Source organism: Somniosus microcephalus, chromosome 19 (genome assembly GCF_052327205.1).
Source record: "Somniosus microcephalus isolate GS21.2 chromosome 19, FLI_Smic_1.0, whole genome shotgun sequence".
Lineage (NCBI taxonomy): Eukaryota > Metazoa > Chordata > Chondrichthyes > Squaliformes > Somniosidae > Somniosus > Somniosus microcephalus.
Window position 1 is genome coordinate 60,005,306 of NC_141005.1, and position 288,358 is coordinate 60,293,663.

General features: G+C 48.1%; 3 protein-coding genes across 6 annotated transcripts; all 3 read left to right on the forward strand.

Annotated features, from left to right (window-relative positions):
• The first annotated feature begins 27,333 nt into the window (after window positions 1-27,333).
• LOC147104507 (solute carrier family 2, facilitated glucose transporter member 11-like) lies at window positions 27,334-109,712 on the forward strand. Its single transcript, XM_085962186.1, has 11 exons — window positions 27,334-27,510; window positions 27,614-27,774; window positions 43,621-43,745; window positions 44,158-44,291; window positions 45,804-45,948; window positions 70,679-70,866; window positions 83,953-84,063; window positions 100,065-100,166; window positions 105,150-105,225; window positions 107,124-107,251; window positions 108,958-109,712. The coding sequence occupies exons 1-11, from the start codon at window positions 27,334-27,336 to the stop codon at window positions 109,138-109,140; spliced, it is 1,530 nt and encodes a 509-aa protein (XP_085818312.1). The 3' UTR covers window positions 109,141-109,712.
• Window positions 109,713-121,411: 11,699 nt separating this feature from the next.
• On the forward strand, window positions 121,412-198,297 carry LOC147104508 (solute carrier family 2, facilitated glucose transporter member 11-like). 2 transcript variants are annotated; one of them, XM_085961867.1, is made up of 12 exons: window positions 121,412-121,492; window positions 125,268-125,366; window positions 125,470-125,630; window positions 138,180-138,304; window positions 145,998-146,131; window positions 147,820-147,964; window positions 149,276-149,463; window positions 154,500-154,610; window positions 163,517-163,618; window positions 181,192-181,267; window positions 197,095-197,222; window positions 197,731-198,297. In XM_085961867.1, the coding sequence occupies exons 1-12, from the start codon at window positions 121,478-121,480 to the stop codon at window positions 197,902-197,904; spliced, it is 1,458 nt and encodes a 485-aa protein (XP_085817993.1). In that variant the 5' UTR covers window positions 121,412-121,477; the 3' UTR covers window positions 197,905-198,297. The 2 variants fall into 2 exon arrangements, with proteins under 2 accessions (XP_085817993.1, XP_085817992.1); XM_085961866.1 differs by lacking the exon at window positions 121,412-121,492 and adding an exon at window positions 124,673-124,696.
• A 30,475-nt stretch (window positions 198,298-228,772) lies between these two features.
• LOC147104509 (solute carrier family 2, facilitated glucose transporter member 11-like) lies at window positions 228,773-263,501 on the forward strand. Of its 3 annotated transcripts, XM_085961869.1 has the most exons (5): window positions 228,801-229,100; window positions 244,565-244,698; window positions 247,786-247,861; window positions 262,299-262,426; window positions 262,935-263,501. In XM_085961869.1, exons 2-5 carry the CDS (start codon window positions 244,690-244,692, stop codon window positions 263,106-263,108), a joined length of 387 nt encoding a protein of 128 aa, XP_085817995.1. In that variant the 5' UTR covers window positions 228,801-229,100; window positions 244,565-244,689; the 3' UTR covers window positions 263,109-263,501. The 3 variants fall into 3 exon arrangements, 2 of the variants coding, with proteins under 2 accessions (XP_085817994.1, XP_085817995.1); XR_015072349.1 differs by lacking the exon at window positions 262,299-262,426 and having other exon boundaries at window positions 228,773-229,100; XM_085961868.1 differs by lacking the exon at window positions 244,565-244,698 and having other exon boundaries at window positions 228,799-229,100.
• Window positions 263,502-288,358: the final 24,857 nt, after the last annotated feature.

A 288,358-nucleotide genomic window follows, 5' to 3' on the forward strand; every position in this document is an offset into this window, starting at 1 on the left:
CCAGTGGCGAGGGGGATGGTATTGAGGCTTGGCCCAGTGGCGGGATGGTATCGAGGCTTGGCCCAGAGGCGGGATGGTATTAAGGCTTGGCCCAGTGGCGAGGGGGATGGTATCGAGGCTCGGCCCAGTGGCGGGATGGTATCGAGGCTCGGCCCAGTGGCGGGGGGATGGTATCGAGGCTCGACCCAGTGGCGGGGGGGATGGTATCGAGGCTCGGCCCAGTGGCGAGGGGATGGTATCGAGGCTCGGCCCAGTGGCGAGGGGGAGGGTATCGCGGCTCGGCCCAGTGGCAGGATGGTATCGAGGCTCGGCCCAGTGGCGGGGGGGATGGTATCGAGGCTCGGCCCAGTGGCGGGGGGGATGGTATCGAGGCTCGGCCCAGTGGCGGGATGGTATCGATGCTCGGCCCAGTGGCGAGGGGGAGGGTATCGAGGCTCGGCCCAGTGGCAGGATGGTATCGAGGCTCGGCCCAGTGGCGGGGGGGATGGTATCGAGGCTCGGCCCAGTGGCGGGATGGTATCGAGGCTCGGCCCAGTGGCGAGGGGATGGTATCGAGGCTCGGCCCAGTGGCGAGGGGGAGGGTATCGAGGCTCGGCCCAGTGGCAGGATGGTATCGAGGCTCGGCCCAGTGGTGGGATGGTATCGAGGCTCGGCCCAGTGGCGGGATGGTATCGAGGCTCGGCCCAGTGGCGGGGGGGTATCGAGGCTCGGCCCAGTGGTGGGATGGTATCGAGGCTTGGCCCAGTGGCGGGATGGTATCGAGGCTTGGCCCAGTGGCGGGAGGGTATCGAGGCTCGGCCCAGTGGCGGGGCGGGATGGTATCGAGGCTCGGCCCAGTGGCGAGGGGGATGGTATCGAGGCTCGGCCCAGTGGCGTGATGGTATCGAGGCTCGGCCCAGTGGCGGGATGGTATCAAGGCTTGGCCCAGTGGCGGGAGGGTATCGAGGCTCGGCCCAGTGGCGGGAGGGTATCGAGACTCGGCCCAGTGGCGGGGCGGGATGGTATCGAGGCTCGGCCCAGTGGCGGGATGTTATCAAGGCTCGGCCCAGTGGCAGGATGGTATCGAGGCTCGACCCAGTGGCGGGATGGTATCGAGGCTCGGCCCAGTGGCGGGGGGGATGGTATCTAGGCTCGGCCCAGTGGCGGGATGGCATCTAGGCTCGGCCCAGAGGGCTCGGCTCCACCCCCATACAGGTGTGCATGCACAACTTGTTTGTGCAAATAATCACTCTGTTTTTTGATAGGTTTCAGCGAAGAGTAGGCTAGATGAGAGAATTTAATACCATCCCAATTCTGATCATGGAAGGTTTCTGATAGCACGCTGGTCGGTTCTGGTAAGTGCACATTCAAGGTGCTACGTGTTGGCACAAAGAACTCGTATAGCCTGAAGCTTCATGGATGATGCTCACTGTTGAGACTCAATTTGTCGTGTCACAATATGAAAGGATCTAGGTTTTTCGGAAGAAAGAAGTTAAAATGGAGCCAAGCTACACGACAAGTGGATTGAGGAATCTGAAAACCAGAGATATTCTGGAAATCTAAAGTAAGAATAGATTTTGCTGGAAATGCTGGGATATTTCAGTACATTAAAGGCACTATATAAATACAAGTTGTTGTTGTTGGATCTGTTTGTGTTGTATATTTTGTTAGGTTTCAGCCAGGAGTAGGTTAGATGAGAGAAATTAATACCATCTTAGCTACCTGAGGTCTGGGCTTTGATATTGTGGTTTGATGTCAGATAGGAAGGAAATGATATTGGTCCCAATAGTTACTGAACATTTAACTTAGCCAAAGCTTCTCATTTCTGAATTCTTAACCCCAGTTTTGGAATCCCAGCAAAATCTGAGCTGGGGATTGTTGGCTGCCTGTGTCAACCCATGATGGGCGTGCTGAGGTGATTGTGCCTACATTTATGAAGTTAGTTTAATTAAATAATTAGCATAAGCTCCCAGCGCAGCTCTGGCCTCGTGCTGGCAGCAAATCTGGCCAACAACTCAAATTTAAAAGGATGTGTGCATATGGGGGCAAAAACTGGGGGCGCGATTTTCGGCAGCAAATTCATGCGCTGACGATCTCCCGAGGTGACCAAGATGGGGTCTTAAGCTGAAACGTCAGTTTAGCCCGCATTTAGCGCAAGACGCGATCTTGGTGTTGGAGCGCATGCCAGTGCTAGGAACGGCTGCCTGGAGGCTTATTAAACAGCTAATTGCCACTTAAAATGCCTGTTAGCGCTCATTAAAGAGGCTGAACGGCGTTTTGGTGGCTAGTGCTTCAACAACGCCCTCTCCTGACAGTGACTAGCTGTTTGGGAGTAAACACGGATTTGATGTCGATTTCAAGCGCTACTTAAAGGGATTCTCACCATTTCATGTTCATTGCTGCTGGAGTTGTGAAGAGGACCACTGAAACACATCGGGGGACTTTCTGGGACACTTTATTAAGATTTCACCAACACTCGAGCAACATTTATTCTGAAAATTCTCTGAGGACTTCACCTAAAAAGAGTAAGTGTTGTGCTTTTCGGACAGGTTATAGGAGTCACCAGGAGAAAGGGAGTGCTTAGTCATGGGCAGCTTGCTAGGGGTCTGGACGAGGAATGGGAGGAGGACATGAGGCCAGATTAAGAAGCACCTGTTGCTGCAGGAGAGAGGGACAGGAGGGTGAGGTGTCATCCTTCCCTCTGCAGGTACAGAACATCCCTGCTCCTCTGAACCTCCTCCACCAGGACCTCCAATGCTGCATCCAAGAACCTGTGTGTCCTCTCCCTCGGTCCCTGAGCCATTCTGCAACGCGCAGCTGTGTGCCAGCCAGAGCACGCCACACCTTCAGTAGAAGTGGGTGCGAGGGGCCTACATATACTGCTCCACGAAAATTATGTCTAATCAGCCCTTGAGTGTTAAACCTGCAGGTTTCTGGTTTAGCACCTCCAGGCAAGTTCAAATTATGGTAATCAGCAATTAGAACCAAAATTGTATGCTAAATCCAGACTTTCAAACAGGCGTGTCTTATTAGCACTTTAAGACACTATCAACCTTTGGCCAAAATAACCCCCAAAGTGCCAGGTAAAGATGAAGGCCGCGATTTTCTCAGCGGTGTCAGGATGGGGGCGGGTCAGCTGGTTTCTGGTCCCGCCCCCAGCTGCCTCTGCTCTGCGGACGTGATTTTCCCTTGATTGGCCTTGTTAAGCCCGGCCAATTAACAGGAAGTGGGTTTGATGACGTCAGTTGATGACGCGTCATCTGCCGGTTTCCTTAAAGGGACCATGCATAATTTTATTTTGACAGTTGATTTTTCAGTGTTTGACAGCATTGAAAACACTGACAATCACTTCACAAAGGTGAACTCTTGCACCCAGGCTCTCCAGTGACTCCCTCCATATGCTTAGGGATGGAATCACAGTACTCATGGAGGTTCTCTTCCCTTCCAAGGACGGAAGAGACCTCCCCAGGACACCAACTTACCTTGAACCTCCACCCAATACTCTCTATCTACTTTATCACTTCCCCATCTCACTAGCCACCCCTCACACTCACGCTCATTCTACTGCAACACACAAAGGTGGGCACTTGAGAGGTTTAGCCAATGTCCATATGAAGTTTCTGGTAATGTGTTGTCATACAGCGAAATCTCTTTTTCAAAAAGACTCCCTTATTGGACAGATCTAAGCACCCATTGGGAAGTGTCTTACTGAGTTCCAGTGATTGTTCAGTCATAACTCCCCCCCCACCCCCCACCCCACCCCACTGTCCCGCTATAGTGATGTGTGTGCATGGAATGGCTTGGACATTAAAGGGATGCTTCACGGTGCTGGAGTGGGATGGTGTCAACCTGGTGCATCATGTGGCTGCCAGTATTTACAGCATCAAGTGAAGAAAGTCTGGCCATGGTGATGCCATCGCTGGCCTCCTGGCCAGCAATTTTGTCAGGGGCTGATGCCCTGTGTCCAGTGCAGCATCAGGTGATGGCGGCAAAGGTTGGTGATGAGATTGGTGATGTTGGTGTTGGGGCTGATCGTGGAAGAACTCGGAGGACCAAGGTCTGATTGTTTCATTGGCTCCGATGTTGCTGGACTAGATGGCAGCTGCAGGTGAGACGACAGAAGCGATCTGTTAATGGTGAAAGAGGTTCTCCCAATGAGGTGGCACTGGACATACAGTTGAATTTAAAAACTTGTAAGCTAAAGAAATCTGTATATGTATTAAAAATGCAGTAAGCCACATTTTCTTTGCTCTGAAACTCACCATGTGCAACATGGCATCCTTGACACCACTTCTGCAGCTGTCATCTTTTCACAATCATCAGACCAGACTCACAACATGCCACACTTACCTGGCATGTTGTCCAGACGTCGTAAAATCCGACCCAGAAGCTGGAAAATTGAAAAATGCCCAGAAAACTGCTCACAAGTGCCTGTTAATAGGCAGTTAATAGCCTTTAATCCGTTTCCCGTCGCTAGGTGTTGGGTCCATTCGCAAATCGGGGACCCGACACTTGGGAAGGTTGTGTGGAGGCGGGATGACAGCAGGTTCGGAACCCCCCCCGTCAATCAAAACAACTTTAACCTTTGACCTGCCTCCAAACCCACTGGTAAAATCGCGGCCGGAGTGAAAGGAAACCCAATGTGGGGCCGTGAAATGGAATCTGTGGGCAGGGGATGGTGTGGCAAATGATGCCCGGCAAAATGTACATGCTGCTGCACAAGGTGGGTGCAAGGAGATTTGTGCTGCTTGGCACATCAGGGCACTCCCTGCATTGGTCAGAACTGCACCTAGCCTGTCAAGAGGTGCAACTAGGTTCAACAATCTGTTCAGTGCATGGGTATTTCTGCACTCTTAGGAACCCTGGTACTTGGGAAACATGTTGTGCTCTGTTGAGGTGATGACTCCTATACCCCGGGGGAAAGCAATGATCATATTGGCCCGGGATTCCACAGGGGCTCTCCTGATTTCTCGCCATAACTTCAGCTGAAAATGGCCATTTACACTATTTCTCTGCCGCCGATTTTCTGACCTGAGAGACATTTGCATTTTCCAGGTGGACCTTCCCTCCTACCTCTGTCAGAGAGTCTGTCTGGTGATGGGGGAGGGTGGGGAGTGGTTGGCTGATTGATTGATTGGCTGTGACAGGTGTTGGAGGCTTACCACATCCTAACATGGCAGATGGCCTCTGCTGATGCTTTAAATTAATTATTTTTTTCAAGTGTTTGGAACTGTTGCCTAAGCACGATTGATTACATTGGTTTTTTTGGCCATATCATTTTAAAGGTCCCTCAGCTGTCCGTAGCAACACTGGACACCATCAATGAGCAGATGTCCCTGGGCCAAACCGATCTCCCATCGAAGTTACGGTGTGAGATCGGGAGAATCCAGTCGAATTTCTGGGTGGTAGTCTCTGCAAACGAGGCCTCTGTCACTTACTTCATGCACCGGTGGACAGTCACTTGGACCAGTCCAGTGTTGTAAAGGGTGTGTTGCTGTGAGCTTCACACCCTGTTGGCGCAAGTCTGTCTCCAAGCAACGGCATTGCAATGTGGCAGAGCATAGTGGTTTTGTTATTGAACTAGTAATCCAGAGGCCTGGACTAATGATCAGGATATACAGCACAGAAACAGGCCATTTGGCCCAACCAGTCCATGCCGGCGTTTATGCTCCACTCGAGCCTTCTCACATCTTTCCTCATCTAAATCTATCAGCATAACCCTCTATTCCCTTCTCCCTCATATGCTTGTCCAGCCTCCCATTAAATGCATCGATACTATTCGCTTCAAAAGACGGCTCTAGATTAGGTGTGAAATGTGCTGGCAGAATGGGAGACAGCTGCCGATTAGGCACTTTACAGCCTTCCGGACTCAATATCAAGTTCAACAATTTCAGATCATAACCTCGGCCCCCATTACTTTTTTACTTATATTTTTTATCCACACCTTTGTTTTGGCCCTTTCCCCCCCCCTTTTTTGTTTCTCTCCCACATGGCAGCTGTCTCCCATTCTGCCAGCGCATTTCACACCTAATCTAGAGCCGTCTTTTGTTTCCACTCGTCCTATCACCATCTCGTCTTGTTTTGAATACCTCTTAATGTCTCTTCACTTCTCTTTTGTTCTCTCCCAGTCTGGCCTTTTAATCTGTTTCATTTCCTGTGCTTTTTCAGTCTTGACAAAGGGTTTTGACCTGAAACGTTGACTCTATTTCTCTCTCCACGGATGTTGCCTTGCCTGCTGAGTTACTCCAGCGCCTCTATATCCTTTTTATAATATAGCGACCAGAACTGTAGGCAGTACTCTTAAGTGTGGTCTAATCAAGGTTCGATACAGGTTTAGCATAACTTCCCTACTTATCAATTCTATCCCTCTAGAAATAAACCCTAGTGCTTGGTTAGCATTTTTTATGGCCTTGCTAACCTGTGGTGCAACTTTTAGTGATTTGTGTATTTGTACTCCGAGATCCCTTTGTTCCTCTACCCCACCTAGATTCCCACCCTCCAAGTGATGTGACCTCCCTATTCTTCCTGCCAAAATGTAATACCTCACATTTATCTGTGTTGAACTTCATTTGCCAATTATTTGTCCATTCTGCAAGTTTATTAATGTCCTCCTGTAATTTGTTGTAATCCTCCTCAGTATTGACTATCCCCCCAAATTTGGTATTGTGTTTTTGATTCCAAAGTCTAAATCGTTAATGTAAATTGTGAACAGCAGTGGCCCCAGTACTGATCCTTGTGGAACACCACTACCCACCTTCTGCCACTGTGAATAGTTACCCTTTACTCCTACTCTCTGCTTTCTGTCTGAAGCCAGCCAGCAATCCATTCTGCTACTTGACCCCTGACCCCGCATTCTCTGACCTTTTTCATTAGTCTATCATGGGGTACCTTATCGAAGACCTTTTGAAAATCTAGATAAATTGCATCTACTACATTACCCTTGTCTACTCTCTCTGTTACCTCTTCAAAAAATTCAATGAGACCGGTCAAGCAAGATTTTTCCTTTTGAAATCCACGCTGACTATTCATTATTATACTTTTTGTTTCCAGATGTTCTTCTATTTTCTCCTTTAGTAGGGATTCCATTATTTTTCTGACCACCGATGTTAAGCTGACTGGTCTATAATTCCCTGGACATGTTCTGTCCTCCTTCTTAAATATAGGTATTACGTTAGCTATCCGCCAGTCCTCTGGCACTACACCTTTTTCTAACGAATTATTAAATATGTGTAGTAATGCCTTTGCTATCTTTTCCCTAGTTTCTTTTAAAATGCGTGGATGCAATCCTTCTGGACCAGGAGACACGAGTTCAAATCCCACCACGGCACCTGGGGAATTTAAATTCAGTTAATTAAATAAATTTGGAATAAAAAGGCTAGGATCAGTAATGGCGATCATGAAACTACCGGATTGTCTTAAAAACCCATCTGGTTCAGGGAAGGAAATCTGCCGCCCTTACCTGGACACACAGCAATGTGGTTGACTCTTAACTGCCCTCTGAAATGGCCAGGCAAGCCACTCAGTTGTATCAAACCAATAGGAAAAACAATAAGAATAAAACCGGACAGGCCATCCGGCATCGACCTAGGCACCGGACTCGGACATGGCAAAGGCACACCCAGTTCGACTTGTGCCAAAATTGGGAGAGCTGTCCCAGAGACTAGTCAAGCAACAGCCTGACATAGTCATACTCACAGAATCATACCTTTCAGCCAACGTCCCAAACTCCTCCATCACCATCCCTGGGTATGTCCTGTCCCACCGGCAGGACAGACCCACCAGAGGTGGCGGCACAGTGGTATACAGTCGAGAAGGAGTGGCCCTGGGAGTCCTCAACATTGACTCCGGACCCCATGACGTCTCATGGCATCAGGTCTATAGCATGCTCCATGGGCAAGGAAACCTCCTGCTGATTACCACCTACTGCCCTCCCTCAGCTGATGAATCAGTACTCCTCCATGTTGAACACCTGGAAGAAGAACTGAGCGTACAAGGGCACAGAATGTACTCTGGGTGGGGGATTTCAATGTCTATCACCAAGAATGGCTTGGTAGCACCACTACCGATCAAGCTGGCCGAGTCCTGAAGGACATAGCCACCAGATTGGGTCTGCATCAGGTGGTGAGAGAACCAACAGGAGAGAAAACCTACTTGACCTCGTCCTCACCAATCTACCTGTCGCAGGTGCATCTGTCCATGACCATATTGGTAGGAGTGACTACTGTGCAGTCCTTGTGGAGACGAAGTCCCATCTTCACACTGAGGACACCCTCCATCGTGTTGTGTGGCACTACCACCGTGCTAAATGGGATAGATTCAGAACAGATCTAGCAGCTCAAAACTGGGCATCCATGAGGCGCTGTGGGCCATTAGCGGCAGCAGAATTGAATACCACCACAATCTGTAACCTCATGGCCTGGCATATCCCTCAGTCTACCATTACCATCAAGCCAGGGGACCAACCCTGGTTCAATGAGGAGTGTAGAAGAGCATGCCAGTGGAGCTTAATCTGTAGCTTTTAAAAGCTCTTTATAATAATTTGTCCGTGACTACACAAACCACTCTGGGTCCAGGTATATTGTGTATCAGTGAAACAGTCCGTGACTACACAAACCACTCTGGGTCCAGGTATATTGTGTATCAGTGAAACAGTCCGTGACTACACAAACCACTCTGGGTCCAGGTATGTTGTGTATAAATAAAACAGGTTTATTAATCATTAAACATCCAGTACAAAGAAGTAATACTTAACAAGAAGATAGTCGCAGTTTGTTCATTGAACCCCGGCGTTCCTTCCGAGTATCTGTGGCGCAGTCTCTTTATTCTCTTGCTGTGTTCCGTTGACTGAAGCTTCTCATCCTCTGGTTTCGCGCTGCTTTCAGTGTTCAATAGCTGTTCCTTTTTTGGCTTTTTATCCCTTTCAAAAATACATAGCAACTTGCAGCTGCTTGGGCTATCTCACCATTCTGACCTTCACAAGTACGGTCTATAATTCCCTCCCTTTTTCTGCTGTGAGCTTTTCTCTGAGAATTTTTACATCTTTTGTCTTTCCCATAGCCCAATATCTATATTTTGTTCTTCACTGTCTTTTTGTTTTTAACATAACAGAAAATCTACACTACCTCAGCACTATTCTCGCAGTTAACATAATGTTGGCTTAATTTTACCATCATGCTTTGGTCTCAGCCATTTGCCATTTTATACAGGCTTTTTAGGTTTTTAACATACAATTTCACATATTATAGTTATTTAATAATGGTTATGGAATCTTAATAATGTTTACTAAATCCTACACCAGGTGTAGCACCAGACGTACCTAAAAATGAGGTGCCAACCCGGTGAAGCTACAACACAGGACTACATGCATGCTAAACAGTGGAAGCAGCATGCTATAGATAGAGCTAAGTGATCCCACAACCAACGGATCAGATCAAAGCTCTGCAGTCCTGCCACATCCAGTCGTGAATGGTGGTGGACAATTAAACAACTAATATGAGGTGGAGGCTCTATGGACATTCCCATCCTCAATGATGGTGGAGCCCAGCACGTGAGTGCAAAAGACAAGGCTGAAGCGTTTGCAACCATCTTCAGCCAGAAGTGCCGAGTGGATGATCCATATTGGCCTCCTCCTGAGGTCCCCGCCCTCACATAAGCCAGCATTCAGCCAATTCGATTCACTCCACATGATATCAAGAAACGGCTGAGTACACTGGATACAGCAAAGGCTATGGGCCCCGACAACATCTCGGCTGTAGTGCTGAAGACTTGTGCTCCAGAACTAGTCACACCTCTAGCCAAGCTGTTCCAGTACACCTACAACACTGGCATCTACCCGACCAAATGGAAAATTGTCCAGGTATGTCCTGTCCACAAAAAGAAGGACAAATCCAATCAGGCCAATTACCGCCCCATCAGCCTACTTTCAATCATCAGTAAAGTGATGGAAGGTGTTGTCGACAGTGCTATTAAGCAGCACTTACTCACCAATAGCCTGTTCACCAATGCTCAGTTTGAGTTCCACCAAGACCACTCGGCTCCAGACCTCATTACAGCCTTGGTCCAAACATTGTCAAAAGAGTTGAATTCTAGAGGTGAGGTGAGAGTGGCTGCCCTTGACACCAAGGTAGCATTTGACTGAGTGTGGCATCAAGGTGTGCTAGTAAAATTGAAGTCAATGGGAATCAAGGGGAAAACTCTCCACTGGCTGGAGTCATACATAGCACAAAGAAAGGTGGTTGTTGGAGGCCAATCATCTGAGCCCCAGGTCATCACTACAAGGATTCCTCAGGGCAATGCTCTACGCCCAATTATCTTCAGCTAAGAATATAAGAATTAGGAGTAGGCCCTATGGCCCCTTGAGCCTGCTTCACCATTCAGTAAGATCATGACTGATTTTCAACTTCAACTCCATTTCCCTGTCCGACCTCCATTTCCCTTGATTCCCCTGGAGTCCAAAAATCTATCTCAGCCTTCACAGCCCATTGGGGTAGAGAATTCCAAAGATTCACAACCCTCTGAGGAAAGAAATTCCTCTTCATCTCAGTCTTAAATAGCCAATCCCTTATCCTAGAATGAATCATAGAATGATACAGCACAGAAGAAGGTCTTTTGGTAATTCTATCCTGAGGCTATGGGCTGGATTTTCTCAATGGGGAGCTTTTGGAGGTGGGGCTCCCACTTGTCGGGTTTTAGTCCCGCCTCCATCGACTTGTGGCCAACTCACACTATTTTCCCTTGATTGACCTTGTTAAGCCTGCCCAGCGGGCTTAGCAGGTCAATTAAGGGAAAGCTGGTTACAGGTGACATCAGTGAGTGACGTTTCATCTGTCAAGAGCTTTTGACAGATGAAATGTCAGCGTTTGATGGCTCTGTGAAGCTGTCAAACACTGACAATCTGTCCTCTAAGTTGAGCCCTTCCACTCAGGCTCAGTTAGAGATCTCTCCTGAGCAGAAGGCAGAAGGCTGCAGCTTTTGACAGTTCAGCGGCCATTCTGCTTTCTGTGCCGGTGAGCTAAGGGACTCCCGTGACCTGAAGGGAGGAAGCCTGCAGGAAGGAGTAAAGGTAAGTAAAACTTATTAAAACACTTTACACACACCTCACACACTTACCTCTCCACACTTGCACTCATCACTCACCTGCACACCAGACATCTCGGCCCCTCCGACCCCCGGCTCGCCCCGCTGACCCTGGCGTGGTTCGGGGCCATCGGGAAGCCCACACTTCAGGGCTGAAAATAGGGATTCTCCAAAAAGCTACCTGTTAACAGGCAGTTAACTGGTACTAATCCCCTTCCCGCCTCGAGGAGACAGGACCCAGCGCGGGTCGGGTGCCTGCCTCCTGGGAAAATGGCACGGAGGCGGGTTGGGGGCAGGATGGGTACCTGCCCCCAGATTCTGCCATTTTCCCGGCAGTCCCGCCTCCTTACCCACCTCCCCAGGGCTGGCAAAATCACCCCCTATGCCGCTAGTTCTAGGCTCTCCAGCCAGGGGAAACAGCCTCTCATCATCTACCCTGTCAATCCCCTTCAGAATCTTATATGTTTCAATGAGGTCACCTCTCATTCTTCTAAATTCCAGAGAGTATAGGCCCAATCTACTCAATCTCTCTTCATAGGACAACTCTCTCACCCCAGGAATCAATCTAGTGAACCTTTGTTACACTGCCTCTAAGGCAAGTATATCCTTCCTCAGCTCCAACAACACTCAAGAAGCTCGACACCATCCAGTACAAAGCAGCCCGCTTGATTGGCACCCCATCCACCATCTTAACCATTCACTCCCTCAACCACTGGCGTAACGTGGCTGCAGTGTGTACCATCTACAAGATGCACTGCAGCAACTCGCCAAGGCTTCTTCGGCAGCACCTCCCAAACTCGTGAATTCTACCACCTAGAAGGACAAGGGCAGCAGGTGTATGGGAACACCACCACCTCCAAGTTCCCCTCCAAGGTCACACACCATCCTGACTTAGAAGTATATCGGCGATCCTTCATCGTCGCTGGGTCAAAATTCTGGCACTCCCTACCTAAAGCACTGTGGGAGTACCTTCACCACACGGACTGCTGCGGTTCAAGAAGGCGACTCACCACCACCTTCTCAAGGGCAATTAGGGATGGGCAATAAATGCTGGCCTTGCCAGTGACGCCCACATCCCACAAATGAATATAAAAAAAAATAAGGAGACCAAAACTGTGCACAGTACTCCAGGTGTGGTCTCACCAAAGCCTTGTACAATTGTAGCAAGACTTCCTTACTTTTGTACTCCAACCCTCTTTGAAATAAAGGCTAACATACCATTTGCCTTCCTAACTGCTTGCTGTACCTGCATGCTAACTCTCTGTGTTTCCTGTACGAAGGCACCTACATTTCTCTGAACACCAACATTTAATAGTTTCTCACCATTTAAAAAATATGCTGTTTTTCTATTCTTCCTACCAAATTGAATAACCTCATGTTTCCCCATATTATACTCCATCTGCCACCTATTGCCCCCTCACTTAGTCTATCTATATCGCTCTGCAGGCTCTTTGTGTCCTCCTCACTGATTACTTTCCCACCTAGTTTGTATCATCAGCAAACTTGGATACATTGCACTCGTTTCCTTCATCTAAGTCATTAATATAGTTTATAAATAGCTGAGGCCCAAGCACTGATCCTTGTGGCTCCCTACTAGTTACAGCCTGTCAACCTGAAAATGACCCTTTATCCCTACTCTCTGTTTTCTATTCGCTAACCAATCCTCTATCCATGCTAATATATTACCCCAACCCCATAAGCCCTTATCTTGCATAACGACCTTTTATGTGGCACCTTATCAAATGCCTTTTGGAAATCAAAATATACTACATCCACTGGTTCCCCTTTATCTACCCTGCTCATTACATCCTCAAAAATCCTCGAATACATTTGTCACACATGATTTCCCTTTCATAAAACCATGCTGACTCTGCCTAATCATATTATGATTTTCTAAGTGTCCTGTTACCACTTCCTTAATAATGTGTTTCAGTATTTTCCCGATGACTGTTGTCAGGCTAACTGGCATGTAGTTACTAATTTTCTCCCTCCTTTCTTGAATAGCAGGGTTACATTTGCTACCTTCCAATCTGCTGGGACCATTCTAGAATCTAGGGAATTTTGGAAGATCACAACCAATGCGTCCACTATCTCTGCAGCCACCTCTTTTAGAACCCGAGGATGTAGGCCATCAGGTCTAGGGGATATATCGGCTTTTAGTCCCATTAGTTTCTCAAGTACTTTTTCTCTACTGATTTTAATTACTTTAAGTTCCTCACTCTTATTAGCCCCTTGGTTCTCCACTATTTTGATATGCTTTTTGTGTCTTCTACTGTAAAGACAGATGCAAAATATTTGTTTAAAGTCTCTGCCATTTCCTTATTCCCCATTATAATTTTTCCTGTCTCAGCCTCTAAGGGTCCAAAGCTTACTTTTGCTACTCGCTTCCTTTTTACATACTTGTAGAAGCTCTTACAATCTGTTCTTATATTTCTTGCTAGTTTACTCTCATTGTATTTTCTCCCTTTTTATCATTTTTTTGGTCATCCTTTGTTGGTTTCTGAAGCTGTCCCAATCCTCAGAGCTCATGGTGTTAGGGGTAATATATTAGACTGGATAGAAGATTGGCTAACTGACAGGAAACAGAGAGTCAGAATAAATGGGTCATTTTCAGGTTGGCAAACTGTAACTAGTGTGGTGCCACAGGGATCAGTGCTGGGGCCTCAACTATTTACAATCTATATTAATGACTTGGATGAAGGGACTGAGTGTACTGTTGCCAAATTTGCTGATGATACAAAGATAGGTGGGAAAGCAAGTTGTGAGGAGGGCACAGAGTCTGCAAAGGGATATAGATAGGTTAAGTGAGTGGGCAAAAATTTAGCAGATGGAGTATAATGTGGGAAAATGTGAGGTTATCCACTTTGGTAGGAAGAATAGAAAAGCAAAATATTATTTAAATGGAGACTACAGAATGCTGCGGTGTAGAGGGATCTGGGTGTCCTCGTACATGAAACACAAAAAGTTAGCATGCAGGTACAGCAAGTAATTTGGAAGGCAAATGGAATATTGGCCTTTATTGCAATGGAGGTGGAGTATAAAAGTAGGGAAGTCTTGCTACAACTGTACAGGGTATTGGTGAGACCACACCTGGAGTACTGCGTACAGTTTTGATCTCCTTATTTAAGGAAGGATATACTTGCATTGGAGGCAGTTCAGAGAAGGTTCACTAGGTTGATTCCTGAGTTGAAGGTGTTGTCTTATGAGGAAAGGTTGAGCATGTTGGGCCTATATTTATTGGAGTTTAGAAGAATGAGAGGTGATCTTATTGAAACATATAAAATTTTGAGGGGTGCTTGACAGGGTAGATGCAGGGAGGATGTTTCCCCTCGTGGGGGAATCTAGAACTAGGGGGCATAGTTTCAGAATAAGGGGTCGCCCATTTAAGATGGAGATGAGGAGGAATTTCTTCTCTCAGAGGGTCGTGAATCTTTGGAATTCTCTACCCCAGAGAGCTGTGGAGGCCGAGTCATTGAATATATTCAAGGCGGAGATACAGAATTTTGAAAAACGGGGAATCAAGCGTTATGGGGATCGGGCAGGAAAGTGGAGTTGAGGTCAATATCAGATCAGCCATGATCTGATTGAATGGCACAGCAGGCTCGAGGGGCCAAATGGCCGACTCCTGCTCCTATTTCTTATGTTCTTATGTTCAGGCTTATTACTATTCTTTGCAACATTATAAGCCTCTTTTAATCTAATACTATCCTTAACTTCTTTAGTTAGCCACGGATGGATCACTTTTCATGTGGAGTTTTTATTTCTCAATGGAAAGTATTTTCATTTGAGAATTTTGGAATATTTCTTTAATGTTTGCCACTGCTTCTGTCATACATTTTAATCTAATTTCCTAATCTACCTTAGACAATTCGCCCCTCATACCTATGTAATTGGTTTATTTAAATTTAAGACTCTAGTTTTGGACTTAGAATTTCACATTGAGTTTTAGAGTTAAATACTACCATATTATGATCACTCTTCCTCAGAGGATCCTTTACTATGAGATTACTAATTAACCCTTCCCATTACACAATACTAAAATAGCCTGTTCCCTGGTTGGTTCCACAATGTATTGTTCTAGGAAACTGTCTCAAATGCATTCCATGAACTTGTTCTCCAGACTACCTTTGCCAATTTGATTTGCTCAGTCTATATGAAGATTAAAGTCCCCCACAATTATTGAATTATATTTGTTACAAGCTCCTATTATTTCTTGATTAATACTTTGTGTAATGTTATAACTACTGTTAGGGGGCCTATAAACTACTCCCACGCAGACAGAGAGTGGCAATCATGGCTAGACGGAGGAGGGCCAACAGGCGTTGGTACAGGAGACCTTACCCTCCCAGGGTTTTTCGCCAACAGTTCTCATACATCAATATATCTGCGGAGCAGTGTTTGCGAAGGCTGCGATTCAGTAAGGAGGTGGTCACTGAGCTCTGCCACCTGCTTCAGCCAGATCTGCAGCCTCAACTGAGGAGCAGGACGTCTCTGTCACTGGCAGTGAAGAAAACAGTGGCTCTCAACTTTTATGCCACCAGCTCCTTTCAATCTGCTACTGGGGACATTGCCAATATCTCCCAGTTCGCGGTGCATTGCTGCATCCGTCAAGTCATGAATGCCCTCTTTAAAAGGAGACGAGAGTACATCTCTTTCCCCATGACCCCGGACAAGCGGCAAGAGCACGCAGCGGGCTTTGCAAGAATAGCGGACTTCCCCATGGTGCAGGGCGCCATTGACTGCACCCATGTGGCTTTGCGGGCGCCGCAAGAGAATGCCGAGGATTTCCGCAACCAAAAGGGCTTCCATTCCTTGAACGTCCAGTTGGTTTGTGACCACAGACAGCTGATACTCGCTGTCAACGCCCACTTTCTAGGCAGCAGCCACGACGCCTTCATCCTGTGCCAGACTTATGTGGCAGACCTTTTCGAGGCCCCGCTTCACTCAGGAGGCTGGCTTCTCGGGGACAAGGGCTATCCTCTGCGCACCTGGCTGATGACCCCGCTCCGTTCGCCCAGTACTCCTGCATAAGAATGATACAACGAGAGCCATCAAGCTACCAGGAACATCGTTGAGCACACAATCGGCGTGCTCAAGCAACGGTTCCGCTGTCTGGACCACTCTGGAGGAGCCCTGCTGTACTCGCCTGAGCGAGTCTCCCACTTCGTTGTTGTGTGCTGCATGCTGCATAACCTGGCAATCCTCAGGACCCAGCCAATGCCACCGGGCCTTGGAGCACCAGCAGAGGAGGAGGAGGAGGAGCAGCAGCAGCACCAAGACGGGAGGGGGGCACAAAGTGCAAGGGCCGTCCGTCAAAGGCTTATAGCAAGTCGCTTCTAGGCCCCCTCTGAGGGAATGGCTTCTGCCATTCAAAGAACCTGAATGGAACCATGCCGCAACCCCTAAGCCGGTCAAGGCAACAATGAGTGCAAAGAGCAAACATGCACATTTGAATAAGGACACTACTTTATTTACCAAACTGTGTATCCTTCCCGCATGACAAAGTAATAGAAAGAAACACACCAAAAAACAGCCAATCACATAACTGGCTCTCACAACCTGGAGACAATGTCCAAAACAGTAACAAAAATATGACCACGATCCTCGGCCTTCAATAAAACAATGAACAACATTTTGCCACACCTTCTACTTTTTGCCCTTCGAGGGTGATCTGCTTCCCTTGCAAAATTGCCCCCTTCCCACCCTGCAGCTCCTCCACACTGGGACCCCAGTGGCTGCAGCAAGGCTGGGGGAAGGCTGCTGAGTGTCAGAAACTGAGACTGCAGATGCCCTTGAGGGACGGCCTGGACCAGCTCTGGGCCTGGAGGGCCCGGCTGCTGACTTCTCCAACTCTGCATGGGCGGCAGCAGTCTGTCCTACAGGTGGTGGCAACTGCAGTGGAGAAGTGACAGTGCTGGCAGCAGGAATGTTGTCATCCTGAGAGAGGACAGCAACTCCCTGCTCGACTGACACACTGGCACTCCCACGGGGCAGCACTTCAGCATGCGGAGCAATCTGCTGGAGCACAGATTGCTGGCCTGCTGCGGCGCGGGGAGGGCTGCAGCGATTCGTGCCCAATCCAGCGAGGGTGACATCAGTTAGTGCTCGCGTGGCCTCAATCTGCGTCTGCATGAGACCAGCCACTGACTGCATTGCAGCAGTTAGCATTTGCGTGGCAGACGCCTGTGCTGCACCAAAGTCCTGGACACTCCTTGCCAGTGACTCAATGGATTTGGGCATCCTTGCCACCGCAGCCATAAGCTCAGTGTGCCTTTGCTCCGCCTGGGCGCTCATTTCAGCGAGGAGCCGCACCTCGTCTGCGCTCCGGGGAGAAGGCCCCCGAGCTTCCCTACCCCCCTCGCGTTGCTGCAGCCTGCTGGGTCCTGGAGCTTCACCCTCATCAGACCATTCCCCCCCGCTCCCCGCCAGGGAAGGCGTGTCCCCAGTATGGCCATGGGCTGCCTCGGCAGAGGGTGGCACTGATGGTCCGGCTTCCTCTTCCTCCTCGCCTTCAGATTCACTCCCAGTGGCAGCTTGAAGGCCCGCTTCCTCACCTGGTGAATCAGCATCTGAAAGCAGGGAGGTAAGAGTGGCTTTAGCATGAGGACAGGGTGGCAGCAAGGGAGGCATGAGTGCAGCGATGTACTGATTTGGATCGAGAGTGTCAAAGGATGCTGTTGTGAGGGACAAGTGGAAGGAGAGAGGTCAAAAAGGTGATGACCTTACCATTGCTAGCCAGAACGGGGTCGGCGTCTCCAGTGGTGACAGGGCCAAGCATCCGGCTTGCCACAATCCGGTGGACTCGGTGCTCCAGATCGGTCAGGGCTTGAAGGTGAGGCCGGCCTCCCCCGGTCCGTTGCTGCTGTCTCCTATTATGTGCCAGCTTGCCCTGCAAGAAAAAGGACGGGGTCTGAGTAAAGATGCAGCCATGATCTTGGCTGAAATGCCTCCCATGGTCGAATAACCCTTACTGTATGCAAAGTGCTGAATGTGCGTGTGAGTTTCCTGAAAGGGCCATAGGTGTTGGAGGAGTGCTAGGCATTGGGGCTTTCAAGAAACCTTTGGCCATAAAGCGAGGTCGAGATGGAGGGATGAAGAGGTTTCTGAAAAAGGCACTCACCCTGACGACCCGAGTGAGGTCGTTGAACTTCTTCCTGCATTGCACAGGGGTCCTAGGCACCATGCTGCTGGAGGTCACTCTGTGAGCCACCTCCCTCCAAGCTTTGCGGTACTTGCTGGGCAGAGGCCTCCTGCCACTCTCCGGGTACAGGAGAGATCGCCTGCGCTCCACCGCGCCAACCAGAGCCTCCAAGGCCCCCTCGCTGAAACGCTGCGCTCGCTCCCTAGCCCTTGCCATGGTCCTTGGCTGCAGGATTTGGCAACAGGTCTGTCCAGGTCGAGATTCAGGGCTCCGATGCACAGGGTGCGGCTGCAAATCAAGATCGACCCTCCACTTTAAGAGCTGACCGGCACCAGCGTGTCTGTGTGCAATCGCTAACTGACGGCACCTGCATTGCGCCCGCCCTCTGAGTTAGCGCCTCGTTCCTCCGGCTTAGCGCCTTAAGAGAGTCGTGCAGCGCTTGATTTAGCGCTGCAATCAGCTCCAGGGGCGAAACAGACCAATTTAGCAGTAGGCGGCGATAATTTGCGCCGGGTGCTAAACTTTGCGCCCGGCCGATAATTGCGCCCCAAATGGGGCGATACCGAATTTCTCCCCCATAGAGTTTTACAGCACAGAAAGAGGCCCTTCGGCCCACCGTGTCCGCGCCGGCCATCAAGCCCTGTCTATTCTAATCCCATTTTCCAGCATTTGGTCCATAGCCTTGTATGCTATGGCGTTTCAAGTGGTCATCCAAATGCTTCTTGAATGTTGTGAGGGTTCCTGCCTCTACCACCCTTTCAGGCAGTGAGTTCCAGATTCCAACCACCCTCTGGGTGAAAAAGTTTTTTCTTCAATTCCCTCTAAACCTCCTGCCCCTTACCGTGAAACTATGCCCCCTGGTTATTGACCCCTCTACTAAGGGGAAAAGTTCCTTTCTATCTACCCTATCTATGCCCCTCATAATTTTGTACACCTCAATCAGGTCCCCCCTCAGCCTTCTCTGCTCTAAGGAAAACAACCCCAGCTGAAGCGCCCCAGCCCAGGTAACATCCTAGTGAATCTCCTCTGCACCCTCTCCAATGCAATCACATCCTTCCTATAGTGTGGCGACCAGAACTGCACACAGTATTCCAGCTGTGGCCTAACTAGCGTTTTGTACAGCTCCATCATAACTTCCCTGCTCTTATATTCTATGCCTCGGTTAATGAAGGCAAGTATCCCATATGCCTTTTTAACCACCTTATTTACCTGTCCTGCTGCCTTCAGGGATCTATGTACATGCATACCAAGGTCTCTCTGATCCTCTGTCCTTCCTAGGGTCCTACCATTCATTGTGTATTCCCTTGCCTTGTTAGTCCTCCCAAAATGCATCACCTCACACGTTTCAGGGTTAAATTCCATTTGCCACTGTTCTGCTCATCTGACCAACCCATCTATATCGTCCTGTAGCCTGAGGCTTCCCTCCTCGCTATTTACCACTCCACCAATTTTTGTGTCATCTGCAAACTTACTGATCATACCTCCTACATTCATATCTAAATTATTAATGTACACTACAAATAGCAAAGGACCCAGCACCGATCTCTGCGGTACACCACTGGACACAGGCTTCCAGTCACAAAAACAACCTTCGACCATCGCCCTCTGCCTCCTGCCACTAAGCCAATTTTGGATCCAATGTGCCAAATTTCCCTGGATCCCATGGACTCTTACCTTCTTGACCAGCCTCCCATGCGGGACTTTGTCAAAAGCCTTACTGAAGTCCATGTAGACTACATCAACTGCACTACCCTCATCCACACACCTAGTCACCCCCTCAAAATTCAATCAAATTGGTTAGACATGATCTCCCCCTAACAAAGCCATGCTGACTATCCTTAATTAATCCTTGCCTCTCCAAGTGGAGACTAATTCTGTCCCTCAGAATTTTTTCCAATTATTTCCCTACCACTGATGTTCGGCTCACTGGCCTGTAATTCCCTGGTTTATCCCTACTACCCTTCTTGAATACTGCTACTACATTGGCTGTCCTCCAGTCCTCTGGCACCTCCCCTGTGGCCAGAGAGGTTCTGAAAATTTGTGTCGGAGCCCCTGCAATCTCCCCCCTTGCCTCACACAGCAGCCTGGGATAGAACTTATCTGGGCCTGGGGATTTATCCAATTTTAAGCCTGCTAAAACCGCTAGTACCTCCTCCCTCTCAATACTAATTTGTTCAAGTATATCACAATCCCCCTGCCTGATTTCTATGCCTACATCATCCTTCTCCATAGTGAACACAGATGCAAAATATTCATTTAAAACCTCACCAACATCTTCCGGCTCTACACACAGATTGCCACTTTGGTCCCTAATGGGCCCTACTCTTTCCCTGGTTATCCTCTTGCCCTTAATATACTTATAAAACACCGTGGGATTTTCCATTATTTTGCCCGCCAGTGTTTTTTCATGCCCCCTCTTCACTCTCCTAATTTCTTTTTTAAGTACCCTCGTGCACTTTCTATACTCCTCTAGGGCTTCCACTGTTTTTAGTTCTTTGTATCTGCCAAAAGCCTCCCTTTTTTTCCTAATCCATTCTTGTATATCCCTTGGCATCCAGGGTTCCCTGGGCTTGTTGGTCCCACCCTTTACGGGAACATGTTGGTGTTGTGCTCTCTCTCTTTCCTTTCTGAAAGACTCCCACTGCTCTGATGTGGATTTTCCTACAAGTAGCTGATCCCAGTCCACTTTGGCCAGATCCTGCCTTATCATGTTAAAATCGTCCCCTACCACTACCACATTCCTTTTCACTGCCCCTGCTTGAATGGCCTCCTGTACCATGGTGTCATGGTCAGTTTGCTCATCTACCCTGCAGAGTTTGCACTCATCCACACAGGCAGCAAGTACCTCGTACCTGTTGGACAAGGGCAAAGGCTGAGACTCCTCCAGCACTGCACCTGGGGTCCTCTTACCTGCCTGAGTCACAGTCACACCCTCCTGTTCTTGACCACTAACCAGACCTAAACCACTACTTAACCTAAGGGATATGATTGCCTCCTGGATCAAAGCGTCCAGGTAACTCTCCCCCTCCCTGATGCCCCACAATGTCTGCATCTCGGACTCAGTTCAACAAATCTGAGCTGAAGTTCCTTGAGATGCAGACACTTACTGCAGATGTGGTTGTTCGGGATCGCGATGCTCTCCACAAACTTCCAGATGTTGTAGTTGCGGCACACCACCTGCACTACCATCCCTATATAACCTTGTTTTATTTATTTAATTAATTAAAGTTTATGTATTTAATTAACTTAGCTTATAGTTTAGTTTTTTTTAACTAATTACTTGATCTAGTTTAAGTCATAGATAGATTAAATTAAATATTTACCTCAAACACAAACCACTACAAATATTGGAGGCTAAAATCAGTCTCCTTCCACCCCCCCCGCCATCCTCTGAATTCCCACTCTATCTAAATTCACAACTTTAACACTCTGGGGGGGGGATTTTGCCAGCCCTGGGGAGGCAGGTATGGAGGCGTGTATCCTCGTAAGCTATCCTCCTTCTGGCATGCACCTCTAGGTTTCCCGCCCTCCCGTCAGCACAACTCCACCCTTATGTCTTCCTCATTTCACATACCCAAGAAATGCAGCCTGCCCAGGTGGGTCAACAAGAAGAGATAGCCTGCCCAGCCAGTGGGACCGCAGGCGGATGATTCCATCCCGGATATCCCGGCCACAAAGGGGCTGTCTGGGATGCATCCTTTCACCTGATTTCTCCACTTCGGCTTCCTGCTCTTTTGCATCTTGCTCTTCTACATCTTGCTCTCCTGCGTCCTCCTCTTCCCTCTACAAGTGGATACTGTAAATGTGAAATGACAGCATACGATGCTGCAAATACTCAGTTGGTCAGGCAGCATGTCGACCTGAGACGTGAACTCCACGGATGTAGCGTGACCTGCTGAGTATTCGTAGCATGTTCTGTCTTCTCAAAGGTGTACACTTACCATCGGAGCCCTTGCAAGCATCCAGCAGCACTCCCAAAAAACTTTTTCAAACTTTTCACATATATTGCAGCAAGCCACCACTTCAATAAAATCCAAAAAGCCAAGGTCAAATCCTTCCATTCAAGCTTACATGATTGATGTGTGTGTCCCTTTAACAGCTGCAGACATTGCCACTGTCAGCATGCTTGCATGCTGATATGCCGTCAATAACTCAAAGACAAGGATTCAACTGAAGGCTTTTAATCACTAAGAACATTGCAGCATTACAGGTCTTCCCACATCGGGTTCGTCTGGTAGGAATGACTCATACAGCTCTTGAGACCTTTAAATGGCAAAAGACAGGGGCGTAGCCAATACACACAATAGGAACAAAAGGGGGCGGTTCACACAATACAAGCAGGTAAAACACATGGGCTGATGAAGGCATATATTTCATCACATTCACCCCTTCTACAGATTTAGTCTGTCCGGGGGTGTGATAGTCCTTCCTGAACGTCGCAACAGTACCTCGGGTTCCGACCGGGAGTCTGTGGTGCCCTCCTGGGCATACCCGTGTGCTGGGGGTGTTGCAGGTACTTCTGGGGGTGGTGAGGATACCTCTGGGGATGGTGGAGATTCTTCTGGGGGTGGTGGTGATGGGTCGTCATTGTCGCTTCCTGCCGAGGCGAGGTCCTTTATGGACACGGTGTCTTCACGCCCGTCGGCCTGCTTGACGTACGCGTACTGTGGGTTTGCATGGAGTAGGTGTACTGCCTCCACGAGGGGATCCGTTTTGTGGCCCCTCACATGCTTCCGTAACAGGACTGTCCCTGGGGTGGAGAGCCACGAGGGTAGGGATACTCCTGAGGTTGATTTGCGGGGAAAAACAAACATCTTCTCATGAGGAGTGGCATTAGTAGCAGTGCACAGTAGCGACCTTATCGAGTGGAGTACGTCTGGGAGGACCTCCTGCCAGCGGGAGGTGGGGAGGCCTTTAGACCTTAGTGCTAAGGTGACCGCCTTCCACACTGTCGCGTTCTCCCTCTCCACTTGCCCATTACCCCAGGGGTTATAACTAGTGGTCCGACTCGTGGCTATCCCCTTCGACAGCAGGTATTGGTGCAGTTCGTCGCTCATGAACGACGCCCCCCTGTCAGTGTGGATGTAGTTGGGCATGCCGAACGTGCAAAACAGGTTGCCGAGGCACTTGATGACCGTGGCACTGGTCATATCTGGGCAGGGGTAGGCGAATGGGAAGCGGGAGTACTCGTCCACAATGTTGAGAAAGTACACATTGCGGTCGGTGGAGGGGAGTGGTCCCTTGAAATCTAAGCTCAGGCGCTCGAATGGCCGTGTAACTTTGATCAGGTGGGCTCGGTCGGGCCTGAAAAAATGGGGCTTGCATTCCGCACAGGTGCGGCAGTCCCTGGTCATAGACCAGACCTCCTCGATGGAATAGGGCAGGTTACGGGATTTTATAAAGTGGAATAGCCGGGTGACCCCCGGGTGGCAGAGGCTATTGTAGAGGCCCTGTAGCCTGTCCCCCTGGATGCTGGCACACATCCCTCGTGATAGGCCGTCGGGGGACTCGTTGAGGGCCCCCGGCCTATATATTATGTCGTACTCAAACGTGGAGAGTTCGATCCGCCACCTGAGAATTTTGTCGTTCTTGATCTTCCCCCTCTGTTTGTTGTTAAACATGAAGGCTACCGACCGCTGGTCGGTAAGCAGGGTGAAGCGTTTGCCGGCTAGGTAGTGCCTCCAGTGCCGCACTGCCTCCACTATGGCCTGGGCCTCCTTCTCTACCGAGGAGTGCCTGATCTCGGGCCCTTGGAGGGTTCTTGAGAAAAAGGCTACGGGCCGCCCATCCTGGTTGAGGGTGGCTGCTAAAGCGAAGTCGGACGCATCGCTTTCGACCTGGAAAGGGATGTTTTCGTCCACTGCCCGCAGCGCGGCCTTCTCAATGTCGTGTTTAATGCTGTTGAAGGCAGCGTGGGCCTCGGCCGTGAGCGGGAAGGACGTTGATTTCAGAAGGGGATGGGTCTTGTCGGAATAATTGGGGACCCATTGGGCGTAATAGGAGAAGAACCCCAGGCACCTTTTCAGGGCCTTGGGAGTGTTTGGTAGGGGTAGCTCCCGTAGGGGGCGCAATCAGTCGGGGTCCGGACCGATTTCCCCGTTTTCCACCACGCAGCCCAGGATACAGAGGCGCGTGGTGCTAAAGACACACTTATCCTCGTTGTAGGTGAGATTGAGTCTGAGGGCGGTTTTCAGAAATCTCGCGAGGTTCGAGTCGTGGTCTTGCTGGTCGTGGCCGCAGATGGTGACGTTGTCTAGGTATGGGTAGGTGGCTGTTAACTGGTTCTCATCGACCATGCGGTCCATCTCCCGCTGGAAGGCCGAGACCCCGTTCGTTACCCCAAAGGGGACTCTGAGGAAGTGGTAGAGACGTCTGTTCGCCTCGAAGGTGGTGTATGGACGGTCCTCCGGCCTAATGGGGAGCTGGTGGTATGCCGATTTTAGGTCGATGGTGGAAAACACCCGGTATTGCGCAATTTGGTTAACCATATCCGCTATGCGGGGCAGAGGGTAGGCGTCTAGCTGGGTGTATAGATTAACCGTCTGGCTATAATCTATCACCATCCGCTTCTTTTCGCTACCCTTAACTACTACTACCTGGGCGCGCCACGGGCTGGTACTGCATTCGATGATACCCTCCCGCTTGAGTCTTTCTACTTCCGACGCAATGAACCGTCTATCCTCCCAGCTGTACCGCATACTCTTGGTCGCTATGGGTCGACAGTTGGGTGCGAGGTTGGCGAACAGAGAGGGCGGCTTGACCTTCAGGGTAGCCAGACCGCACACTGTGAGGGGCGGTTGGGACCCACCGTAGGTAAGCGTGATACTTTGGTGGTGGCACTGGAAGTCCAGACCCAAGATCACGCTCGCACAGAGATCTGGCATTATCAATAATTTAAAATCTCTGTAATCATTGCCTTTTACCGACAACATAACCGCGCAGAAACCTGTAATTTTTGAGGTATGAGTCTTATCGGCCATGGCGATTTTGCCCTGTGTGGGGACTATCGTTAGTGAAAGTCGTTTTACCAGGCTAGGATGAATAAAGCTTTCGGTGCTCCCACAGTCAATCAAGCATTTAACCTTGTTCCCGTTTACCTCTATGTCTATCATCGATTTAGACAACGGATGCGGCCTGGATTGATCCACTGTGATCGAGGCCACCAGTGGGTCCTGGAGGTCCGTGTAGTCGGGGCAAGATGGTGGACTCCATGAGGGTGGACAAGATGGCTTCCAAGATAGCCGCTCCCACGGCGCGCACGCGGTGGTGGTGGAGTTGGAGGCGGGGTTCCCTCTGCAGACTTTGCTGAAATGTCCTTTCTTCCCGCATTTAAAACAGGTGGTGCCCTTCGCTGGGCACAGATGCCTGGAGTGTTTGTCCTGGCCACAGAAGTAGCATTTCGGGCCCCGATGCATCGCGGCAGTAGTGGGGCTCCTGGGTGGAGGCTGGGGCTCCGATGGTGCTGGGCTGGCCTGAGACCTGGGAGGTGAAGATGGCTTCCAAGATGGCGGCCCCCACGGTGCGCACAAGGCGGAGTGGGCCGCGTGGCCTGGGGAACAGGATTCAAAGTTCTTCTGGGCCATATCCAGCGATCGCGCTATATCTATAGCCTGTTTTAAGTCCAGTCCCTCCTTTTCAAACAGTTTCTGCCGAATGTAATTTGAACTGAGGCCCGCAATAAGGGAGTCTCGAATCAGCTCCTCCATGTACACGATGGCAGACACGGCCTTACAGTTACAGTCTCTGCCCAGTACTTTTAGGCTTAGTATAAAGTCCTCTAGTGACTCACCATGCCGCTGCGTGCGAGTAGTCAGAAGATGCCTGGCGTACACCTCGTTTATTGGCCGCACGTAGTGGGCCTTCAGAATGGTGCAGGCATCCCCGTAGCTGGTGGCATCTTGGATGAGAGGGGAGACCCGATGGCTCACCCAGTTTCGCAGGATTCCCAGTTTCATGTCTCCGGTAGCGGTTGCGGCTGCTATGGCGGTGGATGAGTTTGCAATGAAAAATTCGAAGCATCAGAACCAGTGTCCAAACTGTGTGGCTGCGTCTGAGGCATGGGGGTCCAGAGCCAAGCGCTCTGGTTTCAGGAGTCGATCCATCTTGGTGTTTTAGTGATTAAAATTGATACGCCGTCAATAACTCAAAGACAAGGATTCAACTGAAGACTTTTAATCACTAAGAACATTGCAGCATTACAGGTCTTCCCACATCGGGTTCGTCTGGTAGGAATGACTCATACAGCTCTTGAGACCTTTATATGGCAAAAGACAGGGGCGTAGCCAATACACACAATAGGAACAAAAGGGGGCGGTTCACACAATACAAGCAGGTAAAACACATGGGCTGATGAAGGCATACATTTCATCACACATGCCAGGTTAACCTGGCGTGCTTAGGACCTAGTGCTGAATTGAGCACTGGGGCGAAGTTCGCGTAGGTGACGTTAAGTCGGCGTTAAGTCACCACGCCGCCATATTTTTTTTCAGGGCGCTGCCAGTTACCGGCAGCACAAAGGAGCCCATGAATATGCTGGCCACCGCAGGGGCCGCGTCCAGCTGACGCAAGAGCGGTGGCCGCCATTTTTTCGAGAATCACTGGCGCTAACAGGTGGCGGTAAGTATATGAATTTCTCGCCCATTGTGTCCTTGCTGTTTACCTATGTTTTTAATTCCCTGCAGATACCACAACATTCCACAGTGGCAGCCACACATGACTTGGCTTCCCAGGCTAGCTGTCTGCTGTTTGTGTGCCAGGAAGGCTGCTGACTGTATCTTTAATCTGGCCAAGCAAGGCCCAACACCATTTTAAAATCTAACCGCTTCTCCCCAGGGCATATTACACTAGTTTTAAAAGCATGATTATTCAAGCATCATTGTGCATTGCGTATCAGTTACATAATAAAAACAATACAAACTTACGACTATAACTAATAATTCTTATTTCATTTAGTCCAGTTAGTTAGTTGAGAGACTCAGAAATGAAGATTTCCCACTGTCTTACATTAAGCCCACAAGCCAGTGTGCAAATTGGCTGCATTAATCTGCCTGCATTAAAACAGTGACTACCTTCAAAAAATACTTCATTGGCTTTGAAGCTCTTTGGGTTATCCTGAGGATGAGAAATGCCTTGCATAAATGCAAGTTCTTTTTTCTTTCAATGTAAGTAAGCCTTACTGGAAAGTAATCCTTTCTATTTCCTTTGTGCCCCTGCAGCTGCAGATCAGAGGTCTCCTCCGGACTATCTTTGCTGCCTGTATTGGTGGCACCTTCCAGTATGGGCTTAACGTGACAATCATCAATGCACCAACAACTGTGAGTCCAGAGCAATGGTCAACTTGAAAAGGTCAGTTGTCTCCATATTTGTAAAGGCATAATTAAAGCTAAATCCATATTTTTCTTTATCTCAAAATGACAGTACATCCAAAAGTTTATCAACGAGACCTGGACTGAGCGCCACGGCACGCAATTGGAGAGCTGGGTCATCACACTGCTCTGGAGCATCACCGTGGCCACTTATTCTGTTGGAGGATTGGTCGGGGCACTTATTGCTGGACCCATGGCCATAACATATGGAAGGTATGAACTACAGTGGGAATGTCAGGGTTAAACTCCGACAATCAGACTCTTCATTGCCAAGAAATGGCATCTCCAGGTCAGGACTTGAATAAACCGCAGGGGAAAAAACTCAACAGGGTAGATGTGAGACAGTGTAAAACGGGTGATAGTGAGTCAGCAGCCTGTTCTACGGCCCGCCCCATTTTTATTTCCATTGACTTCAATAGAAGGGAAATTCGGGTGGGGTGTCAATTGGCGGACAATTCGATATTGCCCATTTTATACCATGGTCGAAAGTGGAAATATGACCCCACTACTTTGGAAACATGTCTTTACAATCTGTCCAATCATTTACCCGCAGTTCAGTGGACGCTGAGCACAAACAGATTTTATATAAAAGTGCTCAGTGCTGTCACTAGAGTTTCAGTAAAATGTCATTTTTTAAAAATTGAGAAACCCATTGTGAAGCAGACATCAATGCGACTGAAAAGAATAAAGCAGTGGATGAGGTACATTAGGAAATAACAATTGAGAAGATAAAAATTCCAATGCTCACATGGCAGGAGTGAATATCAGCTAGTCTGACACCAAACTTTGGTTTGACGAGCTCGAGGAAATAGTGGATGCATTGGTTGTCATCTTCCAAAATTCTATAGATTATAGAACAGTTCCTGCAGATTGGAGGGTGGCAAATGTAACCCCACTATTTAAAAAAGGAGGGAGAGAGAAAACAGGGAACTACAGACCGGTTAGCCGAACATCAGTAGTAGGGAAAATGCTAGAGTCTATTATAAAGGATGTGATAACAGGACACTTAGAAAATATCAACGGGATTAGACAAAGTCAACATGGATTTCTGAAAGGGAAATTGTTTTTGACAAACCTACTGGATATTTTTGAGGATGTAACTGGTAGGATAAGGGAGAACCAGTGGATGTGGTGTATTTGGATTTTCAGAAGGCCTTTGATAAAGTCCCACATAAGAGGCTAGTGTGCAAAATGAAAGCACATGGGATTGGGGTAATATACTGGCATGGATTGAAAATTGGTTAACAGATAGGAAACAGAGAGTAGGAATAAATGGGTCTTTTTCAGGGTGGCAGGCGGTGGTGACTAGTGGGGTACCGCAGGGATCAGTGCTTGGGGCCCAGCTATTCACTATATATCTATATATATAAAAGAGCTCTTCTGTCTGTCTGTCTGTCTGTCCGTCCGTCCGTTCTCTATATGTTTGAAAGTTATAGAGCGTACCGACGCGCGCGTCACGTCAAAAGAAAGCTTACGATTACGGACCGGTCATAGGTGTATTTACGTTTCGGCCGGACAAAAATCACGCCCGCGGTATCCAAAAAACATTCAACATTCCGCTCATTAGCATCTCATTAGCGACCGTGTGACATCGAGGTCAACCAATCGTACGGCGGGTTCCTGGCGCGTGCCATCCTACAGTTGAGTGTTGAGTGACTTGACGATTGACCAATCCTACGCTTCGGTGACCTGACGGTGCGTGTGTGGGCGGGCCTTATCGTTCTAAACCGAGGTGAGTGGCCGCCATCTTGATTTTTCACGATTTTTTTCCCCACACTTTCTGTGTGTTAGGGAACTAAGGTAAATATTTGAATTATGTGTTAGGGAATTAAATAACAATTTATTTGAGTTTTAAATTGTGTTTAGCAATAGGACCCATAGTCACCAGGTCACTCTGTTCCCAGCTCGGCTCGGGCGGGGGGGGCGGGGCTCTCGGGAGTGCGGATCTCGGGCGGGGCGTGGACAGCGGGAAGGGTTACCCCGGCAACGGGGCCCGCTGCGGCTCTCGGGCGGGGCTTGGAGAGCGGGAAGGGTTACCCCGGCTCTCTCTCCCCCAGTCTCTCTCTCTCTCTCTCTCCGCCAGTCTCTCTCTCTCTCCCCCAGTCTCTCTCTCTCTCTCTCCCCCAGTCTCTCTCTCTCCCCCTCAGTCTCTCTCTAACTCCCCATTCGCTCTCTCTCTCTCTCTCTCTCTCTCCCCGTCTCTCTCTCTCCCCCCTCAGTCGCACTCTCTCTCCCCCAGTTTCTCTCTCTCTCTCCCAGTCTCTCTCTCTCCCCCCCAGTCTCTCTCTCTCCCCCCAGTCTCTCTCTCTCCCCCCAGTCTCTCCCCCCAGTTTCTCTCTCTCCCCCCAGTCTCTCTCTCTCCCCCCCAGTCTCTCTCTCTCCCCCCAGTCTCTCTCTCTCCCCCCAGTCTCTCTCTCTCCCCCCAGTCTCTCTCTCTCCCCCCAGTCTCTCTCTTCCCCCCCAGTCGCTCTCTCTTCCCCCCCCAGTCGCTCTCTCTTCCCCCCCCAGTCACTCTCTCTTCCCCCCCCAGTCGTTCTCTCTTCCCCCCCATTCGCTCTCTCTTCCCCCCCCAGTCGCTCTCTCTTCCCCCCCAGTCGCTCTCTCTTCCCCGTCTCTCTCTTCCCCCTTGTCTCTCTCTTCCCCCCCAGTCGCTCTCTCTTCCCCCCCACTCGCTCTCTCTCTTACCCCCCACTTGCTCTCTCTCTTCCCCCCCACTCACTCTCTCTTCCCCCCCACTCGCTCTCTCTCTTCCCCCCCACTCGCTCTCTCTCTTCCCCCCCACTCGCTCTCTCTCTTTCCCCCCACTCGCTCTCTCTCTTCCCCCCACTCGCTCTCTCTCTTCCCCCCCACTCGCTCTCTCTCTTCCCCCCCACTCGCTCTATCTCTTCCCCCCCACTCGCTCTCTCTCTTCCCCCCCACTCGCTCTCTCTCTTCCCCCCCACTCGCTCTCTCTCTTCCCCCCCACTCGCTCTCTCTCTTCCCCCCCACTCGCTCTCTCTCTTCCCCCCCACTCGCTCTCTCTCTCTCTTCCCCCCCACTCGCTCTCTCTCTTCCCCCCCACTCGCTCTCTCTCTTCCCCCCCACTCGCTCTCTCTCTTCCCCCCCACTCGCTCTCTCTCTTCCCCCCCACTCGCTCTCTCTCTTCCCCCCCACTCGCTCTCTCTCTTCCCCCCCACTCGCTCTCTCTCTTCTCCCCCACTCGCTCTCTCTCTTCCCCCCCACTCGCTCTCTCTCTTCCCCCCCAGTCGCGCTCTCTTCCCCCCCAGTCGCTCTCTCTTCCCCCCCAGTCGCTCTCTCTTCCCCCCCAGTCGCTCTCTCTTCCCCCCCCAGTCGCTCTCTCTCTCCCCCCCCAGTCGCTCTCTCTCTCCCCCCCCCAGTCGCTCTCTCTCTCCCCCCCACTCGCGCTCTCTCTTCCCCCCCACTCGCTCTCTCTCTCCCCCCCCAGTCGCTCTCTCTTCCCCCCCCAGTCGCTCTCTCTTCCCCCCCCCAGTCGCTCTCTCTTCCCCCCCCAGTCGCTCTCTCTTCCCCCCCAGTCGCTCTCTCTTCCCCCCCAGTCGCTCTCTCTTCCCCCCCAGTCGCTCTCTCTTCCCTCCCCCAGTCGCTCTCTCTTCCCTCCCCCAGTCGCTCTCTCTTCCCTCCCCCAGTCGCTCTCTCTTCCCTCCCCCAGTCGCTCTCTCTTCCCTCCCCCAGTCGCTCTCTCTTCCCTCCCCCAGTCGCTCTCTCTTCCCCCCCCAGTCGCTCTCTCTTCCCCCCCCAGTCGCTCTCTCTTCCCCCCCCAGTCGCTCTCTCTTCCCCCCAGTCGCTCTCTCTTTCCGCCCAGTCGCTCTCTCTTTCCCCCCAGTCGCTCTCTCTTTCCCCCCAGTCGCTCTCTCTTCCCCCCCAGTCGCTCTCTCTTCCCCCCCAGTCGCTCTCTCTTCCCTCCCCCAGTCGCTCTCTCTTCCCTCCCCCAGTCGCTCTCTCTTCCCTCCCCCAGTCGCTCTCTCTTCCCTCCCCCAGTCGCTCTCTCTTCCCTCCCCCAGTCGCTCTCTCTTCCCCCCCCAGTCGCTCTCTCTTCCCCCCCCAGTCGCTCTCTCTTCCCTCCCCCAGTCGCTCTCTCTTCCCCCCCCAGTCGCTCTCTCTTCCCCCCAGTCGCTCTCTCTTTCCGCCCAGTCGCTCTCTCTTTCCCCCCAGTCGCTCTCTTTCCCCCCAGTCGCTCTCTCTTTCCCCCCCATCGCTCTCTCTTCCCCCCCAGTCGCTCTCTCTTCCCCCCAGTCGCTCTCTCTTCCCCCCCAGTCGCTCTCTCTTCCCCCCCCAGTCGCTCTCTCTTTCCCCCCAGTCGCTCTCTCTTTCCGCCCAGTCGCTCTCTCTTCCCCCCCAGTCGCTCTCTCTTCCCCCCCAGTCGCGCTCTCTTCCCCCCCAGTCGTGCTCTCTTCCCCCCCAGTCGCTCTCTCTTCCCCCCCAGTCGCTCTCTCTTCCCCCCCAGTCGCTCTCTCTTCCCCCCCAGTCGCTCTCTCTTCCCCCCCAGTCGCTCTCTCTTTCCCCCCAGTCGCTCTCTCTTTCCCCCCAGTCGCTCTCTCTTTCCCCCCAGTCACTCTCTCTTTCCCCCCAGTCGCTCTCTCTTTCCCCCCAGTCGCTCTCTCTTCCCCCCCAGTCGCTCTCTCTTCCCCCCCAGTCGCTCTCTCTTCCCCCCCAGTCGCTCTCTCTTCCCCCCCAGTCGCTCTCTCTTTCCCCCCAGTCGCTCTCTCTTCCCCCCCAGTCGCTCTCTCTTCCCCCCCAGTCGCTCTCTCTTCCCCCCCAGTCGCTCTCTCTTCCCCCCCCAGTCGCTCTCTCTTCCCCCCCCCAGTCGCTCTCTCTTCCCCCCAGTCGCTCTCTCTTCCCCCCGTCGCTCTCTCTTCCCCCCCCGTCGCTCTCTCTCTCTCTGTGTCTCCCAGTCTCTCTCTCTCTCTCTCTCTCTCTCTCCCGTCTCTCTCCCCCAGTCTCTCTCTCTCCCCCAGTCTCTCTCTCTCTCTCCCCCCCAGTCTCTCTCTCTCTCTCCCCCAGTCTCTCTCTCTCTCTCACCCAGTCTCTCTCTCTCTCTCCCCCAGTCTCTCTCTCTCTCTCCCCCAGTCTCTCTCTCTCTCTCTCCCCCTGTCTCTCTCTCTCAATTCAATTCAATTCAAATGGTTTATTGGCATGAAAGTTTACAGGGAACCATATTGCCAAAGCTTATATAACAAAAAGTACAGTTTTCCAACATTCTGTAGGTGTCAAACAATTTTGACCTTCGTTGGGTACATACAATATTTCTTTAAACAATATTAATTTAAACAGTCGTTGTACATCATTGGGTACATTCAGTATTAATTTTAAACAGTCCTCAGGTTGTGACATGTTGTTACATATTTGGCACCAAGGTATGGTCTGTCTCCTTCTCCCAGGACTAATCTTAATTTTGACAGGTCATCCAATTCCTTGAAATCTGGGGTTGTTTGGCTGAGCTTGTCAAATAATATGTTTCTTGATGTGTTGAATTTTTCGCATTTTAGGAGGAAATGCATCTCTGTCTCAACCTCGCCGGCCAGACATTGATCACATATTCTATTCTCTCTAGGCTGCCAGGATTTCTTGTATCTTCCTTTTTCAATTGCTAGTTGGTGGTCGCTTAGTCTGTACCTGGTGAGGGTCTGTCTCTGTTTTGTGTCTCTGATGGTCGAGAGATAGTCTGCCAGTTTATATTCTCTTTTTAGGGCCCGGTAACATTCTAATCTGTTTTGGCTTTTGGTTATTTTGTTCCAATGTTCCAGGTAGTTTTCTTTGCATTGTTTAATGATTTGGTTCACTCGGATTGGTGTTTGGACGGCAGTGTTGGTCTGGGACTGGTCAGGGTCCGGCTGAGTAGGAGTACTTAGTTTCAGTAGCAGCTGACTCAGGGGACTCTTTTCCCCCAGTCTCTCTCTCTCTCTCCCCCAGTCTCTCTCTCTCTCTCTCCCCCAGTCTCTCTCTCTCTCTCTCCGCCAGTCTCTCTCACTCTCCCCCAGTCTCTCTCTCTCTCTCCCAGTCTCTCTCTCTCTCTCCCCCAGTCTCTCTCTCTCCCCCTCAGTCTCTCTCTAACTCCCCATTCTCTCTCTCTCTCTCTCTCTCCCCATCTCTCTCTCTCTCCCCCCTCAGTCGCACTCTCTCTCCCCCCAGTTTCTCTCTCTCTCTCCCAGTCTCTCTCTCCCCCCCAGTCTCTCTCTCTCCCCCCAGTCTCTCTCTCTCCCCCCAGTCTCTCTCTCTCCCCCATCTCTCTCTCTCCCCCCAGTCTCTCTCTCTCCCCCCCAGTCTCTCTCTCTCCCCCCCAGTCTCTCTCTCTCCCCCCCAGTCTCTCTCTCTCCCCCCAGTCTCTCTCTCTCTCCCCCCAGTCTCTCTCTCTCCCCCCCAGTCTCTCTCTCTCCCCCCGTCTCTCTCTCTCCCCCCCCAGTCTCTCTCTCTCCCCCCAGTCTCTCTCTCTCCCCCAGTCTCTCTCTCTCTCTCCCCAGTCTCTCTCTCCCCCAGTCTCTCTCTCTCTCTCCCCTCCAGTCTTACTCTCCCCCAGTCTCTCTCTCCCCCCAGTCTCTCTCTCTCTCCCCAACTCTCTCCCTCTCCCCCCAGTCTCTCTCTCTCTCTCTCCCCCACTCTCTCCCTCTCCCTCCACTCTCTCCCCCCAATTCTCTCTCTCTCCCCATCTCTCTCTCCCCTCAGTCTCTCTCTCTCTCTCTCTCCCCCCACCCCTCGGTCTCTCTCTCCCCCCCCGTCGCTCTCTCGCTCTCTCTATCTCCCCAGTCTCTCTCTCTCTCTCCCCAGTCTCTCTCTCCCTTCGCCCATCTCTCTCTCTCTCCCCCAGTCTTGCTCTCTCTCTCCCCGTCTCTCTCCCCCAGTCTCTCTCTCTCTCCCCCTCAGTCTCTCTCTCTCTCTCTCTCCCCATTCTCTCTCTCTCTCTTTCCCCAGTCTCTCTCCTCTCTCTCCCCCCGTCTCTCTACTCTCTTTCTCTCCCCCATCTCTCTCTCTCTCCTCCAGTCTCCCTCTCTCCCCCTCAGTCGCTCTCTCTCTCCCCCTCAGTCTCTCTCTCTCTCTCTCTCTATCTCCCCATTCTCTCTCTCTCTCCCCAGTCTCTCTCCTCTCTCTCCCCCCCCAGTCTCTCTCTCTCACACTCCCAATCTCTCTCTCTCACACTCCCAATCTCTCTCTCTCACACTCCCAATCTCTCTCTCTCACACTCCCAATCTCTCTCTCTCACACTCCCAATCTCTCTCTCTCACACTCCCAATCTCTCTCTCTCACACTCCCAATCTCTCTCTCTCACACTCCCAATCTCTCTCTCTCTCTCTCACTCCCAGTCTCTCTCTCTCACACTCCCAGTCTCTCTCTCTCTCTCTCTCTCTCTCACTCCCAATCTCTCTCTCTCTCACACTCCCAATCTCTCTCTCTCTCTCACACTCCCAATCTCTCTCTCTCACACTCCCAATCTCTCTCTCTGTCTCTCTCCTTCCCTCTCTCTCTCTCCTTCCCTCTCTCTCTCTCTGTCTCTCTCTCCTTCCCTCTCTTTCTCTCTCCTTCCCTCTCTCTCCTTCCCTCTCTCTCCTTCCCTCTCTCTCTCTCCTTCCATTTCTCTCTCTCTTTCCTTCCATCTCTCTCTCTCTCTCCTTCCCTCTCTCTCTCTCCTTCCCTCTCTCTCTCTCCTTCCCTCTCTTTCCCTCTCTCTCATTCCCTCTCTCTCTCTCTCCTTCCCTCTCTCTCTTCCCCCCAGTCGCTCCCTCTCTCTCTTCCAACAACAACATGCCCTCAAAAAGCCTCGGCACCGCCAGGCTCCCCCAGCTAGTATATATATATATATCAATGATTTGGATGAGGGAACTAAATGTAATATTTCCAAGTTTGCTGACGATACAAAGCTAGGTGGGATTGTGAGTTGTGAGGAGGATGCAAAGAGGCTTCAAGGCGATTTAGACAAGTTAAGTGAATGGGCAAATACATGGCAGATGCAGTATAATGTAATAAATGTGAAGTTATCCACTTAGGTAGGAAAAGCAGAATGGCAGAGTATTATTTAAATGGTGATAGATTGGGAAATGTTGATGTACAAAGGGACCTGGGTGTCCTTGTACACCAGTCACTGAAAGCAAACATGCAGGTGCAGCAAGCAGTTAGGAAGGCAAATGGTATGTTGGCCTTCATTGCAAGAGGATTTGAGTACAGGAGCAAGGATATCTTACTACAGTTATACAGGGCCTTGGTGAGACCACACCTGGAGTACTGTGTGCAGTTTTGGTCTCCTTACCTAAGAAAGGATATACTTGCCATAGAGGGAGTGCAGCGAAGATTCACCAGACTGATTCCTGGGATGGCAGGACTGTCGTATGAGGAGAGATTGGGTCAACTAGGCCTGTATTCACTAGAGTTTAGAAGAATGAGAGGGGATCTCATTGAAACGTATAAAATTCTGACAGGGCTAAACAGACTGGATATAGGGAGGATGTTTCCCCTGGTTGGGGGGTCTAGAACCAGGGGTCACAGTCTCAGGATACAGGGTAGGACATTTAGGACTGAGATGAGGAGAAATTTCTTCACTCAGAGGTTGGTGAACTTGTGGAATTCTCTACCACAGAAGGCTGTGGAGGCCAAGTGACTGAATATATTTAAGAAGGAGATAGGTAGATTTCTAGATGCAAAAGTCATCAAAGGGTATGGGGAGAGAACGGAAATATGGTATTGAGATAGAGGGGCAGCCATGATCATATTGAATGGCGGAGCAGGTTCGAAGGGCCGAATGGTCTACTCCTGCTCCTATTTTTCTATGTTTCTGTTGTAAGAGGAAGGGACGACTGGGGGAGGGAACATAAGAACATCAGAAATAAGAGCAGGAGTAGGCCATATGGTGCCTCGAGCCTGCTCCACCATTCAATAAGATCATGGCTGATTATCGACCTCACCTCCACTTTCCCGCCCGATCTCCATATCCCTTGTTACCCCTGGAGTCCAAAAATCTTTCTATCTCAGCCTTAAATATACTCAAAGACTCAGCATTCACAGCCCTCTGGGGCAGAGAATTCCAAAGATTCACAACCCTCTGAGTGAAGAAATTCCTCCTCATCTCAGTCTTAAATGGCTTACCCCTTATCCTGAGACTATGCCTCCTAGTTCTAGACACTCCAGCCAGGGTAAACAGCCTCTCAGCATCTACCCTGACAATCCCCTTCAGAACCATGTATGTTTCAATGAGATCACCTCTCATTCTTCTAAACTCCAGAGTATAGGCCCATTCTACACAATCTCTCAACATAGGACAGCCCTCTCATCCCAGGAATCAATCTAGTGAACCTTCGTTGCACTGCCTCCAAGGCAAGTATATCCTTCCTTAGATAAGGAGACCAAAACTGTGCACAGTACTCCAGGTGTGGTCTCACCATGGCCATGTACAATTGCAGCAAAACTTATTTACTCTTATACTCCAACCCCCTTGCAATAAAAGCCAACATGCCATTTGCCTTCCTTATTGCTTGCTGTACCTGCATGCTACCTTTCTGTGTTTCTTGCACGAGGACACCCAAATCTCTCTGAACACCAACATTTGAAAGTTTCTCACCATTTAAAAAATATTCTGTTTTTCTATTCTTCCTACCAAAGTGAATAACCTCACATTTCCCTACATTATACTTCATCTGCTACCTTACTGCCCACTCACTTAGTCTATCTATATCCCTTTGTAGACTCTTTGGGCTCGATTTTCCCAGCCCCGAGGAGGCGGGTTTGGAGGGTGGGAGTTGTTAAAATCGCCAAAATTGGCAGGCAGGCCCGTTCCTGCCTCCATCCCACCTCCGAGCAATTTTCCCAAGTGCGTGTTTTCTGACCCACTTTCCATCCTGCCTCCAAGAGGCGGGAGAGGCCCTTAACCACTTAATTGCCTCTATAATCCCATTTTGAGAGTTCTTTCCGATTTTAACACATTTCCCCCATCCTACACACCTCCTCTGGAACACGCCAGGTAATCCTGGTGGCCTCACTAGTGGATTGCTTATGAACAGCTGCAGCTCCACCATTACAAAGGAGTTTTCACCGATGATCATTTGCAGGTGGCAGAACTTTGTTTCAGGTCTGGGGGAACTTTTAGCAGGCATACTCAGTGTTGTGGAAGCTTGGAGCCTGACACCCATTTCCAGTGTGACTGCCTGGGAAACCCCTCTCCCCACCTTGACTAAGCGCTTCCTCAACTGAGGCATATACCAGAAGCATGGCGACCATTTAATTCCTTTCCTCCTGGACATCAGATTCGGATGAAGACAAGCCACGGCAGCAGCAGAACCATGAGCAACAGCAGCACCAACAGCAGGAACATCAACAGGGGTGCCAAGCTGCTAGTCACCCACCTGAAGATGCACAGGCCAGAAGGCGCCAGAGCGCCACCACATTGCTGCCCGGCTGCAAGGGACGCACTCATCCTGGCCAGATTTGCTTAGCCTACACAATCAAATACTTTAGTCTCACTCCTTCTTACCAGATCATCGACAATGGAGAAGAACCTACGGAATCCTATCACTGACCACCATTCTGATAATCGCAAGGTGCCCTAAACCCTCAATGTGAAAGTCTAATTTGCAAAATGACACAGGCCACAACTTCAACAGTTTACCATCAAAACACTTTATAATACAATCATGATGGCTGGTCCAAAAACAAAACACAGCACCCAAGAGACTACCCTTGTGACTAATTGTGCTTTATCTTCCTCTTACGCATGCTCCTACATGGTGCTTCCCCTGTGGCTTCAGCAGATGTGGAGGCCCCTTGCTCGCTCTCTTGCTGCTCCTGTCTCGGCGCCTTTGGCAGGCATCCTCTGGGGTGGCGAACCTGTGCGGGCTCGCCAACAATCTGCTGCTCCTACAGCTGTGCAGGGGCTGAGACGCCCATCTCATTTGGGTGAGGACTCTGGTGGGGCTCTGACCGAGGGCTTTGCTGTGGCATGGTCGTATGAGCGCTTGGAGAGGAGCCCCCACTTCCTTGTTGTCTGCCACCAACATCCCTCTCATGGGTCAGCCCCACTTCAGAGCTAGCAAGTGGCTTGACAGTACCTTGCTGCACTGCAGGGGGGCCACGAGGACCCATTTCTGCACTGGAAGTCCTACTCCAGAGGACTTGCATGAAGGTCTGCTTTGTTTGCCCAATAGCTGACCATTGCTCCTCAAGAGATGTCATTCTATTCTGAACAATGACCATGTTTTCAATACCCTTGCGACTAAGCTCCTCCATGGGCCATGGAAGGAGTGAGTGTAGTGAATGCATAGCATAGATGCTTAGAAGGGTACAAAGGACCCTCCCTGTGTGTTGTAAGTAGTTGTTGTCATGGCATCACAGTGATAGAAGGTGTGAGGGCTGCATGGTCGAATAGTTAAGTGAATGTGACCATAGAGAGAGAGGGAATGGGTAAGGGTGCAGGGATGTAAGTGTCAAGTGGGATGTGGAGGAAGAGGCTGGCAAAGCAGAGTGCTGGTGAGGAGAGGCGATGGGGATCAGATTGAGGGTGATGGGAAAGTCATACTCACTTTTCCGGTGCGGAGAAGGTCATGGAAACCTCTTCCTGCACTGCAGCCAGGTTCTGCGGCTCATTGAAATGGAGTTGACCTCCTGGGCCACTTGTAGCCACACAGCTTTTGTCTGCTGGGGTGGCTTTTTTCTCCCTGAGGAAAGGAACAGCACCTCCTTATTACAGCTGGGTCCGTACACCAGAGCTTGGAGGGAGGGCTCATCAAACCGAGGTGCTCACTTTTGCTTGATCGTTGACATTTTCCACAATTCAACTCCTTCATATAAATTGCAGAGCCTCTGCAGTCTCCAGAAGAATCAAGGCTGCTTGCAGGCCTTAAATCCAACAGCATCGATGACATCATCGGAGGCGACTTACTGTATGAAAAGACTAATTGGGCCAGTGGTTCCCACATGCAGGAAATCAATTGGCCAATTAGGGGAAAATCGCACTTTTTCAACACTTCACTTAGGAGTCGGGGTCCTGACACGATTTCCACCTGACACGCCCCAGCCCGCCCACACTGCCAAAATCCAGCCCTTTGTGTTCTCCTCACAGCTTACTGTCCCCACCTAGCTTTGTATCGTCAGCAATCTTGGATAGATTACACTCGATCCCTTCATCTAGGTCATTAATATAGATTGTAAATAACTGAGGCCCCAACACTGATCCTTGCGGCACCCCACTAGTTACGGTCTGCCAACTTGAAAAAGATTTGTTTATCCCTACTCTCTGTTTTCTGTCTGTTAACCAATCCTCCATCCATGCTACTATATTACCCCCAACCCCGTGAGCCCTAATCTTGTGTCATAACCTTTTATGTGGCACCTTATCAAATGCCTTTTGGAAATCCAAATATACTACATCCACTGGTTTCCCTTTATCTACCCTGCTAGTTACATCCTCAAAAAACTCTAATAGATTTGTCAAACACGATTTCCCTTTCATAAAACCATGTTGACTCTTCCTAATCATGTTATGATTTTCTAAGTGCCCTGATACCACTTCCTTAACAATGGATTCCAGCATTTTTCCGACGACTGATGTCAGGCTAACTGGCCTGTCGTTTCCTGTTTTTTTCTCTCCCTCCTTTCTTGAATAGCAGTGTTACATTTGCGACCTTCCAATCCGGTGGGACCATTCTAGAATCCAGGGAATTTTGGAAGATCAAAACCAATACATCCACTATCTCTTCAGCCACCTCTTTTAGAACCCTAGGATGTAGGCCATCAGGTCCAGGGGATTTGTTGGCTTTTAGTCCCATTAGTTTCTCTCGTACTTTTTCTCTACTTATATTAATTATGTTAAGTTCCTCACCCTCATTAGACCCTTGGTTACCCACCATTTTTGGTATGCTTTTTGTGTCTTCTACTGTGAAGTCAAATACAAAAAACATTTCAGCCATTTTCTTATTCCCCATAATAATTTCTCCTGTCTCAGAAGGAGGCCAGTCAGCTTATTGAGTCTGCGCTGGCTCGTTCGAAGAGCAATCCAATTAGTCCTACTTCCCCGCTCTTTCCCCATATCCCTGCAACCTTTTTCTCCTTCAAGTATTTGTCCAATTCCCTTTTGGAGGCTACTATTGAATCTCTAACCACCGCCCTATCAGGCAGTGCATTCCAAATCCTCACCACTCATTGCGTAAAACAGTTCTTCCCCTCGTGTTACCTCTGGTTCTTTTGCCAATCACCTTAAATCTGTGCCCTCTTGTTATCGAACCATCAGCCATTGGAAACAATTTCTCTTTATTTACTCTATCTAAACCTTTAAGTTGTACCATTTAGCTTGTATTGTCTCTCCTCATTCACCTGACCAAAATATATCACCTCACACTTCTGTGATGAATTTCATCTGCCATGTGTCCGCCCATTCCCCAGCCTGTCTATGTCTTCTTGATGTCTATTACTATCTTCCTCACTGTTTACTACACTTCCAAGTTTTTTGTCATCTGCAAATTTCAAAATTGAGCCCTGTACCCCCAATTCCAAGCCATTCATGTATATCAAAAACAGCAGTGGTCCTAGTACTGAACCCTGGGGAACACCACTGTATACCTCCCTCCAGTCCAAAAAAGAATTCGCCACAACTCACTGTTTTCTATCCCTCAGCCAATTTTGTATCCATGCCTTTTATCCCATGGGCTTCAATTTTGCTAACAAGCCTAGTATGCGGTGGTTTATCAAACGCCTTTTGAAAGTCCATATACACATCAACTGTACAGCCCTCATCCACCCTCTCTGTTACCTCATCAAAAACTGAATCAAGTTAGTCAAACACGATTTGCTCTTAACAAATCCGCACTGGCTCTCCTTTATTAGTCCATGCTTGTCCAAGTGGCTGTTAACTTTCTCCCGGATTATAGTTTCTAAAAGCTTCCCCAACACCGACGTTAAACTGACTGGCCTGTAATTGCCAGCTTTAGCCTTCTCCCCTTTTTTGAACAAGGGCGTAACATTTGCAATCCTCCAGTCCTCTGGCACCACCCCTGTATCTAAGGAGGATTGAAAGATTGTGGGCAGCACCTCCACAATTTCTACCTTTACTTCATTCAGCAACCCATCCGACCAAGTGACTTATCTACTTTAATTACCGTCAGCCTTTCTAGTACCTCCTCTTTATCTATTTTTATCTCAGCCAGTATCCCAGCAACCTCATTTCCCATAGCTTTGGCAAATTCCTTGTCCTTGGTAAACACCGATGCAAAGTACTCATTTAGTACCACAGCCATGCCTTCTGCCTCCACCAATATTTCTCCATTTTGGTCACTAATTGGCCCACTGCTCCTCTGACAACCCTTTTACTGTTAATATACCTTTTGGAGTTTGGATCCCCCTTTATGTTAGCTGTCAATCTATTCTCGTACTGTCTCTTTGCCCCTCTTAATTCCTTTTTCACTTCTCTGTACTTTGTATATACAGCCTGATTCTCCCTTGTATTATCAACCTGACATCTGCCATACGTCCCCTTTATCTGCTTCATCCTACTCTCCAACTAGCATAGTGGTTATCTTACTAGACTAGTAATCCAGAGGCCTGGACGAGTAATCCGGAGACGTGAGTTCATAATCCCACCACGACAGCTGGGGAATTTAAATTCAGTTAATTAAATAAACTTGCAATAAAAAGCTAGTATCAGTAATGGTGACCACGAAACTATCGGATTGTTGTGAAAACCCATCTGGTTCACGAATGTCCTTTCAGGGAAGGAAATCTGCCGTCCTTACCCGGTCTGGCCTAGATGTGACTCCAGACCCACAGCAATGTGGTTGGCTCCTAACTGCCCTCTGAAATGGCCTAGCAAGTCACTCAATTGTAACAAACCACTACAAGAAAAAATAATAAAACCGGACGGGCCACCCGGCATCGAACTTGGCACCGGCTTCGGACACGACAACTGCACACCCAGCTCAGTCGACCCTGCAAAGTCTTCCTCACTAACATCTGGGGACTTGTGCCAAAATTGGGAGAGCTGTCCCACAGACTAGTCAAGCAACAGCCTGACACAGTCATACTCACAGAATCATACCATTCAGCCAATGTTTAGAACGACTGCTGCTAAGGTGGTCACTGAGCTTTGACTTCTAATAAGTGTAAAAAGCCAGTTTCAATTATGGTTAGTTGCAGCTCCCAGTGAAACTATGAGAATTTGAAACGGGCTTTGTGTGTTTAACATGAGAAGTAGGCGACAGATAAAAGGAAGTCATGGGGCAGATTTGGCCTGTGGTCCACCTGTTGGATACAGCTGTATGAAAGTACACTTGCTGTTAAATAAGCCCAGTCACAACACTGTTCTGAGCTGCTCCTGATTCTACAAGTTGAAATCCAGTTCAGACTGATGGGATGAAGAACTGTCTGCTAGCTACAAGGTTTCTGTGTGAAATGAGCTTCCGCAGTCTCAAGCAATGTCTTGCAGCCTCATAAATTGACAAAGTGGCATCATTTCAGAGGATCAAGACAGTTCTGAACACTGGTGAATCAGGCTACAACTACATATTGTATTGAAACAGAATTACTTGTTGGTGGTTCAAAGGCAGAACTGTAATCTTACTGCCCAGATAATATGTGTAAATCATTCTTGCCTTTTCTCCCCTGGTCTCTGATGTTATTAAAACCCTTGTGTGGTATTGCAGCGCTGTGACTATCTTGTACCCAGGCAATAGTTTATTCACAGTCGGTTAAGGTTCAGAGCAAATCCAGTTTGTCAAGGAAGAAAAACGATCTACTTGCAATGATCATGAATTCCCCGTTAAACTGTCATTGACCCATCCCAGAGCTGGCCCTGAGTATAAACTGCTTCTAATCTCCACATTTTAAATGGAGAAACTTTTAAGTCCCAGTACAGTGCCTTTCCAAAAGGTACAGTATGACAATACCTATTGGATCAGTTCTCTTCAATATAAATGTCTGCAATAAGGCTGCTGGTACATTTGCTCATTAGAAGAATTGTAAGCAGATGTGAAGAGTTCAATTGCGTTGATGTGAATGGGAACTTGCTGCCGTTGCGATTAGATAGAGGTGCTTCCATCGCATTTTACTGACTGACTTTCCTCACTTTTTTTCTCTCAGGAGGAATTCGCTGTTGCTAAGCAACGTTTTTGTACTCGTTGGTGCTTTGTTAATGGGGCTGAGCAGAACAGCCAAATCCTTTGAGATGATCATAATTGGGAGATTCTTTTCTGGAATAAACTCAGGTACCCTTTTTCTAACAAATTAGGCGGCAGAAATGGGCTTCGGGCGGTCGCACAAAATGGATGGTATCGTGTTGGCCGCCCGATACAGCCCCCTGTCCGATACACTCAATAAAAATTTGCAGGGCTATGGGGAAAGTGCAGGGCAGTGTGATTAATTCGGTAGGTCTTTCAAAGAGCTGGCACAGGCACAATGGGCCGAATGGCCTCCTTCCGTGCTATAAGATTCTATGATTCTATACAGCTAATATCCAAGCAAAATACTAGTGCATCATAAAATACCTAGAAACCAAATTTACAGATTGAACAAATCGGCGCAGTGTTGCGAATATTCAGTAAGAATAAAAAAGTGGACACGAATGCCCAGATCTAGAACTGTGGCTCATGTAACTTCAATTTTCCTTTTGCTCTTGAGGTGTGGGATTGAACGTTAACCCCATGTATCTCGGTGAGAGTGCACCAAAGGAGATCCGAGGCATGGTGGCCCTGTCAATTGCTCCGTTCACTGCAGCTGGATTAGTGGTGGGACAGACCATCGGACTGAGGCAAGTCCTAAGATTAACTTATTTTACAATACCTGCGTGTAGTGCAGTTTTACACTGCTAGGTGTGTGTGGGATGTGTTTCTGACAAAACGCTGCTTACAGATATAGTGCCCGAAATTTTGATTTTAATTTTTGATAGAAAAGTGGTGTCGTTCTGGTGTGGGGGAAGCCGAACTAGATGTGTAACTCGGATACACCAGGGTTGCACCCATTCTAAAATACATGTTGGCCCGTATTTTCTGATCGCAGGCCTCCGATCTGGAAAAATCTACGCCCTTACCTGAGGGCTCCCAGGACGCACACGCTTCTGATCCTGGGCCTCTCCAAACTGCCGGTGTGCAGGGCCCACGTATCCCAGAGGCACAGGCAGTTCGCAGCGTCCCTGGGATCACGTGGGCCATGGGGAGCCAATCAAAGAAGGGAATCTCCCTTCATACACTTGACAGGAAGACCTGTCAAATATATGAATGGAGATCACCCCAAAAACAAAGTAAAACTTTAAATAATATTTTTTAAATCACATTTTTAAAATGACTTGAAATTACAATAAATTAAGTATTTTAAACAGAAGTTTAATTTTTTGAAAAAAGTAATTAAAGTTTTTTACGGGGCTAAAAATAAACTTACCTTTTTTTAAAGTATTTTTAAATGATAAATCAGTGAAAACATTTTTAAAACTTTTTTCCACTCTTATCCTGGTAAAAGCAGGCCTTACACTGCCCGCCGAGGCCCTTCTCCAAGGCAGCCGGAGGATCTGTGAAGAGCATTCTTGACAGATTGGAAATGTCGGTTTTCAGTGCATGCGCTGTGCATGCCTGAAACTGGCATTTCCAAAGTCCCTACAGGTGGGTACACAGCGCGTACCCGCCCGTAGGGATCGGAATATCTGGGCCGTTAAAGTTTAGTAGAACTGGGTACTTGTGGAAGATGGGCCCGCCCCCTGGGCTCGCCCTTCCCGGGCTCCACCCCCTGGGACAGCTCACTAGGCCCCGTCCCATGGGCCCCATCCCCTGGGCATGCCCCCTGGCCCCCATTCCATAGCTCCACCCCCTGTGTCCATCCCCTGGGCCATGGGCCCGGGTCTGCCCACCAGAGCCCCACTCCCGGGCCCTGCGCCCCCCAGAGGACACACCCCCAGGTCCCACCTCACTGGGCCCTTTCCTCTGGCCCGCCCGCGTATCCCCACCTGCTGAACCCCACCCTCTGGTGAGGTTGTTAGTGTAGATAATAATTGCCAATGTGCACATTTTACTGCAAATATATCTAGCAATAAATTTCAGTTAATAACTGGGAAATGTTCGTTCCACATATACATTCTACGGCAGTATAATTTAAAAAATAATCATTCAGGATGTGGGCATCACTGGCAGGGCCATTATTCCAATATTGTCCCATCACAGATCTCCACTCAGCACTGATCCATTGTGCATAGTGTGACTGTGTTGGTTGACTGTGTTGGTAGTGCAAGGTGTATTCATAAGGAAGTGAAGCCAGTTTATAATATTAATTGCAGAGAGATTTTGGGCAGTGAAGAATTGTGGCCTCTACTGCTGTCGTCCTGTGTAGTGCCAGCTCTGATCCAGCTCATCACTCTGCCGTGGTGCCCAGAGAGTCCCAGGTACCTGCTGATTGACAGGGAGAACAAGAACTTGTGCATGAAAGGTAAGTGGTTCAGAGAGGAGAGAATAAATATTTTTGCCTATTGGCTCGGGGATCTTGGAGAAAGCTGGAATAGAAATTCCCCCAGTAGGGGCATAGATAAAGTGGATACAGAGGACCTATTTCCCTTAGCAGAAGGGTCAAAAACCAGGGGGCAGATTTAAAGTAATTGGTGGGAGGATTAGAGGGGATTTGAGGGGAAATTTCTTCACTCAGAGGGTTGTGGGGGTCTGGAACTCACTGCCTGAAAGGGTGGTAGAGGCAGGAACCCTAACCACATTTAAAAAGTACTTGGATGTGCACTTGGGATGCTCTAACCCGCAGAGCTACAGACCAAGAGCTGGGAAGTGGGATTAGGCTGGATAGCTCTTGTAGTGTCCGCGTATCAATAACACACGGTCTGCAGGAGAACGGTAATAACCGGTGTTTACTGAACAGAGGGGATGCTGGAACTAACTATACAAATTACTACACGGTGTTATATACAGGTGTGGTCACTACTGGTACTGCAGTATACAGGGGCTGTAAAAGATAGTTCCTCTCTTAAAGGTACATACATTACAATTCCTCCCCTTTTAGATAAACAGTACATAACATTCATTTAACAATTAAATAATAACTAATTACAATTACAATTTTCTTTGTACTATATACATCAGCTGAAAGTAATCATTTATAAATTCAGTCTTTGAGGAGGCTTCCTGATCCTGTCTGGATAGCGCCTTTCTCGAGTATCCTGTTCTTGCGGCGGAGTCGATTCTGGCTCATTGTCATTGGTTGGTTCGTCAGCTTCCAATACCACTGATTCTGAGGTAGACGCAATCTGTACTTCGGGTTCATCACCAGGTGCGTATGATCGTGGTATGGGTTTGACTTGTTCCTGTGACTCTAGAATCTGGTCAGCATGACGTCTCACGATGCTCTCTCCAACGTCCACTGTGTACATTAGTGGTCCCTGCCATGTGCATATCGTTCCTGGCTGCCATTTTTCTGTTCGGTAGTCGCGGGCCAAGACTGGTTGCCCTATCTTGAAGCTCCTGGTTGGCTTCTCATTGATGTGCTGGAATTGCTTATTCTCAACATCTCGTCTTATGTTTGGTTTGAGCAAATCCAGGCGACATCTTAACCTTCGGTTAAAGAACATCATGGCTACAGCTTGGTTGGTGACTGCATGTGTCGCATTCCGGTCAGCAAACAAGAAATTATCCACCTTGTGTTGCAGTGGTATGTTGTCGTTATACATCACCTTTATTGCTTTTTTAAAGGTTTGAACAAACCTCTCAGCCAATCCATTTGTGGCTGGATGATATGGGGTGGATGTGTAATGCTTTACCCCATTATTCCTCAAAAACCTCCGGAAATCCTCGGACACAAACTGTGGTCCATTGTCGGAGCAAATCTGTTCTGGCAAGCCATTCCTGACGAAGATGGTCCGTAGGACTGCAATAGTTTTCTCCGTGGTGGCGGAGGACATTTTGATGACCTCTGGCCATTTCGAATGTGCATCCACGGCGATTAAAAACATTGAGTCCATAAATGGACCAGCAAAATCAATGTGTACCTGTTGCCATGGAGATGAGGGCCACTCCCATGGGTGTAGCGGGGCCTGTGGTGGAGCGTTTTGGACTTTCTGGCATCCTGTGCATCTCTTGGTCATTTCCTCAATTTCTTTATCGATTCCCGGCCACCACACAAATGCCCTGGCTAGGCTCTTCATTTTTACCCCTCCCAGATGACCCTCATGAAGCTCATTGAGCACGCTATCTCTCAACTTGGGTGGAATTACCACTCGGGATCCACACATCAAGGTCCCCCGGCACACTGACAGCTGTTCTCTCCTTGGCGAGAATGCTGGCAACAGTGAGTCACCATGTGCTGGCCATCCCTTCACCGTCAAATCATAGACCCGAGAGAGTGTCGGGTCATTTCGGGTTTCCTTCTCTATACTTGAGTTTGTAACAGGTAGACATTCGACTATGGTCAAATGGAATATCTCAACAGGGTCCACTGCAGGTGCTTCCTCCACCGTAGGCAGCGGCAGGCGCGACAGCCCATCAGCGTTTCCATGCTGTTTCGTGCTCTTATACTCTATGTCGTATTGATGTGCCCCTAGAAAAAGGGACCATCTTTGCAGCCGTTGCGCCGTCATCACCGGAACGCCCTTCTTTGGGTTAAAAATGGAGACAAGAGGCTGGTGATCAGTCAGTAAGGTGAATTTCTGCCCGTGCAGATAATGATTGAACTTCTTCACCCCCCACACCAGGCTGAGGGCCTCCCTGTCAATCTGGGCGTAGTTACGCTCGGCTGAGGTTAACGAGCGTGACGCAAAGGCTATTGGCCTCTCTGAACCGTCAAGGAATTTGTGCGACAGCACCGCTCAAATGCCGTAGGGAGACGCATCACATGCCAACCGAATCGGTAGTGTTGGATTGTAGTGGGCCAATACTTCTTTTGAAGTGATTAGGCATTTACATTTCTGAAAGGCGCGCTTACACTCATCACTCCATTTCCATGCTACTCCAGTTTGCAGCAGGGCGTTCAGTGGGTGCAGAATTGTAGACAAATTTGGCAAGAACTTATGGTAGTAGTTCACCAACCCGAGGAACGACCTCAGTTGCGACACATTTTCCGGTGCTGGAGCCTTGACTACTGATGCGCTATCAATTACTCATAAAAGACGGAGAGTTAGGAGAGTAACTAAAAGGCTTTTATTAGCAAAGAACAGAGCATGCCTCTCGTGGTTGACTGGGTTCCAAGAAGGCAGGGGGCTGCAGAACGGTCACCTTTATACCTGGGCCTGTGGGTGGAGCCAGGGGCGGAGCCAGCAGAGACATGCTGAGGCATGCATAGGTACAACGGTGTGCAACAACAACAACAACGGTGAACAACAATAACAGTGGTTTACCACAACTACTGCCCCAATCTTGTCTGGTGACTTATGTAACCCCTCTTCATCAATCACGTGGCCACAATACGAGATTTGTTTCCTGAAAAACTCGCATTTGGGGCGGTTGGCTCATAGCCCATATTCTTGTAATCTAGTGAGCACCTGCTCCAGGTTGGTAAGGTGTTCACTGTCATTTTCGCCCGTAAACCAGGATGTCGTCCAAATAACACTGGGTCCCCGGGATCCCTTGCAGGACTTGTTCCATCGCCCTTTGCCAAATAGCCGGAGCTGATGCTACCCCGAATACCAGTCGGTTGTACTGGTAAAGACCTTTGTGAGTGTTTATCGTGAGGTATTTTCTGGATGCTTCTTCTACCTCCATTTGTAGATACGCTTGGGCCAGATCAATCTTCGTAAAGCGTTTCCCTCCAGATAGTGAGGCGAAAATATCTTCTATCCGCGGAAGTGGATATTGTACTGTGTGAAGGACTGGGTTCACAGTTACCTTAAAGTCCCCACAGATGCGAACCTTCTTCGGCTCCCCAGGCGTGCTGCTCAATGATTTCTTCATTACAGGAACGATGGGTGTGGCCCACTCGCTCCAGTCCACCTTGGACAGCACACCCGAATGCTCCAGACTCTCCAGCTCTGCTTCGACGGCTGGGCGGATTGCATACGGTACCGGTCTGGCCTTAAAAAATTTTGGGTTTGCGTTATCTTCAATTTTTATCGTTGCCGTTACGCCCTTTAGAGTCCCAAGTCCTTGCTGGAACACCTCTTTCGCGTCAGATAGAATTTTTGACAGTCGTCCAGGTGTGACGTCGTCATCCTTTTTGTCAGCCACAGTTAGCGCCTGAATGGAATGCCAATCCAATTGTATTTTTCGGATCCATTCACATCCCAATAATGGTGGTCCTCCATCTGGTAGTATATATAGATACAGTTTCTGTGTTTCCTTGCCGTTGTATTTAACGGGCACCCTTATTTTTCCTCTGGGGTAGACTTTTTGCCCCGTATGTGTCTTCAGCACAATGGACGAGTCCTTCAAGGATATGCGTGAGAATGGCCGCTCGTAGTCTCGTCGATTCATGACTGTTAGGGCTGATCCTGTGTCCAATTCCATCTTTACTTGGGACACTGCTATCATGAGGGTGACCCAAATGGTTCGGTGATCCTCCTTTGCGATCACGTTGTGTAACTTTAGACAACTTAGTCTCCTGCTCCCGGAGTCATTATCACTCTTCTGATCTTCTGAACTACTGTCCGTCATCTTTTGTACTTTCTTGTACTTTTCCTTAGTAGTTCTTTTAGTGTTGGCTTTCTTTGCCGACCTGCAGACTCGTGCTATATGTCCCACTTTTCCACATTGCCTGCATACTTTGTCCTTACGCCAGCAATCCTTCTGGTCATGGGATGTTCTGCCGCAGCGATAGCACTTTTCTGCTCCATATGCCATTTCATTGGTGCTATATTCTTGCGGTTTCTGTTGTATTTCCGCAGCTCCCCGTGCTGCTGCTTCGTAGGATACTGCAACGCTGAAAGCCTTTTCTAGCGTAAGGTCCTTTTCCGAAAGTAGTCGTTTCTGGGTTCCTTCACTCTGGAGCCCGCAGACAAACTTATCCCTTAAGGTATCTGCCAGTCCTGCTCCAAACTGGCAGTGTTTCGATAACTTGCGTAGTTCCGTAAGATAGTCAGCATTACTCTCGTCTTTGTGCTGGTTTCTTTTATGGAACTTGAATCTTTCTGCTATCAGCAGCGGTGTAGGGTTTAGATGTTCCTGTAAGATATTGACAATCTCTTCAAAGCTTTTCTCCATTGGTTTAGCTGGGGTAATTAAATTTCGCAATAGGCCGTACGTTCTCGCGCCCATCAAATTCAATAATACCGACGCCTTCTTTTCATCGGCCACCTCATTTGCCTTGCAGTACACTTCAATTCTTTCCACATACGTGGTCCAGTCTTCTGTTTCATTGTCGAAAGCAGTGATGCTGCCACTCTTCGGCATGTTGGGTGGTTTAAAATGGCGCCTCCCGCGCTTTTCCTTCTTCCCCAATGGATTAAAATGGCGCCTCCCGTGCTTTTCCTTCTTCCCCCTGCTGCCAATGCTGCTCCTAGCGTTCTAAATAGTAATGGCGGTGCCCCGCGGCTTTCTGCGCGTCTCTCTTTTGTTAATTAATTTTCTTAGTTTTATTCTTCTTCGACGCTGTCCATTGTGCGTCTCTTTTCCTTCCCCCTTTTTTATTTTCTTTAACGCTGCCCGGCTCTTGAGCACCGGCTGCGGCCTGTGCGCTCCACCCTCTCTCTCTGTTTTTCTTCCTGACGACGCTGCTCGGCCCCCTTGCAGAGCCGCTCAATCGAGCTCTAGCCCGCCGCAGTCCGGGAAGGGTCAGCGCACTACCTGCTACCAGCCCGATTTGCTGGAACACCTTGACTGGAGAACCAAGCCCAGCTCTCCACAGCTTCCCCTGCGATTCTCTGAACTCCGATGGATCACTGGGCGGTTGCCCACGGTCGACGCCCGTTGCTCTGGCTTCGACCTCCAAGAAGCTCCTTTTCAGGGATGGATCCCCGTGAGGTGATGCAGTACTGCAGGTGAGTTTGAACCTGCTCGTCGCCACTGTAGTGTCCGCATATCAATAACACACGGACTGCAGGAGAACGGTAATAACAGGTGTTTACTGAACAGAGGGTATGCTGGAACTAACTGTACAAATTACTACACGGTGTTATATACAGGTGTGGTCACTACTGGTACTGCAGTATACAGGGGCTGTAAAAGATGGTTCCTCTCTTAAAGGTACATACATTACAGCTCTTTGTTGGCCGGTGTGAAATGGCCTCCTTCCATCCTGTAACTTTCTATGATTCTATGGTTAGAGGCAGGCCTTGCACTATAATAAAACACAAAACTATTTCCTTTTCTCTGCTCCACTACTGAAGACCTGCAGTGTGGATCCGCAAGTGCCTACAGCCCTCACCGACCCGCTATTCTTCAAATATGGGCCTCGTCAGCAGGCTGTTTGGTTGAGGCAGGTCATGTCCCCACTTGACATCCACACATTCACATTTCCAGCAGATGTCTGGTGACTGATTAATTATTTTTGTTTCTCCCTAGCCTAGTAGCACCAAGCCCAATTATAGAGCCCCCTAAACCCCCCCTCCCCCAACCCCACTCCCCCTGCTGAGATCAGCTGTTGGTTTTAATTCATTCTCGGGTTGTGACCGTCCCTGGCATTCTGCAGCCACTTGGTGTTGAGTCACCCGGTAATGTTCGGAGCTGCTCTTTTCCTCATAAGCTATGCTTTCCTCATCATATTTGCAGAGATTTATTTATTTTTATAACTATGGTTTCTGAAGGGAACAACTTTATTTCTTTAATTATCTACCTGCAATGGGTAAGGAAGATGCTACTTGTTTTCCAGAAATCAGTCAAAGAAATCCTTCACTTCATTCTCTCAGAATGCATCTCTCGTAATTTCTTTCCAACTTCTTTCAGGGGAAATGTGCTCTCCTTTCCCATCCCTCTTGCCATGGTATAACCTACAAATCTGTGTGAGCAACACCATGAGATATCTGCTAGTGCTATCAAAAAAAACCACGGAAAAATCAGTTGATGGGGACTGTTTAAGTATTTTTATCCAAGATTGGTGGGGCTAAATTCGATAAGGCCCAGAAACGGGCAGGGGATCGCGATGCAAAATTCGTGCTGCCTGCTAATTAACATGATTGAAGCGTTGAATGCGCTGCTGGTTAGCTCAGCAGCGGCCCAATATCGTGGGAAGTCTGATCTGTATTTAAAGGTTGCCTGCACAGTGAAATGCTGTCTGCATTTCTTAAAGGGAAGGTGCTTTCTAGAAGAAGCACCTCATTCCTCGTGGAGCTAAGAAAAGGGGAAGATACCAATGTCGCAGCAGGGCAAAGAAAGGGCACCTCGGTTCTTGGACACGGCACGGGAGGCCTTATTGCAGGGGGCCAATAGGAGGAGACAGGTCCTCTACCCACAGGGGACCAGGAGGCCTTCCAGACAGACTGTGCGGAGGCAGTGGAAGCAGATTGCTGAAATGGTCAGTGTCACCAGTCTTTCCCCCAGGACCTGGATCCAGTGCTGGAAGAAGTTTAATGACCTCACACGAGTGGTCAAAGTGAGTGAATGCATCTTCAAATGCCATATCCCACCAACTGCACCACTAGCCTCACACACTGCTCAGTGCACCACATCCTCATCACTCACCTACCAACAGTCTCTCAGCTGATGAATCAGTACTCTTCCATGTTGAACACCACTTGGAAGAAGCACTGAGAGTAGCAAGGGCACAAAATGTACTCTTGGTGGGGACTTCAATGTCCATCACCAAGAGTGGTTCGGTAGCACCACTACTGACTGAGCTGGCCGAGACCTGAAGGGCATAGCTGCCAGTCTGGGCCTGCGGCAGGTGGTGAGAGAGCCAACATGAGCATATTCAAGATGGCTCCTGGGCTGGCAGCTCCTTTCTGAGCTGCTCTTCTCTTCAACTGTATCCGTGGTCATCCACAACCATCCTTTGCCATTTCTTCCCCCAATCTCCTTTCTTCCATTGCTTAAGATACCCTGGCTCTGATAGTGAAGGCATTTCAGTCCAAACTGTAATGATCAGTAACATGTCATTCTAGAATGGTACACTAGGTGGAGCTGTATGTTTAGTAGTGGGCTACCCACAAGGCAGTAGTCAAGATGGATGCCTGTACACTAGTCCACATGGCTGAATAAATGGCTAGCTCAAGCTAGCTGTTCATAATGAAAACGTCTATTTATTTATGAACATAACATGGTACCAGGATTGGTAATATCTGCTGAATATTGTGAAATGCGACATGGAGAATTTGAAGCCACCAGAGGGTTTGAAACTCATGGGGAATGTCGACTGCAATTGGTGGACTTTCAAACAACAATTTGAACTCTACATTGCTGCCAGCGGGTTCGGTACGAAGCCAGACGCAAGGAAAATAGCGTTACTGCTCACGGTTGCAGGCCCACAGGTGATAGAGGTATTTAATACGTTTGTATTTGATCAAGAGGAGGACAGAGAAAAAATGGACAATGTGCTAAAGAAGTTTGATACACATTGTTCTCCCAAAAAGAACGAGACCTATGAGAGGTACGTGTTCTGTTCACGGACACAGCAGCAAAATGAGACTTTTGATAGCTTTGTGACCGATCTGAAACTGAAAGCACAGACATGTAATTTCTCTGAACTGAAATCATCCATGATTCGTGACCAGATCGTGTTTGGTATTCATGATAAAATGGTCAGGGAACGTCTGTTGAGAGAAACCGAACTAACATTGGAGGATGCTGTGAAAATATGCCATGCCAGTGAGCTAGCTCGGCAGCACGCAAAGACTTTCAGTGAAATTAATAATGATGCGACTGTAATGAGTGACTGTGCTGCTGTCGGTGCTGTGTCCTACAAGGGGAAAAAACAGGGGCAGAACAGAAATGCAAAGCAATCGGAGGATGGAATTTTTAATTGTAAACGCTGTGGTTACCAGCACCAGTCAAGACAATGCCCAGCGTTTGGGAAAATGTGCACAAAATGTAATGGAAAGAATCACAAAGAAAGGGCAACAAGTCAATGTGATTGAGGACACTGATTTAAGTGAGATTTTTTGTAGGAATGGTGTGTTGTGACAATATCGAAAAGGATACAGAAAATGTGCAGCTCTCAGGAATGGACAATGCTGAACATAAAGTTAATGCAGTAAAAGAGGACAAATGGATGATGCCACTGCAGGTAAATGGAGCATTAGTTACATTGAAACTAGACACTGGGGCAAAAGCAAACTTAATTAGTATGAGTGACATTAAAAATATGAAAGAAAAGCCCAAAATACAGAAAAAGTCAGTACTACTGAAGGACTATAATGGACAGAAAATAGATAGCTTAGGTGTATGCACACTTAAAGTGACAGTCAAAGACAAAGTGCATCATCTCATGTTTTCTGTTGTGGCTGAAGGACTTGATTCACTACTAGGTGACAAAGCTTGTGAGGACTTAGAACTGGTCATGAGAGTCTACCGTATAAACTGTGCCATAAGCAAACTAGATGACTCAGTGGATTCTGTAATGAGTAATTTCCAGGATGTGTTCAAAGGATTTGGAGTTCTACCATTCACTTACAAGATCCAGCTAAAGGAGAATGCTCAGCCAGTGGTACATGCTCCACAGAGAGTTCCAGCACCCCTGTGTGACCGGCTCAAGAAAGAACTGGACAGAATGACCACACTAGGCATCATCAGGAAAGATGAAGAGCCAACAGACTGGGTTAACTCCATGGTATGTGTAAAGAAAAAGAACAATGATCTAAGAGTATGCATGGATCCAAAGGACTTAAATGCAAACATAAAACGTGAACACTACCAGATTCCCAAGCGAGAAGAAATCACCAGTGAAATGTCAGGTGCCAGATACTTCACAAAGTTCGATGCCTCACAAGGATTTTGGCAACTAAAACTGGATGAAGAGAGCACCAAATACTGTACCTTCAACACACCATTTGGCAGGTATTGTTTCCTCAGAATGCCTTTCGGGATAATATCTGCATCTGAAATCTTTCATAGAGCGATGGAACACATAATTGAAGGTCTGGAAGGAGGTCGGGTCTATGTTGATGACATCATCATCTGGGGCTCCACACTGAAAGAACACAATGAGAGACTGACTAAAGTGCTACAGAGCATACGCCGGAATGGACTGAAGCTCAACAAAGCCAAGTGTCAGTTTGGCGTCCAGGAAGTCACTTTCCTAGGAGATATTCTATCTGGTAAAGGAATAGAGCCAGATATGAAAAAAGTAAACGCCATACTCAACATGCCCCGACCCACTGAAAAAAAAGGAGTGCTACGCATCATGGGGATGATAAACTTCATTGGAAAGTTCATTCCTAACTTGTCAGCCAAGACAACCTGTCTGCGAGACCTGTTACATAAAACAAATGAGTTTGCATGGACAGAAAGACATGAACAAGAGTGGATGAACCTTAAAACAGTGCTGACAACCACACCTGTACTCACCTTCTTTGACCCAACAAAGAGAATCAAAGTGTCAATGGATGCATCAAAAGATGGCCTAGGCGCGGTCTTGCTACAAGCAGCGGGTGAAGATTGGAAGCCTGTTGCCTATGCCTCCAGGTCTATGACTGACTCTGAGTGTCGATACGCCCAGATTGAAAAGGAATGTCTAGGCTTGGTAGTTGGACTAGAAAAGTTCCATGGCTACATATATGGACTTCCCACCTTCACAGTTGAGACAGACCACTGCCCACTGGTTGCCATCATTAAAAAAAATATGAATGAGATGTCTCCAAGGATTCAGCGACTCATGATGAAGCTGCAAAGATATGACTTTGAACTGATCTACACACCAGGCAAACACATAGTGTTAGCAGATGCACTGTCCCGAGCACCCACAATGAGTCATGTGAGCGCTACTGAGGAAGACGTGGATGTTCATGTGAGTATGGTCACTGCTGCGCTGCCCATGTCAGACACAAAATCAAAGCAAATAGCAGAAGAAACAGTAAAAGATACAGTGTTACAAACAGTAATAGAGAACATTCATCATAGTTGGCCAAAAGGTTCCTGTCCAAAGTACTATCACATCAGGTCAGAGTTAAGTGTCGCAAGTGGACTATTACTAAAACAGAACAGAATAGTCATTCCACAGGCTCTACGTCAAGACATGCTCAAAGGGATTCATGAGGGACACCTCGGAATTGAAAAATGCAAAAGGAGAGCAAGAGACACTGTTTATTGGCCTGGCATAAATAAGGACATTGAGAACATGATAGGCGAATGTGAGACATGTCAGAAACACCAAAACAAACAAGCAAAGGAACCAATGATAAAAGAATGAAAAGCTTAGAGTTCATAAAGTAAAGCTTTGAAAATGTGTTGATTGTTGTGAAGATGTTTGTCGTTATGATTGATTGATATTGATTGATATTGATTTTGTTTAACCTCAAAGGAAGGAGGATGTAATGATCAGTAACATGTCATTCTAGAATGGTACACTAGGTGGAGCTGTATGTTTAGTAATGGGCTACCCACAAGGCAGTAGTCAAGATGGATGCCTGTACACTAGTCCACATGGCTGAATAAATGACTAGCTCAAGCTAGCTGTTCATAATGAAAATGTCTATTTATTTATGAACATAACACAAACTACAAGTTCAAGCTACAAGTTTAAAGCTACCCCTGCAGAATCCACTGCCCATCCCCCAGCGTGTCTTTGTTCTCACTGAGGTCTTTCAACTTGTCCTCTATCACTGGATTCCTCGTGATCAGGACTTCGTTGCTCTACTGACTACACGGTTTGACTCAGCGGCTGTGGCGCTGCTCTGCTTTTCAGTCACTTCAGGTCTTATGCTGCTGAATTCTTTTGTCAAATTGGTTTCCAATCTCCTGGACTTCTCTGAACATCTAGACTACGTTTCTGCACTGGACTACATTGGATTATACTGTAAGACTTACCTACTGTGTCCCTATCTCTGCTGCTAAAAGATTTTTTTTACCTTTTAAACTGCGGCTGTGTCTCTGCTGAACTGGTTCTACTGGTTTTTCAGCTCTGCTGGCTTCTAGCTAGCAGCTGCTGCTTCACTTGCTGTCTGGTGACTCGTTCTACCGGTTTTCAGCTTTGCTGGTTGCTGGCTTGTGGTTTTACTTTTTCTCTGTCGCTTTGATCTACGGTAACCTCCAACTTGCGTCAATTTGTGCTTTTCTCCTTTCAGATACCCAAGAACTCCAACCAGCCCAGCCTGCAAATGAAAAACTAGAGGAGGACAGTGATAGAGAAGAAGCGACACTGTCACTTGATCTGACACTCCCAGGCACCAGCTCAGAAAATAGCACTGTGTGAACTTTACATAGAAACATAGAAACATAGAAGATAGGAGCAGGAGTAGGCCATTCGGCCCTTCGAGCCTGCTCCGCCATTCAATGAGATCATGGCTGATCATCCAAATTCAGTACCCGGTCCCTGCCTTCTCCCCATATCCCTTGATCCCTTTAGCCTTAAGAAATATATCCAACTCTTTCTTGAATATACTTAATGAACTGGCCTCCACCACCCTCTGTGACAGAGAATTCCACAGGTTCACCACTCTCTAGTTGTATAGAGGTGGGATCTGCACGTGGTGAGTCACCAGGCACGAGTGGGCTGCAGCCAGGGCAGGGGGCAAGGGTAGCGCAGGTGTCAGCTCCCCGGAGGGCGAGGTCACACACAGGTTCTGTTGCAGAGAACTCAGGTGAGGACTTCGATGGGGTGGCCTTCAGAAGAAGGGTGATGGGCATGCACACAGAAATGCTTGGTGCAATGGCAGGCCTGCCAGAGAGCCTCTTGTCACTGTCAAGGAGCATGGAGAAGTCCTGCTCCAACCTTGCACAGGGCTTTGCGCAGAGCTTGAAGCCCATGATTTCCAGAATGTTGCAACTTCCATTGCAGCACAATGCTGAAATGAAAGCCACCACAAAACAAACATTCCAAACATAATTTATAAATGATTGATTCCAATATTATGTAACAAAATCAAGCAGAAGCGACCCAATGTCTGAGTGCTGCCAGGGAAGTGGCAGTGGCTCCGTGGAGCTCAAACCTGCTTTCCTCTCTCAGGATGGCAGTACTTGAATTTCCACCACTGCCACTCCGCCAGTGCCATTGCAGTTGCCTATCAGCCAGCCAGCCCAGACTGCTGCTGCCCATGCCGAGGTGGTGCAGTTTATAGTCGCCAGGCCTTCTAGGCCCTGAGCAGCTCGAGGTCGTCCTGCAAGGCCCTCTGCAGTGTCCCCTACATAAAGTCAGCAGCCTTCCACCAGACATGCTGCAGCCACTGGGGTAGGACTTCGTAGGAGCACTAGGACAGGCAAAGGTACATGAAAGACAGACACTAAGGGAATACACAAGGGAGATTAGTTGATTTTGTTATGTAATATTGGAATTAATCATTTATAAATTATGTTTGGAATATTTGTTTTGTGGTGGCTTTCATTTCAGCACTGTGCACAAGAGGACACTGTGATGTTCCGTGACAGAGGGATGGTAAGGTGGGGAAGTGGTAAGCAACGGGGATCTGGGATTTCAGTCATTGGAACCGGAGTCTGATGATGCGCTCATGAACAGCCCATCCAGAACAGGGACTTGCAGGCTGCCTCCTTCCTTCCTCCTCCTCCTGAGGTGGTCGCGGAACCCATGGTGGCAAAGGCTGCGCCGTCATGATGGCTAAGTTGTGGAGGGTGCAGCAGACCACTACGAATTGGGACACCCGCTCCAGTGAGTACTGGATGGCTCCTCCCGAGCGGACAAGGCACGGAACCGTTGCTTGAGCACCCTGATGGTCTGCTCGGTGACGTTCCTCGTGGCAGCATTATAAGATCCCAGATTTCATTTCACGTCGTGTTGTTGGCAAGTAACTGGGCATGTCTGAGACCCAATCTTCAGTGCAAATTAACCATGCATTTCCGCATGCTAATTGCTTCATACATAACAAATCACATTTGCACACACACACACACACACACACATGATATCCCAATATCATGCCACATGTGCCATCCAATACAAGCCATTCTTGGGCTTTCAGCTGATCTTATCAACAGATCAGGGGTGTCTGGAGATCTTTGCTCATCTCCCACTGCATGGTCCCGATGTTTTGGGTAGTGGCCAGACTATCAGATTCAGTTTTCGTAAAAAGTTTATAGGCAAGGCCACAAACATTTCCAAGAGAAAATGATCAATTTACTATTCTCACCTACACTTTCCTGACTTTCACTAGACTGTTCATAAATACCAGATTAACACCTTTCGGTGAATTGCACCTCGGTGATTTATTCCAATGATTCCCATTTAGTGGTGTAATGGAACATTTCCTGTTTCTATCTTACATCCTAAGTGGGGCATCCTATTAATTACTATTCATATCTCATTCATGAGCCTTGGAGCAACTTTATTGTCCAATACAATATTAAAGATAGGAAACATAGATCAAACGTTCCCACTTGGTCCCAGTTATTAACACATCATTTTGTTTATCATTATTTTAGTGGACCTTTTATTTCCCAAGATAACCCGATATATTGTGCCAGAGTTCATTTTGTCATTTCAAACTTATCCCAAATCCAAATAGCAGCAATGTCCAACATCTTTAAATTTCATTCAGCAATACAAAAGTTGTTGCTTGGTGAATTAAAAAAAACCAGCTATCAGCAGAAAGGGTTAACATCTTTGCAGGTTTATAAGAAGGCAGAGTGAAATATTGTCAGACGCACGTAATTGTGTCACTTCACGTAAATTTTAAAAAGACTTTCTTGATCGAAACTTTTTTTCCAAGTCTTTGTACCTTCAAAACTTCCTTAGGAATTAAAAATCCATTAAAACAGCAGAAATCATTAGAAAAGCTGTCATTGTTAACTTTAAATAAAACATTCTCATCAGGGAAGACAGCATTTTAGATTAAACTCCAATTGTTTTAAAACTTTTTAGCTTTTTTTTAAAAAGAGCTTTCCAACCCCAAGATTTTCCAGTACAACCAAGGGGAAAAATTGGGTTGATTTGCTCCTCTTGTTAGTGCCCCCAGAGGGGGTTAACTAGGCACAAATCCCCTAGCACCTGGGTGCGGCGCCGCTAACGCCGCTCACGAAATTCACCGGGAGGTTAGTGGTGATGGTAGCTGGTAGCGCCCTGCGCAGCACCCCAGCCGCAAGTTTCGCTTGCGCCCCCTGACCTATCGCCAGACGATATGTCCGACAGGATCAGGGGGCGTTTTTGCATCAGCGGCGACGCAGGTTAAAGGGGCAGGTGTCGGGTGGCCATTTTTTTGGCCGACTGCCAGCACCTGCCCGCTTCCCCTTTTTTTCTCGGGGTGCCGGTCGCGATTGCTCAGCCTGGCACTCCTCTTGAATGCCGGGCTGTTTTCATGTCACCCCGCTCCCCGGTGGTCCGGCAGAGGAGGAGGCCTGCAATGACGTGGTGCTACAATCCGACGCGCATGGCGCTGTTGCACGTAGCACTGCGATCTTCAGTTGTAGCACCCCAAGGAGGAGGTGGAGCACTTCCAGTAGCGCTCCACCTCTTGCTTGGGGTGCTACTAATGAATTTCCGACAGAGGGGCGATAACTTTTTTGGGGCGCTAAAATTAGCGCCCTGGTGATGTTAGCGCCCGAAAAGGGGCGCCACCCAATTTTTCCCCCAAGACAAGCAGAATCACCTCAAATGTCCCAAAATTCCAATTCAAATCATTAAACATTTAAGAAATTCAAAACTGCCAAAGTGAAAATCTGTCCGGAACTAGAAACCGTCACATAATTTAAGATAATAACCAGAATTTCACTGTGGCTGCCATGAAAGTCAGGTTTTCACTATTTAATAGTTAGTTAACCTCCATTATTTCCAATTTAATTCAGATCAATATTTAAAAAAAGAACTAAACACGATACAGAACATGTTAAGTCTGTGTGTTCCAGTTGTATTAAGATTAATTACTGACACAGACTACAAGAATAAAGTTCAACAGGTCTTTACTAGTTGGAGGTCAGGACTATACTAAATACAATATCACTACACAGTACTTATATACCGGTGGTCACCACCGGTATTACGTATACAGCAGCCAGAGAAAGTAATACATCTCTTAAGGTGGAACAGGCTTAAGTTCTCTTAAGGTGGAACAGGTTACATACACCACAATCCTCCCTTTTTAGCTTAACAGTCATATCCCCATTTAACATAACATAATAACATATATACATATATAACTTCATATATAAACAGTTCAAAGGTTCAGTCTCTCAGGAGGCCTTCTGATTCGGTTTGGATAACGCCTTTCAGTGGTCTCTGATTCTTGTTGCTGAGGTGACTCTTCTTGTTGGTTTCCTATGTATTGGACGTCATCATCAGGTACAGTCCCTGCCGAGGTAGATGCTTCAGGTTCATTAACGTCTTCCACAGTTGTCTCTGTCGCAACCATGGGTTCGACCCTTGCTCTTGATTCTACCAGTTGATCCGCATGACGCCTTATCACATTGTTACCAATATCTACTGTGTACATCAGAGGTCCTTGTCTGGCCCGAATTGTTCCGGACTGCCATTTTTCGTTTCCATAGCCCCTTGCCAACACTGGTTGTCCTACGTTGAAACTTCGAGTGGACTTGTTATTAATATGCCGGAACTGTTTGTTTTCCACTTCCCTCCGCACATTTGGTTTTAACAAGTCCAACCTGGACCGCAACCTCCTGTTATAAAACATCATGGCAGGACTTTGGTTAGTCACTGCATGAGCGGCGTTTCGATATGCCATTAGGAAATTGTCCACCTTGTGTTGTAACGGAATCTGATCATCGTTCATGGCCTTTATTGCCTTTTTGAATGTTTGGACAAATCTCTCGGCCAACCTGTTTGTCGCCGGATGATATGGGGCAGAGGTATAATGTTTCACCCCATTCTTCTTTAAGAATTTTTGGAATTCTTCCGACACGAACTGTGGTCCGTTGTCCGAACATATCTGTTCTGGCAATCCGTTCCTTGCGAATATTGTTCTTAACACCGCAATTGTCTTTTCTGAAGTAGTGGTATTCATCTTGATCACTTCTGGCCATTTGGAATGTGCGTCCACCGCAATTAGGAACATGGAGTCCATGAATGGACCAGCAAAGTCAATATGTACGCGTTGCCATGGGGCTGAAGGCCATTCCCATGGGTGTAGCGGTGCGATCGGAGGTGCATTTTGCACTTTTTGGCACCCAGCGCAGCTTTTCGTCAACTCCTCTATCTGTTGGTCAATGCCCGGCCACCATACATAAGCCCTAGCAAGACTTTTCATCTTAACTCCCCCCAGATGACCTTCATGCAGTTCCTTTAGAACTCTTTCCTGTAACTTGGGAGGAATAATCACTCTTGTCCCGTTAATTAAAGTACCATGGCAGACGGACAGCTGGTCTCGCCTTGCCGAGAATGCCGGTAACAGAGGATCACCATGTGTTGGCCATCCCTTCACTGTCACCTCGTAAACTCGGGACAGTGTCGGGTCGTTCCTGGTTTCTCTTTCAATACTTGCATTGGTGACTGGTAAACACTCGATGATGGTCGAATGAAATAACTCAACAAGGTCAACTTTCGTCGTCTCTTCTGCTTCAGGTAGTGGCAGGCGCGACAGCCCATCAGCATTGCCATGCTGCTTTGTACCTTTGAATTCTATTTGATATTGATGTGCCCCTAGGAAAAGGGACCATCTCTAGAGTCGCTGTGCTGTCATCACCGAAACACCCTTCTTAGGGTTAAAAATGGATACCAACTGCTGATGGTCTGTCAGAAGTGTGAATTTTTGGCCCTGCAGGTAATGATTAAACTTCTTCACTCCCCATACAAGGCTGAGAGCCTCCCTATCGATCTGCGCATAGTTGCGCTCAGCGGAGGTCAATGATCTGGATGCAAACGCGACTGGCCTTTCCGTGCCATTTGGCAACTTGTGTGAGAGTACTGCCCCAATACCATATGGAGAAGCATCACAAGCCAACCGAATAGGCAGTGTCGGGTTGAAGTGAGCCAACACTTCCTCTGAGGTGATCAATTCTTTGCTTTTGCGAAATGCCTTCTTACAGTTTTCGCTCCATTCCCATGGTACCCCCTTCTGTAAAAGAGCGTTCAGCGGGTGCAGTACCGTGGATAGATTCGGTAGAAACTTATGGTAATAGTTAATCAATCCCAGAAACGACCTCAACTGAGAGACATTATCCGGAGCGGGAGCCTTTACAACTGCCTCTATCTTGTCAGGAGACTTATGAAGCCCCTCCCGGTCAATGACATGACCACAGTACGAGATCCGCTTCTGAAAGAACTCACATTTCTGCCGATTAACTCTAAGTCCATACTCTTCCAGTCTGTTGAGCACCAGTTCCAAGTTTGCGAGGTGTTCTTCATCACCATCACCTGTAATCAGAATATTGTCCAGGTAACATTGTGTGCCTGGAATTCCCTGTAATACCTGCTCCATGGCCCTCTGCCAAATTGCCGGAGCCGATGCCATTCCAAAAACCAGCCTATTATACCGGTACAAACCTCTATGCGTGTTGATCGTGAGGTACTGGCGTGACTCTTCTTCAACCTCCATCTGCAAGTACGCCTGCGCCAGGTCTATCTTGGTGAAGTGTTTCCCGCCAGACAACGAAGCAAAAATATCCTCAATCCGCGGAAGCGGATACTGCACCGTGTGAAGCACCGGATTAACGGTGATCTTGAAATCTCCACGGATGCGAACCTTCCCTGGTTCTCCTGGCTTGTTGCTCGAAGGACGTTTCATAATGGGAACAATGGGCGTAGCCCACTCACTCCAATCTACCTTAGACAGTACACCTGAACGTTCTAGTGCTTCCAGTTCCGCTTCTACAGTAGGTCGTATTGCATAGGGTACCGGTCTGGCTTTGAAAAATTTTGGTTGTGCATGTTCATCAATCTTGATGTTTGCCGTAATTCCTTTCAGTGTTCCCAGTCCTTGCTGGAACACCTCTTTAGTATCATCCAATATTTTGGACAATCGTTTAGGTTTGACATCTGTTTCCCCGGAATCTACCGTTAGTGCTTTTAAGGAGTGCCAGTCCATATTCATTTTCCTAATCCACTCCCATCCCAGTAGTGGTGGACCTCCTTCAGGTAGCAGATATAAGTCCATTACTTGGCTTTCTTCGCCCTTGTGGACCACTTTTACCTCTATCTTTCCGATGGGGTACACTCTTTGCCCCGTGTATGTTTTCAATATAATCTCCATATCCCGTAGGGGAATATGTTGGAATAACCTTTTGTAATCTTTCTTATTCATGACCGTCAATGCCGATCCAGTGTCCAATTCCATCTTTACTTGGACTCCTATCTGAAGAGTGACCCAAATTGTCTGGAGATCTGCATCCTTACCAACGTTGTGTACTCTTAAGCTACCCAGTTCATTACTGCTAGCATCTGAATCTGACTTCTGTTCGTTCGAACTGGTCTTTGTCACCTTGTGCACCTTTATGTATTTTCCTTGCGGTGACTTTTTGTTGCTGGTCTTCGTTCCTGACCGGCATACTTTAGCTATGTGGCCAAGCCTGCCACACGTTCTGCATTCTTGGTTTTTAAACCAACACTGGTTCTGATCGTGTGTTGTCTTTCCACAACGATAACATTTTACAGTACTCAAACCCAATTTATTTGTACTGAGTTCCGGTGACCATAGCTGCATTACTGCCGTGCCTCTCGCTGCGGCTTCGTGTGCTGCTGCCATAGTGACCGCTTTCTCAAGCGTCAGCTCATTCTCCTCGAGCAGTCGCTTTTGTGTATCTTCTTTTAATAATCCACACACAAATTTATATCTTAGCGCATCTGTTAGTCCCGTTCCAAACTGACAGTACTTTGCTAGCTTACGCAATTCCATTAAATATTCAGCATTGCTTTCATCCTTCAGCTGCCTTCTGCTGTAAAATTTAAATCGTTCCGCTAGCATCAGCGGCGTGGGGTTTAGATGATTTTTCAGGACAGTAACAATCTCCTCAAACGTCTTATCCGCCGGTTCATCTGGTGATAAAAGGTGTTTCAATTGCCCGTATGTCTTCGCACCCATTAAGTTTAATAAAGTTAGTGCTTTCTCTGCATCTGGGATTTTATTTGCTTTACAATAATTTTGTATGCGTTCTACATACATGGCCCAATCTTCGATGTCGCTATCAAAGGTATTAATGTTCCCATGTTTAGGCATCGTTGCAATTTATTTTATCCCAAGATGGCGGCTTCCCGCTCTTGTCTTCATCCTCCGCCTACAAAATGGCGGTTTTCCCGCGCTTGGCGGTCTTCACCCACTGGCTGCAATGGCGTTTGGCGTGCCGCTGCTGCTCCCCTTTCCCAGCGGTTAGTAACTCCCCCGACGCTGTCTCCGCTTCACCGTGGCTCCCTCGGGCATTCGCGCTTCCCCGATGTCGCGCCTCGCAGCCCTTCTTGCAGCCTGGTTATTAGCACCGGCTGCGTTCGCCTTCACCGCGGCTCTCGCGCCTTCAGTCGCCCCAGACGCTGTGCCTTTCGGCCTGAATGCGGCCCGGCCCTTATCTCCGGTCGCGATCGATCTCACCGCCCTTATTCCTCCGTCTTCCTCCCCCCGTCTGTACAGCCAACGCGGCCGACTTTCTGCTCGCGTCGCTGACCGGCTTACCCACCACCGAGGTAGAAAGAAGATAGCTGACTGCCGCTGATGGAGGCTTCGAGTTCAGGATGTCTTCTGCACTCCGGGTTCTCGATGCCTGCCGCGCGACGTGTCTTCCAGCAGGGTGATGAGGGTGGATGCCTCTCTTCGACGCCCGTTCTGTGGACGAAGCCGCCGTGGATATAAACTGCCGCAGGGTAAGAATCGGACTCGTCGCCACTGTTAAGTCTGTGTGTTCCAGTTGTATTAAGATTAATTACTAACACAGACTACAAGAATAACGTTCAACAGGTCTTTACTAGTTGGAGGTCAGGACTATACTAAATACAATATCACTACACAGTACTTATATACCGGTGGTCACCACCGGTATTACGTATACAGCAGCCAGAGAAAGTAGTACATCTCTTAAGGTGGAACAGGCTTAAGTTCTCTTAAGGTGGAACAGGTTACATACACCACAGAACAGATAAAACAAAACAAAACAGCACATGCTTACAGAAAACAGTAAATTACAGCATCTTTCTCTTTTTTTCTTCAGGCGCCTTTCCAAATGACTGTAAAAATACTGGAACGTAACTGGAAAAAAATTAGTTTTCACATTTAAACAAAAATCAAATCAAAGTGCTTTGGAAATTTCAAATTAAGTACCAGGCTTCATGGCAACAGTCCAAGGTTAAATCTTAGACTGAAACTTATCTTTTGTTAAACAAACATTTTTGATTTTGCTTTTCTCAGCCTTTCCACACCAGCATTTTTAACTTAAATTGTAGTTCAAAGTTTTTTTTAAATTCTGGGTGCACAATTTTAAATTAAAATGAACATACTCAGCATATTCACACATTCACACAAATTAGAAATATTGATCCCTGTAATGGATTATGAACTCATAGAGTACTAAATTTTAGGTGATATTCCCCGGTTGCGAGCCCAAAAATATTCAGTTTAAACCGGTTTAAAAGCCAAAAACATGACTCAAGTATCTCAAAAATAATACACATATATATATACAATAGAGCAGACAATTGACAAACTTAAAACAACACACGCTTGCAGGAAAGACATCAATTAAAAATGCTTCCAAATGCTTCCAATGTCCAAGACAAGACTACAAAGGGTTAAACGGCTTTTAGTCTGTGTACAGAAAACTGGGTGGAGCTAAAACAAACATAACAGACACTTCCTTTAAAGACAGACTTTCATACAAAAGAAATGCTGTCACTTCTTAAACATTCATAGTCAGGAAAACTTCCACACTTTGACACACACTTTCACACAACTGAAATTCCATCATCCTTTAAAGGTTCCTTTCACTCAGTAATTTTGTGCTTTATTTTTCTCAGTACAGAAGCTGGCAGCATGTACCATCAGCTTCAGAGACGGTTTCAATTTTGTGTTTCTTTTTTTCCGCCTTTTAAACTGTCGTCTCAGCAGCTTATTCCCATCTTCCCTGGTTTTTCCCTTCCTTTGCTGAGTTCCCAGAGTCCTGGTTTCTAGCTGCTGCCATTCTTTTTCCCTCTCTATTATCTTCTGCGTTTCCCTTCTCTTATTCTCTGTGCTTCTAAATGTTTCCCTTTTCTTACTTCACCGCGCTGTGCACAGAATTGGGCTGCATAGCCTAACAAGCGCTTCCATTTGTCTAATTCGACCTTTGCCAGAGAGACCCTTGGTTCTGGATCCTCTCTATCATCTTCTGATATGAGTCTGCTTCTGGACTCGTCGGAAACTATACTAAATCAGTTGCAAATAATTTTCTGAACCTTTATCCGTGGCATGTTCAATTTCTGTCAAGGCTGCCATTTCTATTAACTTGTTGCTATTACTACTGGCAGGTTGCAGTGTCCTACACCCCCCGAAGGTTTTCCTTCTTTAACTAACGCGGTCGCGCTAACCACGCCAGTCCGAGGATCTTGCTAGACTCGAATAGTTTATAAAAGAATCAGCTGTTAATCAACCTCCTGGCTCGGCTCACCAATTTATAAGATCCCAGAGGGACCTTAGTTCCAAATGATTTGAGGTTGACCCGTACTGGGGACAGTGATTTAACTTTATTCAGCACAAGCAAGACTTAATATATTACAGTATTTGAGCAGCAGTTTACAGAGTATAATTGAGACTTATATTATCACTTATACTCTGGGTAGAAGCTGCAACCACGAGTAAGCTGTACCCTGTGTCTCTTGTCTCTCGTCTCTCTTCATCTCCCTGGTGTCTCCTCGATTCTTCCTGAAATCTTCTACTGTGTCTCTGAAATCTTCTACTCCTGAAATCTTCTACAATTTGTGGCTGTTAAGACCTCCTTCTTATACCCTTACTCTCATTCAAAACCTACGGAGTCCTCCTGAACCAATCACTGGCCGATACCCAAACCCAAAATCTAACCGTAAAGCTGCCATGTTGGTAGCACCCTGGCTTACGCAGGTTTTTGGTCTGATTACACTCTTACATCATCTGTTTTTGAGCATCAAAACTCATATCTGGGGTAGTTATGGCAACACAAAAAGGAACATGCCTCCATAGGTTGAGACACGGCCCCTGCTGTGGGCCTTTGTTTTTATCATTCACTGCGGATGTTATAACATTCCAATACAGTGGCAACTGCAGCTAACCTTGGCTCCCTGGCTAACTGTAGTCTGTCTCATCATTACTGTTGGCTAATATTCAACTTTCACTCACAGCCTCACTATTCGACTATAGCAATCATCTTACTCAACCCAGGTTGTCTGGTTACAGCTTACTCACAGACTTTTAATTATAAGCAAAAGGGTTACATGTCATATATAATTCAGCTTACCATTGCATACAGTTGATGATTACAGACTTTTATATTTAATTCTTACACACAATTATAAATCCATTACTGACGATACTAAAGCAAGTATTCTAAAATCCAACTAATCCATGATAATCTTACAGCATGGCTGTCATTATATGATTGCTGGCCACAAGTGGTGGTTTTGCAGAGGGGAGTCATCAGCCATAGAGCATCTAGCCCTTGTTGCCTAGCAGCCACCCTTGGGTTCGACGTGGTGGCTGGAAGACTGCTGACACAGCGGACTGGCGCAGGATGAAGGTATCATGACTGCTGCCAGGATACTGGGCATTCACCATCATGATGTGCTGGGCATGGTCGCATACCAACTGCACATTAAGTGAGTTTGCAGTTATGGTACAACTCAGCATTGATATGTGTGCAGTCAGTGGCGCCCTGCACCATGGGGAAGCCCGATATCCTGACAAAGCCACGTGCGTGCTCTTCCTGCTTCTCACTGTTTAGAGAGAAGACAATGAAGTCCCTTCTCCTAGAGTACAGAGCCTCTGTAACCTCCCGGATGCAGTTATGGATGGCGAACTGCAAGATGTTTGCTACTTTGCCTGGAAGGATCCACTGGCGAAAAAATTCAGGGCCATGGTCACCTTGAGGGCCACTGGCAGCGCTGTCGTCACACAATGCTCTGAGGCTGTAGGTCTGGTTCCAGGAGGTGGCATGGTTCTGTGACCATCTCCTTGGTGAAGCGGAGCCACTGAACACACTGCTCCTGGCTTAAGTACAGGTAGGAGAAGTGTTCTCGGAAGACCCTAGGTGGGTAAGGCCTCCCACTGACAGCCCCCCTCCCTGTGCGAGCAGCTTGTCCTCTTTGCTGCCTCTGCTCCATATCCCTGTGCTGCTGCAGCGCGAGGAGGACTGTAAGTAGAGCCCCGATAACTGGGAGCAAGTAGTATAGCCAGAGGCCTTCCAGTAGCACCCAATGTCTTCCTAACATCCAGTAGCACTCACTGCACACTTTAAAAACTTTATAAATGTCTTCCAACAAGCCAGTATTCATATATACTCCTCCAAGAGCCAGTACAAGTGCAATAATCAACTTACCTGCAAGTTGGATGTATTCCTTTAAATAGCGCTGGTGGGGGATCCCACGTGCTGCTGAACGCATGGTCAGCTGTGCATGTTTAGGAGAGGGTGTTGATTGGAGCAGCGATGCCCAAAATGGCAGGCAGTGTGTCAAATCAGCATTACACGCTAACTGACATCACGATCTGCCTATTCTGTATACTGCCGGCGTACACACGTCCCACCTACGCCTACTGCCCTCACCAAGATGGCAAACAGCGTGTCCGGGCCAGAATTGGGCAGAAGCGAGGCAGCCACCATTTTCTTCTCCAAACTGGCCTTAACTGCCTGCGCTAAGGTGCTGAATTTCGCGGCCTGAGTTTGATATTGGTTTGTTTAATTCTATGAAGGAGTAAAAGAAAAACAGCTTTACTCACAGAAATCATAACCCAGTTTAATCTGACACAATGTTGCAACAATAGCTCAGTTGCTTGCTGGGCAGCTTTGCTTGAGGGAGGAAATAAGTCACTCAATTCAAATACAAGTGTGTTGTGTGATTGTTCAGATTGCCTCTGGTTGGCAGTTTTATGAATTGAACATACAGTTATGTAAATCCTGCTTAGCTCCAGATATTTGTCTCATCAACCTGCTTCTTTTCAAATCCTTTTGCGGTTGATCTGTGGCCTTCAAAGAGAGGCTATCTGACTGGAACGTCTGAAGAGGATACAATAAGACAGACAACTTCCAGAGTTGGTGGGGAAAGGATTAATAAGTTCTGATTGGCCTTCTGGTTACCAATATCATCGACCTTTCCATTTCCACAGCGTTAAGGAGATTACGTGGGGAGGTCGACCTCACCGCTGAAATAGATGAAATGTTGGAGGAGCAAACTGCGCTCGAAGGTCAAAGGGTAAAGAGACCGTGGGACCTGTTCCGAGACCGCTCCGTCCGATGGCAGCTGATCATCACTGTCGTGCTGGGCAGTGCCATACAGTTATGTGGGAACGACGCCGTAAGTAGGACTGAGATCCACTGGAAACCTAGCTCCTAAAAATTAAGAATAAACCCCACTGGTGTAAACCTTGAGCAGAGTATGCGGTGACTCAGCCCTGAGTTTGGCGATCTTAAGCTGGTAGCTGAAAGGCTGTGTTGTGCTTTTAGCCTTGTGGCCATCAACAGGCACAAAACCAGTCGAGCAGTGTCAACAGGCTATCAGCCAGGTGCTGCACACAGGATAGCAGGAAATACTAGACCCACCTCGTGCATATTGTATAACACATTGCAAGTCACGTGATGGCAGACCCTGTCTGTATAGAAATCTATCTATAAAAGTCCTCCCTGTTCCAAATGTTCATGCCTTTACCCCCTTCACCACTCCCTGCTCATTCCTGCCACCTCTTGCTGCTCTCACCCCCACCCTTTCCCCCACTGCCAAGTCATCCCACTGCCACCCCAGAAAAACCCTACTGCTGTGTACCTGAGCAGCATCTGTGAACTGGCTTTAAGATCGTTAAGTCTCACTGTGAGCAATGCCACAGGATGTCCACTAATTGAATGTATACAAACAACCACCACATTGCAGGAAATATCAGACCCTGTATAATCTTATAGAATAAAATAATGTCCCAGTGGATTAACGGATACTTGTGTAGATTCTAGTTAGACTCCGAATTGTATATGTATTAAGTACTGCATACCCAGTGTATTAACAGCCCCTGGCCTAGAAATTGGTTTGCCCAGAAAATGGGCACCAGATCACGATGCGCAATCCACCTGTGCCCATTTGGAGGACTGGAGTCAGCACGCAAACTTTGTGCTGCCTGCTCATTTCCATGATTGTGGCATTCAGCCCACCGCTGAACCCGCTGCTGAGTGGCTGAATGCTCAGCAGGGGGCCCAAGTTTGTGCGAGGCTAGCACCAATTAAAGCTAGCCTGCACTACTTAAAGGCAGTCTGCACCACTTAAAGGGGAGGTGCATTCTGCCTGTCTTCCCCAGCCAGATCACTGAACTGGCTGGGGCAGACAGTGGAAAAGAACAATTAATGATGACACAACAGGGGAGAGAGCATGCAATAAGGTTCTCCGATGCAGCACTGGAGGCTTTGGTGCAGGAGGTCAATAGGAGGAGAGAAGTTCTCTTTCCACAGTGGGGCCAGGAGGCCCTCCAGGCAACAGAGCAAAGTGCAGTGGGAGCAGATAGCTGCTGTGGTGAATGCCAGCAGTGTAGCCCTGAGAACACTGACACAGTGCAGGAGGAAGCTTAATGACATCACACGAGTGGTCAAGGTCAGTCAATTCATCTTCAAATGCTAAATCCCACATCTGTACCACTAGCCTCACACACTGCTCAATGCACCACACCTCCATCACTCACCTACCAACAATCTCTATTAATCACGACTCATACCTCACAATCATAGCTTCATCTCACCCTCACACACTTACCACTGTTGCAAGCCTCACACCCACATCTCACACCTTGTAGACAATGCCAGCTATTCATCCATGGCAGGCACATCACCCAAACACATTACACCACACTCACTGACACACTTCCCTTATTCTTGAAGGAAAAGGTGGTGCATAACGGTGCCAGCAGAACCTAACCGGCGGGGGACAGGCTTGCCTGCATCACCTCACCCCCATGGAGGAGACAGTGTTGGCCATTCTTGGATGGGGCATGGCTGAGCCCATGGCCAGGCTGAAAGAATACAAGATGTCGGTATCCTCATACGTTATCCTCCTTCTCACATCCTACATCCCCCTCATCCCACAATCTCTTCTGATTTACAAGCTGCACATGGTGTAAGGATGCACCACTTGCTTTCCTCCCTCCCCTCATCACAACACTATTCTTGTGCCTTTCTCATTTCAGAGCCCCAAGAAATCCAACCTGCCCAGCCAGTGGTTCAAGAAGAACAGGGAGAGGAGAGTGATGAAGAAGAAGAAACACCGTCACTCGATCTGACACTCACAGGCACTAGCTCAGATACTGGCACTGCGCAGAGTTTAGAGGGTAGCTTGGAGGCGGGATCTGCACGTGGTGAGTCACCAGGCACAAGTGGCCTGCAGTCAGGGCAGTAGGAAAGAATAGCGCAGGTGCCAGCTCCCCAGAGGGCGAGGTCACACACGTGTTCTACTGCACAGGACTCAGATGAAGACTTCAATTGGGCGGCCTACAGAAGAAGACTGACGGGTATGCACAATGAAATGCTTGATGCATTGGCAGGCCTGCCAGAAAGCCTGAATGCAATGTCAAGGAGCATGCAGGAGTCCACCACCAACCTTGCACAGGGCTATGCGCAGAGGTTGGAGCCCATGATTCCCAGCATGGAAGGAGTGGGCAGATCTATTAGAGCACTTGTGGACCCAACCATCATGCAGTGTCTGATGGCTGATGTCTCAGTTTCCATTGCAACAAACCCCTAGGCCCAGATGAAATGTATCCCAGGCTGTTAAGAGAAGCAAAAGAGGAAATAGCAGAGGCTCTGACCATCATTTTCTAATCCTCTCTGGCTACAGGTGTGGTGCCGGTCTATTATGTTCCTTAATAATAGACATTCTTATTATGAACACAGCTAGCTTTCGCTAGACACTTTATTGAGCACATGTGGACTAGGTACAGTATCTGTAGAGGCATCCATCTTGACTGCTGCCTTGTGGGTAGCCTAGTGCCTCATGGGTAATGTAGTCTTAATATACATACAGCTGGGTAGTGTAGTCTTATATACATACAGCTATATACAGCTCTACACAGCTCTACGGCTCCACCTAGTGTCCACTATAGAATGACATGTTATTGATCATTACATCCCCCTTTCTTTGAGGTTTAACAAAATTAATATCAATCAACTTTCAAGAAAACAAAGATAATATCAGTAACACTTTTGTTAGTGCTCTATAAACATAAACATTTTCAAAATAGTCAACACATTTTCAAAGCATTACATTGTACTCAAAGATTAAGTCTATCAGGCTTTTTTACTTCACGTGTGGATCTTCTCAACACGGGTAAGTCTGATGTGTCTTCATGAGATTGTTCTGGCGGTGAATGACAAGATGCAGTTGCGGCATTGTCATCAATCTGGCCTTGAATAGTCTCTTGTGTTTTTAGGAGGGAACGGCGGCTCCTCCTGAGAATCTGTCCTTCCTCAGTTCTAACAGTGTATGACCTTGGTCCTACTTCCTCAAGAACTGTAGCTTTCCTGTTCCATGCATCTGGATCCTCAATCCTGACAACATCATCCCTTGTCAATGGTTTTAGAGTTTTGGATGACTTGTCATCGTATGATTTCTGTTTCAGCTTTAACAGTTGAAGTCTCTGTCTCAGTTCCTCACTTTGCTGTTCTTTTGCACAGCAGGGTAGCGTGGTGCGCAACTTGCGACCCATTAGTAGTTCAGCAGGTGAAGAACCACAGTCTAAAGGTGAGGCTCGGTAGCTCAGCAGGGCGAGATAAGGATCAGACTTGCTTTCTGTCGCTTTCTTCAGTAGCTGCTTGAGAACTTGAACACCTTTCTCTGCCTTACCATTTGACTGAGCATACAAAGGACTGGATGTGATGTGCTGAAAGTCATAATGTGCTGCAAACTGTTGCCACTCCTTACAGTTGAAGCACGGACCATTGTCGCTAACGGCAATCCTCATTAATTCCATGTCTGGCGAAGATGGATTTCACATGCATTATGACACTGCTTGCTGTGGTGCTTGAGAGCAGCGCCATCTCAGGATAGTTAGAATAGTAGTCAATCACTATTATATAGTCTTTACCATTTAAATGAACAAGGTCCATACCAACCTTTTGCCATGGTGCTGTTGGTATGTCAGCTACTATCATTGGTTCCTTTGCTTGTTTGTTTTGTTGTTTCTGACATGTCTCACATTTGCCTATTATGTTCTCAATGTCCTTATTTATGCCAGGCCAATAAACAGTGTCTCTTGCCCTCCTTTTGCATTTTTCAATTCCGAGGTGTCCCTCATGAATCCTTTTGAGCATGTCTTGACGTAGAGCCTGTGGAATGACTATTCTGTTCTGTTTTAGTAATAGTCCACTTGCGACACTCAATTCTGACCTTATGTGAAAATATTTTGGACAGGAACCTTTTGGCCAACCATGATGAATGTTCTCTATTACTGTTTGTAATACTGTATCTTTTACTGTTTCTTCTGCTATTTGCTTTGATTTTGTGTCTGACACGGGCAGCGCAGCAGTGACCATACTCACATGAACATCCACGTCTTCTTCAGTAGAGCTCACATGACTCATTGTGGGTGCTCGGGATAGTGCATCTGCTAACACTATGTATTTGCCTGGTGTGTAGATCAGTTCAAAGTCATATCTTTGCAGCTTCATCATGAGTCGTTGAATCCTTGGAGACATCTCATTCAGGTTTTTTTTAATGATGGCAAACAGAGGGCTGTGGTCTGTCTCAACTGTGAAGGTGGGAAGTCCATATATGTAGCCATGAAACTTTTCTAGTCCAACTACCAAGCCTAGACATTCCTTTTCAATCTGGGCGTATCGACACTCAGTATCAGTCATAGACCTGGAGGCATAGGCAACAGGCTTCCAATCTTCACCCTCTGCTTGTAGCAAGACCGCACCTAGGCCATCTTTTGATGCATCCGTTGACACTTTGATTCTTTTTGTTGGGTCAAAGAAGGTGAGTACAGGTGTGGTTGTCAGCACTGTTTTGAGGTTTATCCACTCTTGTTCATGTCTTTCTGTCCATGCGAACTCATTTGTTTTATGTAGCTGGTCTCGCAGACAGGCTGTCTTGGCTGACAAGTTAGGAATGAACTTTCCAATGAAGTTTATCATCCCCATGATGCGTAGCACTCCTTTTTTGTCAGTGGGTCGGGGCATTTTGAGTATGGCGTTTACTTTTTCCATATCTGGCTCTATTCCTTTACCAGATAGATTATCTCCTAGGAAAGTGACTTCCTGGATGCCAAACTGACACCTGGCTTTGTTGAGCTTCAGTCCATTCCGGCGTATGCTCTGTAGCACTTTAGTCAGTCTCTCATTATGTTCTTTCAGTGTGGAGCCCCAGATGATGATGTCATCAACATAGACCCGAACTCCTTCCAGACCTTCAATTATGTGTTCCATCGCTCTATGAAAGATTTCAGATGCAGATATTATCCCGAAAGGCATTCTGAGGAAACAATACCTGCCAAATGGTGTGTTGAAGGTACAGTATTTGGTGCTCCCTTCATCCAGTTTTAGTTGCCAAAATCCTTGTGAGGCATCGAAACTTTGTAAAGTATCTGGCACCTGACATTTCACTGGTGATTTCTTCTCGCTTGGGAATCTGGTAGTGTTCACGTTTTATGTTTGCATTTAAGTCCTTTGGATCCATGCATATTCTTAGATCATTGTTCTTTTTCTTTACACATACCATGGAGTTAACCCAGTCTGTTGGCTCTTCGACTTTCCTGACGACTCCTAGTGTGGTCATTCTGTCCAGTTCATTCTTGAGCCGGTCACGCAGGGGTGCTGGAACTCTTCGTGGAGCATGTACCACTGGCTGAGCATCCTCCTTTAGCTGGATCTTGTAAGTGAATGGTAGAACTCCAAATCCTTTGAACACATCCTGGAAATTATTCACTACAGAATCCACCGAGTCATCTGGTCTGCTTATGGCACAGTTTATACGGTAGACTCTCTTGACCAGTTCTAAGTCCTCACAAGCTTTGTCACCCAGTAGTGAATCAAGTCTTTCAGCCACAACAGAAAACATGAGATGATGCACTTTGTCTTTGACTGTCACTTTAAGTGTGCATACACCTAAGCTATCTATTTTCTGTCCATTATAGTCCTTCAGTAGTACTGACTTTTTCTGTTTTTTGGGCTTTTCTTTCATATTGTTAATGTCACTCATACTGATTAAGTTTGCTTTTGCCCCAGTGTCTAGTTTCAAGGTAACTAATGCTCCATTTACCTGCAGTGGGATCATCCATTTGTCCTCTTTTACTGCATTAACTTTATGTTCAGCATTGTCCATTTCTGAGGGCTGCACATTTTCTGTATCCTTTTTGATATTGTCACATGACACCATTCCTACAAAAAATGTCTCACTTAAATCAGTGTCCTCAATTACATTAACTCGTTGCCCTTTCTTAGTTTTTACTTTTGAAATGCATTGTTTGGCAAAGTGATTCTTTCCCTTACACTTTGTGCACATTTTTCTAAACGCTGGGCATTGTCTTAACTGGTGTTTGTAACCACAGCATTTACAATTAAAAATTTCATCCTCCGATTGCTTTTCATTTCTGTTCTGCCCACGTTTCTTCCCCTTGTAGGACACAGCACCGACAGCAGCATTATCACTCATTACAATCGCATCATTATTGATTTCACTGAAAGTCTTCGCGTGCTTTCGAGCTAGCTCGCTGGCTTGGCATATTTTCACAGCATTTTCCAAATTTAGTTCGGTTTCTCTCAACAGACATTCCCTGACTTTTTTATCATGAATACCAAACACAATCTGGTCATGAATCATGGATGCTTTGAGCTCAGAGAAATTACATGTCTGTGCTTTCAGTTTCAGATCAGTTATAAAGCTATCAAAAGTCTCATTTTGCTGCTGTGTCCGAGAACGGAAGATGTATCTTTCATAGGTCTCATTCTTTTTGGGAGAGCAATGTGCATCAAATTTTTTTAGCACATCTTCTAATTTTTCTCTGTTCTCCTCTGGATTAAATACAAATGTATTTAAATACCTCTATCGCCTGTGGGCCTGCAACCGTAAGCAGCAACGCTATCTTCCTTGCATCTGGCTTCATACCGAATCCGATGGCTGCAATGTGGAGTTCGAATTGTTGTTTAAAAGTCTGCCAATTGTAGTCGATATTTCCTGTGAGTTTCAAACGCTCTGGTGGCTTCAAATTCTCCATGTCGCTTTTCACAATTTTCAGCAGATCTTCCACTCCTGGTACCATATTATGTTCATTAATAATAGACATTCTTATTATGAACACAGCTAGCTTTTGCTAGACACTTTATTGAGCACATGTGGACTAGGTACAGTATCTGTAGAGGCATCCATCTTGACTGCTGCCTTGTGGGTAGCCTAGTGCCTCATGGGTAATGTAGTCTTAATATACATACAGCTGGGTAGTGTAGTCTTATATACATACAGCTATATACAGCTCTACACAGCTCTACGGCTCCACCTAGTGTCCACTATAGAATGACATGTTATTGATCATTGCACAGGAGTCCACCACCAACCTTGCACAGGGCTATGCGCAGAGGTTGGAGCCCATGATTCCCAGCATGGAAGGAGTGGGCAGATCCATTAGAGCACTTGTGGACCCAACCATCATGCAGTGTCTGACGGCTGATGTCTCAGTTTCCATTGCAACAAATCCCTAGGCCCAGATGAAATGTATCCCAGGCTGTTAAGAGAAGCAAAAGAGGAAATAGCAGAGGCTCTGACCATCATTTTCTAATCCTCTCTGGCTACAGGTGTGGTGCCGGAGGACTGCTGACGTGGTACCTTTGTTTAAAAAGGGAGAAAGGGATAGACCGAGTAATTGCAGGCCAGTCAGCCTAACCTCGGTGGTGGGAAAATTATTGGAAAAAGTTCTGAGGGACAGGATAAATCTTCATTTAGACAGCCACGGATTAATCAAGGGCATCCAGCATGGATTTGTTAAGGGAGGGTCATGTCTGACTAACTTGATTGAATTTTTTGAGGCGGTAACAAGGAGGGTCGATGAGGGTACTGCATTTGATGTGGTGTATATGGATTTTAACAAGGCTTTTAATAAGGTCCCACATGGCAGATTGGTCACGAAAGTGAATGCCTATGGGATCCAGGGCAAAGTGGGAAGTTGAACCCAAAATTGGCTCAGAGGCAGGAAGCAAAGGGTAATGGTTGATGGGTGTTTTTGTGACTGGAAGGCTGTTTCCAGTGGGGTTCTACAAGGCTCAGTACTAGGTCCCTTGCTTTTTGTGGTATATATCAATGATGATTTGGACTTGAATGTAGGGGGTACAATTAAGAAGTTTGCAGATGATACTAAAATCGGCTGTGTGGTTGATAATGAAGAAGAAAGCTGTAGACTGCAGGAAGATATCAATGAACTTGTCAGGTGGGCAGAACTGTGGCAAATGGAATTCAATCTGGAGAAGTGTGAGGTAATGCATTTGGGGAGGGCTAACAAGGCAAGGGAATACACATTAAATGGTAGGACACTGAGAAATGTAGAGGAACAAAGGGACCTTGGAGTGCATGTCCACAGATCCCTGAAGGTAGCAGGCCAAGTAGATAAGGTGGTTAAGAAGGCATACGGAATACTTGCCTTTATTAGCAGAGGCATAGAATACAAGAGCAGGGGGGTTATGCTTGAACTGTATAAAACACTAGTTAGGCCACAGCAGTTCTGGTCACATTACAGGAAAGATGTGATTGCACTGGAGAGGGTACAGAAGAGATTTACGAGGATGTTGCCTGGAATGGAGAATTTTAGCTACAAGAAAAGATTGTATAGGCTGGGTTTGTTTTCTTTGGAACAGAGGAGGCTGAGAGGAGAGCTTATTGAGGTGTATAAAATTATGAGGGGCCTAGATAAAGTGGATAGGAAGGACCTATTTCCCTTAGCAGAGGGGTCAACAATCAGGGGGCATAATTTAAAGTAATTGGTGGAAGGTTTAGAGGGTATTTGAGGGGAAATTTCTTCACCCAAAGGGTTGTGGGGGTTTGGAACTCACTGCCTTAAAGGGTGGTAGAGGCAGAAACCCTCACCACATTTAAAAAGTGCTTGGATGTGCACTTGAAGTGCCGTAAACTACAGGACTATGGACCAAGAGCTGGAAAGTGGGATTAGGCTGGATAGCTCTTTATCGGCCAGCGCGGACACGATGGGCCGAAATGGCCTCCTTCCGTGCTGTAAATTTCTATGATTCTATGATTTTAAGCACAAGCCACCCTATGTCTGAGTGCTGCAGTGGAAGCAGACTGATCTCATGCAGGCTCAGCTTGCTGCCACGCAAACTCAGACTGTTGTAATCATGGCTGGGTTTACCATTGTGGAAAGGGGCTTGCAGTGTGTCACAACGGTGCAGAAATCTGTCCCCCAACAGATGGCTAGGAATGCGCCATCCCAGGACAGTGGCATGGAGCAAGAATCTGCTGTTCTCTCTCAGGATGACAGCATTCGTTCTCCCACCACTGCCACTCTACCAGTGCCCTTGCTGTTGCCTGTCAGCTAGCCAGCCCAGACTGCTGCTGTCCATGCCGACATAGCACTTCGTAGTAGCACTAGGACAAGTAAAGGCACACTGAAGTCGGGCAATAAGGGAATGCACAAGGGTGATTAATTCACTTTATTCATCAATCCATCCAATATTACATAACAAAGTTGGATTGGAATGTATGTTTTGTGTGTAAGGAGCTCATGGACTTCATTGCCTCTAAGATTGAGACCATCCGTTCAGTTGCCTCTGCCACTTCCCTTCCTTCCCCATACCCACCGAGCCAAACTTCCTCTAAGGTTCCCCCCTGTCCTAGCCCTGAACTCACATCTTTCTCCAGTTTCTCTCCGATCTCCCATCATGACCTCTCTGCGCTCATCTTGTCCATGAGACCCACTTCCTGCAACCTCGACCCTGTTCCCACTAAACTGCTGACCACCCAGCTTCCTTTCCTGGCTCCCGTGTTAGCTGACATTGTTAACTCTTCTCTCCCCTCAGGTACTGTCCCCCTCCCATTCAAATCTGCCGTCATCACCCCTCTCCTCAAAAATCCAACCCTTGACCCCTCCGTCCTTGCAAACTATTGCCCCATTTCCAACCCCCCTTTCCTCTCCAAAGTCCTTGAACGTGTTGTCGCCTCCCAAATCCGTGCCCATCCTTCCCGCAACTCCATGTTTGAATCCCTCCAATCCGGTTTCCGCCCCTCCACAGTACTGAAACGGCTCTCATCAAAGTCACAATTGACACCCTTTGTGACTGTGACAAAGGTAAACTATCCCTCCTTGTCCATCTTGACTTGTATGCAGCCTTTAACACGGTTGACCACTCCATCCTTCTCCAATGCCTCTCCACCGTCGTCCAGCTGGGTGTGACTGCACTCGCCTGGTTCCATTGTTATCTATCTAATCGTAGTCAGAGAAGCACCTGCAATGGCTTCTCTTCCCGCTCCCGCATCGTTACCTCTGGTGTCCTCCAAGGATCTATCCTTGGCCCCCTCCTATTTCTTATCTACATGCTGCCCCTTGGGGACATCATCCGAAAACACGACGTCAGTTTCCACATGTATGCTGATGACACCCAGCTCTACCTCACCGTCACTTCTCTCGACCCCTCCACGGTCTCTAAATTGTCACCCAGTACTGGATGAGCAGAAATTTTCTCCAGTAAATTATTGGGAAGACCGAAGCCATTGTTTTTGGTCCCCACCACAAATTCCGTTCCCTAGCCACTGACCCCATCCCTCTCCCTAGCATCTGCCTGAGGCTGAACCACAACCTTGGTATCATATCTGACTCAAATGAGCTTCCGACCACACAACTAAGTCTGCCTATTTCCACCTCCGTAACATCGCCTGTCTCCGCCCTTGCCTCAACTCACCCGCTGCTGAAACTCTCATCCATGCCTTTGTTACCTCCAGACTGGACTATTCCAATGCACTCCTGGCTGGCCTCCCACATCCTACCCTATGTAAACTTGAGGTCATCCAAAACTCGGCTGCCCGTGTCCTAATTCGCACCAAGTCCTGTTCACCCATCACCCCTGTGCTCGCTGACCTACATTGGCTCCCAGTTAAGCAACGCCTCGATTACAAAATTCTCATCCTTTTTTTCAAATCCCTCCCTATCTCTGTAATCTCCTCCAGCCCCACAACCCCCCGAAATATCTGTGCTCCTCTAATTCTGCCCTCCTGAGCATCCCTGATTATAATCGCTCAACCATTGGTGGCTGTGCCTTCTGTTGCCTAGGCCGTAAGCTCTGGAATTCCCTGCCTAAACCTCTCCGCCTCTCTTTCCTCCTTTAAGACGCTCCTTAAAACCTACCTCTTTGACCGAGCTTTTGTTCACCTGCCCTAATTTCTCCTTATGTGGCTCAGTGTCAAATGTTAGTTTTATAACACACCTGTGAAGTGCCTTGGGACAATTTACTACATTAAAGGTGCTATGTAAATACAAGTCGTTGTTGTGGCTTTCATTTCAGCATTGTGGCCAAGAGGACACTGTGATGGTCAGTAACAGAAGGAAGGTAAGGTGTGGGACTGTTGTTGAATGGGGAATTGGGGTTGCATTCACTCGTACTGCAGTCGGATGTGTTGATCATGGACAGCCCGGGCAGAAAGAGGCTGTCTGGGTTGCCTCCTCCTCAGCTGGTCGTTGTATGCCTGGTGGCAAGGGGTGTGCCCTCATGATGGCGAGGTTGTGGCGCATGCAGCACACCAGTGTTCCCGTTAACCTGTCTGGAGCTCCCACGAGCTTTTAAATAGAAAAAAACCATGCATGCGCGGACGCCTGTTAAAGGGGCCGCATACCGAAAACAAATTAAAGGGAACATTGCAGCAGACCACGACGAATCTTGAGACATGCTCTGGTGAGTACTGCAGGGCTCCTCCAAGCAGCAGAAGCATTATTTAAGGACACCAATGGTCTGCTTTATCCGATTCCGTGTGGCAGCATGGCTCTCACTGTACGCAAGCTTCCCACGTGTGGTTGGGTTGCAGAGCAGAGTCAGCAGATAACCTTGCTGCCCAGTAGCCAGTCTCTGGTTTGACATGGTGGCTCAAAGACTGAGGGAACAGCAGACTGGTGCAGAATAAAAGCATCGTGAGCGCTGCCAGGATACCGGGCATTCACCATCATGCTGTGCTGAACATGGGCGCACACCAACTGTACATTCAGCAAGTGGTAACCTTTGCAGTTGTGGTACATCTCAGCATTTAGGTGGGGTTCCCGCAAAACTACGTGCCTACAGTCGATGGCCCAAAGCACCATGGGGAAGCCCGCTATCCTGGCAGAGCCACGTGCACGCTCCGCCTGCTTCTCTCTGTCAGAGAGAAGCCAATGAAGTTCCCTCTCCTGGCATAAAGAGTGTCTGTCACCTCTCTTATGCAGCAGTGGATGGTGAACTGGGAGATGTTACAGAAGTCGCCTGCTCCAGCCTGGAAGGATCGCGACGTGAAGAAATTCAGGGCTACGGTCACCTTCACAGCCACCGGCAGCGCTGTCCTTGCCCTGGTGTGAGGCTGCAGGTCTGGTTGCAAGAGGTGGCAGAGTTCTGTGAGCACCTCCTTCGTAAAGTGCAGATGTGTTACACACTGCTCCTGGCTCACGCTGAGGTAAGAGAATTGCTCTCGGAAGACCCTAGGTGGGTAAGGCCTCCTGCTGAGAGCCCTTCCCCTTCTCCCCCTCTGCGAGCAGTTTGTCCTCTTCTTCACTACCTCTGCTCCATCTGCCTGTCATGCTGCAGGTCAAGGGAGATGACAACTAGAGCATCCATGATTGGGAGCAATTGGTCTGACCAGAATCCTTGAAGTCAGAAGCAAGGCCTGCTCCACTTCCAGCACCACTCCCTGTCACCTCACCAAATTTAAACAACTCTGGAAAGCTCCAAACACTTCCACAAACTTCAGAGAATCATAGAATGGTTACAGCACAGAAGGAGGCCATTTGGCCTGTTGAACCCGTGCCGGAGAGCTTACTTACACAGAGCCAGTAGAAATTAATTAGCAACTCAGCTGAGAGTGGTTGATGATCCCTTTAAATATCGCTGGCGGGGGGTCCTTGCAGCTGTTGAACACATGTTCAGCTGTGCGAGGTTTACACAGGGCGTTAGCTCCAGCGTCGAGGACGAAAGTGGCAGTTCTGACATCAAATCAGCGTGATGACACGATCAACCTACTCTACATACTTCTGGCGCACACTCCCAGCGCTGACGCTAATGCCCTCACCAAGATAGCATCCGGTGCAGCCCTCACTAGGAGTGTGCGCACGCGGTACGGACTCTATTTTTGTCTCAAAACGGCACCTGTAATGCCCAAACAACGAGCGCTACACAATCAAATTTTTAGCCCCCTGTGTATATTTTGTTGGACTCAGAGTTTAATGCCTTTTTTCCCCACCAGACATATTTCTACGCTGTGTATGTGTTTGGTGCTGCAGGAATACCCAATGAAAAGATCCAGTATGCCACTATTGCAACTGGGTGCTGTGAGTTCACCACCTCATTAACAAGTGTACGTACTGTTTTAATTCTCTTTTGTTTCACTGTGAAACAATTTGATTTATTTGTTATGTTTACTTGATTATTATTCATTTATTTTATCCTAACTCCCTTCTCTTCTCACATGAATCGCAGGAGAGCAGGACTGCTCCAGTGTCTCACCATCTTTCATTTTGGCCCATGATCTGTCAGTGTATCTAGTAACAACTTTACATTACTCAGTCACCCTCCCCTTCTCAGTGTCAAAAGGATAATGCACAGCCTAAAGCATGTAATGCACAGGCTGAAGGATGTTATCTGAAAGATAATGCACAGGCTGGATACATACGGTATAATAGCAAAATACTGCAGATGTTGGAAATCCGAAATAACAACAGAAAATGCTGGAAAAACTCAGCAGGTCAGGCAACATCTGTGGAGAGAAATTTGAGTTGATGTTTCGGGTCAAACCCTTCTTCAAAACTGGAAAGAAAATAAATGAGATCGAAGGCAGGGCTGCGATCGGACAAAAGAAGTGAAAGAAACAAAAGAGCTAGACGAGATGGTAATAGGCTGAGATTAGGTGTAAAGTGTACTGGCAGGGCAAGAGATAGCTGCCAGGTGTGAGAGAGAAACAAAAGGAAAGGGGGGGGGGGCGAAAAGGAGTGGAAAAATTACAAGAAAAAATGTGTAATGGGGCCGAGGTTATGATCTGAAATTGTTGAACTCGATATTGAGTCCACAAGGCTGCAGATTGCCTAATCGCAGTCTAGGTACATACAGGATAATACACAACCTGGGTGTTGGATAGTTCCTGCCTCATCCTTTTAACAGATTTGAAAAGCTAGAGACAGTAATATGTCTGACAATTAACTTCGTTTATTATTTTATTATTGTTTCAAAACATTCATCTTAAGGCTTCATACCGAGCAGTACACATTAACCTTACGTCAAAAACCTACGTGTAGGGAACCTCGCAGCAGTCATGAGCGTGGCTTATCCAAGCCTGTTCACGTTACCTTACCTTGAAGGTAGTCAAAAGTTCCGACTGAGTGAAACATTGTGGGGGAAAAATTGAGTCGCGCTCCCTTTGGGGCGCTAACTTCAGCAGGGTACTACTTTTAGCGCCCCGAAAAAATTAGCGCCCCTGCGGCCGAAATTCACCGGTAGCGCCCCAAGAGGGAGGCGGGGCGCTACTGGAAGCGCCCCGCCTCCCTCTTAGGGCGCTGCAAGTAAATATCGCGGCGCTACATGCCGCAGCGCCACGCTCTGCAGCACGTCGCATCGCGGTTCTGCAGGCCTTCCTCCCCTTATTAAAAGAGCCCGGCACTCAAGAGTATTGGGCTCACGGAGGGCAGCTGGCACTCCGTGGGGGGGCTACAGAGGAGGCCGGGGACGGCAGAGGGGGCAGATGCTGGCAGGCGGCTAGCAACAAAAATTGACGCCCGGCACCTCCCCTTTAATTTGCGCGGCCCAGCTGCAGGTAGGCCCCCTGACCTAGTCGGACATAGCGTCCGGCGGTAAGTCAGGGGGCGCTACCGAGGATCGCGGCCAGGGCGCGAGTGGGGTGCTGCGCACGGCAATGATGTCATCGCCAGCGGCGCAGCGCCACAGGGCGCTAACGATTACCGCCGCCGCTAACCTCCCGCTGAATTTCGCAGGAGGCGTTAGCGGCGCTGTGCCAGGCGCTAGTTGCTTTGCGCCCCATTAGCCCCCTCTTAGGGCGCTAACAGGAGGCGCAAAGCAACCGAATTTTTAGGCCTGTATCTCTTTTTATACCATTTTCTTTCATTGTCTAGTTCTTGATGGATTCAACTTTATTGGGTGTTTTGTGACCCTTAGATCTTTGAACAGATTACTGGACAATTCTGGGTGGGCCTTATGTCCAGTTACATTGTACCATTTCTTCCTATCTTTGCTCTTCCTGAATTGTAGCCTTTGTTGTACAAGTTTTTGATGTCTTAGCTCTTGTAATCGCTGTAGTAAAAGGAACTGATTCCTTCACTTATACTGCAGTAATTTCCTTCTTTAGCACGCCCCCTGCTGTGATCAAAAGCTTGTTTTTTTAAAAGCCTATGGCCTAGAAATTCACTGGCCTTAGCGCCGCTTTTGAGGCGCTAGAAGGCCTAGCGCCGAAGTTATGGCCAGTTTAGAAATTGACAGGGGCCCTAAATCGGCGTTAGGCCGGTAGCGCTGCGCCGGCACCGATGACGTCATCGGTGTGCGCAGCGTCCCGGTTGCCATGGTAACCCGCCCGAACTCGGAAATTGAGTTGCGGCCGCCTCGCCCGTGGCAGCCGCAAGCAACGTTCTGGCAGAGGTGCCTTACAGAACTTTGCGCCGGCGCATTAAAGGCCCCGCGGCGGCCGGCCGCCTGGCCGCAGCTCCCTCCCCGGACTTCCCCCCCCCCCCCGGAACAGAAGCAAGCGCCGGCAGCCGTTTGGGCGCGGCGCTACTGAATTTTTGGCGCGCGCAGGGGGACTTAGCGCCGGCACTAACTTCCGGCGCTAAAGCCCTCGCTGCGCCAAAACCGAATTTCTAGGCCACAGTGTTTTAACCTAACGACCCTTTTAGCTCCATCTTATATCATTAATGCTAACTAGCTTATTTATTTGATAATCTATATGTGCCTATCCTTATAGTACAATGTCTTTGGCCCTGAAATTCATCCTTCTCCAATGTTATCAGTGTCATTGAGGGGGAAAAATAGGATTTGTGAGCACACATTTTAAACCAATTCTGTCTACATTAGCTGTTCTGTCTTTGTTCTGTATTAGAACAATGTAAAAACATTTCTATATTCTTACACTGGGTACATACAGGATAACATACAACCTGCAGAGTGTCTGTTGACACCACTGTGTCAGTCAATGAGTTGGAGGCGGGGCGGGATTTGTCAGGATTCACGGCAAAACTGCATTTTACCGCAAACAAAGTCTGTTTACTCAGCAAACGACTGCTAATTAAACTGTGCACTACCGCAAACAGTCTACAGAGTCTGTTTAAAAAGAGTTTCTACATGCTAGAGGAAACAGAACTCATGACCGAAACTGCAGTAACGCCTCCCAATAAAAGCAGGGTGATTTCTCCAGGAAAATGCAGTTAGAGGAGGATAGATACATTATACAAATTATGTGCGTAAAAACAATCCCAAATTATGTGCATAAAAACAATCCCAGTCATTCGCAGCAGTAATTGATCCAGAACCTGGGTACATACAGGATAACACAGAGTCTAGGTATATACAGGATAACACACAAGCTGGATACATACAGGGTAACACTATTGCGTTTGCAAAGATAATCCAGAGGCCGTATGCAGAGCTCAATTCATGTTGCTTTTAATGGCTGATCCAAACACACTCTCCCAGCCAAAAGCAATCGAATACCTATATCCAATGTCAGACACAATACAACGATAACAGCACTATCAAACTCCATGTGCTCAGGCCAAGACAATCGAGTACCTATCACCAATGTCAGACATAACATTTCCTCCCCCCTCACAGAATTTCAAACATGAAATGTAGTGACAAAGTCCTGTAGGTGGCCAGGGCGAGAATGTGTACGAACAGGCCAAGGTGCGGACTGGTGAAGAGCAGGCCGAAGTGGGGACTGGTGAGGAGCAGGCTGAGGCACAATATCTGCTTGAGGGTTGGCTGGCTGAGCCACATGTGCATCCCGCCACTCTGGGGGTAAGGCTTGGGGATTAGGTCCGTATAATCCCGCATCAGTGGGTGCTGGCACCTTCCGAAGGCAGCTGGCATGCCACCGAGAGCCATCAGTGAGGCAGAAAGTGGCTGGTCCAAGTTGGCGGCTGATTTGGAGAGGGGAGGCCCAGAATGAGGCCATCTTATTGTTGCGGTGAGGCTTGCGGACTCTGACCCAATCGGAGACTGAGATGTTGGGTGCCTTGGCCCTCTTCGACTGGTCGAAGCGGAATTTCATCTTCTCCTGCTGTCGAGCGACTGTGGCTTGAGCCCATGGAGCAGGGCTCTGAGCTAGCGAGGGGCGGAGCCTGCCAAGGGGCAGCATGAGCTCACGGCCTAGCATGAGGGATGCGGGTGAGACCCCTGTAGTGGAATGCTGGGAGGCTCTGTAGTGCAGCAGTGTGTGGAGGAGGGCCTTGTCAAATGCACACCCCTGGGATAGGTGTGCTCTGAGGCCATTTTTCAGTGTCTGGTTAAAACGCTCCACCCCCCCCATTTGACTCGGGGTGGTAGTACGTGACGGATGCCCTTGCTCTCAAGGTAAGAGGAGAGTTCCAAAGGGACCATTTGGGGGCCATTGTCTGTGGTGATGGCCTTTGGATGCCCCCAGCGGGAGAAGAGGGACTCAAGGATATCGATGATGACCCGAGAGGTGATGAAGCCCACGGCAGTGACCTCTGGCCATTTTGAGTGCAGGTCATAGGTCACCACTAGGAACCGTCGATGGTGGGGGACACCATGGATCTCCCTGCAGACGTCCAGCTGCAGGTGCTCCCAGGGCTGAGAGGGCCAGGCAAGGGGTTGCAGGGGTGGAGGAGCTTGGTGGCCAGTCTTGCCACTTACAAGGCAGGCTGCACAGTCCTTGACCAGGGCTTCGATTTCCCTGTCGATACCCGGCCACCACACTAGGTCTCGGCATCGTTGTTTGAGCTTCACTATGCCCTCATGCGCCATGGATAAAACACGCGCACGAAGGGCACTTGGGTCCACAGTGCAGAGCCCACGTGCAACACAGGAGTCATTCCAGCAGGAGAGCTCCTCTTTAACTCTGGAGTAGGCAGACAGTTCCTCAGGCACCTTGCGAGGCCAGCCATCTCTGATGAAGGTGCACAGCTGGGAGAGGGCCGGATCCTGTTCAGAGGCCTCTTTGAGCTCCTGGAGAGAGACTGTGGTTTGGAGAGGCGTGTGCAGCATCTGGACGATATCCTGTTCCACATGTTCAGACCCGACGAGTGGGGCTGGGGCAAAGACAGTGCGGGAGAGCAGATCTGCAACAACATTGTCACGTCCTGGTGTGAACTGGAGACTGAAATTGTATTGGCGGAGGCGGTCAGACCAGCGGTGTAGACGCAGTGGTCTGTGGCCTGTGCCGGATGTCGACAGCAGGGCAGTGAGAGCCTGGTGATCGGTTCGCAGGGTGAAGGCACGGCCATACGTGTACAGGTGCCAACGCTCACATGCCCAGACGCACGCCAGCGCCTCATGCTCGCCTACTGAGTACTTTTGTTCAGTGGGGCTAAGGGCTCGGGAGGCAAAGGCGATTGGTTTCTCCACTCCATTCTGTATCTGCGATAACACTGCCCCCACAGCTGCAGCGGACGCATCACAGGTGACGAGGGTGGGGCTGGTGACGTCAAAGTGAGCCAACAACTGGAGGCGACGTGAGCTGCGATTTGAGGAGGCGAACAGCTTCCGTACAGGCTTGTGACCACACCCAGGGCTCATCCTTTCGCAGGAGCTGGCGCAGTGGGGCTGTGGTGGCTGAGTACAGGAAACTTTGTGCTATCCGGAGGTGAGCTATCCGGCAATCTGGAGCCACCGGCAAAAATCAGCAGCCGTTTTTTATTCTTTTTGTTTGTTTTTTTTGTTTTGTTTGAACAGTCAAGCTGTGCAAGGTCTGTAGCTATAGCAACAGCTTCAGCTACAGAGCTTTAGGGCCACACCCGAGTGTTTAGAAGCTGTTGCTAAGCAACAGTGTTTGTTGTCAAATACGGAGATAAGAATCTCCGTATCTCTCAACATTAACTCTGGAGAGTACGGCACTTTTTAGGCAACGGCAGCAGCTCGGTCCCGTGGGTGCCGGATAGCACAAAGTTTCCTGTACTGGGGCAAAAACTTCAGGTAGTACCCAGTCATGCCAAGGAAGGAGGCAACCTGTGCTGCAGAGCTGGGTTCTGGGACTCCATGTGCTCAGGCCAAGGCAATCGAGTACCTATCACCAATGTCAGACATAACAAACACATAGGCTGGAATGTTTTACTCACAGGGTGGAGTGTGTTCAGCACAGGAAAACGTGCAAGCTAGGGAGTGTTGCACTGGGCTGGAATACATTATGTACAGGGTAGGGTGTGTTGCATGCAGAATAACAAACAGCATTGAGTGTAGGATAATGCACAGGCTCAAACATAGGAAGAGCAGGAGTAGGCCATTCAGCCCCTCCAGTCTGTTTTGCCATTCAATGAGATCATGGCTGATCTGTATCCTAACTTCATCCACCCGCCTTGGCTCCATATCCTTTAATACCCTTGGCTAGCATACAGGAGAACACATAGGAGAATGTTACATACAGGGTAATGCAGTGTTAAACATTCTAGTCAGATAATATAAACCCCGAAATTCCCCTCAAATTATTACACATTAGATAACACATCACTCATTATTAAAAACTCTTATTACAGATAGCTTATTATTTTTCTTTTGTAATTACGAAACTCCATGTCCCATGTGAAAGCTTTCAGACTTCAGTACATTGCATTCTTCATAATGATTAATACTTGGTCAGTCTCCATCAGACTGCAATAATTCTGAATCCTGTGTTATGGATAATTTTGTGATTGGATTACTGAACTGTTCTGGGCCAGGCTGTGATAGGATTACTGTTCTGGGCCAGGCTGTGATTGGAATATTGTACTGTTCGGGGCCAGGCTGTGATTGAATTACTGTTCTGGGCCAGGCTGTGATTGGATCACTGTTCTGGGCCAGGCTGTGATTGGATTACTGTTCTGGGCCAGGCTGTGATTGGATCACTGTTCTGGGCCAGGCTGTGATTGGATTATTGTTCTGGGCCAGGCTGTGATTGGATTACTGTTCTGGGCCAGGCTGTGATTGGATCACTGTTCTGGGCCAGGCTGTGATTGGATTACTGTTCTGGGCCAGGCTGTGATTGGATTACTGTTCTGGGCCAGGCTGTGATTGGATCACTGTTCTGGGCCAGGCTGTGATTGGATTACTGTTCTGGGCCAGGCTGTGATTGGATTACTGTTCTGGGCCAGGCTGTGATTGGATTACTGTTCTGGGCCAGGCTGTGATTGGAATATTGTACTGTTCGGGCCAGGCTGTGATTGGATTACTGTTCTGGGCCAGGCTGTGATTGAATTACTGTTCTGGGCCAGGCTGTGATTGGATTACTGTTCTGGGCCAGGCTGTGATTGGATTACTGTTCTGGGCCAGGCTGTGATTGGATTACTGTTCTGGGCCAGGCTGTGATTGGATTACTGTACTGTTCTGGGCCAGGCTGTGATTGGATTACTGTACTGTTCTGGGCCAGGCTGTGATTGGATTACTGTTTTGGGCCAGGCTGTGATTGGATCACTGTTCTGGGCCAGGCTGTGATTGGATTACTGTTCTGGGCCAGGCTGTGATTGGATTACTGTTCTGGGCCAGGCTGTGATTGGATTACTGTTCTGGGCCAGGCTGTGATTGGATCACTGTTCTGGGCCAGGCTGTGATTGGATTATTGTTCTGGGCCAGGCTGTGATTGGATTACTGTTCTGGGCCAGGCTGTGATTGGATCACTGTTCTGGGCCAGGCTGTGATTGGATTACTGTTCTGGGCCAGGCTGTGATTGGATTACTGTTCTGGGCCAGGCTGTGATTGGATTACTGTTCTGGGCCAGGCTGTGATTGGAATATTGTACTGTTCGGGCCAGGCTGTGATTGGATTACTGTTCTGGGCCAGGCTGTGATTGGATTACTGTTCTGGGCAAGGCTGTGATTGGATTACTGTTCTGGGCCAGGCTGTGATTGGATTACTGTACTGTTCTGGGCCAGGCTGTGATTGGATTACTGTACTGTTCTGGGCCAGGCTGTGATTGGATTACTGTTCTGGGCCAGGCTGTGATTGGATCACTGTTCTGGGCCAGGCTGTGATTGGATCACTGTTCTGGGCCAGGCTGTGATTGGATCACTGTTCTGGGCCAGGCTGTGATTGGATTACTGTACCGTTCTGGGCCAGGCTGTGACTGGATCACTGTTCTGGGCCAGGCTGTGATTGCGATTTTGTACTGTTCTGGGGCAGGCTGTGATTGGATTACTGTACTGTTCTGGGCCAGGCTGTGATTGGATCACTGTTGTGGGCCAGGCTGTAATTGGATTACTGTACTGTTCTGGGCCAGGCTGTGATTGGATTACTGTTGTGGGCCAGGCTGTGATTGGATTACTGTACGTTCTGGGCCAGGCTGTGACTGGATCACTGTTCTGGGCCAGGCTGTGATTGCAATTTTGTACTGTTCTGGGCCAGGCTGTGATTGGATTATTGTACTGTTCTGAGCCAGGCTGTGATTGGATTACTGTACTGTTCTGGGCCAGGCTGTGATTGAATTACTGTTCTGGGCCAGGCTGTGATTGGATTACTGTTCTGGGCCAGGCTGTGATTGGATTACTGTTCTGGGCCAGGCTATGATTGGATTACTGTTCTGGGCCAGGCTGTGATTGGATTACTGTTCTGGGCCAGGCTGTGATTGGATTACTGTTCTGGGCCAGGCTGTGATTGAATTACTGTTCTGGGCCAGGCTATGATTGGATTACTGTTCTGGGCCAGGCTGTGATTGAATTAATGTTCTGGGCCAGGCTATGATTGGATTACTGTTCTGGGCCAGGCTGTGATTGAATTACTGTTCTGGGCGAGGCTGTGATTGGATTACTGTTCTGGGCCAGGCTGTGATTGGATCACTTTTCTGGGCCAGGCTGTGATTGGATTACTGTTCTGGGCCAGGCTGTGATTGGATTACTGTTCTGGGCCAGGCTGTGATTGAATTACTGTTCTGGGCCAGGCTGTGATTGGATCACTGTTGTGGGCCAGGCTGTGATTGGATTACTGTACGTTCTGGGCCAGGCTGTGACTGGATCACTGTTCTGGGCCAGGCTGTGATTGCAATTTTGTACTGTTCTGGGCCAGGCTGTGATTGGATTATTGTACTGTTCTGAGCCAGGCTGTCATTGGATTACTGTACTGTTCTGGGCCAGGCTGTGATCCTCTTTTTAAGAATCAAATAAATTAAACAAATAAAACTGTAAATAAACCCTTAAAACTTCAAATAAACCTTAAGAATCAAATTTAAATTTGGTTTTCCAGCCCAATTATGCACTCCAGTCCCCGCGGTGCCCACCGGTCACGGAAGTGATCGAGCGCGCCGGCGGACAGCACGTGCTCCATCTCCAGGGCCACCCGGGCACGAACATGGCTGCGGAAGAGAGGGAGGCAATCTGGCTGGACGACCCCCTCGACCGCCCGCTGCCTGGACCAATTAATGGCTTTCTTAGCCAGGTCCAGGAGCATACCCACGAGGAGGTCCTCCAACCCGCCTGCTCCCCTCCGCACCGGGTGACCGTAGATCAAGAGCGTGGGACTGAAGTGCAACCAAAACTTGAGGAGCAGCCCCTTCAAATAATGGAAGAGGGGCTGCAACCTCTCACATTCGGTGTACATATGAAAAACGGACTCCTCCAGACCGCAGAACAAACAGGCGGTCTGGGAGTCCGTGAACCTACTTAAGAACCTATTGCACGGGACTGCCCTGTGCAACACCCTCCAGGCCAAGTCCCCAATAGAACAAGGGAGGACTCCCGCATAGAGAGCCCCCCATTGGGGGCCAGGCTGTGAGTGAATTACTGTTCTGGGCCAGGCTGTGATCCTCTTTTGGTAAAACCATAAATTTAGACACATAAAAACTGTAAATAAACCATTAAAACTGTAAATAAACCAATCAAACTGTAATAAACCAATAAAACTTCAAATAAACCTTAATAATCAAATTAAAATTTGGTTCTCCAGCCCAATTAAGCACTCCAGTCCCCGCGGTGCCCACCGGTCACGAAAGTGATCCAGCGCGCCGGCGGACACCGCGTGCTCCAGCTCTAGGGCCACCCGGGCGCGAACATGGCCACGGAAGAGAGGGAGGCAATCCGGCCGGACGACCCCCTCGACCGCCCGCTGCCTGGACCAATTAATGGCCTTCTTCGCCAGGCCCAGGAGCAGACCCACGAGGAGGTCCTCCGACCTGCCCGCTCCCCTCCGCACCGGGTGACCGTAGATCAAGAGCGTGGGACTGAAGTGCAACCAAAACTTGAGGAGCAGCCCCTTCAAATAATGAAAGAGGGGCTGCAACCTCTCACACTCTATATAAATATGAAACACGGACTCCTCCAGACCGCAGAACAAACATGTGGTCTGGGAGTCCGTGAACCTACTTAAGTACCTATTGCACGGGACCGCCCTGTGCAACACCCTCCAGGCCAAGTCCCCAATAGAACAAGGGAGGACTCCCGCATAGAGAGCCCCCCATTGGGGGCCAGGCTGTGAGTGAATTACTGTTCTGGGCCAGGCTGTGATCCTCTTTTGGTAAAACCATAAATTTAGACAGATAAAAAACTGTAAATAAACCATTAAAACTGTAAATAAACCAATCAAACTGTAATAAACCAATAAAACTTCAAATAAACCTTAATAATCAAATTAAAATTTGGTTCTCCAGCCCAATTATGCACTCCAGTCCCCGCGGCGCCCACCGGTCACGAAAGTGATCTAGCGCGCCGGCGGACACCGCGTGCTCCAGCTCTAGGGCCACCCGGGCGCGAACATGGCCACGGAAGAGAGGGAGGCAATCCGGCCGGACGACCCCCTCGACCGCCCGCTGCCTGGACCAATTAATGGCCTTCTTCGCCAGGCCCAGGAGCAGACCCACGACGAGGTCCTCCGACCTGCCCGCTCCCCTCCGCACCGGGTGACCGTAGATCAAGAGCGTGGGACTGAAGTGCAACCAAAACTTGAGGAGCAGCCCCTTCAAATAATGAAAGAGGGGCTGCAACCTCTCACACTCTATATAAATATGAAACACGGACTCCTCCAGACCGCAGAACAAACATGTGGTCTGGGAGTCCGTGAACCTACTTAAGTACCTATTGCACGGGACCGCCCTGTGCAACACCCTCCAGGCCAAGTCCCCAATAGAACAAGGGAGGACTCCCGCATAGAGAGCCCCCCATTGGGGGCCAGGCTGTGAGTGAATTACTGTTCTGGGCCAGGCTGTGATCCTCTTTTGGTAAAACCATAAATTTGGACAGATAAAAAACTGTAAATAAACCATTAAAACTGTAAATAAACCAATCAAACTGTAATAAACCAATAAAACTTCAAATAAACCTTAATAATCAAATTAAAATTTGGTTCTCCAGCCCAATTATGCACTCCAGTCCCCGCGGCGCCCACCGGTCACGAAAGTGATCTAGCGCGCCGGCGGACACCGCGTGCTCCAGCTCTAGGGCCACCCGGGCGCGAACATGGCCACGGAAGAGAGGGAGGCAATCCAGCCGGACGACCCCCTCGACCGCCCGCTGCCTGGACCAATTAATGGCCTTCTTCGCCAGGCCCAGGAGCAGACCCATGAGGAGGTCCTCCGACCTGCCCGCTCCCCTCCGCACCGGGTGACCGTAGATCAAGAGCGTGTGACTGAAGTGCAACCAAAACTTGAGGAGCAGCCCCTTCAAATAATGAAAGAGGGGCTGCAACCTCTCACACTCTATATAAATATGAAACACGGACTCCTCCAGACCGCAGAACAAACATGTGGTCTGGGAGTCCGTGAACCTACTTAAGTACCTATTGCACGGGACCGCCCTGTGCAACACCCTCCAGGCCAAGTCCCCAATAGAACAAGGGAGGACTCCCGCATAGAGAGCCCCCCATTGGGGGCCAGGCTGTGAGTGAATTACTGTTCTGGGCCAGGCTGTGATTGGATTACTTTTCTGGGCCAGGCTGTGATTGGATTACTGTTCTGGGCCAGGCTGTGATTGGATTACTGTTCTGGGCCAGGCTGTGCTTGGGATGTTGTACTGTTCTGGGCCAGGCTGTGCTTGGGATGTTGTACTGTTCTGGGCCAGGCTGTGCTTGGGATGTTGTACTGTTCTGGGCCAGGCTGTGATTGGATTACTGTTCTGGGCCAGGCTGTGATTGGATTACTGTTCTGGGCCAGGCTGTGCTTGGGATGTTGTACTGTTCTGGGCCAGGCTGTGCTTGGGATGTTGTACTGTTCTGGGCCAGGCTGTGCTTGGGATGTTGTACTGTTCTGGGCCAGGTTGTGCTTGGGATGTTGTACTGTTCTGGGCCAGGCTGTTCTTGGGATGTTGTACTGTTCTGGGCCAGGCTGTGCTTGGGATGTTGTACTGTTCTGGGCCAGGCTGTGCTTGGGATGTTGTACTGTTCTGGGCCAGGCTGTGCTTGGGATGTTGTGCTGTTCTGGGCCAGGCTGTGCTTGGGATGTTGTACTGTTCTGGGCCAGGCTGTGCTTGGGATGTTGTACTGTTCTGGGCCAGGCTGTGCTTGGGATGTTGTACTGTTCTAGGCCAGGCTGTGCTTGGGATGTTGTACTGTTCTAGGCCAGGCTGTGCTTGGGATGTTGTACTGTTCTGGGCCAGGCTGTGCTTGGGATGTTGTACTGTTCTGGGCCAGGCTCTGCTTGGGATGTTGTACTGTTCTGGGCCAGGCTCTGCTTGGGATGTTGTACTGTTCTGGGCCAGGCTCTGCTTGGGATGTTGTACTGTTCTGGGCCAGGCTCTGCTTGGGATGTTGTACTGTTCTGGGCCAGGCTCTGCTTGGGATGTTGTACTGTTCTGGGCCAGGCTCTGCTTGGGATGTTGTACTGTTCTGGGCCAGGCTGTGCTTGGGATGTTGTACTGTTCTGGGCCAGGCTGTGCTTGGGATGTTGTACTGTTCTGGGCCAGGCTCTGCTTGGGATGTTGTACTGTTCTGGGCCAGGCTCTGCTTGGGATGTTGTACTGTTCTGGGCCAGGCTGTGCTTGGGATGTTGTACTGTTCTGGGCCAGGCTGTGCTTGGGATGTTGTACTGTTCTGGGCCAGGCTGTGCTTGGGATGTTGTACTGTTCTGGGCCAGGCTGTGCTTGGGATGTTGTACTGTTCTGGGCCAGGCTGTGCTTGGGATGTTGTACTGTTCTGGGCCAGGCTGTGCTTGGGATGTTGTACTGTTCTGGGCCAGGCTGTGATTGGGATTTTGTAGTGTTCTGGGCCAGGCTATGATTGGAATATTGTACTGTTCTGGGCCAGGCTGTCATTGGATTATTACATAGGATTACATAGGATATACAGCACAGAAACAGGCCATTCGGCCCAACCAGTCCATGCCGGTGTTTATGCTCCACTCAAGCCGCCTCCCGTCTTTCCTCATCTAAATCTATCAGCATAACCCTCTATTCCCTTCTCCCTCATATGCTTATCTAGCTTCCCCTTAAATGCATCCATACTTTTCGCTTCAACCACTCTCTGTGGTAGCGAGTTCCACATTCTCACCACCTTTTGGGTAAAGAAGTTTCTTCTGAATTCCCTATTGGATTTCTTGGTGACTATCTTATATTGATGGCCTCTAGTTATGCTCTTCCCCACAAGTGGAAACATTCTCTCTGTATCCACTCTATCAAAACCTTTCCTAATTTTAAAGACCTCTATTAGGTCACCCCTCAGCCTTCTTTTTTCAAGAGAAAAGAGACCCTGCCTGTTCATCCTTTCCTGATAGGTATACCCTCGCATTTCTGGTATCATCCTTGTAAATCTTCTCTGCACCCTCTCCAGTGCCTCTATATCCTTTTTATAAAAGGGTGACCAGGACTGTATATGCAGTATAAGCCTGGTCTAACCAAGGTTTGATACAGGTTTAGCATAACTTCCCGACTTTTCAATTCTATACCTCTAGAAATAAACCAGAGTGCTTGGTTTGCTTTTTTTATGGCCTTGCTAACCTGTGTTGCAACTTTTAGTGATTTGTTTATTTGTACTCCGAGATCCATTTGTTCCTCTATCCCACCTAGACTCACCCTCCAAGTAATAAGTGACCTTCCTATTTTTCCGACCAAAATGCAATACCTCACATTTATCTGTGTTGAACTTCATTTGCCAATTATATGCCCATTCTGCAAGTTTAGTAATGTCCTCCTGTAATTTGTTGCAGTCCTCCTCAGTATTGACTATCTCCCCCACCAACCCCCCCAAATTTGGTGTCATCCGCAAATTTAGAAATTGTGTTTTCGATTCCAAAGTCTAAATCGTTAATATAAATTGTGAACAGTGGTCCCAGCACTGATCCTTGTGGAACACCATTACCCACCTTCTGCCACTATGAATAGCTACCCTTTATCCCTATTCTCTGCTTTCTGTCTTGAAGCCAGCTAGCTACCCATTCTGCTTTATGTCCCCTGACTCCGCATTCTCTGACCTTGTTCATCGGTCTATTATGTGGTACCTTATCAAAGGCCTTTTGAAAATTTAGATAAATTACATCTACTGCATTACCATTGTCTACTCTCTCTGTTACCTCTTCAAAAAAATCAATGAGGTTGGTCAAGCAAGACTTTCCCTTTTGAAATCCATGCTGACTATTCATTACTATAGTTTTGGTTTCTAGATGTTGTTCTATTTTCTCCTTTAGTAGGGATTCCATTATTTTTCCTACCACCGATGTTAAGCTGACTGGTCTATAATTCCCTAGACATGTTCTGTCCCCCTTCTTAAATATAGGTATTACGTTAGCTATCCGCCAGTCCTCTGACACTACACCTTTTTCTAACGAATTATTAAATATATGTAGTAATGCCTCTGCTATCTCTTCCCTAGATTCTTTTTAAATTATTGCACTGATCTGGGCCAGGAAGTAAATGGATTACTGTAGTGTTCTGGGCCAAGCTGTGATTGGATTTCTGTACTGGGTTGGCCAGTGATTGGATTACTGTACTGGGATGGCCAATGATTGGATTACTGTACTGTTCTGGGTGAGGCTGTGATTGGATTACTGTAGTGGGGTGGGCAGTGATTGGATTACTGTAGTGGGATGGGCAGTGATTGGATTACTGCAGTGGGGTGGGCAGTGATTGGATTACTGTACTGGGGTGGGCAGTGATTGGATTACTGTGCTGGGTGGGCAGTGATTGGATTACTGGGGTGGGCAATGATTGGATTACTGTACTGTTCTGGGTGAAGCTGTGATTGGATTACTGTGCTGGGATGGGCAGTGATTGGATTACTGTGCTGGGGTGGGCAGTGATTGGATTACTGTACTGGGGTGGGCAGTGATTGGATTACTGTACTGGGGTGGGCAGTGATTGGATTACTGTGCTGGGATAGGCAGTGATTGGATTACTGTGCTGGAGTGGGCAGTGATTGGATTACTGTGCTGGGGTGGGCAGTGATTGGATCACTGTGCTGGGGTGGGCAGTGATTGGATTACTGTGCTGGGGTGGGCAGTGATTGGATTACTGTACTGGGGTGGGCAGTGAATGGATCACTGTACTGGGGTGGGCAGTGAATGGATCTCTATACTGGGGTGGCCTGTGATTAGATTACTGTACTGGGGTGGGCAGTGATTGGCTCACTGTGCTGGGGTGCGCAGTGATTGGATTACTGTACCAAGACAGGCAATGAAGGAATTACTGTAGTGGGTCGGGCTGTAACTTACTGCAGAGTAGGTCGCCCAGACTGGACCGGCTGAAGATGATCAAATATAATAGTAAATAAATCACACTAAGATTCAGAATCTCTCTCTCTCTTAGGCAGTCCCTCGGAACCGAGGATGACTTGCTTCCACATTAAAAATGAGTTCTCAGGTGACTGATGAGTCCAATGCGGGACCTACAGTCTCTGTCACAGGTGGGGCAGACGGTGGTTGAAGGGGAGGGTGGGTGGGGTGCTTGGGTTGACGTGCGCTCCTTGCGCTTGGCTTCCGCTTGCTCCCGGCGAAGAGACTCGAGGCGTTCGGCGCCTTCCTGGATGCTTCTCCTCCACTCTGTGCGGTATTGGGCCAGGGATTCCCAGGTGTCGGTGGGGATGTTGCACTTTTTCAAGGAGGCTTTGAGTCAGGGCTGAGCTGTAGCATGAGGTTTGGTTTATGCTGAGCTCTGTGCTCTGCTATTGTCTGGACAGTGTAGGAGTTTCAGACAGATTTGCAGTGTGCTGTAGCAGACCCGGGAATGATTATTGCTTTCACTGGGATGGGGTGTAGAAGGAGATGTGATTAATCGACATGTTCTAACAGTGATTTTCCTCCATTAGAACCTGTTTATTGAGTGGATTGGGCGCAGAATGCTGCTTGCGGGAGGTTACAGTTTGATGGTTGTTTGTGGAATATTGTTCACCATCTCATTGACTCTCCAGGTGAGTCGCAGCCTCTTTCTCACAGTTAAAAAAGGAGTCAGGTTGGAATAAGTGCATTTTCAGAATGTGATTCCCACTTCCAGGAACACGTACATCTATCGCCCTTGTGTACGGTGGTCTCATTGTAAACTTTTCAAGATTGTGAAAGCAACATTCGTGTCGGGACTTTCAATGGTGGGTGGGGGGAGTAATATTTTTGAGAGTATGGGGTAGCAGAGAGTTGTCCTAATTTCCTGCTGAATTTGTAGAGGCAGATATTCCACGGGCCACAATACACTCACTTACACTGGAATCACGCCCATGTGGGGTGATGTGGAGGGCACCCAAGTAACATGGGATCATCGTGCACGTGCGTCACAACAGCTGCATCTCAGACACACCCCTGCCCCGGGAGGCCACAAAATGGGGAGTTGTTGGCTGCGCCAGGGTGAGGATGTTGGGGTGGGGGGTCCCAGAAACATGCTACTCTTCCCTCGCCACCCTCTTGCCAAGGGAGGAACTACAAAAAATGACCCCTTTTTTGGGGGTCCAGATCATATCCCAATCCCAATCCCAAACCCCAGTGTGGACCCCACTTCCACCATCCACGATGCCAGCACATCTCTTCCTTCTGGATATACTGGTTGATGATCCACGATGTGGCATATCCCAGACCCAGGCTGTGAGAACTCCCAGCCATGGGAATCCCCCCCCCCGGTCCTGCCCGCAGCGTGTCATCGGCCTCATAAGGGGCAGGCCGAGGCTCCACTCCTTACAAGGCCCTGCCGAAGCCCCCCCCCCACCGCCCCCATGCAAGGCCGGGTCCCAGAAGATCCAGTTCCTGGCGGAGTTTGCCGGCAATTTGGCGGACTCCTGCCAGAGCAATAGTGGGCGTCAACCAGAACAGCCGAAGAATTTCAGTCCCATCATTTTCTATTTCTGCTGCACAATGTACTTTGGACATGGGATTTTTTTTCCTGGTTTACATTGCTAAAAATATAAGATAATAAAGGTTGGTGAAAGAATATCAATGTAAGTTGTAGATTTGGTTGTTTAAAGATGGGGTATTACATTTTGGTAAGAAAAATAGGGAGGTAACTTATTACTTGGAAAATAAGAATCTAAATGGGGTAGAGGAGCAAAGGGATCTCGGAGTACAAATCCACAAATCACTAAAATATCAACAGAGGTTAACAAGGCACTAGGGTTTATTTCTAGAGGGATAGAATTGAAAAGTAGTGAAGTTATGCTAAACTTGGATCAAACCTTGGTTGGACCACACTTGGAGTACTGCGTACAGTTCTGGTCACCATATTATAAAGGGGATGTGGGCCAGAGAAGATTTGCAAGGATGATACCAGAAATGCGAGGGTATACCTTTCAGGAAAGGATGAACAGGCCGGGTCTCCTTTCTCTTGAAAAGAGAAGGCTGAGGGGTGACCTAGTGGAGGTCTTTAAAAATTATGAAAGGTTTTGATAGAGTAGATACAGAGAGTGTTTCCACTTGTGGGGAAGAGCAAAACTAGAGGCCATCAATATAAGATAGTCACCAAGAAATCAAATAGGAAATTCAGGAGAAACTTCTTTACCCAGTGAGTGGTGAGAATGTGGAACTTGCTACCATAGGGAGTGGTTGAAGTGAATAGTATAGATGCATTTAAGGGGAGGCTAGATAAGCGAAAGTGGGAGAAAGGAATAGAGGGTTATGCTGACAGAGTTAGATGAGGAAAGATGGGAGGAGGCTCAAGTGGAGCATAAACGCCGGCATGGACTGGTTGGGCCGAATGGCCTGTTTCTATGCTGCATATCCTATGTAATTATTAAACCGTGTTGCATCTTGCTTTAATCTTTTGAAGAGATTTTAAAGAGTATAACAAAAAGAGATGGGTGTGAGAGTGGTAGTTTGTGTGTATAGGTACATTGTCCACAGCAGAGGTGTTCAGACAGAGTGCTGCTGTGAATGTTGTTTGCTACTCATGGAGATGAAGGAAAGGACAGTAGCATTAGATACTAGGGTTGAAGTGTTTTAGAGATTGGCGAATGATGCAGGTTCATGGTGGATAAGTTCATTTACAATATGGAGCAGGTATAAGGCAATGAAGGAGAAACAGCTTAGGCTGGGCAAGAGGCAAACAAGGAACTGATTGGGAAAGCAGTAATGGATAAATATACTGACGAAAGAAAGGAGTGTGTTACATTTGCGAAGGGTAATAAGTAACCTTGTTAGGATAGAGGAGCAGCACAGGAAATGAACGTAACAAATAGAACACCACTGGAGAAAGACACAGAGGAAAGGGAGGAAATGAAAAGGAATCTGACTACTGTCAGAACAAGCACAAGAGCAGTGTGGAAGAAAAGGGGGGCTGTGGTGCTGGAGGATTCAGTGGTGAGATTCACAGACACTTCCTTTTGCGGCAAGGATAAAGTTAATAAGTCAGTGATTAGTGTCCCAGATGCCAAGATTTCAAATGTGGAGGAGAGGGACCAGTGGAGAGAGCGAGAAAGGAGTCAGTGGTAGTTGTCGAGAAGGAAGTGCTCAAAAGTGAGCCTAGACACATTGCCTGGAAGTTCAAGGGGTGTAAAGTTGGTTATAGGATTATTTCTACATTACAACAGCGACTACACTTCAAAAGTACTTAATTGGCTATAAAGTGCTTTGGGACGTCCCGAGGTCATAAAAGGCATTATATAAATGCAAGTCTTTCTTTCTATTTATTGCCAGTCAGTAGGAGAGTGAGTTCATGAGTCCAATCAGAGGGCCTAATCAATTTATTGGGTACTTGGGGGCCAAAAAGGCCTTTACTCAAAGGATGGTAAACATTTATAATAATCTACCATATAATAATTATCTATATTAATGACCTAGATGAAGGGACCGAGTGTAATGTATCCAAGTTTGCTGATGATACAAAGCTAGGTGGGACAGTAAGCTGTGAGGAGAACACAGAGTCTGCAAAGGGATATAGATAGACTGAGTGAGTGGGCAGTAAGGTGGCAGATGGAGTATAATGTAAGGAAATGTGAGGTTATTCACTTTGGTAGGAAGAATAGAAAAACAGAATCTTTTTTAAATGGTGAGAAACTTTCAAATATTGGTGTTCAGAGAGATTTGGGTGTCCTCGTGCAAGAAACACAGAAAGCTAGCATCCAGGTACAGCAAGCAATAAGGAAGGCAAATGGCATTTTGGCCTTTATTGCAAGGGGGTTGAAGTATAATAGTAAGGAAGTCTTGTTACAATTGTACAGGGCCTTGGTGAGACCACACCTGGAGTACTGTGCACAGTTTTGGTCTCCTTACACTAACACTAGTTAGGCCTCAGCTAGAGTACTGCGTGCAGTTCTGGTCACCACATTACAGGAAAGATGTGATTGCGCTAGAGAGGGTACAGAGGGGATTTACAAAGCTGTTGCCGGGAGTAGAGAATCTTAGCTATGAGGAAAGATTGGATAGGCTGGGTTTGTTTTCCTTGGAACAGAGGAGGCTGAGGGGAGACCTTATTGAGGTGTATAAAATTATGAGGGGCCTAGATAAAGTGGATAGAAAGGGCCTATTTTCCTTAGCAGAGGGGTCAAAAACCAGGGGGCACAGATTTAAAGTAATTGGTGGAAGGTTTAGAAGGGATTTGAGGGGCAATTTCTTCTCCCAGAGGGTTGTAGGGGTCTGGAACTCACTGCCTGAAAGGGTGGTAGAGGCAGAAACCCTAACCACATTTAAAAAGTACTTGGATGTGCACTTGGGATGCTGTAACCTTCAGGGCTATGGACCAAGAGCTGGGAAGTGGGATTAGGTTGGATAGCTCTTTGTTGGCCGGCGCGGACACGATGGGCCGAAATGGCCTCCTTCCGTGCTGTAACTTTCTATGATTCTTATCTAAGGAAGGATATACTTGCCTTGGAGGCGGTGCAACGAAGGTTCACTAGATTGATTCCTGGGATGAGAGGGCTGTCCTATGATGAGAGATTGTGTAGAATGGGCCTATACGCTCTGGAGTATAGAAGAATGAGAGGTGATCTCATTGAAACATACAAGATTCTGAGGGGGATTGACAGGGTAGATGCGGAGAGGTTGTTTCCCCTGGCTGGAGGGTCTAGAACTAGGGGGCATAGTCTCAGGATAAGGGGTAGGCCATTTAAGACCAAAATGAGGAGGAATTTCTTCACTCAGAGGGTTGTAAATCTTTGGAATTCTCTGCCCCAGAGGGCTGTGAATGCTGAGTCTTTGAGTATATTCAAGGCTGAGATAGATAGATTTTTGGGCTCTAGGGGAATCAAGGGATATGGAGATCGGGTGGGAAAGTGGAGTTGAGGTCGATGATCAGCTATGATCTCATTGAATGGCGGAGCAGGCTCGAGGGGCTGTATGGCCTGCTCCTGCTCTTATTTCTTATGTTTTTATGTTCTACCAGTGATGCAGTGGAATGCAAGATGTTGGGGGAGTTGATGTTGAATACTAGGCTGAGTGAGCTGAAATACTCAAGTGACCAGCTTGATAGGCTGAATGGCTTCTTCTTGTCCTTGGCTTTTCAATATGTTATAATTGAACAGACGTTGGCGAACCGCAAGATTTATGGATTTAGGCAACCATGACCAGTATTCGATCCTTTTAGTCCACATTAGAGCATTGAGATCCAAGGCCAATAGTGATTTATGCTTAGTGGAAGGTGTTGATTGGTGAAGGTGTTGGATAGGGGCAGGCGAGAAAAGTACATCAATGGAAATGAAAATCGGGTGGTTTCTATAACGGGCGGTCGATCCACAACGCTAGTTTAACCTCCGGGCGGCAAGTTCAAAATCTATCTCAATGGACTCTTAGTACAATAATCCAAGAGTGATAATCACAGCACTCCCTCAGTAGTTCTTGATGCTTGAATCACCACCTTCTGACTCAGATGAATGCTACCAACTGAGCTTTGCTGACACTGACAGTTAGTTGTAACTCGGAAGTGGTAAGAGGAAGGGCTAAGCCCTGCATGTATTACTGACACACTCTGTCTGTTGACCTAGGACAAGATCAGCTGGATGCCATTCTTGAGCATGGCCTGCATCTTTGCATCCATCTTAAGCTTTGGAATTGGGCCAGGTAGGTTGTCTGCTATAAATTATTGATATAATACTGAAAGAAACAATTCCTCATCAAAAAACTCATCAGAGAAGTCCTGACTACATGAGGAGCTAGTGTGCTTGCCTGCTGACTGAGAGGACTGGGGTTTGCATCCAGCATTGTCCAATACTCAAGATTACATTGGCCTATTTCTGTGCTGTAAATTCAATCAGCCTAACTGGTCTGTTCCGGTATTTATACTCCACACGAGCCTCCTCCCACTCTGGTTCATCTAACCCCATCAACATATCCTTCTATTCCTTTCTCCTTAAATGCATATCTGCTATTCGCCTCAACTACTTCATGTGCTAGCAAGTTCCACATTCTAACCACTCTCTGGGTAAAGAAATTTATACTGAATTCCCTATTGGATTTATCAGCGACTGTTTTATATTTATGGCCCCTAGTTTTGGACTCCCCACAAGTGGAAACATCTTCTCTATGTCTACCCTATCAATCCCTTTCATAATTTTAAAGAGCTATATTAGGTCGCCCCCTCAGTCATTTCTTTTCTAGCGAAAAGAGCCCCAGGCTGTTCAATCTTTCCTGATAGGTATAACCTCTCAGTTCTGGTATCATCCTTGTAAAACTTGAATTAGTCTGTGGACAGGAGTAGCTGGATTTTCTTTACCTTGACAAGTCATTGGGCTCTCCTGCTGACTCACCAAGGGTCCTAGCAGAGGGGGTGAATGGGAGCAGATGTGCTTTCATTCCATGAATCGGTTGATTGCCCTGATCCTTCAACCACATTTGTCATTAGGAGATTCCCTTCCTTTTACATTTTTCCCCTGCAGCTTTCTCCCCTCCTTCCCTTGAGCTGCTGACTCCTGGCACGGTGCAGTTTCACAGGCTCCTGAACTATAGGGGGTTCCACAGGGAAACCTGATTCTGTCCTCATAGTACTCAGCAGTGGCAACTCAGCTCGTGTTTCCTGTCCGCACCTGAGCCTGGCGAGTTAAAGGGGGTGAAATTCAACTTTGGCTGGTGGGGTGGGGGCTGGTCAGTGCACAGAATGGGTGGTGATTGGTAGTACATGAAAAACCACAGCACCATCGATTTGGGCCCCTGAAATTCCACCGGGGTTGTACGGGTCTCTCGCTGTAACTTGAGTGGGAGACCGGTGGAACCTCCAAGGAAATGTTGGGTCTCTGCTGTTTCTGTGAATCTCTGCACTTATCTGTAAGTGATGGGTCATTTGTCAGCTCCTTTACAAGGCAAGTGATGAGGGGGACGTGGCTGTTGCCAGGTGTGCAGAATGCCTAAGCATGAGTTCCTGGTCCTGACTATCGATCTGTATCTGGCATTAGTAGTGGTAGCTGGTACGTTGAGAGGCACGAGGCTTCCATAAGGGCACATGTGGGTCCCACCAGTGGGGACAGGACCTGGCAAACTGCTTGGACCCTCAAAGATGAAAATTATCTGGATTGGTCTCCTTGCTCGGGCACAAATCAGAGCAGTGACTGTGGGGAGGGTGGGCGGTTTGGCAGGTGCTCAAGTTTTTGGGTGTGTCAGGCAGATGGATCTCAACGATGCACATGAAATGGCGCTTGCATCCACCTGCCTCATGCAAATTAGGTGTCCTCCCAGTGACTCCGCAAACTCCGTCAGGGGTCAGGGTCAGAGTCAGAGGGCACGATCATGCTGCAACTGTTGGGATTGCAGCCCATGGAATTTCAGAACCGTGACGCCCCCATTTGGTTCAGCGTCACACCCTACACCGGTGCTCTCTGTTGTGTATCTCAGTTACAATGACCGTACTGTGCGAGGATTGTATTCTCCCCTGCTGACTGCTCGTGAAGAATGTCTCGTTACACCCTGATACCGAGTGTGCTGGTGCACCCCAACTTCTAAATCCACTGTGACTTCTTTGCCCTTAGCCGGAGTAACTGGGATCATACCGATGGAGATCTTTGACCAAACTGCACGGCCTGCAGCCTACATGGTCAATGGCTCCTTGTTCTGGATAAATCTTATTGTTGTTGGGATGTCTTTCCCATTCATCGTTGTAAGTATCTTGAACGCAGATTAAATTTAACTTAATATTGTGACACAGACTATACTCATGTTATAAAATACTCTCTGATAAAACTGTTGTACTGTGTATCCCTCTTTTAATGCCCTAAACAACTGTTCTCCATTTAACATTTATTTTCTCTGTCCCCCTATCTTTGGTCTCTTGAGACCCACATCTTGCAAGCTCTGCTCTTCAGTCAGCCACTAGGAGATGTTGGCAGAGTGAATTGTCCTGATGATTTGTCATCTCTTCCTGATTGGTTTGGTTCAGCTCTTCCTGCCCATGGGCACAGCTGAGATCTGTAGCTCACCATGTGAACACTCACTTGCACATTGGAGCACCGATGTATCATACTGTCACTACTCCACTGCAGCAACCAACCAAAACAAACCAAAACTCACTTAAAACACGGGGTGGAGATAGAGTTCTCCACATTCTTGGACAATGAGGAATTTCCACTGGGATGAATCATTAAAGTATCATTGAGTGAAATGGAATCTGGGGACCTCAGGCCAGTTATAGATTACCACTGCATTTAGTCCTTGCATTATCGATCTGCCCATAGTCCCGTGTACACATGTTGGGCAGAGGTGCCATTTTTCATTGGTGAGTTGCTGTACCGGTTGTGTTGGAGCTGCGGTGCACTGGACTGCACAGTGCTAGCGTGGAGTCTCCAACCCTTTACTTCCCACCTTGTGATTTTCTAGTCTTGGTCAGAGCTTGCTGAGCACGAGGGTTGCCAACCCTCCAGGACTGCCCTGGAATCTCAAGGAATTAAAGACTGATCTCTAGGACACTGATGTGAGCCACCCAGAAGAAAAATCAAAGGGGCATTTAAAAACTGTGGTTTTTAAAAAAATACTTTTGTTAACTTGTTATAAAAATATTGGACATGGGAAAAAAGGCTGTTTGACGGACAGTCACGAATCATCCAATCAGGTAGCTGGTTTGCTTTCCAATTGGCTACGAGAAGGCGGGACACCGCAAGTACAGCCATGTTGTGCGACCAATGGTGGGAGTGGAGTGGTTGGAGCAGGATGTGATGAATCCCCCAGGAATATGTCCAACCACTGTTGGCAACCCTACTGAGCACAAGTCTGTGGGAGGGAGGGAGTAAAATATCAGAGGGAGAGCCACCTACAGCTGTTCTTGGCCACTTCAGCTAGTCCCATTCCCCCGCCCTTCCCCCGGCGCCCAGCAATTTTTTTTCCTTCAGGTACTTATCCAATTCTGTTTTGAAAACCACGATTGAATCTGCTTCCCACCCCACCCCTTGGTCAAGGTGGGGTGTGAGAGAAAAAGTGGAAGAATTAAAAATATTTTGTATTGATAAAGAAAAATTTAAAATAAAAACAGAAAATGCTAGAAATCAACGGGTCAGGCAGCATCAGAGAAATGGACTTAACTTTTCAGGTCGATGATCTTTCATCAGAACTGGAAAAAGTTAGCGATGTAATCGATTTTAAGCAAGTGCAGGGGCAGGGAAAGGGGGGAGGAGAGATAAGAATAAAAGGGAAGTTCTGTGATAGGCTGGAGGGCAGGAGAGATTAAATGACAAAAGGGATGATGGTGCAAGGCAATGGGACAAGGAATGAAACAAAAGATGGGTCTAGAGGAGGTGTAAATGGCAATAGCAGAATCATTACCAAATGTAAAATCGGTGCTGTTTGCACTCACCCGGTTTTTCTCTCTTTCAGGAGGGACTGGGCAGTTTCTGTTATGTGCCGTTCCTTTCCTGTAGTTTCCTCGCCGCTTTATTCATTGGATTCTTTCTGCCAGAAATGAAAGGGAAGACCTTTCTGGACATTTCTCAGGAGTTTCACAAACGCAATTTCAAAGCTCAGCTAGAACAAGCTCAAACAAGACTGAAAGGACCATAAAACCAACCACGTTGTTATCAGCGCCCAATGTTCATGTTGCAGTCGTGTTTCCCTAGCATTATCATGTCGTTTTTATCTGTCGGCTGGTCTCGTTTTTCTGTTTAACGACTGTTTCTCTGCACTAAGAGCTTACGCAAGAGTAGGTTTAATTGGGTCGGTTGTTGAGGCAGGGACTCTGAAAGTTACAATCAAATAGCGGTCGCCAAAATTTCTTGCATTATGTTTCTGGGTTTCACGTTCAAGTAGATGTTAGGAAGTTTCAGAACTTCAGGATTTGGTGCAAAGTTTTGTGTCGTCAAAACCTATCAACAAAATGTTAACTACATATAAACTGGCCAGTACAGCAATAAATATTTTCCAACTGTTACAAATTTAAGTCTGTTATCTTCTCGGATTCAGTGACATCAGTTGCTTTTGGAAATGATCCGATCGTCTTACTTTGTGGGCATTGCCTCACATTGGCCATATTTCTGCTTGTATAATAGCGAGTCCCTGGGGGTGTAACAATAGTACCCTCTTGTGACCTGAACTGGATATTCATCTCCTTTGCACAAGTACTTCTTCAATCTCACCAAAGGTAGACCAAGCAAACATTTGGCAAGGCAAAGCTTTTACAAATTGTTAAACTGCTTTGTATCACAGGATGTCAACATATAGTTCTGATTAGACTCACTGAGTTCAGTCAATACAATTTATCTTCATAGAATGATACAAAAATAAAAAACACATCATGCTTCACCACATAAGTGGGTCATACTTACTTAAGATGTCTTCTAACTCTTCCTCCAGAATTTCTGACTTGTCTAAATCTTTCTCAGCTGTCATACAATTGTCCTGCAGCCTTCACATTCCCTACCAAAAGCCCCTCTCTCTCTTTTTATCCCGTTATAGTAATCAATGGACGTTCCTACACAATGGGTGTTAGATGTTTTCCGATTGCCTAGGCAAGCGAATGAATCGCTTAGTGTTTCGTCTCTAGGGAACATGTAGCATATTAACCACCTTTCATCTTGGTGCCTATTTCTTAAATGCATGAAATTATATTTTGTTAAAAATAAATTAAAGATAACTATTTCCAAATCTTTTCAGTAAAAAAATGGCCTAAAAATCCTGAAATGTGTCTCCATACAGTACTTAATTTTGACTTGATGCAGGTGGAGCTTGTTTTTGTAATTTTCAATCTGCGATGTGTCTGTGTTGGGAATGGGTGCCCTGCGGTGTAGTACTGGATTAGTTTGGGGACAGTGTGGACCTGATGCAACTGAGGCAGTTCCTCCTTAACTCCAATTTCCTAGAAATACCAAACCGATGTTGTGGATGGGCCACCCATTATAGAAACCACCTGGTTTCCATTTCCATTGATTTTATGGGTGGATTCTATAATGGGGCGGCCCATAGAAACATAGAAGATAGGAGTAGGCCATTCGGCCCCTCGAGCTTGCTCCGCCATTCAATGAGATCATGGCTGATCATCCAAACTCAGTACCCTGTCCCTGCCTTCTCCCCATATCCCTTTAGCCTTAAGATCCACATCCACATCACCCAGTTTTAAGCCCGGGCGGCATGTTGAAAATCTACGCCAATGTATCTTAAACAGCTCTTCACTGTAAGCTTGGTAGGGCAGTATGGAGGGAGAATGCACAGCACTCTGGCAACTGTTTACCTCCTTTCCAAATGTGCAGACACGCCCATCTTTTAACACTGCACTCTATATTGCTGCTATGTCAATGTGTTTGCCCTGTGACCCATGAAATGTAGCAGCCAACACAAAGTAAAGAAAGGCTTGCATTTATATAGCACCTTTCACAACCTTAGGACATCCCAAAGCACTTTACAGCCAATGAAGTACTTTTGAAGTGTAGTCACTGTTGTGATGTTGGAAACGTGGCAGCCAATTTGCACACAGGAAGGTCCCACAAACAGCAATGTGATAATGACCAGATAATTTGGTGATGTTGATTGCAGGATAAATATTGGCCAAGACACCAGGGAGAATTCCCCTGCTGTTCTTCAAAATAGTGCCATGGGATCTTTAACACCCGATGACATCACCGAGCCTGGGCCGGGATACCCGATGACATCACTGAGCCTGCGCCGGGACATCCAATGACATCACTCCCAGTGCAAGCTAAAAAGCTACGGCTCCGCTAATGACATCACTGGTAATGACGTTACCCTCACCCGTTCTGGTTGAATGAAACGTCCCTCACGAAACCAACCTTGCAGCTCAAATTATGTGAAGTAGTCAATGCTGTGGATTTGTCAAATTTAGCCTCAGAGAAATGGCTAGAGCACCCCGCATGATCTTGCATTGCCCGTTCATGGGGTCACATATTTGAAGGGGCCCACAAGTCAATTGCTGGGTTAGTCTGGAGAGGAGGGTTTGCAATCAAAGTGAGGTGGGAGGCTGCTCAATGTGGAGGCGTCACTCCTCCAGCAGTTGGGGGTGTTATGGGAGTTTTTATACATCATGCTGATAGTCAGCCACACATGACCCCAGGTTCACAGCCACTGGCACAAATTGGTGCCATGCAGCCCTCTATAGAGTGGGGCCTAGCCTGCCAGACTGGCCAGTCCTCAGAGCTACTTCATTCACCTGCTTGTCCATTTGGCCAGTCCTAAACCAGGGAAGTAGCAACTGTGCTGCTCCTCTGCCTGGCCACAGAACTAGTGTTGTGCTTCCTCACTGAGCTCCCTTCGTACCTTGGTGCATGACATTCAACACTTCCCACCCAGCTCCAGGTGGGCAAGGGCCAAGATTCTGTGAGAATCACTGTAAAGCCTTTAGAATGGCAGCAGTCATCTCTGAATGAGGTGCAGGGAAATACTGCAATACTCAAGAGCGGCACAATCTTATGATGCACAAGTCAGTTGGTTGTCCTTTGCATCCCATAAAAGGTGCTGAATGCTTAGAGAAAGAAGCATCTGAGCATCCTGGTGTCCCCAGAAGGACCCTTCCAGCACCTGATCCAGCCATTCGGTCACGGCCTCTTGTTGATGCAAGCAACAGCTCAGATACACCCATTCAGGGAGGCGGCGTTACTGACACAGCACAGATAATACTGGGTGGATCCCAGAGCAGCAATGAGCAGGAGGAGATGGTAGGCAACTTTGAGGAGACATCTGTCTCGCCCCAGATGTGACAAAAGCAAGAGCCCTCAGCTGAGGATTCCAAGACCAAGATCTCAGGGGTCCAGGCTGTTTAAGATTAATTATTCAGGAGCATTGGTCTCATGGGCAGGCAGTGGAGACAGTCTTTCTCTCGTGGTACTGATGACAGGACAGTTAGAGGAGTCCAATCCGCACCTGCAATGCAATGCAATGAAGGAGGCAGGACATGAAGTGAGGAAGACCCTGATGATTGGCAGCCAAGGAGATCAATGTAGCCATTAGCCTTGACTGCTCAGGAACTGCATTTTCAATGTAGTAGACGTGACTCCCAGTCAAATCCGTGTTCCAGAATCGCACTCGTGTGCTCGCATTTAGCCATTTCCACACTGCCTCCCCCCCTACCCTGCCCTGTTCATGTGGTTCCAGTGGGTGCACTGCCAGCAGAATGATCAGGGCTATAGAGGGGTCAGGGGAGGGAAATGATGGCAGAAATTGAGGTGGCCAGCTGGGGTGCAGAGTTTTGCTGAGGGGCCTTTGTCTTACTTCACTTGCCAGACCACCACCTTCCAGAAGTGGTCAGGTTTCATGAGGAAAGTCCAGGCATTTTTGTCAGAGCAAGTTGTGAAGAGTCTTCTGCTCAGACCACACCTTGAGTCCCTTGTGCAGTGCTGGTCACTGAGGCACGATGAGCTACTGATGTGCTGGGGCCAGTACAGACAAAAGCCATAAGGAGGATCGCCAGTGTAGGAGAGAATGACATATTCAAATGTAGGAATGATATCAAGAAATCGTTCTTCACGCAGAGAGGGATCAACACTTGATTCAAGTTGAGCCAAATGACCTTGTTCATCCAGAGTTATCTTGTGATTATTTTTTTGAATGAAGAAAAGGACCAATGGAAGGAGGATGAGCAGCGTTCATAGATATACAGAACCCAACTGGCAGAGCAGCTGTAGGAGTGAAGAGGAGGCACGGTGCAGTTTCTGTTGCCTGCAATTCCCAAAAGCTATCGTCTGCATTCCAAAAGATACTGTGCGTTATTTGTAGCTGTGGAGTAGAAGACAATGCTGCTGTCCATTGGCCCCATACCTGTTTGCCACCTTTCCCACAACTCCATGCTTGAACCTCTCCGATCATGTTTTGGCCCTAATCAAAGTCATAAGTGACATCCTCTGTGACTTGGCCGTGGTGCACTATCCCTCCTCATCTTTATTTCAGTCGTTTTTAAACACGGTTAACCACACCATCCTTCTCCAATGCCTCTCCTCCGCTGTCCAGCTGAGTGGGACTGCCCTTGCTTTGTTCCACTATTACCTATCCAATCATAACCAGAGAATCTCCTGCAATTGCTTCCCTTCTCACCCTCGCACCGTTACCTCTGGAGTCCCCTATGGATCTATTCTTGGCCCCATCCTATTTCTCATCTACATGCTGCCCCTTGGTGACCATTCATGTTTGCGTTTTGGCTGCTGCTCCAGTCCCAGACCCAAGCCCATCACTTCTGTTTCCACTTTTCTCTCCCCTTATTTTTTTCTTTTCACTTTACCCCTCTGAGACCCCTCTCTCCTGTTGTCCGTCATGCCTCCTTTCATTTTTCCCCTCTTGGTTACTCTGTTCTCCCAAATCCCTACCCCAACCTTTCAGCACTCCTCGACCTTCCTACTCTCCTGCCACCATCCCAGGCTTGACTCCCTCTGAGATAAGCCGACAACTTCCCTCTGTGCCTCTCTTGGCATCCTCCAAAGGGCCCATTGAGGCACTCGGCGCTACTTCCTTACGAGCAGAAACCCCAATTGCCCCATCCTACTCTTGCTGACCTTCCCACTCAGCGTGCCCGCTGGGGGCTAATGTTTCCTACCTCCTTCCCGTTCCACTCACCCTTCCCAATGCTGACCCTATGGACTCTGCCACTGGATCAGCTATCACCACCCCTCCATGCATCTCCCTCCAGAATGTCTGTTCACTTGTGAACAAGGCCTTTGCCATCCATGAGCTTATTGTGGATGATTACATCGACATCATGCCTCGACAGAAACCTGGGTAAGAGGTGATGACACCTTCCCCGAAATGAAGCCTCCCCATCTGGCTATACCTTCTACCATTTGCCCTGCCCAAACCGCCGCGGTGGCGATGTGGCCCTTATCACCAAATCACACCTTGGTCTGTCCCCCTCCTCCTTTGAGCATCTCACCTTGTTCCAGCCCTCTGGCCTCATTTAAAATCCTTGTTTTCTCCCGCCCACCCAAGTACCATGCCAATTTTCTCACCGAGATATCTTCACTGCTTTCCTCCCTCAGCCTCTGCACCGAGTGACTTCTCATCCTCGGTGATTTCAACCTCCGTCTCAATTCATCATGCTCTCTCGCTCTCCTTTGAATTCAATGCCCTCCTATCCTCCCTTAATCTCTCCCTCCATATAAACTCCCCACCCCATATTCACAGCCACCCCCTTGAACTTGCTATCTCACGTGGCCTCACTACTCCCATTATATCAATCACAGAGAAGACCATCTCTGATCACTTCCTTGTATCGCTCTCCACCCACCATCCTCCTTCTCCCTCCCAACCCTACTTCCTTCTGTGTCTCTTCTACTCTCCTCTGCCAAAACTGCTCATTATTCCAGAATGATCCGAGAATGCAAAGATAATCCGTGGCTTCTTTTCTTTACTGCAAACCATCTGCTTAAACCCCTCTCCCTTGCCTCCTCCACCCTCAGCTCCAACAACAAGTGTGAGGAGTGTTGGATCCGTGGTTCAGTGGATATGCTATTATTAAATAATCACACGGATGCTGTACATTAACAAATAACAGGTCTTTACTGGAGGAGGGTAATCTCTAGACTGGGGGTACAGAGACATGCGCAACGCTTATATACCGGTGTGGTCACTGCCGGTACTACAGTATACAGGAGCTGTAAAAGTAGTTCTGACTTAAAGGCACATACACTACAATTCCTCCCCTTTTAGATTAGTAATACCCCTAATATTCAAATAACAATTAACATTTCAACATGTACATTAAACAACAAAAGTCCATTTATAGATTCAGTCTTTGGGGCGGCTTCCTGACCCTTTCGGGATAGCGCCTTTCCAGAGGTTCTTGTTCTTGGTGCAGAGGCGATTCTGACCCCTTTTCATCGGGGAGTTCATCGGGTTCCACTGCTACTGGGTCTGAAGTAGATGCTACTGGTATGTCGGGTTCATCCCCAGGTACTCGAGACATGGGGTTGACGCGTTCCTGTGACGCTAAGATCTGATCGACGTGGCGTCTCACAATGTTCTCCCCGACATCCACTGTGTACATTAATGGCCCCTGCCTTGTACATATCGTTCCGGGTTGCCACTTCTCTGTTCGATAGTCACGGGCCAAGACTGGTTGCCCTACATTGAAGCTCCTTGTCGGCTTCTCATTGATGTGCTGGAATTGTTTGTCCTCAACATTTCTTCGCACATTTGGTCTGAGCAAGTCCAGACGAGATCTCAACCTTCGGTTAAAGAACATCATGGCCGGGGTCTGGTTGGTAACTGCATGTGTCGTGTTTCGGTAGGCTAATAAGAAATTGTCCATCTTATGCTGTAGTGGAATTTCATCGTCGCACATGGCCTTTATCGCCCTCTTAAAGGTTTGTATGAACCTCTCAGCCAATCCATTTGTGGCTGGATGATACGGGGCGGATGTGTAATGCCTTACCCCATTCCTTTTCACTTATTTTTGGAACTCGTCGGACACAAGCTGTGGTCCATTATCAGAGCAAATCTGCTCTGGCAAACCGTTTCTGGCAAATATGGTCCGTAGGACTGCAATCGTTTTCTCGGTAGTGGATGAAGACATTTTTATCACCTCAGGCCACTTTGAATGAGCATCCACTGCTATTAAGAACATTGAGTCCATAAATGGACCAGCGAAATCAATATGCACCCGTTGCCATGGAGAGGAGGGCCACTCCCATGGGTGTAGAGGGGCATGTGGTGGTGCATTTTGGACCTTCTGGCATCCTAAGCAGCTCTTAGTTAGGTCTTCGATTTGTTGATCGATTCCCGGCCACCACACATAAGCCCTAGCAAGGCTTTTCATTTTCACTCCCCCCAGATGACCTTCATGTAGCTCATTTGGCACTCTCTCCCTTAACTTGGGTGGAATCACCACTCTGGATCCACACATCACTGTCCCCTGGCATACTGACAGCTGTTCTCTTCTGGATGAGAATGCTGGCAACAGTGAGTCGCCATGTGTTGGCCATCCCCTCACCGTCAATTCATATACCCTTGACAGCGTCAGATCATTGCGGGTCTCCTTCTCTATATCCACGTTTGTTGCTGGCAATCGTTCAATTATTGACGAATAAAATATCTCGATAGGGTCCACTGCTGGTGCTTCCTCCACAGTAGGCAGTGGCAGGCGCGATAGCCCATCAGCGTTCCCATGCTGTTTCGTGCCTTTATATTCTATTTCATATTGATTCGCCCCTAGAAACAGGGACCATCTTTGTAACCGCTGTGCAGTCATCACTGGAACGCCCTTCTTAGGATTAAAGATGGAGACAAGTGGTTGGTGGTCAGTCAGCAAGGTGAACTTCTGCCCATGCAGATAGTGGTTGAATTTTTTTACTCCCCATACTAGGCTGATGGCCTCCCTGTCAATCTGGGCGTAGTTGCGCTCAGCTGAGGTTAGTGACTGAGACGCAAAGGCTACTGGCCTCTCCAACCCGTCTGGGAATTTGTGCGACAGCACCGCTCCAATACCGTAGGGTGATGCATCACATGCCAAACGAACTGGTAGTGCTGGGTTGAAATGGGCCAACACCTCTTTTGATGTGATCAATTCTTTACACTTCTGGAAAGCTCATCTACGTTCGTCATCCCACTTCCATGGTACCCCTGTTTGCAGTAGGGTGTTCAGCGGGTGTAATACCGTAGACAAATTTGGTAAGAACTTGTGGTAGTAGTTTACCAGCCCGAGGAACGACCTCAGTTGCGACACATTTTCCGGTGCTGGAGCCTTGACTACTGCCTCAATCTTGTCAGGGGACTTATGCAACCCCTCTTCATCGATGACGTGGCCACAATACGAGATCTGTTTCTGGAAAAACTCACACTTGTGGTGATTAGCTTGTAGCCCATACTCCTTTAATCTGGCGAGCACTATCTCCAAGTTGGCGAGGTGATCACTGTCATTTTCGCCCGTGACCAAGATGTCGTCCAAATAACACTGGGTCCCTGGAATCCCTTGCAGGACCTGATCCATCGCCCTTTGCCAGATAGCCGGAGCTGAGGCTACTCCAAACACCAGCCGGTTGTATTGATAGAGACCTTTATGAGTGTTGATCGTAAGGTAATGTTTCGAAGCTTCTTCTACCTCCATTTGCAAGTACGCCTGGGCTAGATCAATTTTGGTGAAGCGTTTACCTCCAGATAGCGAGGCGAAAATATCCTCAATTCGTGGAAGCGGATATTGCACCGTGTGAAGGACTGGGTTCACTGTCACCTTAAAATCCCCACAGATGCGGACCTTCTTTGGTTCCCCAGGCGTATTACTCAACGACCTCTTCATTACAGGAACGATGGGTGTAGCCCACTCGCTCCAGTCCACTTTGGACAGTACTCCTGAACATTCCAACCCTTCCAGCTCTGCTTCAACAGCTGGTCTGATCGCATAAGGCACTGGTCTGGCCTTCAGAAACTTTGGACTTGCATTTTCCTCTATTTTAATCATTGCTGTTATTCCTTTTAGTGTTCCTAGTCCCTCCTGGAACACTTCTTTTGCGTCAGTTAGCATTTTTGACAGTCGTCCAGGTGTGACGTCGTCATCCTTTTTGGCCTCAACCTTCAGTGCCTGTATGGAATGCCAATCTAATTGTATCTTCCGGATCCATTCACGTCCTAGCAGTGGTGGTCCTCCATTTGGCAATACATATATATCCATTTTAGGTATTTCCTGGCCTTTATATGTCACTTTCACCCTTATTTTTCCTTTGGGGTAGACTTTTTGCCCCGTATACGTCTTCAAGACAATCTCTGTAGCTTTCAAGGGTATGTGTGAAAATAGCCGCTTGTAGTCTCTTTGATTTATGACTGTTAGAGCTGACCCTGTGTCCAATTCCATTTCCACTTGGACTCCGTCTATCTTGAGTGTAACCCAGATAGTCTGGTGATCCTCCATTTCGGTTACCTTATGTAGTTTCAGACAACCCAGCTCCTTGCTTCCGGAGTCTGTGTCACTTTTCTGTTCGTCTGAACCACTGTCCATCACCTGGTGTACCTTTTTGTACTTCTCCTGTGGAGATTTCTTACTGTTGGTTTTCTTCCCAGACCTGCAGACTCTTGCTATGTGTCCTGCTTTCCCACACTGTCTGCACACTTGGTCCTTGAACCAACAATCTTTCTGGTCATGTGTTGTTATGCCACAGCGATAGCACTTCCCTGTTCCATAGGCATTTCATTGGTGCCATATTCTTGCGGTCTCCATTGTATCTCTGCAGCGCCCCTTGCGGCTGCTTCGTGTGATACTGCCATACTGAAAGCTTTGTCCAGCGTAAGGTCCTTTTCTGATAGAAGCCGTTTCTGGGTTCCTTCACTTTGTAGCCCACACACAAACTTGTCCCTTAACGTGTCTGCTAGTCCCGCTCCAAACTGGCAGTGTTTCGATAGCTTGCGCAGTTCCGTTAGGTACTCAGCATTGCTTTCGTCTTTGTGTTGGTTCCTTTTATGGAACTTAAATCATCTGCTATCAGCAGCGGTGTGGGGTTTAAGTGGTCCTGTAGGATTTCTACTATGCTTTCAAAATTCTGGTTTACCGGCTTCTCTGGGGTTATTAGATTTCGCAGTAACCCATAAGTTTTTGCACCCATGGAATTTAACAGAACCAGTGCTTTATTAGCACCTGGCACTTCATTCGCCCTGCAGTACACCTCAATCTGTTCCACATATGTCGTCCAATCTTCGACTTCATTGTCGAACGTAAAGATACTGCCACTCTTCGGCATCCTTGGGTGTGCGTTAACCATCACAAATGGCGCCTCCCTTCTTCTCCGCTGGCACAAAATGGCGTCTCCCGCGCTTTCCTTCCTTCCCGCGCTCGCCCTTCTTCTCCGCTGCGGCTTCTAAAAATGGCATCTCCCGCGCTCTTCCTTCTTCTCCGCGGCTCAATGGCGTCTCCCGCGCAGTCCCTTCTTTTTATATTTTTCGACGCTGCTCAGTCTAGAACCCGGCTGTTTCTTACCCTCTCTCTCTCCGGTTTGTTTTATTTTCCTCGACGCCGCTCGGTGTTCAACCCCCGGCTGCGCCCTGCACTTTTCACCCTCTGTCTTACCCCGTCGACGCTGCTCGTCTCTCCCTCCGCCGTCGGTCGGCTCCAGCCGCCGCTGCTCGGGAAGGGTCTGCGCTGGACCTGTCGTCGGTCTCTTACTGCTCGTTGTGGCTGGGGAACCAAGCCCGGCTCTCCACAGCCTCCCGTGCGAAGTTGGATCTCTGCCTGACTGCTGGGTGGTTGCTCGTGGTCGACGCCCGTGTTCCTGGCCTCGACTATTTTTTTAATTTTTTTATGTTGCAGATAGATTTGAATCGACACTCGTCACCACTGTTGGATCCGTGGTTCAGTGGATATGCTATTATTAAATAATCACGGATGCTGTACATTAACAAATAACAGGTCTTTACTGGAGGAGGGTAATCTCTAGACTGGGGGTACAGAGGCATGCACAACGCTTATATACCGGTGTGGTCACTGCCGGTACTACAGTATACAGGAGCTGTAAAAGTAGTTCTGACTTAAAGGCACATACACTACAAGGAGCTCCTGGACTTCTTTGTCTCTAAGATTGAGAGCATCTGATCAGCTGCCTCTGCCACTTCCCTCCCTTCCCCTAGCGGAGTGGTTCACAAACTGGGGTCCGTGGACTGAATGGATGATGGGCTGGGAGTATGGCGGCTTGAAACAGGAGATGGGAGGAGGGATCTTAAAGAGAAATAACAGTTTTAGTTACTAGTAAAAATGTTTGAATTGTTTTCTACATTTTCAATTACATTTTGCTGAATTTTGCTCCATGACTGGGTAGTAATTTTACATTTTATGTTTTTTTCCCCTACCAATATTTTCACTCCCCAGTGCAGCCGAACAATGACACACAGATTATTGCTAAGTGACCATTTGTTGTTTTGTCTTTATGGAACAGGCAGTTCACCTCTTGCTTGAGTAAGGAAGCTTGAGTTACCTCTTCATCTCTTCTCTTTTCAACCTTGATGCTGTCCTGTCCTTGGATCTTGACTTTCCAGTTGGTTTCTCACTAAAAAAGTTTATAGACAGAGTTGGTAAGTTACTAGCACACTGTTACTGGGAGAGCTTTGTGTAAATAACTGACAGTGGAGATGGTCGAAGTGCTGTGGTTACTGTCAATAAATGACGTTAAAATAACAAGATTTTCACACGTTTGGAAGGAATGAGAAGTATGCAGAAAGGTCATTTGGAACGTAAGCTACTGAAAACACTTTGAATCATTACAGACTTCAGATTTTTCTGCAGTGCATTTAACAAGCTCTTTGAGGGGTCCAGCAGCCTTGCTCATTCTTCAGCTATTACACTGTTGCTCGACACAAGGGCACGCCATCAACCCTGAGGGTTATTTGAATTTTCCAGGTAGACCCACCCCACTAGCGGTAGGTCATGAAGGCCTATATATCTTAACTTGCTGCTGCTTTACATCCATTTTTTGTTCAATTGTTTGAAAACATTGCCGATCTGTGATTGGTTACATTGGCTTTCTGCCCATATAAAATTTAAAGGTCCGTAGTAACTCTGGACGCCTCAACCAGCAGATATCCCTGGCATCCAAAAAACAGGATATATGTCAGATGATATATTTCCACCGTGTGCATAGTGTTTAAATACGCCCTCCCATTTTTGGGTGTCGGTTGTGGCGGGACAGGCACAGAGCCAGCTGCGAGTGATTCACGGGCAATCTTCCAGTGTCACCCCAGTGGCAGTCCTACGGCTAGTTGTAAACGAGTCACTTTCAGTGTTACTGCACAGAAGAACTAGCCAGTGACAAATAATTAATGAGTCATCCGTCCGTGAAATGCTGAATAGACGATCAAGCCATCATTGAGCTGGGATTTTTGCCATGTGACCCTAGAATGTGTAGATGTATAACATTTAAAACATCACTGAATAAATTGGCCAGTATCACCGACCACTGCAGTCACTGACGGGCTGAAGACTCCGATAGCACAGATGCTGAGCAAGTTGGTGAGGGTTTAAATATCTTTATCTGCAGTTCAAAGAGTAAAATAGCACAGGGTTTTTAATTGAATCACCAAAATTCCTTCTGGAAAATAGACTCCAAATGCTCAGTCACTTCTCAGGGATGGAAATCCACTGTGATTTTAGTTAGCCGGAAAGAGGGATTGAGTAAATGTGAATTGAGCGAAGTTTGTTACCTTTTGAGTTATTTTCCCAATTCTGATAATGGAAGGTTTCCGATACCACGCTGGTCGGTTCTGGTAAGTGCACATTCAAGGTGCTACATGTTGGCACAAAGAACTCGTATAGCCTGAAGCTTCATGGATGATGCTCACTGTGGAGACTCAATGTGTCGTGTCACAATATGAAAGGATCTAGGTTTTTCGGAAGAAAGAAGTTAAAATGGAGCCAAGCTACACGACAAGTGGATTGAGGAATCTGAAAACCAGAGATATTCTGGAAATCTAAAGTAAGAACAGATTATGCTGGAAATGCTGGGATATTTCAGTACATTAAAGGCACTATATAAATACAAGTTGTTGTTGTTGGATCTGTTTGTGTTGTATATTTTGTTAGGTTTTGCCAGGAGTAGGTTAGGTGAGAGAAATTAATACCATCTTAGCTACCTGAGGTCTGGGCTTTGATATTGTGGTTTGATGTCAGATAGGAAGGAAATGATATTGGTCCCAATAGTTACTGAACATTTAACTTAGCCAAAGCTTCTCATTTCTGACTTCTTAACCCTAGTTTTGTGATTCCAGCAAAATCTGAGCTGGGGATTGTTGGCTGCCTGTGTCAACCCATGATGGGCGTGCTGAGGTGATTGTGCCCACATTTATGAAGTTAGTTTAATTAAATAATTAGCATAAGCTCCCAGCGCAGCTCTGGCCTCGTGCTGGCAGCAAATCTAAAAAGGGGATGTGCAAATCTGGCCAGCAACTCAAATTTTAAAGAATGTGTGCCCTTAAGGTAAGTGGCTGCATACGGCGGCAAAAACTGTGGGGGGGCGGGGAACGACGATTTTCGGCAACGAGTTCAGGCGCTAACAATCCCCTAAGGTGGCTAAAATGGGGTCTTAAGCTGAAACGCCGGTTTAGTCCGCGGTTAGCGCAAGACACAATTTTGGCAAAGGAGATGAAGCCAGCACTAGGAATGGCCGCTCGGAGGCTCATTAAACAGCTGATTGCCACTGAAAATGCCTTCTAGCGTTCATTAAAGAGGCTGCCTGGCATTTTGGTGGCTAGCGCTTCAACAACGCCCTCTCCTGACAGTGACCAGCTGTTTGGGAGTAAACACGGATTTGATGTCGATTTCAAGCGCTACTTAAAGGGATTCTCACCATTTCATGTTCATTGCTGCTGGAGCTGTGAAGAGGACCACTGAAACACATCGGGGGACTTTCTGGGACACTTTATTAAGATTTCACCAACACTCGAGCAACATTTATTCTGAAAATTCTCTGAGGACTTCACCTAAAAAGAGTAAGTATTGTGCTGCTCCACCTTATTGCATATCTTAAGACACCGGGAGAAAGGGAGTGCTTGGTTATAGGCAACTTGCGAGGGGTCTGGATGAGGAATGGAAGGAGGACATGAGGCCAGGCAGAGCAGCACCAGCTGCTGCAGGAGAGAGGGACAGGAGGGTGAGGTGGCATCCTTCCCCCCAGAGGATACAGGACAACCCTGCTCCTCTGAACCTCCTCCACCAGGGCCTCCAGTGCCACATCCGAGAAACTGTGCACCCTCTCCCTGAGCCATACTGCTCAGCTGAAGTTATGGCGGGAAATCAGGAGAGCCCCTGTGGAATTCCGGGCCAATATGATAATTGCTTTCCCCCGGGATATAGGAGTCATCTGTGTGCCAGCCAGAGCACTCCACAACTTCAGTTGAAGTGGGTGCGAGGGGCCCACATGTATTGCTCCATGAAAATTGGGTCTAATCAGCACTTGAGTGCTAAACCTGCAGGTTTCTGGTTTAGCGCCTCCAGGCAAGTTCAAATTATGGTAATCAGCAACTAGACCAAAATTATGTGCTAAATCCAGACTTTCAAATAGGCGTGTCTTATTAGCACAGCACCCATTTAGCGCCTGTTTTCAGCCTTTGGCCAAAATAATTCCCAAAGTGCCAGGCAAAGATGAAGTGAAAGGAAACACAATGTGGGGGCGTGAAATGGAATCTGTGGGCAGGGGATGGTGTGGCAATTGATGCCCGGCAAAATGTACATGCTGCTGCACAAGGTGGGTGCAAGGAGATTTGTGCTGCTTGGCACATCAGGGCACTCCCTTCATTGGTCAGAACTGCACCTAGCCTGTCAAGAGGTGCAGCCAGGTTCAACAATCTGTTCAGTGCATGGGTATTTCTGCACTCTTAGGAACCCTGGTACTTTGGAAACATGTTGTGCTCTGTTGAGTTGATGACTCCTATACCCCGGGGGAAAGCAATGATCACATTGGCCCGGAATTCCACAGGGGCTCTCCTGATTTCCTGCCATAACTTCAGCTGAAAATGGCCGTTTACACTATTTCTCTGGCGACGCTGCCAATCTGCCACCGATTTTCCAGGCAGACCTTCCCTCCTACCTCTGTCAGAGAGTCTGCCTGGGGGATGGGGGGGGGGTTGGTGGTTGGCTGATTGATTGATTGATTGGCTGTGACAGGTGTTGGAGGCTTACCACATCCTAACATGGCAGATGGCCTCTGCTGATGCTTTAAATTAATTATTTTTTTCAAGTGCTTGGAACCGTTGCCTAAGCACGATTGATTACATTGGCTTTTTTGGCCATATCATTTTAAAGGTCCCCTCAGCTGTCTGTAGCAACACTGGACACCATCAACGACCAGGTGTCCCTGGGCCGCCAAACCGATCTCCCGTCGAAGTTGTGGTGGGAGATCAGGAGAATCCCTGTCGAATTTCTGGGTGGTAGTCTCTGAAATGAGGGATCTGTCACTTACTTCATGCACCGGTGGACAGTCGACTGACTGATTTGGTATCAGTCACTTAAACCAATCCAGTATTGTGAAGGCTTAATGCAGCTGTGACCTTTATGCTCTGTTGGCGCAGGTCTGTCTCCAAGCTACAGCATTGCAATGTGGCAGACTCCCCTGCCAAGAGGAGACTCCAAAGACACTTGTCCTCTGACATGACCAGAAGGGATTGTTTGGCCAAGTAAGTGAATCCTGGGGTGAAGACAGGCGTGTACGCAATGCATGAGGTACAGGCACGTACGTAATGCATGAGGTACAGTCACACTTGCCTTTCTTGACCTCTTAAGAAATGCTCTTGCTCTTCCAAATCTCGGGACGCAATTAGAATATCCCGACTCTCCACCACCCCACCCACCCAACCCCACCACTATCATCTCAAAGGAATTCCAATCCTGCCCACTTTGGTTTCTGTGAGTGAAATAGCAGCTGAAAGATAGACTGTTGAAATAAGCAGAGTTGGAAATAAGTGTCTTTAAATTCAAAAATAAATCAGGCATGATCAGCACCAAAGAATGCAGCTAAAACAATGTTATCACCCAAAAAAAGGAACCTTGCTATCCAAAATTGAAAAGTGATATTTATTTTTAATAAGCCCACAAGCCAGTGTGCAAATTGGCTGCCGCATCTGCCTGCATTAAAAGAGTGACTGCCCTTCAAAAAATACTTCATTGGCTTTGAAGCTCTTTGGGACATCCTGAGGATGAGAAATGCCCTGCATAAATACAAGCTCTTTTTTCTTTCAATGTAAGTAAGACTTTCTGGAAAGTAATCCTTTCTATTTCCTTTGTGCTCCTGTAGCTGCAGATCAGAGGTCTCCTCCTGACTATCTTTGCTGCCTCTATTGGTGGCACCTTCCAATATGGGTTTAACCTGACAATCATTAATCCACCAACAACTGTGAGTCTAGAGCAATGGTCAACTTGAAAAGGTCAGTTGTCTCCATATTTGTAAAGGCATAATTAAAGCTAAATCCGTATTTTTCTTTATCTCAAAATGACAGTACATCCAAAAGTTTATCAACGAGACCTGGACTGAGCGCTACGGCACGCAACTGGAGAGCTGGGTCATCACACTGCTCTGGAGCATCACCGTGGCCACTTATTCTGTTGGAGGATTGGTCGGGGCACTTATTGCTGGACCCATGGCCATAACGTATGGAAGGTATGAACTACAGGGGGAATGTCAGCGTTAAACTCCGACAATCAGACTCTTCATTGCCAAGAAATGGCATGTCCAGGTCAGGACTTGAATAAACCGCAGGGGAAAAATCTCAACAGGGTAGATGTGAGACAGTGTAAAGCGGGCGATAGTGAGTCAGCAGCCCGTTCTACGGCCCTCTCCATTTTTATTTCCATTGACTTCAATAGAAGGGAAATTTGGGTGGGGTGTCAATTGGCGGACAATTCGATATTGCCCATTTTACACCATGGTCGAAAGAGGAAATAAGACCCCACTACTTTGGAAACGTGTCTTTTAAAACCTGTCCAATCATTTACCAGCAGTTCAGTGGACGCTGAGCACAAACAGATTTTATATAAAAGTGCTCAGTGCTGTCACTAGAGTTTCAGTAAAATGTCATTTTTTAAAAATTGAGAAACCCATTGTGAAGCAGACATCAATGCGACTGAAAAGAATAAAGCAGTGGATGAGGTACATCAGTAAATAACGATTGAGAAGATAAAAATTCCAATGCTCACAGGGCAGGAGTGAATATCAGCTAGTCTTATTATGTCCGTGTATAATTGAGACATGGACTGCAGGAGTTGATTATAACAAGTCTTTACTGAATGGAGTCAACCGGGAAACTGAAACTACAGAAGCCTGCTAGGGCCTTTTATACAGGGGTGGTCACTGCCGGTACTGCAGTCTGAGACCAGTTATTCCCTTAAAGGTACATACACAACAATTCCTCCCCTTTTAGATAAACAGTACATAACATTCATTTAACAACTAAATAATAACTAATTACAATTACAATTACGGTTGCTAGATACATTGGTTGAAGTTAAGCAATTATAAGTTCAGTCTTTGAGGAGGCTTCCTGATTCTGTCTGGATAACGCCTCTTTGGGATATCAGGTTCTTCTGGCAAGGTTGAGTCGGGATCAATGTCGTTGTTTGGTTCGTCTGCTTCCAATATCACCGATTCTGCGGTAGATGCAATTGGTACTTCGGTTTCATCACCAGGTGTATCAGATCGTGGTGTGGAGTTGACGTTTTCCAGTGACTCTAGAATCTGGTCAGCATGGCGTCTTACAATGCTCTCTCCAACGTCCACGGTATGCGTTAGAGGTCCTTGCCGTGTACAGATCGTTCCTGGCTGCCATTTCTCTGTCCCGGGCCAAAACTGGTTGACCTATCTTAAAACTCCTGGTCGGCCTTTCATTCATATTCTGAAACTGCCTGTTCTCCACATCTCTTCTGACGTTTGGCTTAACCAAATCCAAGCGGCATCATAGTCTTCGATTGAAGAACATCATGGCTGGAGTTTGGTTGGTAACCGCATGTGTTGCATTCCGGTAGGCAAACAAAAAGTTATCCACCTTGTGTTGTAGGGGTATATCTTCATTACACATTGCCTTGCTAGCCTTCTTGAATGTTTGAACAAACCTCTCGGCCAATCCATTAGTGGCTGGATGATATGGGGCGGATGTGTAATGCTTAACACCATTGTTCTTTAAGAACCTCCGGAACTCTTCAGACACAAACTGTGGTCCATTGTCAGAGCAAATCTGTTCAGGCAGCCCATTCCTGGCGAATATGGTTCATAAGACTGTGATAGTTTTTTCTGTGGTGGTTGAGGACATTTTTATTACCTCTGGCCACTTTGAATGTGCATCCACCGCAATTAAAAACATAGAGTCCATAAATGGACCAGCAAAATCAATGTGCACCCTTTGCCATGGAGATGAGGGCCACTCCCATGGATGTAGAGGAGCTTGTGGTGGGGCGTTTTGGACCTTCTGGCATCCTGTACAGCTCTTGTTCATCTCTTCGATTTCTCTATCGATTCCCGGCCACCACACAAACGCTCTGGCTAAGTTCTTTTTTACCCCTCCCAGATGACCCTCATGAAGCTCATTGAGCACTCTATGCTTCAATTTGGGTGGAATTACTACTCTGGATCCACACATCAAAGTTCCTCTGCACACTGACAGCTGTTCTCTTCTCGGTGAGAATGCTGGCAGCAGTGGTTTGCCATGTGCTGGCCACCCCTTCACCGTTAAATCATAGACCCAGGAGAGTGTCGGGTCATTTCGTGTTTCCTTTTCTATGTTTGCATTCGTCACAGGGAGACATTCGACTATAGTCGAGTGGAATAACTCCACTGGATCCACTGCCAGTTCTTCTTCTACCATCGGCAACGGTAGGCGCGACAATCCATCAGCATTCCCATGCTGTTTAGTTCCTTTGTACTCGATGTCATATTGGTGTGCCCCTAGGAAAAGGGACCACCTCTGCAGCCGTTGTGCCGTCATTATCGGTACGCCCTTCTGAGGGTTGAAAATGGAGACGAGAGGTTGATGATCAGTTAGTAGAGTAAATTTCTGACCGTGCAGGTAGTGATTGAACTTCTTCACCCCCCACACCAGGCTGAGGGCCTCTCTGTCAATCTGGGCGTAGTTACGCTCGGCTGAAGTCAACGAGCGTGACGCAAAAGCTATCGGCCTCTCTGAACCATCAAGGAATTTATGTGACAGTACTGCCCCAATGCCGTAGGGAGACGCATCACACGCCAGTCTTATCAGTAGTGATGGGTTGTAGTGAGCCAATACTTCTCTTGAAGTGATTAGGTCCTTACTCTTCTGAAAGGCCCGCTTACATTCATCGCTCCATTTCCATGCTACTCCCGTTCATAGTAGGGCGTTCAGTGGATGCAGAATTGTGGACAAATTTGGCAAAAGCTTATGGTAGTAAATCACCAATCCGAGGAATGACCTCAGTTGCGACACATTTTCAGGCGCTGGAGCCTTAACTACCGCTTCAATTTTGTCAGGGGACTTATGCAACCCCTCTTCATCAATCACGTGGCCACAATACGATATCTGTTTCTTAAAAAACTCGCACTTGGGGCGATTGGCTCGTAGCCCATGTTCACGTAGTCTAGTGAGCACCTGCTCTAGGTTGGCAAGGTGTTCACTGTCATCTTCACCTGTCACTAGGATGTCGACCAAGTAACACTGAGTCCCCGGAATCCCTTGCAGGACTTGTTCCATCGCTCTTTGCCATATCGGCGGAGCTGATGCTACTCCGAATACCAGTCGATTATACTGGTAAAGACCTTTGTGAGTGTTTATCGTGAGATACTTCCTAGAGGATTCTTCAACCTCCATCTGCAAATATGCTTGTGCTAGGTCAATTTTTGTAAAACGCTTCCCTCCAGATAGTGAAGCGAAGATATCTTCTATCCTTGGAAGAGGATATTGTACTGTGAAGGACTGGGTTCACCGTCACCTTGAAGTCCCCACAGATGCAAACCTTCCTTGGCTCCTCAGACTTATTGTTTAACGTTTTCTTCATGACAGGAACGATGGGTGTCGCCCACTCGCTCCAGTCTACCTTAGCTAACACGCCTGCCTTCTCCAGATTCTCCAGCTCTGCCTCGACGGCTGGGCGAATTGCATATGGTACCGGTCTTGCTTTGAAAAACTTGGGAATTGCATTCTCCTCTATTTTTATCGAGGCGGTTATGCCTTTAAGAGTGCCCAGTTCTTGTTGAAATACCTCTTTGGCGTCAGCTAAGATTGTTGACAATCGTCCAGGAGTGACGTCGTCATCCTTTTTACCAGCCACCGTCAGTGCCTGAATGGAGTGCCAGTCTAAACTTATCTTTCTGATCCATTCACGTCCCAATAATGGTGGTCCACCATCTTGCAGAATGTAGAGATACAATTTCCGTATTTTCTTGCCGTTGTATTCGACAGGCACCCTTATTTTCCCTCTGGGGTATACTTTTTGCCCCGTATACGTCCTCAAGACAATGGATGTCTCTCTCAAGGGTATGTGTGAGAATAGCCGCTCATAGTCTCGTCGATTCATGACGGTTAGAGCTGATCCTGTATCCAATTCCATTTTGACTTGGGACCCTGCTATCATGAGGGTGACCCAAATGGTTCGGTGATCCTCTTTTGCGATTACGTTGTGAAGTTTGAGACAGCTTAGTCTCTTGTTCCCGGATTCACTATCGCTCATCTAGTCTTTGGAACTACTGTCCGTCATCTTTTGTACTTTCCTATATGGTTCCTTAGTAGCCTTTTTGTTGTCATTGGTCTTCTTCCCAGACCTGCAAACTCGTGCAATGTGTCCCATCTTTCCGCATTTCCTGCATATTTTGTCCTTGGACCAGCAGTCCTTCTGGTCATGGTTTGTTCTGCCGCAGCGATAACATTTTGCAAATCCCTGTGTCATTTCGTGGGTGCCGTATTCCTGTGGCTTTTGTTGTATTTCCGCAGCTCCCCTTGCTGCTGCTTCGTACGATACTGCCACGCTGAAAGCCTTATCTAGCGTCAGCTCTTTCTCTGAGAGTAACCTCTTCTGGGTTCCTTCACTCAGGAGTCCACAGACAAATTTGTCCCATAAGGTATCTGCCAGTCCTGCTCCGAACTGGCAGTGCTTTGATAGCTTGCGTAGTTCCGTAAGGTAATCAGCATTGCTCTCATTTTTATGCTGATTTCTCCTGTGGAATTTAAACCTTTCTGCTATCAGCAGCGGTGTAGGATTTAGGTGTTCCTGTAGGATAGTAACAATTTCGTTAAAACTCTTCGCCTTCGGTTTGGCTGGAGCAATCAGGTCCCGCAATAGGCCGTACGTTCTTGCGCCCATTAAATTTATCAATACCGATGCCTTTTTCTCATCGGCTATTTCGTTTGCCTCGCAATATACCTCGACTCTTTCCACATACGTGGTCCAGTCTTCTATTGCATTATCGAAGGCAGTGATATCGCCAGTCTTTGGCATCTTGAAAATCTAAGATGGCGCCTCCCGCGCTTTGCCTTCGTCCCCGATGGATCAAAATGGCGCCTCCTGCGCTTTTCCTTCTTCCCCGCCGAGTTAAGATGGCACCTCCCGCGCTTTCCCGCCGCTGCCGCCAACGCTGTTGCTGGCGATTATATTTATTTTACTATCCTGTAATGGCGACGCCCTATGGTCTTCGCGTCTCCCCGATCGCTGCTGCCAACGCCGCTCTCCGCGGTATTTTTATTTTTCTATCGCGCTTCAATATTTGCTCCGTTAATTGAAGAGCCATTCCCGTCATGGAGCGGACCCTCTGGGACACTTCCCTCCCTCTTCTTTGGTCTGAACGCTGCCCGGCTTCGAAGCACCGGCCATGCCCTGTGTGCTCCACCCTCTCTCTCTCTCTTTGCTTCCCGACTCGCTGCCCGGCCCCGTTGCAGAGCCACCCGATCGAGCTCTAGCCCGCCGCGGCCCAGGAAGAATCAGTGCACTACCTGCCACCAGCCCGATTAGCTGGGAAACCACAGACTGGAGAAGCAAGCCTGGCTATCGACAGTCTCTCCTGCACTTTTCAATTCGATGATTTGGAGGGCGGTTGCCCATGGCCGACGCCCATTTCTCGAGTTCCTTTGGATTATTTTTTTAAAATTTTTTTTCTTTCTTCTGGCTTCGACCTTCAATAACGTCGTCTGAGGTGCTGCCGAGTTGCAGGTAAGTTCGTTTCTTACTCGTCGCCAGTATTATGCCCGTGTATAATTGAGACACGAACTGCAGGAATTGATTATAACAAGTCTTTACTGAATGGAGACAACCGGGAAACTGAAACTGCAGAAGCCTGCTAGGGCCTTTTAGACAGGGGTGGTCACTGCCGGTACTGCAGTCTGAGACCAGTTATTCCCTTAAAGGTACATACACAACAAGTCTGACACCAAATTTTGGTTTGACTAGCTCGAGGATTGTAAGAGGAAGGGATGACTGGGGGAGGGAAGGAGGTAGTTCAATAGTTTGGGGTTCCTGGGAAAGAAAGTTGGAGTCGGAGACAATGCAATGAGTCTTGATTCCAACACAGTGAGGATGCAGAGCGATATTTGGAGCTTCGAAGAAAAATAAAGTAAGTTCAGGAGAGTACGGACCATAGCAGTGTTGATAAAACAGAGGGAAATAAGAAAGGATGAGACTAAGCAAGAGAGATAGAGGCTGTAGTCCAGAGGTGAGAGACACTTTTTTTTATCCTGTCCAGGATTGTGAGCGAGCCGTTAGAGGAGACTCTCCAGATATGGCAGGGCTTCCAAGGTTTGGATGGAGTTGTCTTTATTAGGAGTTAAGAGTTGGTGAGGGTAGCGAGACCCCCTTACACGAAAATTCCAAGCACCCAACATAAAAAAATTTGGGCTTTGCCCCTCTTCCCACCATCCTCAAACCTATCCTCCTCCCTCCATACTCACCCACATCCTTCTCCCTCTATCCTCATCCTATCCTTCCATCCTCTCCCTGCATCTTAACTCCTATCCTTTCCCTCCATCCTCACTTCCATCCTCAACCTCCATTCCCACCCACATCCTTCTCCATCCACCCTCATCCCCATCCTCTTCTTCCAGATATGGCAAAGCTTCCAAGGCTTGGATGGCGTTGTCTCTATTAGGAGTTAAGAGTTGTTGAGGTTATCGATACCCCATTACACGAAAATTCCTCAACCCCATCCTTTTACCTCCATGCTCTCCCTCCATTCTCACCCACATCCGTCTCCCTCTATCATCTTCCTCCATTCTCACCCACATGCTTCTCCCTCCATTCTCACCCACATCCTTCTCCCTCCACCCTCACTCCCATCCTCTCCCCCATCCTCACTCACCTCTCCCTCCGCCCTCACCTCTAACCTTCTGCCTCGTCCTTCCAATCGACATGAAGTTTGAAAGCTGGCAAGACCGAGCTACAGCTTTTTCCACTCCTGCGGCCAGAGACTGATTGTGGTCAAAAATCTCTTCCCTGATTGGGCTAAATCCATCAATGAGTGAGCAGCCTTTGCTAATCCTGCAGGTCCAGAGAGTTTAGAACAACTGCTGCTCAGGTGGGCTTTGACTTCTAATAAGTGTACAAAGCCAGTTTCAATTATGCTAAGCTGCAGCTCCCAGTGAAGCTATCGGTATTTGAAACGGGCTTTGTGTGTTTAACGTGAGAAGTAGGAGACAGAGGAAAGGAAGCTATGGGGCAGATTTGGCCTGTGGTCCACCTGTTGGATACAGCTGTATGAAAGTACACGTGCTGTTAGATAAGCCCAGTCACAACACTGTTCCTGATTCGACAAGTTGAAATCCAGATCAGACTGATGGGATGAAGAACTGTCTGCCAGCTCAAGGGTTCTCAACCTTTTTGTTTCTGAGCCCCCCCCCTCCTCCCTTGTTATCAAAATTCCAGGGACCCCCCTGTAACATAACACACGTATTTTTTCTGTATAAAATTAGTTATACAATTAAACATATATGTGTATACTATTATTTTTGTTTTACTTACTTAATTATCATGAAGTTGAGACTGTCTCCGAGGTTCGTAGAGTTGTGCTTAAGTTGTTAGACTGTCATTGAGGTTGGTGAAGTGTCACTGGAGCTTCTTCTTCTTATCGTGTCCACGGACAGTCTATACATTGCCCAGCCAGAACTGGACACATTTTTGCGCCTTGTTGTTGAATTCGGCAAGATCTTCAACAGTGCAGGGTTCCTCTAACGATGGACATTGCAGGAGATGTTGCATAGTCTGTGCCTCAGTTCCACATTCACAAATTGTCGGGCTGGTTGAATATCCCCATTTGCTTAGTGACACCTTTGAGCAACCTACACCGGTCCTAAGTCTGTTAAGGCACTTCCAGGTTGCCCAGTTGCAATTAGCTCCTGGGGGAAGGCTTTCATCAAGTAAAATTTCCATCGCTGGGGGTTGTTCAAGACTGGCGAGCCAGTCTTTCCACAAGGCGATGCGGGCTTCAGATGAGGTTGATTGTAATGGAACAACACTGTTCATGAAGCTCTTTCTTGACTTTAGGCGGCTGGGTGTAGGTGTATGACAATGCAGAGGGTGTCTCTCATCTGATGTTTGACGGAGTCGTTCTTTCTTGCTGGCTACCGTTCTTCTTATATCAGGGGGAGCGATACCCGCCAGGATATATAGGCTGTTGGTGTTTGTTGGTTTTAAGCAACCTGTGATAAATCGTCAGCTTGCATTCAGAACGACATCCATCTTCTTGGCATGAGTAGACCTTTCCCATGCAGGGCAGGCGTATTCGGCAGTGGAATAGCAAAGAGCAAGTGCACTGGTTCGCAATGTTTTCGGGCTTGTTCCCCATCTTGTGTTAGTGAGCTTATTCAGGATGTTGTTTCATACGCTCACTTTTGCCTTTGTCTTCTCGATGTGGTTCTTGAAGGTGAGGCATCAGTCAAGGGTGACTCCTAAGTAGATAGGGTGCTCGCAATGCGTCAGTGTTGCTCCACACCAGGTTACTTTCAGCTGGCGTTTGGCTTCACGGTTTCTGAGGTGGAATACACAAACTTGCGTCTTTGATGGGTTTGCGCGAAGGTGGTTTTCTTCATAGTAGGATTTTAGTCCCTCCAAGGCCTCAGAAAGCGTTTTCTCCACGGTGTTAAAATCAGTGCTTTGGGCAGTGACACATAAGTCATCAGCATATATAAAACGGCGTGTAACACCGTCTATAGGTTGGTCATTTGTGTAGATGTTGTACAGCAGCGGTGCAAGCACGCTTCCCTGAGGAAGACCATTCTTCTGAATACGCCACCTGCTGCGCTTCCCACCTAGTTCAACATAGAACCGGCCGGCGATTCTGAAGCATGCTTTCCAACAGCTCTGTTAAGTGAATCTCTTTTGTCATCTCTAGAATCTTGCAGAGGAGACGTCTGTGGTTCACTGTATCGTATGCTGCTGACAGGTCTACAAAAACAGCATCTGTTACCATCACTTGCTCAAAACCATCTTCGATGTGTTGTGTGAGGTTGAGCAATTGGCTTGTTGTTGATTTGCCGGAGCGGAAACCTGCTTGCTCTGGAATGATCTTCTCATCTACAGTTGGTGCTATCCTATTGAGTATCAGGCGTTCAAACAGCTTATAGGTGTGGCAAAGCAGTGAAATTGGCCGAAAACTCTTAGGATCTGAGGGATCTTTTCCAGGCTTTAATAGTGCTATTACATGTGCCTTCTGCCAGATATTAGGTAGCTTGTGTGTTGCCAGACAGTGGTTGAACAATTGTAGGAGCCATTTCTTTGCTTTCTGTCCAAAATGCTTTATCTGCTCCGTTGCTATGTTGTCAAGACCAATTGCTTTCCTGTGTTTTAGGCTAGATATACCAGTTTCTAGCTCTTCCATGGTGAATGGTCTAGTGAAGCCAGGATCATCGCTGTACTTCTTCCTATCTAGTTGTGCTCTTGGTTGTTTCTTGTTGATTTTTCCATTTAGGAGCAACTGGTGTGCAACTTGGTTAGCAGACACATTTGGATGTTGGGCAGCTGGAGCTGACAGAGTGCTGATGAGGCCGATGGTGTTGATGGCCGTCCCCCGCTGTCGCTTCTCCTTCTGTCCGTTACTCACGCGCCAACTGAGACTGGTCACCGTCTCACTGACAACACAGCGGGCCCGTGACCAGGAGCCTCTGGGGCCTAGCGGCTGTTTCCAGTGCCTCCCTCGCGTCCTGTGAGGGGGCTGGGGCCCGGGGCTAAAGTGTTACTGTGCTGGTGTTCATGGGTGACTCAGTGGTGGGAGGTAAAACTCTGCGCCCTGGATACTGTAACCTTTGGGGAATTGGCATTAAATCAACTTTAAATTGTATGCGCGGTGGAGACAGGGAGCCACTGGCGGACTCCTAGGTGTCCGTGGACCCCCGGTTGTGAACCCCATGTGCTAGTGACAAGGATTCTGCGTGAACTGAGATCCCGCAGTCTCAAGCAGTATCTTGCAGCCTCCTCATAAGTTGACACAGTGGCATCATTTGAGAGGATCAAGGCAGTTCTGAACACTGGTGAATCAGACTACAACTACATATTGTATTGAAATGGAACTACTTGTCGGAGGTTCAAAGGCAGAGCTGCAATCTTACTGCCCAGATAATGTGTTTAAACTAATGAAACTCAAAGAGGATAAAACCCCTGGTCCTGACGGATTACATCTGTGCATTTTAAAAGAATCTAGGGGAGAGATAGCAGAGGCATTACTACACATATTTAATAATTCATTAGGACATGATATAGTGCCAGGATGGATAGCTAATATAATACCTATATTTAAGAAGGGAGATAGAACATGTCCGGGGAACTATAGACCAGTCAGCTTAACATTGGTGGTAGGAAAAATAATGGAATCCTTACTAAAGTAGAAAATAGAAGAACTCAAAACCAAAAATATAATGAACAGTCAGCATGGATTTCAAAAGGGTAAGTCTTGCTTCACCAAACCGCACTGAATCTTTTGAAGCGGTAACAGAGAGAGTAGACAAGGGTAATGCAGTAAATGCAATTTATCTAGATTTTCAAAAGATCTTTGATAAGGTACCACATAATAGACTAATGAATAAGGTCAGAACATGCGGAGTTGGGACAAGTAGCAGAATGGATAACTAGCTGGCTTCAAGACAGAAAGCAGAGAGTAGGGGTAAAGGATAGCTATTCAGAGTGGCAGGAGGTAGGAAGTGGTGTTCCACACAGATCAGTGCCGGGACCACTGTTGTTCACAGTTTATTTTAACAATTTAGACTTTAGAATCAAAAACACAATTTCTAAATTTGCAGATGACGCCAAATTGGCAGGGGGTGGGGGGGATAGTCGATACTGAGGAAGACTGCAACAAATTACAAGAAGACATTATTAAACTTGAAGAATGGTCATATAATTGGCAAATGAAATTTAACAGATAAATGTGAGGTATTACATTTTGGTAAGAAAAATAGGGAGGTCACTTATCGCTTGGAAAATACGAATCTAAGTGGGGTAGAAGAGCGTACAATTCTGGTTGCCATATTATAAAAAGGATATAGAGGCACTGGAGAGGATGCTAAGAATATTTACAAGGACGATACCAGAAATGCGAGGGTATACCTATCAGGAAAGGATGAACAGGCGGGGTCTCTTTTCTCTTGAAAAGAGAAGGCTGTGGGGTGACCTAATAGAGGTCCTTAAAATTATGAAAGGTTTGATAGAGTGGATACAGAGAGAGTGTTTCCACTTGTGGGGAAGAGCATAACTAGAGGCCATCAATATAAGATAGTCACCAAGAAATCCGATAGGGAATTCAGAAGAAACTTCTTTACCTAAAGAGTGGTGAGAATGTGGAACTCGCTACCACAGGGAGTGGTTGAAGCAAATAGTATAGATGTATTTAAGGGAAACTAGATAAGCATATGAGGGAGAAGGGAATAGAGGGTTATGTTGATAGATTTAGATGAGGAAAGGCAGGAGGAGGCTCGAGTGGAGCATAAATGCCAGCATGGACTGGTTGGGCCGAATGGCCTGTTTCTGTGCCGTATATCCAATGTAATCCTTTGTAAATCACTCTTGCCATGGTCTCTGATGTTATTAAAACCCTTGTGTGGTATTGCAGCGCTGTGAGATCTATCTTGTATCCAGGCAATAGTTTATTCACAGTCGGTTAAGGTACAGAGTACATCCAGTTTGTCAAGGAAGAAAAATGATCTACTTGCAATGATCATGAATTCTCCATTAAGTTGTTATTGACTCATCCCAGAGCTGGCCCTGAGAATAAACTGCTTCTAATCTCCACATTTTAAATGGAGAAACCTGTAAGTCCCAGTACAGTGCCTTTCCACTTCTCTTGAATATAAATGTCTGCACTGAGGCTGCTAGTACATTCACTCATCACCACAACAACAACAACTTGTATTTACATAGCACCTTTAACATAGTGAAACATCCCAAAGCACTTCACAGGAGCGTTATAAAACTAAATTTTACATCAAGCCACATAAGGAGATATTAGGACATGTTCAAAGAGGCAGGTTTTAAGGAGCGTCTTAAAGGAGTAAGGAGGTAGAGAGATGGAGAGGTTTAGGCAGGGAATTCCAGAGCTTAGGGCCTAGGCAACAGAAGGCCAATGATGGAGTGATTAAAATCCGGGGTTCTCAAGAGGCCAGAATTAGAGGAGCGCAGATATCTCAGAGAGTTGCGGGGCTGTAGAGAATTACAGCGATAGGGAGGGGCGAGGCCATGTAGGAAATTGGAAACAAGGATGAGAATTTAAAAAATTGAGGTGTTGCTTAAGCAGGAGCCAATGTAGGTCAGCGAGCATAGGGGTGATGGGTGAACGACACTTGGTGCGAGTTAGGACATGGGCAGCAGAGTTTTGGATGACCTCAAGTTTACGGTGGGTAGAACGTGGGAGGCCAACCAGGAGTGCATTGGAATAGTCAAGTCTAGAGGTAACAAAGGCATGGATGAGGGTTTCAGCAGCGGAAGAGCTGAGGCAGGGACGAAGTCGGGTGATGTACCGGAGGTGAAAATAGGTGGTCTTAGTGATGGCGTGGATGTGTGGTTGAAAGCTCATCTCGGGGTCAAACTAAGGTTGCGAAAAGTTTGGTTCAGCCTCAGACAGTTGCCATGTAGAGGGATGGAGCCGATGGCTAGGGAACGGAGTTTGTGGCGGAGAAGAAATGTAAGCAGATATGAATGGGAACTTGCTGCTGCTGCGATTAGATAGAAGTGCTTCCATCGCATTTTACTGACTGACTTTCATTACTTTTTTTCCTCTCAGGAGGAATTCGCTGTTGCTAAGCAACGTTTTTGTACTCATTGGTGCTTTGCTAATGGGGATGAGCAGAACAGTCGAATCCTTTGAGATGATCATAATTGGGAGATTCTTTTCTGGAATAAACTCAGGTAACTTTTTTCTAATAAATTAGGTGGCAGAAATGGGCCTTGGGCTGTGGATGGTATCATGTTGGCCACTCGATACAGCCCCCGCCCGATATACACCCCCCACCCCGCCCGGTACACCCCCCGCCCGACACAACCCCCGACTGATATAGACCCACCCGATAAATCCCTGCCCGATATACCTCCGCCCGTTATAGACTCCGCCCGATAAATCTCCACCCGCTATAGACCCCGCCCGATAAAACCCCGCCTGATATACAGCCCCCCGATATACACCCCCACCCGATATACACCTGCCTGATACACACCCCCACCCGCTATAGACCTGCCCAATATACACCCCTCCCAATATACACCCCCTGCTCAATATTCAGTTCCATTGCTTTCAAAAGAACTGAATACCAAGCCGGCTGTATCAGCAAGCGGCTGAAGCAGTGCAGTCCATTTTGCGCTACCGCCCAAGATTAATTTCTACCCCAAAGACTGCATTCACACCGCATCATGCCGAGGAATCCTGTGGGCAGGGATAGCACTGGGAATGAGGAGGGGGTGCACACTTTCCAGCAGAGTTACTTGACAGTGGTCAGGAGTGAGGACTATAGTAATCTGGGATGTTATGATTAAGGTTATCCACCAGGTGGTGCTGTAGCCAATGCTGCTACTAAGGTCAGAGGTTTGCTTCCTGTTAAGGTCAGAGGTTTGCTTCCTGTTAAGGTCAGCAAAGGTCGAATGCCAGGATGCAGGCCTGATGTATGTGTTTCCCAGTTGTTAATAAAGTACTCATGTTAATTCTACGATATCGCCTCTTTGAGTCCTTGTTCCACTTAATGGATTTATCACATTTGGCGATGAGGCAACTAAAGGACCCTGCATAAAGAAGAAAAGTCTGCCGGGACGTTTAAACAACAAAATCACGAGCTAAAGTTAGCTACAAGCTGGAAGAGAGCATGGTTGCCACGGTAGGAACGGTTTCCGCTTTTGATATTCAAGCACAAACCTGGGAAGAATACTGTGAAGTGTTGGGTTATTTTTTCGAAGCAAATGAAATAAATGATGCCGGAAAAAGGAAAGCCATTCTACTTAGTTCAGTGGGAAGCCATAGAGACAGCGAACCGAGATATAAAAGAAATACAGGGTTCAGACAGGGCTAATGCTACGCAAGTTGCAGGTCAGGTTGTTGTGCACAAGTTGAACATGCATCAGAAACCACAACGTGAGCATGTGAAGGCATGTTATAGATGCAAGGGTGATCACCTGGCGAGTGAATGCCGGTTTCTGGAGGAAAAGTACTACAAGTGTGGGAAACAAGGACACATAAAACGAGCTTGCAGGGTGAAATCACCTGTGGAGGAATCCAAACCAAAAGGGGGAGGACAGCAAAACCAAGGGAGAGAAGTGAAAAAACATGGAGCACACCACATCAGCGGGGAAGCTGAGGAAGAAGAGGACATGTTCATAATATATAGCATGTTAGAGAACATCCCAAAAGTGGCTCCTATCACATTGCAACTGAGAGTAAATGACTCTAAGGTGAACTTTGAAGTGGATACAGGGTGCGGCGTGACCATAATGAACAAGGCAGAGTACTCAAAATTGTGGAACCGTGCAAAAGTTCCAGAGTTAAAGCCTTGCTCCCTGCATCTTAAAACATATACAGGTGAACGAGTAGCGACATTAGGTACAGCTAAGGTAACTGTGCAACACAGAGACACAGTGGAACAGCTACCTGTAGTTATAGTATCGGGTACTGGACCAAACCTGTTAGGTCAGGGCTGGATAAAAGAACTTAAATTAGACTGGGGAGCAGTACATCAAATATATGCGGGCAAACAGTTGACTTTGCAAGAAGTGTTGAGTGAACATGAGAATGTGTTCAAGGAGGAACTTGGCACATTTAATGGCCCCCCAGCTAAGATTTATGTAGACAAGGAGGCACCGCCAAGGTTTTTTAAACAACGACCTGTGCCTTATGCCATGAAGCCAAAGGTAGAGGCTGAGCTTGACCGTCTATTGAGAGAGAACATACTGGAGCCAGTGAAATGTTTGGAATGGGCAGCTCCCATAGTACCTGTTTTAAAACCGGACAATTCGGTAAGACTCTGTGGAGACTATAAATTGACTGTCAATTGGGTGTCCAAACTAGAGCAGTATCCGATTCCCAAAACAGAGGATCTCTTTGCAAACCTGGCTGGAGGAAAGAAATTCACAAAGTTGGATATGAGTCATGCCTACTTGCAGATTACACTGGATGACGAATCAAAGAAGTATGTCACCATAAATACACACAAGGGCTTGTTTACATATAACCGCTTACCGTTTGGTGTCTCATCTAGTCCAGCTATCTTCCAAAGGACAATCGAAGGTGTGCTGCAAGGGATTCCACATGTTTCCATCTATCTGGATGACATTCTGGTGATGGGAAGAACCGACCAGGAGCATCTGAGCACTCTGAGAGAGGTACTACAGAGATTGGAGAGGGCAGGGCTCCGGCTCAAGAGGAGTAAGTGCACTTTCCTGGGGAATGAGGCAGTGTTCCTGGGATACAGAGTGGACACCACCGGGCTCCATCCACTCAAGGAGAAGGTACAAGCACTGCAGGACGCCCCTGCTCCTACAAATGTGGCTGAGTTCAAAGCTTACCTGGGACTGCTGAACTATTATAACAGGTTTTTACCAAACTTGTCAACATCACAAACTACTGCGCAAGGAGACACAGTGGCAGTGGGAAGAGGAGCAGGGGGTTTCATTTGAACAGTCCAAGAAACTGATGCTGTCGTCGGATGTGCTGGTTCACTACAATGCAGAGAAAGACATCATTCTCTCTTGTGATGCTTCACTTTACGGGGTGGGGGCAGTTCTTTCACACTGCATGGAAGATGGAACTGAAAGACCAATAGGGTTTATGTCCCGAACTCTAACACCAGCGGAAAAAAACTATTCCCAGTTAGACAAAGAGGGGTTAGCAGTAATGTTTGGGTTACAGAGGTTCCACAAGTACATATATGGCAGGAAGTTCACCATATGCACCGATCATAAACCTCCTCTCTCTTTTCAATGAAATGAAAGCAGTTCCACAGATGGTGTCACCCCGGATCCAGAGGTGGGCAGTGACGTTGAGGGCATATGAGTATGTCATCATCTACAAGGTGGACACGTACTATGGGAACGCAGATGTCTTGAGCCGTCTTCCACTGCCAGGCATACCTATCCGTGCAGCTCCAGAGGACAGAGTTTTGATGTTGGAGGACACTGACATGGCACTTGTGACTGCAGAGCAAGTAAGAACATGGACAGGTAAAGATCCAGTACTGTCTAGAGTTCAAGAATATGTGGTGAGGGGATGGCCACAGCATCCGGAAGGGGCTGACTTCACACCCTACAGTGTCAGGAAAACAGAGCTGAGTGTGCAGGATGGTTGCGTGTTGTGGGGAGCACGAGTGATTATTCCACAGCCAGCACGACAGTCTATCCTAGAGCAACTACATCAGTGTCATCCTGGGGTCTCACGTATGAAAGCCTTGGCTAGGAGTTACTTGTGGTGGCCAAGGCTAGATGAGGAGATAGAAAATCTAGTCAAGACATGCAGCACTTGTCAGGAACACCGGAAGGCACCAGCAGCGGCTCCTCTCCACCCCTGGGAGTGGCCGGATAAACCATGGAGAAGATTGCACTTAGATTATGCGGGTCCATTCATGGGGAAGATGTTCCTCATAATCATTGATGCACATTCCAAATGGATGGATGTTTATCCTGTAAATTCTGCTTCCGCCACTACTACTATAGACTGCCTGCGTCGGAGCTTCAGTAATCAAGGGCTACCGGAGATCGTGGTGTGACAATGCCACTTGTTTTGTGAGTACAGAGACAAAAGAATTCTTGAGAAAAAATGGCATAGTGCAGGTGACCTCGGCTCCATATCATCCATCCTCGAATGGACTTGTGGAGAGAGCCGTACAAACATTTAAGGAGATGATGAAAAAAAGTGCAGAAGGGAGTTTAGCAGCCAAAGTGTCACGGGTTCTGTTCAGCTACAGAATAACACCTCAATCCACCACAGGACTCTCTCCTGCTGAGATGTTATTAGGTCGTAGACTATGCTCCACTCTTGACCTTGTCCACCCAGATCTAAAAAGGAAAATGGAAAACAGACAAAACAAACAAAAAGAGAACCATGACAAAAGAACAAAGAGCCAAAGTTTTGGAGCAGGAGATGCGGTCCTTACCAGGAATTTCAGTTATGGACCAAAGTAGATTCCTGGCTTCATCAACTCAATGACAGGTCCAGTATCATACAAGGTCATGTTGGGAGATGGTAGGGTAGTACGCAGACATGTAGATCAGATACTTCCTAGACAAGGGGAAATGGAAATGAAGGTTCCAGATGCAATGACTGAAGACAGGGTTGCCCCCAGTTATCCAAGTGCATCTGTGGTGCCACCACCAGGGACAGAGACAATTCCACAGGAACCTATTCGTCAAGGGGAAACCATCGTTGCAGAGTGAGGTACTCTGAGCACTGCTCAGGAGCAGCTGGTGGCTTCACCACAAAGAAGCAGGGACTTTACTGTTAGATGTTCGCAAAGGACTCGCAAGCCACCAGTGAGATTGATACTGAACTGTTAGATTCGTCAAGTATGGAACATGATGAATGGAGACTCCTTATGTGACCCTCAGGAATGGTTGTTTGTTAAGAAATTCATACTGAAATCTTAAGGGAGGAGGGATATAGTAATCTGGGATGTTATGATTAAGGTTATCCACCAGGTGGTGCTGTAGCCAATGCTGCTGCTAAAGTCAGAGGTTTGCTTCCTGTTAAGGTCAGAGGTTTGCTTCCTGTTAAGGTCAGCAAAAGTCGAATGCCAGGATGCAGGCCTGATGTATGTGTTTCCCAGTTGTTAATAAAGTACTCGTGTTAAGTCTACGATATCGCCTCTGAGTCCTTGTTCCACTTAATGGATTTATCACAAGGACCCTGGCAAATTTTGCCCCATACAGCTACCCACATTTACAATAGTCCGACTGACTGAAAGCTTGATTGAGGATACCTTTGCAAGTCTTCCAAACACAGGGAGAGGCTCAATGGGAGAAACGGCCTCCTTCTACACTGCAGATTAAAAAAAATTGTTGAACACCTGATGGCTGTTAACTGCTCAGTCCCCTCAGAATGAGGCACTGCCCTCGGCTCGTCAGTGTACTGTTTTCGACAGTCTTGTTGTTTTCAAAGCTGGAAGCAGAAAAACCATCTTGTACAATATATATTTAACCAGTGTGGTCAAAAGGAGAAGTATAAATCAACAGTGGAAAAGTTCAGTGCTTAGTGAGCTGTTCTCAGCCAGGGCAATAGTAAAGGTATGGCAATCGGCCTCAGCACATCTGGACTAGTGGTTTGGGGTCAACATAAGCCAGGGCTCTCACTCCGAGCACGGTCCAATGTGTGGACATCAGCTGTGGACATTATTGGGATTGGCTGTGATGCCCTCCAAACAAATAGGTTTAAATACTCAGGGGAAAAAAATTCGTGTTCGCCAGCAAAGATGCCGATGAGGAAATGGCTGTAACGCTAACCGAGTGAAATTGGTCTGGGGGGACATGGAGATTTTTCTTCTTCTTAGGTGGTGTAGCGCTCACCTTCCGTGCAACCTTCTGTGATTGGCATCACAGCCAATCCCAATAATATCCACAGCTGTGGAGCTCACAGGGAATTGTGGGTAATGAAGAGGTCTGCAATTTAAAGGGGCCCTTTCTGTCTTTTTACAAATATTCAATATTTAAAAGAAGTTCCAAATGTGAATATTCAGCTCTTAAAGCTGAATTACCTGCCTAAACTGAACAAATGGGAAAACTGCCTCAGCACTAACACAAATGTCTCAGCAAGCCAGGGACGAGGCACTGAAGGTCTCACACGCAGCACTTCAGCTTTGTGCAGGGGGTCAACCCTGTAAGAGTGGCCCTCTACCCACAGGGGCCAGGAGGCCCTCCAGAAAGAAGGATTTGGGACATCACCGAGGCTGTCACTGCCAGCAGTGTCGCCCCCACCACCTGGCTCCAGTACCCAAAGAATCTTCATGAACTTAGACCATTGGTCAAGGTCAGTGACTGCATCTTCAAAAGCCGTCTCCTACCAACTGCACCACTAGCCTCACACACTGCTCAATGCACAACATCCAATCACTCATCTACCAACAATCTGCACCAATGACATCTCCCATTCCTAGTCTCACCTCACCCACTTGGAGGAGACAATGGCCAGCGGAGGGGCTGAAAGGATACAAGATGCGGGTATCCTCGTACGTTATCCCCCTTCTGGCATGCACCTCTAGGTTTCCCGCCCTCCCGTCAGCACAACTCCATCCTTGTGTCTTCCTCATTTCACACACCCAAGAAATGGAGCCTGCCCAGTGAGTGGGTCAACAAGAAGAGGCAGCCTGCCCAGCCAATGGGACCGCAGGCAGATGATTCCATCCCGGATATCCCGGCCACAAAGGAGCTGTCTGGGATGTATCCTTGCATCTGATTCTTCCTCTTTGGCTTCCTCCTCTTTTGCATTTTCCTCTTCCCTCTGCAAGCGGATGCTGTAAATCTGAAATGACAGCTTAAAATGCTGGAAGTACTCAGTTGGCCAAGCAGCATGTTGACCTGAGACGTGAACTCTGCTTTTCTCCCCACGGATGTTGCGTGACCTGCTGAGTATTCGCAGCATGTTCTGTCTTCTCAAAGGCCTTCATTTACCATTTGAGCCCTTGCAAGCATCCAACAGCACTCCCTACACACTTAAAAAACTTTTCACGTCTATTGCAGCAAGCCACTACTTCAATAAAATCAAAATAACCCAGTCCAAACCCTTAAATTCAAACTTACCTGAATGATGTGTGTGTTCCTTTAAGAACTGCAGACATCGCCACTGTCAGCCTGCTTGCACAACAGGTTAACCTGACGTGCTTAGGACCCAGCGCTGAATTCATCACTGGGGTCGAAGTTCGCGTTGGTGACGTTAAGTCGGCGTTGCACGCCGATTGACGTCACCGCGCCGCTATTTTATTTTTGCAGGGCGCTGCCAGTTACCAGCGGCACAAAGGGGAAGAGGAATATGGCAGCCGACGCGGGACCCACCACCAGCTGGTGAAAGCGGCGGCCACCATTTTATCGCCATTTCATGGCGCTACAGAGTGGCGGTGAGTACATGAATTTCTAGCCCTCAGTTTCTAGGCTCACGGATGAAGACTAACTACTTGGTTGAGGTACCAAAAGGTGGGCAATGTGTGGAAACTGAGGTGAAAAGAAAAAACATAGTTTATATAATGTTGTTATGATCTGGAATGCACTGCCTGAAACAGTAGTGGAAGCCGATTCAATAGTAACTTTCAAAAGGGAATTGGATAAATACTTGAAAAGGAAAAATTTGCAGGGGAAAGGGGAAAGAGCAGGGCAGTGTGATTAATTCGGTAGCTCTTTCAAAGAGCCGGCACAGGCACAATGGGCCAAATGGCCTCCTTCCGTGCTATAAGATTCTATACAGCTAATATCCAAGCAAAATACTAGTGCATCATAAAATACCTTGAAACCAAATTTACAGATTGAGTAAATCGGCACAGTGTTGCGAATATTCAGTAAGAGTAAACTAGAAATAAAAGTAGATAAGAATGCCCAGATCTATAACCGTGGCTCATGTAACTTCAGTTTTCCTTTTGCTCTTGAGGTGTGGGAATGAACGTTAACCCCATGTATCTCGGTGAGAGTGCACCAAAGGAGATCCGAGGCATGGTGGCCCTGTCATTTGCTCCGTTCACTGCAGCTGGATTAGTGGTGGGACAGACCATCGGTCTGAGGCAAGTCCTAAGATTAATTTATTTTACAATACCTGCGCGTAGTGCAGTTTTACACTGCTAGGTGTGTATGGGATGTGTTTCTGACAAAACGCTGCATAAAGATACAGGGCCCGAAATTCTGATTTTTATTTTTGAAACAAAAGTGGTGTAGTTCTGGCGCGGGGGAAGCCGAACTAGATGTGTAACTCGGATACACCAGGGTTGCACCCATTCTAAAATACATGTTAAATTTTAGTAGAACTGGGTACTTGCGGAAGATGGGCCCGCCCCCTGGGTTCCAACCCCTTGGGCTCCATCCTGGGCCCGTTTGCCCTGTGGCCCACCCCCCTAGGCCTGCCACCCTGGGACCTGCCCCCAAAGCCCCACCCACCCTTGTCCCGGCCCCACCCCCTGGCCCCCCAAGGGCCCACCCATTGGTCTCACACTGCTGCCCCCCCCCCGCCCAGATTTACTTCAGAACACTGAACTTCTTATCACAAGATGGTTTTACTGTACACACATATACTTCGTATTATTACTGTACCTACCCCTGGCACCTCTCGGTGTTGATCTGAAGCCTAACTTGGTGCGACCCAGACGTGCTGCCTGAGGGACAGGGACAACAGTGGTGCTTTGCTGCGCCCTCCTCATGGTCCTCATCTCAGGGCTACTGTGTCCCGGGAGGAGTCTTCTGTTCACTGTGTCACCACTGTAGGTGCATGGGCAGCTTGTTCCTGCATCCTCACACCTAAATTACCAGCTATTTAAAGAGGCTGGCTACAAAGGTCACATGGGCTGTTACCAGAAAGATAGGACCTCATCATGAAGGAAGACTCTAGTTATGATACAGGTGCTGAGTCCTGGATCTGAGTGTCCACTGACCAGCAGACCTCATGGTATCAGATTGATCCTGCAGACACTGAAAGAGGTTGCTCTGTGGCTTTTGGAAGTTGTTTTCTGTTGTTCAATCCAAATGGACCCCAAAGGCCGTGGTCACAATATCCTCGGTGGCAGATGTTCATGGTGCCATCACCCACTCCAGGTAGCGCTCCATTGCATCAAATCCTCCTTGGATATTTGCAACGAACGTGGCCGTGAGCACTGTTCTCTGCCTCAACAACAACAATTTACAAGCATTTATATAGCGGTATTAACGTAGGAAAACATCCCAATGCTCTTCACCCTGAATGGTCCGCAGAGTCTCTGTGAGTGATGCCCATCCAGTGTCCTTCCCTTTGAAGCCAAGGGCTCTGGAGTCGGGCACTGACTTCTGCAAACTTTCCACTCCCCAGTGTCAAGATCCCATTTTCATCTTTGACTCCTCTGGCAAGGTCACGGTAATGAATGCAGGAGTGCCACACAATCCAGGAAAGGTCAACGGGAGCAGGTAGCTTACCCAGGCTGCTCTGGTGAGGTTGTTAGTGTAGATAATAATAGCCAATGTGCAAATTTTACTACAAATATATCTAGCAATAAATTTCAGTTAATAACTGGGAAATGTTTGCTCCATGTACAGTATACATTCTACGGCAGTATAATTTTTAAAATAATCATTCGGGATGTGGGCATCACTGGCAGGACCATTATTCCAATATTGTCCCATCACAGATCTCCACTCAGCGCTGATCCATTGTGCATAGTGTGACTGTGTTAGTTGACGCAAAGTGTATTCATAAAGAAGTGAAGCCATTTTATAATATTAATTGCAGAGAGATTTTGGGCAGTGAAGAAATGTGGCCTCTACTGCTGTCGTCCTGTGCAGTGCCGGCTCTGATCCAGCTCATCACGCTGCCGTGGTGCCCAGAGAGTCCCAGGTACCTGTTGATTGACAGGGAGAACAAGAAATTGTGCATGAAAGGTAAGTGGTTCAGAGAGGAGATAATAAATATTTTTGCCCATTGGCTCGGGGATCTTGGAGAAAGCTGGAATAGAAATTCCCCCAGTGGTTAGAGGCAGGCCTTGCACTATAATAAAACACAAAACTCTTTCCTTTTCTCTGCTCAACTACTGAAGACCTGCAGTGTGGATCCACAGGTGCCTACAGCCCTCACCGACCTGCTATTCTTCAAATATGTGCCTTGCCAGTAGGTGTCAGCAGGCTGTTTGGTTATGAGGCAGGTCATGTCCCCACTTGACATCCACACATTCACATTTCCAGCAGATGTCCGGTGAGGGTACCCTGGCTAATTATTTTTGCTTCTCCCTAGCCTAGTAGCACCAAGCCCAATTATAGAGCCCCCTCCCCCCCCCTCCCCCCCCCTCCCCCAACCCCACACTCCCCCTGCTGAGATCAGCTGTTGGTTTTAATTCATTCCCTGGCATTCTGCAGCCACTTGGTGTTGAGTCACCCAGTAATGTTCTGAGCTGCTCTTTTCCTTCATAAGCCATGCTTTCCTCATCATATTTGCAGAGATTTATTTATTTTTATAACTATGGTTTCTGAAGGGAACAACTTTATTTCTTTAATTATCCACCTGCAATGGGTAAGGAAGATGCTACTTGTTTTCCAGAAATCTGTCAAAAAAATCCTTCACTTCATTCTCAGAATGCATCTCTTGTAGATTTCTTTCCAAATTCTTTCCCATCCCTCTTGCCGTGGTATAACCTACAAATCTGTGTGAGCAACACCATGGGATATCTGCTGGTGCTATCAAAAAAAAAGGGAAAAAATCAGCTTATGGGGACTGTAAGAAAACTGAAGTATTTTTATCTAATATTGAGCTTGGTATCGGCTTGTTTAATTCTATGGAGGAGTTACTAAAAAACAGCTTTACTCACAGAAATCATAACCCAGTTTAATCCAATTAACACAATGTTGCAACAATAGCTCAGTTGCTTGCTGGGCAGCTTTGCTTGAGGGAGGCAACAAGTCACTCAATTCAAATACAAGTGTGTTGTGTGATTGTTCAGATTGCCTCTGGTTGGCAGTTTTATGAATTGAACATACAGTTATGTAAATCCTGCTTAGCTCCAGATATTTGTCTCATCAACCTGCTTCTTTTCAAATCCTTTTGCGGTTGATCTGTGGCCTTCAAAGAGAGGCTATCTGACTGGAACGTCTGAAGAGGATACAATAAGACAGACAACTTCCAGAGTTGGTGGGGCAAGGATTAATAAGTTCTGATTGGCCTTCTGGTTACCAATATCATCGACCTTTCCATTTCCACAGCGTTAAGGAGATTACGTGGGGAGGTCGACCTCACCGCTGAAATAGATGAAATGTTGGAGGAGCAAACTGCGCTCAAAGGTCAAAGGGCAAAGAGACTGTGGGACCTGTTCCGAGACCGCTCCGTCCAACGGCAGCTGATCATCACTGTCGTGCTGGGCAGTGCCATGCAGTTATGTGGGAACGACGCCGTAAGTAGGGCTGAGATCCACTGGAAACCTAGCTCCTAAAAATTAAGAATAAACCCCACTGGTGTAAACTTTGAGCAGAGTCTCTTCTTCTTAGGCAGTCCCTCAGAACCGAGGAGGACTTGCTTCCACACTAAAAATGACTTCTCAGGTGACTGATGAGTCCAATGCGGGACCTACAGTCTCTGTCACTGTTGGGGTTGTCCATGAGGGTCCTGACGTTCCAGGTCCCGAACTTCATTTTAAAGGGTGGAAGATGCCTGTGCGTGAATTCTTTTAACGTGGGGTGGCCGTTGCACACCAGCTACCACACGGGCTTGACAGAGCAAGGTCTTGGCCCAATGGCAAGGGGATCCAAGACGATTGGAAACCAGGCTCTGCTACATCGATCTAGCACACACACACAAACATACTCCTACTGTCCTCCTCCTTCCTTCCCGCAGGTCCTCTCTGCCTGGGTTTCATAAGCTATAACCCTGTAGCAACAAAGGCATTAAACATTAAAAGTTGCATCAAATGTTAAACTCAACCAGGTGCTTCCTGTGGAGTCCAAAATAGTATCGTCTCTTTCCCACCCCACCGCCCCCCCAACCCACCCAAAAATGGGCAACCCTCAGCCTCTTAATAGCTTCAGTTTCATCTGATGGTGTGTGTAACTCCATAGTTTATTATGGTTTAACTTGAATTATACCCGTGCAAGAAACTGAGCATCTAACAAACAGAGTACACGGTGACTCGGCCCTCACTTTGGCGATCTTAAGCTGGTAGCTGAAAGGTTGTGTTGTGCTTTTAGCCTTGTGGCCATCAATAGGCACAAAACCAGTCGAGCAGTGTGGACAGGCTAACAGCCAGGTGCTGCACACAGGATAGCAGGAAATACTAGACCCCCCTCATGCATATTGTATAACACATTGCAAGTCATGTGACAGCAGACACTGTCTGTAAAACAATCTATCTATAAAAGTCCTCCCTGTTCCAAATGTTCATGTCTTTACCCCCCTTACAGCTTCCTGCCACCTCTTACTGCTGTGTACCTGAGCAGCATCTGTGAACTGGCTTTAAGTTCATTAAGTCGCACTGTGAGCAATGCCACGGGATGTCCACTAATTGAATATATAAGAACATGAGAAATAGGAGCAGGAGTATGCCATATGGCCCCTCGAGCCTGCGCTGCCATTCAATAAGATCATGGCTGATCATCGACCTCAACTCCACTTTCCCGCCCGATCTCCATATCCCTTGATTCCCCTAGAGTCCAAAAATCTATCTATCTCAGCCTTGAATATACTCAAAGACTCAGCATGCACAGCCCTCTGGGGCAGAGAATTCCAAAGATTCCCAACCCTCTGAGTGAAGAAATTCCTCCTCATCTCAGTCTTAAATGGCCTACCCCTTATCCTGAGACTATGCCCCCTAGGTCTAGACTCTCCAGCCAGGGGAAACAACCTCTCAGCATCTACCCTGTCAATCCCCTTCAGAATCTTGTATGTTTCAATGAGATCACCTCTCATTCTTCTAAACTCCAGAGAGTATAGGCCCATTCTACACAATCTCTCATCATAGGACAGCCCTCTCATCCCAGGAATCAAAGTAGTGAACCTTTGTTGCACCGCCTCCAAGGCAAGTATATCCTTCCTTAGATAAGGGGACCAAAGCTGTGCACAGCACTCCAGGTGTGGTCTCACCAAGGCCCTGTACAATTTTAGCAAGACTTCCTTACTGTTACACTCCAACCCCATTGCAATAAAGGCCAACATGTCATTTGCCTTCCTTATTGCTTTCTGTACCTGCATGCTAGCTTTCTCGTTTCTTGCACGAGGACACTCAAATCTCTCTGAACACCAGCATTTAAAAATTTCTCACCATTTAAAAAATATTGTTTTTCTATTCTTCCTACCAAAGTGAATAACCTCACATTTCCTTACATTATACTCCATCTGTCACCTTACTGCCCGCGCACTTAGTCTATCTATATCCCTTTGCCGACTCTTTGGGGGAGAAATTGGGTGGAGCCGCAAACGAGGCGCCAAGCTCGCCTGGGCGCCGGATTTAGCGCAGCGTTTGGAGCATTAGCGACCGCCGGAAATTCAGCTTGAGCGCCCTAAGAGGGACACGGGGCGAGGCTCGAGGCGCTCCGCGTCCCTCTTAGGGCGCTGAAACTGAATATCGCAACGCAACATGCCGCAGCGCCACACGCTGCGGCACGGCGCGCTGCGGTACTGCAGGCCTTCCTCCCATTCTTAAGGGGGAGGGGCCTGCACCAGCGCGATCAGAGATCGCGAGTGCCGGCAAAAGAGCCCGGCACCGAGGAAAAGTGCTGGGCTCTCGGAAAACAGCCGGCAATGCCACGGGGGGCGATCAGGAGGCCGGGGACGGAAGTGCTGGCAGGCGGCTGCTGAAAAAAACGTCCGCCCCGCACCTCCACCTTAATTTGCGCCACTGCCGTCACAGGTAGGCCCCGTGAACCGGGCGCCATTTGCGAACGGCGCTACAGAGGCGGTCGCTGCCAAATATTGTGATCGGGGCGGTAGCGGGGCGCTGCGCACACCGATGACGTCATCGGTGGTGGCGCAACGCAACAGGCTAACGCCACCATTAGCGCCCCAGTTAAATATCGCGGGAGGCACGGCCAGTGACGCTAAAGCCACTGAGTGCCCTCTTTAGGCGCTAACTGGTGGTGCAGCCCACTGAATTTCTAGGCCCTTGCTTACTGTTCCACCTAGCTTTGTATCGTCAGCCTACTTGGATACATTACACTCGGTCCTTTCATCTAGGTCATTAATATAGATTATAAATAGCTGAGGCCCCAGCACTGATCCTTGCGGCACCCCACTAGTAACAACCTGCCAACCTGAAAAAGACCCGTTTATCCCTACTCTCTGTTTTCTGTCCGTTAACCAATCCTCAATCCAAGCTACTATATTACCCCCAACCCCATGAGACCTTATCTTGTGTGATAACCTTTTATGTGGCACCTTATCGAATGCCTTTTGGAAATCCAAATATAGTACATCCACTGGTTCCCCTTTATCTACCCAGCTAGTTACATCCTCAAAAAACTCTAATAAATTTGTTAAACACGATTTCCCTTTCATAAACCATGCAAACTGTGCCTAATCATGTTATGATTTTCTCAGTGCCCTGATACTATTTCCTTAACAATGGATTCCAGCATTTTCCCGAGGACTGATGTCAGGCTAATTGGTCTGTAGTTCCCTATTTTCTCTCTTCCTCTTTTCTTGAATAGCGGTGGTACATTTGCTATCTTCCAATCCGCTGGGACCGTTCTAGAATCTAGGGAATTTTGGAAGATCAAAACCAATGCATCCACTATCTCTTCAGCCGCCTCTCTTAGAACCCGAGGATGTAGGCCGTCAGGTCCAGGGGATTTGTCGGCTTTTAGAACCATTAGTTTCTCTAGTACTTTTTCTCTACTTAAATTAATTACATTAAGTTCCTCTCCCTCGTTAGACCCTTGGTTCCCCAACATTTTTGGTATGCTTTTTGTGTCTTCTACTGTGAAGACAGATACAAAATATTTGTTTAACGTTTCTGCCATTTCCTTATTCCCCATAATAATTTCTCCTGTCTCAGGTTCTAAGGGACCAACATTTACTTTTGCTACTCTCTTCCTTTGTACATACTATTGGAAGCTCTTGCAGTCTGTTTTTCATATTTCTTGTTCATTTTCTCTCATTCTATTTTTTCACTTGTTATCAATTTTTTGGTCATCCTTTGCTGGTTTCTGAAGCTTTCCCAATCCTCAGGCTTACTATTATTCTTCGCAACATTATAAGCTTCTTCTTTCAATCTAAGGTACTGCAGTAATGGCAATGCAGTAGATGTAATTTATCTGGATCTTCAAAAGGCCTTCAATAAGAGCAACAAAGGGATCTCTGAGTACAAATACACAAATCACTAAAAGTTGCGACACAGGTTAGCAAGGCCAATGGTGATAGGACTAGTGGAGACAAAAGGCGGCTCTAGATTAGGTGTGAAATGCGCTGGCAGAATGGGAGACAGCTGCCATGTGGGAGAGAGAAAAAAAAAGAAAGGGGGGGAAGGCCAAAACAAAGGTGTGGATAAAAAATATAAGTAAAAATGTAATAGGGGCCGAGGTTATGATGTGAAATTGTTGAACTCGATATTGAGTCCGGAAGGCTGTAAAGTGCCTAATCGTTAGATGAGGTGCTGTTGCCAAGGAAACCAAGCACTTGGGTTTATTTCTAGAGGTATAGAATTGAAAAGTAGGGAAGTTATGCTAAACCTGTATCGAACCTTGGTTACACCACACTTAGAGTACTGGGTACAGTTCTGGTCTCCATATTATAAAAAGGATATAGAGTCACTGGAGAGGGTGCAGAGAAGATTTACAAAGATGATACCAGAAATGCGAGGGTATACATATCAGGAAAGGTATACATATCAGGAAAGGATGAACAGGCTGGGCCTCTTTTCTCTTGAAAAAAGACGGCTGAGGGGTGACCTAATAGAGGTCTTTAAAATTATGAAAGGTTTTGATAGAGTGGATACAGAGAGAATGTTTCCACTTTTGGGGAACAGCATAACTAGAGGCCATCAATAGAAGATAGTCACCAGGAAATCCGATAGGGAATTCAGAAGAAACTTGTTTACCCAAAGAGTGGTGAGAATGTGGAACTCGCTACCACAGGGAATAGTTGAAGAGAATAGTATAGATGCATTTAAGGGGAGGCTAGACAAGCACATGAGGGAGAAGGGAATAGAGGGTTATGCTGATATATTTAGATGAGGAAAGACGGGAGGAGGCTCGAGTGGAGCATAAACACCGGCATGGACTGGTTGGGCCGAATGGCCTGTTTCTGTGCCGTATATCCTATGTAATCTGATATAAACTCTTATATAGATTAAAATAATGTTCCAGTGGATTAACAGACACTTGTGTAGATTCTAGTTAGACTCCGAATTGTATAAGTATTATATATACTGCATGCCCAGTGTATTAACAGACCCTGTGTATGTTGTTGGACTCAGAGTTTAATGCCTTTTTTCCCCACCAGACATATTCCTATGCTGTATATGTGTTTCGTGCTGCAGGAATTCCCAATGAAAAGATCCAGTATGCCACTATTGCAACTGGGTGCTGTGAGTTCACCACCTCATTAACAAGTGTACGTACTGTTTTAATTCTCCTTTGTTTCACCGTGAAACAATTTCTGTAGTGATTTATTTGTTACTAGCTGGAGTGCCCGGCGGTGCTGAGGGTTTTTTGAGGGCATGTTGTTGTTGGAAGAGAGAGAGAGAGAGACTGCGGGGAGAAGAGAGAGACTGGGGGGGAGAGAGAGACTGGGGGGAAGAGAGAGAAAGAGAGAGAGACTGGGGGGAAGAGAGAGAAAGAGAGAGAGACTGGGGGGAAGAGAGAGAAAGAGAGAGAGACTGGGGGGAAGAGAGAGAAAGAGAGAGAGACTGGGGGGAAGAGAGAGAAAGAGAGAGAGACTGGGGGGAAGAGAGAGAGAGAGACGGGGGAAGAGCGAGAGAGAGAGAGACTGGGGGGAAGAGAGAGAGAGAGAGACTGGGGGGGAAGAGAGAGAGAGAGAGAGAGACTGGGGGGAAGAGAAAGAGAGAGACAGGGGAGTGAGAGAGAGGGAGAGACTGGGGGGAGAAGAGAGAGAGACTGGGGGGTGAAGAGAGAGCCGGGGGGCGGAGAAGAGAGAGACGGGGGGGAAGGGGGGAGAAGAGAGAGGTGGGGGGGAAGAGAGAGACGGGGGGGTGGAAGAGAGAGAGAGAGAGAGAGACTGGGGGGAGAAGAGAGAGACTGGGGGGAGAAGAGAGAGACTGGGGGGAGAAGAGAGAGACGGGGGGAGAAGAGAGAGATGGGGGGAGAAGAGAGAGACGGGGGGGCGGAAGAGAGAGAGAGAGACTGCTGGATTTAGTTCCGGATTAGCCTGGAGAGAGAGGTGGGGAAGGAACGCCTCAGGCCTGGCCCGATCGACCCCTGCAAAGGAAGGAAGGAAGAAGGCGAGCTCTCCCTCCCTGTCCCACCCCCTCACTCTTTCCCTCCCTCACCCTCTCTCTCTCCCTGCCCCTGTCTCTCCCTGCTTTACTCTCTCTCCCTCCCTCCCCTCTCCTCTCCCTCCCTGCCCCTCTCCTCTCCCTCCCTGCCCCTGTCCTCCCCCTTCCTCCCTCCCCCTCTCCCTCCCCCCTCTCCTCTCCCTCCCCCCCTCTCCTCTCCCTCCCCCCTCCTCTCCTCTCCCTCCCCCCTCCTCTCCTCTCCCTCCCACCCTCTCCTCTCCCTCCCTCCTCCCCCCTCTCCTCTCCCTCCCCCCTCTCCTCTCCTCTCCCTCCCCCCCTCCTCTCCTCTCCCTCCCCCTCTCCTCTCCCTTCCCCGTCTCTCCCTGATTTCCTCTCTGTCCCTCCCTCCCCCTCTCTGTCTGCCTTTCCTGAGAGCCCGGACGCGGTGAGCCGAAGCCTGCGGATCAGTGCCTCAGGGCCGGCCGGTGCGCGGCCTAGTGCGTGAGGCCCGGCTGGACTCACCTTAGCTGAGGTCGCGCTCCGGGCCAACGCCGACGTTGACGCGCGCGCTGACTCCCGCCCCGCCAGCCTTTACTAAGATGGCGGCGATGGCTATGCTCGGCTCAGTCCCGCGCCGCCAGCCTTTACCAAGATGGCGGTGATCGCGGGACGGGTGGTGCCTAGCTCGGGCATGGCTGGCGAGGAGAGGCCGAGGCTTCGAGGCCTGAGGCCTGCAGGCAGCTCATCCACTGCCAAGGGGGGGAAAGCCCGAGTCCCCTTTGCAAAAGGATTTTTTTTTCTTTTAAAAGCAACTTTTTTTTTGCTGGAAATCTATATTTACACGCAGAAAGTGGGAAAAAGAAATCAATAGTTAGGAATCAAGATGGCGGCCACTCACCTCAGCTCAGAAGGATTAGGCCCGCCCACCCATGCAATGAAACGCCCCCCCCCGTGACGCACCAATTGGTCAACCATCAGGTTAATCCCCTGTACAATTGGTCAACCATCACGTCACTCAACGCTAATGAGCGGAATGTTGCCGTTTTTTGAAACTTTTTTGTATACTGTCCGAACAATTTTTATCTGACCAAAAAGTAAATATGCCTATTGGAGTCCCCTAATGATAAGCTTTCTTTTGATATAACATATGTGTAGGTACGCTCTATAACTTTTGATTGTATAGCCGGACAGACAGAAAGACAAACAGACAGAAAGACAAACAGAAAGACAGAAAGACAGACGGACCAACCGTTTTATATATATATAGATATAGATGTTTACTTGGTTATTATTCATTTATTTAATCCTAACTCCCTTCTCTTCACTCATGAATTGCAGGAGAGCAGGACTGCTCCAGTGTCAGACTGTCTCACCATCTTTCTTTTTGGCTCATGATCAGTCAGTGTATCTAGTAACAACTTAAAATTATTCAGTCACCCTCCCCTTCTCAGTGTCAAAAGGATAATGCACAACCTAAAGCATGTTATGCACAGGCTGAAGGATGTTATCTGAAAGATAATGCACAGGCTGGATACATACGGTATAACGCACAGTCTAGGTACATACAGAATACACAACCTGGGTGTTGGATAATTCCTTCCTCGTCCTTTTAACAGATTCATAAAGCTAGAGACAGTAATGTGTCAACAAGAACAACAAAAACTTAACTTTAACGTAGTAAAACGTTCCAAAGTGCTTCACAGGAGTATTATAAGACAAAAAATTCAACACCGAGCCACATAAGGAGAAATTAGGATAGATGACCAAAAGCTTGGTCAAAAAAGGTTTTAAGGAGCTTCTTAAAGGAGGAAAGAGAGGTAGAGAGGTTTAGGCAGGGAATTCCAGAGCTTTGGGCCTAGGCAACAGAAGGTACAGCCACCAATGGTTGAGCGATTATAATCAGGGATGCTCAAGAGGCCAGAATTAGAGGAGCGCAGATATTTTGGGGGGTTTTAGGGCTGGAGGAGATTACAGAGATAGGGAGGGGCGAGGGCATGGAGGTATTTGAAAACAAGGATGAGAATTTTAAAATCGAGGCAATGCTTAATTGGGAGCCAATGTAGGTCAGCGAGCACAGGGGTGATGGGTGAACGGGACTTGGTGCGAGTTAGGACACTGGCAGCTGAGTTTTGGATGACCTGAACTTTACATAGGGTAGAACGTGGGAGGCCAGTCAATAGTGCGTTGGAATAGTCAAGTCTAGAGGTAACAAAGGCATGGATGAGGGTTTCGACAGCGGGTGAACTGAGGCAAGGGCGGAGACGGGCAATGTTACAGAGGTGGAAATAGGCGGTCTTAGTTATGCCACAGATATGTGGTCGGGAGCTCATTTCAGGGTCAAATATGACACCAAGTTTGCAAACAGTGTGGTTCAGCTTCAGACTGATGTTAGGGAGAGGAACGGAGTCAGTGGCTAGGGAACGGAGTTTGTGGCAGGGACATGTCTGACAATTAACTTCATTTATTATTGTTTCAAAACATTCATCTTAAGGCTTCATACCGAGCAGTACACATTGGCCTAGAAATTCAGTTGCGTTCGCCAGCCGTTAACGCCATAAGAGGGGTATATTTCCAGCGCTAGGCACTTAGCGCCCGGGCGCAGGCCGATCTGCGCCTACGCCCAAATTCAGTAGACATTTAGCGCCGGCGCAAAGTGTTTGTGCCCGCTCAGCTGCGCGCGCAGCTTATGACGTCATTTCGTCGTGCAACGCTGTTTGTGCGCCCCAAACCGGAAATTCAGTGGCGCCCGCCCAATGTGGGCGTGGCGCTGTTAAGAACTGTGAAGTGGAACGCAACAGAGGCCCTGTGGGCCTCGGGGAGCGCTAATTAAAGGGCACTTACACTGACCTATAAAGCCCAGCCATTTTGCTGCAATGACTTTACTGCTTTGTATTTCTGGACAGAGACCAAGGAACAGAGCTTACTGATTTGGGACAACATAGGAGAGGTATTTTTGGCTTCTGGCCAGAGCTTTGACATTTGAATCATTGTGATTTCACTGTTTGCAAGTTTATTATGGGGGCTGTATGGGGTTCCAACCCTCAGTTGCAGCATTATGTGCGAAGGGCTCGCAGACGCTATGTGAGAAGGCCAGCCATGCCGAGACGCAGAGGGGCCATCAGGCGTCGGCAACGTAGGCCTTACCCACTCAGGCAATACCGGCAGCAGGTGTCCTATCTCACCATGACTGCGGCGCATTGTGTTAAGAGGCTGCGCTTCAGAAGGGAGGTGGTTGCAGAGATCTGCCAGCTGCTTCACAGAGATCTGCGTCCACAGCTGATGTGCAGGACGTCTCTCTCGGTGGAAGTGAAGGTCACGGTGGCTCTGAACTTTTATGCAAGCGGCTCCTTCCAAGCCGCTGCTGGGGACATAGCGAACATCTCCCAGTTCGCCGCGCATCGCTGCATCCGGCAGGTCACCGATGCACTTTTCGCGAGGAGACACCAATTCATCTCCTTCCCCATGACTCTAGAGAGGCAGGAACAGCGTGCAGTCGGATTTGGCAGGATCGCGGACTTCCCCATGGTGCAGGGCGCCATTGACTGCACGCATGTGGCTATGCGGGCACCTATCGACAATGCCGAGGATTACTGCAACCGGAAGGGCTACCATTCCCTCAATGTACAGCTGGTGTGTGACCACAGGCAGCGCATCCTAGCTGTCAATGCCCGCTTTCCAGGAAGCAGCCACGATGCATTTATCCTGCGCCAGACTACTGTGGCTGACATGTTCGAGGCACAGCCTCCACCAAGGGGATGGCTTATTGGGGACAAGGGCTACCCTTTGTGTACATGGCTCATGACCCTGCTCCGCGCGCCCAGGACCCCAGCGGAGGAGGCATACAACGAAAGCCATCAAGCCACAAGGAACATCATAGAGCAAACGATTGGCGTCCTCAAGCAACGGTTCCGCTGCCTGGATTGTTCCGGCGGATCTCTACAGTATTCGCCGGATAGAGTCTCCCAGTTCGTCGTCGTATGCTGCATGCTGCACAACCTGGCTATCCGCAGGACTCAGGCACTGCCACCTGACGTTGCACCACCACCTCAGGAGGACGAGCAGGAGGACCATGAGGAGGAGGAGGAGGAGGAGTACCAGCCCAAGAGGGAGCCACAAGGTCCAAGGGCCGTCTGCCGGCGGCTTATTGAACGACACTTCTAGGCCCCCTGTCAGGGAATGGCCTGTGGCAATGAACGGACCTGAATGCAGCCGCTCCGCAAGCCCTCAGCCGGTTAACGCAACAACCACTTGAAACATGACACCTGGACATGCTGAATAAATAAAAAGCTTTATTTTACAAACTCAGGGCCCTTCCCACATGAAACAGAAAAACAGACGAGACCCCCAAAAAACAGTCAAAAACATCTGTCACTCCCACAACCTGGGGAGGAATAACAAAACTTGCCCATCCAATTGGCCTTCATCATCGGCCTTACAAAAATAAGCCCCCCCCTCCACAACACAAACACCCCCATAAAAACAAAAAATGCCTTCATCTTCGGCCTTACCAAAATAAGCCCCCCCAAGAACACAAACACCCCCATATAAAAAAAACCGCTATCACCACACTCTACTGGGTGTGCCGAGAGGGCGAGTCCTTATGCAGGCTTCTCCGGCCCCTGCCCGACCTGCTGCTCCGCCTCAACCTGGGCCCTGTGGGTGTGGCAAGGCTGGGGGAAGGCTCATGAGGGCCACAATGCATGACGGCAGATGCCCTTGGGGGTCGGCCTAGACGAGGCCCGGCCTGGGAGGGGCCGGCTGCTGACTGCTGCAGCTGTGGCTGGCCAGCATCAGTCTCAGCAGCAGCTCGTTGCACCTTGGCTGGGGGAGTGGCAGTGTCGGCTGCACCAATGGGGGCAAGCTGGCTGATGCCAGGCGTGCGCTGTTCGCCAGAGACACTGGCACTCGGCCGGGCTGGCAGTGCAGCAAGCGCAGCAATCTGGTGGAGGCCAGACCGCTGTGCTGCAGCAGGGCGGCGGGTGCCCTGGCGATGCTTCTGTGCCACAGCGAGTGTGGCAGAAGTGAGTGCCCGAACTGCCCTGGTATGTGCCCGCATCAGATCTGCCAGTGTCTGGACGGCACCACTCGTGGACTCGCGACTCGCGTCCTGCACTGCCGCGAGTTGCTGGACACCCCTGTCCTGCGCTGCCGCGAGTTGCTGGACACCCCTGTCCTGCGCTGCCGCGAGTTGCTGGACACCCCTGTCGTGTGCTGCCGCGAGTTGCTCGACCCCCCTGGCCTGTGATTCCCCGAAAGCGACCACACTATGAGCCAGGGACTCAATGGCCTGAGGCAACTGTCCCACAACCCCCATGAACTCCTTGTGGCGCCGCTCCGACGCCGCGGACATCTCATCAAGGAGGCGCACCTCCTGGGCGAGGACCGTCTCCGGACTGGAGGGCGGACTCTCCCTCTGGGGAGAAGGCCGCCGAGCTGCCCGACCCTTCCCGCGTGCCTCGACCCCACTGGGCCCAGGAACTGCCCTCCCCTGCAACACTTCCCCCCTCTGGGGAGAAGGCCGCCGTGCTGCCCGACCCTTCCCGCGTGCCTCGACCCCACTGGGCCCAGGAGCTACACCCCCCTGCAACACTTCCCCCTGCCTCTCCTCCAGGCCAGACGTCTCCCCTCCATTGCCATCCCCTGGCGCGGATGAGGGTTCCCCCGATGTGCCGCCTTCCTCCTGGTCCTCGTCGTCCTCCTCCTCCAAGGGCCTGGCACTCTGAGCTTCAGGGACCACCTCCTCCTCACCAGCTGAAAGCAGGAAGGCACAAGAGTAGCTTTAGAGTGAGGACAGGGCGTCAGCGAGGGAGGCATGAGTGGTGGCATTATGCGCATTGGTCGGACAGTGGGAAAGGATGTAGATCTGAAGCGCAAGGGCAACGAGAGAGGTCCAACCGGTCATGTCCTTACCAGTGGGTCCCAGTACAGGGTCCGCATCTCCAATGGCAACAGTGCCAGTCACCCGGCCACGCATGAGTCGAGCCACGCTCTCCTCCAGCTCACTGAGCGCCTGGTACTGGGGACGGCCTCCCCCGGTGGCAGACTGGCTCCTCAAATTCCGTGCCAGCTTGGCCTGCAAGAGAAAGGACGGCCTCTAAGTACAGTGTGGTGCCCTGTTGCTGTGTGCACTGCCTCCCATGGTCGAATAGCTTGGCCAGTGTGGTGCCCTGTTGCTGTGTGCACTGCCTCCCATGGTCGAATAGCTTGGCCAGTGTGGTGCCCTGTTGCTGTGTGCACTGCCTCCCATGGTCGAATAGCTTGGCCAGTGTGTTAAGTGCAGAAAGTGCTATTGATGATCATGCCAGTGCCATAGCTGTGGGAGGAGGGCTGGCCATTAGGCCTTTGAGGTCCCTTTGCCCATAATGTGAGGTGCACATGCAAGGATGAGGAGGACACTGGAAAGGGTACTCACCTTCACCATCCGAGTGAGGTCGTTGTACTTCTTGCGGCATTGGTCCGCACTCCTGGGGACATCGCTGGTGGATGACACCCTGTGGGCGATTTTCTTCCAGGCTCTCCTGTACTGCCTCCTGGGAGCCTTCTTGCCACTGTCCGGGCACAAGATCTCTCTTTTCTTTTCCACACCATTAACCAGCACCCTCAAAGCATGCTGGGAGAAGCGCTGCGCTTGTTCACGGGCCTTCTCCATGGCTTCAGGCGCTATTTGGGTCCACCAGCAGTGTTGAGGCCTAGCTGCAGGGCTCCACTATGCAGGGCGTGGCAGCAGTCAAAGTCGACCCTTCCCCCTTTAAGAGCTGGCCGGCGTCAGGGTGTCTGCTGTCAATCAAAACATGACCGCACCTGCGCTGCGCCCGGCCTCGGCGTTATCAGTCCGCATCGCCGGCTTAGCGCCTGAAGATAGCAGTGCAACGCCAGTTTCAGCGCTCGCCCAAACTCTTGGCCAAATCTACTGAATTTCGGCGAAGTGGCCTACACACTTCCGGCGGGCGCTAACTTTAGCGACCGCCCGACTTTACCGCCCCAAAAGTGGCCAGACTGAATTTCTAGGCCATTAGCCTTACGTCAAAAACCTACATGTAGAGAACCTCGCAGCAGTCATGAGCGTGGCTTATCCAAGCCTGTACATGTTACCTTACCTTGAAGGTAGTCAAAAGTTCCTACTGAGTGAAACAATTTGTATCTCTTTTTATACCATTTTCTTTCATTGTGTAGTTCTTGATTGATTCAACTTTATAGGGTGTTTTATGACCCTTAGATACTTTGAACAGATTACTGGACAATTCTGGGTAGGCCTTATGTCCAGTTACATTGTACCATTGCTTCCTATCTTTGCTCTTCCTGAATTACAGCCTTTTTGTACAAGTCTTTGACTTCTTAGCTCTTGTAATCGCTATAGTAAAAGGAACTGATTCCTTCACTTATACGCAGGAATTTTCTTTGTTAGCACTCCCCCTGCTGTGATCAAAAGCCTGTTTTTTTAAAAGCCTATATGTGTTTTAACCTAACAACCCTTTTAGCTCCATATTATATCATTAATGCCAACTAGCTTATTTATTTGATAATCTATATGTGCCTATCCTCATACTACAATGTCTCTGGCCTTTAAATTCACCCTTCTCCAATGTTATCAGTGTCATTGAGCGGAAAAATGGGATTTGTGAGCACACATTTTAAACCAATTCTGTCTACATTAGCTGTCTGTCTTTGTTCTGTATTAGAATAATGTAAAAATATATCTATATTCTTACACTAGGTACATACAGGATAACACACAACCTGCAGAGTGTCTGTTGACACCACTGTGTCAGCCAATGAGTTGGAGGCGGGATGTAATTTAATGTTGAGTAGATCACCCAGACTGGACCGGCTGAAGATCAAATAAAATTGTAAATCTCACTAAGCTTCAGAATCAGGGCTGACCTGTAGCATGAGGTTTGGTTTATGCCGAGCTATGTGCTCTGCTATTGTCTGGACAGTGTAGGAGTTTCAGACAGATTTGCAGTGTGCCACAGCAGACCCAGGAATGTTTATTGCTTTCACTGGGATAGGGTGTAGAAGGAGATGTGATTAATTGACATGTTCTAACAGTCATTTTCTCCATCAGAACCTATTTATTGAGCGGATTGGGCGCAGAATGCTGCTTGTGGGAGGTTACAGTTTGATGGTTGTTTGTGGAATATTGTTCACCATCTCATTGACTCTCCAGGTGAGTCGCAGCCTCTTTCTCACAGTTAAAAAAGGAGTCAGGTTGGAATAAGTGCATTTTCAGAATGTGATTCCCACTTCCAGGAACACGTACATCTATCGCCCTTGTGTACGGTGCTCATTGTAAACTTTTCAAGATTGTGGAAGCAACATTCGTGTCGGGACTTTCAATGGTGGGGGGGGGAGTAATATTTTTGAGAGTATGGGGTAGCAGAGAGTTGTCCTAATTTCCTGCTGAAATTGTAGAGGCAGATATTCCACGGGCCACAATACACTCACTTACACTGGAATCACGCCCATGTGGGGTGATGTGGAGGGCACCCAAATAACATGGGATCATCGTGCACGTGCGTCACAACAGCTGCATCTCAGACACACCCCTACCCCGGGAGGCCACAAAATGGGGAGTTGTTGGCTGCGCCAGGGTGAGGATGTTGGGGTGGGGGGTCCCAGAAACATGCTACTCTTCCCTCGCCACCCTCTTGCCAAGGGAGGAACTACAAAAATGACCCCTTTTTTGGGGGTCCAGATCACATCCCAATCCTAATCCCAAACCCCAGTGTGGACCCCACTTCCACCATCCACGATGCCAGCACATCTCTTCCTTCTGGATATACTGGTTGATGATCCACGATGTGGCATATCCCAGACCCAGGCTGTGAGAACTCCCAGCCATGGGAATCCCCCCCCCGGTCCTGCCCGCAGCATGTCATCGGCCTCATAAGGGGCAGGCCGAGGCTTCACTCCTTACAAGGCCCTGCAGAAGTGCCCCCTCGCAAGGCCAGGTCCCAGAATATCCAGGTCCTGTCGGAGTTTGCTGGGATTTTGGTGGACTCCTGCCAGAGTTATAGTGGGCGTTGACCAGAACAGCCGAGGAACTTCAGCCCATCATTTTCTATTTTTACCTCACAATGTAGTTTGGACATGGGATTTTTTTTCTGGTTTATATTGATTAAAAGTATAGGACAATAAAGGTTGGTGAAAGAATATTAAGTTAAGTTGTAAACAAGTTGTAGATTTGGTTGTTTAAAGATGATTAAACTGTGTGGCATCTTGCTTCAATCTTTTGAAGAGATTTTAAAGAGTATAACGAAAAGATGGGTGTGAGAGCAGTAGTTTGTGTGTATACGTACATTGTCCACAGCAGAGGTGTTCAGACAGAGTGCTGTGTTAATGTTGTTTGCTACTCATGGAGATGAAGGAAAGGACAGTAGAATTAGATACTAGGGTAGAAGTGCTTGCAAAGATTGGTTAATGATGCAGGTTCATGGAGGATAAGTTCATATACAATATGGAGCAGGTATAAGGCAAGGAAGGAGAAACAGCTTAGTCTGGGCAAGAGGCAAAAAAAAGGAACTTATTGGGAAAGCAGTAATGGATAAATATATTGGCCTGGAAATTGCAGTCGGATACTTGCCACCCGCGTACATCTCCGAACCGCAAGAAAACTCTGTACTTATCTGCTGTCTCCAGAGCTTCAGCTCTTGCGGTCCTGGGTCTGCAGGCATATGCCTGCATAAAGGCCCATGCATCCCAGGGACGCATGTGGTTCGCAAGCGTCCCTGGGATCACGTGGGCCAGGTCAACCAATGACAAAGGGGGATTCCTATTATGCTTACGGGAATTATCATGGTCTACAGAGCAGTAGTGATACCCGCCCTCCTGTATGCTTCAGAGACATGGATCATGTACAGCAGGCACCTCAAAGCACTGGAGAGGTACCACCAACGCCGTCTCCGCAAGATTCTGCAAATCCATTGGCAGGATAGGCGCACCAATGTCAGTGTTCTCGCTCAGGCCAACATCCCCAGCATCAAAGCTTTGACCACGCTCGATTAGCTCCGATGGACAGGCCACATCGTCCACATGCCCAATACGAGACTCCCAAAACAAGCGCTCTACTCTGAGCTCCGACACGGCAAGAGAGCCCCAGGTTGTAGTGTATGTAACCGTTCCACCTTTAAGAGAACTATTGTATGTAACCGTCCACCTTTAAGAGAACTATTTTAAGGGTTGCACTACTTTATCTTGGCTGCTGTATACTGTAATACCGGCGGTGACCACACCGGTATATAAGTGCTGTGTAATGATTTATTGGGCAGTTCCGCCCTGACCTTCGAATAGTAAAGTCCTGTTAAAGTTTACTCTTGTGGTCTGTGTAGTAATTCGCAATATAACACACAGACTTAACAGTGGCGACGAGTTCGATCTTACCCTGCGGCAGAGATACATCCAAGGCAGTTTAACGGGCGTCGAGAAGAGGCATCCGCCCTCGTCATTCTGCTGAGAGAAGACTCGAGTCTGCAGAGCAAAGGAAGAAGGAAGAATTCTGACACGAAGCCTTCCATCAGCAACAGGCAGTGATCGTCCCTTCTATCACGGCAGTGAGTGAGCCGATCAGCGACGAGAAGCAAGTCAGCCACGTTGACTGTGAGTAGGGGAGAAAAATAAAAAAAACCGGAGGATATAAGGGCGGAGAACTCGACCACGGCCGGGGAAAGAAGCCGGACAGAAGTCGGGGCCAGAGGCGCTGAGACTGGGGCAGCGTAGGGCACGGAAGCCGCGGTGCAGGCAAACGCAGCCGGTGTGAGAGACCGGGCTACAAGCGGGAACGCAGCCGGTGTGAGAGACCGGGCTACAAGCGGGAACGCACCCGGTGTGAGAGACCGGGCTACAAGCGGGCTGGGAGACACAACAGCGTCGAGAGACAGCTCGACCGCGACCGGTGAAAAAGGCCGGGCAGCTACCGAGGCCGCGAGGCGCTGCGACCGGGATCGTAAGGCGCGGGAGGTAATAATAAAAAAATTTAAAAAAACGCGGAGAACTCAGCCGCAGCCGGGGGGGGGAAAGGACCGGACTGCGAGAAGGACTGGGAGGCACGATTGAAAACCGCTGAGGGAGAGACAGAGCCCGAGCGAGTGGGAGAGACAGAGCCCGAGCGAGCGGGAGAGCGAGGGAGACCGAGCGAGCGAGGGAGAACGAGACCGAGCGAGCGCGGGAAACCGCCATTTTCGGAGGCGGGGAAGAAGACAAGAGCGGGAAACCACCATTTTGAAAGTAGGCGGGGAAGAAGACAAGCGCGGGAAACCGCCATTTTGAAAGTAGGCAGGGAAGAAGACAAGCGCGGGAAACTGCCATTTTTGAAAAAAGTTAAAGAAAAAAAAATTCGTTGTTGTTTCTCAAAAAGATTGCGAAGATGTCTAAGCGTGGTAACATCAACGATTTCAATCCCGATGTGGAAGATTGGGCCACGTATGTAGAACGCATAGAGATATATTGTAAGGCAAATAAAATATCAAATGATAAAGCACTAACCTTACTAAACTCAATGGGTGCGAAGACATACGGGCTATTGAAGCATCTTCTATCACCAGCTAAACCGGCGGATCAGACTTTCGCTAATATTGTTGCTGTCCTGAAGGATCATTTGAACCCCACACCGCTGATGTTAGCGGAACGGTTTAAATTTTATGCGAGAACGCAACTGAAAGAGGAAAGCAACGCGGAGTACTTGGTTGAACTGCGTAGACTAGCGAAATACTGTCAGTTTGGGGAAAATCTGACAGAGGCACTGAGAGACAAGTTCGTGTGTGGGTTGTCGAAGGAAGGAACACAAAAGCGACTGCTCGAAGAGAACGATCTTACACTTGATAAGGCTGTCCTTATTGCAGCATCGCACGAAGCCGCAGCGAGAGGCACTGCGGAAATGCAGCTGAAGGCAGCGGTACTCAGTGTGGATCAAATGGCTTCGGGTACAACGAAATGTTATCGTTGTGGGAATACAACACACGATCAGAACCAATGCTGGTTTAAAAACCAGGAATGTAGAAAATGTGGCAAGCTTGGTCACATAGCTAAAGTATGCCGGTTAGGAAAGAAGACCAGCAACAAAAAAAAGTCACCGCAGGAAAAGTGCAGCAAGGTACACAAGGTGGCTGAGAAGAGTTCGGATGAACAGAATTCGGATTCAGACTCCAACAGCAAGGAACTGGGTAGTCTGAGAATTCACAATGTGAGTAAGGAAGCTGACCGACAAACTATCTGGGTCACACTGCAGATAGCAGGAGTCCACGTGAAGATGGACTTGGACACCGGATCGGCGTTGACGGTCATGAATAAACAAGATTACAAAAAGTTATTCACACATATTCCCCTACGGGATACGAAGATAGTATTGCAAACATACACGGGGCAAAGAGTATACCCCATCGGAAAGATAAAAGTCAAGGTGAGACACAAGGGCAAAGAACACCAAGGAATGGACTTATATGTACTACCTGAGGGAGGTCCACCACTTCTGGGACGGGAGTGGATCAGGAAAATAAATATGGACTGGCACTCCCTAAAAGCAATAACGGTAGATGCCGGAAAGAAAAATGTCAAACCTGCACGATTGTCCAGAATATTGGATGAGGGCATATGCAACAGTGACAGGGACAAAGCAGAGAGTGAGAACTCGGTGAAGACAATCAGCTCAGACTCTGGAACTGACGATGGTAAGACCAGCCCATGTGCAAAAGACAAGTCTAAAATGGACTTGCAGACTAATGATGGAAAAACGAAGGAGTGCATAAATGCTTCAGAAGAGAACAAAGTATCAGAACAGATTCCCACTGAACAACAACAACATAGTTTGACAGAGAATTCTGAGTCTGTCCAGTCTACAGACATGCACATTTCTGAGGAACACCGGGCTCGAACTCAACTCAATTTCAAACTACAACAGCAATTGGAACAAATGATTCACCGTTTTGAGCAAGAGATGAATGCAAAGAAAAAGTTCTTTGACACAGAGTGGGAGAATCTGGAAAGACAGCTGAAGCAGCTGATTGAGAAAATGGAGCAGGAACACACAAACCGTCTGCGCGAGGAGGCCAAACGAATCAAAGCTGAGCAAGAAAGGGAATATGTCAAATTCATCGATCAGTTGAAAGCTAAGAAGAAAGAACACCCTTTTGTGAGCAGTGTCAGCAGTAATAAGCCACTAAGGGAATTGGGGGCGGAGGCAAAAACTGAAGATGCTGCAGAGATCAAGTTTGTTGCTGAAGGCGCTACTTCCAGAGCTTTGCTTCGAATTAAAGAATTGCCAGTTAAAATTGTGAAACCCTTGAGAGAGAAGATTAACATGGAGCAACATCGTGTCATTTTCGAATGCAAGGTTTCCAGGTCAAATGCTGCTGTCAAGTGGTATTACAAAGACAAAGAGATTCATCCCAGTAATAAATATGAGATTATGAGTGAAGATGTGTACAGGAAGCTCGTTATTAATAATGTCGCTTTTGAAGATGAAGGCAACTACATGTGCGACGCCATAGATGACCAAAGCACAGCAAAGTTATATGTAGAAGAGCAATCAATTGCCATCATTAAACCCATATGTGATGTGGAAGTGTCAGAGCCAAGTGATGCCATTTTTGAGTGTGAGTTTTCAGTTGCTGACGTGAAGTCTCCAAAATGGATACTAAATGGTGAAATTCTTCAGGCTTCTGAAGATGTGGACATTGAGCATCATGGCACTATTCATCGTCTCACTCTGAAAAAAACAACTTGTAAGATGACCGGCTTGCTGCAATTTATTGCAGGGAAATCAAAATCTGAGGCAAGGCTGACTATTAAAGAGCCTCCGTCAAAGGTAGTCAAAGAACTACAGAACATTACAGTGGAAGAGAAGCATTCTGCTACTTTGAGCTGTGAGTTTACACTTACTCCCAAGATGGTCAGATGGTACAAAGACCAGAGCTTAATCGAATCTTCTGACCGTTACAAATTTAAACAAAATAAGAATGTGATAGAACTTACCATTACAAATCTCACTCCCAAAGACTCTGGTGAATATAGCTGCAAATCAAGTAATGCACAGACCGCAGCCACACTCACAGTTGAAGCTCCAAAAATAGAAATAATAAACCATTTGGAGGACGTAGATACTGAGGAGGACAGCAATCTAGTATATTCATGTGAGTTGTCCCATGATGATGAAGATGATGACTCATCTGAACCATTATCACCCCTTCCAGGTCACGCACATGGTCCCTCTGAACTGAGCCAAATCAGTCTGGAAGTAGGAAAATTTCCCAAGGTACTCGAGCCTTTAGAAGTCAGCAAGGCTGGTTCGGAAGTTACGAAAGTTCAAGCTGTTAAGTCCAGTGAAGGACTATTGGATGAGTCACCCCAGCAACGTGAACCTACTACACCACCGAGAACTACTACACCACCGAGGTGTTATCCGGACCGAGTCAGGAAGTGCAGGAGGCGCCTCCGCAGAGACTGAATCTGTGAACTGTTTCCCGCAGAGGCTGAATCTGTGAACTGTTTCCTGCAGAGACTGAATCTGTGAACTGTTTTTACATGAAGTTAGATATATATGTTATGATGTTATGTTTAATGGGGAATAGGTATATTGTAAGCTAAAAAGGGAGGATTGTAGTGTATGTAACCGTTCCACCTTTAAGAGAACTATTGTATGTAACCGTCCACCTTTAAGAGAACTATTTTAAGGGTTGCACTACTTTATCTTGGCTGCTGTATACTGTAATACTGGCGGTGACCACACCGGTATATAAGTGCTGTGTAATGATTTATTGGGCAGTTCCGCCCTGACCTTCGAATAGTAAAGTCCTGTTAAAGTTTACTCTTGTGGTCTGTGTAGTAATTCGCAATATAACACACAGACTTAACACAGGTGAGCAGAGGAAACGCTTCAAGGACACCCTCAAAGCCTCCACCGACACCTGGGAATCCCTGGCCCAAGACCGCACAAAGTGGAGGAGAAGCATCCGGGAAGGCGGTGAACACCTCAAGTCTCTTCACCGGGAGCAAGTGGAAGCCAAGCACAAACAGCGCACGTCAACCCAAGCACCCCACCCACCCGCCCCTTCAACTACCGTCTGCCCCACCTGTGACAGAGAATGTAGGTCCCGCATTGGACTCAGCAGTCACCTGAGAACTCATTTTTAGTGTGGAAGCAAGTCATCCTCGGTTCAGAGGGACTACCTAAGAAGAAGATGGGAATTCCATTTACGTACGGAATCCCCATGAGCATAATAGATTTCACACCACTTAAATAAAAATAAATGATCACAGGTTCAAAATTAATTAAAATACCCTTTAATTAAACATTTAAAATAAAAATTAAATTTGTTGAAAAATAAATTTAACCATTTTTAAACGGAACAAAAATAACCTAAACTAATTTTAAATGTAAGTGAATGTTGAAATCATTAAAAAAAAATTATTTTAACATTTATTTTAACCAGGCATTAGGGTTTGGTGGGTATTCGCTGGGCAGTAATTGGGTCCAACTCTGCGCTAGCAAAAGTGAATTTCCAGCAGATGGGTACGATCTCTCGAGGAGAAACTTGACAGATCGTAAGTTCCGGGTTTTTCTGCATGCACATCGCATACGGAAACCCAGAACTTGCGGGGCACTTACGACGGCGTACGCTCTGCATACGTCATCACAGGCCCCGTAAAGCCCAGGCCACTGACAAAAGAGAGCAGCAGTGAAGGGTAGTAAGTAACCTTGTTAGAATAGAGGAGCTGCACAGGAAGTGAAAATAACAAATAGGACACCACTGGGGAAAGATACAGAGGAAAAGGAGGACGTGAAAAGGAATCTGACTACTGTCAGAACAAGCACAAGAGCAGTGTGGAAGAAAAGGGGGGCTGTGGTGCTGGAGGATTCAATGGTGAGATTCACAGACACTTCCTTTTGCGGCAAGGATAAAGTAATTGGCCCAGAAATTCGGGTCGGGGGCTTCCCGCGGGTGTAAGCCCCCGACCTGCACTTACTTTGCGCGCCGGCCGTTGTGCTGTGGGCCCCCGTGGAATTCCGATCCTGGGCTTGCTCCAGCTGCCGGCGCGCAGTGCTTGCGTAACCCAGGGCGCAGTTAGTTTGATGCGTCCCCTGGGATCACGTGGGCCATGGGGAGCCAATCGGAGCAGGGAATGCTCCATTCATAAGATTGACAGGAAGAGCTGTCAAAACTTATAAATACTACGGCCCCAAAACAGCACTAAATCTTCAAATACATTTTTTTTTTAAATCACATTTTTAAAATAAATTATAAATTACATGAAATAACTATTTTAAACAATAATTTAAATTTTTGAAAAAAATAATTTTATTTTCTAACGGGGCTAAAAATAAACTTACCTTGCTTTAAAGTATTTAAAAATAATAAACCTGTGGAAAAAATGTTTTAATTTTTATTAATTCACCACTTACCTTGTAAAAAGCAGGCCTTACGCCTGCTTTTTAAATGTGTAACTTCTGCAGACTTATCCTCCCGGGAAAACCTGTAAAAAAACGTAAGTTCGATGCGCACGTGCAGCCTCTCCACGCGTTTGAACTCTGAACCCCTTCTTTCAGGGGAACGGAAGTGCCGGTTTCCCGCGCATGCGCAGTGCATGCAGGAAACCGGCACTTCCATTGGGCTTACGGGTGAGTACCCTGTGCGTACTCACCCGTGGAGACCCGAATTTCTGGGCCAATAAGTCAGTAATTAGTGTCCCAGATGCCAAGATTTCAAATGTGGAGGAGAGGGACCAGTGGAGAGAGCTAGAAAGGAGTCAGTGGTAGTTGTCTATGCAGAACTAAGTGACAGAGAAGGAGGTGCTCAAAAGTGAGCCTAGACACATTGCCTGGAAGTTGAAGGGGTGTAATGTTGGTTATTTCTACATTACAATAGTGACTACACTTCAAAAGTACTTCATTGGCTGTAAAGCACTTTGGGACAACCTGAGTTCATGAAAGAACATAAGAAATAGGAGCAGGAGTAGGCCATTTGGCCCCTCGAGCCTGCTCCGCCATTCAATAAGATCCTGACTGATCTTCTACCTCAACTTCACTTTCCTGCACGATCCCCATATCGCTTGATTCCCTTAATATCCAAAAATCTATCGATCCCTGCTTTGAACATACTCAACAACTGAGCCTCCACAGCCCTCTGGGGTAGAGAATTCCAAAAATTCACCAGCCCCTGAGTGAAGAAATTTCTCCTCATCTCAGTCCTAAATGACTGACCCCTTATCCTGAGACTGTGACCCCTGGTTCTAGACTCCCCAGCCAGGTGAAACATCCTCCCTGCATCTACCCTGTTAAGCCCTGTAAGAATTTTGTATGTTTCAATGAGATCGCCTCTCATTCTTCTAAATTTGAGGGAATATAGGCCTAGTCCACTCAATCTCTCCTCATATGACAATCCCGCCATCCCAGGAATCAGTCTGGTGAACCTTCGTTGCACTCCCTCTATGGCAAGTATATCCTTCCTTAGGTAAGGAGACCAAAACTGTACACATTACTTCAGGTGTGGTCTCACCAGGGCCCTATATAATTGCAGTAAGACGTTTTTACTCTTATACTCAAATCCTCTTGTAATAAAGGCTAACATACCATTTGCTTTCCTAATTGCTTGCTGTACCTGCATGTTAACTTTCAGTGATTCGTGTACACCCAGGTCCCTCTGAACACCAACATTTCCCAATCTCTCACCATTTAAAAAATACTCTGCTTTTCTATTTTTCCGAACAAAGTGGATAACTTCACATTTCTCCACATCATATTCCATTTGCCATGTTCTTGCCCACTCAGTTAGCTTGTCTCCTCTTGCAGCCTCTTTGCATCCTCCTCACAACTTACATTCCCACCCAGCTTTGTATCATCAGCAAACTTGGATATATTAGATTTGATCCCCTCATCCAAATAATTGATGTATATTGTGAGTAGCTGAGGCCCAAGCAGACTCTTCCCAATCCTATTATTATTTTCTAAGTGCCCTGTTACCACGTTCTTAATAATAGATTCTAGAATTTTCCCTGCTACTGATGTCAGGCTAACTTGTCTGTAGTTCCCCATTTTCTCTCTCCCTCCTTTCTTAAATAGTGGGGTTATATTTGCTACCTTCAAATCCGTGGGAGCCATTCTAGAATCTATGGAATTTTGGAAAATGACAACCAATGCATCCACTATCTCTATAGCCACCTCTTTCAAAACCCTAGTATGTAGGCCATCAGGTCCAGGGGATTTATTGGCTTTCAGTCCCATTCATTTCTCCAGTACTATTTTTTTGCTAAAACTAATTTCTTTCAGTTCCTCATTCTCGCTAGACCCTTGTTCTTCACTATTTCCGGGCTGGCAGGGCGGCATTCAAACGCCTTTCATTCCGGACTCCCGCCTATAAGGGACCCACATTTACTTTCGCTAATCTTTTCCTTTTTACATACCAATAGAAGCTTTTACAGTCTGTTTTACGTCTCTCGCTAGCTTACTCTCATTCTATTTTCCCTTTCTTTATCAGTATCTTGGTCCCCCTTTGCTGAATTCTAAAATCCTCCTAATCCTGAGGCTTACTACTCCTTTTGGCAACATTATAAGCCTCTTCCTTTGATCTAATACTATCTTTAACTTCTTTTGTTAGCCACGGTTGGACCACTTTTCCTGTGGGGTTTTTTTGCCTTAAAGGAATGTATATTGGTTGTAAATTATGTATTAATTCTTTAAATGCTAGCCATTGCTTCTCTACCATCATACCTTTTAATGTAGTTTCCCAATCTACCTTAGCGAACTCGCCCCTCATAAATACGTAGTTTGTTTTGATTAGATTTAAGACCCTAGATTCGGATTTAACTAAATCACTTTCAAACTCAATATAAAATTCTATCATATTATGGTCACTCTTCCCTAAAGGTCCCTTTACTACAAGGTTGTTAATTAACCCTTTCTCATTGCACAATACTAGATCTAAAATAGCCTGGTCCCTAGTTAGTTCCTCAACATACTGATCTAGAAAATTGTCTTGCACACATTCCATGAATTCGTCCTCCACACTATTACTGAAAGGCGTGATATAAATGCAAGTCTTTCTTTCTATTTATTGCCGGTCAGTAGGAGAGTGAGTTCATGAGTCCAATCAGAGGGCCTAATCAATTTGTTGGGTACTTGGGTTAAAAAGACCTTTACTCAAAGGATGGTAAAGATTTATAATAATAGGTGGCCAATCCACAACGCCAGTTTAACACCCGGGCGGCAAGTTCAAAATCTATCTCAATGGACTCTTGGATTGTTGTACCAAGAGTGATAATTGCAGCACTCCCTCAGTAATTCTCAGGAAAAGCCTGTAGGATGGATGAGCAGGCTGGCCATGGCATCATGGTGCAGGAGGCCATTCAAGTGGGGGAAGTGAAAGGGAATGTAGTTGTGGTAGGGGACAGTATAGTCATGGGGATAGATACTGTTCTCTGCAGCCGTGACTGAGAGTTCCGAAGGTTGTGTTGCCTGCCCGGTGCCAGGGTTAAATACATCTCCTCGCTGGAGAAGAACTTGGAGTGGGAGGGGGAGGAACCAGTTGTTGTGGTCCACGTAGGAACCAACGACATAGGTAGAACTAGGAATGAGGTTCTGCTGAGGGAGTTTGAGAAGCTAGGATCCAAATTAAAAAGCAGAACCTCAAAGGTAATAATCTCTGGATTGTTACCTGAGCCGCGCTCAAATTGGCATGGGACAAACAGATTAGAGGTTTAAATGCGTGGCTCAAAGAGTGGGGTTTTGGTTCATGGGGCACTGGCACCAGTACTGGGGAAAGAGGGAGCTGTTCCATTGGGACAGGCTCCACTTAAACCTGGCTGGGACCAGTGTCCTGGCGAACAGAATAACTAGGGTAGTAGACAGGTCTTTAAACTAATGAACGGGGGGTGGGAGGATGGAATAAAGACAGTAGAGAGAAAGGATCTTTGCTTCGAAAATCAAGAAGTAGAATCAGTTTGGGTGGAGCTAAGAAACAGCAAGGGGCAGAAAACATTAGTGGGAGTTGTTTATAGGCCCCAAACAGTAGTTGTAATGTAAGGCAGAGTATAAATCAGGAAATTAGAGGCGCATGTAACAAGGGTAATACAATCATGGGGGAATTTAATCTACATATAGACTGGGCAAACCAAATTTGCAGTAATAGTGTGGAGGGCAAATTCATGAAATGTATGCAAGATAGTTTTCTAGATCAATATGTTGAGGAACCAACAAGGGACCAGGCTATTTTAGATGTAGTATTGTGCAACGAGAAAGGGTTAATTAATAACCTTGTAGTAAAGGGGCCTTTAGGGAAGAGTGACCATAATATGATAGAATTTTATATTGAGTTTGAAAGTGATTTAGTTAAATCCGAAACTAGGGTCTTATATCTACGAGTTGGCTAAGGTAGATTGGGAAACTACATTGAAAGGTATGACAGTGGACGAGCAATGGCTAGCATTTAAAGAATACATCATTTATAACAAATATACATTCCTTTAAGGCACAAAAACCCCACAGGAAAAGTGGTCCAACCGTGGCTAACAAGAGAAGTTAAAGATAGTATTAGATCAAAGGAAGAGCTTATAATGTTGCCAAAAAGAGTAGTAAGCCTGAGGATTGGTATGATTTTAGAATTCAACAAAGGAGGACCAAGATATTGAGAAAGAAAGGGAAAATAGAATACGAGAGTAAACTAGCGAGAGACATAAAAACAGACTGTAAAAGCTTCTATAGGTATGTAAAAAGGAAAAGACTAGTGAAAGTAAATGTAGGTCCCTTACAGGCTGAGACAGGAGAAATTATAATGGGGAATAAGGCAGAGAAATTAAATAAATGCAATGGGCTGGATTTTCTCAGCCCTGAGGAGGTGGGTATGGAAGCGGGACTGCCGGGAAAGTTGCAGAATTTGGGGGCGGGTGGCAAACCCGCCCCCAACCCGCCTCCGTGCCCTCTTGCCAGGAGGAAGGAAGCCGTCCTGCCCCGGGTCCCGTCTCCTTGGAGGCGGGAAGGGATTAAAGCCTATTAACTGCCTGTTAACAGGTAGTTAACAGGCAGAAAATAGGATTATCCCCATTTTTCGTCCTGAAGTGCAGGCTTCCCGACCTGGGGGAACCTCGCTGGGGTGTAGGGGGTGAGTAGGAGGTCTGCGGGGGTCGGAGGGGTCTGAAAGTGCGATGTAGAGGTGAGTGATGGGTGCAAGTGTGGAGTGGTAAGTATGTGAGGTGAGTGTAAAGTGTTAGAAAATGTTAACTTACCTTTGTTTCTACCTACAGCCTTCATCTGCTGTGGAGCCAGAATCCCCGACATCTCCATTGTAGAGATCACAGACTGGCTGTTGCATCCTCTGATACAACAGCCAGCTGATTTCTGCAAAGTAGAAAGGTTTGATGAGTCCTGAACACAAGGGCTCATCAAACTATACAGAATGTCAGTGTTTGACAGCTTCACAGAGCTGTCAAACGATGACATTTCTTCTTTCAAAAGTTCTTGACAGATGGCACATCATACATTGATGTGCTCTGTCACTGACTTCCCCCTAATTGGCCTGCTGAGCCCGCTGGGCGGGCTTAACAAGGTCAATCAGGAGAAAATCCCGCTGGTTGGCCAGAAGCTGATGGAGACGGGACTGAAACCCGACAAGTGGGAGTCCCGCCTCCAAAAGCTTCCCATTCAGAAAATCCAGTCCTTTGTGTCTGTCTTCATGGAAGAAGATGCAAAAACTTCCCAGAAGTAGTGGACAACCAAGGGTCTAGCGAGAATGAGGAACTGAAAGATATTAGTATTAGTAAAAAAGTAGTACTGGAGAAATTAATGGGACTGAAAGCTGATAAAGCCCCATGACCTGATGTCCTACATCTTAGGGTTTTGAAAGAGTTGGTTATAGAGATAGTGGATGCATTGGTTGTCATTTTCCAAAATTCCATAGATTCTAGAATGGTTCCCACGGATTAGAAGGTAGCAAATGTAACCCCACTATTTAAGAAAGGAGGGAGAGAGAAAGCGGGGAACTACAGACCAGTTAGCCTGACATCAATAGTAGGGAAAATGCTCGAATCTATTATTAAGGACGTGGTAACAGGGCACTTAGAAAATAATAATAGGATTGGAAAGAGTCAACACGGATTTATAAAAGGGAAATCATGTTTGACGAATCTGTTAAGAGTTTTTTGAGATTGTAATTAGCAGAATAGATAAGGGGGAACCAGTGGATGTGGTGTATTTGGATTTTCAGAAGGCATTCGATAAGGTGTCACACAAGAGGTTATTAAACAAAATTAGGGCTCAGGGGATATGGGGGTAATATACTAGCATGGATTGAGGATTGGTTAACATACAGAAAAGAGAGAGTAGGAATAAACGGATAATTTTCATGTTGGCAGGCTATAACTAGTGGGGTGCCGCAACGATCAGTGCTTGGGCCTCAGCTATTCACAATCTATATCAATTATTTGGATGAGGGGACCAAGTGTAATATATCCAAGTTTGCTGATGATACAAAGCTGGGTGGGAATGTACGTTGTGACTTGCAAACTATTGCCCCATCTCCAACCTTCGTTTCCCCTCCAAAGTCCTTGAACATGTTGTCGCCGCCCAAATCCGTGCCCATCTTTCCCGCAATTCCATGTTTGAATCCCTCCAGTCAGGTTTCCGCCCTTGCCACAGTACCGAAACGGCTCTCATCAAAGTCACAAATGACATCCTTTGTGACTGTGTCAAAGGTAAACTATCCCTCCTCGTCCTTCTTGACTTGTCTGCAGCCTTTGACATGGTTGACCACTCCATCCTTCTCCAACGCCTCTCCACCGTCGTCCAGCTGGGTGGCACTGCACTCGCCTGGTTCCATTCTTATCTATCTAATCGTAACCAGAGAATCACCTGCAACGGCTTCTCTTCTCGCTCCCGCATCGTTACCTCTGGTGTCCCCCAAGGATCTATCCTTGGCCCTCTCCTATTTCTCATCTACATGTTGCTCCTTGGGGACATCATCCGAAAACACAGCGTCAGTTTCCACATGCATACTGACGACACCCAGCTCTACCCCACTACTTCTTCTCTCGACCCCTCCACGGTGTCTAAATTGTCACACTGCTTGTCCGACATACAGTTCTGGATGAGCAAAAATGTTCTCCAATTAAATATTGGGAAGACCGAAGATTTTGTATTCGGTCCCCGCCACAAACTCCGTTCCCTAGCCACTGACTCCATCCCTCTCCCTAACATCTGTCTGAGGCTGAACTACACTGTTCACATCCTTGGGGGGAAAAATTCAGTTGGTAGCACCATCCGTTAGTGCCTTAAGAGGGCACTAAGTGGGGTGCAAACCAACTAGCGCCCGGGCGCGGCACTGCCCACGCCTCCCGCAAAATTCAGCGGGAGGTTAGTGGTGGCGCTAACTGGTAGCACTGCGCCACTGGCGATGATGTCATTGGTGTGCGCAGCGCCCCGCTCACGCCCCGGCCGCGATCTTTGGGAGCGCCCCCTGATTTACCACCGGACGCTATGTCTGACAGGGTCAGGGGGGCGTACCTGCGGCCGGGGAGGCGCAATTTAAAGGTGAGGTGCGGGGCAGCCATTTTTGTTGCTGGCCGCCTGCCAGCACCTGCCTGCGCCCCCGTCCCCGGCCTCCTGAACCCCCCTCCCCCCCCCCCGCGGAGTGCCGGCTGCACTTCTCTTGGGTGCCGGGCTCTTTTGCCTTCACTCCCAATCCCCGGGGGCCCAGCTGGGCCCCAGGTCGTGCTGCACAAGGCCTCTCCCCTTTAAGAAGGGGAGGAAGGCCTGCAATACCGCAGCGTGACGTGCCGCAGCGTGTGGCGCTGCGGCACATAGCGCCACGATATTCGCTCGCAGTGCCCCAAGAGGGATGCGGGGCGCTTCCAGTAGCGCCCCGCTTCCCTCTTGGGGTGCAACCACTCAATTTCTGGCGCAGGGGCGCTAATTTTTAGCGCCCCGGCGAAGTTAGCGCCTCAATTGGGGCGCTACTCAATTTTTAGCCCTTGGTGTCATTGACCCTGAAATGAGCTACCGACCACATATCTACAGCATAACAAAGACCGCCTACTTCCACCTTCGTAACATCGCCTGTCTCCGCCCTTGCCTCAGCTCACCCGCTGCTGAAACCCTCATCCATGCCTTTGTTACCTCTAGGCTTGACTATTCCAACACACTCCTGGCTGGCCTCCCACATTCCACCCTACGTAAACTTGAGGTCATCCAAAACTCGGCTGCCCATGTCCTAACTGGCACCAAGTCCCATTCGCCCATCACCCCTGTGCTCGCTGACCTACATTGACTCCCGGTTAAGCAGCGCCTCGATTTCAAAATTCTCATCCTTGTTTTCAAATACCTCCATGGCCTTGCCCCCCCCTATCTCTGTAATCTCCTTCAGCCCCACAACCCCCCCCCCCCCCGCAAGATATCTGCGCTCCTCTAATTCTGCCCTCTTCAGCATCCCTGATTATAATCGCTCAACCTTTGGTGGTCTAGCCTTCTGTTGCCTAGGCCCTAAGGTCTGGAATTCCCTCCCTAAACCTCTCTGCCTCGCTACCTCTCTTTCCTCCTTTAAGACGCTCCTTAAAACTTACCTCTTTGACCAAGCTTTTGGTCACCTGCCCTAATTTATCCTTGTGGATCGGTGTCAAATTTGTTGTCTTAAAATACTCCTGTGCAGCGCCTTGGGACGTTTTACTACGTTAAAGGCACTATATAACTACAAGTTGTTGTTGTTCCAAAGAGGCTTCAAGTGGATATAGACAGGCTAAGTGAGTGGGCAAGAACATGGCAAATGGAATATAATGTGAAGAAATGTGAAGTTATCTACTTTGGTAGGAAAAATAGAAAAGCAGATTATTTTTTGAATGGTGAGAGATTGGGAAATGTTGGTGTTCAGAGGGACCTGGGTGTCCTTGTACACGAATCACTGAAAGTTAACATGCAGGTACAGCAAGCAATTAGGAAAGCAAATGGTATGTTGGCCTTTATTACAAGACGATTTGAGTATAAGAGTAAAGATGTCTTACTGCAATTATACAGGGCCCTGGTGAGACCACACCTGGAATATTGTGTACAGTTTTGGTCTCCTTACCTAAGGAAGGATATACTTGCCATAGAAGGAGTGCAACGAAGGTTCGCCAGACTGGTTCCTGGGATGGGGGGATTGTCCTATGAGGAGAGATTAAGTAGACTAGGCCTATATTCTCTAGAGTTTAGAAGAATGAGAGATGATCTCATTGAAACATACAAAATTCTTACAGGGCTTGACAGGGTAGATGCAGGGAGGATGTTTCCCCTGGCTGGGGAGTCTAGAACCAGGGGTCACAGTCTCAGAATAAGGGGTCGGCCATTTAGGACTGAGATGAGGAGAAATTTCTTCACTCAGAGGGTGGTGATTCTTTGGAATTCTTTACCTCAGAGGGCTGTGGAGGCTCAGTCATTGAGTGTATTCAAGACAGAGATTGATAGATTTTTTAATATTAAGGGAATCAAGGGATATGGGGATAATGCAGGAAAGTGGAGATGAGGTAGAAGATCAGCCATGATCTTATTGAATGGCGGAGCAGGCTCGAATGGCCAAATGGTCGACTCCTGCTTCTATTTCTTATGTTCTTATGTTCTTGCCCTGAAGTGGTGCTTGAGACACAACCTGCTGACTCAGAGATTTCTATTCCTAAAAGAAATGGATACTACTAACTGAGCTTTGCTGACACTGACAGTTAGTTGTAACTAGGAAGTGGTAAGAGGAAGGGCTAAGCCCTGCATGTATTACTGACACACTCTGTCTGTTGACCTAGGACAAGATCAGCTGGATGCCATTCTTGAGCATGGCCTGCATCTTTGCATCCATCTTAAGCTTTGGAATTGGGCCAGGTAGGTTATCTGCTATAAATTATTCATATAATACTGAAAGAAACAATTCCTCATCAAAAAACTCATGAGAGAAGTCCTGACTACATGAGGAGCTAGTGTGCTTGCCTGCTGACTGAGAGACCTGGGGTTTGCATCCAGCATTGTCCAATACTCAAGATTACATTGAATTTACAGCACAGAAATAGGCCATTCAGCCCTACTGGTCTGTGCTGGTATTTATGCTCCACATGAGCCTCCTCCCACTCTGGTTCATCTAACCCCATCAACATATCCTTCTATTCCTTTCTCCTTCATGTATTTAACTAGCTTCTCCTTAAATTCATCTCTGCTATTCGCCTCAACTACTTCATGTGCTAGCAAGTTCCACATTCTAACCACCCTCTGGGTAAAGATGTTTCTCCTGAATTCCTTATTGGATTTATCAGCGACTGTTTTATATTTATGGCCCTTAGTTTTGGACTCCCCACAAGTGGAAACATCTTCTCTATGTCTACCCTATCAATCCCTTTCAGAATTTTAAAGAGCTCCATTAGGTCACCCCCCTCAGTCTTTTCTTTTCTAGCGAAAAGAGCCCCAGACTGTTCAATCTTTCCTGATAGTTATAACCTCTCAGTTCTGGTATCATCCTTGTAAAACTTGAATTAGTCTGTGGACAGGAGTAGCTGGATTTTAACATAAGGACATAAGAAGTAGGAGCAGGAGTAGGCCACACGGCCCCTCGGGCCTGCTCCACCATTCAATAGGATCATGGCTGATCTGAATCTAGACTCACGTCCACTTCCCTGCCCTCTCCCCGTAACCCCTAATTCCCTTATCAGCTAGGAAACTGTCTATCTCCGTTTTAAATTTATTTAATGTCGCAGCTTCCACAACTCTCCGAGGTAGTAAATTCCATAGATTTACTACCCTCCGAGTGAAGAAGTTTCTCCTCATCTCAGTTTTGAAAGGGCAGCCCCTTATTCTAAGATTATGCCCCCTAGTTCTACTCACCCATCAGTGTAAACATCCTCACAGCATCCACCTGATCAAGCCCCCTCACAATCTTATATGTTTCGATAAGATCGCCTCTCATTCTTCTGAATTCCAATGAGTAGAGGCCCAACCTACTCAACCTTTCCTCATAAGTCAACACCCTCATCTCCAGAATCAACCGAGTGAATCTTCTCTGAACTGCCTCGAGAGCAAGTACTATATATCCTTTCTCAAATATGGAATCCAAAACTGTACGCAGTTTCTTCACCTTGACAAGTCATTGGGCTCTCCTGCTGACTCACCAAGGGTCCTAGCAGAGGGGGTGAATGGGAGCAGATGTGCTTTCATTCCATGAATTGGCTGATTGCCCTGATCTTTCAACCACATTTGTCATTAGGAAATTCCCTTCCTTTTACATTTTTCCCCTGCAGCTTTCTCCCCTCCTTCCCTTGAGCTGCTGACTCCTGGCATGGTGCAGTTTCACAGGCTCCTGAACTATAGAGGGTTCCACAGGGAAACCTGATTCTGTCCTCATAGTACGCAGCAGTGACAACTCAGCTCATGTTTCCTGTCCGCACCTGAGCCTGGCGCGTTAAAGGCGGTGAAATTCAACTTTGGTCTGGGGGGGGTGGCGGGTGGGAGCTGGTCGGTGCACAGAATGGGTGGTGATTGGTAGTACATGAAAAACCACAACACCGTGGATTTGGGCCCCTGAAATTCCATCAGGGTTGTACGGGCCTCTCGCTGTAACTTGAGTGGGAGACCGGTGGAACCTCCAAGGAAATGTTGGGTCTCTGCTGTTTAGAGTCATAGGGGGAGAAATTCGGTATCGCCCCGTTTGGGGCGCAATTATCGGCCGGGCGCAAAGTTTAGCGCCTGGCGCTAATTATCGCCTCCGACTGCAAACTTGGCTTCTATCGCCCCTGGAGGTGATTGGAGCGCTACACACCTCTCCTAAGGCGCTAAGGCCGAGGAGCGATGCGCTACCTCAGAGCGCTGGTGAAGCTCATGTGATGTCAGCTTGCAATGGAACACAGACACACTGGCGCCGGCCAGTTCTTAAAAGGGAGGGTCGATCTTGCTCTCCATCAACACCTTGCTCATTGCAGCCTTGAATCTCGATCTTGAGAGACCTATACATTAGTTCTGCTGGAAAAAACAATGCAGAGGCCCAGGGAAAGAGCTCAGAGTGCAGCCCCCATACTCTCTTCTAAATCGATGCAAGGAAGATCAAATCAAAATGAACCTGCAAAGTGCTGCTCAGTACCCAAAACTCCTTCACACAGCGTTGAATCTCTCCAAAAGTCTCTCTCTCTCAGAATGCTGTTGGGGGGCATCTTTTGACTGGTTTAAGGTAATTTACCTGGTCTTGCAGCCTTTGCCTGCACTCTGACCAATTTCAATCTTTTACCTGGTTTACGGTAATTCACCTGGTCAGGCAGCCTGCTGCTGCACTGTAAACCAATTTCCAATAAACCAATTTTCAAACAGCGGTTTCGAATCGCTACCCCACCTTCCACTTCTGACTGAAGGACTTATAATTAATGATATTAAAATGGACACGTGGTTTGGATGAGAGAAAAAATCAAGTTTTATTAACCAAATGAACTACAATCAAATTATAAACTATACCATACGAACACAGTAATTACAGTAAAATTGCTTAAATGGGGGAATGCAGACGGTAAAAATGAGGGATTAAATGGTTAATTAAACAATCTTAGCAATATCCCCTTAATTCACCATCCCCCAACTCCTTACTAGGTTGCTTTGCTGAGGAGTCAGAAACTCTGCTCACATGTGGTCCAGCGGAGTGAGAGAGAGAGAGAGAGAAGCTCACCTGTGGTCCCAGGAAGTAAAAACAGAATGATAGCTTCTCAGGAGCTATCTTTATACCTGGTGAGCCCCCTGCTGTTTGCCTGTCTGGAAAATTTGCACCCAAAAAGTTCCAATACACAAAAGAAACGCTGTGATTGGCTAATTCAAAGTGGTTGGAATGGGTTAATGTGTCTGCACTGTGGGGCCAAAATGTTCCCACCCACATCCGGAGCTCACCTGGGCTAAACAAAAGGGAATACAACAGCCCTATTGTCCAGAATGATGGGTGATTTAAACCCATTCAATGCTTAAACTGTTCCCATTCAAAATCCGTTCCATGGTTTCAGTCTCTCATTGTCTGTGAGTGCTTTGAATGGCTGTGTAAACAGAAGCAGTTTCGAATCGATTGTCCTGTGGTTATTCTCAAGTGGGCTAATCTCTTAAGTAAATAAGCAACTTCAAGTGCTTCGAGGGAAACTCCCGGGTTTGATTGGCAGGTCTTTGACTGCCACTGTATCCTCCCACTTTTTCACACAGACAACTCGCGCTGCTTTTTTTCCAAGCCCCATTCTTCATGGCCAATGCTTTCTGTGGCCATTTTAAAACCTTTTGTGATTGCCCAAACTCCAGGGAACAATTTTATTAATAAAAGCACTGTCTTAAGGTGTGTGAATATTTTCCACAGAGCTCCACGACTCCGGTGTTGTCCACGTTTTGCCCATCTCAGAACAGTCTTTTGTGGTTCTCGGCACATTTTAAAACACTGTAGACAAGTCACATCACCCAATTCTTCGTCCACGATGTGGACCAATATTTTCAATCTTCAGGGAAATAGGGGAAATTTTGCAACCCCTACATTCCACCCTTTTGATACTCCCAACTTGATTGAAGTATCAACTCGAAGGAGTGAGCAAAATTTTCAGACCCCCTCACAAACAACCATCCACTGTATTTACCTAACAGCTATCTGCCACTGATCCCCCGAACCGTCCTTTCCCCTAAAATTCGAGATAAACCGTGGTACGGTAGGCATCTTACAGATACATCAGTTTTCAATAAGGGGTCTCGTACCCCTACACGCTTGTAAAATTATACAATGTAATCCAAATTTACAAACACATTTTACATTATAACTTATTACAAAATGTTGCAATCTTAGTTACACAATGTAATCAAAAACTGATCCCAAGCACGGAGAGGGTCCTACGCCTCTGCTCAACTTGGTGTTGTCACAAAATGATCCCAAGCACGGAGAGGATCCTACGCCTCTTCTCAACTTGGGGCTGTAACACAAAATACAAAAAAACTTGAACAACATGCTTAAACAAACCCCGACCATCATGTGCCGATGATGGGTTGCAAAATTTGAGTGGGTATTGCTCCTCCCACCCGGGCAGTAAATGTACCTTCCACCCCTCTTTGATCATCTTAAACTTTAAAACAGACAGAATGGATTTACAGACCAGCCTGCTCCGCCAGCCCCGAACCGTTCCCTTGTCCCTTTGTGGAGGCGGGGTGCCCCTCATGTTAAAGATTACCTTGGCACAGACCGAGACCGGGGAGTATGGGAATGTGACTCCCAGTCCCTCCCCCTCTCATCTTCCCTCGACTGGCTGCAGAAAATGATGGGTGCCTGTGTGGCGGCTCTCCCTGGCCCCACACTGAAACTTGGATCCCAGATCCAGCCACCCACTCATCCTTCCCAGCCACACTTACTCTCTTTGCCTGTCGGCCCCCGGGTGAGTTCCTCTCTCCCCCGACCGCACCCACGCGACTCTTGGGTCTCCCCCTCCTCTTTACAATCTTTCCCAGGCCATCACCACCCACTCCCGGGGAACGCGTCCCTTTGTGGCAAGGCGCCCACGCTTCCCCACCATGATTCCTCAACAGCGAGGTCTCCCGCAAGTGAACTTCGGTCAGGATAGTGCTGGGTTGGGGGCCGTGCCCCACCCAGCTGGGGCCATCTCTTCCACGTAGGAGGAGTAGGCAAGTTCCTCCGGAACCTGTCCGGTTTTTCCCTAAGGTCGCTGCGGGGTTTCCCTCTGGATTCGTCTGGTGGCGAGGTGATCTCCAACATTCTGTACTCATATCTTCATTCGATGCCCAGCTCGGGCTGGGCGAACAGTGCTACTTCATGGTCCAATCTCCTGCAAAACTTAATAGGACATGCAGCCAGGTCTCACTGACCTGCTGCCTTATGTGGAGACATGGTCGTGTCCCTTGACCTCGGACCAAAATACAAACATTTGGCATACATGTAAATTTAAACTCTTTAAACTTAAACTTAAAACTAGTTATATCAACAAAACGTGAAATACACCTTAAAAGCACGCTATATTCACACCAAAGCTATGATACAAATGCCGCCCATCTCCGGATGGCCAGGCTAATCTCTGGCACTGTCGCAGATTGCTGCTGGCTGCAGCGAAGCTGGACTGTCTCCTGTCTCTGGTCCCTCGCAGCTTATGGCCGCTGGTTGGGGACCTCTGTTCTTTGGCTTCTCCCTGGTTTGGGAGATTGCTCTTTGTGGTAGTAACCCTGGTGACCACCTTTTCTTGGGCTTGCGGGCCCGCTGAGACCTTCTGAGTGGCGTCTCTGTGGGGGAAACTTTGGCTGGCGGACCCTGAGCCTGGGTCACCGCCCTAGCTGGCTGGGAACCTTCTCCCCCTGATGAAAACATCCCGGACTGTATAAGATACCTGGCAGCCTGCCGGTACTCCGGGTTTGCCTCCTTTTCCCTGCCCACTCCTGTGCTGGGGGCAGGTATTCCTTCACCACCCGCTGCTGGTGGCTGGAAATCTTCCTCCCCATGTCCAAAACCTGTTACCAGCTCCCCTGCAAGAGGAATTGTTATCCCTGCCTCCCCAGGGTCCCACATCATGGGGGGGACCACTCTGGAAGTGGGCTGGGAAGCTGGTCCCTTTAAACAGGCGAGTGCGCCTGCGCAAACCTCCTCGCCTGAGTCCCGCGGCAGAGGCTGTGAAACTTCTGTCTTTAAACAAGCAGGTGCACCTGTGTGAAAAAGCTGAGGAAGAGCCGCTGTGGTCCCGCAGGCAACTGCGCTTGCGCGAATTTCCTCCTCGGAGACCCGCGGCAGAGGCTGTGAAGCCTCTGTATTCACACAGGCGGCCGCGCCTGCGCAAACCTCCTCCCCCTGGTCCCACGGCAGAGGCTGTGAAGCCTCTGGCTTCAAACAGGCATTTGCACCTGCGCGGGAAAACAGGAGAGGGGCCGCTGCGGTCCCGCAGGCAACTGCGCCTGCGCAAACATCTTTACAGGGTTGGAGAACTGCTACACTAGCACAGGCAACCGCGCCTGCGTGTTCGGTCTTTCTAAAAAAGGTTGGAAGAACCGCTGGGTCTTCCAAGCAGGCTTCTGCGCCTGCGCGTCTATTCTGGGAAGCGGGGATCTTTAAACGGCCGACTGCGCCTACGCGCTCGGCCTCAAACTGAGCAAGAGCCGCTGGGGGTTCCGGGTCCGTGACTGCGCCTGCGTGAAGCTGGAGTTGGGGAACCTCTTCCCTCAGCCGCGTGGCTGCACATGCGCGGCCCTCCTTTTGGCAAAACTCTCCCCTCAGGCGCGCGACTGCGCCTGTGCGGGAAAACTGAAAAGGATCCGCTGGGGAACCGCGCCTGCGCAAACCTGGTCTTGGGAAACTTCTCCCCTGAGTCGCGTGACTGCGCCTGTGCAAACCTGCTGTTCAGAAGACTGGGGGATTCCTGTCTCTAGACCAGCGACTGCGCATGCGTGGGCAGTCTCCAAGCGATCTTCTGTGAATGAATGGGCAGCAGCCTGCTGATTTCTAATCCCAGGCTGCTGTTTCTCCATTTCTAAGCCACCTAACCTTTTCAAATTTGGACTTTGGGCAAAACTAGGGTCCCACTGGGGCAGGGAAGTGTCCCAATTTGTGGGCTGGACAACTTTTCCCTGGGAACAAGCCACAGTGCCTGTCTTTACAGGCAGTGAACTTGAACTTGTCTGGTGGGCAAACTCATGTCCTCTTACCTGGGTGGCTTTAAATGGGGAATTTTGGACTTGGGCCTGCCTTTGGTCTGGGGCCAAAACTATCTCCTGTGTGCCTCCCTTGTGCTGGATTTCTGCTGCTGGACCTGCTCTACAGGGGTCCCTGAACTCTCCTTCCCTGTTCCCTGGCTTAAACAGCTTACCCTGCCCAGGAATGGCTCCTCCCCCCACACAAGCCACAGCACTTGCCTGTGAACTTGTACCTACTGTGGGCTGAGGATTCCTATTCTCAGGCTCATTCCCAGCTGCCTGGTTGGGGTTGACTTTAAACCCCTTTCTTTCCAGTCATTGTGGGGAGGCAGAGGTGGGCGAGGGGGCTGCAGTACCACTGATGGCTGCCCCCTTTCCCTGATTGGCCCTCATGAGAGATTTTAATGTCTCCAGGACAGACTCGATTGTGTCTGTCTCTGCCTTCTGAGTTGGGGCTGCGGGGTTCCTGGCTCTATCATCTCTCCCAGGCTTTTTACAATCCCTGCGCCAGTGGCCCTCCTCCCCGCACTTGTAACAAGTGACCTTGTTCTGGGAGGGATGGCTGCCCTCCTGGCGCTGATATGGAGCCCCAAGTTTATCTAATTCCTTATCCAGCACCGTTCTGGGTGCTGCCTGTGGGATGGTTCTACTTGGGCTGCCAGTAAAATCCGGCTGACCTGCCTTCGGGCTGATCAGGCAAATCATTCCCCTTGCTACCATTAAAGCCATGTTAAGGCTTTCTATCTCTGCCCTACAGGGGCCATGATCTGCTTCACTAAACCTTTGGGCGCAGGCCAGCTTATAGGCTGCCTTTACTTCCCTAAACCTTTCCTCCTGCTCTTTTACTTCTGAGATGAGGCGGGCATTCTCTTCCCACAGTCTCATCTCGCTATCTCTGGCCTCAGTGACTTCCTGCACCAGGCGCTCTATAAATGCCTGGCATTTTTCAAACTGGGACTCCCGATTCTTGGCCTCCTTAACCCCCTCCTGCTCCCTCATCTCATCCTTCCTAAACCAGCCACCTATACCCCGAAAGGTCAGCCTACACACTGCCGCTAAAATTTGCGGGGCTACCCACATACTGAAAATGAGAGAAACAAGAGCTGGTACTTTCTCCAGATCCAAACCACTTATCAAATCATAAACGGCCTCCAGTCCTGCCGTGGTCGCCATTTTGTAGGGGGCATTTTTTAACTGGTTTAAGTTAATTTACCTGGTCTTGCAGCCTTTGCCCGCACTCTGACCAATTCCAATCTTTTACCTGGTTTACGGTAATTCACCTGGTCAGGCAGCTTGCTGCTACACTGTAAACCAATTTCCAATAAACCAATTTTCAAACAGCGGTTTTGAATCGCTAACCCACCTTCCAGTTCTGACTGAAGGACTTATAATTAATGATATTAAAATGGACACGTGGTTTGGATGAGAGAAAAAATCAAGTTTTATTAACTAAATGAACTACAATCAAATTATAAACTATACCACACGAACACAGTAATTACAGTAAAATTGCTTAAATGGGGGAATGCAGACGGTAAAAATGAGGGATTAAATGGCTATAATGTTAATGAAACAATCTTAGCAATATCCCCTTAATTCACCATCCCCTAACTCCTTACTAGGTTGCTTTGCTGAAGAGTCAGAAACTCTGCTCACATGTGGTCCAGTGGAGTGAGAGAGAGAGAGAAGCTCACCTGTGGTCCCAGGAAGTAAAAGCAGAACAATAGCTTCTCAGGAGCTATCTTTATACCTGGTGAGCCCCCTGCTGTTTGCCTGTCTGGAAAATTTGTGCCCAAAAAGTTCCAATACACAAAGGAAACGCTGTGATTGGCTAATTCAAAGTGGTTCGAATGGGTTAATGTGTCTGCACTGTGGTGCAATAATGTTACCGCCCACATCCGGAGCTCACCTGGGCTAAAACAAAAGGGAATACAACAGCCCTATTGTCCAGAATGATGGGTGATTTAAACCCATTCAATGCTTAAACTGTTCCCATTCAAAATCCATTCCATGTTATCAGTCTCTCACTGTCTGTGAGTGCTTTGAATGGCTGTGTAAACAGAAGCAGTTTCGAATCGATTGTCCTGCAGTTATTCTCAAGTGGGCTAATCTCTTAAGTAAATAAGCAACTTCAAGTGCTTCGAGGGAAACTCCCGGGTTTGATTGGCAGGTCTTTGACTGCCACTGTATCCTCCCACTTTTTCACACAGACAACTCGCGCTGCTTTTTTTCCAAGCCCCATTCTTCATGGCCAATGCTTTCTGTGGCCATTTTAAAACCTTTTGTGATTGCCCAAACTCCAGGGAACAATGTTATTAATAAAAGCACTGTCTTAAGGTGTGTGAATATTTTCCACAGAGCTCTACGACTCTGGTGTTGTCCACATTCTGTCCATCTCAGAGCAGTCTTTTGCGGTTCTCGGCACATTTTAAAACACTGTAGACAAGTCACATCACCCAATTCTTCGGCCACGATGTGGACCAATATTTTCAATCTTCAGGGAAATAGGGGAAATTTTGCAACCCCTACATTCCACCCTTTTGATACTCCCAACTTGATTGAAGTATCAACTCGAAGGAGTGAGCAAAATTTTCAGACCCCCTCACAAACAACCATCCCCTGTATTTACCTAACAGCTATCTGCCACTGATCCCCTGAACCGTCCTTTCCCCTAAAATTCGAGAAAAACTGTGGTACGGTAGGCATCTTACAGATACATCAGTTTTCAATAAGGGGTCTCATACCCCACACGCTTGTAAAATTATACAATGTAATCCAAATTTACAAACACATTTTACATTATAACTTATTACAAAATGTTGCAATCTTAGTTACACAATGTAATCAAAAAATGATCCCAAGCACGGAGAGGGTCCTACGCCTCTGCTCAACTTGGAGTTGTCACAAAATGATCCCAAGCACGGAGAGGATCCTACGCCTCTGCTCAACTTGGGGCTGTAACACAAAATACAAAAAAACTTGAACAACATGCTTAAACAAACCCTGACCATCATGTGCCAATGATGGGTCACAAAATTCGAGTGGGTATTGCTCCTCCCACCCGGGCAGTAAATGTACCTTCCACCCCACTTTGATCGTCTTAAACTTTAAAACAGACAGAATGGATTTACAGACCAGCCTGCTCCACCAGCCCCGAACTGTTCCCTTGTCCCTTTGTGGAGGCGGGGTGCCCCTCATGTTAAAGATTACCTTGGCACAGACTGAGACCGGGGAGTATGGAACCGTGACTCCCAGTCCCTCCCCCTCCCGTCTTCCCTCGACTGGCTGCAGAAAATGATGGGTGCCTGTGTAGCGGCTCTCCCTGGCCCCACACTGAAACTTGGATCCCAGATCCGGCCACCCACTCATCCTTCCCAGCCACACTTACTCTCTTTGCCCGTGGGACCCCGGGGGAGTTCCTCTCTCCCCCGACCGCACCCACGTGACTCTTGGGTCTCCCCCTCCTCTTTACAATCTTTCCTGGGCCATCACCACCCACTCCCGGGGAACACGTCCCTTTGTGGCAATGCGCCCGCGCTTCCCCACCATGACTCCTCAACAGCGAGGTCTCCCGCAAGTGAACTTCGGTCAGGATAGTGCTGGGTTGGGGGCCGTGCCCCACCCAGCTGGGGCCATCTCTTCCGCGTAGGAGGAGTAGGCAAGTTCCTCCGGACCCTGTCCGGTTTTTCCCGAAGGTCGCTGCGGGGTTTCCCTCTGGATTCGTCTGGTGGCGAGGTGATCCCCAACATTCTGTATTCATATCTTCACTCGATGCCCAGCTCGGGCTGGGCGAACAGTGCTGCTTCATGGTCCAATCTCCTGCAAAACTTAAAAGGACATGCAGCCAGGTCTCACTGACCTGCTGGTTTAGGCGGAGACATGGTCGGGTCCCTTGACCTTGGACCAAATTACAAACATTTGGCATACATGTAAATTTAAACAATTTTATTAATAAAAGCACTGTCTTAAGGTGTGTGAATATTTTCCACAGAGCTCTACGACTCCGGTGTTGTCCACGTTCTGTCCATCTCAGTGCAGTCTTTTGCAGTTCTCGGCACATTTTAAAACACTGTAGACAAGTCACATCACCCAATTCTTCGTCCACGATGTGGACCAATATTTTCAATCTTCAGGGAAATAGGGGAAATTTTGCAACCCCTACAATACGTGGTGCAAATATGTCGTTGACAAAAAAAGGCAGGAGCGGCCGCCTTTAAATAGTGCTCCCCCAGTCCCTTCCCGACTGCAAAACGCTCCCCTCTACCTGCCGTTGCTAGCAGCAGGCAGAAAGGCAGGGGGCGCCACTCAATATCCGGTCCAGGGAGCTACCCGGGCGTTACACGCTCGACTGACGTCACGATCTGCAGACGCAGGAGATCGTGGCGGTAGCGTTGAGTGCCATCGCAAAATGTCTGGTCAATTTCATGAGCGGTGCAAACATTGCCACGCCCAGGCGCTAGTTGCTTTGCGCCCCATTAGCACCCTCTTCCACCACTTCCATTGGCAGCGAGTTCCAGGTCCTCACCATGCGCTGCATAAAAAAGTTTTTCCTCACATCCCCCCTGTATCTCTTGCCCAAAACCTTAAATCTGCGTCCCCTAGTCCTTGTACCATCAACTAGTGGGAACAGCCTTTCCCCGTCTAGCCTATTCAAACCCGTCGTAATCTTGTACACCTCTATCAAATCACCCCTCAACCTCCTTTGCTCTAATGAAAACAAATCCAGCTTCTCCAACCTGTCCTTGTAGCTAAGATCCCCCATCCCCGGAACCATTCTGGTAATCTCCTCTGCACCCTCTCAAGTGCCTTCACATTCTTCCTAAATTGTGGTGACCAGAACTGGACACAATACTCCAGTTGTGGCCTAACAAGAGCTTTATAAAGGTTCAGCATAACTTTTCTACTTTTGTACTCAATACCTCTATTTATGAAACCCAAGATCCCATATGCTTTGCTAACCACTCTCTCAATGTCCTGCCACTTTCAGGGACCTATGCACATTAACTCCCAGGTCCCTCTGTCCCTGCATACTCTTTAAAACTGTGCCATTAAGTGTATATTGCCCATCCCTGTTCCTTCTGCCAAAATGCATCACCTCACACTTCTTTGTATTAAATTCCATCTGCCACTTGTCTGCCCATTCCGCTAGCCTTTCTATGTCCTGTTGCCGTCATTTGGTATCATCCTCACTGTTTGTCATACCTCCAAGTTTGGTGTCATCGGCAAATTTAGAAATTCTACCCTGTATTCCAATATCCAGGTCATTTATATATATCAAGAAAAGCAGTGGCCCTAGCACTGACCCATGGGGAACACCACTGTCTATCATCCTCCAGTCTGAAAAACAGCTATTTATCCCACAACTCGCTGTTTTCTGTCCTTAAGCCAATTCCTTATCCAAGCTGCCACTGACCCACCTATTCCATGAGCCTCAGTTTTGTTAACCAGTCTTCTATGTGGTATGTTGTCAAATGGCTTCCTAAAATCCATGTAGACAACATCCATTGCATTCCCTTCATCAATCCTCCGTTACTTCATCAAAAAATTCAATTAGATTAGTCAAACACAATCTGCATTTTACAAATTCATGTTGGCTCTCCTTAATTAGCTTAAACCTCTCCAAGTGCCCGTTAATTTTTTCCTTGATTATTGTTTCTAAAACTTTACTCACCACTGATGTTAAACTGACCGGCCTGTAGTTACTAGGATTGTCCTTACACCCTTTCTTGAACAATGATGTCACATTTGCCACTTTCAGATCCTCCCCCTGCATCTAGGGAAAATTGGAAAATTATGGCAAGCCCTTCCGCTATCTCCTCCCCCAATTCCCTTAGCAACCTGGGATGCAAGTCATCTGGACCAGGTGACTTGTCCACTCTAAGCATACCTAGTCTTTCTAGTACATCCTATCTATCAATTTTCACCCCTTCCATTGCTTCTACCTATTCCACTTCTTCCGATATTTTGTCAGCATCCACCTCCTTAGTAAACACCAATACAAAGTACTCATTGAGTATTCTAGCTTTGCCCTGCGCATCTAAGCATATATCACCTTCTTTGTCCCTAATAGGCCCCACACCACCTCTTACTACCCGCTTACTGTTTACATGCTTTGGTTCCCTTACCATTCCCTCTTGTTAGAATGTACCTAACCTGTACTTGGAACATTTCCTCCTTAAAGATCACCCATTGTACCGTTACAGCTTTTCCTGTCAGTCTTTGGTTCCATTTTACCCTGGCTAGATCCTTTCACATTCCATTGAAGTTAGCTCTATTCCAGTTTAGAAGTTCCACTCTAGATTGTTCCTTGCTCATCTCCATTGCTAATCTAAATCTTATGATACGATGATCACTCGTACCCAAGTGTTCTCCCACAGACACTTGATCGACCTGGCCCACCTCATTCCCCAGCACCAGATCCAGCAATGCCTCCTTCCTAGTTGGGTCAAGAACATACTGGTCAAGGAAATTCCCCTGAACACATTTCAGAAATTCCTCCCCCTCCTTTCCCTTTACCATAGCATTATCCCAATCGATATTTAGATAATTAAAGTCCCCCAATATCACCACTCTATAACTCTTGCATATCTCTGCGATTTCCCTGCAGATTTTCTCCTCTACCTCCCTCTCACTATTTGGAGGCCTGTAGAATACCCCCAATAGCGTGATCATACCCTTTTTGCTCCTCAGCCCTAACCAAATGGATTCTGTCCTTGTCCCCTCAAGAACATCCTCCCTTTCCAACACTACAATGTCTTCCTTAATCAGCACTGCCACAGCCCTTTTTTCCTCCCCTATCTTTTCTGGACACCTTGTACCCTTGAATATTAAGTGCCTCACCGTTTTTAAGCCATGTTTCCATTATTGCCACAACATCATATTGCCACACGGCTAATTGTGCTTGTAGCTCACCAACCTTATTCACCACACTTTGTGCGTTTACATACATGCATTCTAAACCCATTTTTGAATTTTTCGTAGTCTTTCTTAGTCTGCTTCTATCTAATATGATACTACTTCTGCCTCTAGTACTACTTCTCTAGTACTATCACTCCCTCTTTTATGCACCTTATTCTTCTTTTCTACTCCTACACGCTGGTGCTCATCCCCCTGCCAAGCTAGTTTAAACCCTCCTCAACAGCACTAGCAAACCTCCCCGTGAGAATATTGGTCCCGGCACTGTTGAGGTGTAACCAGTTTGGCTTGTACAGGTCCCGCCTTCCCCAGAAACAGTCCCACTGCCTCAGGAATCTAAAGCCCTCCCTCCTGCACCATCTCTCCAGCCACGCATTCTTCTGTTCTATCTTCCTATTCCTGTACTCACTAGCATGTGAGATTACTACCTTTGAGGTCCTGCTTTTTAATCTCTTTCCTAGCTCCCTATAGTCTGCCTGCAGGACCTCATCCCTCTTTCTGCGTATGTCATTGGTACTGATATGGACAACGACCTCTGGCTGTTCACCCTCCCCCCTGAGTGTCCTGCAGCCACTCAGTGGCATCCTTGACCCTGGCACCAGGGAGGCAACATACCATCCTGGAGTCACGTCTGCCTCCACAGAAACGCCTATCTGTTCCCCTAACCAATGAATCCCCTATCACTATTGCTCTTCCACTCTTCTTCCTCCCCCCCTGTGCAGCTGAGCCACCCTTGGTGCCATGACCTTGGCTCTGGCTGCTCTCCCCAGAGGAGCCATCACCTCTACCAGTTTCCAGAACTGTGAACCAGTTAGTGAGCGAGATGCACTCTGGGGATTCCCGCCTACCTGCCTGGTCCTCCTTCTTTGTCTGGTGGTCACCCATGCCCTCTCTGCCTGCACATTCTGAGGCTGCGGGATGACCACTTCTAGAACCGTGCTTTCCAAGTATTTCTCAGCCTTGTGGATGCACTGTAGTGACTTCAGCTGCCACTCAAGCTCCGAAACCCAGAGCTTGAGTTGCTACAGTTGGTGACACTTCCTGCACATGATCGTCCAGGCTGCAAGAAGTGTCCAGGATTTCCCACATGGCACAGGATGTGCAAATCACGGGACTGAGCTGCCCTGCCATGCCTCTATTTACCAGGCTATGGAGGTAATTAGCAGAAATAAACTTAAAACTTGACAAAAAACAGTCAACAACTACCCACCAATTAGCACTTCCCTCTATTAGATAGGCTATGAACTGCTTAGCAGAAATATACTCAAAACAGAACAAAAAAAGACTTACCACAAATATTCACCCTATACTCACCTCTCAGCTCCCTTGTGCCAGCGACACCTTTGAATTCTGACGTCACTCCTTCATTGTGTCGCTTGCCAACTGCCTCCCTCGCAGGTTGTCCGCTCAATCAGACTGAGGGAATTTCTGAGAATCTCTGCATTTATCTGTAAAGGATAGGCCTTCTGCCAGCTCCTTTACAAGGCAAATGATGGTGGGGTGGTGGTGCCAGGTGTGGAGAATGCCCAAGCTGGGAGTTCCTGGTCCTGACTATCGATCTTTACCTGGCATTAGTAGTGGTAGTTGTTACGAGGCTTCCATAAGGGCACATGTGGGTCCCACCAGTGGGGACAGGACCTGGCAAACTGCTTGGACCCTCAAAGATGAAAGTTATCTGGATTGGCCTCCTTGCTCGGGCACAAATCAGAGCAGTGACAGTGTGGGGAGGGTGGGTGGTTTGGCAGGTGCTCAAGTTTCTGGGTGTGTGGGGCAGATGGATCTCAACGATGCACATGAAATGGCGCTTGCACCCACCTGCCTCATGCAAATTAGGTGTCCTCCCAGTGACTCCGCAAACTCCGTCAGGGGTCAGGGTCAGAGGGCACGATCATGCTGCAACTGTCGGGATTGCAGCCCATGGAATTTCAGAACCGTGACGCCCCCATTTGGTTCAGCGTCACACCCTACACCGGTGCTCTCTGTTGTGTATCTGAGTTACAATGACCATACTGTGCGAGGATTGTATTCTCCCCTGCTGACTGCTTGTGAAGAATGTCTCGTCACACCCCGATACCGAGTGTGCTGGTGCACCCCAACTTCTAAACCCATTGTGATTTCTTTGCCCTTAGCCGGAGTAACTGGGGTCATACCGATGGAGATCTTTGACCAAACTGCACGGCCTGCAGCCTACATGGTCAATGGCTCCCTGCTCTGGATAAATCTTATTGTTGTTGGGATGTCTTTCCCATTCATCATTGTAAGTATCTTGAACTTGAAAATTAAATTTAACTTAGTATTGTGACACAGACTATACGTTCTCTTGGTCAGGGTGGGGTGTGAGAGAAAAAGTGGGTGAAATTAAAATAACTTGTATTGCTAAAGAAAAATTAAAATAAAAACAGAAAATGTTGGAAATACTCAGCAGGTCAGGCAGCATCTGTAGAGAGCGAAACAGACTTAATGTTTCAGGTCGATGATCTTTCATCAGAACTGGAAAAAGTTAGAGATGTAACATATTTTAAGCAAGTGCAGGGACAGGGAAAGGGGGAGGGGAGGAAAGAATAAAAGGGAAGTTCTGTGATAGGCTGGAGGGCAGGAGAGATTAAATGACAAAAGGGATGATGGTGCAAGGCAAAAGGGGGTGGTAATGGGACAAGTAATGAAACAAAAGATGGGTCCAGAGGAGGTGTAAATGGCAATAGCAGAATCATTACCAAATGTAAAATCGGTGCTGTTTGCACTCACCCGGTTTTGCTCTCTTTCAGGAGGGACTGGGCAGTTTCTGTTATGTGCCGTTCCTTTCCTGTAGTTTCCTCGCCGCTTTATTCATTGGATTCTTTCTGCCAGAAACAAAAGGGAAGACCTTTCTGGAAATTTCTCAGGAGTTTCACAAACGCAATTTCAAAGCTCAGCTAGAACAAGCTCAAACAAGACTGTGAAAGGACCATAAAACCAATCATGTTGTTATCAGCGCACAATGTTCATGTTGCAGTCGTGTTTCCCTAGCATTATCATGTCGTTTTTATCTGTCGGCTGGTCTCGTTTTTCTGTTTAACGACTGTTTCTCTGCACTAAGAGTTTACGGCAAGAGTGGGTTTAATTGGGTCGGTTGTTGAGGCAGGGACTCTGAAAGTTACAATCAAATAGCGGTCGCCAAAATTTCTTGCATTATGTTTCTGGGTTTCACGTTCAAGTAGATGTTAGGAAGTTTCAGAACTGGCTGATACTTCAGGATTTGGTGCAAAGGCTTTGATGACACAAAACTATCAACAAAATGTTAACTGCTTATAAACTGGCCAGTACAGCAATAAATATTTTCCATATATTACAAATTTGAGTCTGTTATCTTCTCGGATTCAGCGACATCAGTTGCTGCTGGAAATGATCTGATCGTCTTTGTGCGTGGTCATTATTTGCACGGTATCCTGCGCATGCGCCCATACGGGGGCAGGGCCTAAACACCGCCCTGCGCCCACCAGAGCCGCGCATGTGCACCAGAGGGTGCTCGCCACTCCATTACTAGCGCTCAGCGGGGCAGGCCTGAGCAGTAAGCCGCGGCCTCGGGATGTGGGGAGCCGACTCAGGCGGGGCCAGAGCTTGAAGACACTGGGCCAAAGTTTCGGGAGATGAAACCCAACAAGGGAGGGCACGGTTCTGGACCTAGTTTTAGGGAATGAAGCTGGGCAGGTGGAAAGGGTATCAGTGGGAGAACATATTGGTGGTAGTTGTAATGTATATACCTTTAAGGGGGGAACTATGTTTTACAGCTCATGTATACTGCAGTACCGGCAGTGACCACACCTGTATATAGCACTGAGTAGTAATCTGTACAGATCAGTTGCAGTGTGAGCCACGTTGAGTAAACACCTGTTGTACCGTTCTCCGCAGTCTGTGTCTTATTATACACGGACGCAACATTGGCGACGAGGCAGGTTCGAACCTACCTGCAACTCTGCATCACCTCCCGGGGATTCGTTCCTGGAGATCAGTGGATTGGAGGTCAAGGCCAGAGACTCGGGCGTCGACCACGGGCAACCGCCCAGTCATCCAGCAGAGACTCGAGAATTGCAGGGGAGGCTGTCGAGAGCCAGGCTTGGCTTTCCAGTCAAGGTGGTCCAGCGAAACGGGCTGGCAACAGGTAGTGCGCAGACCCTTCCCGGACAGCGGTGGGCTAGAGCCCGACTGAGCGGCACAGCAAAGGGCCGAGCAGCGTCGACGGGGGAGTGAGAGAGAGGGCAGAGCGCACAGGGCACAACCGGTGTTCAGGGGACGAGCAGCGTCGGAGAGAGGGAGAGAAATACGCGCAGAAACCCGCGAGGCGCCGCCATTGCCACGAGAACCGCCGGGAGCGGCATTGGCAGCAGCGGGGGAGGAAGAAAAGAGCGGGAGACGCCATTTTAAGCCATTGGGAGACGCCATTTTAAACCACACCCAAACCACACCCAAAATGCCGAAGAGTGGCAGTATCACCGCATTTGACAATGAAGACGAAGATTGGACTACATATGTCGAACGAATAGAGGTGTACTGCAAGGCAAATGAGGTGTCAGATGACAAGAAAGCGTCGGTATTGTTAAATTTAATGGGTGCAAAGACGTATGGTTTATTACGAAATCTAGTAACCCCAACGAAGCCAATGGAAAAGAGTTTTGAAGACATAGTAACGATACTAAAGGAACATTTAAACCCCACACCGCTGCTGATAGCAGAAAGATTCAAGTTTCACAAACGGAATCAGCATAAGGATGAAAGCAGTGCTGATTATTTAACAGAACTGCGCAAACTATCGAAACACTGCCAGTTTGGAGCAGGACTGGCAGATACCTTAAGGGACAAGTTTGTGTGTGGGCTTCAAAGTAAAGTGTAATGTCCGAGTATAAATAATACTCAGACTGCAGGAGAACAATAAAACAGGTATTTACTTGAACAGAGAGTAATTCAAGACTGAAATACAGAAGCCTGCTATGGCTTTATATACAGGGTTGGTCACTGCCGGTACTGCAGTATAGAATCAGTTCTTCTCTTAAAGGCACATACACAACAATTCCTCCCCTTTTAGATAAACAGTACATAACATTCATTTAACAACTAAATAATAACTAATTACAATTACAATTTTCTCTGTACTATATACATCAACTGAAATAATCATTTATAAGTTCAGTCTTTGAGGAGGCTTCCTGATCCTGACTGGATAGCGCCTTTCTCAAGTATCCTGTTCTTGCGGCGGAGTTGATTCTGGCTCATTGTCATTGGTTGGTTCGTCAGCTTCCAATAACACTGCTTCTGAGGTAGACGCAATCTGTACTTCAGGTTGATTACCAGGTGCATCTGCTCGTGGTATGGGTTTGGCTTGTTCCTGTGACTCTAGAATCTGGTCAGCATGGCGTCTCACGATGCTCTCTCCAACGTCCACTGTGTACATTAGTGGTCCCTGCTGTGTGCATATCGTTCCTGGCTGCCATTTTTCTGTTCAGTAGTCGTGGGCCAAGACTGGTTGCCCTATCTTGAAGCTCCTGGTTGGCTTCTCATTTATGTGCTGGAATTGCTTATCCTCAACATCTCATCTTATGTTTGGTTTGAGCAAATCCAGGCGACATCTTAGCCTTCGGTTGAAGAACATTATTGCTGGAGCTTGGTTGGTGACTGCATGTGTCGCATTCTGGTAAGCAAACAAGAAATTATCCACCTTGTGTTGTAGTGGTATGTCGTCATTATGCATTGCCTTTATGGCCTTTTTAAAGGTCTGAACAAACCTCTCAGCCAATCCATTTGTGGCTGGATGATATGGGGCAGATGTGTAATGCTTCACCCCATTATTCCTCAGAAACCTCCGGAAATCCTCTGACACAAACTGTGGCCCATTGTCGGAGCAAATCTGTTCTGGCAAGCCATTCCTGGCGAAGATGGTCCGTAGGACTGCAATAGTTTTCTCCGTGGTGGTGGAGGACATTTTGATGACCTCTGGCCATTTTGAATGGGCGTCCACAGCGATTAGGAACATTGAGTCCATAAATGGACCAGCAAAATCAATGTGTACCCATTGCCATGGAGATGAGGGCCACTCCCATGGATGTAGCGGGGCCTGTGGTGGAGCGTTTTGGACCTTCTGGCATCTTGTGCATCTCTTGGTCATATCCTCGATTTGTTTATCGATTCCCGGCCACCACACAAACGCCCTGGCTAGGCTCTTCATTTTTACCCCTCCCAGATGACCCTCATGAAGCTCATTGAGCACTCTATCTCTCAACTTGGGTGGAATTACCACTCGGGATCCACACATCAAGGTCCCCCTGCACACTGACAGCTGTTCTCTCCTTGGCGAGAATGCTGGCAACAGTGAGTCGCCATGTGCTGGCCATCCCTTCACCGTCAAATCATAGACCCGAGAGTGTGTCGGGTCAATTCGGGTTTCCTTCTCTATACTTGAGTTTGTAACAGGTAGACATTCGACTATGGTCGCATGGAATATCTCAACAGGGTCCACTGCAGGTGCTTCCTCTACCATAGGCAACGGTAGGCGCGACAGCCCATCAGCGTTTCCATGCTGTTTCGTACCCTTGTACTCTATGTCGTACTGATGTGCCCCTAGAAAAAGTGACCATCTTTGCAGCCGTTGCGCCATCATCACCGGAACGCCCTTCTTTGGGTTAAAAATGGAGACCAGGTGCTGATGATCAGTCAGTAGGGTGAATTTCTGCCCGTACAGATAGTGATTGAACTTCTTCACCCCCCACACCAGGCTGAGGGCCTCCCTGTCAATCTGGGCATAGTTACGCTCGGCTGAGGTTAACGAGCGCGACGCAAATGCTATTGGCCTCTCTGAACCGTCAGGGAATTTGTGTGACAGCACCGCTCCGATGCCGTAGGGAGACGCATCACATGCTAACCGAATCGGTAGTGTTGGATTGTAGTGGGCCAATATTTCTTTTGACGTGATTAGGCATTTACATTTCTGAAAGGCACGCTTACACTCATCACTCCATTTCCATGTTACTCCAGTTTGCAGTAGGGCATTCAGTGGGTGCAGAATTGTGGATAAATTCGGCAAGAACTTATGGTAGTAGTTCACCAACCCGAGGAACGACCTCAGTTGCGACACATTTTCCGGTGCTGGAGCCTTGACTACAGCCTCAATCTTGTCCGGCGACTTATGCAACCCTTCCTCATCAATCATGTGGCCACAATACGAGATTTGTCTCCTGAAGAACTCGCATTTGGGGCGGTTGGCTCGTAGCCCATATTCCTGTAATCTCGTGAGCACCTGCTCCAGGTTGGCAAGGTGTTCACTGTCATTTTCGCCCGTAACCAGGATGTCGTCCAAATAACACTGGGTCGCTGGGATCCCTTGCAGGACTTGTTCCATCGCCCTCTGCCAAATAGCCAGGGCTGATGCTACCCCGAATACCAGTCAATTGTACTGGTAAAGGCCTTTGTGAGTGTTTATCGTGAGGTATTTCCTAGATGCTTCTTCCACCTCCATTTGTAGATACGCTTGGGCCAGATCAATCTTTGTAAAGCGTTTCCCTCCAGATAGTGAGGCGAAATATCTTCTATCCGTGGAAGTGGATATTGTACTGTGTGCAGGACTGGGTTCACAGTTACCTTGAAGTCCCCACAGATGCGAACCTTCTTCGGCTCCCCAGGCGTGCTGCTCAATGATTTCTTCATTACGGGAACGATGGGTGTGGCCCATTCGCTCCAGTCCACCTTGGACAGCACACCCGAATGCTCCAGACTCTCAAGCTCTGCTTCAACGGCTGGGCGGATCGCGTAAGGTACCGGTCTGGCCTTAAAAAATTTGGGGTTTGCGTTATCTTCGATTTTTATCGTTGCCGTTATTCCTTTTAGAGTCCCAAGTCCTTGTTGGAACACCTCTTTCGCGTCAGTTAGAATTTTTGACAGTCGTCCAGGTGCGACGTCATCATCCTTTTTATCAGTCACAGTTAGCGCCTGAATGGAATGCCAATCCAATTGTATTTTTCGTATCCATTCACGTCCCAATAATGGTGGTCCTCCATCTGGTAGTATATATAGATACAGTTTCTGTGTTTCCTTGCCGTTGTATTCAACTGGCACCCTTATTTTTCCTCTGGGGTAGACTTTTTGCCTTGTGTATGTCTTCAATACAATGGACGTGTCCTTCAAGGATATGTGTGAGAATAGCCGCTCATAGTCTCGTCGATTCATGACAGTTAGGGCTGATCCTGTGTCCAATTCCATCTTTACTGGGAACCCTGCTATCATGAGGGTGACCCAAATGGTTCGGTGATCCTCCTTTGCGATCACGTTGTGTAACTTTAGACAACTTAGTCTCCTGCTCCCAGAGTCCTTATCACTCTCCTGATCTTCCGAACTACTGTCTGTCAATTTCTTTACTTTCTTGTACTTTTCCTTCGTAGTTCTTGTAGTGTTGGTTTTCTTTGCCGACCTGCAGACTCTTGCTATGTGTCCCATTTTCTCACATTGCCTGCATACTTTGTCCTTAACCCAGCAGTCCTTCTGATCATGGGTTGTTCTGCCGCAACGATAGCACTTTTCTGCTCCATACGCCATTTCGTTAGCGCTGTATTCCTGTGGTTTCTGTTGTATTTCCGCAGCTCCCTGTGCTGCTGCTTCGTAGGATACTGCCACGCTGAAAGCCTGTTCTAGCATCAGGTCCTTTTCCGAAAGTAGTCGTTTCTGGGTTCCTTCACTCTGGAGCCCGCAGACAAACTTATCCCGCAAGGTGTCTGCCAGTCCTGCTCCGAACTGGCAGTGCTTCGATAACTTGCGTAGTTCCGTAAGATAGTCAGCATTGCTCTCATCTTTGTGCTGGTTTCTTTTATGGAACTTGAATCTTTCTGCTATCAGCAGCGGTGTAGGGTTTAGGTGTTCCTGTAAGATATTAACAATCTCTTCAAAACTTTTCTCCATTGGTTTAGCTGGGGTAATTAAATTCCGCAATAGGCCGTTCATTCTCACGTCCATCAAATTTAATAATAATTCTTTCCATCGGCCACCTCATTTGCCTTGCAGTACACTTCAATTCTTTCCACATACGTGGTCCAGTCTTCTACCTCGTTGTCGAAAGCAGTGATACTGCCACTCTTTGGCATCTCGAGTGATTTAAAATGGCGCCTCCCGTGCTTTTTCTTCTTCCCCAATGGAATAAAATGGTGCCTCCCGCGCTTTTCCTTCTTCCCCAATGTAATAAAATGGCGCCTCCCACGCTTTTCCTTCTTCCCCTTGCTGCCACGCTGCTCCTAGCGTTCTACAGGGTAATGGCGGCGACCCGCGGCTTCGGCGCGTATCACTTTTCCTTCCCCGCGTTCTATCCTCGCCACGCTGCCCTGTTCTTGAGCACCGACCGCGCACTGTGCGCTCCACCCTCTCTCTCTCTCTTCCTCCCGACAACGCTGCATGGCCCCTTTGCAGAGCCGCTCGATCGAGCCCGAGCCCGCCGCAGTCCGGAAGGGTCAGCGCACTACCTGCTACCAGCATGACTTGCTGGAACACCTCGACTGGGGAGCCAGGCCCAGCTCTCCACAGCCTCCCCTGCAACTCTCCGATGGATCCCTGGGCGGTTGCCCGTGGTCGACGCCCGCCATTCTGACTTCGACCTTCAAGAAGCTTCTCTTCAGGGAAAAGATCCCCGTGAGGTGATGCAGTACTGCAGGTGAGTTCAAACCAGCCCGTCGCCAGTGTAATGTCCGAGTATCTATATATATAAAACGGTATGTCTCTGTCTGTCTTTCTGTCTCTCTGTCCGGCTATACAATCAAAAGTTATAGAACGTACCTACACGTGTGTTACATCAAAAGAAAGCTTACAATTCCAGAACGGTCGTATGCGTATTTACGTTTCGGTGAGACAAAAATTGCGCCCGCGGTATCCAAAAAACGTTCAAAATTCCGCTCATTATCTGCTCATTAGCATTGAGTGACGTCGAGGTCGACCAATCGTACGGCCGAGCGACCCGACGGTCGACCAATCGCTGCGTGGTGGGGGCGGGTTCCTGGCGCGTGCGGGCGGGCCCTCCTAGAGTCGAGTGATGGGACGATTGACCAATCCTATGCTTCAGTGACCTGACGGTCGACCAATCGGTGCATGTGTGGGTGGGCCTTATTGTTCTGAACCGAGGTGAGCCGCCGCCATCTTGATTCCAAACTTTTCATTTCTTTTTCCCGCTTTCTGTGTGTTTCTTTTCAAATCTACATTTCCACCAAAAAAAAAGTTGCTTTTAAAACACAAATTGTTTTTAAAAAAGTTAATTCATTTGTAAATCTTTTTTCTAACCTCTATAATTTTCCTACCTTTCACCGCCTTTGCAGGCAGGCCTCGAAGCCTGGGCGTCTGTTGCCCAGCCACGCCCGAGCTATGCACCGGCCATCCTGCTGGGCCCGATTCCGAACCAGCGGCCAGCCATCTTGGTAAAGGCTGGCTGGGCTCACTGCAAGCTCCTCGCGCTGCACGGCGCATGCGCACCTCCACACAGAGCGCGGCCAGAGGGAAGCAAGCAGGTTAGCGGGGGGAGGGGCGGGGCTCGGGAGGGGAGGGGGAGCGGAGAGGGTTACCCCGGCAACTGGGCTTGCCAGCCGCAATCGGCCGTCTCAAGCCGCTCAGGCCCAGGCCCGGTCCCGGAGATCGGGAGGCGGAGAGGGGAGGAGGGTTACCAAGGCAACCGGGCCCGGCCAGCCGCAATCGGCCGTCTCAGGCCCGGCCTTGGGAGGGCAGGGCTCGGGCTCACCGGGGCGCTGCGCTCGGCATGTCAGTGCGTGGGGCAGCACGGAGCTCAGCGGAGCCATCGCCGGCAGAGGGGAGAGGGTCTGCTGGCTACCCCCCTCCCCTCCCCTCCCCACCCCTCCCCTCTCCCCCTCCCCCCTCTCCCACCCCTCCCCCCCTCCTCCCCTCACCCCCCTCCTCCCACCCCTCCCCCTCCCCCTCCCCCCTCAACCCCCTCCCTCCCTTCACCCCCTCCCTTCCCCCCAGTCGCGCTCTCTCTTCCCCCCCTGCCCCCCAGTCACGCTCTCTCTTCCCCCCAGTCGCGCTCTCTCTTCCCCCCAGTCGCTCTCTCTCTTCCCCCCAGTCGCGCTCTCTCTTCCCCCCAGTCGCGCTCTCTCTTCCCCCCAGTCACGCTCTCTCTTCCCCCCAGTCGCGCTCTCTCTCTCTCTCTTCCAACAACAACATGCCCTCAAAAATCCCTCGGCACCGCCGGGCACTTCAGCTAGTAAATAATACACGGACTACAGGAGAACAATAAAACAGGTATTTACTTGAACAGAGGGTACTCTTTTTGTTTGGACCCAAAAAAAACCCAATTGGACTGTAAATAAACAAAAGTTCAACTAAAACTTAACAAATCAAATTAAAATTTGGTTTACCAGGTTGATAATGCACTCCAGTCCCCGCGGCGCCCACCGGTCGCGGAAATACTCAAGCGCGCCGGCGGACACCGCGTGCTCCATCTCCAGGGCCACCCGGGCGCGAACATAGCTGTGGAAGAGAGGCAGGCAATCCGGCTAGACGACCCCCTCGACCGCCCGCTGCCTGGACCAATTCATGGCTCTTTTAGCCAGGCCCAGGAGCAGGCCCACAAGGAGGTCCTCCAACCTGTCCGCTCCCCTCCACACCGGGTGACCATAGATCAAGAGCGTGGGACTGAAGTGCAACCAAAAATCGAGGAGCAGCCCCTTCAAGTAGTGAAAGAGGGGCTACAACCTCTCACACTCCATATAAACGTGAAACATGGACTCCTCCAGGCCGCAAAAAATGCAGGCGGCCTGGGAGTCCGTGAACCTACTTAAAACCTTATTGCACGGGACCGCTCCGTGCAGCACCCTCCAGGCCAAGTCCCCGATGGAACAAGGGAGGACTCCCGCGTAGAGAGCCCTCCATTGGGGACCTCCGCCACCACCAGTCAGCAAGACGCCACGCCAAGGCGTGTCCGGACGGTAGGCGAAGATGGCAAAGTGGAGAGTGTGCAGGAGCAGCCCGTACAGGAAACCCCTCCGCGCGGAATGAAAAGGCACGGAGGGTATTTCCTCGAGACGGCTCAAGTTGTGAGGCGCCGTTTCCCGAGGGGAGTTTCGGGGCCGGGCGCCGATGAGGAATTCTGTTCGAACGGGGGTAAGCTCGGACGGGATCGCCCCACGTGCTTGAGCCGCCTCGATACACCTAGTTGAGTCGGGGCCCATTGACGCTTTCACCGATTCGATGGCTTCGACCGTGAGCTGGACGTTGGCCCAGGACAGGCACCGCGCCAGCTCCTCCGGCGCCATCCAGCCCGCTCCTCCGCCATCGAGCAGGTCCCCGACTCTGGTCACCTTGCCAGGCACAGCCCTGCCCTCCGCCAGCCGCCCGAACCCACGTTCGTGGAGGTGCGGATTCCTTAGCAGCAGCTCCCGAAGGAGAGCTGCCGCTCCTGACGGGGGAGAGCTCCGCCTGGAAGCGACGTAGTTCCAAACCCATAGCAGTTCCTGGTAGAAGACAGGCAGCTCCCGCAGGCCGGCATGCCTGCCGCCCACTTTCGTGAACAGGAGCTGCGTGTCGTAATTGAGGCCGTGCAGCTGGCGGAAGAAAAACGTCACCAGCGCACACCATCTCGGAGGATTCTCGACGTACAGGTATCTCTGCAGTGTCTGAAGACGGAAAGTCGCAGCCTGGGTGCGAAGGCACACCAGCGCCTGAGCGCCCTCCCTAAGCGGGAGACACAGAACCGCTTTTTGTGGTATATATCAATGATTTGGACTTGAATGTAGGAAGTATGATTAAGAAGTTTGCAGATAATACAAAAATTGGCCGTGTGGTTGATAATAAAGAAAGCTGCAGACTGCAGGAGGATAGCAATGGACTGGTCAGGTGGGCAGAACAGTGGCAAGTGGAATTCAATCCGGAGAAGTGTGAGGTAATGCATTTTTTGGGGAGGGTTAACAAGGCAAGGGAATACACTATGAATGGTAGGACACTGAGAAGTGCAGAATATCAGAGGGACCTTGGAGTGCATGTCCACAGATCCCTGAAGGTAGCAGGACAGGTAGATAAGGTGGTTAAGAAGGCATATGGGATACTTGCCTTTATTTGCCGAGGCATAGAATATAAGAGCAGAGAGGTTATGCCGGAACTGTATAAAACACTAGTTAGGCCGCAGCTAGAATACTGTGTGCAGTTCTGGTCACCACATTACAGGAAAGATGTGATTGCACTAGAGGGGGTGCGAGGAGATTTACGAGGATGTTGCCTGGGCTGGGGAATTTTAACTATGAGGAAAGATTGGATAGGCTGGGGTTGTTTTCTTTGGAACAGAGGAGGCTAAGGGGGGACCAAATTGAGGTGTATAAAGTTATGAGGGGTCTAGATAGATCCTTCCTATCCACTCTATTTCCCTCAGCAGGAGGGTCAATAACCAAGGGGCATAGATTTAAAGTAATTGGTAGGAGGTTTAGAGGGGATTTGAGGAGAATTTTTTTCACCCAGAGGGTGGTGGGGGTAGTAGAGGCAGAGACCCTCATCACATTTAAAAAGTACTTGGATATGCACTTGAAGTGCCATAATGTACAAGGCTATGGCCCAAGTGCTGGAAAGTGGGATTAGGCTGGATAGCTCTTTGTCGGCCGGCACGGACAACATTGGCTGAATGGCCTCCTTCTGTGCTATAAATTTCTATGATTCTATGGTTCTATGATTGTATGAAGGAGGGTCGTCTGGTGGGGTAAATTGGAAGGCGGCTAAACCCGGCCCCGATGATTAAGGCCCTGCTCGCCCGGTCGAGCTTACCCATCTTACGCAGTCTGTGAGGTTCGCAGGGTTTGGTGGTCTCGGGGCCCTGCTCGCTCTGGCGCCTCTCGCACTCTCCAGGCCCATTGTACAAAGAGAGCAGGCGCAAGGGTTTGCTACTGATAGCGAGGTCGAATTCAAATCAAAAGCCCAAACTTTGCAAATTGGGAAATCTTAGTTTCTTCCACTCAGGAGGTGGTGCGGAGACATGAGAGACAAACGTAAATAGATGCCATCGGTTATGCTGAATGCCTTATCCCATTTTGTTCTGGGCAAGTTGAACTCACAGCACACTCATACAGGCCGGCAATGCTGTTTCTGCATTACCCGCCTGTACGGGCCTGTCCCTTGAGATAAACAGAAAGTCACAATCACGACATATTATTTACTACAGATTAGGTTTAAACAGATCTTTGAAATGGGCTAACACAAATTAAAAGACTTAAATGTGTTCTGAGTGAATGAGGCTTTCATTCTCGAGATGTAATGATTCATTTGATACTGAAACACTTATTTACTTCCATATGTTTCAAACGGTTAAGAATACTTTCATATGTTATTACTGGAAAGAAAAGCGCAGCACTCGGCTCCCACAAAAGGTTCCAGCCTGAACCTGCAGTCCCACCTGCAACAATCCAGAGCTGCGAGCTCTGGGGAAACCTTAGGGACAGCACTTTGGAGCAGAACACACGCAGACCCCACACATGGTCCCTTCATTCACAATTAAAGAATTTTATCACTTCCAGAAGGAAAAAAACATAAAACTCCAAAGAATTAACTAATCTACTAATTAGAGTGTAAAGTATTTTATTTTACCAGCCAAGGACAACGATAATTACAATTGCAGAATTTTATTAACAGAGGATCTTCACAAAGCTAACTAGACTTCCACATTCTGTATACTGGATCAAATTACACATTCCAGGGTTGCCTACAGCAGGCAAGATCAAATTCAACATTCCAAACAAACTGTTGGGTGTGTCTTGTCCTCCAAGGGGACCAATCAGAAATCTGGTGTTGCAAATAGACGCGACCAACTTTGTGGGAGTTGTCCCATATTTGGCCTCATATTTCTGCTTGTATAATAGCGAGTCCCTGGGGGTGTAACAGTAACCTCATGATCTCAACTGGATATTCATCTCTTTTTCACATGTACTTCTTCAATGTCACCAAAGGAAGACCAAGCAATCACTTGGCGAGACAAAACTTTTACAAATTATTAAACTGCTTTGTATCACAGGAAGTGATCATATAGTTCTCATTATATTCACTGAGTTCAATCAATACAATTTATCTTCATATAATGATATAAAATAAAAACACATTCCATTGCTTTACCATATAAGTGGGTCATACATAAGATGTCTTCTAACTGTTCCTCCAGAATTTCTGACTTGCCTAAATCTTTCTTAGCTGTCATATAATTGTCCTGCAGCCTTCATATTCCCTCCCAAAAGCCCCATTCTCTCTTTTTATCCCTTTATAGTAATCAATGGACTTTCCAACACAGCGGGTGTTCGATGTTTTCCGATTACCTAGGCAAGCGAATGAATCTCTTATTGTTTAATCTCTAGGGAAAATTTCTCCTATTTTGCATATTAACCACCTTTCATCTTGGTGCGTCTTTCTTAAACACATGAAATTACATTTTACTTCAAAAATAAACATTAAAGATAACTATTTCCCCAAATCCCTTCAGTGAAAAAATGGCCTAAAATCCTGAAATGTATCACCATATTTAATTTTGACTTGATGCAGGTGGAGCTTGTTTTTGTAATTTTCAATCTGCGATGTGTCTGTGTTGGGAATGGGTGCCCAGCGGTGTAGTACTGGATTAGTTTGGGGACAGTGTGGACCTGAAGTAACTGACGCAGTTCCTCCTTAACCCCAATATCCTAGAAATACCAAACCAATGCCATACTCCTGCTCCTATTTCTTATGTTTTTATGTTCTTATAATTGCTTCCCTTCTCACCCTCGCACCGTGACTAGTGGGGTACCGCAGGGATCGGTCCTTGGACCTCAGCTATTCACAATATATATTAATGATCTAGACGAGGGAACTAGATGTAATATCTCCAAATTTGCAGACGGCACAAAGCTGGGTGGGCGTGTGTGCTGTGAGGAGGATGCCGAGAAACTCCAGGATGATTTGGATAGGTTGGGTGATTGGGCAGAAGCATGGCAGATGCAATATAATGTGGATAAATGTGAGGTTATCCACTTTGGTGGCAAAAACAGGAAGGCCGATTATTATCTGAATGGCAATAGATTGGGCGAAGGGGAAGTACAACGAGACCTGGGTGTCCTTGTGCACCAGTCGCTGAAGGTAAGCATGCAGGTGCAGCAGGCGGTTAAGAAGGCAAATGGTATGTTGGCCTTCGTAGCGAGAGGCTTTGAGTACAGGAACAAGGATGTCTTGCTGCCGTTGTACAGGGCCTTGGTGAGACCACATCTTGAGTATTGTGTGCAGTTTTGGTCGCCTTATCTGAGAAAGGAAGTTCTTGCCATGGAAGGAGTTCAGTGAAGATTCACCAGGCTGATACCTGGGATGGCAGGTATGACGTACGAGGAGAGATTGGGTCGATTGGGCTTGTACTCGCTGGAGTTTAGAAGAATGAGAGGGGATCTCATTGAAACTTATAAAATTCTAACAGGACTGGACAGACTAGATGCAGGAAGGATGTTCCCGATGGTCGGGGAGTCCAGAACCAGGGGTCACAGTCTAAGGATAAAGGGTATGCCATTTAGGACAGAAATGAGGAGGAATTTCTTCACCCAGAGAGTGGTGAACCTGTGGAATTCTCTACCACAGAAGGCAGTAGAGGCCAATTCATTAAATATATTCAAGAAGGAGTTGGATATATTTCTTAAGGCTAAAGGGATCAAGGGGTATGGGGAGAAAGCAGGGACCGGGTACTGAATTTGGATGATCAGCCATGATCACATTGAATGGCGGAGCAGGCTCGAGGGGCCAAATGGCCTACTCCTGCTCCTACCTTCCATGTTTCTATGTTACCTCTGGAGTCCCGTATGGATCTATTCTTGGCCCCGTCCTATTTCTCATCCACATGTTCCCCCTTGGTGACCATTCGTGTATGTGTTTTGGCTGCTGCTCCAGACATAAGAACATAAGAAATAGGAGCAGGAGTAGGCCAATCGGCCCCTCGAGCCTGCTCCACCATTCAATAAGATCATGGCTGATCTGATCCTAACCTCAAATCTTCTATCACTCTGCATCCACCCGAACCCATGTGATCTCCCGGGAGAGGCGAGAAACCAGATAAAGACCCAATGGCCAATTTGGGAGAAAAAAATCTGGGAAATTCCTCTCCGACCCATCTAGGCGATCGAAATTCTTCCAGGAGATCACTCTGTCCCTATATTTTCTACAGTACTTACCTTCTGTAAAGGCGATCTCCACCCCAGCCAGGAACAGGAATAAAACCATCTCCTGAAATCTAACAGAATTAGAACACAGTAGGAGCAGAACAAGGCTACACGGCCCCTGGGCCCGCTCCACTACCCACAGGGCCATGACCATTCCGAACCCAGACTCATGTCCAATTTCCTGCCCGCTCCCCGTAACCCTTAATTCCCTTTACTTCTAGGAAACTATCTATTTCTGTTTTAAATTTATTTAATGATGTAGCTTCCACAGCTTTCTGGGGCAGCAAATTCCACAAACCTACCACCCTCTGAGTGAAGAAGTTTCTCCTCATCTCAGTTTTGAATGAGCAGCCCCTTATTTTAAGATTATGCCCCCTAGTTCTAGTTTCACCCATCATTGGGAACATCCTCACCGCATCCACCCGATCAAGCCCCTTCACAATCTTATATGTTTCAATAAGATCGCCTCTCATTCTTCTGAACTCCAATGAGTAGAGTCCCAATCTACTCAACCTCTCCTCATATGACCACCCCCTCATCCCCGGGATTAACCGAGTGAACCTTCTTTGTACTGACTCGAGAGCAAGTATGTCTTTTCTTAAGTATGGACACCAAAACTGTATGCAGTATTCCAGGTGCGGCCTCACCAATACCTTGTACAACTGCAGCAATACCTCCCTGTTTTTATATTCCAACCCCCTAGCAATAAAAGCCAACATTCCATTGGCCTTCTTAATCACTTGCTGCACCTGCATACTAACTTTTTGAGTTTCGTGCACCAGGACCCCCAGATCCCTTTGTACTACAGTACTTTCCAGTTTCTTGCCATTAAGATAATAACTTGCTCTATGATTTTTCCTGCCAAAGTGCATAACCTCACACTTTCCAGTATTGTATTCCATCTGCCAAATCTCTGCCCACTTACTTAGCCTGTCTATGTCCCTTTGCAGGTTTTTTATGTCCTCCTCACTCACTACTTTCCGTCCCATCTTTGTATCATCTGCAAACTTTGATATGTTACACTCGGTCCCCTCCTCCAAATCGTTAATATAGATTGTAAAGAGTTGGGGACCCAGCACTGACCCCTGCGGAACACCACTAGTTACTGGTTGCCAATCTGAGAACGAACCATTTATCCCAACTCTCTGCTTTCTGTTAGAGAGCCAATCCTCCACCCACGCCAGAATATTACCCCCAATCCCGTGATTTTTTATCTTGAGCAATAATCTTTTGTGTGGCACCTTGTCAAATGCCTTTTGGAAGTCTAAATACACTACGTCCACTGGTTCCCCTTTATCCACCCTGTATGTTACTTCCTCAAAAAACTCAAGCAAATTTGTTAAACATGACTTCCCCTTCATGAAACCATGCTGAGTTTGCCCTATTAAATTATGTTTATCCAAATGTCCCGTTACTGTCTCCTTAATAATGGACTCTAACATTTTACCAACCACAGATGTTAGGCTAACAGGTCTATAGTTTCCAGCCTTCTGCCTACTACCCTTTTTAAATAAGGGTGTTACATTAGCAGTTTTCCAATCTGCCGGGACCTTTGCTGAGTCCAGTGAGTTTTGGAAAATTATTACCAATGCATCCACAATCCCTACCGCTACTTCCCTCAAGACCCTGGGATGCAAGCCATCAGGTCCAGGGGATTTATCCGCCTTGAGTCCCATTATTTTACCAAGTACCACTTCCTTAGTGATTTTAATTGTATTTAGTTCCTCCCCCCCTAGAGCCCCCTGTTTGTCCAGTGTTGGGATATTCTTAGTGTCCTCTACTGTAAAGACTGATACAAAATAATTGTTCAGTGTTTTTGCCATCTCCATGTTTCCCACCATTAATTTCCCGGTCTCATCCTCTAAGGGACCAACATTTACTTTAGCCACCCTTTTTCTTTTTATATAACTATAGAAACTTTTACTGTCTGTTTTTATATTTTTTGCTAATTTACTTTCATAATCTATCTTCCCTTTCTTAATCAATCTTTTTGTTATTTTTTGCTGTCTTTTAAAGACTTCCCAATCTTCCATCCTCCCACTAGATTTGGCTACCTTATATGCCCTTGTTTTTAGTCGGATACTATCCTTAATTACTTTACTTAGCCACGGGTGGCTATCTTTTCTTTTACACCCTTTTTTCCTCAGTGGAATATATTTTTTTTGGAAGTTGTAAAATAACTCCTTAAATGTACACCACTGGTCATGTACTGTCTTACCCTTTAATCTATTTTCCCAGTCCACTCTAATTAATTCCGCTCTCATACCTTCATAGTCTCCTTTATTCAAGCTCAGCACGCTTGTTTGAGATCCAACCTTCTCACCCTCTAATTGAATATGGAACTCAACCATGTTATGGTCACTCATTCCAAGGGGATCCTTTACTAGGACATTTTTAATTAATCCTGTCTCATTACACAGGACCAAATCTAAGGTTGCTTGCCCCCTGGTCGGTTCAGTTACATACTGCTCAAGAAACCCATCCCTAATACACTCAATGAACTCTTCCTCAAGGCTGCTCTGCCCAATTTGATTTGTCCAGTTAATATGATAATTAAAATCCCCCATAATTATAGCTGTTCCCTTATTACAAGCCTCAACTATTTCCTGATTAATACTCCGTCCAACAGAGTTGCAACTGTTCGGAGGCCTATAGACTACACCCACTAGTGTTTTTTTCCCCTTATTATTCCTTACCTCCACGCAAACTGTTTCACTATCCTGCTCCTTTGACCCAATATCATTTCTCTGTATTATAGTGATTCCTTCCTTTATTAACATAGCCACCCCACCTCCTCTCCCTTCCTGCCTGTCCTTCCTGATTGTTAAATAACCTGGTATGTTTAATTCCCAGTCATGGTCACCCTGCAGCCATGTTTCTGTAATGGCCACAAGATCATACCCATATGTCATTATTTGTGCCGTTAACTCATTCATTTTGTTACGAATGCTACATGCATTCAGATAAAGAACTCTCAAATATGTTTTGTAACACTTAGTTCCTGTTTTTTCCCTTTTTAGTACTTTACTTTTTACTCCATACCTTCTGTCCCTTCCTGACACATTCTGTTTTTTAATTCCCCCACTGCTACCTAAGTCTATGACCTTCTCTGTTGTCATTTCTATTATTTGCTCTCTAGAAACCTCCCCCCCACTAATTAGTTTAAAGCCCTCTCTACAGCCCTAGTTATATGATTCGCCAGGATTCTAGTCCCAGCACTGGCCAAGTGGAGTCCGTCCCAACAGAACAGCTCCCTCCTGTCCCAGTACTGGTGCCAGTGTCCCAAGAAGCAAAACCCATTTCTCCCACACCAGTCTTTGAGCCACGCATTTAACTCTTTAATTTTATTTATCCTAGCCAAATTCGCTCGTGGCTCAGGTAATAACCCAGAGATTATTACCCTTGAGGTTCTGTTTTTTAATTTGACCCCTAGCTGCTCATACTCCTTTAACAGAACCGTCTTGTCCTATCTACGTCGTTTGTACCAACATGGACCACGACAACTGGATCCTCCCCCTCCCACTGCAAGTTTCTTTCCAGCCCAGAAGAGATGTCCTTAACCCTGGCACCAGGCAGGCAACACAGCCTTCGGGATTAATAAGATCATGGCTGATCTTGGGCTCAAAGCCACTTCCCTGCCTGCTCCCCATAACCCTTCACTCCTTTATCTTGCAAAACTCTGTCTCTCTCCACCTTAAATGTATTTAATGACCCAGCCTCCACGGCTCTCTGCGGCAGAGAATTCCACAGATTTACGACCCTCTGTGAGAAGAAATTCCTCCTCATCTCAGTTCTAAAAGGGCGAGCCTTTATTCTAAAGCTGTGCCCCCGCGTTCTAGATTTCCCCACGAGGGGAAACATCCTCTCTGCATCTACCTTGTCGAGCCCCATCGGTATCTTATATGTTTCCATAAGATCACCTCTCATTCTTCTAATTTCCAATGAGTATAGGCCCAACCTGCTCAACCTTTCCTCATAAGTCAACCCCCTCATCTCTGGAATTAACCTAGTGAATCATCTCTGAACTGCCTCCAATGCAAGTATATCCTTCCTTAAATAAGATCAAAACTGTACACAGTACTCAAGGTGTGGTCTCACCAATACCCTGTACAGTTGTAGCAGGACTTCCCTGCTTTGATACTCCAACCCCCTTGAAATAAAGGCCAACATTCCATTTGCCTTTTTGATTACTTGCTGTACCTGCATGCTAACTTTTTGTGTTTCATGCACAAGGACCCCCAGGTCCCTCTGAACTGTAGCATTTTGTAATCTCTCTCCATTTAAATAATAATTTGCTTTTTTATTTTTCCTGCCAAAGTGGATAACCTCGCACTTTCCCACATTATACTCCATCTGCCAAATGTTTGCCCACTCACTTAGCCTGTCTATATCCCTTTGCAGATTCTTTGAGTCCTCTGCACAACTTGCTTTCCCACCCATCTTTGTATCATCCACAAACTTGGCTACATTACACTCGGTCCCTTCATCCAGGTCATTAATGTAGATTGTAAATAGTTGAGGCCCCAGCACTGATCCCTGTGGCACCCCACTAGTTACCGTTTGCTAACCGGAAAATGACCCATTTATCCCGACTCTCTGCTTTCTGTTAGTTAGCCAATTCTCTATCCATGCTAATATATTACTAACTCTGTGAGCTCTTATCTTATGCAGTAACCTTTTATGTGGCACCTTATCAAATGCCTTCTGGAAATCCAAATACACCACATCCACTGGCTCACCTTTGTCTACCCTGCTTGTTACATCCTCAAAGAACTCCAGCAAATTTGTTAAACATGATTTCCCTTTCATAAAACCATGCTGACTCTGCTTGACTGCATTATGATTTTCCAAATGCCCTGCTACAGCTTCCTTAATGAAGGACTCCAGCATTTTCCCAACGACAGATGTTAGGCTAACTGGTCTATAGTTTCCTGCTTTTTGTCTCCCTCCCTTCTTAAATAGGGGTGTTACATTTGCGGTTTTCCAATCTGCTGGGACCTCGCCAGAGTCCAGGGAATTTTGGTATATTGCAACCAATGCATCCACTATCTCTGCAGCCACTTCTTTTAAGACCCTGGGATGCAGGCCATCTGGTCCAGGGGACTTGTCGTCTTTTAGTCCCATTATTTTACCAAGTACTATTTCCTTAGTGATAGTGATTGTCTTTAGTTCCCCCATCCCTGTGGCCCCTTGATTATCCATTATTGAGATGTTGTTAGTGTCTTCTACCGTGAAGATAGATACAAAATATTTGTTCAGAGTCTCTGCCTAAGCCCATCACTTCTATTTCCACTTTTTCTCCATCAACATCATGGCCTTGACGGAGAGCTGGCTGAGGGGTGATGACACCGTCACCCTAAATTAAGCTTCCCCGTCTGGCTATACTTTCCACCACTTGACCCTCCCAAACCGCCGCGGTGGCGGTGTGGCTCTTATCATCAAATTACACCTTGGTCTGTCCCCCTGCTCCTCTGGCACCTTCTTCTCCTTTGAGTATCTCACCTTGTTCCACCCCTCTTGCCTCTCATATAAAATCCTTGTTCTCTACCGCCCACCCAAGTACCATGCCAATTTTCTCACCGAGATATCTTCACAGCTTTCCTCCCTCGGCCTCTGCACCGAGTGACATCTCATTCTCGGTGATTTCAACCTCCATCTCAACTCATCATGCTCTCTCCTGAGCTCATGACCCTCCTATTCTCCCTTAATCTCTCCCTCCATATTAACTCCAATACCCATTCATAGCCACCCCCTTGACCTTGCCAACTCACGTGTCCTCATTACTCCCATCATGTCATTGGGGAAGCTGCAACAAAGACTACATGCATGCTAAAAAGTGGAAGCAGCATGCTATAGACAGGGCTAAGCGATCCCACAATCAACAGATCAGATCAAAGCTCTGCAGTCCTGCCACATCCAGTCGTGAATGGTGGTGGACCATTAAACAACTAACAGGAGGAGGAGGCTCCATGAATATCCCCATCATCAATGATGGTGGAGCCCAGCACGTGAGTGCAAAAGACAAGGCTGAAGCGTTTGCAACCATCTTCAGCCAGAAGTGCCGAGTGGATGATCATATTGGCCTACTCCTGAGGTCCCCACCATCACAGAAGCCAGTCTTCAGCCAATTCGATTCACTCCACGTGATATCAAGAAATGCCTGAGCGCACTGGATACAGCAAAGGCTATGGACCCCGACAACATCCCGGCTATCGTGCTGAAAACTTGTGCTCCAGAACTAGCCACACCTCTCGTCAAGCTGTTCCAGTACAGCTACAACACTGGCATCTATCTGGCAATGTGGAAAACTGCCCAGGTATGTCCTGTCCACAAAAAGCAGGACAAATCCAACCCAGCCAATTACCGCCCCATCAGTCTACTCTCAATCATCAGCAAAATGATGGAAGGTGTCATCAACAGAGCTATCAAGCGGCACTTACTCACCAATAACCTGCTCATTGATGCCCAGTTTGGGTTCCGCCAAGACCACTCGGCTCCCGACCTCATTACAGCCTTGGTCCAAACATGGACAAAGGAGCTGAATTCCAGAGGTGTGGCGAGAGTGACTGCCCTTGACATTAAGGCAGCATTTGACTGAGTGTGGCATCAAGGAGCCCTAGTAAAACTGAAGTCAATGGGAATCAGGGAGAAAACGCTCCACTGGCTGGAGTCATACCTAGCACAAAGGAAGATGGTTGTGGTGGTTGAAGGTCAATCATCACAGCCCCAGGACATCGCTGCAGGAGTTCCTCAGGGCAGTGTCCTAGGCCCAACCGTCTTCAGTTGCTTCATCAATGATCTTCCCTCCAACATAAGGTCAGAAATGGGGATGTTCGCTGATGACTGCACAGTGTTCAGTGCCATTCACAACTCCTCAGATAATGAAGCAGTCCATGCCCGCATGCAACAAGACCTGGATGACATTCAGGCTTGGGCTGATAAGTGGCAGCTAACAGTCATGCCACAGAAGTGCCAGGCAATGACTATCTGCAACAAGCAAGAGTCTAACCATCTCTAACATTCAATGGCATTACCATCGCCGAATCCCCCACCAACAGCATCCTGGGGGATACCATTGGCCAGAAACTTAACTGGACGAGCCACATAAATACTGTGGCAACAAAAGCAGGTCAGAGGCTAGGTATTCTGTGGCGAGTGTCTCACCTCTATCTACAAGGCACAAGTAAGGAGTGTGATGGAATACTCTCCACTTGCCTGGATGAGTGCAGCTCCAACAACACTCAAGAGGCTCAACACCATCCAGGACAAAGCAGCCTGCTTGATTGGTACCCCATCCACCACCTTAAACATTCACTCCCTCCACCACTGGCGTACTGTGGCTGCAGTGTGTACCATCTACAAGATGCACTGCAGCACCTCCCAAACCCACGACCTCTTCCACCTAGAAGGACAAGGGCAGCAGGCGCATGGGAACACCACCACCTCCAAGTTCCCCTCCAAATCACGCACCATCCTGACTTAGAAGTATATCGCCGATCCTTCATTGTCGCTGGGTCAAAATCCTGGAACTCCCTACCTAACAGCACTGTTGGAGTACCTTCACCGCACGGACTGCAGCGGTTCAAGAAGGCGGCTCACCAGCACCTTCTCAAGGGCATTAGGGATGGGCAATAAATGCTGGCCTTGCCAGTGACGCCCACATCCCATAAACAAATTTTTTTTAAATGTCGATCAGAGATAAAACCATCTCTGATCACTTCCTTGTATCGCTCTCCACCCACATCCTCTTTCACCCTCCCAACCCTACTTCCCTTTGTGTCTGCCCCTGGAAAAAAACTCTCTCCCAATTCACTTACAACTGCACTTCCAAAATCCCAACCATAGCCTTTGGCCCTCCATTTAGCACATTTCTGCAGCTACCAATCTGCTCAACAACATCCTCGCCTCCACCTTTGATGCCCTTGTCCCCATTAAAACCATTTCTCTATCTCACGCTGGTTGCTCCCCCTAGTACGGCCCTCATCTCCGCTCCCTTAAGTCCAAGGGACGCAGACTTGAATGTATATGGCAACAACAGGTTTAGCCATTCATTGCCAGATCTGGCTGGACCACATAAAGCACTATCGGGGTCGTACTCTCCTCCTCCAAAACTGATCAACAGCAGGGGAGAGAGGTAAAAAGTCATCAAAGTGTGACGTCACCAGGAAGCAGGTAAGTGATTGGTTGGTGAGTATTTCTCTTTTTTTAGAACTTTAACTCTGGTTTATAGTTTCTAAGGTCTCTCTGGTGTAGCAGGGACTGTTGGTAAACCAGTTAACTGTAGTGTAATTAGTGGGATTGATTGATTTAATTTAAATTCAATTAATTAAAGGGTAAGTCATGGCAGGACAGCCGGGCCCCATGATCTGCACCTCCTGCGATATGTGGGAAATCAGGGACACTTCCTGTGTCCCTGACAACTACATGTGCAGGAAGTGCATCCAGCTGCAGCTACTGACAGACCGCATTGCGGCGCTGGAGCTGCGATTGGACACATACTGGAGCATTCACGATGCTCAGGACATCGTGAATAGCACATTTACGGAGTTGGACACACCGCAGGTAGAGGTTGGACAGGAAGAAAGGGAACGGGTGACCAACAAGCAGAGTACTAGGTGCAGGCAGGTAGTGCAGGGGTCCCCCGTGGCCATCCCCCTCTCCAACAGATACACCACTTTGGGTACTGTTGGGGGGGGTGGCTTATCAGAGGAAGGCAGCAGCAGCCAACTTCCTGGCACCAGGGGTGGCTCTGCTTCACAGAATGGGAGGAAAAAGAGGGGTAGAGCTATAGTAATAGGGGATTCAATTGTAAGGGGAATAGATAGGCATTTCTGCGGCCGCAAACGAGACTCCAGGATGGTGTGTTGCTTCCCTGGTGCAAGGGTCAAGGATGTCTCCGAGTGACTCCAGAACACCTGGGAAGGGGAGGGTGAACAGCCAGTTGTCGTGGTGCATATAGGCACCAACGATATAGGTAAAAAGCGGATGAGGTCCTAAAAGCGGAGTATAGGGAGTTAGGAGATAAATTAAGAAACAGGACCTCAAAGGTAGTAATCTCAGGATTGCTACCAGTGCCACGTGCTAGTCAGAGTAGAAATAGAAGGATACTTCAGATGAATACGTGGCTAGAGGAATGGTGCTAGGGGGAGGGATTCAAGTTCCTGCGACATTGGAACCGGTTCTGGGGGAGGTGGGACCAGTTCAAACCGGACGGTTTGCACCTGGGCAGGGCTGGAACCAATGTCCTAGGGGGAGTGTTTGCTAGTGCTGTGGGGGAGGGTTTAATCTAAAATGGCAGGGGGTTGGGAACCTGAGCAGGGAGACAGAGGAAAGGGAAACAAAGATAAAAGCAAAAGATAGGAAGGAGAAAAACAAAAGTGGCAGTCAGAGAAATCAACGGTTTAAATCAAACATGGCCACAGTAAATAATAATTCTAATAGGTCTAAGAGCGTTAAAAAAACAAGCCTGAAGGCTTTGTGTCTTAATGCGAGGAGCATTTGTAATAAGGTGGATGAATTGGCTGCGCAAATAGAAGTAAACAAATACGATTTGGTTGGGATTACGGAAACGTGGCTCAAGGAAGGCCAGGACTGGGAACTCAACATCCAGGGGTATTCGATATTCAGGAAAGATAGGCAAAAAGGAAAGGGAGGTGGGGTAGCATTACTGGTTAAAGAAGGGATTAACACAATTGTAATGAAGGATATTAGCTCTGATGAGGTGGAATCTGTATGGGTAGAATTGAGAAATACTAAGGGGAAAAAAACGTTAGTGGGAGTGGTTTATAGACCTCCAAACAGTAAGGCGGAGGTTGGGGATGGCATTAAAAGAGAAATTAAAGAAGCGTGCAATAAGGGCACAGCAGTCATCATGGGTGACTTTAATCTACATATAGATTGGGCCAACCAAATGAGTAACAATACTGTGGAGGAGGAATTCCTGGAGTGTTTACAGGATGGTTTCCTGGACCAATATGTCGAGGAACCAACCAGAGATCAGGCCATCTTAGACTGGGTATTATGTAATGAGAAAGGATTAATTAGCAATCTTGTTGTAAGAGGCCCCTTGGGTCGGAGCGATCATAATATGATCGAATTCTTCATTAAGATGGAGAATGAAGTAGTTGACTCGGAGACTAGGGTCCTCAATTTAAATAAAGGAAACTATGATGGCCTGAGGAGCAAGTTGGGTAGGATTGATTGGGGAATGGCACTCAAAGGGTTGACGGTGGATAGGCAATGGCAAACATTCAAAGACCGAATGGATGAACTACAGAATTTGTTCATCCCAGTTTGGCATAAAAATAAAACAAAAAAGGTGACCCAACTGTGGCTAACAAGGGAAATTAGGGATAGCATAAGGTCCAAGGAGAGGGCATATAAATTGGCCAGAAAAAGCAATAATCCTGAGGATTGGGAGCAGTTTAGGATTCAACAAAGGAGGACAAAGGGATTAATTAAGAAAGGGAAAATAGAATATGAGAGTAAGCTTGCAGAGAACATAAAAACTGACTGTAAAAGCTTTTATAGATATGTGAAGAGAAAAAGATTGGTGAAGTCAAGCGTAGGTCCCTTGCAGTCAGAATCGGGGGAATTTATAATGGGGAACAAAGAAATGGCAGACCAACTAAATACATATTTTGGTTCTGTCTTCACAAAGGAGGACACAAATATCCTCCCAGAGATGCCGGGGAACATAGGGTCTGATGAAAGGGTGGAACTGAAAGAAATCAGTATTTGTAGGGAAATGGTGTTAGGAAAATTGATGGGACTGAAGGCCGATAAATCCCCAGGGCCTGATAATCTACATCCCAGGGTACTTAAGGAAGTGGCCCTAGAAATAGTAGATGCATTGCTGGTCATCTTCCAGAACTCGATAGACTCTGGAACGGTACCCATGGATTGGCGGGTAGCTAATGTTACCCCACTATTCAAAAAAGGTGGTAGAGAAAAAGCGGGGAATTATAGACCGGTAAGCTTGACATCGGTAGTGGGGAAAATGCTAGAGTCCATTATAAAAGATGTAATAGCAGAGCACTTGGAAAGCAGTGACTGGATCGGACAAAGTCAACATGGATTTACAAAAGGTAAATCATGCTTGACTAATCTACTGGAATTTTTTGAGGATGTAACTGGTAAAATAGATAAGGGAGAAGCAGTGGATGTGGTGTATTTGGACTTTCAGAAGGCTTTCGATAAGGTCCCGCATAAGAGATTAGCGTGCAAAATTAAGGCACATGGGATTGGGGGCAAGGTATTGACTTGGATAGAGAACTGGTTGGCGGACAGAAAGCAAAGAGTTGGAATAAACGGTTCGTTTTCCGAGTGGCAGCCAGTGACTAGTGGGGTACCGCAAGGATCGGTCCTAGGACCCCAGCTGTTCACAATATATATTAATGATCTGGACGAGGGAATTGGATGTAATATCTCCAAATTTGCAGACGACACAAAGCTGGGTGGGAGGGTATGCTGTGAGGAGGATGTCGTGAAACTCCAGCACGATTTGGACAGGTTGGGTGATTGGGCAGAAACATGGCAAATGCACTATAATGTGGATAAATGTGAGGTTATTCACTTTGCTGGCAAAAACAGGAAGGCAGATTATTATTTGAATGGTAATAGATTGGGAGAAGGGGAAGTGCAAAGAGACCTGGGTGTTCTTGTACACCAGTCGCTGAAGGTAAGCATGCAGGTGCAGCAGGCGGTTAAGAAGGCAAATGGTATGTTGGCCTTCGTAGCAAGAGGGTTCGAGTACAAGAACAAGGATGTCTTGCTACAGTTGTACAGGGCCTTGGTGAGACCACACCTTGAGTATTGGGTGCAGTTTTGGTCGCCTTACCTGAGGAAGGACGTTCTTGCCATGGAAGGAGTGCAGCAAAGATTCACCAGGCTGATACCTGGGATGGCAGGAATGACGTATGAGGAGAGATTGTGTCGATTGGGCTTATACTCACTGGAGTTCAGAAGATTGAGAGGGGATCTCATCGAAACCTATAAAAATTCTGTCAGGCCTGGACAGACTAGATGCAGGAAGGATGTTTCTGATGGCCGGGGAGTCCAGAACCAGGGGTCATAGTCTAAGGATAAGGGGTAAGCCATTTAGGACTGAAATGAGGAGGAATTTCTTCACCCAGAGAGTGGTGAACCTGTGGAATTCTCTGCCACAGAGGGCGGTGGAGGCCAGTTCATTAAGTATATTCAAGAAAGAGTTGGATATATTTCTTAAGGCTAAAGGGATCAAGGGATATGGGGAGAAGGCAGGGACAGGGTACTGAAATTGGATGATCAGCCATGACCTCATTGAATGGCGGAGCAGGCTCGAAGGGCCGAATGGCCTACTCCTGCTCCTATCTTCTATGTTTCTATGTTTCTAAAAATATAATAATGAATAGTCAGCATGGATTTCAAAATAGAAAGTCTTGCTTGACCAACCTCATTGAATTTTTGAAGAGGTAACAGAGAGATTAGACAATGGTAAGGCAGTAGATAAAATTTATCTAGATTTTCAAAAGGCCTTCGATAGGGTACCACATAATAGACTAATGAATAAGGTCAGAGAATGCAGAGTCAGGGGACAAGTAGCAGAATGGATAGCTAGCTGGCTTGAAGACAGAAAGCAGAGGGTGGCTATTCAGAGTGGCAGAAGGTGGGAAGTAGTGTTCCACACAGATCAGTGCTGGGACCACTGCTGTTCACAATTTATATTAACGATTTAGACTTTGGAATCAAAAACACAATTTCTAAATTTGCGGATGACACCAAATTGGGGGTTGGGGGGTGGGTAGTCAATACTGGTGAGGACTGCAACAAATTACAGGAGGACATTAATAAACTTACAGAATGGGAATATAATTGGCAAATGAAGTTCAACACAGATAAATGTGAGGTATTGCATTTTGGTAGGAAGAATAGGGAGGTCACATATTACTTGGAAAATACAAATCTAAGTGGGGTAGAAGAGCAAAGGGATCTCGGAGTACAAATACACAAATCACTGAAAGTAGCAACACAGGTTAACAAGGCCATAAAAAAAGCAAACCAAGCACTAGGGTTTATTTCTAGAGGGATAGAATTGAAAAGTAGTGAAGTTATGCTAAACTTGTATCGAACTTTGGTTAGACCACACTTGGAAGTACTGTGTACAATTCTAGTCTCCATATTATAAAAAGGATATAGAGGCACTGGAGAGGGTGCAAAAAAGATTTACAAGGATGATACCAAAATGCGAGGGGATACCTATCAGGAAAGGATGAACAGGCTGGGTCTCTCTTTACTTGAAAAGAGAAAGCTGAGGGGTGACCTAATAGAGGTCCTTAAAATTATGAATTAGAGTAGGTACAGAGAGAATGGGGAAGAGCAAAACTAGAGGCCAACAATATAAGATAGTCACCAAGAAATCAAATAGGGAATTCAGAAGAAACCTTTTTACTCAGAGAGTGGCGAGAATGTGGAACTTGCTACCACAGGGAGTGGTTGAAGTGAATAGTATAGATGCATTTAAGGGGCGGTTAGATAAACATGTGGGGGAGCAGGGAATAGAGGGTTATGCTGATAGAGTTAGATGAGGAGAGACGGGAGGAGAGTGGAGCATAAACACCGGCATGGACTGGTTGGGCCAAATGGCCTATTTCTGTGCTGTATAGCCTACGTAATCCAATGTAAATATTGGGAAGACTGAAGCCATTGTCTTTGGTCCCCGCCACAAATTTCGTTCCCTAGCCACCGACTCCATCCCTGGCAACTGTCTGAGGCTGGACCAGACTGTTCGCATCCTTCGTGTTGTATTTGACCCTGAGATGAGCTTCCGACCATATATCCGTGCCATCACTAAGACTGCCTATTTCCATCTCCGTAACATCGCCCGTGTCCGCCCCTGCCTCAGCTCATCTGCTGCTGAAACCCTCATCCATGCCTTTGTTATTTATAGACCCGACTATTCCAAAACACACCTGGCCGGGCTCCCATCTTCCACCCTCCATAAACTTATGCTCATCGAAAACTCTGCTGCCCGTGTCCTAATCCGCACCAAGTCCCACTCACCCATCACCCCTGCACTCGCTAACCTACATTGGCTCCTGGTTAAGCAACGCTTCAATTTTAAAATTCTCATCCTTGTTTTCAAATCGCTCAATGGCCTCGCCCCTCCCTATCTCTGTAACCTCCTCCAGCCCTCCAACCAATGTTCCCTCTGTAGGGGGTTTCTCTTGCTCGCTCTGGTCTCCTGCCAGGCTTCTTGCAATAATTACCTGTGAGTGGTTCGACCCACTCGCCCCTACGGTTCTAGACCTTGGACTTAGGTGCAGGGAACTGTAGTGCAGAAAAAACTCAATAGACCAGGTCGAATAGCACGAAATGGATGCCTTTATTGAACAGTTTGCAGCATTATAAAATACATGTCATATGCACAGATTAAAGCAACTACAAGCATGCACACATCTATAAACTTAACTCTATAGAAATGGGGAACATACGGCACATCGTAAAAGGGGTAACACATTACAATTACTCTTAACTCCCTCCCCTAACCCTAACTAAGTTTCGATTTGAGGGACTCGGGATCATGCTCACCACTTTAAGAATTTCGAAAAAGGCTTTGCAGCCTTTTGATACAGCTTTCCGTCGTCACGTGGGTTTGGAAGCTTCTGGTGCAGCTTGTTTTCCTCTTGGTTCTCCTGCGATGAGCGCTAGCCGATGTGATGTTGAAGAACTGGAGTACCGGGCCCTGAGTGTCTTCTTCTCCGGCCTGGGTCGTCGATGATCTCCCGATGGTCTTCCCCGGGGCGGGACGCTGGTTCCGAAATGACTCTTTATACAGTCAGAATTGTCCTTCTGATTTCTCCAACGGTGGAGCAGAACCGGAGTACCTGGGCCCTGAGTGTCTTCTTCTCCGGCCTGGGTCGTCGATGATCTCCCGACAAAGGTACCCGGGCTTCCCTCGTCGTCTTCCCGTCGTGGCCGGGCCTTGCCTGGCCGAACCCCGAACGCGTTCCGAACCGAAGAGTTTCGCAGGTCTGAACCGAAGTGCTTTCTAACCGAAGAGTCTGTCCCGAAGCGGTTTTGAACCGAAGGAGAACCCACTGATGGACTTTTTCAATCCACAGTTATACCTTTTTGGAACATTCTTATCTCCCGCCAAATCATAGTCCTGTCTTTGTAATAATTTTGGCGGGCAGAACTCTCTGCAGGGGTGTTTTGTCTTCATAACGGGAGTCGGTGATAGCTTAACTGGCCTTCCTGGGCCAATAATGTCTTTGCTTTGTTACCGTAACTTGGTTTGTATATTGATCGGTCTGGAGATTGCCCTGGATGGCTGTTAAACGGCTTCTCTTTGTACAGCGTAATGGGTTTAAGCGTTCGTTCAATTGTCCGCCCATTTCTTGATGGGTCTCATCCTGTCACCCAAATCTGTCCTGTACTTATAATCTAATCAATATGTATGCTCAGTTCCATGAGTTTTGGCTTCCCGAAACTGGTTTTCGCGGGCTTTTAATGTCCTCAATCCACAAGCCTGTCTGGCTTGCAGTAACAGAAATTCAAATGGTCCCAGAAGCTGGTCACAAGGTCTGGCGGCCATTTTGTGTGCCCTTTTATCAAAGGTTTCTCTGTATAAGCTTCTTTTGGTCAATAAAGCTGTTTTATTAACCCTACTTTCCTACGTGATTAATTAATGAAGAATTTCGCGAATCTTACACCTCTAAGCTGCAAATCACCTTATGTGGCTGGGTGTCAAATTTTGTTTGATAACCCTCCTGGGACACGCCTTGGGACGTTTTATTATGTTAAAGGTGCTATATAACCGCAAGTTGTTGCTGTTGAGGACATCATCCGAAGACATGATCAGGTTCTACATGTATACTGGCGACACCCAGCCCTTTCTCACCAACCTCTCTCTCTCGAGCCCTCCACTACCTCTGTGTTATCAGACTGCTTGACCAACATCCAGTCTTGGATGAATTGCCAGTGTTCCCAACAGGAGCCACCGAGCCTAATCCCATTCCAGGAAGGTATTGTGCGGTGAAGTATTCAACAGGCATTTTGCTGAACCTGTACGGTTACCTTTCAGCTGAAGGGAAGATAAAAGTTTTCACATCACCTATCACATCAATGTTCACTGGGGGTGATCGTGACTCCTGTCTCCATGGAAAGGTGTTTTTTTCATTTCCCCCCCAAAACTTAGGTTGGCAGCTGCAGGGACTGCATTGCGTGGTGGTTGTGTTGGGCACCAGGTGAAGGGTGGTGATAGGTTTTTGTAAAGCATTTTCAGATGCAGTAATATAGTTTGTTGGAGATTAAATAAAGTTAGTCATCATGGTTAATAAAGCAAAAAAATAGGAACTCACGATCTCTTACCAAATCTCATGATATTTAAGAGTTTGTCTCATGACTTCTGAAATAGTGGGGTTGACATTACTTCTCTTGGTGAGAATGAGAAATGCAGATACTTGCACCACTGTTGCAAATAGACGAAATCCCACTTTCTTCGCTTCCAACTTGACTCAGTTGGCGACTGCGGGACAGCGCCCCACTGCGGACCGGAGGACTCGGTTGAAGGCTGGGGGACAGCGCCCCCTGCTGACCGGAGGACTCATTTGGAGGCTGGGGAACAGCGCCCCTTGCTGACCGGAGGACTCGGTTGGAGGCTGGGGAACAGCGCCCCCTGCTGACCGGAGGACTCGGTTGGAGGCTGGGGAACAGCGCCCCCTGCTGACCGGAGGACTCGGTTGGAGGCTGGGGAACAGCGCCCCCTGCTGACCGGAGGACTCGGTTGGCGGCAGGTCGGCGAGCGACACTATCCCAGCAGGTAATGCGGAAACAATTTTCTGGAGGAGGGAAAATATAATATTGAGAGAGTACGACAGCGCAAAGTAAATTATCCACCAGAGATGCCGAGCCATTTGTTGAAGGTGGATCTGAGCTGCCCGGCGGAGCTGGTGCTGGAGCTGGAGCTGGAGCTGGAGCAGGAGCAGGATCAGGATCAGGATCGGCAGCAGGTACGGAGACGGTGAGACCCAAACTGGGGCAGCGGCCGGCGGCATTGCCCCCGGGGGAGAAGCAGGCAATGGCCGCTCTGTGGGAACCGATCTTGCTGTCTGTGCAGGAAGCACCAGCCGCCGGCCAGAGTGTGGATCGGTGACCGGGCAATTCCCTTGTAGTCCGTACGGCTGCGAGTGACTGGGATTAATTTTATTGCACATCATTTGTATTATCTAACTATCCTCGTCCTCCTCGCTGCATTTTGCTGGAGGAATAGTCCAGTTTGTCTGGTTTTGTTACTTGGCCACCCACTGGACCCAGAATCCAGACAGGGCCTGCTGAGCCTCCTGTCACTGCCCGAGGGGCAGGGGTGACATAGAAACATAGAAGATAGGAGCAGGAGTAGGCCATTCGGCCCCTCGAGCCTGCTCCGCCGTTCAATGCGATCATGGCTGATCATCCAAATTCAGTACCCTGTCCCCTGCCTTCTCTCCATATCCCTTGATCCCTTTAGCCTTAAGAAATATATCCAACTCCTTCTTAAATATATTTAATGAATTGTCCTCTACTGCCTTCTGTGGTAGAGAATTCCACAGGTTCACCACTCTCTGGGTGAAGAAATTCCTCCTCATTTCTGTCCTGAAAGGCTTACCCCTTATCCTTAGACTGTGACCCCTGGTTCTGGACTCCCCGACCATCGGGAACATCCTTCCTGCATCTAGTCTGTCCAGTCCTGCCAGAATTTTATAAGTATCAATGAGCTCCCCTCTCATTCTTCTAAACTCCAGCGAGTACAAGCCCAATCGACCCAATCTCTCCTCATACGCCATTCCTCCCATCCCAGGTATCAGCCTGGTGAATCTTCGCTGCACTCCCTCCATGGCAAGAACATCCTTCCTCAGATAAGGCGACCAAAACTGCACACAATACTCAAGATGTGGTCTCACCAAGGCCCTGTACAACTGCAGCAAGATATCCTTGTTCCTGTACTCGAACCCTCTCGCTACGAAGGCCAACATACCATTTGCCTTCTTAACCGCCTGCTGCACCTGCATGCTTACCTTCAGCGACTGTTGCACAAGGACACCCAGGTCTCGTTGCACTTCCATTTCTCCCAATCTATTGCCATTCAGATAATAATCTGCCTTCCTGTTTTTGCCACCAAAGTGGATAACCTCGCATTTATCCACATTATACTGCATCTGCCATGCATCTGCCCAATCACCCAACCTGTCCAAATCATACTGGAGTTTCTCTGCATCCTCCTCACAGCACACACGCCCACCCAGCTTTGTGTCGTCTGCAAACTTGGAGATATTACATCTACTTCCCCCGTCTAGATCATCATTAATATATATTGTGACTAGCTGGGGTCCTAGGACCGATCCCTGCGGTACCCCACTAGTCACTGCCTGCCACTTGGAAAAAGACCCGTTTATTCCAACTCTTTGCTTCCTGTCTGCCAACCAGTTCTCTACCCAAGTCAGTACCTTGCCCCCAATCCCAGGGAAGTGGTACTGAGCAAATTGTTGGAGCTGCGGGCTGACAACTCCGTGGGCCCTGATGGACTTCATCCTAGCGAAATAAATTTCCCTTTCACAAAACCATGTTGACTCTGTCTGATTACCTTGAACTTTTCTAAGTGCCCTGCTATAACGTCTTTAATAATAGCTTCTAACATCGTCCCTATAACAGATGTTAAGCTAACTGGCCTGTAGTTTCCTGCTTTCTGTCTCCCCTTTTTGATTAAAGGATTTACATTTGCTTCAGGAAACTCTTGATTTACCGGCACCTAAATAACCGGAAATCTCTGTTAACCGGCAAAATTCAGGAGTAGGTTCAGGTAAGTTTTACTTCATATTAGTGGCCGTTCCTGGATGTGTGGCTGTGTAATCGGGATTCCTGCACTTGGATGCTTGGTCTGTGGCCGGGCTTCTTGCACCTGTTGCTAAGCAACAGGGAAGCCTGGATTTGTTGCTGTGTACGGAGCTCTCGTACCTTTTAACTATGCCTCTCTGTAATCCGGACTTTTTGATAAACCGGCACCACGCCGGTCCCGTCGGTGCCGGATAAAAAAGAGTTTCCCAATCTAATGGAACCTTCCCCGAATCTAGGGAATTTTGGAAAATTAAAACCAACGTGTCAACTATCTCACTAGCCACTTCTTTTAAGACCCTAGGATGAAGTCCATCAGGACCCAGGGAGTTGTCAGCCTGCAGCTCCAACAATTTGCTCAGTACCACTTCCCTGGTGATTGTAATTTTCTTGAGTTACTCCCTCACTTCCACTTCCTGATTTACAGCTATTTCTAGGATGTTACTTGTATCCTCTATAGTGAAGACCGATGCAAAATACCTGTTCAATTCAACTGCCATCTCCTTATTTTCCATTATTAATTCCCCAGACTCACTTCCTATAGGACCAATGCTCAATTTGTTAACTCTTTTTAAAATATCTATAGAAGCTCTTACTATCTGTTTTTATATTTCTAGCTAGCTTTCTCTCGTGCTCTAATCTTTCTCTCCTTATTCATCTTTTAGTAATTCTTTGATGTTTTTTATATTCTGTCCAATCTTCTGACCTGCCACCCATCTTTGCGCAATTATATACTTTTTCTTTAAGTTTGATACTATCTTTAACTTTTTTAGTTAACCACGGATGGTGGGTCCTCCCCTTGGAATTTTTCTTTCTTGTTGGAATGTATATATTCCGTGTATTCTGAAATATCCCCTTAAATGTCTGCCACTGCAACTCTATATTGACCTATCCCTTAACCTAATTTGCTAGTTTACTTTAGCTAGCTCTGCTTTCATGCCCTCATAATTGCCCTTATTTAAGTTTAAAATATTAGTCTTGGACCCACTCGTCTCTCCCTCAAACTGAATGTAAAATTCAATCATATTATGATCGCTGCTACCTAGGGGCACCTTCACTATGAGGTCATTAATTAATCCTATCTCGTTGCACAATACCAGGTCTAGTATAGCCTGCTCTCTGGTTGGCTCCAGAACGTACTGTTCTAAGAAACTATCCTGAAAACATTCTATGAACTCCTCATCTAGGCTACCTTTGCCCATCTGATTTTTCCAGTCTATATGTAGATTAAAATCCCCCGTGATTATTGCCGTACCTTTCTGACAAGCTCCCATTATTTCTTCCTTTATAGGGGAAAGGGGAAAATTGTTGGGTTTGCTGCATTAGATTAAATGGGCTTCTTCATCTGAGTTGACCTTGTGATTTTACTTTGTCCTGTTTTGGTCTATAACTTGCTCTGTTACATTATAGATTGTTTGCAAATGCTCTTTTAATATTCTGGTTTTACCCCTTGGAGACATTAAAGACAGTGTCAGCTACCCAAAGGAAGATGGTGTTATTGCAGCAAATGTTTTTACTGGTATGCAACAGAAATAACATGGAAGTAAGTCAGTAAATGCAGAAATGTAATGATGGAAAGACAGAAATCTGACACCCCGGGATCTACTCCATTTGAAAACCTATGGTGTAAGCTGATCAGAAAAACACATTAGTCTAATTTTTAAAAAAAAGGAGACCTTTTTTCTGCTGGAGGCCTGATGCAGATCCTCTTCCATCACAGCCAGTAGCTCACAACCGTTTTCACATCAGCGTGTTCCAGGAATTGGAACCAAACCACCTGAAACAATGATGGTGCCTCTTTATGATGTGCCCTGTTTCTTGGCAGTTAAATTGAGATGTCCCACTTACTCTAACTCCTAAGAATTATAGACCGGTAAGCCTAACATTCATAGCAGGGAAGATGCTTGAGCATTCTACAGAGTGATATTAGCGTTCACCTAAAGAGGAGAACGGCATAAGGATTCATCGTCGTGGATTTAGAAGCAACACATCGTGCCTCACAACTTTGGGTTTCCTTGCGATAGCTGCTAGTGAAGAAATAAGGTAATAACCCAGTGGCTATAATCCACCGGGATTTTCAGAAGAGATTTGATGATAATTCTCTTATGAGGCCTGTAAAGAAGTTGTGAAAATCGAATTCAATGAAATACACACATTTGTGGGCTGGCAGCAGCAACAATGTCCATGGAAAAACTACCTGATTGTCGTAATATTGCAACTGATTCACCAGTGTCGTTCAGAGAGGGGAACCTGACACCCCTAACCGGTCTATGTATAAGATCCCATGGCACTATGTATAAGATCCCATGGCACTATGTATAAGATCCCATGGCACTCCAGCTCGGTACTAGGTGGTTGCCTCGTGGTGCTCTCAGGGCAACTAGAAATTAGCAATAAATGCTGGTTTGCCAGCGTCGGCCACAACCCAAGAACAAATAGTTGAAAAAGCACCTGTGCTGGTTGTGTGATAAACTGCGTTATTTTTGTGGATTAAAATGATCGTGCTTCTATCAACTAAATTAAAATAGATCTAAATTTCCGGCTAACCCTCATCCCTCAAATAATGGCACCAAAAACTGGTTACCTGGCCTTTCTTTCATTTTCTGTTTGTGGCACCTTGCTGTGTGCAAATTAACTGTTACATTTGCCACATAATAGTGACTGCACTTGTTAAACCGAGGCCCCATTTGCCCTCTCAGGTGGATGTATAAGATCCCATGGCACTATGTATAAGATCCCATGGCACTATGTATAAGATCCCATGGCACTATGTATAAGATCCCATGGCACTATGTATAAGATCCCATGGCACTATGTATAAGATCCCATGGCACTATGTATAAGATCCCATGGCACTATGTATAAGATCCCATGGCACTATGTATAAGATCCCATGGCACTATTTCTCCCGGTGTCATGGCCAACATTATCTCTCAACCGATATCACTAAAACTGATGATCTGATCATTTATCTCATTCTTCTTCTTTCATAGGGTAGTAGGAAAGCAAATCAAATGTCAATATCGAAGTCAGATATCCAGACCAAAGCTTCCGGTGTAACAGCGTGGAGATCTTGTAGGCTGCCTGTGAATTTCCTCTGAGGGCAGTGCTCAATGATGTGCTCCAGGGTCTGATTAGGAGCTCCACAGTCACATGATGGGGATGCTTTAATATTCCATCTATGGAGAAGGTGGCAGCATCTACCATGACCAGTTCTGAGGCGGCTGATGGTTGTCCACTGTTTGTGAAGGTTTGATCCTTCAGGTTGTACTGTGGGGTCCTCCATAACGAATCCATTCTGAGGCGGTTGATGGTTGTCCACTGTTTGCGAGGAAGGTTTGATCCTTCAGGTTGTACTGTGGGGTCCTCTATAACCACTTTCCTGCACTATCCCCATATACTTTGCACCACTTTCCTGTGTTGCCCATTCTGGGTTGCTTGTTGATGATTGGGAAGACATGAATTGTTGGGGACCAATGGTGGCTGTGCAATGGGTGGCTAGTTGGTTACAGAACTGCTTTGTGTCAGTGGGATTGGGGGTGGGGGGGAAGAGAGTGGCCGTTGGATGTGATTGTTTCATTGGTCCAGTAGTAGTGACTAACTGAACATTACACCTATAAGGAAATCCTGGCATCCCGGGCAGCAATATGAGCGGCTAGTGCTGTGTTGGGGTCACCATCTTCCTCCTCGTCCTCCTCCTCCTCTGATTTTTCTGCAGATGATGGATGCTCAGCGCCTTGTTCCTCATGCAGCTCCAGTCCTCACTGCTGAGCCAACAGGGCCCTTCTTTATACATGCATGTTGTGGGCCGATGACATAATTGAGACCTGACTAATTTTAACTCGGGCCTGAGTGTGGAATTCACCTGGAGTTAAAATCGGGGTCAATGTCTTCCGTTCCCGCCACAAACTCCGTTTCCTATGCACCGACTTCATACCTCTCCCTGTCTGAGGCTGAACCAGATCGTTCGCAGCCTTGGTGTCCTACTTGAACCTGAGCTGAACTTCCAGCCAAATATTCGCGCCATCACTAATACCGCCTACTTCCACCTCCGTAACATCACCCGTCTCCACCCCTGTTTCAGCTCACCTGCTGCTGAAACCCTCATCTCTGCCTTTGTTATCTCTAGACTTGACTATTCCAATGCTCGCTTTGCTGGCGACCCATCTTCCACCCTCCATAAACTTGAACTCCTCCAAAACTAAGCCGCCAGTGTCCTAACTCGCAACAAGTCCTGTCCACCCATCACCCCTGTGTTCGCTGACCTACATTGGCTCCCGGTCTAGCAATGCCTCGATTTCAAAATTCATCCCTGTATTCAAATCCCTCCATGGTCTCGCCTCGCCCCTCCCTATCTCTATAACCTCCTCCAGCCCTACAATCCTCAGAGATCTCTGTGCTCCTCCAATTCTGGCCTTTTGTGCATCTCCGATTTTAATTTTCCCACCATTGGCAGCCGTGCCGTCAGCTACCTGGGACCTAAGCTCTGGATTCCCTCTGTAAGCCTCTCCGCCTCTCTACTTCTCTCTCCTCCTTTTAAGATGCTCCTTAAAACCTACGTCTTTGACCAAGTTTTGGGTCACCTGTCCTAATACCTCCTTATGTGGCGAGGTGTTTGATAACGCTCCTGTGAAGTGCCTTGGGAAGTTTTATTACGTTAAAGGCGCTATATAAATGCAAGTTGTTGTTGTGTTTCCTATTCCCATTTTTATATATACAGGAACAACCTGCAGCATTTTCCCTCTGACTCTGCTCGGTTCACTCTCAGTTTTGTCACATGGGCTCTTTAGCCCTCTGGTCCTGTTTTCATTAATATACTCATGTGGCAAGTGGCTTGTGCTTGTGCCAAGTGAAACACATTTTCCTCACCAAAAATACTGCATTTGGAAAATGTTCACAAGTGCCCATTAAGAAGACTCTCAATATCTATCTATATATATAAAAGGATACATCTGTCTGTCTGTCATTCCGTCTGTCTGTCTGTATTGAATTAACTCGAAAGTTATAGAGCGTACCTACACGTGTGTTACATCGAAAGAAAGCTGACGATTCCAGAACCGTCCTAAGCGTATTTACGTTTTGGCCGGACAAAAATTGCGCCCGCGGTATCCAAAAAACGTTCAACATTCCGCTCATTATCCGCTCATTAGCATCGAGTGACGTCGAGGTCGACCAATCGTACGGCGGGTTCCTGGCGCGTGCGGGCCCTCCTACGGTCGAGTGACGGGACGACTGACCAATCCTACGCTTCGGTGACCTGACGGTCCACCAATCGGTGCGTGTGTGGGCGGGCCTTATCGTTCTGAACCGAGGTGAGTCGCCGCCATCTTGATTCCAAACTTTTCATTTCTTTTTCCCGCTTTCTGCGTCTTTTAACAAAAAGTTCCTTTTAAAACAGAAATTCTTTTTAAAAAAAGTTAATTACTTTCAGAAATTGTTTTTAAAAAAAGTTAATTACTTTCTAAATCTTTGATCTAATCTCATTAATTTTCCTACCTTTTCCCGTTTTTGCAGGTAGGCCTCTAAGCCTGGGTGTCTGTTGCCAGCCATGCTGGACCCTAGGCAATTGTTTTGTGGCAAGCTCTTCCCACCCCTCACCCCCCCTTTGGTCTCCCCCATCACGTGATGGTTGACCAATCCTATGGCGTGTGTGGGCGGGGCCTGATGCTTAATAAGACAGAATAAATAAAAGTTACTTTAGTCTTCGCGAGCACTGGAGTGACTGCAGCAACTATTGCAACGTAAGTGAAGAGATAGAGAATAAATAATTCAGTTTTTATATCTTCTAACTTTATATCTTTCCTTAAAAACTTTCGGCTTTTGTATATCTTCTAACTTTATATCTTCTTTCCTTAAAAAACTTTCGGTTTTCAAAAGGCGAAAGTTTTTTAAGGAAAGAAGATATAAAGTTAGAAGATATACAAAAACCGAACGTTTTTCACGAAAGAAGATATAAAGTTAGAAGATATACAAAAGCCAAAAGTTTTTAAGGAAAGAACATATAAAGTTAGAAGATTTCCGATTTTGTACTTTGCAGCTACTTTTTTTTAAAAGTAAAGAAATTTTTGCAGTTTTTATTAAGAATTTTTTTTTTTCCGTGCTTCCAACCGACATGAGAAAATGACCGCCGGCTTCTTCACACACCTTCAAGGCTGGCCACACCCGCCCTGAAGGCTGGCAGACAGCTCTTTTTTCTTTCTGGCCCCGCCCCCTATCCCCTCTTCCACCGCCCCCCCCCTCTCAAGGGTTAACCCGGCAACCGGCTCTGGAGATCGGGAGGGGAGGAGTGTTACCCCGGCAACTGGGCCCGGCCATCTTTCATCCTGGCAGCAGTTCAATGCAGCGACACCACAGCGCCATATTTGATCCTGGCGGCATGACAATTTTCTCGTGATGCCATCTTTGATCATGGCAGAACTTCAATGTGGGCCCGAACAGCGCCATCTTTAGTCTAGGCTGCCCGGTTTCTTCCTCCTTCCCTCTCTCCTTCCCCCTCCCTCCCTCTCCCCCCTCCCTCTCTCTCCCCCTCCCTCTCCCTCCCCCCACCCTCCCCTCTTCTCCCCCCCACCCTCCCCTCTTCCCCCCCCACCCTCCCCTCTTCCCCCCAGTCACTCTCTCTCCCCCCCCAGTCACTCTCTTTCTTCCCCCCCAGTCGCTCTCTCTCTTCCCCCCCCCGTCGCTCTCTCTTTCTCTCTCCCCCCCCCCCCCCAGTCGCTCTCTCTCTCTTCCAACAACAACATGCCCTCGAAAAAGCCTCAGCACCGCCGGGCACTCCAGCTAGTATATCTATATATATATATATAAAAGGATACTTCTGTCTGTCATTCCGTCTGTCTGTCTGTCTTGAATAAACTCGAAAGTTATAGAGCGTACCTACACGTGCGTTACGTCGAAAGAAAGCTGACGATTCCAGAACCGTCATAAGCGTAATTACTTTTCGGTTGGACTAAATTGTTCGCGCGTTATGCAAAAAACCTTCAAAATTAAACTCATTATCTGCTAATAGCATTGATTGACTGACGTCAAGGTCGACCAATCCTGTGCCGTCACGATTGACCAATCCTACAGTTCAGTCGCCTGATGGTTGGCCAATCACTGCGTCTGTGGGTGGGACTAATGCTTTTCAACTCAGGCATCGGGCAGCCATTGCTTCGCTACTTCCAGCTCAAAATCTGCTAATCCAGCTTCGAAAAAGTTAGTATCTCTTTTAAAAATAACACATTTACCAAAAACGTTTTATAAGTACTTTCACTTTCATCTTTGAAGCTATTAAAAGGTAGAAATGTTGCCCGGCAGCAGATTCACAGAGGGACACAGACAGGCCCCAAAGCCTGGGACTCGATTTAAAACGTTGCCCGGCAGCAGATTCACACAGGGACAGACAGACAGGCTCCAAAGCCTGGGACTCGATTTAAACCGCCCGGCCCAAAACAGCCCTGGCAACGCCGGGGCCCCCCCAGCTAGTGTCATATAATTCTTTATAAAAAGAAACACTGGGGAAATTTTAACGTGGATGAATATGTGGGTTTAGGTGCCAGTGGGGGGAGTTAAATCCGGAGAAAATGTGAGAGCATCAGGAAGCCAGCTCCAACCCGCCGACTTCTGCATTTAACTCGGACGCGTTACACTGGTTGTGCTTGACCCCCTCGGGAGAGGTGGGTTGCCTATTAACATATGCTAATTGCTCAATTGGAATGATATTACAACACAATTTTAAGTTTAATGTCACATCCATGGGTTTCCCAGGCTAACTGAAACTTGCCATTGAAAGCAGGGCAAGAACACAATGGCAATTGAGCAGGCTGATTAAAACTCATGGAAATACTGCAATAAATACTCAGTACTCATAGCTGCTTTCTTACCTACAAGTGGGATAGGGTTTGTTCAAAGTACCTTTCCTGAGAGTACTTTGGAGGTTTTCCAAATCACATCATGAGGGATGGCGTTTGGCTGCCTTAGATTGGATCTCAGATGAGGACCAGCAGCAGTATGCTGTTGAGAGACCTGCAGCTGCACAGCAGAGAGGTGCTGCTCGCAGGGAGCACTATGTGCGACAGAGGGTGTACAGGCAGAGGCTGAGTTTCCTTGACATGCCAGAACAGCAGTGCTTCAGGAGGCTCAGGTTGTCACATCAGGTGTTAGCAGACATCTGCAGCCTCCCAGAAGAAGACCTGCTCCCTGGTGGCCACACACTACCAGTGGCTGCTTGTAAGACAGATGACTAATGGGTTGTTTGCCAAGGTCGGCAATTATCTGAACTTCACCTGCGATGACGCTAGTCAGAATGAGCAAGCACTCAGGTTTACGTCTCTGGCTGACTTCTCACAGGTACAGGGCGTCATTGACTGCACACACATGGCAATCTGAGCACCCCCAGGTCAACTAGGAGTATTTGTGAAGGGCTTCTATTCCATCAATGTGCAGCTGGTGTGCAACCAAAAGAAGATATTTCTGCAGGTCTGTGCAAGATTCCCGGGCGCTGCCATGATGCTTTCATCCTGCGGCAGTCCAAGCTCTCTGACCTCTTTGGACCTGTAAGCAGACTTAAGGGGTGGCTGCTAGGCGACAAAGGATACCCCCTTCAAACTTGGCTGATGACACCCGTCAGAAACCCGACCAAGGAAGCCCAACAGCGTTACATATGACCACCAGATGTGTGATCGAACAAGCCATCGACATGCTGAAGATGCGCTTCAGGTGCCTAGAAAGATCTGGAGGGGCCCTTCAGTATGCACTAGCCAGGGTCTCCAGAATGGTCATGGTGTGCTCCGCACTGCACGACAATTGTGCAGCAGTGAGATTTGGACCTGCAGGAGGAAAAAGGCACAGAGTGGCCGGTGATCTGCAGATGATTCTAAGAATGAGGAGGATGGTGATGAGGGCAATGCAGCACCAGCTGCTCACATTGTTGCCCGAGATGCCCTTATTAATGCAAGGTTCACTTGGGTAGCACCAATGGACCGATGTCAGAACCACATGCAGGTTCCTCCTGCAGGTTCAAATCTCACTGCTGCGCAATGTTGTGCAAAAGCACAGCACATCACCACTGGACCGATGTATCAATCATATCCAACGGCCACTCTCCTCTTGCCCCCCTGCCATCCCACTGACACAAAGCAGTCAACCAATCACCAATTGCACATCCCCTCATTAGTTCCCATCAATTCATAACTTGCTTGTTGATGAATAGGAAGACAACAGGCAAATTCCCACCAGCAACCAAGAATGGGCAACACGTAAAGTGGTGCAAAGTAATAACATTTATGTGGTTCTACTAAAGAACGGAAACTTCACAGCATAATATTTTACCATACACCCATGTGCATACCCTTGTGCAACTACAAAGCTTTACTCTTCCTTTTCATAAGAACATAAGAAATAGGAGCAGGAGTAGGCCATTCGACCCTTCGAGCCTGCTCTGCCATTCAATGAGATCATAGCTGATCTTCTGCCTCAACTTCATTCACTGGCCCTATTGCCATATCCCTTGATGCCTTTACTAGTCAGAAATCTATCGACTTCTGTTTTGAATATACCCAATGACTGAGCCTCCACCGCCCTCTGGGGTAGAGAATTCCAAAGATTCACCACCCTTTGTGTGAAGAAATTTCTTATACCTGTCTGTGTCTGTATGTGTATTCCACTAGGTACAGGTCTGGACATGCCTCGGCTGACTCCTCCCACTATTCCAGGTATATAAGTGACTACCTCCCAGTCCCTTAGTATTCTGGACGGGTCGACCACTCGAGACAAGACCTTCATTCTTTAGTTAATAAAAGCCTGATTGTTACTCGCTCAACCTCAGTCTTTTGAGTAATTGATGGCGCATCAATTTTATTAACTAAATTTTTTATAATGGAGAAGATCCTCACACCAGCATGCCTGGACCTGGACAGTCGGGAAGCGGACGCTTCCACCAAGTTTGCTCACTGGCTCACGTGCTTCGAGACATTCCTGACTGCCTCCACTGCGGTCGAAACGGATGCGGACAAACTGTCTGTCCTGTTCTCCAAGGTGAACCACCGAGTGTACTCAGTCATCCGGGACGCGACCTCGTACACAGCCGCCCTCCAGCTCCTCAAGACCCAGTACACGCGCCCTGTGAACGAAGTATACGCTAGGCACCTTCTGGGGAGTCGCAAGCAACAACCTGGGGAATCGACTGAGGAATACCTCCAAGCACTGTCCGTGCTTGGCCGGGCCTGTGGGTGTAAGGCGGTAACGCCCACTAAGTACACGGAGGAACTGATCCGGGATGCCTTCATAGCGGGCCACAGGTCCAACTACACCCGACAGCGACTGCTGGAGCAGAGTGACCTCACCCTCGACAAAGCCTCCGACATCGCACTAACGCTGGACGCAGCCTTCCGGGGCATGGATGCCTACTCCTCTGCACCGTGGATGCCGCGGGGAACGACAACCTGGGACACGGTAGGACAGCCCCATAGCACCGTGCCACCCCAGCCACAGCCCAACAACGGCCCAACTACCGCAGCAGTGTCCCAAAGCCAGACAGCAGTATCCCAAGGCCAGAAATGCTACTTCTGTGGCCAGGCCAAACACCCCAGAGCGCGCTGCCCGGCGAAGAATGCGACCTGCTCGGGCTGCGGGAAAAAGGGACACTACGCCAGCGTCTGCAAGGCCAAAGCCACCCCGAACGCCAGCAGCGCCGCGTGTGGGCCGTGCGAGCCGCCATCTTGGGCCTCCCCAGCCATGTGCGAACCACCGCAGCAGCAGCCATCTTGGACGACTCCAGCCACATGGGAATCATGGACGCCGCCATCTTGGACACCAGCCGGGACGCAGCAGACCGCCAACCCCCCCCCATCTGATACTCGCAGCGACACACCGACCCCTACGCTGGCCTCTGTGACGCTGGACCAAACGAGACCGCACCAGCTAGCTCGGTCCAAAATGGACGTTAAGGTAAACGGCCATGCAATAAACTGCCTTTTTGACTCTGGGAGCACAGAGAGCTTCATCCACCCCGACACGGTGCGGCGTTGCTCTCTCCCAGTCCTGCCTGCGCACCAGCGGATTTCTATGGCCTCCGAGTCCCAGTCAGCGGACATTGGCGGCTACTGCGTGGTGACACTAGTAGTAGACGGGACTGTGTTCAATAATTTTAAACTCCTGGTCCTGCCCGACCTCTGCGCTGCCGTTCTACTGGGGTTGGATTTCCAGTGCCACCTCAAAAGCGTTACGATGGCATACGGTGGCCCCCTCCCCCCACTCACAGTCCGCAGCCAGCAGCCTCCAAATTGCCCGCCGCGCACCAGATGCAACCTCTCCACACTCAGAGTCCCACCCCCCCCACTGTTTGCTAACCTCACCCCCGACTGTAAGCCCATCGCCACAAAGAGCAGGCGATACAGTGCCGGGGACAGGGTTTTCATCAAAACCGAAGTGGAATGGCTCCTGAAGGAGGGGATTATTGAGGGCAGCTCCAGCCCCTGGCGAGCCCAGGTTGTGGTCGTTAAGACCGGCGAGAAACAACGCCTGGTCATCGACCTCATCTTAGTCCTGAATGACCTACCCTTTATCCTGAGGCTGTGGCCCCTGGTTCTAGACTCCCCAGTCAAGGGAAACATTCACCCAGCATCCACCCTATCCAGCCCTGTAATCATTTAGTATGCCTCAATGAGATCCCATCTCATTCTTCTGAATTCAAGAGAATGCAGGCCTAGTTTACTCAATCTCTTCTCATACGACAGTCCTGCCATCTCAGGAATCGATCTCGTGAACCTTCGTTGCACTCCCTCTATGGCAAGTATATCCTTCCTTAGGTAAGGAGACCAAAATTGTACACAGTACTCCAGGTGTGGTCTCACCAAGGCCCTATATAATTGGATTAAGACTTCTTTACTGTACTCAAATCCTCTTGTAATGAAGGCCAGCATACCATTTGCCTTCCTAATGGCTTGCTGCACCTGCACATTCACTTTCAGTGACTCATGTACAAGGACACCCGGGTCCTTCGAGCATCTGCATTCCCCAATCTTTCACCATTTAGAAAATACTCTGCCTTTCTGTTTTTTCTACCAAAGTGGCTAACTTCACATTTTTCCACGTTATATTCCATCTGCCATGTTCTCGCCCACTCACCTGAGCCTGTCGAGATCCCCTTGAAGTCTCTTCACATCCACTTCACAATTGACACTGCCACTTAGCTTTGTATCATCAGCAAATTTGGAAATGTTACATTTAGTCCCCTCATCCAAATCATTGATATAGATTGTGAATAGCTGGGGCCCAAGCACCGATCCTTGCGGTACCCCACTAGTCACAGCCTGCCATCCTGAAAAAGACTCGTTTATCCCTACTCTTTGTTTTCTGTCTGTTAACCAATTCTCAATCCATGCTAGTATGTTACCCCCAATTCCATGTGCCCTAATTTTGTTCACCAACCTCTTGTGTGGGACCTTATCGAAGGCCTTCTGAAAATCCAGATACACCACATCTACCGGTTCCCCTTTGTCTACTCCACTAGTTACATCCTCAACAAACTCCAATAGGTTTGCCAAACAGGATTTCCCTTTCATAAATCCACGTTGACTCTGCCCAATCTTACTATTAGTTTCTAAGTGCCCAATTATTGCATCCTTTATAATAGATTCCAGCATTTTCCCAACTACTGATGTGAGGCTAACAGGTCTGTAGTTCCCTGTTTTCTCTCTCCCTCCTTTCTTAAATAGCGGGGTTACATTTGCTATCCTCCAATCTGCAGGAACCATTCCAGAATCTATAGAATTTTGGAAGATGACAACCAGTGGGTCCACTATCCCAATGACCATCTCTTTCAAAACCCTAGGATGTAGGTCATCCGGTCCTTGGGATTTATCGACTTTTAGTCCCATTAATTTTGCTAGTACTGTTTTTTTTACTAATAATTTCTTTAAGTTCCTCATTCTCGCCACACCCTTGATTTTCTCATTTCTGGGAAGTTTTTTGTGTCTTCCTCCATGAAGACAGAAAGAAAGTATTTAATTTCTCTGCTAGTTCCTCATTCCCCATTATAAATTCTCCCATCTCTGATTGTAAAGGACCTACATATACCTTCGCCAGTCTTTTCCTTTTCACATACCTATAGAAGCTTTTACAATCTGTTTTTATATTTTTCGCTAGTTTGTGCTCATATTCCATTTTCCCTTTATCAATTTCTTTTCGTACCTCCTATGTGGTGCAACCCCTGTGACTTCAGCAGAGGTAGAGGCAGGCTGCTCAGATCCTTGCTCTGACTGCTGAGATGCTCTTGGCCCACGACCTCTGGGTTTTGGAATCTGTGAGGACCCCTCCAAAGACTGCTCCATCTGCACCTGTGCAGGGGCAGACTCTGCCATCGGGATAGGAGGCAGCTTATCGGGTGGAGGGGCAGTGGGTAAGAACAACTTTGCAAGTGAACATTGTGGAGAACAGTGATTCAAGTGCAGTTGATCTCTTTGAGCTTTAGAGTTAAGCTATAGTTTCCATGACCTGTCACAAGGTCAAACATGGAAAGCATTTTTTGAATGAAGGGGATAATAAGTTTGTCATTCAGTTCCTTTTGCTACTTCAAAGACACACAGATTATTGCTAAGTGACCATTTGTTTTGTCTTTATGGAACAGGTAATTCACCTCTTGCTTGAGTAAGGAAGCTTGATTTACCTCATCTTCTCTCCTCTTTTCAACCTTGATGCTGTCCTGTCCCTGGATCTTGACCTACCTAGCTTTCTCACTAAAAAAGTTTATAGATGGAGCTGGTAAGTTATTTACACACTGTTACTGGTAGAGTTTTGTGTAAATAACTGACAGTGGAGATGGTAAAAGTGCTGTGGCTCCTGTCACATAAATGACATTAAAATAATGTGTGGAAGAAATGAGAAGTATATAGAAACATCATTTGGAACATAAGTTACTGAAAACGCTTTGAATCATTACAGACTTCAGATTTTTCTGCTGTGGATTTTAAAACTTCTTTCTGTGAAATCCTCCCATTTCTGGTGTCCCCCAAGGATCTATCCTTGGCCCCCTCCTATTTCTCATCTACATGTTGCTCCTTGGGGACATCATCTGAAAACACAGCGTCAGTTTCCACATGTATACTGACGACACCCAGCTCTACCTCACTACTTCTCTCGACCCCTCCATGGTGTCTAAATTGTCACACTGCTTGTCCGACATACAGTTCTGGATGAGCAAAAATGTTCTCCAATTAAATATTGGGAAGACCGAAGATTTTGTTTTCGGACCCCGCCACAAACTCCGTTCCCTAGCCACTGACTCCATCCCTCTCCCTAACATCTGTCTGAGGCTGAACTACACTGTTCGCATCCTTGGGGGGAAAAATTCAGTTGGTAGCACCATCCGTTAGCGCCTTAAGAGGGCACTAAGTGGGGCGCAAACCAACTAGCGCCCAGGCGCGGCACTGCCCACGCCTCCCGCAAAATTCAGCGGGAGATTAGTGGTGGCGCTAACTGGTAGCACTGCACCACTGGCGATGATGTCATTGGTGTGCGCAGCGCCCCGCTCACGCCCCGGCCGCGATCTTTGGGAGCGCCCCCTGATTTACCACCGGACGCTATGTCTGACAGGGTCAGGGGGGCGTACCTGCGGCCGGGGAGGCGCAATTTAAAGGTGAGGTGCGGGGCAGCCATTTTTGTTGCTGGCCGCCTGCCAGCACCTGCCTGCGCCCCTGTCCCCGGCCTCCTGAACCCCCCTCCCCCCCCCCCCGCGGAGTGCCGGCTGCACTTCTCTTGGGTGCCGGGCACTTTTGCCTTCACTCCCGATCCCCGGGGGCCCAGCTGGGCCCCAGGTCATGCTGCACAAGGCCTCTCCCCTTTAAGAAGGGGAGGAAGGCCTGCAATACCGCAGCGCGACGTGGCGCTGCGGCACGTAGCGCCACGATATTCACTCGCAGTGCCCCAAGAGGGATGTGGGGCACTTCCAGTAGCGCCCCGCTTCCCTCTTGGGGTGCAACCACTCAATTTCTGGCGCGGGGGCGCTAATTTTTAGCGCCCCGGTGAAGTTAGCGCCTCAATTGGGGCGCTACTCAATTTTTAGCATTTGGTGTCATTGACCCTGAAATGAGCTACCGACCACATATCTACAGCATAACAAAGACCGCCTACTTCCACCTTCGTAACATCGCCTGTCTCCGCCCTTGCCTCAGCTCACCCGCTGCTGAAACCCTCATCCATGCCTTTGTTACCTCTAGGCTTGACTATTCCAACGCACTCCTGGCTGGCCTCCCACATTCCACCCTACGTAAACTTGAGGTCATCCGAAACTCGGCTGCCCATGTCCTAACTGGCACCAAGTCCCGTTCGCCCATCACCCCTGTGCTCGCTGACCTACATTGGCTCCCGGTTAAGCAGCGCCTCGATTTCAAAATTCTCATCCTTGTTTTCAAATACCTCCATGGCCTCGCCCCTCCCTATCTCTGTAATCTCCTTCAGCCCCACAACCCCCCCCCCCCGCAAGATATCTGCGCTCCTCTAATTCTGCCCTCTTCAGCATCCCTGATTATAATCGCTCAACCTTTGGTGGTCTAGCCTTCTGTTGCCTAGGCCCTAAGGTCTGGAATTCCCTCCCTGAACCTCTCCACCTCGCTACCTCTCTTTCCTCCTTTAAGACGCTCCTTAAAACCTACCTCTTTGACCAAGCTTTTGGTCACCTGCCCTAATTTATCCTTGTGGATCAGTGTCAAATTTGTTGTCTTAAAATACTCCTGTGCAGCGCCTTGGGACGTTTTACTATGTTAAAGGCACTATATAACTACAAGTTGTTGTTGTTCCAAAGAGGCTTCAAGTGGATATAGACAGGCTAAGTGAGTGGGCAAGAACATGGCAAATGGAATATAATGTGAAGAAATGTGAAGTTATCTACTTTGGTAGGAAAAATAGAAAAGCAGATTATTTTTTGAATGGTGAGAGATTGGGAAATGTTGGTGTTCAGAGGGACCTGGGTGTCCTTGTACACGAATCACTGAAAGTTAACATGCAGGTACAGCAAGCAATTAGGAAAGCAAATGGTATGTTGGCCTTTATTACAAGACGATTTGAGTATAAGAGTAAAGATGTCTTACTGCAATTATACAGGGCCCTGGTGAGACCACACCTGGAATATTGTGTACAGTTTTGGTCCCCTTACCTAAGGAAGGATATATTTGCCATAGAAGGAGTGCAACGAAGGTTCGCCAGACTGGTTCCTGGGATGGGGGGATTGTCCTATGAGGAGAGATTAAGTAGACTAGGCCTATATTCTCTAGAGTTTAGAAGAATGAGAGATGATCTCATTGAAACATACAAAATTCTTACAGGGCTTGACAGGGTAGATGCAGGGAGGATGTTTCCCCTGGCTGGGGAGTCTAGAACCAGGGGTCACAGTCTCAGAATAAGGGGTCGGCCATTTAGGACTGAGATGAGGAGAAATTTCTTCACTCAGAGGGTGGTGATTCTTTGGAATTCTTTACCTCAGAGGGCTGTGGAGGCTCAGTCGTTGAGTGTATTCAAGACAGAGATTGATAGATTTTTTAATATTAAGGGAATCAAGGGATATGGGAATAATGCAGGAAAGTGGAGATGAGGTAGAAGATCAGCCATGATCTTATTGAATGGCGGAGCAGGTTCGAATGGCCAAATGGTCGACTCCTGCTTCTATTTCTTATGTTCTTGCCCTGAAGTGGTGCTTGAGACACAACCTGCTGACTCAGAGATTTCTATTCCTAAAAGAAATGGATACTACTAACTGAGCTTTGCTGACACTGACAGTTAGTTGTAACTAGGAAGTGGTAAGAGGAAGGGCTAAGCCCTGCATGTATTACTGACACACTCTGTCTGTTGACCTAGGACAAGATCAGCTGGATGCCATTCTTGAGCATGGCCTGCATCTTTGCATCCATCTTAAGCTTTGGAATTGGGCCAGGTAGGTTATCTGCTATAAATTATTCATATAATACTGAAAGAAACAATTCCTCATCAAAAAACTCATGAGAGAAGTCCTGACTACATGAGGAGCTAGTGTGCTTGCCTGCTGACTGAGAGACCTGGGGTTTGCATCCAGCATTGTCCAATACTCAAGATTACATTGAATTTACAGCACAGAAATAGGCCATTCAGCCCTACTGGTCTGTGCTGGTATTTATGCTCCACATGAGCCTCCTCCCACTCTGGTTCATCTAACCCCATCAACATATCCTTCTATTCCTTTCTCCTTCATGTATTTAACTAGCTTCTCCTTAAATTCATCTCTGCTATTCGCCTCAACTACTTCATGTGCTAGCAAGTTCCACATTCTAACCACCCTCTGGGTAAAGATGTTTCTCCTGAATTCCTGATTGGATTTATCAGCGACTGTTTTATATTTATGGCCCCTAGTTTTGGACTCCCCACAAGTGGAAACATCTTCTCTATGTCTACCCTATCAATCCCTTTCAGAATTTTAAAGAGCTCCATTAGGTCACCCCCCTCAGTCTTTTCTTTTCTAGCGAAAAGAGCCCCAGACTGTTCAATCTTTCCTGATAGTTATAACCTCTCAGTTCTGGTATCATCCTTGTAAAACTTGAATTAGTCTGTGGACAGGAGTAGCTGGATTTTAACATAAGGACATAAGAAGTAGGAGCAGGAGTAGGCCACACGGCCCCTCGGGCCTGCTCCGCCATTCAATAGGATCATGGCTGATCTGAATCTAGACTCACGTCCACTTCCCTGCCCTCTCCCCGTAACCCCTAATTCCCTTATCAGCTAGGAAACTGTCTATCTCCGTTTTAAATTTATTTAATGTCGCAGCCTCCACAACTCTCCGAGGTAGTAAATTCCATAGATTTACTACCCTCTGAGTGAAGAAGTTTCTCCTCATCTCAGTTTTGAAAGGGCAGCCCCTTATTCTAAGATTATGCCCCCTAGTTCTACTCACCCATCAGTGTAAACATCCTCACAGCATCCACCTGATCAAGCCCCCTCACAATCTTATATGTTTCGATAAGATCGCCTCTCATTCTTCTGAATTCCAATGAGTAGAGGCCCAACCTACTCAACCTTTCCTCATAAGTCAACCCCCTCATCTCCAGAATCAACCGAGTGAATCTTCTCTGAACTGCCTCGAGAGCAAGTACTATATATCCTTTCTCAAATATGGAATCCAAAACTGTACGCAGTTTCTTCACCTTGACAAGTCATTGGGCTCTCCTGCTGACTCACCAAGGGTCCTAGCAGAGGGGGTGAATGGGAGCAGATGTGCTTTCATTCCATGAATTGGCTGATTGCCCTGATCTTTCAACCACATTTGTCATTAGGAGATTCCCTTCCTTTTACATTTTTCCCCTGCAGCTTTCTCCCCTCCTTCCCTTGAGCTGCTGACTCCTGGCACGGTGCAGTTTCACAGGCTCCTGAACTATAGAGGGTTCCACAGGGAAACCTGATTCTGTCCTCATAGTACGCAGCAGTGACAACTCAGCTCATGTTTCCTGTCCGCACCTGAGCCTGGCGAGTTAAAGGCGGTGAAATTCAACTTTGGTCTGGGGGGGGTGGGGTGGGGGCTGGTCGGTGCACAGAATGGGTGGTGATTGGTAGTACATGAAAAACCACAACACCGTGGATTTGGGCCCCTGAAATTCCATCAGGGTTGTACGGGCCTCTCGCTGTAACTTGAGTGGGAGACCGGTGGAACCTCCAAGGAAATGTTGGGTCTCTGCTGTTTAGAGTCATAGGGGGAGAAATTCGGTATCGCCCCGTTTGGGGCGCAATTATCGGCCAGGCGCAAAGTTTAGCGCCTGGCGCTAATTATCGCCTCCGACTGCAAACTTGGCTTCTATCGCCCCTGGAGGTGATTGGAGCGCTACACACCTCTCCTAAGGCGCTAATGCCGAGGAGTGAGGCGCTACCTCAGAGCGCTGGCGAAGCTCATGTGATGTCAGCTTGCAATGGAACACAGACGCAATGGAACACAGACACACTGGCGCCGGCCAGTTCTTAAAGGGGAGGGTCGATCTTGCTCTTCATCAACACCTTGCTCATTGCAGCCTTGAATCTCAACCTGGAGAGACCTATACATTAGTTCTGCTGGAAAAAACAATGGAGAGGCCCAGGGAAAGAGCTCAGAGTGCAGCCCCCATACTCTCTTCTAAATCGATGCAAGGAAGATCAAATCAAAATGAACCTGCAAAGTGCTGCTCAGTACCCAAAACTCCTTCACACAGCGTTGAATCTCTCCAAAAGTCTCTCTCTCTCAGAATGCTGTTGGGGGGCATCTTTTGACTGGTTTAAGGTAATTTACCTGGTCTTGCAGCCTTTGCCTGCACTCTGACCAATTTCAATCTTTTACCTGGTTTACGGTAATTCACCTGGTCAGGCAGCCTGCTGCTACACTGTAAACCAATTTCCAATAAACCAATTTTCAAACAGCGGTTTTGAATCACTACCCCACCTTCCACTTCTGACTGAAGGACTTATAATTAATGATATTAAAACGGACACGTGGTTTGGATGAAAGAAAAAATCAAGTTTTATTAACCAAATGAACTACAATCAAATTATAAACTATACCACACGAACACAGTAATTACAGTAAAATTGCTTAAATGGGGGAATGCAGATGGTAAAAATGAGGGATTAAATGGCTACAATGTTAATTAAACAATCTTAGCAATATCCCCTTAATTCACTATCCCCCAACTCCTTACTAGGTTGCTTTGCTGAGCAGTCAGAAACTCTGCTCACATGTGGTCCAGTGGAGAGAGAGAGAGAGAAGCTCACCTGTGGTCCCAGGAAGTAAAAACAGAATGATAGCTTCTCAGGAGCTATCTTTATACCTGGTGAGCCCCCTGCTGTTTGCCTGTCTGGAAAATTTGCGCCCAAAAAGTTCCAATACACAAAAGAAACGCTGTGATTGGCTAATTCAAAGTGGTTGGAATGGGTTAATGTGTCTGCACTGTGGGGCCAAAATGTTCCCGCCCACATCCGGAGCTCACCTGGGCTAAAACAAAAGGGAATACAACAACCCTATTGTCCAGAATGATGGGTGATTTAAACCCATTCAATGCTTAAACTGTTCCCATTCAAAATCCGTTCCATGGTTTCAGTCTCTCATTGTCTGTGAGTGCTTTGAATGGCTGTGTAAACAGAAGCAGTTTCGAATCGATTGTCCTGTGGTTATTCTCAAGTGGGCTAATCTCTTAAGTAAATAAGCAACTTCAAGTGCTTCGAGGGAAACTCCCGGGTTTGATTGGCAGGTCTTTGACTGCCACTGTATCCTCCCACTTTTTCACACAGACAACTCGCGCTGCTTTTTTTCCAAGCCCCATTCTTCATGGCCAATGCTTTCTGTGGCCATTTTAAAACCTTTTGTGATTGCCCAAACTCCAGTGAACAATTTTATTAATAAAAGCACTGTCTTAAGGTGTGTGAATATTTTCCACAGAGCTCCACGACTCCGGTGTTGTCCACGTTCTGCCCATCTCAGAACAGTCTTTTGTGGTTCTCGGCACATTTTAAAACACTGTAGACAAGTCACATCACCCAATTCTTCGTTCACGATGTGGACCAATATTTTCAATCTTCAGGGAAATAGGGGAAATTTTGCAACCCCTACATTCCACCCTTTTGATACTCCCAACTTGATTGAAGTATCAACTCGAAGGAGTGAGCAAAATTTTCAGACCCCCTCACAAACAACCATCCCCTGTATTTACCTAACAGCTATCTGCCACTGATCCCCCGAACCGTCCTTTCCCCTAAAATTCGAGATAAACCGTGGTACGGTAGGCATCTTACAGATACATCAGTTTTCAATAAGGGGTCTCGTACCCCTACACGCTTGTAAAATTATACAATGTAACCCAAATTTACAAACACATTTTACATTATAACTTATTACAAAATGTTGCAATCTTAGTTACACAATGTAATCAAAAACTGATCCCAAGCACGGAGAGGGTCCTACGCCTCTGCTCAACTTGGTGTTGTCACAAAATGATCCCAAGCACGGAGAGGATCCTACTCCTCTTCTCAACTTGGGGCTGTAACACAAAATACAAAAAAACTTGAACAACATGCTTAAACAAACCCCGACCATCATGTGCCGATGATGGGTCGCAAAATTTGAGTGGGTATTGCTCCTCCCACCCGGGCAGTAAATGTACCTTCCACCCCTCTTTGATCGTCTTAAACTTTAAAACAGACAGAATGGATTTACAGACCAGCCTGCTCCGCCAGCCCCGAACCGTTCCCTTGTCCCTTTGTGGAGGCGGGGTGCCCCTCATGTTAAAGATTACCTTGGCACAGACCGAGACCGGGGAGTATGGGATTGTGACTCCCAGTCCCTCCCCCTCTCATCTTCCCTCGACTGGCTGCAGAAAATGATGGGTGCCTGTGTGGCGGCTCTCCCTGGCTCCACACTGAAACTTGGATCCCAGATCCAGCCACCCACTCATCCTTCCCAGCCACACTTACTCTCTTTGCCCGTGGGCCCCCGGGTGAGTTCCTCTCTCCCCCGACCGCACCCACGCGACTCTTGGGTCTCCCCCTCCTCTTTACAATCTTTCCCGGGCCATCACCACCCACTCCCGGGGAACGCGTCCCTTTGTGGCAAGGCGCCCACGCTTCCCCACCATGATTCCTCAACAGCGAGGTCTCCCGCAAGTGAACTTCGGTCAGGATAGTGCTGGGTTGGGGGCCGTGCCCCACCCAGCTGGGGCCATCTCTTCCGCGTAGGAGGAGTAGGCAAGTTCCTCCGGATCCTGTCCGGTTTTTCCCTAAGGTCGCTGCGGGGATTCCCTCTGGATTCGTCTGGTGGCGAGGTGATCTCCAACATTCTGTATTCATATCTTCATTCGATGCCCAGCTCGGGCTGGGCGAACAGTGCTACTTCATGGTCCAATCTCCTGCAAAACTTAAAAGGACATGCAGCCAGGTCTCACTGACCTGCTGCCTTATGTGGAGACATGGTCGGGTCCCTTGACCTCGGACCAAAATACAAACATTTGGCATACATATAAATTTAAACTCTTTAAACTTAAACTTAAAACTAGTTATATCAACAAAACGTGAAATACACCTTAAAAGCACGCTATATTCACACCAAAGCTATGATACAAATGCCGCCCATCTCCGGATGGCCAGGCTAATCTCTGGCACTGTCGCAGATTGCTGCTGGCTGCAGCGAAGCTGGACTGTCTCCTGTCTCTGGTCCCTCGCAGCTTATGGCCGTTGGTTGGGGACCTCTGTTCTTTGGCTTCTCCCCGGTTTGGGAGATTGCTCTTTGTGGTAGTAACCCTGGTGACCACCTTTTCTTGGGCTTGCGGGCCCGCTGAGACCTTCTGAGTGGCGTCTCTGTGGGGGAAACTTTGGCTGGCGGTCCCTGAGCCTGGGTCACCGCCCTAGCTGGCTGGGAACCTTCTCCCCCTGATGAAAACATCCCGGACTGTATAAGATACCTGGCAGCCTGCCGGTCCTCCGGGTTTGCCTCCTTTTCCCTGCCCACTCCTGTGCTGGGGGCAGGTATTCCTTCACCACCCGCTGCTGGTGGCTGGAAATCTTCCTCCCCATGTCCAAAACCTGTTACCAGCTCCCCTGCAAGAGGAATTGTTATCCCTGCCTCCCCAGGGTCCCACATCATGGGGGGGACCACTCTGGAAGTGGGCTGGGAAGCTGGTCCCTTTAAACAGGCGAGTGCGCCTGCGCAAACCTCCTCGCCTGAGTCCCGCGGCAGAGGCTGTGAAACTTCTGTCTTTAAACAAGCAGGTGCACCTGTGTGAAAAAGCTGAGGAAGAGCCGCTGTGGTCCCGCAGGCAACTGCGCTTGCGCGAACTTCCTCCTCGGAGACCCGCGGCAGAGGCTGTGAAGCCTCTGTATTCACACAGGCGGCCGCGCCTGCGCAAACCTCCTCCCCCTGGTCCCACGGCAGAGGCTGTGAAGCCTCTGGCTTCAAACAGGCATTTGCACCTGCGCGGGAAAACAGGAGAGGGGCCGCTGCGGTCCCGCAGGCAACTGCGCCTGCGCAAACATCTTTACAGGGTTGGGGAACTGCTACACTAGCACAGGCAACCGTGCCTGCGTGTTCGGTCTTTCTAAAAAAGGTTGGAAGAACCGCTGGGTCTTCCAAGCAGGCTTCTGTGCCTGCGCGTCTATTCTGGGAAGCGGGGATCTTTAAACGGCCGACTGCACCTACGCGCTTGGCCTCAAACTGAGCAAGAGCCGCTGGGGGTTCCGGGTCCGCGACTGCGCCTGCGTGAAGCTGGAGTTGGGGAACCTCTTCCCTCAGCCGCGCGGCTGCACATGCGCGGCCCTCCTTTTGGCAAAACTCTCCCCTCAGGCGCGCGACTGCGCCTGTGTGGGAAAACTGAAAAGGATCCGCTGGGGGTACCGGCTGGGGAACCGCGCCTGCGCAAACCTGGTCTTGGGAAACTTCTCCCCTGAGTCGCGCGACTGCGCCTGTGCAAACCTGCTGTTCAGAAGACTGGGGGATTCCTGTCTCTAGACCAGCGACTGCGCATGCGTGGGCAGTCTCCAAGCGATCTTCTGTGAATGAATGGGCAGCAGCCTGCTGATTTCTAATCCCAGGCTGCTGTTTCTCCATTTCTAAGCCACCTAACCTTTTCAAATTTGGACTTTGGGCAAAACTAGGGTCCCACTGGGGCAGGGAAGTGTCCCAATTTGTGGGCTGGACAACTTTTCCCTGGGAACAAGCCACAGTGCCTGTCTTTACAGGCAGTGAACTTGAACTTGTCTGGTGGGCAAACTCATGTCCTCTTACCTGGGTGGCTTTAAATGGGGAATTTTGGACTTGGGCCTGCCTTTGGTCTGGGGCCAAAACTATCTCCTGTGTGCCTCCCTTGTGCTGGATTTCTGCTGCTGGACCTGCTCTACAGGGGTCCCAGAACTCTCCTTCCCTGTTCCCTGGCTTAAACAGCTTACCCTGCCCAGGAATGGCTCCTCCCCCCACACAAGCCACAGCACTTGCCTGTGAACTTGTACCTACTGTGGGCTGAGGATTCCTATTCTCAGGCTCATTCCCAGCTGCCTGGTTGGGGTAGACTTTAAACCCCTTTCTTTCCAGTCATTGTGGGGAGGCAGAGGTGGGCGAGGGGGCTGCAGTACCACTGATGGCTGCCCCCTTTCCCTGATTGGCCCTCATGAGAGATTTTAATGTCTCCAGGACAGACTCGATTGTGTCTGTCTCTGCCTTCTGAGTTGGGGCTGCGGGGTTCCTGGCTCTATCATCTCTCCCAGGCTTTTTACAATCCCTGCACCAGTGGCCCTCCTCCCCGCACTTGTAACAAGTGACCTTGTTCTGGGAGGGATGGCTGCCCTCCTGGCGCTGATATGGAGCCCCAAGTTTATCTAATTCCCTATCCAGCACCGTTCTGGGTGCTGCCTGTGGGATGGTTCTACTTGGGCTGCCAGTAAAATCCGGCTGACCTGCCTTCGGGCTGATCAGGCAAATCATTCCCCTTGCTACCATTAAAGCCATGTTAAGGCTTTCTATCTCTGCCCTACAGGGGCCATGATCTGCTTCACTAAACCTTTGGGCGCAGGCCAGCTTATAGGCTGCCTTTACTTCCCTAAACCTTTCCTCCTGCTCTTTTACTTCTGAGATGAGGCGGGCATTCTCTTCCCGCAGTCTCATCTCGCTATCTCTGGCCTCAGTGACTTCCTGCACCAGGCGCTCTATAAATGCCTGGCATTTTTCAAACTGGGACTCCCGATTCTTGGCCTCCTTAACCCCCTCCTGCTCCCTCATCTCATCCTTCCTAAACCAGCCACCTATACCCCGAAAGGTCAGCCTACACACTGCCGCTAAAATTTGCAGGGCTACCCACATACTGAAAACGAGAGAAACAAGAGCTGGTACTTTCTCCAGATCCAAACCACTTATCAAATCATAAACGGCCTCCAGTCCTGCCGTGGTCGCCATTTTGTAGGGGGCATTTTTTAACTGGTTTAAGTTAATTTACCTGGTCTTGCAGCCTTTGCCTGCACTCTGACCAATTCCAATCTTTTACCTGGTTTATGGTAATTCACCTGGTCAGGCAGCTTGCTGCTACACTGTAAACCAATTTCCAATAAACCAATTTTCAAACAGCGGTTTTGAATCGCTACCCCACCTTCCAGTTCTGACTGAAGGACTTATAATTAATGATATTAAAACGGACACGTGGTTTGGATGAGAGAAAAAATCAAGTTTTATTAACTAAATGAACTACAATCAAATTATAAACTATACCACACGAACACAGTAATTACAGTAAAATTGCTTAAATGGGGGAATGCAGATGGTAAAAACGAGGGATTAAATGGCTACAATGTTAATTAAACAATCTTAGCAATATCCCCTTAATTCACCATCCCCTAACTCCTTACTAGGTTGCTTTGCTGAGGTCAGAAACTCTGCTCACATGTGGTCCAGTGGAGTGAGAGAGAGAGAGAAGCTCACCTGTGGTCCCAGGAAGTAAAAACAGAACAATAGCTTCTCAGGAGCTATCTTTATACCTGGTGAGCCCCCTGCTGTTTGCCTGTCTGGAAAATTTGCGCCCAAAAAGTTCCAATACACAAAAGAAACGCTGTGATTGGCTAATTCAAAGTGGTTAGAATGGATTAATGTGTCTGCACTGTGGTGCCGAAATGTTCCCGCCCACATCCGGAGCTCACCTGGGCTAAAACAAAAGGGAATACAACAGCCCTATTGTCCAGAATGATGGGTGATTTAAACCCATTCAATGCTTAAACTGTTCCCATTCAAAATCCGTTCCATGGTTTCAGTCTATCATTGTCTGTGAGTGCTTTGAATGGCTGTGTAAACAGAAGCAGTTTTGAATCGATTGTCCTGCAGTTATTCTCAAGTGGGCTAATCTCTTAAGTAAATAAGCAACTTCAAGTGCTTCGAGGGAAACTCCCGGGTTTGATTGGCAGGTCTTTGACTGCCACTGTATCCACCCACTTTTTCACACAGACAACTCGCGCTGCTTTTTTTCCAAGCCCCATTCTTCATGGCCAATGCTTTCTGTGGCCATTTTAAAACCTTTTGTGATTGCCCAAACTCCAGGGAACAATTTTATTAATAAAAGCACTGTCTTAAGGTGTGTGAATATTTTCCACAGAGCTCTACGACTCTGGTGTTGTCCACGTCCTGTCCATCTCAGAGCAGTCTTTTGCGGTTCTCGGCACATTTTAAAACACTGTAGACAAGTCACATCACCCAATTCTTCGTCCATGATGTGGACCAATATTTTCAATCTTCAGGGAAATAGGGGAAATTTTGCAACCCCTACATTCCTCCCTTTTGATATTCCCAACTTGATTGAAGTATCAACTCGAAGGAGTGAGCAAAATTTTCAGACCCCCTCACAAACAACCATCCCCTGTATTTACCTAACAGCTATCTGCCACTGATCCCCTGAACCGTCCTTTCCCCTAAAATTCGAGAAAAACCGTGGTATGGTAGGCATCTTACAGATACATCAGTTTTCAATAAGGGGTCTCATACCCCACACGCTTGTAAAATTATACAATGTAATCCAAATTTACAAACACATATTACATTATAACTTATTACAAAATGTTGCAATCTTAGTTACACAATGTAATCAAAAAATGATCCCAAGCACGGAGAGGGTCCTACGCCTCTGCTCAACTTGGAGTTGTCACAAAATGATCCCAAGCACGGAGAGGATCCTACGCCTCTGCTCAACTTGGGGCTGTAACACAAAATACAAAAAAACTTGAACAACATGCTTAAACAAACCCTGACCATCATGTGCCAATGATGGGTCACAAAATTCGAGTGGGTATTGCTCCTCCCACCCGGGCAGTAAATGTACCTTCCACCCCCCTTTGATCGTCTTAAACTTTAAAACAGACAGAATGGATTTACAGACCAGCCTGCTCCACCAGCCCCGAACTGTTCCCTTGTCCCTTTGTGGAGGCGGGGTGCCCCTCATGTTAAAGATTACCTTGGCACAGACTGAGACCGGGGAGTATGGGACCGTGACTCCCAGTCCCTCCCCCTCCCGTCTTCCCTCGACTAGCTGCAGAAAATGATGGGTGCCTGTGTGGCGGCTCTCCCTGGCCCCACACTGAAACTTGGATCCCAGATCCGGCCACCCACTCATCCTTCCCAGCCACACTTACTCTCTTTGCCCGTGGGACCCCGGGTGAGTTCCTCTCTCCCCCGACCGCACCCACGTGACTCTTGGGTCTCCCCCTCCTCTTTACAATCTTTCCCGGGCCATCACCACCCACTCCCGGGGAACACGTCCCTTTGTGGCAATGCGCCCGCGCTTCCCCACCATGACTCCTCAACAGCGAGGTCTCCCGCAAGTGAACTTCGGTCAGGATAGTGCTGGGTTGGGGGCCGTGCCCCACCCAGCTGGGGCCATCTCTTCCGCGTAGGAGGAGTAGGCAAGTTCCTCCGGACCCTGTCCGGTTTTTCCCGAAGGTCGCTGTGGGGTTTCCCTCTGGATTCGTCTGGTGGCGAGGTGATCCCCAACATTCTGTATTCATATCTTCATTCGATGCCCAGCTCGGGCTGGGCGAACAGTGCTGCTTCATGGTCCAATCTCCTGCAAAACTTAAAAGGACATGCAGCCAGGTCTCACTGACCTGCTGCTTTAGGTGGAGACATGGTCGGGTCCCTTGACCTCGGACCAAATTACAAACATTTGGCATACATGTAAATTTAAACAATTTTATTAATAAAAGCACTGTCTTAAGGTGTGTGAATATTTTCCACAGAGCTCTACGACTCCGGTGTTGTCCACATTCTGTCCATCTCAGTGCAGTCTTTTGCGGTTCTCGGCACATTTTAAAACACTGTAGACAAGTCACATCACCCAATTCTTCGTCCACGATGTGGACCAATATTTTCAATCTTCAGGGAAATAGGGAAAATTTTGCAACCCCTACAATACGTGGTGCAAATATGTCGCTGACAAAAAAAGGCAGGAGCGGCCGCCTTTAAATAGCGCTCCCCCAGTCCCTTCCCGACTGCAAAACGCTCCCCTCTACCTGCCGTTGCTAGCAGCAGGCAGAAAGGCAGGGGGCGCCACTCAATATCCGGTCCAGGGAGCTACCCGGGCGTTACACGCTCGACTGACGTCACGATCTGCAGACGCAGGAGATCGTGGCGGTAGCGTTGAGCGCCATCGCAAAATGTCTGGTCAATTTCATGAGTGGTGCAAACATTGCCACGCCCAGGTGCTAGTTGCTTTGCACCCCATTAGCGCCCTCTTCCACCACTTCCGTTGGCAGCGAGTTCCAGGTCCTCACCACTCGCTGCATAAAAAAGTTTTTTCTCACATCCCCCCTGTATCTCTTGCCCAAAACCTTAAATCTGCGTCCCCTAGTCCTTGTACCATCAACTAGTGGGAACAGCCTTTCCCCGTCTAGCCTATTCAAACCCGTCATAATCTTGTACACCTCTATCAAATCACCCCTCAACCTCCTTTGCTCTAATGAAAACAAATCCAGCTTCTCCAACCTGTCCTTGTAGCTAAGATCCCCCATCCCCGGAACCATTCTGGTAATCTCCTCTGCACCCTCTCAAGTGCCTTCACATTCTTCCTAAATTGTGGTGACCAGAACTGGACACAATACTCCAGTTGTGGCCTAACAAGAGCTTTATAAAGGTTCAGCATAACTTTTCTACTTTTGTACTCAATACCTCTATTTATGAAACCCAAGATCCCATATGCTTTGCTAACCACTCTCTCAATGTCCTGCCACCTTCAGGGACCTATGCACATTAACTCCCAGGTCCCTCTGTCCCTGCATACTCTTTAAAACTGTGCCATTAAGTGTATATTGCCCATCCCTGTTCCTTCTGCCAAAATGCATCACCTCACACTTCTTTGTATTAAATTCCATCTGCCACTTGTCTGCCCATTCCGCTAGCCTTTCTATGTCCTGTTGCCGTCGTTTGGTATCATCCTCACTGTTTGTCATACCTCCAAGTTTGGTGTCATCGGCAAATTTAGAAATTCTACCCTGTATTCCAATATCCAGGTCATTTATATATATCAAGAAAAGCAGTGGCCCTAGCACTGACCCATGGGGAACACCACTGTCTATCATCCTCCAGTCTGAAAAACAGCTATTTATCCCACAACTCGCTGTTTTCTGTCCTTAAGCCAATTCCTTATCCAAGCTGCCACTGACCCACCTATTCCATGAGCCTCAGTTTTGTTAACCAGTCTTCTATGTGGTATGTTGTCAAATGGCTTCCTAAAATCCATGTAGACAACATCCATTGCATTCCCTTCATCAATCCTCCGTTACTTCATCAAAAAATTCAATTAGATTAGTCAAACACGATCTGCATTTTACAAATTCATGTTGGCTCTCCTTAATTAGCTTAAACCTCTCCAAGTGCCCGTTAATTTTTTCCTTGATTATTGTTTCTAAAACTTTACTCACCACTGATGTTAAACTGACCGGCCTGTAGTTACTAGGATTGTCCTTACACCCTTTCTTGAACAATGATGTCACATTTGCCACTTTCAGATCCTCCCCCTGCATCTAGGGAAAATTGGAAAATTATGGCAAGCCCTTCCGCTATCTCCTCCCCCAATTCCCTTAGCAACCTGGGATGCAAGTCATCTGGACCAGGTGACTTGTCCACTCTAAGCATACCTAGCCTTTCTAGTACATCCTATCTATCAATTTTCACCCCTTCCATTGCTTCTACCTATTCCACTTCTTCCGATATTTTGTCGCATCCACCTCCTTAGTAAACACCAATACAAAGTACTCATTGAGTATTCTAGCTTTGCCCTGCGCATCTAAGCATATATCACCTTCTTTGTCCCTAATAGGCCCCACACCACCTCTTACTACCCGCTTACGGTTTACATGCTTTGGTTCCCTTACCATTCCCTCTTGTTAGAATGTACCTAACCTGTACTTGGAACATTTCCTCCTTAAAGATCACCCATTGTACCGTTACAGCTTTTCCTGTCAGTCTTTGGTTCCATTTTACCCTGGCTAGATCCTTTCGCATTCCATTGAAGTTAGCTCTATTCCAGTTTAGAAGTTCCACTCTAGATTGTTCCTTGCTCATCTCCATTGCTAATCTAAATCTTATGATACGATGATCACTCGTACCCAAGTGTTCTCCCACAGACACTTGATCGACCTGGCCCACCTCATTCCCCAGCACCAGATCCAGCAATGCCTCCTTCCTAGTTGGGTCAAGAACATACTGGTCAAGGAAATTCCCCTGAACACATTTCAGAAATTCCTCCCCCTCCTTTCCCTTTACCATAGCATTATCCCAATCGATATTTAGATAATTAAAGTCCCCCAATATCACCACTCTATAACTCTTGCATATCTCTGCGATTTCCCTGCAGATTTGCTCCTCTACCTCCCTCTCACTATTTGGAGGCCTGTAGAATACCCCCAATAGCGTGATCATACCCTTTTTGCTCCTCAGCCCTAACCAAATGGATTCTGTCCTTGTCCCCTCAAGAACATCCTCCCTTTCCAACACTACAATGTCTTCCTTAATCAGCACTGCCACAGCCCTTTTTTCCTCCCCTATCTTTTCTGGACACCTTGTACCCTTGAATATTAAGTGCCTCACCGTTTTTAAGCCATGTTTCCATTATTGCCACAACATCATATTGCCACATGGCTAATTGTGCTTGTAGCTCACCAACCTTATTCACCACACTTTGTGCGTTTACATACATGCATTCTAAACCCATTTTTGAATTTTTCGTAGTCTTAGTCTGCTTCTATCTAATATGATACTACTTCTGCCTCTAGTACTACTTCTCTAGTACTATCACTCCCTCTTTTATGCACCTTATTCTTCTTTTCTACTCCTACACGCTGGTGCTCATCCCCCTGCCAAGCTAGTTTAAACCCTCCTCAACAGCACTAGCAAACCTCCCCATGAGAATATTGGTCCCGGCACTGTTGAGGTGTAACCAGTTTGGCTTGTACAGGTCCCGCCTTCTCCAGAAACAGTCCCACTGCCTCAGGAATCTAAAGCCCTCCCTCCTGCACCATCTCTCCAGCCATGCATTCATCTGTTCTATCTTCCTATTCCTGTACTCACTAGCATGTGAGATTACTACCTTTGAGGTCCTGCTTTTTAATCCCTTTCCTAGCTCCCTATAGTCTGCCTGCAGGACCTCATCCCTCTTTCTGCGTATGTCATTGGTACTGATATGGACAACGACCTCTGGCTGTTCACCCGCCCCCCTGAGTGTCCTGCAGCCACTCAGTGGCATCCTTGACCCTGGCACCAGGGAGGCAACATACCATCCTGGAGTCACGTCTGCCTCCACAGAAACGCCTATCTGTTCCCCTAACCAATGAATCCCCTATCGCCATTGCTCTTCCATTGACTTCTTTGCCCTTAGCCGGAGTAACTGGGGTCATACCGATGGAGATCTTTGACCAAACTGCACGGCCTGCAGCCTACATGGTCAATGGCTCCCTGCTCTGGATAAATCTTATTGTTGTTGGGATGTCTTTCCCATTCATCATTGTAAGTATCTTGAACTTGAAAATTAAATTTAACTTAGTATTGTGACACAGACTATACGTTCTCTTGGTCAGGGTGGGGTGTGAGAGAAAAAGTGGGTGAAATTAAAATAACTTGTATTGCTAAAGAAAAATTTAAATAAAAACAGAAAATGTTGGAAATATTCAGCAGGTCAGGCAGCATCTGTAGAGAGCGAAACAGACTTAACGTTTCAGGTCGATGATCTTTCATCAGAACTGGAAAAAGTTAGAGATGTAACATATTTTAAGCAAGTGCAGGGACAGGGAAAGGGGGAGGGGAGGAAAGAATAAAAGGGAAGTTCTGTGATAGGCTGGAGGGCAGGAGAGATTAAATGACAAAAGGGATGATGGTGCAAGGCAAAAGGGGGTGGTAATGGGACAAGGAATGAAACAAAAGATGGGTCTAGAGGAGGTGTAAATGGCAATAGCAGAATAATTACCAAATGTAAAATCGGTGCTGTTTGCACTCACCCGGTTTTTCTCTCTTTCAGGAGGGACTGGGCAGTTTCTGTTATGTGCCGTTCCTTTCCTGTAGTTTCCTCGCCACTTTATTCATTGGATTCTTTCTGCCAGAAACGAAAGGGAAGACCTTTCTGGAAATTTCTCAGGAGTTTCACAAACGCAATTTCAAAGCTCAGCTAGAACAAGCTCAAACAAGACTGTGAAAGGACCATAAAACCAACCATGTTGTTATCAGCGCACAATGTTCATGTTGCAGTCGTGTTTCCCTAGCATTATCATGTCGTTTTTATCTGTTGACTGGTCTCGTTTTTCTGTTTAACGACTGTTTCTCTGCACTAAGAGTTTACGGCAAGAGTGGGTTTAATTGGGTCGGTTGTTGAGGCAGGGACTCTGAAAGTTACAATCAAATAGCGGTCGCCAAAATTTCTTGCATTATGTTTCTGGGTTTCACGTTCAAGTAGATGTTAGGAAGTTTCAGAACTGGCTGATACTTCAGGATTTGGTGCAAAGGCTTTGATGACACAAAACTATCAACAAAATGTTAACTGCTTATAAACTGGCCAGTACAGCAATAAATATTTTCCATATATTACAAATTTGAGTCTGTTATCTTCTCGGATTCAGCGACATCAGTTGCTGCTGGAAATGATCTGATCGTCTTTGTGCGTGGTCATTATTTGCACGGTATCCTGCGCATGCGCCCATACGGGGGCAGGGCCTAAACACCGCCCTGCGCCCACCAGAGCCGCGCATGTGCACCAGAGGGTGCTCGCCACTCCATTACTAGCGCTCAGCGGGGCAGGCCTGAGCAGTAAGCTGCGGCCTCGGGAAGTGGGGAGCCGACTCAGGCGGGGCCAGAGCTTGAAGACACTGGGCCAAAGTTTCGGGAGATGAAACCCAACAAGGGAGGGCACGGTTCTGGACCTAGTTTTAGGGAATGAAGCTGGGCAGGTGGAAAGGGTATCAGTGGGAGAACATATTGGTGGTAGTTGTAATGTATATACCTTTAAGGGGGGAACTATGTTTTACAGCTCATGTATACTGCAGTACCGGCAGTGACCACACCTGTATATAGCACTGAGTAGTAATCTGTACAGATCAGTTGCAGTGTGAGCCATGTTGAGTAAACACCTGTTGTACCGTTCTCCGCAGTCTGTGTCTTATTATACACGGACGCAACATTGGCGACGAGGCAGGTTCGAACCTACCTGCAACTCTGCATCACCTCCCGGGGATTCGTTCCTGGAGATCAGTGGATTGGAGGTCAAGGCCAGAGACTCGGGCGTCGGCCACGGGCAACCGCCCAGTCATCCAGCAGAGACTCGAGAATTGCAGGGGAGGCTGTCGAGAGCCAGGCTTGGCTTTCCAGTCGAGGTGGTCCAGCGAAACGGGCTGGCAACAGGTAGTGCGCAGACCCTTCCCGGACAGCGGCGGGCTAGAGCCTGACCGAGCGGCACAGCAAAGGGCCGAGCAGCGTCGACGGGGGAGTGAGAGAGAGGGCAGAGCGCACAGGGCACAACCGGTGTTCAGGGGCCGAGCAGCGTCGGAGAGAGGGAGAGAAATACGCGCAGAAACCCGCGAGGCGCCGCCATTGCCACGAGGTCCGCCGAGAGCGGTGTTGGCAGCAGCGCAGGAGAAGCGCGTGAAACCTACAGGGCGCCGCCATTGCCACGAGAACCGCCGGGAGCGGCGTTGGCAGCAGCGGGGGAGGAAGGAAAGAGCGGGAGACGTCATTTTAAGCCATTGGGAGACGCCATTTTACACCACACCCAAAATGCCGAAGAGTGGCAGTATCACCGCATTTGACAATGAAGTCGAAGATTGGACTACATATGTCGAACGAATAGAGGTGTACTGCAAGGCAAATGAGGTGTCAGATGACAAGAAAGCATTGGTATTGTTAAATTTAATGGGTGCAAAGACGTATGGTTTATTACGAAATCTAGTAACCCCAATGAAGCCAATGGAAAAGAGTTTTGAAGACATAGTAACGATACTAAAGGAACATTTAAACCCCACACCGCTGCTGATAGCAGAAAGATTCAAGTTTCACAAACGGAATCAGCATAAGGATGAAAGCAGTGCTGATTATTTAACAGAACTGCGCAAACTATCGAAACACTGCCAGTTTGTGGGCTTCAAAGTGAAGTGTAATGTCCGAGTATAAATAATACTCAGACTGCAGGAGAACAATAAAACAGGTATTTACTTGAACAGAGAGTAATTCAAGACTGAAATACAGAAGCCTGCTATGGCTTTATATACAGGGGTGGTCATTGCCGGTACTGCAGTATAGAATCAGTTCTTCTCTTAAAGGCACATACACAACAATTCCTCCCCTTTTAGATAAACAGTACATAACATTCATTTAACAACTAAATAATAACTAATTACAATTACAATTTTCTCTGTACTATATACATCAACTGAAATAATCATTTATAAGTTCAGTCTTTGAGGAGGCTTCCTGATCCTGACTGGATAGCGCCTTTCTCGAGTATCCTGTTCTTGCGGCGGAGTTGATTCTGGCTCATTGTCATTGGTTGGTTCGTCAGCTTCCAATACCACTGCTTCTGAGGTAGACGCAATCTGTACTTTGGGTTGATTACCAGGTGCATCTGCTCGTGGTATGGGTTTGGCTTGTTCCTGTGACTCTAGAATCTGGTCAGCATGGCGTCTCACGATGCTCTCTCCAACGTCCTCTGTGTACATTAGTGGTCCCTGCTGTGTGCATATCGTTCCTGGCTGCCATTTTTCTGTTCGGTAGTCGCGGGCCAAGACTGGTGGCCCTATCTTGAAGCTCCTGGTTGGCTTCTCATTTATGTGCTGGAATTGCTTATCCTCAACATCTCGTCTTATGTTTGGTTTGAGCAAATCCAGGCGACATCTTAGCCTTCGGTTGAAGAACATTATGGCTGGAGCTTGGTTGGTGACTGCATGTGTCGCATTCCGGTAAGCAAACAAGAAATTATCCACCTTGTGTTGTAGTGGTATGTCGTCATTATGCATTGCCTTTATGGCCTTTTTAAAGGTCGGAACAAACCTCTCAGCCAATCCATTTGTGGCTGGATGATATGGGGCAGATGTGTAATGCTTCACCCCATTATTCCTCAGAAACCTCCGGAAATCCTCTGACACAAACTGTGGCCCATTGTCAGAGCAAATCTGTTCTGGCAAGCCATTCCTGGCGAAGATGGTCCGTAGGACTGCAATAGTTTTCTCCGTGGTGGTGGAGGACATTTTGATGACCTCTGGCCATTTCGAATGGGCGTCCACAGCGATTAGGAACATTGAGTCCATAAATGGACCAGCAAAATCAATGTGTACCCATTGCCATGGAGATGAGGGCCACTCCCATGGATGTAGCGGGGCCTGTGGTGGAGCGTTTTGGACCTTCTGGCATCCTGTGCATCTCTTGGTCATATCCTCGATTTGTTTATCGATTCCCGGCCACCACACAAACGCCCTGGCTGGGCTCTTCATCTTTACCCCTCCCAGATGACCCTCATGAAGCTCATTGAGCACTCTATCTCTCAACTTGGGTGGAGTTACCACTCGGGATCCACACATCAAGGTCCCCCGGCACACTGACAGCTGTTCTCTCCTTGGCGAGAATGCTGGCAACAGTGAGTCGCCATGTGCTGGCCATCCCTTCACCGTCAAATCATAGACCCGAGAGAGTGTCGGGTCAATTCGGGTTTCCTTCTCTATACTTGAGTTTGTAACAGGTAGACATTCGACTATGGTCGCATGGAATATCAACAGGGTCCACTGCAGGTGCTTCCTCTACCGTAGGCAACGGTAGGCGCGACAGCCCATCAGCGTTTCCATGCTGTTTCATACCCTTGTACTCTATGTCGTACTGATGTGCCCCTAGAAAAAGTGACCATCTTTGCAGCTGTTGCGCCGTCATCACCGGAACGCCCTTCTTTGGGTTAAAAATGGAGACCAGGGGCTGATGATCAGTCAGTAGGGTGAATTTCTGCCCGTGCAGATAGTGATTGAACTTCTTCACCCCCCACACCAGGCTGAGGGCCTCCCTGTCAATCTGGGCATAGTTACGCTCGGCTGAGGTTAACGAGCGCGACGCAAAGGCTATTGGCCTCTCTGAACCGTCAGGGAATTTGTGTGACAGCACCGCTCCGATGCCGTAGGGAGACGCATCACATGCTAACCGAATCGGTAGTGTTGGATTGTAGTGGGCCAATACTTCTTTTGAAGTGATTAGGCATTTACATTTCTGAAAGGCACGCTTACACTCATCACTCCATTTCCATGTTACTCCAGTTTGCAGTAGGGCATTCAGTGGGTGCAGAATTGTGGATAAATTCAGCAAGAACTTATGGTAGTAGTTCACCAACCCGAGGAACGACCTCAGTTGCGACACATTTTCCGGTGCTGGAGCCTTGACTACAGCCTCAATCTTGTCCGGCGACTTATGCAACCCTTCCTCATCAATCATGTGGCCACAATACGAGATTTGTCTCCTGAAGAACTCGCATTTGGGGCGGTTGGCTCGTAGCCCATATTCCTGTAATCTCGTGAGCACCTGCTCCAGGTTGGCAAGGTGTTCACTGTCATTTTCGCCCGTAACCAGGATGTCGTCCAAATAACACTGGGTCCCCGGGATCCCTTGCAGGACTTGTTCCATCGCCCTCTGCCAAATAGCCGGGGCTGATGCTACCCCGAATACCAGTCAATTGTACTGGTAAAGGCCTTTGTGAGTGTTTATCGTGAGGTATTTCCTAGATGCTTCTTCCACCTCCATTTGTAGATACGCTTGGGCCAGATCAATCTTTGTAAAGCGTTTCCCTCCAGATAGTGAGGCGAAAATATCTTCTATCCATGGAAGTGGATATTGTACTGTGTGCAGGACTGGGTTCACAGTTACCTTGAAGTCTCCATAGATGCGAACCTTCTTCGGTTCCCCAGGCGTGCTGCTCAATGATTTCTTCATTACAGGAACGATGGGTGTGGCCCACTCGCTCCAGTCCACCTTGGACAGCACACCTGAATGCTCCAGACTCTCCAGCTCTGCTTCAACGGCTGGGCGGATCACGTAAGGTACCAGTCTGGCCTTAAAAAATTTGGGGTTTGCGTTATCTTCGATTTTTATCGTTGCCGTTATTCCTATTAGAGTCCCAAGTCCTTGTTGGAACACCTCTTTCTTGTCAGTTAGAATTTTTGACAGTCGTCCAGGTGTGACGTCATCATCTTTTTTATCAGTCACAGTTAGCGCCTGAATGGAATGCCAATCCAATTGTATTTTTTGGATCCATTCACGTCCCAATAATGGTGGTCCTCCATCTGGTAGTATATATAGATACAGTTTCTGTGTTTCCTTGCCGTTGTATTCAACTGGCACCCTTATTTTTCCTCTGGGGTAGACTTTTTGCCCCGTGTATGTCTTCAATACAATGGACGTGTCCTTCAAGGGTATGTGTGAGAATAGCCGCTCATAGTCTCGTCGATTCATGACAGTTAGGGCTGATCCTGTGTCCAATTCCATCTTTACTGGGGACCCTGCTATCATGAGGGTGACCCAAATGGTTCGGTGATCCTCCTTTGCGATCACGTTGTGTAACTTTAGACAACTTAGTCTCCTGTTCCCGGAGTCCTTATCACTCTCCTGATCTTCCGAACTACTGTCTGTCAATTTCTTTACTTTCTTGTACTTTTCCTTAGTAGTTCTTGTAGTGTTGGTTTTCTTTCCTGACCTGCAGACTCTTGCTATGTGTCCCATTTTCCCACATTGCCTGCATACTTTGTCCTTAACCCAGCAGTCCTTCTGATCATGGGTTGTTCTGCCACAGCAATAGCACTTTTCTGCTCCATACGCCATTTCGTTAGCGCTGTATTCCTATGGTTTCTGTTGTATTTCCGCAGCTCCCCGTGCTGCTGCTTCGTAGGATACTGCCACGCTGAAAGCCTGTTCTAGCGTCAGGTCCTTTTCCGAAAGTAGCCGTTTCTGGGTTCCTTCACTCTGGAGCCCGCAGACAAACTTATCCTGCAAGGTGTCTGCCAGTCCTGCTCCGAACTGGCAGTGCTTCGATAACTTGCGTAGTTCCGTAAGATAGTCAGCATTGCTCTCATCTTTGTGCTGGTTTCTTTTATGGAACTTGAATCTTTCTGCTATCAGCAGTGGTGTAGGGTTTAGGTGTTCCTGTACGATATTAACAATCTCTTCAAAACTTTTCTCCATTGGTTTAGCTGGGGTAATTAAATTCCGCAATAGGCCGTACGTTCTCATGCCCATCACATTTAATAATACCGACGCCTTCTTTCCATCGGCCACCTCATTTGCCTTGCAGTACACTTCAATTCTTTCCACATACGTGGTCCAGTCTTCTACCTCGTTGTCGAAAGCAGTGATACTGCCACTCTTCGGCATCTTGAGTGATTTAAAATGGCGCCTCCCGCGCTTTTTCTTCTTCCCCAATGGAATAAAATGGCGCCTCCCGCGCTTTTCCTTCTTCCCCAATGTAATAAAATGGCGCCTCCTGCGCTTTTCCTTCTTCCCCTTGCTGCCACGCTGCTCCTAGCATTCTACAGGGTAATGGCGGCGACCCGCGGCTTCGGCGCATATCACTTTTCCTTCCCCGCGTTCTATCCTCGCCACGCTGCCCTGTTCTTGAGCACCGACCGCGCCCTGTGCGCTCCACCCTCTCTCTCTCTCTTCCTCCCGACAACGCTGCATGGCCCCTTTGCAGAGCCGCTCGATCGAGCCGGAGCCCGCCGCAGTCCGGAAGGGTCAGCGCACTACCTGCTACCATCACGACTTGCTGGAACACCTCGACTGGGGAGCCAGGCCCAGCTCTCCACAGCCTCCCCTGCAACTCTCCGACGGATCCCTGGGCGGTTGCCTGCGGTCGACGCCCGCCGTTCTGACTTCGACCTCCAAGAAGCTTCTCTTCAGGGAAAAGATCCCCGTGAGGTGATACAGTACTGCAAGTGAGTTCAAACCTGCCCATCGCCAGTGTAATGTCCGAGTATATATATAAAACGGTATGTCTCTCTGTCTGTCTTTCTGTCTCTGTCCGGCTATACAATCAAAAGTTATAGAGCGTACCTACACGTGTGTTACATCAAAAGAAAGCTTACGATTCCAGAACGGTCGTAAGTGTATTTACGTTTCGGTGAGACAAAAATTGCGCGCGCGGTATCCAAAAAAGTTCAAAATTACGCTCATTATCTGCTCATTAGCATTGAGTGACGTCGAGGTCGACCAATCGTATGGTCGAGCGACCCGACGGTCGACCAATCGCTGCGTGGTGGGGGCGGGTTCCTGGCACGTGCGTGCGGGCCCTCCTAGAGTCGAGTGACGGGACGATTGACCAATCCTATGCTTCGGTGACCTGACGGTCGACCAATCGGTGCATGTGTGGGCGGGCCTTATTGTTCTGAACCAAGGTGAGTCGCCGCCATCTTGATTCCAAACTTTTCATTTCTTTTTCCCGCTTTCTGTGTGTTTCTTTTCAAATCTACATTTCCACCAAAAAAAAAGTTGCTTTTAAAACACAAATTGTTTTTAAAAAAGTTAATTCATTTGTAAATCTTTTTTCTAACCTCTATAATTTTCCTACATTTCACCGTTTTTGCAGGCAGGCCTCGAAGCCTGGGCGTCTGTTGCCCAGCCACGCCCGAGCTACGCACCGGCCATCCCGCTGGGCCCGATTCCGAACCAGCGGCCAGCCATCTTGGTAAAGGTTGGCTGGGCTCAGTGCAAGCTCCTCGCGCTGCACGGCGCACGCGCACCTCCACACAGAGCACGGCCAGAGGGAAGCAAGCAGGTTAGCGGGGGGGGCGGCGGGGAGAGGGAGGGGAGAGGGAGCGGAGAGGGTTAGCCCGGCAACCGGGCTTGCCAGCCGCAATCGGCCGTCTCAAGCCGCTCAGGCCCAGGCCCGGTCCCGGAGATCGGGAGGCGGAGAGGGGAGGAGGGTTACCAAGGCAACCGGACCCGGCCAGCCGCAATCGGCCGTCTCAGGCCCGACCTCGGGAGGGCGGGGCTCGGGCTCACCGGGGCGCTGCGCTCGGCATGTCAGTGCGTGGGGCGGCACGGAGCTCAGCGGAGCCATCGCTGGCAGAGGGGAGAGGGTCTGCTGGCTCCCCCCCTTCCTTCCCCCACCCCTCCCCTCCCCACCCCTCTCTCCCCCCTCCCCCCCTCCCCCCCTCACCCCCTCCCTCCCTTCCCCCCTCCCTTCCCCTCAGTCTCGCTCTCTCTTCCCCCCCTTCCCCCCAGTCGCGCTCTCTCTTCCCCCCAGTCACTCTCTCTCTTCCCCCCAGTCGCTCTCTCTCTTCCCCCCAGTCGCACTCTCTCTTCCCCCCAGTCGCGCTCTCTCTCTCTCTCTTCCAACAACAACATGCCCTCAAGAATCCCTCGGCACCGCCGGGCACTTCAGCTAGTAAATAATAAACGGACTGCAGGAGAACAATAAAACAGGTATTTACTTGAACAGAGGGTACTCTTTTTGTTTGGACCCCAAAAAAACCCAATTGGACTGTAAATAAACAAAAGTTCAACTAAAACTTAACAAATCAAATTAAAATTTGGTTTTCCGGGTTGATAATGCACTCCAGTCCCTGCGGCGCCCACCGGTCGCGGAAATACTCAAGCGCGCCGGTGGACACGGCGTGCTCCATCTCCAGGGCCACCCGGGCGCGAACATGGCCGCGGAAGAGAGGCAGGCAATCCGGCTGGACGACCCCCTCGACCGCCCGCTGCCTGGACCAATTGATGACTCTTTTAGCCAGGCCCAGGAGCAGGCCCACAAGGAGGTCCTCCAACCTGTCCGCTCCCCTCCGCACCGGGTGACCGTAGATCAAGAGCGTGGGACTGAAGTGCAACCAAAAATCGAGGAGCAGCCCCTTGAAGTAGTGAAAGAGGGGCTACAACCTCTCACACTCCATATAAACATGAAACACGGACTCCTCCAGGCCGCAAAAAATGCAGGCGGCCTGGGAGTCCGTGAACCTACTTAAAACCTAATTGCACGGGACCGCTCCGTGCAACACCCTCCAGGTCAAGTCCCCGATGGAACAAGGGAGGACTCCCGCGTAGAGAGCCCTCCACTGGGGACCTCCGCCACCGCCAGTCGGCAAGACGCCACGCCAAGGCGTGTCCGGACGGTAGACGAAGATGGCAAAGTGGAGAGTGTGCAGGAGCAGCCCGTACAGGAAACCCCTCCGCGCGGAATGAAAAGGCACGGAGGGTATTTCCTCGAGACGGCTCAAGTTGTGAGGCGCCGGTTCCCGAGGGGAGTTTCGGGGCCGGGCGCCGATGAGGAATTCCGTCCGAATGGGGGTAAGCTTGGACAGGATCGACCCACGTGATTGAGCCGCCTCGATACACCTAGTGGAGTTGGGGCCCATTGACGCTTTCACCGATTCGATGGCTTCGACCGCGAGCCAGACGTTGGCCCAGGACAGGCGCCGCGCCAGCTCCTCCGGCGCCATCCAGCCCGCTCCTCCGCCATCGAGCAGGTCCCCGACTCTGGTCACCTTGCCAGGCACAGCCCTGCCCTCCGCCAGCCGCCCGAACCCGCGTTCGTGGAGGTGCGGATTCCTGAGCAGCGGCTCCCGAAGGAGAGCCGCTGCTCCTGACGGGGGAGAGCTCCGCCTGGAAGCGACGTAGTTCCAAACCCATAGTAGTTCCTGGTAGAAGACAGGCAGCTCCCGCAGGCCGGCACGCCTGCCGCCCACTTTCGCGAACAGGAGCTGCGTGTCGTAATTGAGGCCGTGCAGCTGGCGGAAGAAAAACGTCGCCAGCGCACACCATCTCAGAGGATTCTCGACGTACAGGTATCTCTGCAGTGTCTGAAGATGGAAAGTCGCAGCCTGGGTGCGAAGGCACACCAGCGCCTGACCGCCCTCCCTAAGCAGGAGACACAGAACCGCGGCAGAGACCCAGTGCTTCCTTTTGTCCCAGAAGAAGTCGATGAGCTTCTTCTGCATCTTGGCGACAAACACAGGGGGAGGGATCAAAGTGACCAACCGGTACCACAACATGGCGGCCACCAGCTGGTTTATGACCAGCGCTCGACCCCTGTAGGACAACACTCGGAGCAGTCCTGTCCAGCGTCCTAGGCGAGCGGTGACTTTGGCCTCCAGCTCTTGCCAGTTCGCCGGCCAGGCGTCCTTGGCAGGGCTAAGGTAGACTCCCAAATAGAGGAGGTGCGTGGTGCTCCAGGCGAAAGGCCTGAACTCCTCCGGCAGGGAGTCCACCCGCCACTGACCCACCAGGAGTCCGGAACATTTCTCCCAGTTGATCTTGGCGGAGAATGCGTCCGAGTAAATCTGCTGGCATTCCCGCATCCTCCGCAAGTCAGCGGGATCCGTGACCGTGAGGAGCACGTCATCGGCGTAAGCCGAGAGGACCACCTCCACGCCCGGCCCTTGCAGAGCCAGTCCCGTCAACCTCTTCCGCAAGAGGCGCAGGAAAGGCTCCACGCAAATGATGTATAACTGACCGGACATGGGGCATCCCTGACGCACCCCCCTCCCGAAGCGAAGGGGCGCCGTCAAGGACCCGTTAACTTTAATCAGACACTCCGCGGCGGTGTACAGAAGTCGGATCCGGGTGACGAAACGCGTCCCGAACCCGAATGCGCGCAGAGTCCCGAAGAGATACTCGTGATCCACCCTGTCGAACGCCTTCTCCTGATCCAGGGAAAGGAAGGCGACCGACAGACCAGCCCTCTGGGAGTGGTGGACCAGGTCCCGGACCAGATGGATGTTATCGTGGATGGTCCGGCCCGGGACCGTGTAGGACTGGTCGGGGTGGATCATGTGGGCCAGCACGGTGCCAAGGCGAGCAGACATGGCCCTGGCAAAGATTTTATAGTCCGTGCTGAGGAGGGAGACCGGTGCCAGTTCTTAAGGAGGCGGAGATCGCCCTTCTTAGGCAGCAGGACAATGACCGCCCTGCGCCAAGAGAGGGGCATCTCCCCAGTCGCCAAACTTTCCCCCAGGACCCGCGCGTAGTCGCCCCCCAAGACGTCCCAGAACGCCCTGTGGAACTCCACGGTCAGCCCGTCCAGCCCCGGGGACTTTCCCCTAGAGAGCTGGCGGAGGGCGCCAGTCAGCTCCGCCAGGCTTAGCGGAGCGTCCAATTTTTCAGCGCCCTCCGGGCTGACCTTCGGCAGGTCCTCCCACAAAACTCTGCACGCATCCTCGCTGGACAGATCCGGAGAGAACAGAGCCCCGTAATAGGCGCAGGTCTCCGCGCTGATTCCCTCCGGATCCGAGACCAGTGATCCGTCATCGGCCAGCAGCTTCAAGAGCTGCTTACGGACCCCCCGTCTTTTTTCCAGCGAGTAGAAGAAGGGGGAGCCGCGGTCCAGGTCCCGCAGGAGCTGGATCCACGACCTCACGTACGCGCCTCGGGACCCGACGAGCTGCAGGTCCTTCAGCGCGCCCTTCTTCTCTTCGTACACCTTCCGCAGGGCCGGGTCCTCAACGACCTGACCGAGACGGGACTCCAGGTCGAGCACCTCCTTCTCCAACCGCCCGGCCCGGGCCTCCCGCCTCTTGGTCGACCCCTTCGCGTACTCCTGACAGAAGAGACGGATGTGAGCCTTGCCCACGTCCCACCATAGCCTCAAGGAGGGGAAGCCCCCCCGTTTCCTTCTCCAGTCGGCCCAGAACCGACGAAACGAATCCCGGAACCGCGCGTCCTCCAGCAGCAGGTTGTTAAAATGCCAGTACGCGGACCACCCCCCGCGCGCGCAGCGGAGTGAGCTCCGCCCACACCGGGTGGTGGTCCGTGCACGGCACCGGCCGCATGGAAGCCGCCGGAACGCAGGAGACGTACGCCCGGGAAATGTAGAGGCGGTCAATTCTGGACCTTCCTCCCCCAGACCTCACGCTAGTGAAGGCGCTGGAGTCGGATTGGAGATTTCGCCAGACGTCCACCAAGTCGAAGGACCCGACCAGGTCCCTCAACTTCTCCATCGCCGCCGGGCTTCGCGGGGGACCCGAACGGTCCCTCGCCTCGAGGGTGCAGTTAAAATCCCCCCCGAGGATGACGCACTCGCCCGCGTCGACGGAGCCCAAAAGAGCGGACACTTCTTCGAAGAAGAGCACTTGCTGCGCACCGGTCTGAGGGGCGTACACGTTCACTAGATGGAGCAGCACGCCCCCCAGGCGAACAGTGACCTGGAGCAAACGGCCCGGCACGTGCTCCTTGACCCCCAAGATCTCCGGCTGAAAATGCAAGGCCAGCAAGATAGCCACCCCGCTAGAATTGTTGGAGAGGTGACTCATGCTGACCCCTCCTTGCCACTCCAGGAGCCATGTGGCTTCGTCTCCCGGAACGGTGTGGGTTTCTTGCAGGAAACACACCGCATACTTCCCGCCCCGAAGGACCGAGAAGTTGTTGAATCTGCGGCGCGCCTCCCCGCTGCCGTTGATGTTGAGGCTGTCTATGGTTATCTTCATGTCAGAAGCATAGTGCAACCTCTACCTACACCTAACGGGGGGAGGGAGCGCAGCCGCTGGTCAGCCGCCACTTCCTCAGCAGCCCAGTGAGAAACGTTCTGAGCCGACGCAGCTCGAGCGGGTCCGCGCCCATGATTTTAACGGCGGCGCGGACGGACACGATGAGCAGCGCCAGCTCCGACCACCTGTCGAGGGCCAGCCGGATCTTATTTTGCCGACCCTGGCACGTGGCCATAAAGTCGCGGAGTTCCCTTACGGGAATGAGGAGGGACCTCGGCAAGGGGCACGAGGTCATCCAGCGCCTCGTTGACGGTGGAGTCCAAATCGTCCTCCGTGCCCATCACCGAGTCCCCATCCTCCTCCAGGGGGTCATCACCAGCGGCCGACCCGTCCGTCGCGCAGTGCGCAGTGAACGGCTTGGCCGCACTAGCCGGCCCCGCCTCCGCCCTGATCCCACCCCCAGGATCAGCGGCAGAGGATTCCTCCCTGGGCTCCTCTAGGGGCGCCGGGCCAGAAGACGGCGGCGGTTCGGAGTCCCCCCCCGCCTCAGACGCCAGAATGACCGGAGAAACCAGGGAGAGAACAATTCCCAGCTCCTCCAGTGCATCTGGCACCAGAGACGCAGCCAGGGGGCCATGCTCCTCCCCGCCACCAGCCTCCGACCCAGCGGATGGGGTGTTTTCAATTAAAACCTCCACTGGGACGAGCAGCCCCTGGGAGATGTCCGGGTCGCATTGGGCGAGCTCATTTTCCTCGAGCTCGCCCGACCCAGACCCCAGGCCGCCCGACCCGGCGAGGGGTAACGGCACTGATAAAATGTCAATCACCGCTGCGGGTTGTCCCGCGCCCACCCCCACGTGCAGGGTCTTGTCCCCATCCCCGGGAGGCACGTGCCGGACAGACCCATCTGCCTCAGCCTCCCGAGGGACAGGCGACCCCTGCCGAGCGCCGGTGGTAATGACAGCGGTGGGGGGGGGCGCAGTACCCGCGGCGGGCGACGACTCCCCCTGCTCGGAGGGACCTTCCTCCTTCCGGTCCTCCCCCTCTTCCAGGGGGTCGCGCCTTCTTTTTAACGCGGAGGGAGTGAGGGAGACCTCCATGTCTGCAGGGGCCTCCTCGTCCGCTCCCTCCGGCGGAGCAGGTTTGTCGGGTTCCTCGGGCCCGAGCCCGGCCACAGGTATTGGCGTTTCCGCTACGGCGGTTGCGGCCACAGGCTCGGGCACGAGGCCCCTCCCACTCGCGTCTGCCCCGATTAACTCCGCGAGGAGCGCGGGTGTAAGGGGCGCAAGGGGCAAGGGCTGGCCATCCACGGGGGGACCCGCCCTAAGGTGTTTATTTTTTTCGCCACGCCTTCTTTCCGGCCGGACACGCTCCCTCCCCCCCGCCAGAGGCCTTGGTGGCATCGGCCCCCGACGTCGACCGCGCATCAGACGTTCCCGACGCGCTGGCAGATCCGGGGGGAGAAGCGGCGGCGGCGCCAGCCTCAGCCGCACGAGATGATCTGGCGGCCTTGGAGGCGGGGCAGTTTTTCTGGATGTGCCCCACCTCCTTGCAGGCGTGGCACCGCACACCGTCCGACATCCAGAAGACGCGATAGGCGGTCCCCTCGTGGTGGACGACGAACGCCCCGTCAGTGTCCTCCTCCCACGCCAGCTGGATAAACAGCTGGTGCCGGAAGGAGAAGACGTGGCGAAGGCTGGCTTCCCGGAAGCCGAGCGGGATGGGCGTGATCCCTGACCTCACCTCCCCAAGTTGGCATAAATGGGGGAGGAGGAGCTCACCAGGAACATAGGGCGGGACGTTCGAGATGACGATCCTCTGCGCGGTGGCCTCGAGAGGATCCACCGGCAGGAAGGTCCCGCCCACGGTGAGCCCCTTGGCGACGGCCAGGGACACCGCCCGCTCCGACCCCAGGAAGAACACAGCCTTCCTGTACATTTTTGAGGCCGCGACGATGGCTGAGGGGCCGACAACCCCAGCCATGGCTTTAACGCAGGCCTCAATGGACATAGTGGGGTGAGTGTAGCTCTTCACCCCAAGCTTTTTTGTCATAAGTTTAAAAGGTGACGGGGCAGCAGAAGCAGCGGGAGCAGCTGTGGCTGTGGCTGCCACTCCCGCATAAGTCCTGGCTGGCCCCGCCACCGGCGAAGATACAGTCGCCATTATGGGGTGTTTTTATAAGGGCTGCACTCACCCCAAGTCACAGGCCTGAAGGTGTTAATGGCCTCAGGTATTTTTTGGTCCTCTATTGAGCAGAGGGAGCTGTTTAAAATGAAGACACACCTCTCCCCTTATTGATTGAAATTGGGAGAGGGGCCTTCTCCCCTCTGCTCAATAGGCAATTAATAAAAAGAGGTGAAATTGAGGTGCCTCAGAGAAATAGGCAGAGAGAGACAAAAAGAGAGAGAGGGGGTGGGAAGGAGGGAGGCCGCAAAGGCAGGGTTGCCACTCAGGATGGTGGGTGTTGGCAGGGGTGCACTCTCTGATGGGAATTTAAAGTCTTTGATGGTGGTGGTCTTCTGGCAGGGGGAGAAGATGTCTTCACCTGGGAAAGCTGGAGATACCCCAGGCTCAATCCCACACCAGGTCTTAATGATGTAATTGGACTTCACCTAGGCAGCTCCAGCTGTCCCAGGTCAGGCAATAGAAGGGGTGCTTATTAGTGGTGTGTGTGGCCTAGCTTTTAACAAGAGCCACACACACACACAGACACCCCTTGATGATCCGGCCTTGTTTCTTCTTTTCTCCCCCCACCTAAAATACAAAGTCTTTGGGAGAGTGCCCCAAATAACACCCACCTGTAGATGTTCAGAAAAGATGATGTTGTTCTTCCCTCCTTCCAAACAGTTGGTTGTTGATGGTGGTTTCTCACCCCTCTCTCCCTCTCCTGAATTGGAGGCCAATTTGGGGAAGCAGTGATAGGAAAGGCCTCTCCCCTAGTTGGTGTTGTTGCTGGCCTCCCTTCTCCTTCTCTTCCTCTGTCCTCTCTCTCCAGGCACCTCTGTTGATGTGATGATGATGGTGGAGGTGGTGGTGGTGGCCTATCGTTGTCCTCCTCTTCCTGGTCAGGAGACCACCACTTTCCACTCTCCTGGTTTGGCTGCTCCTTCTCCTCCTGCTGACTGAGGCAGCTGCACAGCCAGAAATGCTGGAACAGAGGGTAACTTAAGACTGAAATACAGAAGCCTGCTATGGATTTATATACAGGGGTGGTCACTGCTGGTACTGCAGTATAGAATCAGTTCTTCTCTTAAAGGCACATACACAGCATGAAGGAACCCAGAAACGGCTTTTATCTGAAAAGGACCTTACGCTGGAAAAAGCTTTCAGCATTGCGGTATCATATGAAGCAGCAGCACGGGGCGCTGCAGAGATACAACAGAGACCGCAAGAATATGGCACAAACGAAATGTCATATGGAACAGAGAAGTGCTATCGCTGCGGCAGAACAACACACGACCAGAATGATTGCTGGTTCAAAGGCAAAGTGTGCAGACAGTGTGGAAAAGTAGGACACATAGCACGAGTCTGCAGGTCGGGAAAGAAACCAGCAATAAGAAACCTACCAAAGGAAAGTACAAGAAGGTACATAAGATGACGGAGAATAGTTCAGACGAACAAAAGAGTGATAATGACTACGAAAGCAGGGAACTGAGTTGTCTGAAACTACATAATGTGATCACAACGGAGGATCACCGAACCATTTGGGTCACTCTCAAGCTAGCAGGAGTCCAGGTAAAGATGGAATTGGACACAGGATCAGCCCTAACAGTCATAAACCGACGGGACTATGAGCGGCTATTCTCACACATACCCTTGAGAGACACAAAAATTATTTTGAAGACGTACACGGGGCAAAAAGTCTACCCCAAAGGAAAAATAAGGGTGACCGTTATATATAACGGTAAGGAAACACCAAAACTAGACCTGTATGTATTGCAAGATGGAGGACCACCATTACTGGAACGTGAATGGATCTGGAAAATACAACTGGATTGGCATTCCATACAGGCACTGACTGTGGCTGACAAAAAGGATGACGACGTCACACCTGGGCGACTGTCAAAGATCCTAACTGACGCGAAAGAAGTGTTCCAGCAAGGACTCGGAACACTAAAAGGCATGACAACGACGATTAAAATTGAAGAAAACGCAAGCCCAAAATTTTTTAAGGCCAGATCGGTACCTTATGCGATCCGCCCAGCCGTCGAAGCAGAGCTGGAGAGTCTGGAACGTTCAGGTGTACTGTCCAAGGTAGACTGGAGCGAGTGGGCTACACCCATCGTCCCTGTGATGAAAAAGTCATTGAGCAGCACGCCTAGGGAACCAAGGAAGGTTCGCATCTGTGGGGACTTTAAGGTAACAGTGAACCCGGTCCTTCACACCGTACAATATCCACTTCCGCGGATTGAAGATATTTTCGCCTGGCTATCTGGAGCGAAACGCTTCACTAAGATTGATCTGGCCCAGGCGTATCTGCAAATGGAGGTAGAAGAAGCGTCAACAAAATACCTCACAATCAACACCCATAAAGGTCTCTACCAATACAACTGGCTGGTATTCGGGGTAGCATCAGCTCCGGCTATTTGGCAGAGGGCAATGGAACAAGTCCTGCAAGGGATCCCAGGGACCCAGTGTTATTTGGACAACATCCTGGTCACGGGCGAAAATGACAGTGATCACCTTGCCAACCTGGAGCAGGTGCTCACTAGATTGCAGGAATATGGGCTCCGAGCTAACCGCCCCAAATGTGAGTTTTTTAGAAAACAGATCTCGTATTGTGGCCACGTTATCGATAAAGAGGGGTTACATAAGTCCCCAGAGAAGATTGAGGCAGTAGTCAAGGCTCCAGCACCGGAAAATGTGTCACAACTGAGGCCGTTCCTCGGGCTGGTAAACTACTACCATAAGTTCTTGCCAAATTTGTCCACAATACTACACCCACTGAACACCCTACTGCAAACTGGGGTGCCATGGAAGTGGAATGACGAATGTAGACGAGCTTGCCAGAAGAGCAAAACACGAATCACATCGAAAGAGGTATTGGCCCATTACAACCCGGCATTACCAATTCGGTTGGCATGTGATGCGTCACCCTACGGCATTGGAGCGGTGCTGTCGCACAAATTCTCGGACGGCTCAGAGAGGCCAATAGCCTTTGCGTCATGATCACTAACCTCAGCCGAGCGTAACTACGCCCAGATCGACAGGGAGGCCCTCAGCCTAGTGTGGGGGGTGAAAAAGTTCAATCACTATCTGCACGGGCAGAAATTCACCTTGCTGACTGATCACCAGCCTCTTGTCTCCATTTTTAATCCGAAGAAGGGCGTTCCGGTGATGACTGCGCAACGACTACAAAGATGGTCACTTTTTCTAGGGGCGCACCACTATGAGATTGAATATAAGGGCACGAAACAGCATGGAAATGCTGATGGGCTATCACGCCTGCCACTGCCTACTGCAGAGGAAGCACCAGCAGTGGATCCTGTCGAAATATTCCATTCGACTATAGTTGAATACCTACCGGTAACTAACGCTTGTATCGAAAAGGAAACCCGAAATGACCCGACACTGTCTCGGGTATATGATTTGACGGTGAAGGGATGGCCAGCACATGGTGACTCACTGTTGCCAGCATTCTCGACAAGGAGAGAACAGATGTCAGTGTGCCGGGGGACCTTGATGTGTGGATCCCGAGTGGTAATTCCACCCAAGTTAAGGGATAGAGTGCTCAATGAGCTTCATGAGGGTCATCTGGGAGGGTAAAAATGAAAAGCCTAGCCAGGGCTTATGTGTGGTGGCCGGGAATCGATAAACAAATCGAGGACCTGACCAAGAGCTGCTCAGGATGCCAGAAAGTCCAAAATGCACCACCACAGGCCCCTCTACACCCATGGGAGTGGCCCTCATCTCCATGACAACGGGTGCATATTGATTTTGCTGGTCCATTCATGGACTCAATGTTTTTAATAGCCGTGGATGCACACTCGAAATGGCCTGAGGTCATCAAAATGTCCTCCACCACCACGGAGAAAACTATTGCAGTCCTACGGACCATTTTTGCCAGGAATGGCTTGCCAGAACAGATTTGCTCCGACAACAGACCACAGTTTGTGCCCGAAGAGTTCCGGAGGTTCTTGAAAAAGAATGGGGTAAGGCATTACACATCCGCCCCGTATCATCCAGCCACAAATGGATTGGCTGAGAGGTTCGTACAAACCTTTAAGAAGGCAATAAAGGCTATGTACAATGACAACATTCCGCTGCAGCACAAGGTGGACAATTTCCTGTTCGCCTACCAGAATGCGACACATGCAGTCACCAACCAGGCCCCAGCCATGATGTTCTTTAACCGAAGGTTAAGATCTCGCCTGGATTTGCTCAGACCAAACGTACGAAGAGATGTTGAGAGTAAGCAATTCCAGCACATCCATGAGAAGCCAACAAGGAGCTTCAATGTAGGGCAACCAGTCTTGGCCCGTGACTACCGAACAGAAAAATGGCAGCCAGAAACGATATGCACACGGCAGGGCCCACTAATGTACACAGTGGACGTTGGGGAGAGCATCGTGAGACGCCATGCTGACCAGATCCTAGAGTCCCAGGAACAAGTCAACCCATGCCTCGCCCATACGTACCTGGTGATGAACCCGACGTACAGGTCGCATCTACCCCAGAAACAGTAGCATCGGAAGCTGATGAACCAACCGACGACAGGGGGCCAGAATCGCCTCCGCACCAAGAGCAAGCCACTCAGGAAAGGCGCTATCCAGAAAGGATCAGGAAGCCTCCCCAAAGACTGAATATATAAATTGACTATTTTCAGCTAATGTTGCATGTTAAAAGTGTTAATTATAATTAGTTTGATATTTAATTGTTAAATGAGTGTTATGGTGCTGTTAATCTAAAAGGGGAGGAATTGTAATGTATATACCTTTAAGGGGGTAACTATGTTTTACAGCTCATGTATACTGCAGTACCGGCAGTGACCACACCTGTATATAGCACTGAGTAGTAATCTGTACAGATCAGTTGCAGTGTGAGCCACGTTGAGTAAACACCTGTTGTACCGTTCTTCGCAGTCTGTGTCTTATTATACACGGACGCAACAGTAGTGATCATAATTCAGTTAGATTTAGGGTAGTTATGGAAAAGGACAAGGATAGGCCAGTAATAAAAGTTCTCAATTGAGGAAAGCGAATTTTACTAAGCTGAGATGTTATTTAGCCAAAGTGGACTGCAGACAGAAACTTGAAGTTAAATCAGTGTCAGAGCAGTGGGAGGCATTCAAGGAGGAGATAGTGAGGGTTTAGAGCAAGTATGTTCCCTTAAAGAAAATGGGTGGGATTAACAAATCTAGAGCTCCCTGGATGTCAAGGGGCATACAGGGTAGGATAAAGAAAAAAAGGGAAGCTTATGACAGATACTGAGGACTAAATACTGCAGAAATCCTAGAGGAGTATAGAAAGTGCAGGGGTGAAATTAAAAAGGAAATTAGGAAAGCAAAGAAAGGCCATGAAAAAATATTGGCAACTAAAATCAAGGAAAGATGTTTTATAAATACATTAAGAGCAAGAGGATAACTAAAGCAAGAGTAGGGTCTATTAGGGACCATAAAAGTCACCTGTGTGTGGGGGCGGAAGACATGGGTATGGTTCTTAATGAATACTTTGCGTCTGTTTTCACAAAAGAGAGGGACGATGCAGACATAGCAATCAGGGAGGAGTAGTGTGAAATATTAGATGAAATAAACATAGTGAAAGAGGAAGTATTAAGGGGTTTAGCATCTTTGAAAGTGGATAAATCCCCAGGCCCAGATGAAATGTATCCCAGACTATTAAGAGAAGTAAAAGAGGAAATAGCAGAGGCTCTGACCATCATTTCCCAATCCTCTCTGGCTACAGGTGTGGTGCCGGAGGACTGGAGGACTGCTAACGTGGTACCTTTGTTTAAAAAGGGAGAAAGGGACAGACCGAGTAATTACAGGCCAGTCAGGTGGTGGAAAAATTATTGGAAAACATTCTGAGGGACAGGATAAATCTTCATTTAGAAATACACAGATTAATCAGGGACAGTCAGCATGGATTTGTTAAGGGAAGGTCATGTCTGACTAACTTGATTTAATTTTTTGAGGAGGTAACAAGGAGGGTCGATGAGGGTATTCTGTTTGATGTAGTCTATATAGATTTTAGCAAGGCTTTTGATACGGTCCCACATAACAGACTGGTCATGAAAGTAAAAGCCCATGGGATCCAAGGCAAAGTGACAAGTTGGATCCAAAATTGGCTCAGAGGCAGGAAACAAAGAGTAATGGTCGAAGGGTGTTTTTGTGACTGGAAGGCTGTTTCCAGTGGGGTTCTGCAGGGCTCAGTACTGGGTCCTTTGCTTTTTGTGGTATATATCAATGATTTGGACTTGAATGTAGGAAGTATGATTAAGAAGTTTGCAGATAATACAAAAATTGGCCGTGTGGTTGATAATAAAGAAAGCTGCAGACTGCAGGAGGATAGCAATGGACTGGTCAGGTGGGCAGAACAGTGGCAAGTGGAATTCAATCCGGAGAAGTGTGAGGTAATGCATTTTTTGGGGAGGGTTAACAAGGCAAGGGAATACACTATGAATGGTAGGACACTGAGAAGTGCAGAATATCAGAGGGACCTTGGAGTGCATGTCCACAGATCCCTGAAGGTAGCAGGACAGGTAGATAAGGTGGTTAAGAAGGCATATGGGATACTTGCCTTTATTTGCCGAGGCATAGAATATAAGAGCAGAGAGGTTATGCCGGAACTGTATAAAACACTAGTTAGGCCGCAGCTAGAATACTGTGTGCAGTTCTGGTCACCACATTACAGGAAAGATGTGATTGCACTAGAGGGGGTGCGAGGAGATTTACGAGGATGTTGCCTGGGCTGGGGAATTTTAACTATGAGGAAAGATTGGATAGGCTGGGGTTGTTTTCTTTGGAACAGAGGAGGCTAAGGGGGGACCAAATTGAGGTGTATAAAGTTATGAGGGGTCTAGATAGATCCTTCCTATCCACTCTATTTCCCTCAGCAGAAGGGTCAATAACCAAGGGGCATAGATTTAAAGTAATTGGTAGGAGGTTTAGAGGGGATTTGAGGAGAATTTTTTTCACCCAGAGGGTGGTGGGGGTAGTAGAGGCAGAGACCCTCATCACATTTAAAAAGTACTTGGATATGCACTTGAAGTGCCATAATGTACAAGGCTATGGCCCAAGTGCTGGAAAGTGGGATTAGGCTGGATAGCTCTTTGTCGGCCGGCACGGACAACATTGGCTGAATGGCCTCCTTCTGTGCTATAAATTTCTATGATTCTATGGTTCTATGATTGTATGAAGGAGGGTCGTCTGGTGGGGTAAATTGGAAGGCGGCTAAACCCGGCCCCGATGATTAAGGCCCTGCTCGCCCGGTCGAGCTTACCCATCTTACGCAGTCTGTGAGGTTCGCAGGGTTTGGTGGTCTCGGGGCCCTGCTCGCTCTGGCGCCTCTCGCACTCTCCAGGCCCATTGTACAAAGAGAGCAGGCGCAAGGGTTTGCTACTGATAGCGAGGTCGAATTCAAATCAAAAGCCCAAACTTTGCAAATTGGGAAATCTTAGTTTCTTCCACTCAGGAGGTGGTGCGGAGACATGAGAGACAAACGTAAATAGATGCCATCGGTTATGCTGAATGCCTTATCCCATTTTGTTCTGGGCAAGTTGAACTCACAGCACACTCATACAGGCCGGCAATGCTGTTTCTGCATTACCCGCCTGTACGGACCTGTCCCTTGAGATAAACAGAAAGTCACAATCACGACATATTATTTACTACAGATTAGGTTTAAACAGATCTTTGAAATGGGCTAACACAAATTAAAAGACTTAAATGTGTTCTGAGTGAATGAGGCTTTCATTCTCGAGATGTAATGATTCATTTGATACTGAAACACTTATTTACTTCCATATGTTTCAAACGGTTAAGAATACTTTCATATGTTATTACTGGAAAGAAAAGCGCAGCACTCGGCTCCCACAAAAGGTTCCAGCCTGAACCTGCAGTCCCACCTGCAACAATCCAGAGCTGCGAGCTCTGGGGAAACCTTAGGGACAGCACTTTGGAGCAGAACACACGCAGACCCCACACATGGTCCCTTCATTCACAATTAAAGAATTTTATCACTTCCAGAAGGAAAAAAACATAAAACTCCAAAGAATTAACTAATCTACTAATTAGAGTGTAAAGTATTTTATTTTACCAGCCAAGGACAACGATAATTACAATTGCAGAATTTTATTAACAGAGGATCTTCACAAAGCTAACTAGACTTCCACATTCTGTATACTGGATCAAATTACACATTCCAGGGTTGCCTACAGCAGGCAAGATCAAATTCAACATTCCAAACAAACTGTTGGGTGTGTCTTGTCCTCCAAGGGGACCAATCAGAAATCTGGTGTTGCAAATAGACGCGACCAACTTTGTGGGAGTTGTCCCATATTTGGCCTCATATTTCTGCTTGTATAATAGCGAGTCCCTGGGGGTGTAACAGTAACCTCGTGATCTCAACTGGATATTCATCTCTTTTTCACATGTACTTCTTCAATGTCACCAAAGGAAGACCAAGCAATCACTTGGCGAGACAAAACTTTTACAAATTATTAAACTGCTTTGTATCACAGGAAGTGATCATATAGTTCTCATTATATTCACTGAGTTCAATCAATACAATTTATCTTCATATAATGATATAAAATAAAAACACATTCCATTGCTTTACCATATAAGTGGGTCATACATAAGATGTCTTCTAACTGTTCCTCCAGAATTTCTGACTTGCCTAAATCTTTCTTAGCTGTCATATAATTGTCCTGCAGCCTTCATATTCCCTCCCAAAAGCCCCATTCTCTCTTTTTATCCCTTTATAGTAATCAATGGACTTTCCAACACAGCGGGTGTTCGATGTTTTCCGATTACCTAGGCAAGCGAATGAATCTCTTATTGTTTAATCTCTAGGGAAAATTTCTCCTATTTTGCATATTAACCACCTTTCATCTTGGTGCGTCTTTCTTAAACACATGAAATTACATTTTACTTCAAAAATAAACATTAAAGATAACTATTTCCCCAAATCCCTTCAGTGAAAAAATGGCCTAAAATCCTGAAATGTATCACCATATTTAATTTTGACTTGATGCAGGTGGAGCTTGTTTTTGTAATTTTCAATCTGCGATGTGTCTGTGTTGGGAATGGGTGCCCAGCGGTGTAGTACTGGATTAGTTTGGGGACAGTGTGGACCTGAAGTAACTGACGCAGTTCCTCCTTAACCCCAATATCCTAGAAATACCAAACCAATGCCATACTCCTGCTCCTATTTCTTATGTTTTTATGTTCTTATAATTGCTTCCCTTCTCACCCTCGCACCGTGACTAGTGGGGTACCGCAGGGATCGGTCCTTGGACCTCAGCTATTCACAATATATATTAATGATCTAGACGAGGGAACTAGATGTAATATCTCCAAATTTGCAGACGGCACAAAGCTGGGTGGGCGTGTGTGCTGTGAGGAGGATGCCGAGAAACTCCAGGATGATTTGGATAGGTTGGGTGATTGGGCAGAAGCATGGCAGATGCAATATAATGTGGATAAATGTGAGGTTATCCACTTTGGTGGCAAAAACAGGAAGGCCGATTATTATCTGAATGGCAATAGATTGGGCGAAGGGGAAGTACAACGAGACCTGGGTGTCCTTGTGCACCAGTCGCTGAAGGTAAGCATGCAGGTGCAGCAGGCGGTTAAGAAGGCAAATGGTATGTTGGCCTTCGTAGCGAGAGGCTTTGAGTACAGGAACAAGGATGTCTTGCTGCCGTTGTACAGGGCCTTGGTGAGACCACATCTTGAGTATTGTGTGCAGTTTTGGTCGCCTTATCTGAGAAAGGAAGTTCTTGCCATGGAAGGAGTTCAGTGAAGATTCACCAGGCTGATACCTGGGATGGCAGGTATGACGTACGAGGAGAGATTGGGTCGATTGGGCTTGTACTCGCTGGAGTTTAGAAGAATGAGAGGGGATCTCATTGAAACTTATAAAATTCTAACAGGACTGGACAGACTAGATGCAGGAAGGATGTTCCCGATGGTCGGGGAGTCCAGAACCAGGGGTCACAGTCTAAGGATAAAGGGTATGCCATTTAGGACAGAAATGAGGAGGAATTTCTTCACCCAGAGAGTGGTGAACCTGTGGAATTCTCTACCACAGAAGGCAGTAGAGGCCAATTCATTAAATATATTCAAGAAGGAGTTGGATATATTTCTTAAGGCTAAAGGGATCAAGGGGTATGGGGAGAAAGCAGGGACCGGGTACTGAATTTGGATGATCAGCCATGATCACATTGAATGGCGGAGCAGGCTCGAGGGGCCAAATGGCCTACTCCTGCTCCTACCTTCCATGTTTCTATGTTACCTCTGGAGTCCCGTATGGATCTATTCTTGGCCCCATCCTATTTCTCATCTACATGTTGCCCCTTGGTGACCATTCGTGTATGTGTTTTGGCTGCTGCTCCAGACATAAGAACATAAGAAATAGGAGCAGGAGTAGGCCAATCGGCCCCTCGAGCCTGCTCCACCATTCAATAAGATCATGGCTGATCTGATCCTAACCTCAAATCTTCTATCACTCTGCATCCACCCGAACCCATGTGATCTCCCGGGAGAGGCGAGAAACCAGATAAAGACCCAATGGCCAATTTGGGAGAAAAAAATCTGGGAAATTCCTCTCCGACCCATCTAGGCGATCGAAATTCTTCCAGGAGATCACTCTGTCCCTATATTTTCTACAGTACTTACCTTCTGTAAAGGCGATCTCCACCCCAGCCAGGAACAGGAATAAAACCATCTCCTGAAATCTAACAGAATTAGAACACAGTAGGAGCAGAACAAGGCTACACGGCCCCTGGGCCCGCTCCACTACCCACAGGGCCATGACCATTCCGAACCCAGACTCATGTCCAATTTCCTGCCCGC

What these genes read in the sequence shown, in the direction of transcription:
- LOC147104507 (XM_085962186.1), top strand. Translation starts at nt 27,334, where the DNA reads ATGCAAGTTCTTTTTTCTTTCAATGTAAGTAAGCCTTACTGGAAAGTA. An exon ending in CCATCTCATTGACTCTCCAG is followed by an intron (nt 100,167 to 105,149) that starts GTGAGTCGCAGC and finishes CTGTTGACCTAG; the next exon opens with GACAAGATCAGCTGGATGCC. An exon ending in TGTCTTTCCCATTCATCGTT is followed by an intron (nt 107,252 to 108,957) that starts GTAAGTATCTTG and finishes TCTCTCTTTCAG; the next exon opens with GAGGGACTGGGCAGTTTCTG.
- LOC147104508 (XM_085961867.1), top strand. An exon ending in ATGGCCATAACGTATGGAAG is followed by an intron (nt 125,631 to 138,179) that starts GTATGAACTACA and finishes TTTTCCTCTCAG; the next exon opens with GAGGAATTCGCTGTTGCTAA. An exon ending in CAAGAAATTGTGCATGAAAG is followed by an intron (nt 147,965 to 149,275) that starts GTAAGTGGTTCA and finishes CCATTTCCACAG; the next exon opens with CGTTAAGGAGATTACGTGGG.
- LOC147104509 (XM_085961868.1), top strand. Translation starts at nt 228,993, where the DNA reads ATGCCGAGCCATTTGTTGAAGGTGGATCTGAGCTGCCCGGCGGAGCTG. An exon ending in AAGCTTTGGAATTGGGCCAG is followed by an intron (nt 247,862 to 262,298) that starts GTAGGTTATCTG and finishes CTTTGCCCTTAG; the next exon opens with CCGGAGTAACTGGGGTCATA. An exon ending in TGTCTTTCCCATTCATCATT is followed by an intron (nt 262,427 to 262,934) that starts GTAAGTATCTTG and finishes TCTCTCTTTCAG; the next exon opens with GAGGGACTGGGCAGTTTCTG.